The 288,358-nt window shown below is 43.8% G+C and overlaps 1 protein-coding gene across 1 annotated transcript; it reads left to right on the top strand.

Annotated features, from left to right (window-relative positions):
* The first annotated feature begins 65,628 nt into the window (after positions 1 to 65,628).
* Positions 65,629 to 254,622, top strand: PTGFRN (prostaglandin F2 receptor inhibitor). The gene is made up of 9 exons (XM_030204034.1): positions 65,629 to 65,745; positions 144,350 to 144,715; positions 145,442 to 145,870; positions 161,650 to 162,033; positions 176,486 to 176,908; positions 196,879 to 197,292; positions 226,644 to 226,751; positions 243,149 to 243,454; positions 254,324 to 254,622. The coding sequence occupies exons 1-9, from the start codon at positions 65,700 to 65,702 to the stop codon at positions 254,491 to 254,493; spliced, it is 2,646 nt and encodes an 881-aa protein (XP_030059894.1). The 5' UTR covers positions 65,629 to 65,699; the 3' UTR covers positions 254,494 to 254,622.
* The last annotated feature ends 33,736 nt before the right edge of the window (positions 254,623 to 288,358 follow it).

Raw genomic sequence — 288,358 nt, 5'->3', positions numbered from 1 at the left:
AACCAGATATTTAATGCTGGTCACTGAAAATGGCCCGGCATTGAATATCCGATCTCACTGCTGTCCGCGGGAGTTAGCCGGGCTGCCTCCCATGGTCTGAATATTGGCCCTTTCATTATTATTTCCTTGAACAGCCATAGCCTTTAGTACTTTCCCTCGCTTTATTTTATGCTATGTGTCATGGTGCCTCATCCATGATTACTGCTCTCTGGTGTATCAGTCACTCTCAGATGTCGCAAAAGTTCATTCTAAACAGAGGTTGATGAAATGGCCAGTCATGTAACATAGTCTACGGTGGCGCATAAGCACCTGTACGGTCCACCCAGTCTGCCCAACAATATAAACTCATTTTACTTGATATGCAATACTTTATATATAAACCCGAGTTTGATTTGTCCTTGCCATTCTCAGGGCACAGACCGTATAAGTCTGCCCAGCACTCTTCTTGTACTAAACATTCTGACGCTAACGTCGAAGCCCCTTAAAATTTACACTCAAGCCCATCCCTACCTATTCAGTCACAATCAGGGAGCAGACCGTAGAAGTCTGGATAGGAATGGGCTTGAGTGTAAATTTTAAGGGGCTTTGACGTTAGCGTCAGAACTTTTAGTACAAGAAGAGTGCTAGGCAGACTTATACGGTCTGTGCCCTGAGAACGGCAAGGACAAATCAAACTCGGGTTTCTATAAAGTATCGCATATCAAGTAAAATGAGTTTATCTTGTTGGGCAGACTGCCTGGACCGTACAGGTCTTTATCTGCCGTCACTTACTATGTTACTATATGTTACTATGTACTATGTCCAGACACCACCAGCAGTGAATATCTGTGTATATGTGGCTGGCCGGAAGTTGTCTGGTTATGGCTAATAATGGCCTAGCAATGAAAACTCCGACTGGCTGGCTGTGCCCTGAGGACTGGGTTGAAAACCTCTGTCTTAAATGTTAACCAACAAGTCTTGAATTTAACCTGCTGGAGTACTGGGATCCAATGAAGTGAACAAAGAACAGGATATTCTTATAGGTCACACTAAAGCAATCTTTCAGCTGCATTTTGTTCTTACTGTAAGGGTGGCTGGCAGACCAAGTAAATAGCATTGCAATAATAAAGATGGCACAATCCATTTCCTGCCAAACAGACCTAAGGTTATCAGCCAGAATAATATTCCGTAACTGTCGTATAAGTCTTAATTTCAAGAATACTGTATTTACAGGGGTTTTTGTCCTAAATTTCCAGTTTAGAAATTGTAGCACTTTTTTTTTTTTTTGAAATAGGTCTATGCTAGGATGTCCTAAATCTAAGATTTAGATGTTTCTTCCCATTCAACTATTGTTGTTGGATGTCCTGTTTTTGGGCCCTCCATAATCCCTCCAAAACATGCCTCCTACACCCTCCCAACACACCCCCTTGCTATTTGGACAAACTGCAATATTGGACTTTTTTTTTCCTGTCTTTCCAAAATTGCTATTTAGATGTTTTTCATAGATGGATGTTTTTTGGGCATTTTGACACATCTATGTGTCTTGAAAATTAGCACCCAAGAGTACTTATCAGAAGAGTTGATATCCCTCAATAACTATGGCTAGCTTCTAAGATACATGTGAAAGTTTTTGCATGACATATGCTTAAAGTGATGCTGCACAAACAAAATTCCTTTAACAGATTCAACCAGCAGGGAAATAGAAATCAATGCCTTTCTCTCTCTTTAGCACCCCCATGTGTCTAGGCTGACTAACAGGTTGGAGATGGTTTTCCCAATTATGTAGGTAGATGTATTGGTCATAAGCACATAAAAGAAAAAGAGGGTATTTTCCTAAAAATTAAAAAAACCTGGAGGACATATCTGAAGAAGTCCAAAAGAGGACATGTGGTAATCTTCATATTGTAGAAACAAGGTCATGCTCCTTTTCCATTTCTGGGCCAGAAGAACAGAACAGACTTCCTGTCTCCCTTCGAGTGCTGACTGATTTAGTACACCTTAAGAAACTGTCTATAGCACAGTCTGACTTCACAAGTATTCTAGGATCTTTAATGCAGACTGCTGCTCCAAGCCATTGCCATTGTTTGCAGGTGTTGAACTTATTATGTTAGTGTGGTAATTATTGTGTATGTTGTCCATGGGTATGTTATTTGTTTTATAATTATGTATGTTATTTTGTAAATCTCCTAGGTTCAGGAAAGCTATTAATAATTAACTAAATAAATAAATATTCAGGTGGCATTAACTGTACCGTGTTATTTGCTATACACTTACTTTTAAAGCACAATCGTTTACCCCAGCCCTATAGCTGGTGTAAATGCCCACACCTAGATGTTAGCACAAACACAGGTAAATGATAGAATTTTATAACTTACATGTGTACATATGTGTTCCACCCAAACTCCAGGTAGCAAAAGCGAGGATTCAAGAGTACACAAGAGAAAAGCATACCAAGCCTTCAAGACTGGAACAATCGAGAATCATTTATTCATAAGGACTTGACATGGGCCGTGTTTTGGCATAATGACACCTGCTTCAGGGGTCTAAGTATTCAAATGCTCTCAATGGCAAACACAAAAAAGAGGGTAAACTCCTAAGTAGCACTGCTAATGGACTCAAATAGAAGAAGTAAAACCATGGTAGCATGAGTCAAAACTTCTCCCACGTAAATGCTGGCAGCACAGCAATTAGAATAGCTACAGTGACCACTGGTGGTTATTAATAAAAAAAAACGCCACAAGAAAATTCCAGCCATGCACACACCCACTGGCAAAGTCATGCCATCAAAATAAGGTGCACACTTTTCCACTAGTTGGTTTCTATAACAGGCCACTTTTACAGATGTAAAAAAACTAGAACGCCACCATTTGCGCTTGTGCTTGCCACTTGAAACTTGTCAGCTCCTTATGGAATTACCCCTCTAAAGTTGTTCTTTTGCTGGCCTTTGCTGTAAACTCTAGAGGGTCCCCAGCAGTTTGGAACTTGGGCTTTAGTAGTACATAGTAGTACATAAGCTTGTACAGAACAAGTCCATAGACCGCTATTAAATGGACTGGAAAAATTCCTCATTTTTAGGTATAACTTGTCTGGAATGTTTTTACGTTTGGGGAGCGTGCCAGGTGCCCTTGACCTGGATTGGCCACTGTCGGTGACAGGATGCTGGGCTAGATGGACCTTTGGTCTTTCCCAGTATGGCACTACTTATGTACTTATGTACCTTTTTGAAGGAATTCACTCAAGACGGTGTACAGTAAGAATAAATCAAACATGAGCAATAGGCAATTACAGCAGTAAAAATATTAAAATAACAATACAAAGTAACTTTGAAAGATATTTTAACTTGCTTTTTGGAACATTACAACATGGAAAGTCTTTCTTATGTGTGTCTTGTTCAACCCAGGGATCATAGCCAACGGTTACAGGCAGCCTATGCTTCTGCCTCCACATAAAATCTGAATATAATTAGGTGCCTTTTGGAGCTGCAATGACAGCTTTGGTTGGCCAAGCTTATGTGGTTTTTCAGCATGACTGCAAGAGCCAGGTTTATGGTGGTTATCTGGCTTTATACAAAGGAATAGGCTAACCCAGTCCTGGCTTCATGCTATTGCATGCATAAACCTCTACTTTTGATTTTCCCCATTAGCTTCCCTAAGAGAACCAGAGTTGCAAATGCACATATGGATTGGGTAAAATCTGGATTACACTGTCCTTTATTCATGAATCCACTGTGAGGCTAGGACTGTGGGGCAAAGAATGGCAGGTAAGAGGGAATAATATAGGCAGAGATTGCTTTGATATACAGTACAGTCTCTTGGCTTGAACATTCAGACTCTGCTGGTCAGGAAGACATATTTTCAGGCTGGGATTGTGGGTAAAATCCCATAGGCTAAATAAGACAGACCAAAGTTACAGTGTAATGCAAAGGCCCATGCCACAAGAGTGTTAACTCTGTGATAATATTGTTTCATTAATTTTTAGATACATATAGAAAAAAATGTGAAGAGGAGACCTAGGTGGTCCAAAAGCTGGCATACATCACCTTAGGATATTTATCATAAGTTGCAGAGAATCGATTTTTCTCAAGGACCAAATGTGACAACTAGAGTTCCACCCCAATGAAATAACCAAAAACTTTCTTGGTTTTTAACTGGAAAAACAGACTTTGCAGAAAGGAACTTCCCTGCCCACATTCTCTGTACAAGTCTGCTTTTAAGACAGAAATAGATTCCCCTTAGTTAACTTCTTTTGTCAGTTATAAAATTTTACAGAGAATCCATCTTTATACAGGACCTTTGTGACAAGTAGCATTCCATCATAATGAAATAACCAAAAACGTTTTTGGTTTGTAACTGGAAAAACAGATTTTGCAGAAAGGAACTTTCCTGTCCTCATTCCCTGTACAAGTCTGGTTTTCAGGCAGGAACCGATTCCCCTCAGTTAACCTTGCTCCCTTGTGTACAGAAGTTATTAAACCCCTTCTAGTTCCTAATCTCTCTTACAAAACAAGGTAGTTAAACAGATTAGATTTGACAAGAACTCCAGTAAGTGAGCTGGAGTCCTGCAGTGCTATCCCACAAATTGTACCTATGGGATCTAGTTTCTAATTCTCTGAGATGCCGCATAATCTTTCCATAAAGCAACTAAACCACACACATTCTTGGTGGAGGGGTAGCCTAGTTATTAGAGCAGCAGACTGAGAATCAGGAAAGCTAAGGTTCAAATTCTACTTCTCCCACCTCTACACCTTGTGACCTTTGGCAAGTCATGCCAGACTCCATTGCCTCTGGTGCAAATTAGGTTTTATGTAAATCCACCTGGACAAGGAATAATTTGCATAACTGCTTTTAACTTGCCTTGAGCTCTGCAGCCAGTAAGTTAAAAATCCCTAAAAAATAAAAAATCTGTCTCAATGAATCCTGATACATTTCACCTTCAAGGGCAGCAAACTACCCTTAATGTGTTAATCTTCCATTAAAGTGGCTCCTTTCACAACATGCTCATGAATATAGAATTAGGGTAACCATATGGCTCCAGAAAAAGGAGCCAAAAGAAAAAAAGCAACACTGGGCCTTCAAGAATGAGACAACAGGAGTACTTTATTAAGCCAAAGACCCGACACGGGCCGTGTTTCGGCGCCAAAAAGGCGCCTGCCTCAGGGGTCTATTAATAAAAACATATAAATACATCAATAAAATAGAACATACAAAATAAATAATGACAGCATCGTGTTAACTTCAAATATATAAGAAATTAAAGATAAAATGTTAATTTTACAAACAGTAGTGTTGATTCAATGAACTGTGTAAAATTGTAATGTTCCAGCAACCGTAAAATAGTCATAGAGATAGCTCCAGTAAGTTTAAAAATTCTTAGAAAATATATATATAATAACAAATATAAGCCAACATAATGCCAACCAATTTTCAAAATAAAAGCAGACATATAATAAGAGATATAAATAATATGAAAATATATTGTGAACAGTTTTTTAAAATAAAATGTTTTTAAAGTAGTAATAGACATATGTGTCCACACATAAATACATATACATACAGATATATATCCAAAGCTGTAAGAACTAATTATATTTATATGTTTTGCATAATTATAGTGGTACTGATAGAGTAGAGTGGCTTGTCTAATCTCAATATGTATGATGGCTACAAACGTTATTGCTATAATTAGCAATATGTATATATATGGAGAAAAAACATCATTGAAAAGGGCTTACCAAATTGTAGATAGGCAATCGTGCAATGTTTAAGTTGTAAGTGCCTACGAAATGAATAAACAGGAGTTGAAAAAATGTATACCCGATAAGTACTCATAGCCCCCCTAGAAAAGGAATGATATTTAAATATATAAAGTGTGGAGGTAACAGTGCCTTTCTTAATGATTGAGAAGGCATTCCTTAATAATTACAGGGGAAAAAAAAAAAAACGGGGTTTAGTTGACTTAGTACAGATATCGTGCCTCGTTTTTAACATATATATATAGAATGAGAGAGAAACGCCCAGGGAGAAAGTTGCCGATAGGGCTGTTTGAAAAACTTCTTACCTTATAGACAGCCTGTGTAAACTTGCATTAATTTCGCTATAGCGCGAAAAAAGGGGCTCCGATGAAGGAGCCTTCTCCTGTTTGATCCGAAAGGATAAATGGTTGTTTTGTGTCTGATCTCTTCTATATAAAGTGACAAAAAGGCGGCAAAAGAAAGACGCCGAAAAAAGACGTTTGTAAAGGGTTGCGTGAGCGTCGTCAAGACGTTGGCGTGATGACGTCATATTTTCTGATGCAGGGATGAATTTAAAGGAGACAGAACACCATTTCAGGTGTTTTCAAACATGACATGTATAGTTGTAATGGTTATCAGTCAAGATGAAGAATACAACATATGATTTTATATTAACATGAACAGTTATAAAACAATGGTAGCCAAGGGCTTAATTTTATACATGTAAATGATGTACTGAATTTAGGTTGCTCGACATAAGATCAATTTACACAGAAAAATAATAAATAATAAAATAAGGCAATGATCAAAAAAGCACAATTTGTTGCATGGGTGGTTGAATACGATGCTTCATAGGGTGATAGTGGGATAAGGAATGAACAGTATTTTTTTTAAAAATTTTTGAAAAGATTCTTGTCAATGTAAATCTATCAATCTAACATTCCTTATTGAAACATAACAACAAAAAGGAAGAAAGAGTTGAGAAAATGAAAAAAATGAAAAAAATTTTTTGGTAGAAGTTAAAAATTAAAAAATTAAAAATTGAAAAATATATATAGAATGAGGAGGTAAAAATCATGAAAAGACTGTGAGGTCTAATTCTGCATTAAGTCCTACTGGATGTAATGTATTCAGCTGAAAGATGGTTTTTTGCTCTTGTTTAAGTAGCATTGAGTCTAGGTTTCCACCTCTCCATGGTTTTGATATGACCTTAAATACACAGAAACGGAGGTCGGCGAAACTGTGGGATTGTTCCAGACAGTGGTTTACCATTGGTGCAGAAGTGTCCATACGTCTAATGTTGCTTCTGTGTTCTATCATTCTGGTTTTCACTTTTCGAATTGTTTTTCCTATATAAATCAGATTGCAAGGACACAAAATTAAATAGATTACACCCTCTGTATTGCAATCTGATGAGTGATTCAATGGATAGTGCTTCATTGTGGTAGGGTGTATACTGCATTACCCTCTCTGTCTGTACTATACTTACTGGTGAGGGATGGCCTTCAAGAATTGGGACAACGTGTTGAGCTACTCGGAAGAAAGGCTGCACAACTTCTTGCAGGAACCAGCATTTTTTGAAGACGAGAATGAGGAATCCCTTCAGGATCAATGGAATCAACTTATTGACCTCAGACAAAATTCTGTTAGATGTGAATTGCATTATGCAACATTAATTCAATATTGTAGAGTCCAACGTATCCCAAGAGGCCTTAGAATCAACAAGGAACCTCAGCTCTTTAGAGACAATAAACCCTTTATTGAAAAATGGTGCTCTATCCTAAACAAGTGCTCTCTCGATCTAATGATACTCCTTATTGAAACATCCAAAGAAAAATTGGATGACAATAAAAACGAAACAAAAGAAAAAATAGATATCCTCAAACGGGAAGATCCAAATTTTGAGAACAATGCTTCAGCACTTGATACCAAACTAGATAGTTATAAGAGGGATATTAAAAAGACCAAATATGATAAATACAAAAGAGATGAGGAAGATTATAAACATGGCTTTGTTTATCCATGGGTTAACAAAATTAAACCTCCATCAACCAGAATCAGAAAAAGACATCAGGGAAAACCGTCAACTAATCTATACAGTACTGAGGACCACATGACGGAAAGAAATCCAGAGGAGGTTACAAGCCATAACAGAGAAAGAGCACGCAAAAGAATACGAAATGATTCAGATGAACTCTTCATCTCACCATGCTCCACTCCTATCAATAATTCCACTTTGATACCAGGTAAGCAAAGTAGTTCTACTTTTTTAGACACACTATGGGATACGAAATTCAAAAAGAAAAAAGAGGAGAGACATTACTCTCAATATCCACAGTATCAACAATACAAGACCAAAGAAAGGTACCAGGAGCACGAACATCATCCGATTCCCAGGATGGAATTTCGAGGAAGAGGGAGAGGACGCGGCAGAGGAAGAGGCAGGACATATTATCAACGTCACCAATCATACAGGAATTAGATATTCCAATTATTAACCTCTCAAAAAAAACCTTAACTAATACAGAAATTTCAGTCCTTAGAAAAGGATTAAAATTTGTCCCCTCATGCAATTACGACCCGTTACAGACCAGAATCGATCTGAACAAATTTGAAAGGAAACTTAAGATCCAACATTTTTTCGGGGATGATTCCACCAATACAGACCCCTCAATTGTTAAACCTCCATCGAAATGGCTCCCTCCAGGACCTGTTGACCCATTCATTTCAACATTCAACCAATGTGTTTTAAGAGATATTGAGACATTAGAAAAAAAGAAGAAAAGACAGTTCTTTAACCTCTCCACAGCTGAAAACAAAGCACTGCATGACCTGAAAACCAATGAAGAGATCACAATAAAACCAGCAGATAAGGGAGGAGGAATAGTTATTCTCAATACAAGTGACTACATCAGAGAAATCAATCGTCAATTATCTGACACCCAATATTACCACAAACTGGACAGTGATCCTACAGAAGAACTTCAAAAAGAAATTACCTTTTGGGTCAATTTTGGATTTGATTCTGGTTTCCTTACTAATAAAGAAAGAGATTTCCTTATTACCAAACATCCTATAACCCCTATCATATACACCTTACCTAAGATTCATAAGTCATTAATTGATCCCCCAGGAAGACCAATAGTATCGGGTATAGGCTCTGTTTTGGAACCCCTCTCCATTTTTGTGGACACTTTTCTCAGACCCTTCATCCCGTTAGTGAAATCCTACATTAGAGATTCTTCCCATGTGATAAATCTGCTAGAAGAATACGATGGTGACCTTTCAGAACTAACTATGGTCACCTTGGACCTGGAATCACTTTATACAAATATCCCACACCAACCAGTTTTAAATATTATAACTGATGTACTAAACGAGAGAGAGAATAACTTAAGAGTACCTACGGCTTTCATTATTCAGCTGGCATCCATAGCATTACAAGAGAATTTTTTCAGTTTCCAGAAATCCTTTTACAAACAGATAAAAGGCACAGCGATGGGAGCAAGCATGGCTCCCGATCTGGCAATACTCTACGTAGCTTCTTTTGAACATCAATACTTGGAAGATCACCCCTTTAAGGAGGAACTCAAGCTATGGAAACGCTACATAGACGATATCCTTATTCTTTGGAAGGGAAACACTGCTAGACTCGAGGAATTCCATGATTGGTTAAATAACCTCAATCCACACTTAAAATTCTCTATGAAACATGACAAAGAAGAAATACCATTTCTAGACATCCTCATCAAAAAAGAAACATATCACTTCACAACAACGATATACAGAAAACCGACTGACAAGAATCATTTTTTGCATTTTCAGAGCTTTCATAATAGGAGTTTGAAAAAGAATCTACCATACTCACAATTCCTCCGGTTAAAAAAGCTTTGTAGCAATTACGACGACTTTGAAAATCAAGCAATACCTATGTCGGAAAGATTTCTCTCAAGAGGCTACCCTGAGGAACACGTTAACAGAGGACTTAACATGGCAAGAATGGCAGATAGAGATACATTGCTACAGGGCCAAATAAAAAGAAAAAATCCTGACATAGTATGCAGCCTTAGGTTTTCAAACCTGTCATCTGATATACAAAGAATCTTGAGAAAGCATTGGCATATCTTAGAGAACCTAGACTGCTTCAAGAATAAACATCTAACCATAGCACACACGAGAAACAGAAACATCAAAGAAATTGTGGCTCCCTCTGCCTTGCCTATTACAAAATCAACAGCTATACCTCCAACTGGACACAAACCTTGTGGGTCATGTTCGGTATGTGCATCCTCCATGAGCATTAGCACCTTTATACACCCTACCACAATGAAGCACTATCCATTGAATCACTCATCAGATTGCAATACAGAGGGTGTAATCTATTTAATTTTGTGTCCTTGCAATCTGATTTATATAGGAAAAACAATTCGAAAAGTGAAAACCAGAATGATAGAACACAGAAGCAACATTAGACGTATGGACACTTCTGCACCAATGGTAAACCACTGTCTGGAACAATCCCACAGTTTCGCCGACCTCCGTTTCTGTGTATTTAAGGTCATATCAAAACCATGGAGAGGTGGAAACCTAGACTCAATGCTACTTAAACAAGAGCAAAAAACCATCTTTCAGCTGAATACATTACATCCAGTAGGACTTAATGCAGAATTAGACCTCACAGTCTTTTCATGATTTTTACCTCCTCATTCTATATATATTTTTCAATTTTTAATTTTTTAATTTTTAACTTCTACCAAAAAATTTTTTTCATTTTTTTCATTTTCTCAACTCTTTCTTCCTTTTTGTTGTTATGTTTCAATAAGGAATGTTAGATTGATAGATTTACATTGACAAGAATCTTTTCAAAAATTTTTTAAAAAAATACTGTTCATTCCTTATCCCACTATCACCCTATGAAGCATCGTATTCAACCACCCATGCAACAAATTGTGCTTTTTTGATCATTGCCTTATTTTATTATTTATTATTTTTCTGTGTAAATTGATCTTATGTCGAGCAACCTAAATTCAGTACATCATTTACATGTATAAAATTAAGCCCTTGGCTACCATTGTTTTATAACTGTTCATGTTAATATAAAATCATATGTTGTATTCTTCATCTTGACTGATAACCATTACAACTATACATGTCATGTTTGAAAACACCTGAAATGGTGTTCTGTCTCCTTTAAATTCATCCCTGCATCAGAAAATATGACGTCATCACGCCAACGTCTTGACGACGCTCACGCAACCCTTTACAAACGTCTTTTTTCGGCGTCTTTCTTTTGCCGCCTTTTTGTCACTTTATATAGAAGAGATCAGACACAAAACAACCATTTATCCTTTCGGATCAAACAGGAGAAGGCTCCTTCATCGGAGCCCCTTTTTTCGCGCTATAGCGAAATTAATGCAAGTTTACACAGGCTGTCTATAAGGTAAGAAGTTTTTCAAACAGCCCTATCGGCAACTTTCTCCCTGGGCGTTTCTCTCTCATTCTATATATATATGTTAAAAACGAGGCACGATATCTGTACTAAGTCAACTAAACCCCATTTTTTTTTTTTTTCCCCTGTAATTATTAAGGAATGCCTTCTCAATCATTAAGAAAGGCACTGTTACCTCCACACTTTATATATTTAAATATCATTCCTTTTCTAGGGGGGCTATGAGTACTTATCGGGTATACATTTTTTCAACTCCTGTTTATTCATTTCGTAGGCACTTACAACTTAAACATTGCACGATTGCCTATCTACAATTTGGTAAGCCCTTTTCAATGATGTTTTTTCTCCATATATATACATATTGCTAATTATAGCAATAACGTTTGTAGCCATCATACATATTGAGATTAGACAAGCCACTCTACTCTATCAGTACCACTATAATTATGCAAAACATATAAATATAATTAGTTCTTACAGCTTTGGATATATATCTGTATGTATATGTATTTATGTGTGGACACATATGTCTATTACTACTTTAAAAACATTTTATTTTAAAAAACTGTTCACAATATATTTTCATATTATTTATATCTCTTATTATATGTCTGCTTTTATTTTGAAAATTGGTTGGCATTATGTTGGCTTATATTTGTTATTATATATATATTTTCTAAGAATTTTTAAACTTACTGGAGCTATCTCTATGACTATTTTACGGTTGCTGGAACATTACAATTTTACACAGTTCATTGAATCAACACTACTGTTTGTAAAATTAACATTTTATCTTTAATTTCTTATATATTTGAAGTTAACACGATGCTGTCATTATTTATTTTGTATGTTCTATTTTATTGATGTATTTATATGTTTTTATTAATAGACCCCTGAGGCAGGCGCCTTTTTGGCGCCGAAACACGGCCCGTGTCGGGTCTTTGGCTTAATAAAGTACTCCTGTTGTCTCATTCTTGAAGGCCCAGTGTTGCTTTTTTTCTTTTGGTTTCTTTGATTGTATACTGCATTACCCTCTCTGTCTGTACTATCCAGAAAAAGGAGGACAGATTGAGCCAGTCTGGGTTTTACTTCCATTGCTTTCAAAGGAAGCAGAACCCGGACTGGATCAATGTGTCCTCCTTTTTCTGGAGCCATATGGTAACCCTACATAGAGTACTTATGAACACTAGTTTTTGGATACAAGCATAGATCAGTGATCATGAGGCATAAACACACCATCAGGCTTATTTTCAAAAGAGAAGGACGCCCATCTTTCGACACAAATCAGAAGATGGGCGTCCTTCTCACAGGGTCACCCAAATCGGCATAATCGAAAGCCGATTTTGGGTGTCCCCAACTGCTTTCCGTTGCAGGGACGACCAAAGTTCCCGGGGGCGTGTCGGAGGTGTAGTGAAGGTGGGACTTGGGCGTGCCTAACACATGGGCGTCCTCGACCCATAATGGAAAAAAAAAAGGGCATCCCTGACAAACACTTTGACGGCTTTACCTGGTCCTTTTTTTTTCTTACGACCATGCCACAAAAAGGTGCCCGAACTGACCAGAGGGAATCAGGGATCACCTCCTGTTACTCCCCCAGTGGTCACTAACCCCCTCCCACCCTAAAAAATTTTTTTTTTAATATTTTTTGCCAGCCTCTAATATCATACCCAGCTCCATGACAGCGGTATGCAGGTCCCTGGAGCAATTTTAGTGGGTGCAGTGCACTTCAGGCAGGCGGACCAAGGCCCACCCCCTCCTTACCTGTTACACTTGTGGTGGTAAATGTGAGCCCTTCAAAACCCACCAGAAACCCACTGTACCCACATCTAGATGCCCCCCTTCACCCATAAGGGCTATGGTAGTGGTGTACAGTTGTGGGGAGTGGGTTTTGGGGGGCTCAGCACACAAGGTAAGGGAGCTATGTACCTGGGAGCAATTTATGAAGTCCACTGCAGTGCCCCCTAGGGTGCCTGGTTGGTGTCCTGGCATGTCAGGGGGACCAGTGCACTACGAATGCTGGCTCCTCCCATGACCATAGGGCTTGCATTTGGTTGTTTCTGAGATGGGCATCCTTAGTTTCCATTATCGCCGAAAATCAGAAACGACCAAGTCTAAGGACAACCATCTCTAGGGACAACCTAAATTTCAAGATTTGGGCGTCCCCGACCGTATTATTGAAACAAGAATACGGGTTTCCCCGCCCCGTCGCCGGGATGTCCTGTGAGGATGTCCTCAGGAAAACTTGGGCGCCCCTTTCGATTATGCTCCTCCATGTGAAATAAGTTAAAACAGCGAACGTACATATTACACTGTCTGTCATCAAAGAAGCATTTGCCCCTGGATCCCACAGAGTGCAACCCAAAAGGGGGCATGGCTGTGGGAGGTGTATGGGCGGATCAGAGGCATTCTTAAAATTTGTCCACAGTGTTATAGAATACTGGGGATGTGTGCCAAAATTTGGGTACCAAAATTGGCACTCAATGCTGTTTAATAATGGGCACTCGAGTGTCAATTTTTTATGGCACTGATTTACGAGTCAAAGTTTTGCTACTAATTCATTTGAACAACTACCAAAAGTCTTGACTTTAAATCAGTATTAGAGAAAGACACGGGGACAAAGATTGTCCCCATCCCTGTGGGTTCTGTCTCTATCCCCACCCTATCCCTGCAAGTTCTGTCTCCATCCCCACCCCATTGGCTCTGTATTCATCTGCAGAAGCCTTGAACACTTATAATTTTATATTTAAATATTTTCATTAAAGTATAAAAAGGAATAATATGTTGTGCAACTGTTGTGTATAAATTACAAATTAAAAACAATAATAACAATGAGCAGCTATAATAACCCCACCACCACCCTCTACCCTTCCAACCCTAACAATAGCTGATTTCTACTACACCAAGGAATCCTAATTCACACTGATAAAATGTCCAGGGGTATAAAATACAGCCCATTCTGTATGCCCTAGAGGGGAAAAATATGCCCTATGAAGCATTGTTATCAGTGCCGTAGCGGGGCAGCTGGCAGCCGGGGCGGGCCGCTGCCCCGCACCACCCCCGGGTGCAGCGCGGCGCCCCCCCTCGGCGTGCGCCCCCCTCCTCCTCCTCCTGGTGATGTGTTTCCGGGGTTGGCGGGCCGTTCTTTGGCCGAGCCCGGCAGGTGGCAGCGGTTTGGGAAGGCAGGAGCCGTCCTGACAGGTCAGGGACTCTCCGGGAGTGCGGGGGCCGGTTTTGGGCCAGGGAGAGAGAGCGGCGAGAGAAGGAAGAGGGCTGCCGTCGAAGAGGACGTCGGAGGGTGCGCGCACGCGCACAAACTGTTTTTTTTTTTTCGGGAGCTCCGGCGAGGCCTAGAAGCCGGGGCCTCGATTTTTAAACCGGAGATCTGCGAAAATGGCGATTTTTGTTTTCTGCTCTGTTTATGTATGGAGATTCGTGGGACCAAAACGGAAGGCAGTCTTCATGTGAGGAATAAATCTCGGTTCAGGTAAGGGGTCTTTTGACCCAGAATTTTGATTTATTTATTTTTAAATTGTAAAAATAGGGTTTTTTATTTTTTAAAAAAAGGGGGTTCTTCGGATTTGGTTGGGGTTTGCATGTTTGTGATTGGGGAATTTTTCTGGATTTTTTTGGGTGGGTTAGTTTTCAAATTTAAATATTTTAAGGGGGTAGGTTTTGAAGGGGTTAATTAAGTGTTAAATTAGTTTATTCGATTTAGTAGGTAGTGGGGAAGGGGACTGAATTTTTAAGGTGGATTTTGGAATTTGGGGTTTTTTTGGGGGGTTTTAGAGGGGTAAGTGTGAGGACGGATGTTAACGGGGTTATTTTTGAATTTTAAAAACAGGGTTTAATTGGGAATGTGGGATTTTATTTGAGAGGAAAATTTGGTGTATTTTGAAGTATGTTCAGTTGGGGTTTTTGGTATTTTTATCATTTTTCCATAGCTTTTAATGGTATTTTAAAAATTAAAATGGGGTGAGAGCAGCGCTGGCCAGAATTCCGTGGTCAGCTGGAAAAAAAATGGAATGGAAAGGGAGGCTTGGGATTGGCCAGGAGGGGATTGGAACCCCAAGCTAGGTCAGGTTACCGGGGTGACGGGGCTTGGAGGCAGTTGGCAGAGTGTGTTGGTCAGCTGAAGGGAGTGGATGCGTGTAGCAGAGTGAGAGTGAGGAATTAGGATTTAGAGGTTAAAATGTGATATAAGTGAGCGGTTTGAGTGTCAGGAGGTGAGTTGTGCTTAGAGTGGAGATAAGGCATGGTGAGTGAAAGATTTGGGAGAAATTAAATTGGGTTAAGGGTGTTTAAATTATTGAGGGGGTCTCAGAGGGAGTCAGAGTTAAAGTTTAATTAAGGGGTAATTGGAGAGATTGGAAGAAAAGAAAGGGAAGTGTTTTAAATAGTTTACTAGAAAAGAACTTTGCCAAAGTACTGGTTTGAACTGTATGGTGAGTGTGGAATGTTGGTGCATGTTTGGAAAACTGGAGGTCTGCAGGAATACAAAGCTGCCAAATTCTTTTAATTAGCGCAGGGACCAAATAAAGTACAGAATAGGCCAAAAGAGAGAGGGAAATTTTAATTTATTTTATTTAAATTAGAGAAGTTGGCCACAGTGTACTCAATGTCCCAGAGCAGCGGAAAGAAGTAAGGAGAGAAGGGTTTTGCTTCCATTTATTTAAATTAAGTGTAAGGTGTAGGAAGAAGCTCAAGCACTGGGTGAGGAACAGCGAGATTTCCGGATGACATCAAGAGCTCCAATGCAAGAAAGAACATGCATGAAGGAAGAAACAGCAGCTAAGTGACTTGTGTGACATTTGAAAAAAAAAGACTGGGGAAGCACAGCAAGGATAAAGCAATTGAATAGACACAACGAAAGAGAAAGGGAGGGGAAAAGGGAAAAAAACTTACCTTGATCCAGGGTTGAAGGTTGCAGGTACCTGTAAAATAAGAAAAAGAAAGAAAACCACAAAGAATCAAATTTTTTTTACTATAACACGGAAAAGGTAACATGTTTATGTAAAATAAATTAGTAACTGTTGTGGATACTTATCTGATAGGAAACGTTTTCTGTGTTCAGGTCTCTAAAAAAAAAAAACAGAACACAAGGGTTATTTCGGACAGGTTGTATGTTGAGTTATTTCACAGTAAATGGTTATTTAGTTGCTACAGGAAATTTTATTGTTATTTACTCATTTTGAATGAAACCAAGTTAATTAAAATTGTTATCTTGTTTAAAAAGAAAATCAAACTGATTGGTTAATTTGTCTTCTACAAAATCTGGAAAAGAATTCTATAATTAGTTAAATTTTCCTCTCCCGCCCTTTGAGGACGGGAGACGTGGTTAGTTTATCCCAGGGGCGTATCTGGACTTTGGCAGTAGGGGGGGGCCAGGGCCAGAGGGAGGGGGCACATTTTAGCCCCCCCCCCGGCACCACCGACCCCCCCCGCCAATGCCAGAGCCCCCCTTGCCACCGACTCCCCCCCCCGCTATTGCCAGAGCCCCCCCTGCCACCAACGACTCTCTCCACCTCCTCTCCCGCCGCCAACCCTCCCCTGCTGACGTTGTTTACCTTTGCTGGCGGGGGACCCTAACCCCCGCCAGCCAAGGTCCGCTTCCGCCTGCTTTTAAAAATAATTCTTCAGCTGGCGGGGGACCCCAACCCCCGCCAGCCGCCGAGGTCTTCAAAGTTCTTGTTCATCGTCCTCCTTTGTCCATGGCCATGCTGTACACTGTTGATTCGGAGTCTGACGTCGCACTACGTTGTATGCACGTACAACGTGGTGCGACGTCAGACTCCAAATCAACAGCGTACAGCATGGCCACGGATGGAGGAGGACGACGAACAAGAACTTTAAAGACCTCAGTGGCTGGCGGGGGTTGGGGTCCCCCGCCAGCTGAAGAATTATTTTTAAAAGCAGGCGGAAGCGGACCTCGGTTGGTGGGGGTTGGGGTCCCCCACCAGCAAAGGTAAACAACGTCAGCGAGGTTGGTGGCGGGAGGGGGCCAGGGCGAAATCTGCGGGGGCCCAGGCCCCTGTGGCCCTACGCAGATACGCCCCTGGTTTATCCTGCATCACTCCCGGAGTTCTGTAGTGCATCTCAGAGACTGGCCAAACTACTATCATCAGGTCCTGAGAGGCACCCCAATTCATGCCTTAGCCCCCCTCCCCTGCTACTGAATCTCTATGGATGGGTAATGGAGAATGCTATACTTCTTTTTCAGTCAGAAAGATAACATTTCACGGTATGAGTTATTCTGAGAGTAATGGAAGAAATGTTATGAAGGCTGTTCTGCTGAGGAAGGACATGTACAAGAAACCGGGTTGTGATGTGTGTAAACAGCTCATCCCTGCAAGAACAGAAGGACAGGTTGGAGTGATCTCTGCAAAGTCTTCCTCTGTCTTTTTTTTTCTTGGGTTGTGTGTCAGTTTTTATTGCCACTGAAAACCTGAGTCCTCAAACCTGTCCAGACGCGTATTGTCAGCTCCAGCAGACCTTTCACAACCCCAGAGAATGTGAGAAAAACTGAGCAAGCAAAATCACAATAAGCCTAAACAACAAACATAACAAACCAGGACTTATTCTTAAAATCTTAGAACATAATAGTTTTATTGTTTATGTTTTCACTGACAAAGGACATTTGTTATTAACTGTTTACAAAGAGAGCGTAGTGGATGCAGGGTTCTGTCTTCAAATACAGGTAATATAGGTTCTGGAATTTAAGAAAGCATGTGACAAATACAAAGAATCCTTAGGGACAACCAGGAAGGGCTGAGGGAGGCCAACAACCAACCAGCTTGTGGTTTGCAGTAGGAAGGGGAAATGGGCAGACCAGATGGGCCTTATGGTCCATATCTGCCATCACACTGAATATTTTTGTGACTCAGTAGAATCAGATGGGAAATGGTACTTCACAAAGAAATAAAACAGTCATACCAAAACTAATTGTTGAGACCAGTTTCTGCTTTACAGGCACCATTTTTAGAAGACTGATCCTGTGGGGTTCATCCCAGGATGACAGGGGTCAGACATTGCCATTTTGAAAAATGGTGGACCAGAGGAAGGAGTGAATGGGCATTGCTCATGCCTCTTCTTGAAGATGCACCTGGGGAAGGGGGATGATTGTGGTGGCTGGGGATACCACTAAACACGAGGACATTTTTGGAGAGGATCGGAGGCCTTTGGGGAGATCCACTAGATATTAGGGCAATTTGTTTGTGATAATCAGGGGGTCAGGAGCTGGGTAGTCACAGAGTTATCTCAGAGGGCCATCAGGGGTAGCAATTTTTGGGGAAGACCAGAGGTATGGGGGGGGGGGGTCCACTAGACGCTATGGCAATTTGTTTGGGGGGGGGGGGGTTGCAGAGGGTCCACTAGCTACCAGGGCTAATTGCTTGGGGGATTGAGGAAGAATCGGAATGTCAGCAGGTAGGGGGTCAGAATATTGGGCTAATCTAGGGATGATCAAAGTTCCAGGGGATCTGGAGGGCTGTTAGATTTTCTGCCCCAATGCATAAAGGGCAAGCTAACCCTTCTATACCTCCTCAGTCCTGGTGTTAAAATTTCTCCTGTTGTGTTTCCCTTACAATCTTCTGCATCAGGGTGGAATAGCCTCCTTACCATCCATTTTAATATGTGCGATGATCTCTACAGCAGAAGTTAACCTTTGAGCTGAACCCCTTCCCACACTGTGTGTCCAGTAATGTGAGTGCAGACCTCTCACTAACCGCACACTTCTGCCCGCAGTAACTTTCTGCATTGACCCCAGAATAAATGCTGCATGGAATTCTGTACCTACAATCAGCTTCAGAATCCTGATACAATACACAATTTCTTGTACCATCTGCAGCAGATAGCCTCAGGCAGACGTTAATAAGCTTGGCTATTTATTTTTTAAGTTGAAAGGTGTATCATTAGTAATGCACTCATAGAGTGTGTGTGGCAAATGCAATTTTAACAATGTCTGATACAAGCTCTTTTCAAGTCAGGACCTGTTCTAGTAATGATCCCAAAGTCCATGTTTCCAGTTCCTGGTGTGTGAGCTACATGAGTTCCCTCGCTCACATACTATCTAGTTCTGCCCACCATGTTCCTTCTTTCTCTTTTTTTATGTCAGAAGCAGAACACCACACTGAGGATATCCTTATTGTGGCTGAGGTGGATCCATTGAAACTAGATTTGACTCACATTCAAAATTGTTTAGATAAGGTGGTGAGGTGGCTGGAGAGTAACCGGTCGGTCTTGAATATTGCAAAGACGATGACATGCTAGTTGACAGGATGGTTACCAGTTATGACACTGAGGCCGCAATTGTTTGGGGAAGTAATGTTTCCAGTGAAAGCATTCAAGTATCTTGGAGTTTTTATTGACTCCCAATTAACATTTGATGAGCAGGTATTGTCTGTTGTTAGGAAAGGATTTTTTGTGCTTCAACAATTAAGATCATTAAAATGCTTTTTTGATGAGAATACTTTTCATTCCTTGTTGCATGCACTATTGATTTATCAGTTGGATTATGGAAATGTTATTTATGCAGGTTTGTCTCAAGGTAATTTGAAGCGATTACAATCAGTACAAAATATGCTTATTAGATTATTGGGTAATTTGAGAAGTTCGATCATGTTACACCATTGTTTAGACATTATCATTGCCTTCCTAATGGGAAATGGATCAAGTTTAAATTATTAAAGTTGATTCGTGCTGCTTTCTACTTTGAACAGCCTTCATATTTGAGATCTTTTATAACCCTATATGTTACAAATAGAACTTTGCGCTCATTGCAGAAAAATAAATTAGTCACATTGGATACGAGGGTTATGTCAGTGGACTTGTAAGAAGGCATTTTTTTTTTGGTTAGCTCTGCAATACTGGAATGAGCTGCCTATGATGGTTCAGGGAGAAATGGACAGTAAAAAGTTTAAGTTTTTGATATAAACTTTTCTTTTTAAGCAATCTATTCCCAATAGGAAGTTATGAGGGATGCACCACTGAAGGCTGTGCAATTAATTTGATAATTTTGGTAATGTGTAGATAGATGTTTTGCAAATCTTAAATTGTTATTTTAATAATTTAATTAGAAAGTGTGTGTGTGATTGAGTGCTGCTTATGTGTGGGATAGGCTTTCCTATGTTTTTTTTTTGGCATTCCATGGTTTGATTTTAATGCAATGCTTTTATTATGATGTAAACCACTTTGTACTGTGTTTAAGCAGTATATTAAGTTCAATAAACATAAACATTCTATCATAATGTAACTTTTCTGGTTGAGATGTGGTTGCTAACAAATGGCCCTGTTGTAGTCATACTCATATCTTTACCGTGGACTCATTTACATATATAGTAAAAAAAAGCCACCCATAAAGTTTTCATCTCATGTTCGCATTTTCTTTTATGTTAAGAGTGTGCATTTTGCACACTTAAAGGCTCATTTTTGAAAGAGGACGTCCATCTTTCGACATAAATTGGAAGATGGATGTCCTTCTCACAGAGATGTCCAAATCGGTATAATCGAAACCCGATTTTGGACGTCTCCAACTGCAGTCTGTCGCAAGGGCGTCCAAATTTCAAGGGGGCGTGTCGGAGGCGTAGCAAAGGCGGGACTTGGGTGCACCCAACACGCCTCCTTGGACGTCTTTGACCCATAATAAAAAAAGCAAAGACGTCCCTGGCGAACACTTGGACGTTTTCACCCGGATGTTTTTTTACGAATAAGGCACAAAAAGGTGCACGAAATGACCAGATGACCACCATAGAGAATCGGGGATGACCTCCCGTTACTCCCCCAGTGGTCACTAACCCCCTCCCATCATCAAAAAACATCTTTAAAAATATTTTGTGCCAACCTCTATGCCAGCCTCAGATGTCATACTCAGGTCCATGACAGCGCATGAAGGTCCCAGGAGCAGTTTTAGTGGGTACTGCAGTGCACTTCAGACAGGCGGACCCAGGCCCATACCTTCACTACCTGTTACATTTGTGTAGGAAACAGCAAGCTCTCCAAAACCCACCACAAACCCACTGTACCTATATATAGGTGCCCCCCTTCACCCGTAAGGGCTATGGTAGTGGTGTACAGTTGTGGGTAGTGGGTTTTGGGGGGCTCAGCACATAAGGTAAGGGAGCTATGTTCCTGGGACCATTTTATGAAGTCCACTGCAGTGCCCCCTAGGGTGCCCAACTGCTGTCCTGGCATGTCAGGGGGACCAGTGCACTACAAATGCTGGTTCCTCCCACATCCAAATGGCTTGCATTTGGACGTTTTTGACATGGACGTCTTTGGTTTTGAAAATCACCGAAAGTCAGAAACGTCCAAATCCAAGGATGTCCAAATCTAGGGACGTCCAAAATTAAGGATTTGGACGTCTCTGACGGTATTTTCAAAACGAAAGATGGACGTCCATCTTTTTTTGCAAAGATGTCCAAATTGCAACTTGGACGTTTCTTTCGAAAATGCCCCTCTTAGTCCCCCAGGTTCTATATAGGTCACCTGAAGTTGGGCACCCAGATGTGCGAGCAAACTAATTAAGTCAACTGGGGGCTAACAACTAATTATTGATGTTAACTGGAGTTGATAGTCACTTAATTCATACTAATTTGGATCTGTGCATGCATCAGCCTATGCACTATAAAGCTGAGGGGGGATTGTATATATGGCGCCTAAAAAATCCTCTTGGAAAACATTTTCACCTAAAGCATATTTTATAAGCAGCACCTAGATTTAGGCATTGTATATGGAATACACTTAATTGATGTCCCAGTGCCTAAAACTACGCACATAAATCCCAGCACATAGATTTAGGCACAGAGGGCAATATTCTATAACTATGCACGTAAATTTCGGAACAACCATGAAACACCCATTTCCACACCCATCACCAGGCCCCTTTTGTCTACGTGCGTTAGGCACATAAATTCTAATTATTGTCAATTAGTGCTCATTATTGCTTGTTAAGTGCTGTTATCAATGCTAATTAGCTTGTTAAGCCAATTAAGTTGCACAGGTTGTTATAGAATCTGCCTGGATTTTGGCGCTGATCTCTAGGCACGCTATATGGAATCTGGGGGTATGCACCCAAAACATCCTGTGTGTAACCCAAAAGGAGGCATGGCCATAGGAGGGGCATGGACAGGTCAATGGCGTTCCAAATATTTAGGCGCAGTGCTATAGTATACTCGGTTTATATGCTACTACTACTAATACTTATAATTTCTAAAGCGCTACTAGACGTACGCAGCGCTGTACACTTGAACATGAAGAGACAGTCCCTGCTCGACAGAGCTTACAATCTAATTAGGACAGACAGAACAAACAAACAAACAAACAAGAGATAAGGGAATATTAAAGTGAGGATGATAAAATAAGGGCTCTAAACAAAGTGAATAAGGGTTAGGAGTTAAAAGCAGAATCAAAAAGATGGGCTTTTAGCTTAGATTTGAAGACGGACAGAGATGGAGCTTGACGTACCGGCTCAAGGAAGTCTATTCCAGGCATATGATGCAGCAAGATAAAAGGAACGGAGTCTGGAGTTAGCAGTGGAGGAGAAGGGTGCAGATAAGAGAGATTTACCCAGTGAACGGAGTTCCCGGGGAGGAATGTAGGGAGAGATGAGAGTGGAGAGGTACTGAGGAGCTGCAGAGTGAATGCACTTATAGGTCAATAAGAGGAGTTTGAACTGTATGCGGAAACAGATAGGAAGCCAGTGAAGTGACTTGAGGAGAGGGCTAATATGAGCATAACGACACTGGCAGAATATTAGTCGTGCAGCAGAATTTTGAACAGATTGAAGAGGAGAGAGATGGCTAAGTGGGAGACCTGTAAGAAGCAAGTTGCAATAGTCTAAGCGAGAGGTGATAAGAGTGTGGATGAGGGTTCTGGTAGTGTGCTCAGAAAGGAAAGGGTGAATTTTGCTGATATTATAGAGAAAGAAACGACAGGTTTTAGCAGTCTGCTGAATATGTGCAGAGAAGGAGAGGGAGGAGTCGAAGATGACCCCAAGGTTACGAGCTGATGAGACAGGAAGGATGAGAGTGTTATCCACAGAAATAGAGAATGGGGGAGGAGGAGGATTTACATGGGAATCTACTCTGAGCACTATTCTATAAAGGGTTATCAAGTTGCAGTACAATTTATGTGGTTTCTTGAGTTTAAATAATTTTTGGACTGTTGTTCAGTCTTTCATTTTCCTTTTATTTGATTACTGCAATGGACTTGTTTTTGGTTTGCCCCAGAAATCGTTACATGCTATTCACGTTGCACAAAATGCTACTGCTTTGTTGATGTGCAATGTCTCTCGATTTACACATATTACTTCCATTCTGCTTCAACTCCATTGGCTACTTATACAATCTAGAATTAATTTTAAGATTCTTACTCTGATATTCGAGGCACTACACAATGATGCTCCATTTTGTATTGCCTCCGTTTTGAAAATGTATACCCCACTGCACCCTTTGCGCTCTGCTACGAAATGACTGCTAGAAGTACCCTCATTTAAGTCTATTAAGTTTAACATTTATCACGATTCTCTTTTCAGAATTCCTGGACCAACTCTATGGAACTCCCTGCCATATACAATTTGTAATATATCTGCTTATCTGGCTTTTCGTAAATCACTTAAAGCATATTTTTTGCACAAGTTTTTTCTAGTTAAGGCCCTGTTTACTAAGGTGCACTAGTGTTTTTAGTGCTCACTAAAAAGCAAGCGCACCTACAGCATGGCTTAATAAACAGGCCCTAAGATTGTTGAAAGTGATTTTGGTAGCAACTTAGATGTTGAATCATACCAGATTGTTTTATTATAATGTTATTACCCACCTAGATTTGGATATAGTGCGGGATACAAATATTTTTAAGCTAATAAACAAATCTGAGCACTATGGAGACAGTGAAAGTGGCTGAATAAAACAATGATACTGTATTGGTCTAGAAGACTCGACATGGCTGTGTTTCAGCCCACCTAACTGCCTCAGGAGTCTGCCTCAGGAGTCTTCTTATGTTGTCACTTTTCGGACTACAGACTAGTTGTCAGAAGTCTAGAGAAGATTCAGACAGTGATAGTCGAGGGCGTGCAGCGCTATATGAAGTGCTTCCTGCCATGTTTTGAACCGCAACAGAGAACAAAACTTGACATACTTCACTACAGCAAACGATACAGATAGATCCATCTATACAACATACGACAACTCTTGAAGCAGGCCAGTGGGCCAAAACACGGCCGTGTAGAGTCGTTGTTGACCAATAAATCTTCTAGACCAATACAGCATCGTTGTTTTATTGAGTCACCTTCACTGTTTCCTTCGTGTTATTATCTCTGCAAGGTTTTTTGTTCTTCTGTATTTCTGTAAATAAATCTAAGCACATCAAGCCAAATTTAATGATGAGAGGGAATAGTAAGAAGGTGTTGTGGGAAGAACATAGAATCCGACAAAGAGCATTATGTTGTAAGTAGATAGAAATTCAGGAAGACCAGAGTGCAGTACTTGATGGACTATAATTAGATATTTAAAAGGGATTATTTAAGCCACTGGGAGAGATGAACATAGGAGTTACGTGGTCATATTTTTTCTTACTGAACAATAACTTAACTTAACAATAACTTAATAGCAGTGTTTTCCAGATACGCAATTCTTCCTTGGCCAAAAACACACATTCAAAAACTGCAGAAGATAATTCTCAGTCCTCAGGGACGGATGCCTGTACATATTCTGTACTGAAGTTGGGAGTGGTATCTGCATTCTGTCCTGATTCCTCTATCATAACTTGGTTTCCTTATAGATTCTGGGTAAGGGTCATAATGTCCTTGTCACTCTTTCAGAGTGCACCCTCCTCCTTTGATACTACAACTGTGTCCATTGCTAGGTCCTGCATGCATTGCTGAAGTGGGTTTCTTTCCCACATCTATCCTGAGTAAAGTGGAGTGGTAGCCGTGTTAGTTCACTTTTAAAGGTAATAAACAGAAGTAAAGCAAAAAGAAAAGAAAGGAAAATAATATGATACCTTTTTTTATTGGACAAGCTTAAGACATTTTTTTGATTAGCTTTCGAAGGTAACCCTTCTTCTTCAGAAGGGCTACCTTCAAAAGCTAATCAAAAATATATTAAGTTAGTCCAATAAAAAAAGGTATCATCTTATTTTCTTTTCTCTGTTTTATTTCTATTTATTACCACATCTATCCAAAGTCAGACTGCTCTCTTTAGCTTATAAATGTCATTCACCGCCATATAAACAGCTTACTAAAGGGTCAGGATCCTGCTTCCCTGACATCCTTCTTTTGTCCTTTGAAGTTGTAGTTTGTACTAAAGCAGGTTCATAAACTCCAAGTTCTCACACTGTCTCTAGAGTTTTCAGCTGCTTGGATTTCAAGTTCCATTTAACTTTCTTAAAGATGGAGAAAACAGGGAATGGAACGACAGTACTAACAGGAAAGAGTCTTGGCCAGGATCGAGCGCAAAAAAAGGCAGGAATGCTTCTTATCACAACATCCAGAGAAGAAATGTGTCTTTAGTTCTGCTTTAAATTTAGAAAAGGATAATTCAAGTCAAAGGTAGAGAAGATTATTCCACAAGGATGGAGAAATGACAGAGAAAGTAGAAGAGCATATATTATCAAAACAGACTTGGAAGAAGGATGGAACTGTTATTAAAGCTTCTAGGGAAGACTGGAGAGCTCACAAAGGTATGCAGGGTATGAGCCAGTGGCATAGCTAGGTGGGGCGCAGGGGGAGCGGTTGCTCCCCCAAACAGATTTTCAAAGAAAATGGCGCCTATGTGCCTTAGATTAAGCGCTTTTCCAGTCCCTGAAGGAACTGCGAGCTTGCTTCCCATCCCTGACCTGCCCCTCGCTTATTGGTTTGCGCCTCATACTGCTTGTCTGCCTCCCCGATCCCGACTTGGCTGCGAAGTAATTAAAAGTACGAAAAGAAAGCCATGCGCGGGGTCATGGCTCTGTTGAACCACTGACGGTTTCCTCCCCTTCCCTGACCTGCCCCTTGCTTATTGGTTGGTGCCACGACTGCCTCCCTGACTATTTGGCTACGAAGTAAAAGTAACAAAAGAAAGAAAGCCAGGCGCGGGGTCATAGCAGCAGCTCTATGTGCATCGATGCCAGTTTCCCATTTGTGTCAGAAACGGGCCTGTTTTACTAGTTCTACTAGATATACACAGTGCTGTACACATTATGGGGGAGATTCTATATATGGCATCTAAAAAATTGGCGCAGAAATCAGTGCAGACTAAACATATTCTATAAGCGGTGCCTAGAGTTAGGCGTGGTATATAGAATACTCTTAGTTGGCATCCTAGCACCTAAAACTACGCACATCCATTTACACCAATGTGTAAATCCAGCAGAGTAGATTTAGGCGCACCGGGCCATGTTCTATAACTACGCGCATAAATTTCAGAACACCCATGAAACACCCATAACCACACCCTTTTTTGCCTGCGCATGTTAGAAGTTAGGCGCATTGCATTACAGAACACGCTTAGCGAGTTGTGCACATAAATTCTAATTAGTGCCAATTAGTGCTCATTATTGCTTGTTAAGCACTGTTATCAATGCTGATTAGCTTGTTAAGCCAATTAAGTTATGGGTGTTGTTATAGAATACGTTAGATTTTGGTGCAGATCTCTAGGCAGACTATATAGAATCCAGGGGTATATGCAGGTACTTTCTCTGTCCCTAGAGGGCTCACAATCTAAGTTTGTACCTGGGGCAATAGAGGGTTAAGTGACTTACTAAAGGTAACAAGGAGCTGCAGTGGGAATCAAACCCAGGTCGCCAGGATCAAAGCCCACTGCACTAAGCAAATGGGCGAGCCTAAATGCAGCATTTTTGCTCATAATTTACAGTATTCAGCACATGCCCCTCCCTTGTAAATGGCCCCCTTACATTTACATGCTAAGCCATCTGAGCATGTAAATACAGAATAGCAGTTAAGGGTGTTCATACAAATGGTATTAACACACATAAGTGTACACTCATGGCAAAAATGGCACTATTCTATAAATTTAAGAGCACGAATGGTGCTTAAATATAGGCAACCTATTATAGAATGAGGGGAAAATGTCTTCATGGTAGATATGAACTGAAGTAGGCTGCTTTTTGTATAAGAGCAGTCTGGAACTCACTGCATCCACCCCTGGCACCTCTGGCTTTGCTACAGTTCCACTGCAATGCATCAGTACTTTGGAGCATGTTCTGTAGAAAGCCACAATTCCATCATGATAGATAACTCTTTCCTCAGAGGGAGCAGGTTTGAGCCTGTCAGGAGAGAGAAAGTGCTTGCATTCATCTGATACTATTTTGAGAGGTGGCCTAAGTAGCCACAAACCCTAACCAGTCATGTCTTTCACTGACAGCACCTTCCCATCATTTTGTCTCGTCTGACCTCCAGTAATAGCGAGGAAAATCAGATCCAGGGGTTGGAGAATGTGCATCTTCCAAGCACAGCAGAGGTGTATGCTGAATATGACAAGATACCCCAATGGTCACTATTCTCACACCAGTAGCCCCTTGAATTGCACCATTAGAGCATCAAAGGAAAATTCACTATCCTGCTCCATCACACACCTTCATTAAGCAGTCAGTGTTTCCCTGCAGTACGTTCTTATTCTGAAGAAAATATTGTTCCAAAAGAGAAATACTTTAAATAACACAACTCAGTATTTCAAATTTCCTTCTTTAAAAGCCATCTCAATGAACACTATTCCTATTAAACTCTCTGAATCTTCCCAGTGCTCCACTCCCACTTCTAACACACACACACACACACACACCACAAATAGCTCAGAACATATCAGTTCACTCATCAAGTTCCTCACTTTTGGTCACATGTTTCTCCGACTCCTCATTTTCAGAGATCTAGGATAAAATTTGATGTGCCTGAATTTCCTGGACACCAACAGCCATTATCATCACCCAACATTTTAGGAACTGGTTCACACGTGACTGCCGCATCAGCATTCCCAAATAGTCAAGGTTAGAAAAGAAGCAGAGTTTTGCTAGGTCACTTTTGGGTACATTCTCCATATTTTCCCCCCTTGTTTGATCACAAGAGGTACATAACTAAAACCTGCTTGTAATATTTAGGTATCTAAGAGGCAGATGCACTAAAGCTAAATGAGCCTTTAATGACTCTCCAACGAGGAAAATTTGATCCGTTGCATGCATCAAAGGGCTTTTACCGAGGAAGCCAGCAGCTAACGAAAACGGAATGGAGATGAGCAATTAGTGTGAAAACCCCATTGAAACGACATGCACTAACCTTTTCCGATTGCCTTTACGCAGGAAAAAGGCAGGAAATCTAACGAGAGGTCTGGACCTCTCGTTAGGACAGCTCTGTGCCAGGAAAAATCATTAAGTGAAAAAAATAAACAAACTTTGAGCCAATCCCAGCGCATTAGCAGAGCTAAAAGCGCTGTGATTGGTCCAAAGGACGTCAGAAAACACATAAAAAAATAAAAAAAAAAAAGGATCGGGAGGGGGCAAGGGCGCTCATCAGGAGCGTCCTGTACGGACGGCCTTGCCCCCCCCCCCCCCCCGCTGCTCCCCACTTTCCGCCGCTCCCCCCACCCTGAAAAAGCAAAATTCTAGCAGCCCCTGCCCCCCTCCCTTCCTCACTACTCTGTCTCACCTCAGCTCCGCCTCCCGACATCCTCCGCCCTGTGCCCTGCCCCCTCTTGGGGTCGTCGCCGCCATTTCCCTCCTCCATCGGGCCCCCTCCCTCTTACCGGGCCCGTGCAGCGCCTCTCTCCTCTGTCCGAAGGCGCTGCACGGGCAAGAAGAAAGCTGATGCCTGCCTTCGCCCAGCTTCGGTCGCGCGTCTCTCTCCTGCTGCGCCCGCCCCTGTCTGACGTCAGTAACCTACGTAGGTTACTGACGTCAGACAGGGGTGGGCCCAGGAGGAGAGAGACGCGCGACAGAAGCTGGGCGAAGGCAGGCATCAGCTTTCTTCTTGCCCATGCAGCGCCTTCGGACAGAGGAGAGAGGCGCTGCACGGGCCCGGTAAGAGGGAGGGGGGCCCGATGGAGGAGGGGAATGGCGGCGACGACCCCAAAAGGGGGCGGGGCACAGGGCGGAGGATGTCGGGAGGCGGAGCTGAGGTGAGACAGAGTAGTGAGGAAGGGAGGGGGCAGGGGCTGCTAGAATTTTGCTTTTTCGGGGGGGGTGGGAGCGGCAGAAAGTGGGGAGCAGCGGGGGGGGGGGAAGGCCGTCCGTACAGGACGCTCCTGATGAGCGCCCTTGCCCCCTCCCGACCCTTTTTTTTTTATTTTTGTTTTGATTTGGGAGCCATGTGCTTGTGATTTGACTGTGTTTTGACTGTTTGTGGCATGCGCAGAGCAGCTAACATAACGCTTGGCTGCTCTGCGCATGATTTGGGGGCCGATTAACGATGTGTATTGTGATTCTTTGATACATTGTACGTTTCAATACCGATCTCAGCATGTGTGACTTTTTTTTTTGGTGCATTTTTCGTTATTTTAAAATCGTTAGGGACTTTAACGATTTAGATTTTTTTACGTTTGGTTGCTGCATCTGCCTCTAAGAGGCGTATTTTCAAAGTATTTAGACTTTCAAAGTTACATGGTAGGTGCTTTGAAAATGAGCCCCTATGTAGCACAAACATACGAAGCACTTTGTTTTATAGTCGGGTAACAGAATGAGCTGATCAGGTATGAAGGATCATCACTTCTTGCAGCCTATTTCCTAACCCACAGCCTCTTGTTCAAGAGGGAAACAGCCTTCTCAGTGGCACCCATCTCACCTTCTGCTCAGGGTCCAGTTTATTATTCTGCTTCTGAGAAGATATGAGGATTCAGCACTCACTGAACTACTCTGCAATGCCACAGTCTGTTTCCCAACCAAGTGTCTCAGGAAGGTTCAAATCCCCCACTCCTCCCACTTCTGGCTCCAAACAAGGGATTCTACTACAGAACTAAAGCGCCAGTTCATAGCGCCGAGCTCATAGACCAAAATATACAGAAACAAAGAAAAATGACAGTAAAGTCCATGTAGCCTATCCAGTTTGCCCACTCTTCCTCAGAGATTCTCTGTACTTTTTTGGGATCTTGCCAGGTATTTGTGACCTGGATTGGCCACTGTTGGAAACAGGATACTGGGCTTGATGGACCTTTGGTCTGTCCCAGTATGGCAATACTTATGTACTTATCTCCATCATCTTCACTGGAAGGTTGTTCCATGTATCTATCACCCTATCTGTAAAAAAAAGATTTCATTAGATTACTCCTGAGTCTATCTCATTTCACCCTTATCCTTTGACCCCTCATTCCTGAGTTCCTTTATAACTGAAAGAGGCCTGCTTCCTGCACATTAAACCTTGGAGGTATTTAAACATTTCTATCATATATCCTGTATCCCACCCCCCCTTCTTCCAAAGGGGGGAGGGTGGGGATACAGAATTTTAGAAAGGGGAATGAAAACTTTTGTTTTTCCATCTCCTAAAGGTGTGAAAACGATAAAACATTTTGAGTGTCTTCTGGCTTTTCAAGCTGCTAGACTTGGAAGAGACATTTCACCTATAATTAGCCAGTCTGCCTCTTATGGTGAATTCCATCAAAATATTAAAACTTTTTTGTTTTGGAATTTTGTTTTAGCTTCTTTGTAACTTTTAGGATTGATGAACTCTTAATTTTGATTGCTTAGCTGTAATTCCTGGAGATGACCAGTCTCTTGTTTCTGTTAACCGTTCTGAACTGTAATGCCTGAGCAGAATGTAAGCTTTGTTATTATTATTATTATTATTCAGCAGCCTCTAATGGCCAGTGTTTACATAAGTGCTGAGCATTTAAGTAAACACTGGCCATCACAGGCTGATTTAGATTGAGCCACTGGAATGGAATATCCAGGTCATCTGTAGCCTCCTGGAAGTAATCTGAGCATCACCAATACCCAGTGCCAGTACTTAGCCTAAATTTCTTCCTTTCTATATTCTTCCATCCCTAGCCCTATGAAATGCAGATGTTCCAGGTGACAGGTTAATACATTAAGGGCCCTGTTTAATAAGCCACAATGTAGGCATGCTAACTTTTTAGCACATGCTAATGATAGAGACACCCATTATATTCCTATGGGTGTCTCTATTGTTAGCGTGTGCTACAAAATCTGTGCGCCTACAGTACGGCTTAGTAAACAGGGCCCTGAGTTTTGACATCATCCTTGGTTCCCTTCATGCTTCCCAGCAGGGGCGTAGCCAGACACCCAATTTTGGGTGGGCCTGGGCCCAAGATGGGTGGGCAGAAGAACCTCGCCCCGTCCCACAGGTGATTTGGGGGCTCATTTTCAAAGCACTTAGACTTACAAAGTTCCATAGGTTACAATGGAACTTTGTAAGTCTAAGTGCTTTGAAAATACGTGGTCTCTCCTTCTCTCGCATGCATGCCATATGGTCTCTCAAACATCCCCCCTTTCCCGTATACCTTTTAAATAGCAGATTTTCACCAGCAGTGAGCAGCAACTAATACACACTGCTCATGTTGGCCCTACACCCTTCCCTCTGATGTAACTTCCTGTTTCCACCTAGGCAGAAATACATCAGAGGGAAGGCTGTGGGGCCAGTGCGAGCAGTATGTATGTCACTGCTCACTGCAGGTGAAGATCTGCTACTTACAAGGTATGCAGAAGGGACGCTTGTTGGGAGTTTTTGGCTGGTGGGGCTTGGGGATCCCTGCCAGCCACATCATAGGTATGCTGCTACTGGGTGGGCCTGGGCCCACCCAAGCCCACTCTTGGCTACGCCACTGCTTCCTAGTACTCTATGTCACATGCCATTCCTTGTAATAATTTGTTATTAGGGGAAGCTGAATATTCCCAGCACTATGCTTTGGGTTATTTGTTCAAAGATGGCAAAATGTGATGTACATGGCCCCTTGACTGTGTTTCATTTATAAAACTGCTGGATCCAGATGGCGTCTCACCAACCTGGAACTCCAGTGGGATAATCTATCCTGCTGTTTCATCTGTGAGATCATTGAGCAAGTCTAAATTTATATCTTGCTATACTTATCTAACATCAGCACATTGAACATGAATATCTAGGTGTTTATGTGGGTTTCTTAGAAGTGTGAAAGTCAGAGTAAAAGATGCTGCCTCCATTTAGGAAGAATGTCATGTGACTCGACAGGCTTTCTATCCTCATTTTTCACAGATTATTTTGGAACTCTAGGATGCAAAGCTCAACAAGGAGCTAAAACTTCAAAGCATAGGATTTAATTTGAATGATTTGGGGTTCTAGTTGCTCCTCCATAAATGCCGATTAGGTAGAAATAATCCAAGAGAGGCAGGGTATAAATAAGTCTTCAATATGCTTGGGGATTTAGTAGTTAATTTCCCAGTTCATACATGATCTTAAATAACAATGTGCTTAAAAACCACACATAAAAAATATTTGAGTTATGGATTCTTTTGTTTGGATTAAAGAAATGATACAAAATATTCTTTTTCATATCAACAATAACCTCAGTTATGTACATACCTTTTGAATAAAAGCATCTTGTATTATAACACATATTCTTTACCAGTGAAAGCTGTCAGAAATGCTCAGCCCCCTTATGTAACCTTTGCAATAAACCATATGTTAACTTATATTAGAATATCTCCTTAATTGCTGATGTAAAATGAGTTCTGGGTACAACACTAGAGGGTAATTTCCCCCCACTGGTAACCAACTGCTTAACTAATGACAATCATTCCCTATTGCTATGGAAACAGAAGAGTCATTAATTTCTCAGTTTCTGAATATGCACAGCACGCAGCTGGAGCAGTTCCCCACCCTAAAAGAAGTCTGTCTGCTAACCACACAGAGCTGCACAAGCCTTTGTGACAGTGAAAGAGGGATTGACCCCAGGGCTCAGCAGTTAGTATTCTTTGGGGGCCATTTTACTAAGACGCACTAAGATATGGGCTTAGCGCACTTTAACATGGGACTTTCTCACACGCTAAGCCCATTTCTAACGTATTCCTAAAATAGGACTTTTTTTTTTCTTTTTGCAGGTCCCATGCTAATTTTCCATTACCATGCAAGACCTACAAAAATGTCAACATGGGAACACTTACTGCCTCCTATTTAGGAAGTGCCAGAGATGGGTAGTAACAAAGTACTTGTAATTTGCTACAGTACTTAACTACAATTTGCAGTACTTTTACTTATGTTACTTTTTTTTTTTTTTTTGCAATACTTTTTACTTGTAATGAGTTACATTTAAGCTCTACTTTTGTATTTAGTAACAAACTACAAATTTAGAAAGTAGTTTAAAAAAAATAATTTCCATCCCTCTGCTTCTCCCCCTCTACAGGCTTTTCAAGCAGTGTCAGACATGGCTTGCAGCTGATTGGGCCAGAAATTCCAGTCCCCAAAACAGCTGAGCTTGGATCAGAAGTTTGGACCAATCAGATGCAAGCCAGGGTCTGACATCACCTGGAAACCCTAGTCTCCACCCTCTACACCTGCCTAGAACAGCTGTTGATGTCAAGTTCAGCTGCCTCCCCAGCCTGAACACCTTCACTGTGTGCAGGGCCCGCTCCCTCTCCCTTCTCTCCCGCTGCACCTCTGCTAGGCTTGTGCTTAATAAACTACCATAGGAGTTGGGTGGCACCTGGTGCTCAGCACTGCCGTTAGTGCTTTCTGCATCAAGCCCGCCTTCTCTGATATAAACTTCTGGGACTGGTGCAGGAAGCACTAATGGCGCTACAGAGAGCCGGATCCCATGTGTCTCCCATGGTAGTTTATTAGCGTGGGCCCTTGTGTGACCCCCTGGAAGTTTGCTTGTAAACATACAAGATTCTGTGGGCCAACTTGTTAAGAATACTTTTTACTTTGTAATAAAAAAGTAGTTTTAAGAGCTGTACTTTATAATTTTTTACTTGAGTATATTTTTGGAATAAGACTTTCTACTTTTAATTCACTTCTTTTGAAGCCAGTACTTTTAATTTTTACTTATGTACTTTTAAAAAGTAATGAACACATCTCTGGGAGGTGCTAAGTCAGAGGTTTTCAACAAGTGTTTCAAAATCCAGTGGATGGACGAGAGTATTATCTGCAATACGCTACAGACTGTGTGTCTAATCATGTGGTGTACATAGTGATATGCCCATGTTGTAAAATATATGTCGGTAAAACGACACGACCCTTGAAGAATAGATTGAGCGATCATAAGCATAATTTGAAATATTTACGTATGGATGCCCCCCTGGTTCAACATTGTGTTGAGTATTCTCATAAATTTGAAGATCTCAAATGTGTAATATTAGATCATATTCCAGCAAACATCAGAGTGGGGGTGATCGTAATCGTCAGCTAATACAAACAGAACAGCGTTGGATCTATAGATTAAGATCCTTAATGCCAGAAGGTTTAAATAGTAGAGTGGAAAGCGTTCCTTTAAGACTTACGAGATCAAAGCCAAAGTATTGCCCTTTAAATTTAGCCCTGCAACATGGGAGGTTCAGTACGCACGGGAAGTAGTATAAATACTTCCTGCTCAGCAGGAGTAATCACAATGATGAAAGCTGGTGGTCTTGGAAGGTGCTCCTTCATTCCCCGAGTATGTGAGTTGTTCGATTACTCTTCTCTATTAGAAGATAACTGATTTAAATATATTTTGCTATACTGTTGTAGGTGCTGAGAAGGGCTAGTTGGTCCGGCTCCTTAAGAAGCAAAGAGCGAAGCGGGAGCTCGCCGTCGGGTACGGACTAGTTGGATTTGCCCCAGCACAAAACCACAGCTAAGTATTATTAGAGTTGTTTCAGTCACACAACGAGCAAACAGCGTTGGATCTATAGATTAAGATCATTCTCAGGTGTACTTTTCCCAGTCCCTCTCGGTCCTTCCCCAGGATTTTCTTCAGTGAAAACAGAACAAAAGTATCTGTTTAGCAAATTGGCTTTTTCTTCATCATTTTCTACATAGTGTTTCGTTGTATCTTTTAGTCTCACAATTCCCTTTATAGTCTTTCTCCTTTCACTAATATACCTGAAGAAGTTTTTGTCTCCCCTCCTTACATTACAGCTCTGCCTTAAATTCTCTGTTTTCTGGAGTCCTGAAACCACAGAACAAATCCATTTTTGCCTTGCTCTTGCTTAACAGGAGCTGGAGGTAGCACAGGCTTTTTTCCCATTTTACATGGGGGAAAAGTTTAGGAGTTTTTTTTTCTAAATATTAGCTTGAGTTATCTGCATCAGGGCCCATAGGAATAAAATGGGACCTGCTGCAGATAACTCGAGCTAACCTTTAATAAAAGACTCCCTTAGTGTAGAATACCTGGATAAAAAGTGAAAGGATAAAGTATAGCAGTCAAACTCACAGCAGACTTCTGCCTACTGAAGGCAGGGGTAGATTGATAGTGATCTGGGCCCCTGGGCAATAAGGGTCATAGGCCTCCTAACCACATATGTAAAGTAATTTACAGCCTGTATTGTTTTCCAAGAATAACCAACAACACTTACATGAATAACTAAACTGAGCTCCTGTATACAAATTAATCCAGTGTTGGACATTTTGAATCAGACCTGATGGAATGGTGGCCCTTGAGGATTGGAATTTAATACCCTTGTAGCTTATTAGAATTCTTCCCCAGAACCACTGTGCATTCTTCAGCACTGCACATCTCTCAAGGAGCTAAATAGTTCCCTTTTGGTGTGGTAATAGTGATCACATTCAATTTGGTGGCATTGAGGCTCTCTATCCTCTATGCAAGAGCACCCAAACGGCATCCTAGAGAGGCACAAGCCACTCCAGTTTGCAGAATATCCTTAGTCAATAGGGATGAGATATATTTGCAGAGTGGAGGCAGTGCATATACATATATTTCATGCCTCTTCATAAGGGATAGTCTGAAAACTTGACCAGTTTGGGCCCCTCTGGGATAAACGTCTGATACCCAATCAAATTTATTGTATGTTGTTAGGACCTCAGACTGAAACTGGAGACTGTTAATTTCCCAACATGAAAAATTGTGCCTGGAAAGTCTATTCTCAAACATCCAGGTCTCCAAAAGCAATGGTTGGAGAAATGCAAGTTCTCCCATTTCTGTCCTCAGAGCCAGTGAAATGACTCACTGAAAATATAAAGGCCTCTTAGTGGCACATCGATGTATGATGGTGGTCTCATTCTAGTTTTGCAAGGGAATGTGCCATAAACTTCATTCTTAAACTTCCTAAATTGGTATAAGCTATCCACTGCTTTGGCTATACTACAGAGAGGCGGAATATCAAATGCATTTCCCTTACTCAAGTGTTACAGTCTCTTCATAAACATTTCTATTCCATTCCTTCACATTTCTTGTTCAGTTGTGTTCTGGGCCAATGCTTCCATTAGACAAACTATGCAGCTGCCTAGGCTACTGAGATTCTGATAGTGGCAAAGGGCAGTGGGCAGATATTTTAAATTCCTTCTCACTGCCCCTACCCCAGTGGCTTGGCCCCCCTATGGCCAAAAGGATGGAGGGCACTTAGCGCAGTTTCTTCTGTGGCATGGAAAAACTGACACATTTTTTCTCCTGCCAGCCACACAGGCCAAGCCACCCTGAGAAGTGTTGGGTTACGGCCTCCAAGGATAAGTACATAAGTACTGCCATACTGGGAAAGACCAAGGGTCCATCAAACCCAGCATCCTGTTTCCAACAGTGGCCAATCCAGATCACATATACCTGGCAAGATCCCAAAAAAGTACAAAACATTTTATACTGCTTATCCCAGAAATAGTGGATTTTCCCCAAGTCCATTTAATAACGGTCTATGGACTTTTCCTTTAGGAAGCCATCCAAACCTTTTTAAAACTCTGCTAAGCTAACCGCCTTTACCACATTCTCTGGCAACGAATTCCAGAGTTTAATTACACGTTGAGTGAAGAAAAATTTTCTCCGATTCGTTTTAAATTTACTACATTGTAGCTTCATCGCATGCCCCCTAGTCCTAGTATTTTTGGAAAGTGTGAACAGACGCTTCACATCTACCCGTTCAAAAATCCCTGCCCAGTGTCTTTTTACTGGCCCAAAATCAATGGTGCTATGTTAAGCTCTTCCTCATGTAAACTGAGGCCAAGCCCATAGATAGGTAAGTTACAAATGAGGCTGGGGTACAATATTAAACGTTCACCTAGGGTACCTAAAATATTTATACCAGGCCTCCTAACCAAGGCCTTGCATACTCAGATTCTATCCACATCACCTTTGACCTCCACTGGAAATGAACTTCTCTCATCTGCTCACTGTACTAATCACAGTAAAAATAAATAAATTATTGACTAACACAAAGAAAGATATGCAAAAACTTCTTCTGGAAAAACAATGCAAGTGCAAATAATATTTAATAACTTCCTGTCAGGAGATACACAAGAGCTCAGGATAAACGTGTGCTCCGTAAGAACTTCAGGACATATTCTTAGTACAGGATTAAGGTTTGGCACAGCATTCATAAGAAAACAAATAAGTCAGCAGATATTTTACTGGCTCAAAGTCTATTTATGCTTTGTTATATTGCAGCGGGTGGTGCATTTACATCCACCTTCCACGATTAGCAGTAGAGAAGCAAATAGGCACAGGCTGCAGGCAGAAAGAGTGCATTAGAACTAGGAAATCAGTGTTAATACCATAATCCATATAAATTTAAAAAATAAACAGAGCTACGCAGGTCCCAAGGTATGAAAAGTTCAGGAACTCAGTTACTGCTAAAGGCAAATACATTCCAAACATTTTTCTTCTCCATTCTGTCTAGCAAATCTGTTCTGAACACAGCCCATAATTAGTTATTCTAATTTATCATATTGTTTGGCCACAGAGGAATACAATAAAGTAATCAGGAAATAAAGTAAATGATCATATTTAGCTTTGCTTTATGTAAATTACCTACTGTGCACATACCCCCAACTTGTTCTAAGGACAGCTTAAATATGAATAAAGAGCTGATAAGGGAGTGGTCAGATGTCAGAGTTCAGAGGCTGATTTTTCCATGAGTAGGAGAAAAGAGCTAATTTATTTATTTGTGACATTTATATCCCACATTATCCCAAACAACTTTGAGTTCAATGTGGCTTACAATAAACTGTATAGGATACATAACAAAGAATAATCTATTGGTTAGCCTTAATTCCTGTAAAGGGAAGGCATCAGCTGTCTTCATGGACCTTCTCACTTCAGAGTACTCAATAGCGTAGAGCTTCTCAAATTGTGGGTCGGGACCCCAAATGGGGTCACAATTTGGATGGGCTTTCCATAGGTGCATCATGGTGCCCAGCTTCAGGTCATACAGATTTATTTGGCTGCTATTATTGGGTCACAACCTCAAAAAGATTGACAAACCATTTCAAAGCTCTGGAGAGAAATTAGTGAGGAAGTATCTACAGTGCAGAAGGCGTGGGGTATACTTAAGGCAAGCAATTTGAATTGTGTATTTTCTCTCTTTAAAAAGAAACATACAGGGCTGGCTTAACTACGAGGCAAATCATGCTATCACCAAGCTTGCAACTTCAGGAGGCAGAAAAGAAAAGCTGCAGTGAAAGGAGAAAAGCTTGACAATCTCACAAACCGAAAAATCCATTAGATGGTACTTTTACCCAAGGGAAGGTGGGTAATTTTCAAGTAGGTCATTTACACAGCTAAATGATTTGGGGAAATTGACCTCATTATTTATGTGTTAGTGGGTGACCAAAACCAAACCTGTGGCCAAAATTTGCCGCTCAGTTACAGCCAAACCCAAAACTGGCCGTTACTCCTGGGGAGTCCCGAATCAGCACTATGGCCTGGCCTGTCCTGCCCCTAAACTGGAGTAGCCCCCTTCCCACCCACAGCCCGTCCCCCGGGCCTACCTTAATTGCTGGTAACCCAGCAGTGTGGTCAGGGCAGGAGCGATCCCCAGTTACTCCTGCCCTTGCAATCTCTGCTATCAAAATGTCCAGTTATACATTTTTACATGAATGTGCTGGGAGGAGTGGTGTGGGGATGATCATGATCATTAAGTTTAATTAACACAATCTCATGGGGAGAATAAAATGCTGAAAATTAATTCAGGGGGTATAAGAAGGGAAGTTTGCCTAAGACTCCTAATATCCTTGCATTGGTACTGGAGAAGCAGATTTCTTTAAAATAGGAAACACACTCTTACAATATTAGCATGGCACTTTCAGTAAGGCCATTCCCAGAGACACCAAGGGTGGCCCATCCCACTGCTGGAGATTGAAGGCCAATGAGCGGGCCCCAATCATGTCTAAAACTAGCTCTGAAAGATGCACATTCCAAAAACTGACATGTTCCAATCAATACATAGAAATGAAAATTCTTTTTTCTACCTTTGTTGTATAGTCATTTAATTTTCCTCGTTGTGTTGGTCCCAGTTTCTGGTTTCTGCTTTCCTCTGTCTTCTCTTAACTCTCTTGCCAGGGCCTCTTGGTCCATTTGACATAATTTCTTCTCTCCATGTCCACTATCCATCTTCCCTCTGTGTCGCTATCACCCTGTTTATTATTTACTGTGTCCCTGCTCCTATCCTTCCACCATGCTAAGTATTCCTCTTCTCTGTCTCTGTAGTCTTGCCCTATCCAGTATCACCCTTATGTGTCCCCATCCCCCTCATGTGTCATCATCCCTGTGTGTTCCTATCCCCCCCAACTTGTCTATCATCGAACCTCTGTGTTTCTATCCCTCCCCTATCAAGCATCACCCTTCTGTGTCCCCATCCCCCTCATGTGTCATCATGATAGAGGTCTATAAGATAATGAGTGGAATGGAACGGGTCGATGTGGAGCGTCTGTTTACGCTTTCCAAAAATACTAGGACAAGGGGGCATGCGATGAAGCTGCAGTGTGGTAAATTTAAAACGAATCGGAGGACATTTTTCTTCACTCAATGAGTAGTTAAACTCTGGAATTCGCTGCCGGAAAAGGTGGTTAAGGCAGTTAACTTAGCGGACTTCAAAAAAGGGTTGGATGGCTTCCTGGAGGAAAAAGCCATAGAATGTTATTGAATGGACGAGGGAATAATACAGTATTTGTAGGATGGGCGGGACAAATTGCTTGTTCTTTTGGCCGCTGTTGGTGACAGGGTGCTGGGCTTGATGGACCCTTGGTCTGTCCCAGCATGGCAATGCTTATGTACTTTGTAAACAACTCTCAGCACAGTTCAATGGAGCTGGGCTGTTTCAAACACAGTCCAATTACAGCCAGGCTTCTCTCAGCACAGTTCAATGTCTAGGCTGTTTCAAACACAGTCCAAGTACAGCCAGGCTTCTCTCAGCACAGCTCAATAAAGTCAGACTGTTTCTAACACAGTCCAATTACAGCCAGGCTTCTCTCAGCACAGTTCAATGGAGCTGGGCTGTTTCAAACACAGTCCAAGTACAGCCAGGCTTCTCTCAGCACAGCTCAATAAAGCCAGGCTGTTTCTAACACAGTCCAATTACAGCCAGGCTTCTCTCCACTCAGTTCAATATAGCCAGGCTGTTCAAAACACAGTCCCAATTACAGCCAGGCTTTTCTCAACTCAGTTCAATATAGCTAGGCTGTTTCAAACACCGTCCAAAATACAGCCAGGCTTTTCTCCACTCAGTTCAATATAGCCAGGCTGTTCAAAACACAGTCCCAATTACAGCCAGGCTTTTCTCAACTCAGTTCAATATAGCTAGGCTGTTTCAAACACCGTCCAAAATACAGCCAGGCTTTTCTCCACTCAGTTCAATATAGCCAGGCTGTTCAAAACACAGTCCCAATTACAGCCAGGCTTTTCTCAACTCAGTTCAATATAGCCAGGCTGTGCTAGACCCAGTCCAAAATACAGCCAGGCTTTTCTCCACTCAGTTCAATATAGCCAGGCTGTTCAAAACACAGTCCCAATTACAGCCAGGCTTTTCTCAACTCAGTTCAATATAGCCATGCTGTGCTAGACCCAGTCCAAAATACAGCCAGGCTTTTCTCCACTCAGTTCAATATAGCCAGGCTTTTCGCGGGCTCAAAGCCTCGGGTCCCACCCTCTAGGTCAGTCTCTATTCTCCTGACCTCCTCCCGCTTGACCCGGGCATTCCCACTATACCTCCTGCTCGGGCTGCCTCAGAGCCAAGAGTTCCATCGGTTCTTCTGAGACATTCTCTGCCTCCTCTTGCTCCATGGCCTCCTGTTCCTCCTCCTCCTCTCTCTCTGGAGCCCAATCCATTTTCTCCTCTCCCCACCCCTTTTCCAGCTGATCTCTCTTTTCCTCATTAACCGGGCTAGGCTGCTTTTCCTTCCCCCACCCCCGGTTCAGCCACCTCCTCCACCAGGGTGGTGACTCAGCTTTTCCCCTTTTCTGGCAGCCCTCTTCTGGAGCCTCTTGGTTTTGCACCCTATTTCCCTTTACCCGGGGTTCTCCTGGGGCTTTCTGGGAGTTGTAGTTTCTTATTGGTATGTCCCTCTTAGGCAAAACAGGAGCCCCCCTAGGGTCTTCCCTCCTAACCTCCAGCTCTCTTTTCCCCTGTAGGAAGCTGGGGTTCCTCTCCACCCTTTTCCTTCCTTCATACTCCTTACATACCCCCCCCCCTTAAGATTTCACTCCCCAATTCTTTTCCCTTTTCCTCCTTATCCTCTCCTACCCGGGATAGGGCATCCACATTTCCCAAACATCTCCCCGGACGATGCTCCACTGTGTACTGGAAGGGTTGCAATGCCAAGTACCAGCGCATTAGCCTTCCGTTATTATTTTTCATTAAATTCAGCCACTTCAATGGAGCATGGTCCGTTACTAGCTTAAAAGGCCTCCCTTCGAGATAGACCGTACACTCTTGTACTGCCCATCTTATTGCTAAACATTCCTTCTCTATGGTGGAGTAATGGTCCTCATGACGTAGGAGTTTACGGCTTAGATACAGTACCGGATGTTCTGCCCCTTCATGTTCCTGAGACAGCACCGCCCCTAGCCCCCTCCCCGAAGCATCGGTTTGCAGAATAAAGGGTTTTTCGAAATCTACGGCTTTCAACACCGGTTCCTGGCACAAGGCCTTCTGCATCTGCTCTAAGGCCCCCAACTCCTCCTCCCCCCACCTCAGATGATCCGGACTCTTACCCTTCAACATGTCCGTTAATGGAGTGGCCATTTCAGAAAAGTGAGGGATGAACCTCCTGTAATACCCCACCATACCCAGAAAACTATGCAATTGTTTTTTTCTGTTGGGCCTGGGAAATTCTTGTATGCTTTTAACTTTATTCAGTAAGGGTCGCACCTCCCCCCGGCCTACGTTATACCCTAAATACTTCACCCTATACTGGGCAAAGTAACATTTCTTCGGGTTCAGGGTAAGTCCGGCCTCCCTAAAAGATTGCATCACCGCCCCTACGTGTTTCAAATGGGTGTTCCAGTCCTCACTGTGTATTACCACATCATCCATATATGCCGCAGCATATGTCTGATGTGGTCTGAGGACCTGGTCAAGCAATCTTTGGCAGCTCGCCGCCGCCGAATTAAGGCCAAAGGGAAGCCTTTTGAATTGGTACAAGCCTATGGGGGTACTAAAAGCTGTCTTGGCTTGAGCTCCCGGAGACAGGGGAATCTGCCAGTATCCTTTTGTTAAATCAAGGGTCGTAAGATACTGTGCTGACCCCAACCGGTCCACCAGCTCCTCAATATAAGGCATAGGATAGGCATCCGTCCGAGAGATAGTATTAAGTTGGCGGAAATCAATACAAAATCTCCACTCCCCTTCAGGTTTTGGGACTAATACCACTGGGCTTGACCAGGGACTATGGGACTCCTCAATTACCCCAAAATCTAACATTTCCTGCACTTGTTTAATGACTTCCCTCCTTTTCATTGGGGAGAGTCTATAGGGCCTTTGCCGTACTATCTTACCCCGTTCCGTTACGATATCATGCTCTACTAGGTGGGTATTCCCCGGGCATGCCGTCAAAACATCTTTAAAGCGTTCTAAAAGCCTTCTTATCTCCTTTTTCTGCCCCTGGGGTAGCCGGGGGTTAACTCCGGGCTCGCCGGGCTTGAAAATCTCCCGTATTTGAGGCCCTAACTCCTCTCCTTCCTTCTCTTCCCCCCGAGTTTGAAACCCTACCCTAGCTACCCAAGGTTTCATAAGATTAACGTGAAAAGTCTGAACCCGACCCCTCTCATTTGCCACCTCATACGTGAGGGGGCCGAGTCTCCTCCTCACCACCCAGGGTCCTTTCCACCTAGAGGCGAACCTATGTGGATCTTCCGATATCAGGATAAGGACCCTATCCCCGGATGCAAACTCCCTTTCCCCGAGTCCCTCTATCGTAATACCCCTTTTGTTGTTCTTGGCTCTGTTCCAGCCGGTCCCGGACATATTCCTGTATCCTATCCAATCTGCCCCTCAGATCCTGTAAATATTCAACCACAGACTGATCGGTGGTTTCGGGCGGCACCCAATGCTCCTGTACGATATCTAACATACCCCTGGGTCTCCTACCAAACATTAACTCATAAGGTGAAACTCCTAAAGAGTCTTGCACCTTCTCCCGGTATGCATATAGCACAAATGGTAAAAGCTGGTCCCATCCGGTCCTATCCTCTCCTAAGGCTTTTTTTAGCATACCCTTTAAGGTCCTGTTAAAGCGTTCCACCATCCCATTGGTTTGCGGATGGTAAGCTGCCGTGCGTACATGTTTTATCCCAAACGCCTCCCATACTTGCCTTAAGGTATGTGACATAAAATTGGACCCCCTGTCGGTCAAGACTTCTTGGGGAAAACCGACCTCACAAAAAATTTTTATGAGTTCCCTGGCAATACCCTTCGCTGAAATGTTCCTTAAGGGCAGGGCCCATGGATACCTGGTGGCCATGTCCATAACTACTAAGACATAGAGGAACCCTCTCTGTGACCTAGTTACCAGCCCCACAATATCCATGGCTATCCGCCTCCCCGGTTGCTCTACCCTCGGAAGAGGCTTTAACGGTGCTTTAGGAGGGAATCTGTCTGATACCTTTTGACAGTTGGTGCAGGACTTGCAGTACTTCTCCACCTCCCCATAAACACTTGGCCAATAAAACCTCGCCAATATTTGAGTCAGGGTAGCCTGGGAGCCCTTATGTCCGCCCAGAGGATGATCATGGGCCAGCCTTACCACCAAAGGACGAAAAGCCCGGGGGATCACTAGCTGTCTCCCTCCTCCCGAGTTTTCCCAGCTTGGCACCCTTCGATATAATATGTTCCCTTCTATCATGAACCCCGGAGCTACCTGACCTTCTCCCTGGCGCGCCCTTTCCCAGGCATACTCTAAAGTAGGGTCAGTGGCCTGCTCCCTATTAAATTGGGGAAACTGCTCTCTTAATTCTTCCGGAGCCACCGGCAGGTAACTCTCCCTCTGTACCCGCTGAAAAGCTTCCCTTCGATCTTTCTGTTCTTTTTTTTTCACCGCTTTTCTCTTTTTTTTTCGGCCCGGCTCGCCCAAGACCTCCCCCTGAAAAGGAAAAACAGCCCCTATGCCTTCCTCTTCCCCGTCCGCCTCGCGGTGAGATTGAGCTCTGGTAGTGACCAACACTTTTTTCTCGCCCATACACTCTATAAACGGTGGCCAATCCCTCCCCAAAATCATGTCCTGGGGCAATCGGGGTAGAACGGCCATGGCCAGCTCTATCTCCCCGGTGGGCCCCTGTAAGTTGACCCGTTGGAGCGCATAACGTGTCTTGGCCCCATGAATACATTGTATGGACACCCCTCCATCATAGGTATCCCTACCCGGGGTCCTCCTCTTTCGTATTTGTTGCCACAACCTCCTAGAGATCATGGATTGGTCCGCCCCAGAGTCTAACATGGCTGTGATGGGCACTCCCTCCACCTTAACCTGAGTTAGGTATCGGGGCCTAAACCCTTGGGCCACCTGAGAGATCCACCCCTCCCGCCACTGGCAATCTTTTTTGAAGTGTCCAGCCTTACCACACTTAAAGCACAGCTTGCTCCCAAAAGGAGTAGCCTTTCTACTCTGGCCGGTGTCTAGCCCTGTCTTTTTACTCCCTGCGTGGGTCTCCGGCTTAACTAGGTAAACTTTTTGCTCCCCTTTTTCTAACACCCGAGCCTTGCCTCCCTCCCGCTCTGGTCCACCCCACTGCTGGGCTTCTAGGTAACACTCCAACCCCAAGGTCACCCCCTCTACCATCTTACATCCCCTCTTTATTAATTCTGCCCTAATCTCGGCTGGCAGACCCTGGAGGAATTGCTCCACTACCAGTTCTTGCAGTACCTCGTGCAGGGTATGTTGCTCGGGCTCCACCCATTTTTTCACTAAATCCATTAGTTTATTTGCTACCGCTTTAGGGGGGGTCCCCTTTTCCCATTTAGTGGCTCTAAACTTACGCCTGTAAGCTTGTGTACTGAGTCCATATCTGTCCTTAATAGCCTCTTTCAACCTTCCATAGTTGGCAGCCTCCCCAGGAGACAAATCCCTAAAGGCTGCCAGCGCCTCCCCTGACAAAGACGGCACCAATCTCATGGCCCACTGCTCTTGTGGCCACCCAGCCGCCCCAGCCACCCTCTCAAATGCAGTAAAAAAATCGTCCACATTATCCTGCTCGGACAACTTTCCCCAGTTAAGTGAATGCATGGAGACTTGTCCTACCGCACCGCTTCCTCCGGGCCCCAGTCCATTCGCTCCTATGTCCCCCTCTCGTGGAGCACTAGCACCTTTTTGGAAAAAGTCTTGTAGCATGTTTAGTACTGGTTGCTGCTGATCCCTGGCCGCCATCAATGAGTCCTCGACTATCTTTGCTGTCAGCTCCTGCTGTTTTTGGAACTGCAGAGTCATCCACCCGAAGATCTCCTTGGGGTCCATCCTGGCACTGGAATCGTCACCTGGAAAAAAAAACAACAGAGAACCACATCCAAGTGCGATTACCCCACTTATGTTGGACTCTTTTTCTGCTCCCTCTACCCCTCCCCCAAGTTGGGCCCGCTTACCGGAACCCAAGACGGGTCTGCGCCTTTCTCAGCGTTGGCCCTCTCGGGGGCTTTTCGTCTAGGCAGGTCGCGGCCTCCTCTAGCGACAGGTCCTGCAGATGATCCCACCACTGCCACCACTTGTAAACAACTCTCAGCACAGTTCAATGGAGCTGGGCTGTTTCAAACACAGTCCAATTACAACCAGGCTTCTCTCAGCACAGTTCAATGTCTAGGCTGTTTCAAACACAGTCCAAGTACAGCCAGACTTCTCTCAGCACAGCTCAATAAAGTCAGGCTGTTTCTAACACAGTCCAATTACAGCTAGGCTTCTCTCAGCACAGTTCAATGGAGCTGGGCTGTTTCAAACACAGTCCAAGTACAGCCAGGCTTCTCTCAGCACAGCTCAATAAAGCCAGGCTGTTTCTAACACAGTCCAATTACAGCCAGGCTTCTCTCCACTCAGTTCAATATAGCCAGGCTGTTCAAAACACAGTCCCAATTACAGCCAGGCTTTTCTCAACTCAGTTCAATATAGCTAGGCTGTTTCAAACACCGTCCAAAATACAGCCAGGCTTTTCTCCACTCAGTTCAATATAGCCAGGCTGTTCAAAACACAGTCCCAATTACAGCCAGGCTTTTCTCAACTCAGTTCAATATAGCTAGGCTGTTTCAAACACCGTCCAAAATACAGCCAGGCTTTTCTCCACTCAGTTCAATATAGCCAGGCTGTTCAAAACACAGTCCCAATTACAGCCAGGCTTTTCTCAACTCAGTTCAATATAGCCAGGCTGTGCTAGACCCAGTCCAAAATACAGCCAGGCTTTTCTCCACTCAGTTCAATATAGCCAGGCTGTTCAAAACACAGTCCCAATTACAGCCAGGCTTTTCTCAACTCAGTTCAATATAGCCATGCTGTGCTAGACCCAGTCCAAAATACAGCCAGGCTTTTCTCCACTCAGTTCAATATAGCCAGGCTTTTCGCGGGCTCAAAGCCTCGGGTCCCACCCTCTAGGTCAGTCTCTATTCTCCTGACCTCCTCCCGCTTGACCCGGGCATTCCCACTATACCTCCTGCTCGGGCTGCCTCAGAGCCAAGAGTTCCATCGGTTCTTCTGAGACATTCTCTGCCTCCTCTTGCTCCATGGCCTCCTGTTCCTCCTCCTCCTCTCTCTCTGGAGCCCAATCCATTTTCTCCTCTCCCCACCCCTTTTCCAGCTGATCTCTCTTTTCCTCATTAACCGGGCTAGGCTGCTTTTCCTTCCCCCACCCCCGGTTCAGCCACCTCCTCCACCAGGGTGGTGACTCAGCTTTTCCCCTTTTCTGGCAGCCCTCTTCTGGAGCCTCTTGGTTTTGCACCCTATTTCCCTTTACCCGGGGTTCTCCTGGGGCTTTCTGGGAGTTGTAGTTTCTTATTGGTATGTCCCTCTTAGGCAAAACAGGAGCCCCCCCTAGGGTCTTCCCTCCTAACCTCCAGCTCTCTTTTCCCCTGTAGGAAGCTGGGGTTCCTCTCCACCCTTTTCCTTCCTTCATACTCCTTACAACTTATGTACCTTCCCCCCTACCCACCTGTCCAGCATCTCTCCCTCTCTCCCCCTTCCTTCCCAGGAATTCAGCTAAGGTCCCTCTCTTTGCCCCCAATCCCATTTCTTGCAGATCCACTATCTCTTTCTGTTCTTCTTCTCTTGCAGATCCTGTCTATATTTCATTTCCTTCTCTCTCTCTTCTACCCCCCCCCCCCCCCCCGTATTTCCCTCTCTTTCCCTGAAGGTCCTGCATCCTCTAGTCTCCCCCTCTCTTGTGGTATGGCAGCTCTAATTGCGTACTTCCTTCATTCTCCTCCCTTCCCCTTCTCGCAGTCTGGCATTTCTCTTCTTCCCTTCCTCCCCCCCCCCCAATCTGGTATCTATCTTTCCCTCCCCCAAGTGATGATGTGGTGGCTCTTTCTCCCTCCCCCCCAATCCATAGGTACAGCACTTTGCATTCCCGCACTTTCTCCCCGAGGGATGTGGTAGCACTCTCTTCCTCTCTGCAGCGCTGCCCTTCTTTAATGTTTTGAGCCACTGGAAGCATCACTGCCTTCGGTGGCCCAGAGGTTCTCCCTCTGCTAAAACGTCCTGTCCCTGCATAACAATCACATCCCGTGAATGAATGAGAGGAGGGGGACTTTGGTGTGTGAGCTGAAGTCTGGGGCCAAATACATGTGACTTGGTATGTCTGCATTCTCAGTGAAAGGAGCCCTTCTCTGGAAGCACACCTACCCAGTCAGGTTTTCAGGATTGCCATAGTGGATATGCATAAGATAAATTTGCATGCAACAGACTCTTATATGTAAACCTCTGTTATGCATATTCATTGTGGTGATCCTGAAAACCTGACTTCAGGACAGGACAGATATGATAGAGGTCTATAAAATAATGAGTGGAGTTGAACGGATAGATGTGAAGCGTCTGTTTACGCTTTCCAAAAATACTAGGACTAGGGGGCATGCGATGAAGCTACAATGTAGTAAATTTAAAACGAATCAGAGAACTTTTTCTTCACTCAACGTGTAATTAAACTCTGGAATTCATTGCCAGAGAATGTAGTAAAGGGGGATAGCTTAGCGGAGTTTAAAAAAGGTTTGGCCGGCTTCCTAAAGGAAAAGTCCATAGACCATTATTAAATGGACTTGCGGAAAAATCCACTATTTCTGGGATAAGCAGTATAAAATGTTTTGTACTTTTTTGGGATCTTGCCAGGTATTTGTGACCTGGATTGGCCACTGTTGGAAACAGGATGCTGGGCTTGATGGGACCTTTGGTCTTTTCCAGTATGGCAATACTTATGTAGGATTCAGAAGCACTGTCCAGAGAGGGAAATCACCTGGTCTTTATAAACTACAAGAGATCACAGAAAGAGGAAGACAGGTGACAGTTTCTGGAAAAGCTAAGAGAATATGGTAGAGTAGTCAGGAAAACAAAGATGCAATAGAAGAAAAAAAAAAGTGCCAATATGGTAAAATGATAGAACAAGACTTTTTTTTAAAGAATGTTAGTGATAGGAGGAAATGTAAAAGTGGCATTGTGAAGAGGAGGAAGACATAGAAGCTGATCAAGATAAGGTTGAATTGCTTAACAAATATTTCTGTTTTGTGTTCACAGCTGAAGGGCCAAGAGCAAGACTGCAGAAGACAAACACAAATAGGAATGGAGGGGGTGGTAGCGCCTGCATGCTTTTCAGAGAACTGTGTTCATGAGGAGCTGGTTAAACTAAAGGGGGAACAAAGCGATGGGGTCAGATGGCATATATTTGAGGGTACTGAAAGAACCTAAAGAAATTCTAACAGCTCTGATGACTGACCTTTTCGATGCTTCTCTACAGTCTGGAGTGGTCCCGGAGAACTGGAGAAGAGTAGATATAAAGCGGAAGTAAGGAAAAGGTTGGGAACTACAAGCTGATAAGTCTCACTTCTGTGGTAAGTAAATTAATGGAACCGCTTTCAAAACAGAGAATAGTAAACTTTTTGGAGTCCAATGGATTACAGGACTCACGGCAACATGGTTTCACTAGAGGCAAGTCTTGTCAGACAAATCTGATTAATTTCTTTGATTAGGTGACCAGAGAGTTGGATCAAGGAACAGCACTAGATGTGGTGTATTTGGATTTTAGTGCAGCCTTTTACATAGTTCCATATAGATGACAAATAAACTGAGTATTCTCGGTATGGGCCCTAAAGTAACTGACTGGTTTCAGTGGAAAGTGGCAGGTCATTCTGAGGAAAAGGATGTTATCAGTGGTGTGCCGCAAAGTTTGGTTCTTCGGCCAGTTCTTTTTAATATTTTTGAAAGTGATATTGCTGAAGGACTGTCTGGTAAAGTTTGCCTCTTTGCGGATGACACCAAAATCTGCAATAGGATTGACACCCCTGAAAGCGTGGATAACATAAGGAAGGACTTAGTGAAACTAGAGGAATGGTCTGCTAAAATTTGGCAGCTAAAATTTAATGTTAAAAAATGCACGGTCATGCATTTGGGCTGCAAAAATCCGCGGGAACAGTACCATTTAGGGGGTGAAGAACTTTTCTGTACGATGTATACACAGAAAAAAAACAAATCTTCGCAAGGTTCACAACATGCAGCAAGACAGCGAAGATGACACAAAAAAATGAGCGGACGACGTTCCGTTCAGTAAAAACAGTTTAATGTAAATAATACTGATGGTTCTGGACTCGACACAGCTGTGTTTCGGCCGGATAGGCCTGCATCAGGAGCCTCATACATCACTTGTAAAATTGTCAGATTGAATTCAATCTTGGAAATATTGCTTTTCCAGGCTTTTCTCAAGACCGGAGCATATGTTTCTTTATTTCTTCACGCTGCGACAATTTTACAAGTGGATGACCCTATTTGATGTATGAGACTCCCAATGCAAGCCCCTCTGGCCAAAACACAACTGTGTTGAGTCCAGAACCATCAGTATTATTTACATTGAACTTTTCTATATGCAAGAGTAGTGGGACTTGGGTGTGACTGTATGTGATGATCTTAAGATGGCCAAACAGATAGAAAAGGTGATGGCAAAAGCTAGAAGGATGCTTGGGTGCATAGAGAGAGGAATGGCCAGTAGGAAAAAGGAGGTGATGATGCCCCTGTATAAGATTCTGATGAGACCTCATTTAGAATATTGTGTACAATTCTGGAGACCGTTCCTTCAAAAAGATATAAACAGGATGGAGTTAGTCCAGAGGGTGGCTACTGAAATGATCAATGGTCTTTCACATAAAGCATATTGGGATAGACTTAAAAATCTCAAAATGTATACTTTGGAAGAAAGGCAGGAGAGAGGACATATGATAGACACGTTTAAATGCCTAAATGGCATAAATACACAGCAGGCGAGTCTCTTTCAAATTGAAAAGCAGCTCTGGAACGAGAAGGCATAGGATGAAGATGAAAGGGGACAGACTCAGAAGTAACCTGAGGAAATACTTCTTCACAGAAAGTGCGGTGAATTCGTGGAATGGCCTCCTGGTGGAAGTGGTGGAGATGAAAACAGTACCTGAATTCAAGACAGCTTGGGACAAGTACATAGGATCTCTAAGGGAGTGATAGGAAGAGTAGATAGCATGGATGGGCAGGCTGGATAGGCCATATGATCTTTATCTGCCTACAATTTTCCATATTTTATATCGCTTATGGGCCAAAAAGCATGTATCATTCCCACTGAAAGAAAATAAGTACAGGAAGTCAATATTTATTTATTTTTATTCTGGTGCATTTTTACCCCCATTTTCCCACAAGAGCAGGCGCAATGTGGCTTACATTAATTCAAGATGATACAACACAATACATAGATGGCACAGGAGGGGAAGGAACATGGGCTAGCACGGGGTGAATGTCAGGGGCGAAGCAACCAGCGAATAACCTGTATAGTCAACAAGAGAAAGAGGTTAAACAGGTTGCCAGTGGAATAAGCCTTGTTGAATAAGAATGTTTTTAAGGACTTCTTGAACAGTTGGTGGTTGACTAGCTCTTTTAGTTGTCTTGGCAGAACATTCCAGGATTTTGGACTGATGTAGGGGAAGGATGAAGCAAAAAGGGTCTTGTAATTAACATTCCTGCAGTTGGGATAATGTACATTGAGGTACAGTGGTGGAAATAAGTATTTGATCCCTTGCTGATTTTGTAAGTTTGCCCACTGACAAAGACATGAGCAGCCCATAATTGAAGGGTAGGTTATTGGTAACAGTGAGAGATAGCACATCACAAATTAAATCCGGAAAATCACATTGTGGAAAGTATATGAATTTATTTGCATTCTGCAGAGGGAAATAAGTATTTGATCCCCCACCAACCAGTAAGAGATCTGGCCCCTACAGACCAGGTAGATGCTCCAAATCAACTCGTTACCTGCATGACAGACAGCTGTCGGCAATGGTCACCTGTATGAAAGACACCTGTCCACAGACTCAGTGAATCAGTCAGACTCTAACCTCTACAAAACTGCCAAGAGCAAGGAGCTGTCTAAGGATGTCAGGGACAAGATCATACACCTGCACAAGGCTGGAATGGGCTACAAAACCATCAGTAAGACGCTGGGTGAGAAGGAGACAACTGTTGGTGCCATAGTAAGAAAATGGAAGAAGTACAAAATGACTGTCAATCGACAAAGATCTGGGGCTCCACGCAAAATCTCACCTCGTGGGGTATCCTTGATCATGAGGAAGGTTAGAAATCAGCCTACAACTACAAGGGGGGAACTTGTCAATGATCTCAAGGCAGCTGGGACCACTGTCACCACGAAAACCATTGGTAACACATTACGACATAACGGATTGCAATCCTGCAGTGCCCGCAAGGTCCCCCTGCTCCGGAAGGCACATGTGACGGCCCGTCTGAAGTTTGCCAGTGAACACCTGGATGATGCCGAGAGTGATTGGGAGAAGGTGCTGTGGTCAGATGAGACAAAAATTGAGCTCTTTGGCATGAACTCAACTCGCCGTGTTTGGAGGAAGAGAAATGCTGCCTATGACCCAAAGAACACCGTCCCCACTGTCAAGCATGGAGGTGGAAATGTTATGTTTTGGGGGTGTTTCTCTGCTAAGGGCACAGGACTACTTCACCGCATCAATGGGAGAATGGATGGGGCCATGTACCATACAATTCTGAGTGACAACCTCCTTCCCTCCGCCAGGGCCTTAAAAATGGGTCGTGGCTGGGTCTTCCAGCACGACAATGACCCAAAACATACAGCCAAGGCAACAAAGGAGTGGCTCAGGAAGAAGCACATTAGGGTCATGGAGTGGCCTAGCCAGTCACCAGACCTTAATCCCATTGAAAACTTATGGAGGGAGCTGAAGCTGCGAGTTGCCAAGCGACAGCCCAGAACTCTTAATGATTTAGAGATGATCTGCAAAGAGGAGTGGACCAAAATTCCTCCTGACATGTGTGCAAACCTCATCATCAACTACAGAAGACGTCTGACCGCTGTGCTTGCCAACAAGGGTTTTGCCACCAAGTATTAGGTCTTGTTTGCCAGAGGGATTAAATACTTATTTCCCTCTGCAGAATGCAAATAAATTCATATACTTTCCACAATGTGATTTTCCGGATTTAATTTGTGATGTGCTATCTCTCACTGTTACCAATAACCTACCCTTCAATTATGGGCTGCTCATGTCTTTGTCAGTGGGCAAACTTACAAAATCAGCAAGGGATCAAATACTTATTTCCACCACTGTATGTCCTTGCAGTTAGTAGGGCATTTCTAGATGGTAGATCGATTAGACTGAGCATGTATTCAGGGGCTTCTCCATATATTATCTTGTGCATGAGTGAGCAGATTTTAAATGTAATACGGTCTTTTACAGGGAGCCAGTGTAGTTTAAAACGTAGTGGTTGAGCATGATCAAAGCGTAATTTGTCCAGTATTAACCTTGCAGGCGCGTTTTGAGCTGTCTGAAGCCTTTTTAGAATATAGTCCCGGCAACCAGCATAGATCCTGCTACAGTAGTCTATATGGGATAGGACCATCCAATGAACGAGGGTACGGAACAGCTCTCTCGTTATGAAATTCCTGATACGCTTCAGCCTCCACATTGCGTGGAACATTCTTTTTGTGATGATTTTCACTTGATTGTCCAGTTGTAAGTGGTTATCCAACTCTACTCCAAGGATTCTCAGGCTATTTGAGATCGAAAGTTTGAAGTCCTTAATGATGAGAGTACTTTGGACTACTTTATTGTGCTGGGACGAAAGGATTAGACATTGTGTTTTGTCTTGATTAAGTTTAAACAAAAACGCCTTTGCCCAGGAATCCATGATGGAAAAACTGGTGCCTATTTTATTGGAGATTTTGGCTAGTGTTGACTGGAAAGGGATATAGATGGTCACATCGTCCGCATAAATGAATGGGTTAAGGCCGTGCTTAGATAATACTTTTGCTAGTGGAATCAGCATAATGTTGAAAAGGGTCGGAGAAAGGGGTGAACCTCGAGGTACCCCACAATAGGCTTTCCAAGGTGTGGAAATGATGGAATTAGCTTTTACTTGATATGTACAAGAGGATAGGAAACCCTTGATCCAGTTTAGTACGTCTCCACTTATTCCGAATGTGTATAGCAGGTAGATTAAAAGCTCATGATCCACGGAATCAAGATGGCGTCAAGAGCAGACGCCGGGTTTCTCAGCTCCTGAACGCCCATAAGTGTTTAGACGAAGGACTATTTTCCCCGATTTAAAATGGGGAAAAGAAAAGGAAAAACGGCGATAACTACCACCAAAGTGCCGCCGTCGACTCCTGTCCTTCGCCAGACAACATTGGAGGGTGTTTGGGCTGGAAGCCCTGGAGTGCAGATGTCCACCTCGATTGGTTCGGCGCTATCTGGCGCCGAGCGCAGCACTGAGGGAGCGACGCTTAGCCCCCCGTCTCTCGCTACACCTCCGCGGCCCGGAAGCGATTTTTTAGTTGTGGGAGATCAGCATTTGGAGGCCTTGGAGCAGCCTAGAGCCTCAATGCTGGTGAAGGGTGGTCCCATGACTACTTCAACCCCGGGCAAGGAAACACCGCTGCAGGAACCCTTTGCGGGAAGTGAGCAGACTGCCTCGGAGATCGGAACTGTGAGTACCGGAGGATTATTGAGACCAAGCGTAGTGACAATGGATTCGCTATGGGAAGCTATCCAGAGTGTGAACAGTACTTTGCTTTTGATTAATGTCTCTTTTAACAAAGAAATAACTGAATTAAAAAATATGAACCAGGTACAGAACGCTCAGATTCAGGAGCAGAGTGTTAAAGATTTGAAAACTCAAGAAGAAATTACTAAATTAAACCAAGTGACTGAAGCTTTGATCAAAGAACGGGAAGTTTATGAAAGGAAGATAGAATATTTGGAAAATAATATTCGTAGAAACAACTTAAGATTTCTCAACTTCCCGAAATCGCCTTTGATCAATCCTTTGGATATGCTTAAAAAATATTTTAAGGAAGTTCTGAGAGTTCCAGAAGAGGCATATCCTCCTATAACACGGACACAATATATAACCGGAATATTCAGTGGCCCTTTAGACAAGAAACAATTACCTACATCTCAAGATTTGAATTTGACTGAATTTTTGGAGTCCTCTCTGGAATTGATCACGGAACGAACGACATTACTGGTCACTTTTGCTTTTGAGTGTGACCGCAACAGTATCTTTAAGTCTTACTTCAGATACATCCATGAAACTTTTTTGGGACAAAAAATTCAAGTGTTTCCGGATTTAGCGCGAACTACTCAAAAGAAAAGGAAGGAATTCCTAATTTATAAACCTAGAGTTTTGAATTTGGGGGGTTCCTTTAATTTAAAATTTCCTTGTCGTTGTTGTATTTCTCTTCAATCAGTGAATTATCTTTTTTTTAGTCCTAAAAAGTTACTTGAATTTATTGAATCTAAAGAAAAGGCTATATCACCAATAGAGATAGGCCCATAGTTAAGGACTGCTGTAAAATTGGCTGTGGACTTTTTGCTCTCTCGTCTGCTGAACTTTATGTAACATTTCCTAATGATTATTTCTTAGTTCTTGATTCAATTTATTGTGGACAAAATGAAAAATTTTTTTTTTTTCCTTTCTTTTCTTATAAGAGGTATTTTGTAATGCCGAATTATATTGCTGATATTTCTATACATTTATGTTGTTATTAATATAAATGAAACTAATAAATAAAGAAATTAAAAAAAAAAAAGCTCATGATCCACCATGTCGAACGCGCTGGACATGTCAAGTTGGAGTAATAACATTTTTTTCCCAATGGATATTTCTCTTTTAAAATTAGACAGGAGGGTAACCAGTACTGTCTCGGTACTGTACTGCGGACGGAACCCCGATTGAGAACAATGTAGAATATAGAAATTCTTCATGTAGTCAGCTGAATATTGCCCATACTTTCCATTGTTTTAATGATAATGGGATAGATGCTACTGGTCGATAATTAGAAATGACATCAGCTTTTTGTATACCAGAAAAGCACATGATTTCAGTTTCTGCTAATGAAAAAGTACAGCTTTTTCCTGCTACAGAGAAGAAAAATGTGCTATGGCCACTGAGCAGGTTGTGCCACTAGTCTGCTCCTGACAACTCTGTGTATTTTCCCCATATTTTGTTCTTTGGATACTTGTGTTTTGATGCCTAAGAGGAGGATTCCCATTGTTCCTTAGCTTGCAGGTGGAGATTACTGGTTTCTTCTCAGATAAATGGGTGAACTGGCAGGTCAGGTTGTGAGGAAGAGCTCTGACTTTAGGAGCAAGGTTTTGCTTAGCCCTTCTGGTCCATTACTGCCGCCCACGTAGAGCACCAGAGGATTTGAGGGCAGTTGAGAGATGCTGTCGAGACGTCGCTCTCTACTCCTGCAGGCGGGGCCCAGTCTCCAGAGCTTATAGAAGTGCAGGGGCGAGGATTTGTTCCTACCCTTGTTAGTAAGACCTGCTCATATAACTTTGGAGGCTATAATGTCTGTGCTGGTTTGAGTCCTTCGGTCTAGCATATCATATTGAATATTTTGAGGTTGGAGAGTTCTTTAAATCAAAGTAATTTTAAGATTGATGACTTAACAACTGAAGTTAATTTAAGCAGTTTCAGTCAATAACTCAGCAACTGAATGTGAGAATTCTGAATTTTCCTAGAGTACTGACAAGTTCTCCTAAAGATTTGTTCTATCAATTTCTCAAAGACTGTTTGAAATACTCTGAAACTGCCTATCCACCTCTTCATAAGATTTACTTTATTCTGGTGAAGCGACAGGTGAACTAGAGGATGTTTCATCAGATAGTTTAGATATTTCTGCAGCTTTGAAGAGTTCAGTTGAAGAACTTCTTGAAAGATCAACCTTGATTGTTTCGTTTGTTTTTATGCAAGATAAGGAAGCCCTACTTTATTATTTTGTGCTGGTGGATATGAATAGGAAGATATCTATGTAAATGGACTCAAACTAAAAGGGCTACATTTTTGTCATACGGCTCCCAAGTCTTTTCTTTAGGAGCAAAGTTTCAATTACATTACCCTTGTAAATGTATTGTTCTGCTGGATAATACTAAGTACATATTTTATGATCCCTCTCAACTTCTTCTCTTTTTGGAGTGTAAGGGGGCAAGTGCTGCTGGACCATCTAACCCTTAGTTATAGTTAAACTGGACTTAATAGTGATTTAGCTGAGTCTACCCTTATATAGCTGTTAAGGTTTCTTCTTTGGACCAAGTTCCTTTGGTATATTGTTCTTGCTTCCCTCCTATTGTGGACTGTGATAGCAAGTAAGATTCTTTATTTGAATATTTGAGTGATATTGGACTTATCTATATAAATAATTCTCACCTGCAACATTCTGAAGCTCACTCTGTGGGAGGGAAACACTGAAGCCCTGCACTGTTGGTAGGCTAGGCTGTCAGTAACACTCACTGTCACTCATGCACCACTCACTGTCACTCATAGACCCGGCCTCAGCCACACCCCATCCGCACATAATTCACAACCCCAACGTTCTAAATGAAGCCTCAACCGGAAGTGTGAGGCGTCGAGATATCCTTTTTGCCCATGACTGTGTGCCCCGCCCTCGCGTCACAACGTGATGACGACGAGGGCAGAGCACTGACACTCCACGAAACGTGATCGCCCCCGGCCCCTCGGCGGCCATTTTTCATACGGAACCCGCATCACGGAGCAGACAGGTGCCTGGAGGGGGGTTGGGGGACAACTGGGTCGCTGATGATGGGTGGCTGCAGGGGGCCCCGGGGGACAGGAGGCTCTCTGGACACCAAAACCTTGCTGGGGGTTGGGGGACAGCTGGGTCGCTGACTATGGGTGGCTGCAGGGGGGACCCGGGGGACAGGAGGCTCGCTGGACACCAAAACCTTGCTAGCGCCTGTTTCATCTCTCACAGAAATGGGCCTTTTTTTTACTAGTTTCTCTATAATTTGCTTGCTTTTCCTTATAGAATTCTGATTGTTTGTATTATATTTTGAAAGCAATTTAAAAAAAAGTGCTCACACATTGACACATGGTAACAGACATACAAAGGAGCACATTAGGAGTGGTAGTGGGCTGAGAACCGGTTCAGTCAGGGTTCAAATTCCCCTTCTCTCAGTGACGCTCCATGTGACTTCGTGCAAGCCACTTCAGTCTCCACTGTCTCAATTTACAAGCTTAGGGCCTCATGTATTAATGTGTGCTAATAGAAGCCGATGAAGAAAGGCTCAACGTAGAGCCACGAGTGGACTGGCTGAATGCGCGGTTTCTATCACAAACTTAATTCAGCACCATGCAGGAACCTGATATGCAAATTTAAAATGCACAGAACTTGTACGTTAATCAGAGGAAGCTGGCTGGGCATATGTGAACAAAGATTTTGTGGTAAGAGTGGCTTTTTTTTTTTGTTAGCTTCTCTCCTGCCAACCTACACTGTTGTCATTTGAATTGCGCAGCTAGCGCTAACATTAGCACTTTCTAACAGCATTGTGAGACCTTGCTCTGAGGCGTCCCACCGAAGAGGCAAGCAAAAGGGGCACATCCCTTTGTGCAGCAATGGGCGTGGCTTGTCTGAGTAGGGAGGCTCCCTGGCCCTTCTTCTGCCCTGGACAATGTGTAAGTGTGAGTTTTACCACGCTGCGTTGAATGAACTTTGTTCCTTGTCTCTGCTGCTTGTTGATATGTGAACTGTGCCTCTGTCCTCACTCTGCTACCTGGTCATGCTTCTCAATTAGCTACGTATTTCGAACACTCAGTGCCGGAGCGAGGGCGGCTGACACCCGGGGTGGGTCGCCGCTGCGCACCCCCCCCCCCATGGGTGCAGCACGGCGCCCCCCCTCGGCACGCACCCTCCCCCGGAGCGCATTCTTACTTTGTTTAGAAGCGAGGGGCGGGCGGAAGGGCCGATCCGCCCCCGAGTCCACGTCGCTGGGAGCTGCGTCGGCTCCATTGGTTCCTTGCTCTCTCGGCCCCGGAACAGGAAGTAACCTGTTCTGGGGCAGAGGGAGCAAGGGACCAATGGAGACAACACCCCCCCAGCGGTGTGCACCCGGGGCAGACCGCCCCACCGCCCACCCTTCCTACGCCACTGCAAACACTAACATTGGGGGGGGGGGGGCTGTGTTGCAACTTAAGGCCACAGACGTTCAACCTTGCTTCAAGCAGCCTATTCCGAATGCTGGTATTGCGGCTGACCAACTGTGGTCCTCTTTTCAGTTACCCACTCATGAGGCTGTCAAATCCTTTCTCACAAAGTATTCTTCCTCACATTGCCTTCTGGATGCTTGTCCAAGTTATTTATTAAAAACTGCACCAGCAGGATTGCTCATATCTCGTTTATGCTGACTCAAGAGGCTTTTCCTCAGCAGAAAAATTTCATAATACTTATCCCAATCCCTAAGAGCACTACGGCTTCACTGGGAGACATTACTAATTACAGGCCTGTCACTTCTATCTCATTGTTGACTAAGGTAATAGAGGGAATAGTTGGTACTCAGCTTATGAATCACCTTTCCTCTTTCTCCCTCTTGTATAAATCTCAGTCAGGCTTTAGACCTTGTTATAGTACCGAGATGGTCTTGAGCACCTTAATATCTGATTTTAGGAAAGCAGTCAGTCTAGGCTTTAAGTTTTTAGTTATGCAATTTGATATGTCAAGTGCCTTTGACCTTGTTGATCAAGAGTTGCTTTTAGGCCTGTTGGATCAGTTTGGATTGTGTGAGAAGGTCCACCAATGGTTTTGTGGCTTCCTAAAATCTAGTTCGTATCAGGTGAAGTTGTCAGGTTCTCTCTCACCTTCCTGGTCTCCTTACTGTGGGGTGCCACAGGCCTTGCCACTTTCTCCAATCCTATTCAATGTTATGATGGCTCCATTAGGTGAAAGGATAGAGGCAGCAGGGTTCTGCACTTTTATTTACGTGGACAATGTCAAAATCTATATCCCTTTCAAGACTGGTCTTCCAGAAATTGTTTCTAAGATTAGGCTTGGTATGGATTTGTTGGAATCCTGGGCTTCTGAATTTAAGTTTAAGTTACATAGAGATAAGGCAAAATTTATTGTGGTAACCATCCCTTTTGACCATACTGCATATAATAATTTTACTATTGACATGTCATACCCCCTAGACTCTACACTTAATTATTAATTGACAGTCACCCTCCCGCGGGGGGTGGTGGAGAGGAAAACGGTAACGGAATTCAAACATGCGTGGGATAAACATAAAGGAATCCTGCTCAGAAGGAAGGGATCCCCAGAAGCTTAGCCGGTGGTAGGAGGCAGGGCTGGTGGTTGGGAGGTGGGGATAGTGCTGGGCAGACTTATACGGTCTGTGCCAGAGCCGGTGGTGGGAGGCGGGGCTGGTGGCTGGGAGGCGGGGATAGTGCTGGGCAGACTTATATGGTCTGTGCCCTAAAAAAGACAGGTACAAATCAAGGTAAGGTATACACAAAAATGGCACACGTGAGTTTATCTTGTTGGGCAGACTGGATGGACCGTGCAGGTCTTTTCCTGCCGTCATCTACTATGTTACTATCCAGCTTATAATCGAAAGAGAAAAACGCCTATATTGCGACTCAAATCGGGAGATGGGCGTCTTTCTCCCATGGGCGCCCAAATTGGTATAATCAAAAGCCGATTTTGGGCGTTTCCAACTGCAATCCGTCGCGGAAATGGGTAAAGTTGACGAGGCGTGTTGGAGGCGTGGTGAAGGCGGAACTGGGGCGTGGTTATCGGCCGAGAAGAGATGGGCGTCTTTAGCTGATAATCGAAAAAAAGACGTTTTTACTACGATTTTGGGTCACTTTTTTTGGACCCTTTTTTTTCCACGAACAGGTCCCAAAAAAGTGCTCCAACTGACCAGATGACCACTGGAGGGAATAGGGGATGACCTCCCCGGACTCCCCCAGTGGTCACTAACCCCCTCCCACCAAAAAAACCCCACTTTACAAACACTTTTTCCAGCCTCAATGCCAGCCTCAAATGCTGTACCAACCTCCATGACAGCAGAATGTGTTCTATCCTCTGACAGCCTTTCCCTGGTTCTGATGTGGCTCTCGGGTGAGTGTGACACCTTTTCTGTTATGCTCACTGCAGAGTCACATCAGCAATGCATTATGGTGGGTGTAGGGTATTAGGCTCCGTGATTCCACTAGCTTGTGGCAAATGCTCACGATGTTGGTAGTTGGTAGGCTCTACTCCCATGGTGCTTTCCCCCTGCTTACTGGGTCAGAGTGTGCCCTGTTTTGTTTCCGGTAGTCCATGAGGTAGTGGCCATTTTTGTAAGCCAGTTTTAGATCCCTTTCACGTGTTAGCCACGTTACAGAACTTAGTTCTTACCTTGAATGTGGCTGAAAGAGGGCATTGTACACCATTCTGCCAGTTCTGACCTACTGCTCATCTCAGTACCAGGGAGACTCGTTGCCAGTGGGGCACAACCTCTGATCTGCAGTTAACTGTGAGTAAGCGTGCTTATTCCAATAAAGGACGTTTTCGGAAAGATTAGTCTTCAGGTGTCAACTGGTGTGCCAATGTTATATAGCAGCAACAAGTCCTAGAGGCCTGCGTGTATGCAGGTCCCTGGAGCACTTTTAGTGGGTACTGCAGTGCACTTCAGCCAGGCAGACCCAGGCCCATCCCCCCTACCTGTAACACTTGTGCTGGTAAATGGGAGGCCTGCAAAACCCACTGTACCCACATGTAGGTGCCCCCTTCACCCCTAAGAGCTATGGTAGTGTTGTACATTTGTGGGTAGTGGGTTTTGGGGGAGGGGGGTTGGGGGCTCAGCACCCGTGGTAAGGGAGCTATGCATGTGGGAGCGTTGTCTGAAGTCCACCGCACTGACCTCTAGGGTGCCCAGTTGGTGTCCTGGCATGTCAGGGGGACGAGTGTACTACGAATCGTGGCCCCTCCCAGGATCAAATGGCTCGGATTAGGACGTTTTTGAGCTGGGCGTTTTTAGTTTCCATTATCGCTAAAAAAAAAACAAACGCCCAGCTCAAAAACGTCCATGTTTTCGAAAATACGGTCTGTCCCGCCTCTTCACATACCCATTTTCAGCCATAGACGCCCTTGAAGATAGGCGTTCGCGTTCGATTATGCTCCTCTATGTTTCACCTCATGTTCGAGCCTCAGGCAGGTTTCCTCAGTAGTGAAAAAATCCTTCAGGTCTCTTTAGAATCTGAGGAGAATCAGATCATATTTCTCGCCAGACATCTTTAGACTGTTAGTTCAATTCTTGGTTTTAACTCAGTTCGATTACTGCAATTCCATCTATGCTGGATGTAAGGAGGGTATCCTAAAATGGCTACAAATGGCCCAAGATACTGCAGCTAGGCTTGTGCTCAAGGTATCGTGTTTTGATAGAGCTGCTCCATTATTATGCAGGCTGCACTGGTTGCCTATTAAAGCCAGGATTATTTTTAAATTATGTGTTTTTGTCTTTCAAATATTATATGGTATGACACCAGATTATATGCAGCCCTTCATAACTATTTCCCTACACAATATAACCTCTGATTCTAGGGACTACCTTAGACTTCATCTTCTAGATTGCAAGAGAGTGCACTATAAGTCAGTTCACTCTGCTGACTTTAGATACCAGGGTGCTAAGTGGTGGAATTCACTGCCAATGACAATCAAGGGTCAGCCTGATTACTTGGTATTTCATAAAAGACTGAAAACTCTCCTCTTTGAGAGGTATCTGTCCATTGATGGAGTATCTTAGATTGCAACTGGTCATCAATGGTCTACTAATAGCCGACTAAAATGATAAAGGGGATGGAACTCCTCTCGTATGAGGAAAGGCTAAAGAGGTTAGGGCTCTTCAGCTTGGAAAAAAGACGGATGAGGAGAGATATGATTGAGCTCTACAAAATCCTGAGTGGTGCAGAACGAGAAGTAAATCAATTTTTTACTCGTTGCAAAAGACTAGGGGAAACTCGAGGGAGCTACATGGAACTACTTTTAAAACAAATAGGAGTAAATATTTTTTCACTCAAAGAATAGTTAAGCTCTGGAACTCTTTGTTAGAGGAGGTGGTAACAGTGGTTTGCGTATCTGGATTTAAAAAAGGTTTGGACAAAAGTCCATAGTTTGCTATTGAGGCAGACTTGGGGAAGCAACTGCTTGCCCTGGGGTTTGTAGTATGGAGTGTTGCCACGATTTGGGTTTCTGCCAGGTACTTGTGACCTGGCTTGGCTACTGTTTGGCAAACAGAATACTGGGATAGATGAACCATTTGTCTGACCCAGTATGACTACTTTTATGTTCTTGATATTTTGTTTATTGCTTTGTAAACCTTGTCTGTTGTTTATTTACTGTTAGCCACATTGAACTTAAGTATGTTCGGGATAATGTGGGGTATAAATGTAAAAAAAAAAAATAAAACCGATGGTGTGAGCAACACATTGGCACTTGTTCTTCTGCTCATAAATTTTAGCTTCTTTTGCTTTTGTTGTTTTATTTTTTTTTCTTGTTCTTAGTTCTGTATCATTCAAAAAATTTTTCTAAATAAATGATTTGAACTGAAAAAAAATTACTCTGACAAAACTTTCTTGCACGTAAAAGTTTTGTGAGGCTATTTGTATGGAGAAAAATAAGCGTTTGTTTGGTCATGCGTATATGGGGGTCCTTTCACCAAGTCACATTAAAAAGTGGCCGGCGCTGGTATCCGTGTGTGGTTTTTCAGTGCACTGTGGCCACTTTTAGTTCAGTTGTAAAACAGCCACCGTGCTACACTTTATTGTAATGGCCATGCACTAATTTCCACCATTAGTGTGTGGCCATTACCGTTGGAGCCCTTACTACTACCTATTTAAGAACGGTAAGGGCTCCCGCACTACTCCTGCAGCAATCGGGTAGCAAGCGGAAATGTGCACATGCTATCCGATTCATGCAGACAGGCCTACTGTCTGCCCATGGGCACACCTCCTGCGCTGGAAAATAAAAAATATTTTCCAGTACAGGATTAGCACATGGTGAGCGGGAAACTACCACAAGACACCTCAGCGGGTCCCGCAGTAATGCCCTTTTACTGCTCGGTAGGTCCACATTAGGCCTACTGCGCTTTAGTAAAAGGACTCCTAGATCGGTTACCTCCCTTCAATCTTTTCAACTTGTAGGCACTCTACAGTTGTAAAAGAAGACAATACTGGCAGCTAAATGTAAAAAACGTGCCATAAATTCTCTCCGCTGCCCCAGATCATGCTGTTCACATATCAAAAGTCACCATTTCCTTCTCTGCATTACACACAATACTTTAATGTACCCATTACCATCCATTTTAATGGAGTGTGGGGCCACGTTTTCCATGCAAGTTAACATCCAGGCTCACATTGTGCAGCCACTAATGTGCTTGTAAAACCCAACATCACTGCAAGGTTAGATTGTAAGCTCTTTGAGCAGGGACTGTCTTTCTTCTATGTTTGTGCAGCACTGCGTAAGCCTTGTAGCGCTATAAAAAAGCTAAATAGTAGTAGTAGATTTGCAGAAGCTTTCTGCATCGGGGAGCTTGCATTATTTAGCATGTGTTAAATTGCATCAACAGGAAATGATGCCCTTAGATTGCATGCCCTCTGGGGCAGGGAGCTACCTACTGTATCTTAACTTCCCGGAGTATATGTTTGGAAAGGTGAGAAAATCCAAAAAGCCACTTTTGAAACTTGTCAGTACCAATTTCCTATGTAAAAAACAAAAAACAACATACAGGCGCTCCTCTCCCACTGGTAGAAACGTGCAGAAATTCACTGCTGAAGACATTATAGGAATCAAGCTTTTTTGTGTGTGTGTGAAATAAAGCTCTTGTCAGATAACCCTTTAATAATCTAATACTAAAGTCTACAGGATAAGGGGAAGGGGAAGGGACTGGTGTTTTTTTTTTCTTTTTGCAACTACATTCAGAGCGGTTTACATAGTATATACAGGCCAGGGACTTATTTGTACCTGGGGCAATGGAGGGTTAGGTGACTTGCCCAGAGTCACAAGGAGCTGCAGCGGAAATTAAACCCAGTTCCCAGGCCAGGATCAAAGTCCGCGGCACTAACCGCTAGGCTACTCCTTCTTTAAAATGTGTAAAGTAATTTATGTAGTGTCCATCCCAGGAATACAAAAGATAACTCGTAAAGCGGTCAGGTCTCTTCCTAGCATAGAGAGCTGGGGGGTACTCTACTTCTGGAGCGGACCAATCAGCGAGGCAATAGAGCAGTACCGGAGGGGTAGGGGTGCCATTCGCCCCTAGTCTCCGTCTACTTTACTTTCGATAATGTGGTTAGGGGCCCATGACCCTTTTTGCCCAGGTGCCCCCAGATCAATTCAGTCCAGCCCTGCCTTCAGTAGGCAGAGATCTGCTGCCAGTGCGACTGCTCTATACTTTATCCTTTCACTGCGTATCCAGGTATTCTACACTTTAGCTTTTTTCCTCTCGTAAAGTGAGAAACGCTTGGCCTACCTCTAACTCGCAGGACCCTGCCCTTGTTCCCGGGCAGGGAGAAGAGAGTCCCGGCCCCCCTCAGGGCGGGGTCAGGCTGGGGCTGGACGAGCGAGAAGTCTGAAGTCTCACCTGGCGCGGCGGCGAGTACCGGAGAAGGAGGGGCCAAGGGCCGGGCGGGCAGGAGGTTCCAGCGCAGCGACTCCTCCTCCTTTCCCTGGGGTGCCGGAGACGCTGCTCGCAAAGTGGAGAGAGAGGGCGGCCGGCAGAAAAATGAGGACCTTTGCCCTACGCTTCCTGTTGGAGCTGCTCTGCTGCGGTGAGTCCCCCCCTGACCCCTATCGCGGCTTTCGCTTGTAGACTTAACCCTTTGTGTTTGGAATCCGCACCGGTACCGAATCCCGCACAGGAGCCGGTGCAGATCCGAAGGACTGAGGAGGGAGGGAGGGAGGAAGGAATAGGATGGGTGCGCTGGAAAGTTGGTGATCACCGGACCTCTTACTGGGGTGGGGGACAAAAAAAAATGCCGCCTCGGATTTTTTCTAGTGCACATGGTAGCAATGAATGAGGCCCCCCTCCCGCCGCTCTGGACTTGTAGACGGAAGGGGCAGAGGGGTGGCCGAGTCCAGGTTCACACTGATGAGAAGCAGCAGAGTTTTAGCAAGTATGTGTGTCTATCTAAATACGGATACATCCATTGCCTAGTTCTAGCAGCGTTATGGCGAGCCCAAATAGTTATTATAGTTTCTTAGACTTCCCCCTCCCGAAATAATAACCTTCAAGCTTTAAAGATGGCTGCAGCTTGTGTTTGATGTGTACCGATCTGATCAGCTTTCAAGCTACCCACTGTCCCCAGCTTCTGCTCTTCTCAGAAGCAGAGCAGAAAGTAGCCTTAGTGAGAACTAGCGTCCCTGGAAGAGGTCTTGGTGATTTCTCGTGGAACAGTAGGAGGCGCTGAACCTCACCCAGTCCTGAGCTAGCGTTCAACCAGTGCTTTTGCGTGGGGTGCTGGAACGTTGAAAGCTCTTTGAGTAGTCGGGATTATAAATCATATTGTGAGTGGAGATGCTAGGGATTCTTTAATAAACTCCAATATATGTTGTACGGTTTGTTCTGCTGGAAAGATGAAAAAGTGAAACTGCTTTCTCTTATCTGATGATGTGTGATTACCCTGTAAAACTACGCGGTATTTAAGATAACCACCGTTGCATACAAAAGTTGTAAAGAAGTCAGTTCCTTGGCTTGGTGGTTGTGTGACCCAGTTTCAGATCTTATCTGAGCGCTGGTGGAATTGGGGGTACATGGTTTAGATAGTATTCTCTGCCCCATAAGGAATGTGAGACAGAAATACCATTATGAGTAATCCTCATTGGCAAAAGAAAAAGTTGAGGAGGTTTTCACCTTCTCTCATGTGACCTCCGTGAGTGCACAATGAAAAGGGAAAGAACTTTTTACTTACAGTTACTTTGTGGAAAATGAATGTTCAGACTGCTATATCCAAGTGTTGTATTTTAGTGTAAGGTCTAATTTCTTATATGCAAAGGTTTAACAGTTTTGCAATGAAAGGCCATTAGGAACCACCTGTAACCCCACCCCCTTCGTGCCTCAGATTCAGTGAAAGTGATTTGTTGCTTGTACTATATGGGCTTATTATAATGGATGATTCTTTATCCAGTTAAATTTGATTTTGATACAAGTCTGCTACTAGTAAGACTGAATAGAACCACTGCTCCCTGTTGCGGATTTGAGTGCCAGTTTCCTTGACCTCAGGCAGATGCCGAGTGGTATAGGCTGATAAATCTGTTCCTCATTTTGAAAACCAACAAGATGTGGAACTCGATACCATACAATTTTTTTTTCCAGATTTCTTGAAACATTCCATATGTTACCATCTGAAATGAGACCTTCTCTTAGCAAGAGGCAGCATACTCCAAAAGTATGGCTGTAAGAAGTGGTGTTACAATTGCAGCACTTCTTTGAAATATATTTCATCTGGAATTAAATTTAAGAATGGACTGTGGTTGAAGAAGGTGAATATCAGAACGATTAGACTAATAGGGCAATGCTGGAAGGGCAAAGTAAAAATTCAGGTTCTGAAAGAAAAGAAAAGAATGGATATATAGCATAAAGAGGAGTGCATAGAAAAAATTAACTTTTTTGGTCTATTTCAGAAATTAATTTGTGTAAAATTTGATTAGTATGTGTGTAGTGCCCTCAGGCTGTTCTGTCTTAAATGATATCCCCAATGAAAATGCAGTAAATCCACTTTTACATTATTTATATAGTTCCCATGCGTTCCATCCATCCATCCATATTTATTTTATTTTATTTGTTGCATTTGTATCCCACATTTCCCACCTATTTGCAGGCTCAATGTGGCTTACATAGTACCGTGAGGCGATCGATCGCCTTTCCGGTATGACAAATACAGAGTGATGATATGGTATAATAGAGTGCATGTGTGACACACACATAAGGGAATAGAAAGGAGGAAGCGTATTCATACATTCCATTCACTCTCTCTTCTCTGTTTCCTCCACTAATGCACTATCTCCATTCTATGCAAAATTATCCCATGCATATTTATTGTGGATATCCTGAAAACCTGACTGGCTAGGTGTGTCCTGTGGACTGGGTTGAGAACCCTGGTGTAGCGTGATCACTGGATGCAGGCAGGTAGTAAGCCTCGAAACTAGGGTCTTGTTCACCTTCACTTATAACCCAAACAAGAGATATTTGTATAGTTGGAGAAGTAGCTAGGAATGGTTTAAACTCAAGCAAGAATGTAATTATTACCCAGGGCATCAAATGTGGAATCACAGTTACAACTTTTCTTATGTGATCTGTTAAATCTTTGAGTTCTGGGAAAATTCCTTAAGTGTTTGAGGACAAAGGTGCCCTTGGTGGTCTCCTCATTCTAGGTTTATTATTTATTTGAATCCCACAATTCACCCAAACAAGTTTGGGTTCAATGTGACTCCCATTAAAAGTAGAACATTTGCTAACAAATCCAAGTTACATTAGTTATAAAGACAGAAACATGTGAATACAATGTAATAATAATAGAATACAAAAATCAACAGGAATAGTACATCTTAAGGATTGAACAGTGAATTAGTGCTTTTGGCAATGAGAGATGATCTTAATGAGTAAGTTTGTTTTTAACAATTTGTGAAATATGGACTAGTTGTGTGACACAATTGCTTAGGAAGGGAGTTCCATCTCATAGTACATTGATAGGAGAATCCAACGTTATGAATTGTGTTGAATTTTATTTCGATATGGGAAGTGGAGAACAAGGAAGTCTCTGGAAGATTTCAATGCATTGCGCATTGGCAACCCAATAAGGTTCTGCATATAAAATGGAGATGCTATATATTATTTGATAGGTGAATACACATAATTTGAAAGTGATGCTTGCATTTATTAGAAGCCAATTTAATTGTAGTAATAGTGGAGTCACTTCTGAGTACAAGGTGAAGTGCCGTGTTCTGGGCAGATTGTAGTTTTCTGATAAGTGAGGTTTTTAGTTCTGCATAGATGGCATTGCAGTAGTCATATTTAGATAGATCTAGTGATTGGGTCAGGTTTGCTTGTTGGCTGATGTTAGCAGGTTTATTTTGGGGTGGTTGTGCTATTTCTCACCTTTAGGAGAACAGCTGGATTTGCTCTCTTTGAAAATGTGATCAGAGTGCAGACTGGGTGGGGTAGGAGTGATGCATTTGTTTCAGATTTCATACAGTCCATTCAAGCAAGTCAGAAGTTCTGGATATGGGTGCAATTGGTGCCTGTGAACTTTGTTTGGCCTCTGTTCCAAACTTGTTTTTATTCTCAAGAGGAGGTTCAGAGAGAGAGAGAGAGAGAATGTAAACTGACAGTAGCCCAGTGAGCTTAAAGTAGAAGAGGGAGCTACTGAGTTTCCTGACAGCTGTGCTTTACTGACTTTATAAATTTCAGGAGTCATTGGCTTTAGAACTGCTGCCATAGGAAGTATAGAAGAACAAATTATGCAGCATGTCCCCCATATTCCATTATTAAGATGGAATTGGGAAAATCCACTGCATATTCTAGGATATGCAGCATAAAATTTGTTTTGCTGTTCTGAGATCCTGCCAGGTACTTGTGACCTGGATTGGCCACTGTTGGAAACAAGATACAGGGCTTGATGGATCTTCGGTCTGTCCCAGTATGACAATGCTCATGCTCTTATGACACAACTTCCTGTTTCCATGTGGGTGGGATGTGGCAGAAGGAAGGCCCCAGGGCCTACTGAAGATAGCTTATCTTAATCACTGCCACTACTGGCAATGGAAGGCAAGTTTGGAGGACTATGAGGGGGTGGGGGAGATGGAAAGAGAGAGATTGGACTGTGAGAGGGGATGAGATGCTGTATCTGGGGGGGGGGGGGGGGTTAAGGGAAGAAATGGAGAAGGAGACCAGATGGGGGGAGGGGGAAAGAAGATGGACCCACAGAGTGAGAAAGGAAAGAAGAGATGCTGGTCCTGGGGTGGAGAGTGGGAGTAACAGAAGGGGGAAGAAGAATCTGGACATGGGGAAGGACAGGAACAAGGAGAACAGATACTGGGCAGGGAAGGAGCATAGGGATAGGGACTTGGAGGAGAGGATAGGGATTCAGATGGGTAATGCTGAATAAATGGGGGGGATAGGAATTCAGAGGGGTAGTGCTGGACAAATGGGGGGAGGATAATGACACAAAGGGGTGATGCTGGACATGGGGGAGGGAATTTACTGGACAGGATTGATAAGGATATAGAGGGGAGATGGATGGTTGACACGAAGAGAAATGACATGTTAAATGGACAGGAGACCTTGCAAAGACAGGAAAAAATAGATAAGAAAAAAAGTGACATTGAGACCAAAGCAAATGTAAAAAAATACTCGGACACCAAAGGTAGAAAAAAGTATTTCATTTTGAATTTATGATGAATATGCCAGCTTTTGGAAATGTATATCTTTTGTTTCTTTGTAGCTCAGTTTCTTTTCCTCTAGTATTGTTGTACATGCACTTTTGGAGGTTTCCAGTTAAATTTTTTTGCCATCTTATTTCTATTACTGATCTGTGGTACCTTGTTTCATATTTGTTGAGGTCTGTCTGTGTTTTTTTGCATGCAATCAAAGTAATGTAGTCTACTAGCATATAGTTTGTGTGGCAATCTTGTAGCAGTCTTGTTTGTTTTGTTTTCTCATTGGGTGGTGTTTTAGGGACCGTTGTATTGGTGTTAATATAATTTTAGTTTGACAGGGGTTTTGAAGAATTTTAAGGATCTGATATGTGTTGAGGTGGTGGTTTTTATAGAAGACTAGTAAAAAAGGGCCCGTTTCGGAAACAAATGAAACGGGCGCTAGCCAGGTGCTTACTGAGGGGGGCACCGGGATCTCCCAGAAGTGCTGTTTTGGTGCTGCTGTCTTTACCGGCCTGCCCTCGACGTGATAGCGTTTTGACGCGAGGGAGGAGCTACAGTTCCTGCTCGGTGTTTTATTTTTGTTTTGGGCTCGCCGCTACTCCGCCGTGTCACCCGAAATTCGGAGGGGGGCTCCAGGATCTCCCTCGAAGTCCTGTTGGTGTTTGTTTTTTGTTCTGTCCTCACCGCTACTCCGCCGTGTCACCGGAAATACCGATGGGGAATCCGGGATCTCCCTCCAAGTCCTGTATCAACGCCGCTCTGTCTACCGCCCCGCCCTTCACGTCATCGTGTTGTGACGCGTTGGCGGGGCATACAGACATGGGGAGTTGGATGGGCTTTAGCAGCACAAATCCACGATCCCTTTCCTGCGGAGGCGGGTGTGTGTTGGCTGCGTCTCCGAGCTATTTTCCTGTCACGGTAGCAGCTAATGAAAACGGAATGCAAATGAGCTAATTACTATTATAATGTGAATGCGATGTGATGCACTACCGTTTCCGACCCCATGCACAAAAGCAGTCTCTACCTTTACGGTGGAAAATTTAACGGGAGGTGTGGACCTGCTGGTTCTTCATTATTGCAAGTAGGAGAAGAGGAGAAACAAGGCAGGGGAGATAGAGCACAAAAAAGTATAGTAGCTTAAACGCAGAGAGGGGCTAAACCAATTGGACAGCATCAGCCTGGGATGTCCCGCCCACTCACTACTGGAGGGGGACACCAGGAAGTTCAAATCCAATCAGTTCACAGCTCTAAAGTGATGTCATCAGGGAAGTCCTGCATGGAGGAGGAGTTGGGACAGCAGCCAGCCAATGAGAGTCCAGGGAGATGGGCGTTCTAGGATGTCAGCCAGCCAATAGAAGGAAGCGGCAGGAACAGCTGGGGGTGGAACCAAGCCCTGATGCTGCTGTTTCTTCACAGAAGAGTGGAGAGCAGCAGAAAAGTTTTTCCCATTTTTTTTCCACATCGGGAGGCAGGGAGCTGCAATACAGGTATGCCCATCCAAAAAAAAGCGCTTTTGTGCTTGGAAAAAAAAAAAAGTTAAATCTACGGCTTTCATACACACAGCTTGTCTGCATGTATGAGAGCCATCTGTAGCATGCGCAGAGAAGCCACACATAGCAATTGACTGTTCTGCGCATGCTCAGCTCACCGACTTGCTTCCCCCATATCGCATGCAAATGGTCGCAAAAGCAACGAACAGATCATTTGCATGCGATTTTCTTTGTGAATCCCTCTGTGTTTCTAAATCGGTAAATATTTACCGATTTGGAAACGCAGACGGATCTTTAACGGGACCTTTGCGCATCTGGCTGTCAGTCTCATTCAGGAAGTAAACCTCTCTTTTGGGGATGCGCTCTGGTCCGGGATCTTCCCCCCTCCCATGATCCAGTAGACCCCACCCTAGTCTCGCTGCTTCCACTTAAAAAAAAAAAAGTAGTATAAAAAGGTGTGAAGCTGCTGTCTAGACTGTGCCACTGATGGCTGTGCCAATTCCACCAGAGCCATCCTTTGGGGGGGGGGGGGGATTTTACTCAGCAGAAAGTGGCTTGGCTGGCAGGGTGCTAAAAAAGCTGCACTGCTGTACCTGGGGGGACGGGGTGTATGCACAAAAGTCTGCCCAGGGCCCCATAGATGGTTATCCTTCTTATCTGTTCCCTTCTCCACTACTGCCAACTCCAGACTTTGCGCCTTCTGTCTCGCTGCACCCTACGCCTGGAATAAACTTCTTGAGCCCCTACGTCTTACCCCATCCTTGGCCACCTTTAAATCTAGACTGAAAACCCACCTCTTTAACATTGCTTCTGACTCGTAACCACTCGCCTCCACCTACCCTCCTCTCCTCCTTCCTGTACACATTAATTGATTTGATTTGCTTACTTTATTTTTTGTCTATTAGATTGTAAGCTCTTTGAGCAGGGACTTTCTTCTATGTTTGTGCAGCGCTGCATACACCTTGTAGCGCTATAGAAATGCTAAATAGTAGTAGCAGTTAAAGTGGTGCTGATTGGGAACAACTAAACAAACTGGGCTAGAGGTTGGTTTAACCGAGGAAGGATAAACTTTAATTGACTGGAGGAATTCTGCACAATAAAGAATTTGTACAGATTTCCTCTTTGAAGAATTCTGCACGCCCCACCAATTTCTGCACAGACATTGGCAACTGGCAAGCTTTGTCTCCCTTCCCTCCCCTGTGATGGAAAACCCCCTCTGCAGCCACTCCTCTTTTATTCCACACAATCCCAGCCAGCTACAGTTACAGCAAAGAGGAGAGTGGCTGTTTATCCTGCTGTGGCTGCTGTCTCTGCTGCCCAGCTGACTGCTAAACTGAACCACTTCAGTTTAGCACCCTACAGTTGTGTGGTTCAAATTAACAGTCTGACACCAGGTGGCAAAGGAAGAGAACATGGCCTGATCAGCAGCTGTTTTCTTTGCCCTGTGTTGCCAAATATTGCTATCTAGGGTTGCATGGAGCAGAACAGAAGTGGTTGCTGTGGGTAGAGAGAACATGCTGAGGGGTTTTTCTTTTGTGGTTATGGTGAGGGCACAGAGAGAAGCTGGTTAGGGAGAGGGAGCAGGCTGAGGGGATTTGTTGGGGGAAGGAGAGACAGGGAACTGGAGCCCTTGCTAAGAGTTAGAGAGAGAATGGGGGGGGGGGGGGGGGTCAACGAGTGAGAGCTAGGAGTTCTGGTGAGTAGGGAAAGAGAAAGAAAGAAAGCTTTGGGAGGGTAGGGGACAGAGGGAGAGAGCTGGTGGTTGAATCCTCCTGAAAGGGGAGATTAAGGGTAGGAAGGGGTTCAAGCTAAGGAGAATGATAAGAGCTGAGGAGAAAGTTGGGGATGTCAGGGTGTCTCAGACATACCAAGATGCATTGAGAGGAGGCAACTTTGGCATCTGGTCAGGCAACAGTGAACCCCTAATCGCTGCTTCCTGTCCCGGCTCCACATTTTAAAATGGTGGCTGCAAACTCTAACAAGACTACTGCGAAAGGTCGCGGCTGCCATTTTAAAATGTGGAGCTGGCATGGGCAGCAACGGCTGGGGATTGCTGCTGCTCAACATGTCATGACTCTGCTTGCCAATGGTAAAGATCCCACGCAGGGGAATAGGATCAGACTTTAGCTTGTCCTGTCCCCGGGGCCTCAACCGCACCTTTTTGCAGTCAGAAGTACCTAGCAGTGGCAAGGAGGCAGCAGTGGCGTTCCTAGGGTCGCTGACACCCGGGGCGGATCGCCGGTGCAGCGCCCCCCCCCCCCCCCCCCGGGTGCAGCGCGACCCCCCCCCCCCCGGCGAAACGGGGCAGAGGGAGCGGGGAACGAGTGAAGTCGACAGACGCGCGGCACCCCCCCAGCAGCGTGCACCCGGGGTGGACTGCCCCCACCCCCTTGGTACGCCACTGGGAGGCAGCTGACTGCAGTCTGCTTTGTGCTATAGCTGGCTCTATACTATCAATCTAGCACTCTTCTAGTTTACCAGTTTTTACTTTGAGGGTCTGTTAGGCTGGCATCCTGAAACATAAGCAGCAAATCCCAGCTCATGCAACCTTCTGCATGAACTTTGCTCACAATAATACTGTCATCAACTGTGACACTAATTCAGCGTGCAAGGAAGCTCCTGGTAATGACGAAGTGTGTCAACTAAAAATTTGCAGCTGCTTTTTAGTTTGAACTGGCCTTCCTGTAAGGTTCAAGAAGAACTACCAGAGAAGGGTCAAGACCTCGGATTCATGTAGTCTGGTGTTCTGTTTTCAAGAGGTAAGTTAGTTGGAAGCATGTATAACCTGGTCTATCCCATTATACCCTTTCTACAGCTGTTGCCATGTGTTCTATTATAGACTTTATATTATCCTGTGTAAAGCTCCTGAGAGAGAATAAATGTCTTAGTAAAAAAAAAAAAAATGTGTGTGAATCAGATCAGGTTTGCTTCTTGTTCACTGTTTCTTGGCTTTGAGGGATGCAACATTTGAGTTTTTAGTTTAAAAAAAAAAAAAAAATATATATATATATATACTGCTTCCAGTGGCTGACTTGTTTTCAGTCAGATCCCTAAAACATGTTGCAGTGTGTTCAAGGAGCTCATGAAAGAGGAATGCAAAAGAAGAAAAGGGGAAATGAGACTTGATATACCGCCTTTCTGAAGTTTTTGCAACTACATTCGAAGTGGTTTACATATATTCAGGTACTTATTTTGTATCAGGGGCAATGGAGGGTTAAGTAACTTGCCCAGAGTCACAAGGAGCTGCAGTGGGAATCAAACTCAGTTCCCCAGGATCAAAGTCCATGGCACTAACCACTAGGCTACTCCTCCGCATTTCTCTCTGTGTACTGTTTTTGAGTATGGCTCTTCCATCTGCCAGTTGTCTTACTATAGACCTGAAGCTTGCAGTGGGTTCGTGAAGAGGCTAGAATGGGGAAACATCCTTTATGAAAGGGACAATTAGGTACAGTATAATTATCTAGGTCTTTCTTCTATCTCCTTTACACTATTTGTAACCAAATCGATGTTGGAAATAAATCATATATACTGTAAAGAATCAGTCATGGTACCTGGTCAAAATGGCCCTGATGGTAAAGCCCCGACACAAAAAAGACCCAACAAAAAAAACTGAAACAAAAAAGCTTCCGACATAATAGCCCTCAACATAACAGCCACTGTCAAAATGGCCTGCCCACAATATAGCCCCCGTCAAATTAGCCCCCCCATCAAAAGGACCCGATCAGGCTGCCCAGAATATGGCCTCCAACAAAGTAGCCCAAACAAGCATGAACAGTACCAGACAGGCGGAAAACTTACCCTGTGGCACACTGCAAGAGGACCTGCCCGACTTTTACTTGTAGAGGAGAACTGATCACTAGCCTGCCTCATCTCTGCCACGTCCTGCCTATGCGGTAGCAGCCGAGATAAGAGTTCTGGGTTTTCCTTGAATACAGGGATCTTCAACAAGTAAAAGTCAGGCTTTATTTTCATGCAGCGTGCTGCAAGGCAGGAGTATAGCCAGACCTCGCAGTGTGAAGGGAGCCAGAGCCCAAAGTTGGGGGGCACATTTTGTTCTGCCGCCCCCGCTGCCTCACCGCTCCCCGCCCACTGCTGCAGCAAACACCTTGGTGATGAGCCAGGGCTGTGTGCAGTGGTGATCCGACCTGGGTGGCAGCCGACTTGGGAACGCCACTGATTTTTATATGTGCTTTATAAATATGCACATAAATTAATCCAGGATATTGTGTGTGCCAGAAAGCAAGTGTAAATATATGTACTTTTTATTTTTGTGAAGGACTATTTTGTGGGTGGGGCTATTTTGTATAGGGCCATTTTGTCAAAAGCAATTTGTGAGAGGGGCTGATTTGTCAAGGGGGTGCCATCAGTCATGAATGTCTGGAAGCAAAATAATTGCCCATCAAATTTAGGGGTCAGTATTCAACGTGGTTTATGTATGCAGTATGACCAGACAACAAAGGTAGAAAAAAGAATTTTGTTTTCTATTTATTGATTGGAATATGTCAGTTTTTGGAATGTGGATCTGCCAGAACTAGTTTTAGACATGGCTGGGGCCCGTGAGTAAAATCTCACTCATTTGGCGTTCAGTCTCCAGCATTTTGTTGGTAGATCTCCAGCATTGGGATGGGCCATCCTTGGCATCTCTGGTGTCAGGCCTGGGTCAGGGTGGGAGCCAAGCCTTCTGATGGTGGAATACAGCACAAAAAAAGTCACAAATAAAGCAAACAGAATTTTAAAATATTGCGCACAGAATTCCTCCAAGAAGTGGATTCTTAAGAAAGAACAGCCGGTGGTGTGAGTGGGACTCTAAAGTCTTTGAAAGTTTGAGCAGAATTGTACTCTGATATCTTGAGTTAAAACAAAGTCCATCAGCGTTGCAAACTGAGCATAATCTGTAATTTCAAGCAACCCACTAGAACAAATAAGCACAATAAGTTGTTGAATGTAGCCCTCGGAGTTTGACACACATGCAGTATTTGTACATGCCTAACCCCAATATGTTGCTGTGGGAGCTCTCACTGCACCATAGCAAATCACAGGGTTTTAAGATCTTAAAAAAAAAAAAAAAAAAAAAAAAAAAAGAGAAAAAGTCATGCTGTCCAGCCAGGTAATCCAGGATCTTCTCCAGGCCCTACTTCTTAGTGGTGAAAGCCTGATTTGTGCCTGTTGAGACATCAAGATTATCTGCTGCTAGATCACCAACCCTGTTAAGTGCTGGTACATAAGGCAATGTTTCACATTCTAGTTGAAAAAGATGCACCGAGGTTTTCTTATTCACACTTGCACTCTTTGTATAACTAGCCGTATGGGGACAGTATTTTAACACTGAGGAGACAAGGACCTTAAAATTCTACAATATAGGAATAAAAAAAATATATATAATTATCTTCAGTACACTTATCTGCATTCGTCAAGTTATTAATCAACCACTAGACCAACAAAGGCCTTTGTTTTGTGGTATAGAAACCGCAGCCTTCAGGGGCAATTACTTACTGTGTTCCTAGCACCATTCATGTCAACAACATAGCAGTTGAATGCCAACATCATTAAAAAAAAAAAAAAAAGTCAAAACCAAGAAAAACCCCTAGCAACCAAAATAAATAAATAAAAACTTTTATGGAAACATTCGGACCACTCAATTCAAGGGCATGAAACTTGAAAATCCATTTCTGTTCCAGTTTTAAAAGACTTTATATTTTTTTATATGATTTTATATGTGTTTTAAAAATAGACTCCTGATGCAGGCCCTGTAGGCCGAAACACAACTGTGCCGAGTCTTGCTCATCGACCATTCAAATTGTATTTTTTTAATCTTGTTCATTGACCATTAAAATTTGTATTTTAACTGGATTTTTATTTGAAGCGTCGTCCTTTTTTAGTCATCTTCGCTGTTTTGTTTTGTACCAGTTTTAAAAGAGCCTTTGCATGATCTCTTCCATACTGCCAGTCGGGCACTGTCTCCAAAACAATGCAGCATAGCATGGAAAAAGTATGTTACTTTACACATTGGAGAACACCCTACTGTAACTGCTGCCAAGTTCCTTGCTTTTCTGTAAACTAATTGAAAGAAGTTTGACATCCACAATAACTATAATGATCCAAATGTGAAAAAATATTTTTTTAGATCCCCTTGGGTCTCATGTGACATTTATGTATTCCATTATAACTAGGAATTTTACAACACTAAGCTAATTGTTTTCCCTTAGGCTGTCTTATAATTTTCACTTTCAAGTGTAATATGTGATCAAGTACTCTTCATTTTTCTTATTCTGCAACAATGCATAAAAAGTAAGCAAAACTTACTTCGCATTAGCCAAAACACTAAAAAATCCCAATGTGGAAATCCTGTTGGTGACACTCTCAGTATGCAACTGCTGCCTTCATGAGGGGAACACCATTGCTTTTTTTAGGAGAGATGCTCTCGGCAGTTTTGAATGAAGAAATTAGTTATGTTGCATGCCTGCTTGCTCTGTTTGATAGACCCAGTTCACAGAGGCAATTCCCTCTCCTTGAATTGGCTAAGTGGGAGTTCACATAACCAGTGAAAGCAGACCTGACCAGATGGCTGTGCGATTCTTGTGACGGTTTCAGCTTGTTGGTAGTCACTTGGGGAAGTATTTAAAACTGTTTGAGGACTGCGGGGCGAGCTTTAAATAAACAGGCAAGAAAGACATACCCAGCAGAAGTGAGCTGGCTAATTAACAGAGAGGTCAAAGAAACAGATAATTGGGCGCATGCTTTGGACCTAGTAATACAAACACACATGCATGCAGTTTTCATGCCCTGTCTCGCTTGTAGGCACTCTTGTGTACACAGCCTCAGAAGTTCTGTGCTGAGCAAATTACTTGCTTTTTTCATACAGCATCAGTGCTATTTAATATTTGTAGTACAGCAGTACCAGATAACTTTGGCTGAATATGGAATACGAGTAATGAAAAGTATTATTTGGCTGAATACGAATAATGGGCATAGAATTTTAACATAAATTAATAAAAAAAAGCAGCATGAAATCAGAGATCTAATGTTTATTTCAGTAGGATTTAGCACAGTAGAACCCCGGATCATTCATGTTCAAACTTAAATCACTATTTTGCCAAATACAAATAATGTATTTGGGGCCGAATCGAATACGAATATTTGGTACAGCCTTAAATTTAGTCGAGCTGTGCCGTACTGCCAAAAATAACGTATTACTCTGTCCCTTTTTCAGTGACTGTCATGTGTCAATGCAGGTGCACAGGGGAGTTGGGTAGTAAAGGACCAGATACACATAGGCATTCATCAAAGAGCAGCAGCAATACAAGCTTCCTTCTCCAGCACACACTGTCCCACTATGGAACAGGGGCAGGTGTCCTGTCCCACACACGCCGCCCTACCACGAAATGGGGGCAGCAGCAGGGCAGGCTTCCTTGTCCCACTACGGAACAGGGGTAGGCTCTCATCCCGCACACGCTGACCCACCATGGAACAGGGGCAGCAGCAGGGCAGGCTTCCCCTCTCTCACATATGCTGTCCCACTACAGAACAGGGGCAGGCTGTCCTCTCCTGCACACGCTGACCCACCACGGAACAGGGGGCTGCAGCAGGGCAGGCTTTCTTGAACCACTATGGAACAGGGATAGGCTCTCCTTCTCCTGCACACGCTGACCCACCCACCACGGAACGGGGGGGGGGGGGGCAGCAGCAGGGCAGGCTTCCACTCTCTCACATGTGCTGTCCTCTCCTGTAAGGCTGCACAAGCTCTCCCACACATGCTGCTCCACCACAGATCAGTGGCAGGGCACGCTTCTCTCACTCACACACACGTACCCAGGGATTGGGTGGAAAGGAAAGATGGATTTGCAGTATACTTTTAAAGCGGACTTAATTTGAAAATCCTCACCGGAATGTAAACTGGTAAAGGGGGGGGAGGTGAGAATAGCACTTGTGCACAGGCTCTGAATTTGCTGCCCTCTTTGGAGTGAGCATTTTTAGATATTCATTCTCCTGGCCTAATTTTAGCTTGCCCAGTTCAGTCCTGATTAATGCCTGACGAATATGTAATTACACTTATTAGAGTCTGCTGGAAGACCTGTTGTAGGTGTCCTGCTAATTTTAAGGCAGGCCCATGGGGGGGGGGGGGGGGGTTCTCAGTATCTGGTTTGTCTGCTGTGTTTGCTCCTTTTAGTCTGCCTTTAATCACACCTTTATTTATCTTATGTAACAGAGATTATGGTATGTTAAGGTGTGTGCACAAAAGAACTCTGCTCTCCTGAGGGATCTGATTTCATTTTCTTTCTTTTTTTTTAAGAAAGTGCAATTTATGAAATCGACTGCTTAATGCTGTTTTTATTGCACCTGGAAAGACAAGGTCTCATGATTCAATTAAAATAAATTAACTATGCAGGCGTCTGGTTTCGATCTGTTGCATACTTGCTTGGGTTTTTAAGACACACCAAATTTCTCTGTGTCAGAAAACCTTGAAACTAGCTACATGTTTGGGTCTTATTTTCCACTTTATGATCCCTTTGGCCTTGTATCGTAAAATGGTTGATGTGGCTAGTCCTTGTTGTAGGAGATCGTACTCCACACATACACCCTGGTTTAGGAGTGAGCTTCGTTCCCGTCATAGCATGTGCAAAACTAATCCATTAGCAGACATAACTCCAAGAATTTTACTATTAATGCTATATATTTGCATGCAGAACTTTACACTTGGCGTTCAAAGTTGCGCATGTACTACTACTACTTACTACTACTTAACACTTCTAAAGCGCTACAAGGGTTACGCAGCCCCGTACAGTTTAACAAAGAAGGACAGTCCCTGCTCAAAGGAGCTTACAATCTAATGGACAAAATGTGCAGTCAAACAAATTGGGGCAGTCTAGATTTCCTGAATAGAGGTATAATGGTTAGGTGCCGAAGGCGACATTGAAGAGGTGGGCTTTGAGCAAGGATTTGAAGATGGGCAGGGAGGGGGCTTGCCGTATGGGCTCAGGAAGTTTATTCCAAGCATAGGGAGAGGCGAGGCAGAAAGGGCGGAGCCTGGAATTGGTGGTGGTGGAGAAGGGTACTGAGAGGAGAGATTTGTCCTGTGAGCGGAGGTTTCGGGTAGGAGCATAAGGGGAGATAAGGGTAGAGAGATAATTAGGGGCTGCAGATTGAGTGCATTTGTAGGTTAGTAGGAGAAGCTTGAACTGTATGCGGTACAAGTGATTAGTGCCAGTTAAGCAAGTCATTTAATTAGCTGCTAATTGACATTAACAATTGGCTATAATTGGTGTTAATTTATGCTGATTAGCACTAATTTGCAGTTACACATGTTACTAGAAATTGAGGGCAAGATGCACAAAAGTCCTCGTTAGAGCCGTTCCGTACCGAATTCTATAACGAATTGGTACGGAACGGCTATGCACGAAGGAAAGGGAATGCAAATGAGCTGCTCATTGCAGCTCACTTGCATTCTCTAACCCTTCGTTAAAACCGTCGATAATCGGCCTGTAAAGCATGCGCAGAGCAGCCAAGCGTTATGCTAAGGCCCCCCTCCGTCTGAATCCGGGCCCGTGCAGCGCCTCTCACCTCTGTGTGAAGTCGCTGCACGGGCAAGAACAGCTGATCGCCTCCTCCGACATCCCTCCGTTCCTCCTGGGCCCGTTACGTCAGACGAGGTGAGAGACGCTGCATGGGCCCGGTTTCATGGAGGGGGGGCCCAATGGAAGGGGAGTGGGGGGGGGCGGCGGGGGGCGGAGGATGGCGGGAGCTGTTTTTTTCTAAAAAAAAGGAGAGAGAGAGGAAGGGCGGGGGAGGGGGGGCCGGGGCTGCCTAAAAAAGTCATGATTTTAGTGCAGGGGGGAGCATGGAGCAGCGGCGACCTCGGGCGGGGGGGGGGGGGGGGGCAAGGCCATCCATAAAGGACGCTCCTGACGAGTGTTTTTGCCCTCTACCGATTTTTTTTTCACATTGTTTTGGAAGCCGGGCAGCCCCAACGAGAGGTACAGACCTCTCGTTAGCCTTCCCGGAGTTTTCCAGCGTTAGGGCAAGCGGAAAACCTTAGTGCATCTCATTTCAATAGGGTTTCTACACAATTTGCTCATCTGCATTCCGTCGTCAGAAATTGGGCTTTAATACATGCCAGGGTTAAAAACTTGTTCGTTTAAGGCTCTTTTAGTTTAGTGCATCTTGCCCTGTGTGTGCAATGAAACTGCAGGGGGGGGGGGGGGGGTGGGTCAGGGGTGCACCCAGAACAGCATGCACATTTTGTATAATACTAGCATTTAGTTGCCTGACAGCCATTGAGCTAGCCAAGGTGCTTATGCCTAAAGTTAGGTGCATAACTGTGGAATTGCACTAGTATTCTGTAATGGCAAATGCGCTCGTAATTTGCTGATATAGAATTTTGCGCTTGGCGTGCAGCGTCCTGGCACCTAATTTTGGGCACCCTGTAGAGATTTACCCCCTCAGAGGTTAAGGTGAGCAAATGGAGAAAAACATTTTGTTCTCAGCAGGGAAGGACTGACAGTGGTCTGGGCCCCTGGGCAGTGTTGGTCATTGGGGCCCCCTTACTGCTGCCACCCCCTCCCACACACTGCAGTCCCCTGAGCCTCAATGGGCCCTCCCTGGTCCTTCCTTGAAGAGCCCTGCTGGTTTAGTGGTTTCTTCGGGGGTAGGAAACAACCTCACTCTTTCCTTCCCACTACCACTATTCTGCCCGTTGCTGCCATGTTTTCAAAATGGTTGCCAAGACTTACCGCAGGGAGTTTTAGTGAATATTTTGTTCCCTGATCTGTCCCTAAGGTTCCCTGATTGGGGGTCTGGACCCGAAATGGAATCCTATTTTCAGTAGATGAGGGTCACAGAACCTGGGCTTCTGGACCTCCACTGTGCCTTCTGCCCAGTAATGGCAGTCATGGTCTGGACGATATTGAGCTATAGGTATGCCCAGTGTGACTTGGCCACAAGTGCCTCCTTCACCTTTTCCACTTCTTTATTACTAGTGGGAGGAGACAGTGAACTGGGAGCAATTTTTGCACCCTGTGTAGCCACCCTTGTGGGCTTCCTGTTAAACTGAAAAGCCATGCAGAGTACTAGGGTCTGAGAGTGAAAACTGATGCACAGGGCCCTGTGCTGACTGATGCTACTGTTTCCATCACTTTGCCTACTGCCTGCGTGCTTTGGATGATGATAATAAAATTATAAACCACATTATCTAACAATTCTAAGCGGAGAATAATGTACATACATAGCAGAATAAACAAGCTGTCAAAAACATTACAAATTGACTTACAGTATCATAAAAACAAAACAAAATAACAGCTATCAATACAGACTGAATAAAACCTAATTATTCCACCATCCCACACACTTGCTGAAAGAAATAGGCCTTTAATCTTTTCTTAAATTGCTGGGGCAGGAGGAAGTGATTTGAGAGAGAGGATGGGAGTGATACTCAGTTATTTTGTTGCTGTCATCTGAAGTCACTTGAATTTTTAGGGGACATATTCTGTTCCTTGCTGGCCTTTGTGGCTGCCCCAGGCAACCTGAGAAGGTTCCTCCTAGTTTGTAAGGTTTCAGCTCACTCCTTTTCTAATCTTTGTAATTTATGGTCATCTCCATAGCTGTTTCTGCTGGGTGAAAACCAGTTCTTTTCCCAGTATAGCACCCATTGAATATCCATGCCCTTTCCAGATTTCTGCCATGTCGGTACCAAGTCCCTTAAGTGAGGGGCACAGGGATGACCATAAAGATACAAAAATTCTTGCCATAACCTTCAGCTGCAGAATTGAAACTCCTTACATCCAAAAGAAAATACTACTGGCACAGGGTGGTTTAACCCCTTACGGGGCCCCTTTTATTTTATCCGCACTGAAACCCCCAGTAAATGCTCCTCCCCCCCTTCCTGGTCCAGCAACTTCCTTACCCCCTGCTAGCCAAACTGCTGTCCAGCTTCAATGAAGGTGCAGAGCTGCTAATGGCTCTGCCAGTCCAACCCCTCAGAAACAGGAAGAAGTCTATGTTAGAACAAGGAGCAGGACTGACTGGCAGAGTCATCAGTAGCATGGATTAGGCAGCAGCTCTGTGACTTTATGCAGAGTTTTTTTTGTAATAGAAAGTAGTGGGACTTGGTGGGGGGAGGGCGGGTTATACACCCTTTAGCCCTGATTCCAAGTTGGACTGACAGGTAGGATAATAGTAATGCTTCTTGTCAGTTTGGCTCAGAGTTCAGAGGGAAACCTCCCCAAGCTCTTATATAGGGCAGGAGTGGGCCCTATGCTCAGAGTCACTTTTACTTATGGGACCCTGTTAATTTGGGCCTGGGGCAGTTGCCCCCTTGCCCACAAGAGCATCACAAGCCATAAATGTGCCCTGTGCGACATTCCCCACGTGCTCCTTCATTCTCCCACCCTGCCCACTTTCATGACTTCAGCAAAGGAAGCCGATGGATGGGGTGCAGTTTTGGCACCCCAGCTTCTCATGCTCCCTGTGTGGCTGCACATAGCTAGCTATGGCCTTGTTTGCCTTTACGTAAAAACAGTCCTGCACTGGCATCTTTCTTGCTAGATAAAATGCCGTGGGGGTGGGGAAGGAGACCTTCTAGTTCTTAAGCAGCCTCTGCCCTCTTTCTGTGTACACTGCCTAGAATGACGCTTCTACAAGGGCATGCTGTTTAATAAGATTCTGTTGGGATCTTCAATATTCATGGGATATATTTGCATGTATATTTGCTTAGTGTATCTGTTTTGGTAATGCTGCAAGCCTTTCCTGCTGGTACCTCACAAGGACTGGAGAAGTTCCTACACACCTTGTGGCACCTTTTTATTTATTTATTTGTTACATTTGTATCCCACATTTTCCCACCTATTTGCAGGCTCAATGTGGCTTACATAGTACCGTAAAGGCGTTCGCCAAGTCTGGTAGAAGAACAAATACAGTGTGATGTTAAGGTCGAATGAGGTAGACAAATACAATGTGATGTTAAGGGCGGATAAGGTAGGTAAATTTCAGGCAAGTTGGGGGTCAAGATGGGGACGGTTATGAAGTGTCCAATACGATCTTTGGTTTTGCTGTGTTGCTGAGTTGAGGTATGTATGTTGGGTCGGTATTGAACAGATATGTTTTTAGTGATTTCCTGAAGTTTAGATGGTCGTAAATTGTTTTCATGGCTTTTAGTGCGTTCCATAGTTGTGTGCTTATATAGGAGAAGTTGAATTCATGGGTTGTTTTGTATTTGAGTCCTTTGCAGTTTGGGTAGTGGAGGTTCAGGTATGATCGTGATGATCTGGTTCTGTTTCTAGTTGGTAGATCTATGAGGTCTGTCATGTATCCGGGGACTACACCGTAGATAATCTTGTGGACCAGGGTGCAGATTTTGAAGGTGATACGTTCTTTGATTGGGAGCCAGTGCAGTTTTTCTCTGAGGGGTTTGGCACTTTTGAATCGTGTTTTGCCGAATATCAACCTGGCTGTTGTGTTTTGGGCTGTTTGGAGTTTCTTTGTGAGTTGTTCTTTGCATCCCGCATAGATTCTATTGCAGTAATCTACATGACTTAGTACCATTGATTTGTATTAGGTTACGGAATATTTTAGCAGGGTGAGTTTCCAGAAAGTGGGCTAAAATGACAACCACGGAAATTTATCCAAGCATTAGCTGTATCATTACACTTACATTTCTGTATTTCTGAAGCCTTACTGGTAATTTGTGTTCTGTTATTTCATGGGGCAAGCTGATAAAATGCATTCAAAGACTTATCTGTTTTATTTCACTATAGAGAACAGAGAATTGCTCGATCTGCCTTTGTTAATGTAGCAAATTCTTCAGCTATTACATATGTTTTATTGAAACAACAAAGATTGTGTTATTGTGAAACGGGGGTGGGGGGGGGGGGGGAGATAACTCCCACTTTCAAGACTGCTTCGCTCCCAGGTCTTACCCGGACTTAGTCCAGGTCTGCACAATTCCCTCCACTTTAAGAGCAGATAAGCATGTAGGGACTTGGCTTGTGGTCTGCCTGACTAAACCTTGGCTGTTACTTTGCTACAAATGTTCTTTGTCTTCCTGGAATGCCGGGAGAGTCTGCCTTGCAGAACACTTTTTCCACAGGTTAAGAAGCTTGGAGGTTTTTATGTGTGTGTATGTACGAATGTGTGTGTATATATATATATGTAATTTTTTAGGTTGAGACAAGCTTTCCTTGAGTTTATGATTAATTCATGGATAAGCACTGAGGATAAGCACTGAGGATTTCACTTCCCCTTTTAGTTTTCCAGTGCACATTCAATAAGTGGCACCTGTCCCCTCCCACCCCAGCCCTGTAATGCTTCAAGCTCTTACGTGTTAAAATGTAGTTATCTCAGCAAAGAACTGGGATGAAGCCCAGTACAGCAGGTGAGTGCAGGGCCAGCTGCTACTGCTGCACAGGTTCAACCTTTTAAATAAAAAGGTTTCTCTGCTCTGTATCTGCCACAACTCCTTATGACTGACAACTAAGGCACCAATGCAGTAGAGGAGGGAAGTAGATGGAAGAACATAAACCCCATCTGTGGTGCGTGAGTACGCCTGATATTCTCCTCTGCACTCTCAGGAGCTAAAAGCTCCAAGTATAGAGGCACAGGGGTCGGAAGCATTTGTGTCTCCTTTCCTGCTCTGCATCTCTCTGCAGCCTATTTCTTAGCTAAAGAATGTGTGACCAGTGGGCTGCTGGGAGAGCAGGGCAGATAGGCTCTTGCCTTGGAAGGGGGAGGAGTGCTGATAGAGATACTTAGAATAAGGACCTGGGGGGAGGGGGAGTTTTTCCTTTTATATTTTGCTCACACCTTTTCCAGTAGTAGCTCAAGGGCATTGGTGTTCCTAGAGGGAGGGGGGGCGGTCCGCACCGGGTGCATGCCGCTGGGGGGGGGGGGGGGGGGGGGGGAGGCCGCGCGCACCTGTCCGTCGTTCGTTCCATGCTCCCTCTGCCCCGGAACAGGAAGTAACCTGTTCCAGGGCAGAGGGAGCATGGAACGAACGACGGACAGGCGCGCGCGGCACCCCCCAGTGGCGTGCACCCTGGCGGGGGGTTCTTTCGTGGGGGGTGTCCTTTCGCCGGGGGGGGGGGGGGTTCGCGCTGCACCCAGGGGGCGGGGCGCATCGGTGATCCGCCCCGGGTGTCAGCCCCCCTAGGAACGCCACTGCTCACGGGGAGTTACATTCAGGTGCACTGGTTATTTCCCTCTTCCTGGAGTACTCACAATCTAATTTTCTACCTGAGGCAATGGAGGGTTAAGTGACTTGCCCAAGATCGCAAGGAGTAGCAGTGGGATTTGAACCGGCCACCTCTGGATGTCAAGACTGGTGCTGTAACCACTAGGCCACTCTTCCCTCTTTCAAAGGTGCAATATGACCCTGTCCAGTGCATCCCACGATGTACTGTGTGGTGCAGGTCAGCACCACTTCGCAGATGATGGCACTGGAGGCAGGAGTGAGTAGGCATCACTCCTTCCTCATTTAATTTACGGGGCTGTGGGAGGGGTCTAGGCCAGGGGTCACGAGATGGGTGGATGGGTCCAACTAGACTACTAAGGATTTTTTTTGGAGGTGGTGGGGGAGGGGGCAACTAGACAAAATTTTTTTAATATGCGGGGAAAGGGGGGGACCATTGCAAGCTGATTAGGTTGGCATGAGAGAAGTGGGTGTATAGCAGCACCCCAACAAACCCTCTATGCTGCCCAGGACCTGGCAAAAAAGTTTCCCACGCAAAATGCAAGTCAGAATTAAAAAAAAAAAATTTTTGGATGGTTGAGGAATAGCTAATGACCACATTAACATGCATTTAAATGTGGTCTGTGGTAATGGTTTCCGCTCGGGTTAACACCTGCACTGAAACCATTTCTGCATTGTTTGGCCAGTAAAATCTGCGATAAAAACAGGTTAAACCCGCAGTAATACTTTTTGCATGGGCCCCTGAAAGGGGAGGAAAAACAAAAGGAAGGAGATGGAGATTGTCCTCCTATGGTTTGGGGCGGAGAGTACCATAAGCTATGAGGGCTAGAAGGGAAGGACAAGGGTTATGAGGGAGAACAGAGCTGAGAGAAGGGGTTACAAGCTTAGAGAGAGGCAGGGGTACTCGAGAGATATGGGGGGGGGGGGGGAGTGGTTAAGCAAATAAGATTTTCTAGAGATAGAGGTGAAGCAGACTAGAAGGCCAATGCTCAAAGCCTGGATGATAAAGCCCACAATGAAGACTCCATAGCGCATCAACAGCGCAGGAAAATAGCTAACCAATGCTCAAAGGAAATGACATTCAGATTTTATGCACAGATAATTAGTGCAGTTAAACAGAAAGCAAGGGGAGGAGCATGCCTGGAGCATGCATGCACGCAAAGGTTTCACAGTAAGCACAGCTCTTGTGCGCATGTCCAGACAAAACCAAAAGTGCAAGTACGCATTATCGCTGTTCTTCTGCGCCTTTAAATATGAGCTTTTCAAAAATTGTTTGCATTTAAAATTTTTGAAGGGCTCATATTTAAGTTTAGAAAAACAGGCGCCGACGTGTGCTTTCACTTTCGATTTTGCTTGGACTCACACACTTGTATTTTCTTACTAGCGGCATATAGAAGCTGTACAGGATTCCTTCCGCTTCCAAGAGATGACAAAATTGGCAGTTTAGCATGAGAAACTAAGAAATCTGCTCCCCAACCTCCGCAACGCTGCCCCTGATCTGGTAGTAAATTTCAGTGTTATAGACCATCATTTGCTTCTACACATGGTAACGCTACCATCTGAGCATTAGGAAGGAATAGTTACCTGATAAGCATCCATTTAAAAACTTTAGAATGCAGTTTGCAGCCATCTTCGGTGCACGTTAGAACTGGTGCTCAAGCCCTCTGAGCATTTGGCGATTTATATAACACTAGGAAAAAAGGCCCGTTTCTGACACAAATGAAACGGGCGCTAGCAAGGTTTTCCTCTGAGTGTGTGTTTTTTACAGAGTGTGTGTGAGAGTGAGTGTGTGATACAGAAAGAGTGAATGTGTGAGTGTGTGTGACAGAGCGAGAGTGTGTGTGTGTGACAGAGAGAGTTGAGTCTGTGTGCGAGTGTGTGTGTGTGAGAATGAGTGTGTGCCAGGGGCCCCCTCCCATCCAGTTTCAGGGTCCGCTTGTGCCCCCTCCCTCCCAGTTTCAGGGTCTGGCCCCCCTCCAAGTTCCAGGATCCGCTCTCCCTCCCCCCCCTCCATCCATCCCAGTTTCTGGGTGCACCTGGCCGCCCACCCTCCCACCCAGTTCCAGGATCGTTGCCCCCCTTCTCTCCCTCCCTCCCAGTTCCAGGGTAGTTGCCCCCTCTCTTTCCCTCCCCTCCAGCCACCCACCTGCAACGTTGTGAAGCTGACTCCGTGGTTTCATTGAAGTGAAGGGTTCGTAATTTTCGTCAGGTTCATCGCTCTGTAACCATCTCTGTTGACCCCGCCCTCGCGTCTCTGATAGGTCTGCCGCCCTCGATGTCGAAACGTGATGACGTCGAGGGCAGCGGACCTATCAGAGGCGCGAGTGCGGGGCCGAGAGAGATGGTTACAGAGCGACGATCCTTACGAACACTTCACTTGAAGCCACGGAGTCAGCTTCAGAACGTTGAAGGTGCCTTTTATTATAGTAGAGATTCGTGCAAATCCGGCGTGAACCCCTTTTACCTCTGGCACTAGTTTTTGAGTATCAGCCCCTGGTAGACGTGTTGTGTCAGAGAAAGAAGAGGAAGCTGAAAAAGGAGATCAGATGAGAAAAGGGTTATGAAAAGAGAGAGAGCAGCTGCAATCCTTGCTGAGCTGCCAGGATTTTAGAGTAAGCAGGTGAAAAGCATCTTACCTGAACTCTGCTACTACTACTACTACTATTTAGCATTTCTATAGCGCTACAAGGCATACGCAGCGCTGCACAAACATAGAAGAAAGACAGTCCCTGCTCAAAGAGCTTACAATCTAATAGACAAAAAATAAATAAAGTAAGCAAATCAAATCAATTAATGTGAACGGGAAGGAAGAGAGGAGGGTAGGTGGAGGCGAGTGGTTACAAGTGGTTACGAGTCAAAAGCAATGTTAAAGAGGTGGGCTTTCAGTCTAGATTTAAAGGTGGCCAAGGATGGGGCAAGACGTAGGGGCTCAGGAAGTTTATTCCAGGCATAGGGTGCAGCGAGACAGAAGGCGCGAAGTCTGGAGTTGGCAGTAGTGGAGAAGGGAACAGATAAGAAGGATTTATCCATGGAGCGGAGTGCACGGGAAGGGGTGTAGGGAAGGACGAGTGTGGAGAGATATTGGGGAGCAGCAGAGTGAATACATTTATAGGTTAGTAGAAGAAGTTTGAACAGGATGCGAAAACGGATAGGGAGCCAGTGAAGGGTCTTGAGGAGAGGGGTAGTATGAGTAAAGCGACCCTGGCGGAAGATGAGAGGGGCAGCAGAGTTTTGAACCGACTGGAGAGGGGAGAGGTGACTAAGTTGGAGGCCAGCAAGAAGCAGATTGCAGTAATCTAAACGAGAGGTGACAAGGGTGTGGATGAGGGTTTTGGTAGAGTGCTCGGAAAGAAAGGGGCGGATTTTACGGATGTTGTAAAGAAAGAAACGACAGGTCTTGGCGGTCTGCTGGATATGAGCAGAGAAGGAGAGAGAAGAGTCAAAGATGACCCCAAGGTTTCGAGCTGAGGAGACAGGGAGAATGAGAGAGCCATCAACAGAAATAGAAAACGGGGGGAGCGGGGAGGTGGGTTTGGGGGGAAAAATGAGAAGCTCGGTTTTGGTCATATTTAATTTCAGGTGGCGTTGAGACATCCAGGCAGCAATGTCAGACAAGCACGCTGAAACTTTGGTTTGGATGCAAGGTGAGATATCAGGGGTAGAAAGGTAGATTTGGGAGTCATCAGCATAGAGATGGTAGGAAAAGCCATGGGATGAGATTAATGAACCAAGGGAAGAAGTGTAGATAGAAAAGAGGAGGGGACCAAGAACAGAACCCTGAGGTACGCCGACAGGCAGAGGGATAGAAGTAGGACTGCCCCACCTTGGATCTATGAGCATAGGTACCAGCTCTATGGGTGTTTGAGCATGCTCAGTATTGAGCAAATGCCTTCACTTTGTCTCTCAGGGGCAATTTACCTAAATGGGTTAGTTCTTCGCTTACTATCACAGGAATGAACCTCCTAAGCTGGGGCATGTGGTGTATGATCTGTCTCTAAAATTTACTGCTAGTAAAACTTGCATTGTGCCAAAGAAAGCTTGCCTCTGGAATTTATAAGATGTAACACGTATAGGCAACGTAGCCAGGTGTGTTTGGAAATTTTTTTTCATCAAGCCTGTGGCACCCAAAATGATGGAGTGGCCTAGTGGTTAGGGTGGTGGACTTTGGTCCTGAGGAACTGAGTTCAGTTCCCACTTAAGGCACATGCAGCTCCTTGTGACTCTGGGCAAGTCACTTAACCCTCCATTGCCCCATGTAAGCCGCATTGAGCCTGCCATGAGTGGGAAAGCGTGGGGTACAAATGTAACAAAAAAAAAAAAAAGAAATGTTTCTGTAGATTTTTGCCACATTTTCTTCTTCTCGGTCTGCATGTCTTGCTCTTGAGGATCTTCTCTCTGTCAATGTGACTCTGAGAGTAATCGCTTGGGACTGACACCTCTATGATTAATGCCATTCTAATGTTTTTCCTCTTTTACCACTGTGCCTGGGTTTTGTTTGTTTTTCATCCAGCTTTTTATCTGTCTGGATGGGGATATCCCAAGTGATCATACCTTCTTTGTTTTCCACAATTCTCTTAGGGTCATGATCCCAGTGCTTCTGCGGTACAGTGATGTAATATTTACAGAGCTTCCAATGAATGAGACATGCCTTCTAGGGGCAATTTGTAACGGTTTTAGTACTCCCAACCATTCTGAAACATTAGCTTCTCTTGTGCATACTGGGGGGTGGGGGGGAATGCAGCAGGAGGTGGGAGCTCAGGAAGTACAGATAAGAGAAATTATGGAAGTGTCTGTGTGGGAGGGGATATCACAAACTGAGAAGCCAGTGAAACTGGCATGTGAAGGGAAAGTCTCACCTGCTGAGGAGGGGTGAGAGGTGGGATGCAGTGGAGGGATGGGGGTGAAAGCAGGAGCGGTATCTGATAACAATTCTTCACAGAAAAGATAGTGGATGCATGAAACAGCCTTCCAGGGATGGTGGTGGAGCCAAACTAGTAAGGAGTTAAAGTCTGTGATAAACACAGAGGATCTCAAATGATGAAGTGTAAGGGGAAAGCGAGAGATCAATTAGGGTCTAAAAGTGAAATTAAACAAACTGGATGGGCATATATGGAGTGTTCTAGCTGGTGTCACATCACTTTGATTCAGCATTTGGGTCTGTTGCCAGTGGCTCTTTTAACATATGCTTCTGTTATAAGCTTATGTCGTGTTCTTGGCATAGTGCTCTACAAGATACTAAATAGCTTCAGATGCCTGCTGCTGGTACAGATTCAAATTTTTTTTTTACTTCACAATGGGCAGCTCTGTTTTCCAGCTGTGATGCTCTCTGAGTGACCAATGATGACTCTTGCAAAGGGCAAGGGAGAAGTGACCTTCCTCCTTGGAGGTCAAGCTTCACATGACCTGTCTTAGGGTGCAGGGCTATTGGTATCTAGGGTGCCCCATGGTGGAGGGATGGCCAGGCCTTTTGGAGTGTAGTAAACAGAATAAACAGAACTGTCATAAAAACAAAATAACAGGTTAATATTCAGTTGGGATGGCCAGTGGTTGGAAATAAATCCGGATATTTAGTACTAATATCCGGTTAGTGACTGGCATAGAAAATCTCGATTCAGTGTAAATAGTTAACGGGATGAAGTTATGAAAGCTCTTGTTGGGGTCCTAACTTTATCCAGTTAGCGGATTGGATACCTTCTTCTCTAAACAGGTATCTTCAGGGACTTCCCTTGCTCTGCCCATGGACTGCTCCAGCCCTATCCAGATGGTGCTGGGTTGGTCTGCATTGAATTTAAGAAAATCAAGGGATGGCCCTGGTCAGTGGCCCTTAGCTGAACAGCAGGTGCTGCTACCAGATAAGTAGTTTTGAAAATTAGGCTCTAAGTGTACATAAAATAGTATTATCTTGTCAACAGCAACTTGGAAATAATCCATATCAACCGCATGACTAGCAAGGTACTTATCAGGAACAGAGAGAGCCAAGAACAGCAACTAAAATCAAAGCAAAAGAAACAAAAGAACCATCAGCATGTGCTTTTACTCGCAGGGAGGGTGGATAGTTTTCAAATAGCCCAGTTCAGAAATTGCCTTCATTTTATATACATTTATGATATACATGTAATACCCCATGGAATGGGTATTACTAGAGTGATTTTTCCAGAGCCCTGGGGGGAGGGAGGTCCCTGTCAGAGGGTTGGAGTGGTAGGGTGTCCCTGGGTGGGAGGAAGCCCAGGCCATGGGGAGTAGTTTTGAAATAGAATGCAGTTAGTTCCCTGGTACTGAAGAGTGACGGGGGAGGAGTTTGGAAGGAAATAAAGCTAATGTTATGCCGTTTAGGGGGGGGGGGGGGTCTTTGGTTGCCTGCAGGTCTGGAGTTGCCTCCACATCCCCTGCTATTGACCAGGAGGAGAGAGAGAGGGGAGTCCTGAAAATTGGAGAGATCCGCTGGCTGTGAGAGGCAGGTTGTGGTTCTAATAAGTGACAACTGGGAGACAGTGTGCTACAGGTGGGTAGAAGAAGGCCCAGCCTGGGAGCAGAGTACCGGAGTTTGTCCTAGAACCGGGGGGGGGGGGGGGGGCAAAGGTGGGGGTCACCACTGGAGGAGGGTCAGATTGAGGGAAGTCTGAGCCTGCTAAAGTAAATCAATGGTAAGAAGAGGAGTAAAGCCTCTGGGGATAAAATCTGTCGACAGGAGAAACTGTATATATGTACATAGCCCTGAATGAGAATTCCTTATAGATACACCTGAAGAGGATAGTAGCAAAGGTTTTCCCTGTTGGAATAACAGAATCTTGAAGTGAAGGTTGCTTTGGAGTTCACCAAGAAACTGTACTGGAGAGGAGGTTAAAGATAAAGCCTGCTTGTTGCAAATAAAAGTTGAATTCCGTTATTAAATTTTTGGATTGTTATATGGTTTCTAGACTGAAGAGCTGAGTGGAACTCCAATCTGGTGAGAGAATCTGACCTCTCAAATCCCCCCGGATCGCTGTTCCGGACCATTGACCCACTGCCGAACTCGACTACATGTATGATGGAACTGATGAGTGAGGGGAGATTGGCCCTGAATGTGAAGCTGAACTGAGATCTGTTTTGTGGCCTGGGGCTGGTGCTAGCACACGGGTGAGTCCCGGGTTACTTACAGATATAGTAGGATTCCAAATGCATCTTCGTATGCTGCTGCAGGAGGAACTCTCTGGGTCTCTGCTCCAGAGAAAGTGTCAATCAAACTAAATAGTGGGATGTCTGTTCTGAAGCTATGGTCCAATAGTAGCTTTTGGAAGGACATATACTAAGTAGAAGGGAGGAGCCAAGTTTTCCTTCCTCAGCTGGTGTCTAACAAGGAGCATATAGAGGAGCAGTAACCCCCACTCAGGGGCCACCAGAGCCTTAGTTTCCTGCCCTAGGGACTAAAGGAGAGGAAGGGAGGAATCCGGACACAGGTGCTGCCAACTTTACTCTCATCTGTCCCCTGGATCATCAAAGGAGAAAACTGTCCATATTAAGTGAACTGATTGAGGGGAGGGGGGCAACCTGATTCACAACTGCCCCTTTGAGGCACAGAGTGCCCTAAGGAAGGTCTGCTCATGGGGAGACTGGGTCCTGAACATAGAGTGAAGTTCTGCAATAGCCCAAAACAGGGAAGGGCTTGAAGCTGGAGACAGTGAGTACCTACTACCATTAGGTAGCAGAGGATAATACACCCACCCAGGGACTTATCTTAACTTGTCCAACAAGATCAGATTACAGTACCCATGAAACAGAGAAACACCAAAGAGAGTGAAGTATCTGAAAGGATAAGAACATAGAAACCCTGCCAACTAGGAGATGAAGAAAACCACAGGGCTTAACTTTTCCCCAAAATATGGACCAGCTTACTGAGGAGAAAAGGGCAACAGCGTAGCAGAGGGAGAGAGGGGCAAAAACAGACAAAGGCACCATGGTCAGGAGTATATTTGCCTTAAAATCAAGGATGATCCAGCAAACCTTCAGTTCTTGGCTATACTAACTGAGTCCATAGTTTACCAACAAACTGCTGACCTGGTCTCTCAAAATCAGATCCTGCACTCATATCAAACAGGCTTTCACCGTAATCATAGTACAGAGGCCACTCTCCTTGGCCTCACAACCTATATTCACCTTGATAAATCTAGATTGGTGCTACTGCTTTTCCCTTCTGCCTTTGACCTAGTGAACCACTCCATTCTTTCTCATCTCTATCAGGCAGGGCTCCGGGGAGCTGCTTACAATTGGTTTACTTCCTATCTAGATCGCCGTTCTTATGTTGTGAAAACCCTACACTCTGACTCACTCCATTTTTCCCTTGCGTCGGGTGTTCCACAAGGCTCTATCTTGGCCCCAGTATTATTCAATATTTTTCTAGCATCCCTTCTGACTTTAATCCATTCCTTAGGGTTCACTGCATTCGCTTACACAGATGACATTCAGTTGCTTTGCCCTCTTGATCCTTCTAATTCACAGGAGATCTCAACTCTCAGTTCTAAATTGGTACAGATTACTGATTGGTTATGGACTAATAAACTGGTCCTGAATCCCAATAACTGGGACAGACTGAAGGTCCATCAAGCCCAGTATCCTGTTTTCAACAGTGGCCAATCCAGGTCACAAGTACCTGGCAAGATCCCAAAACAGTACAATACATTTTATGCTGCTTATCCTAGAAATATCAAGTGGATCAGAAGTAGAGTTATTGTTTAGAGTAATACTCGCTCCTATGGTATGCGATCGTATGGCCACTGCTAATGGAGGAGGAGTCTTAAACACTTAGCTGATTTCACTTCACCCCACGGTGAGTCTTAGCTTCCGTGCATCTTTATAATCATCGACTCGCCTTCCCCCTCCTTTTACTAATGCTATCTAGTGACCACTACTATAATCACACTCTGTAATCGCACTCTAGAGCAGTCTTGTCTATATCTTAACAACTTTGATGGCTTGCGCTTTACTTATCTGTGTTGGCCGGCATGCCCTATTTCCCCGACAGGTGCCTGTTTCGCAAGAACGCTTTGTCAAGGGGAGATGATAGCACCGGACCACTTCACCTCACTTGCGCTGTCTACACGCCATCTGTTTGAACATCTGTGTGTAGACGGCGCAGGTGAGGTGAAGCGGTCCGGTGCTATCATCTCCCCTTGACAAAGCATTCTTGCGAAACAGGCACCTGTCGGGGAAATAGGGCACGCTGGCCGACACAGATAAGTAAAGCGCAAGCCATCGAAGTTGTTAAGATATAGACAAGACCGCTCTAGAGTTCGATTACAGAGTGTGGTTATAGTAGTGGTCACTAGATAGCATTAGTAAAAGGAGGGGGAATGCGAGTCGATGATTATAAAGATGCACGGAAGCTAAGACTCACCGTGGGGTGATGTGAAATCAGCTGTGTAAGTGTATGAGACTCCTCCTCCATTAGCAGTGGCCATACGATCGCATACCATAGGAGCGAGTATTACTCTAATCAATACCTCTACTTCTGATCCACTTGATATTTTGAACATTATTAGTAGAGACCAGCCACCTTTGGCTTGACAGTATCCTAGAAATAAGCAGTGGATTTTCCCAAGTCCATCTTAATAATGGCTTATGGACTTTTCTTTTAGGAAGCTATCCAAACCTTTTTTAAACCCTGCTAAGCTAATTGCTTTTACCACATTCTCTTGCAACGAATTCCAGAGTTTAATTACACGTTGATTGAAGAAATATTTTCTCCGATTTGTTTTAAATTTACTACTTTGTAGCTTCATTGTGTGTCCCCTAGTCCTAATATTTTGGAAAGAATAAACAAGCGATCCACGTCTACCCGTTCCACTCCATTCATTATTTTATATACCTCTGTCATATCTCCCTTCAGCTATCTTTTCTCCAAGCTGAAGAGCCCTAGCTGTTTCAGCCTTTCCTCATAGGAAAGTCATCCCATCCCCTTGTATCATTTTCGTTGCCCTTCTCTGTACCTTTTCTAATTCCACTATATTCTTGTGGAGATGTGGTGACCAGAATTGCACACAGTATTTGAGGTGCGGTCGCATAGTGGAGCAATACAAAAGCATTATAACATCCTTGTTTTTATTTTCCATTCCTTTCCTAATAATACTTAACATTCTATTTGCCTTCTCAGCCGCTGCCGCCGCACACTGAGCAGAAGGTTTCAACGTATCAATGATGACATCTAGATCCCTTTCCTGGTCAGTGACTCCTAATGTGGAACCTTGCATCACATAACTATAGTTTGGGTTTCTCTTTCCCACATGCATCACTTTGCACTTCTCACGTTATATGTCATCTGCCAATTGGATGCCCAGTTTCCCAGTCTCGTAAGGTTGTCTCGCAATTTTTCACAAGCCTCTTGCGATTTAACAACGTTGAATAACTTTGTGTCGTTGGCAAATTGAATTACCTCACTAGTTATTCCCATATGTAGATCATTTATAAATATATTAAAAAGCAGCAATCCCAACACAGACCCCTGGAGAACCCCACTATCGACATTTCTCTATTGAGAATACTGAGCATTTAACCCTACTCTCTGTTTTCTATTCTTTAACCAATTTTTCATCCACAATAGAACACTACCTCCTATCCCATGACTCTCCAGTTTCCTCCGGAGTCTTTCTTGAGGTACTTTGTCAAATGCCTTTTGAAAATCCAGATACACAATATCGACTGGCTCAACTTTATCTACATGTTTGTTCACCCCTTCAAAGAAATGTAGTAGATTGGTGAGGAAAGATTTCCCATCACTAAATCCATGTTGGCTTTCTCATTAATCCATACGTTTGAATATGCTCTGTAATTTTGCTCTTTATAATAGTCTCTACCATTTTGCCTGGCACTAATGTCAGGCTCACTGTTCTGTAATTTCCCAGATCACCTCTGGAACCCTTTTTAAAAATCGGTGTTAGATTGGCCACCTCCAATCTTCTGGTACCATGCTCGATTTTTAAAGATAAATTACATATTACTAACAATAGTTCTGCAAGTTCATTTTTCAATTCTATCAGTACTCTGGGATGTATACCATCCGGTCCTGGCGATTTGCTACTCTTCAGTTTGTCAAATTGCCCCCTTACATCTTCCAGGTTTGCAGAGATTTGATTCAGTTTCTCCAACTTGTCAGCACTGAATACCATTTCTGGCACCGGCATCTCCCCCACATCTTCCTCGGTGAAGACTGAAGCAAAGAATTCATTTAATCTCTCCGCTATGGCCTTGTCTTCCCTGAGCACCCCTTTTACCCCTTGGTCATCTAGCGGTCATGTAATCTCCTCTTGTTTACATGGGATACTGAAATTTCCTTTAGTGCTCCACTGCTACTATGTGGTGCTTCTGTTCCTCCAGCTACAAGTACACGTGTTCTCAGTGTGGTCGTTGACAACACACTTACAGTATGACAGCATTTATCAGATACCATCTCTCATATGTTTTATAAATTGAGGTTAATTCATTCCATCCGGCCTCTTTTACATCTGTCAGCTCTCAATGTCTTAGTTCACTAACTCATTGTTATGCAACTTGACTATTGCAACTCGCTCTATAAACTCCTTACTTTAAAAGACCTCCATCGTCTGCAACTTGTTCAGAATACAGCAAACTTATACATGGTGCTTGAAAACATGATCATGTCACCCCTCTGATACAGTCCTCCCATTGGCTTCCACTTCCTTACCGTATTACCTACAAAATCTTACTTCTTGTCTTCAAAGTTTGTTCCTCAGGGGATCCTTCATTCTTTGCTTGTCTACTGTCTGAGTACGTCCCAGCACATCTCCACTCTGCCATGCAGCACCACTTGATAGTTCCTACAATTAGAGCCATGCTAAAATTTGATGGTCCATTTTCTGAGTACAAGGTCCAGAGCTCTGGAACCAGCTTCTGGAGCATCTCAAATCTCAAAGTTCACTGGAACGGTTTAAGGCAGACTTAAAACCCATCTTTTTGAAGAAGCCTTCCATTCCCCTTACACCATTCATAGTCTCTTGCATCTTAGCCTCTGAAATTTTCCCCACCTGGTATGTTTCCCGTTTTCTCCTTTCCTATCATGATTATTGTAGTTCACCCCCCTCACCCCTGCTAGTCTGTCTTGTCTTTTCTTATCTCTTTCTCTTTTTTTTATTAGTCTGTAAGCTGCTTAGCTGGCAGTGCTGATAGGTGGGGTAGTAAGTTCACAATAAACTTGTAACTTTTGCAGTTATTCTGTGAGCGAGAAATCATGATGTTGGAAGTGGAGGAGACTGTTAACCCAGTGAAGTTTTTGCAATTATTTTATACAGTTTTTGTGGACAATTTCTTATTTTCACGCCATTAAAGTATTCACTCCATTAAAGGAATTCTTTAATTTTAGGTAATCAATTTTATCCATGACCGAAAAAACATAAAAGCAGATCAGTAAAAATAATTTTTCCAATTATTGTTTTAACCTCCTCTCCTCCAACAAAACAAATCCCCATACATTCTTCTCTCTCTACCCTGTACTTCAAACACTATAATCCTAAAAACGGAGTCTTTAGTCCTTAGACCTCATCCCAAATCCCAACCAACCCCCAACATCTAGGTCTACCTGAATTTTCCCTGCCCCCCCCAACCAACTCCCTAAAATTCAGAATTCTAGACCTATGAACATTGCCATCCAAAAAGTCAGTTTGTATCTCCCAATTTGTTTAAAATTAAACATCTCGCTGTCAGTGATAGACGCTGTAGATAGGGCTGTCAAATTGAAAATATGTGTTTCTTCTGTTTGAAAATCAGATGAGCCTCATGGGCCTTCCACAACATCAATTGGTATAGGTCCTCTACCTCCAGGAGGGAGGTTGTGTTTGTCCATGATTATAGTATTACATTTCTTGTCCACCAACCGCAGCTTGTGAGTCAGCATTTTAGGGATTTATTTATTTATTAAAAGCTAAAGAATGCCTTCGGTTCTCCTTTTGCCTGTTTCTATACTGTGCCTACTAATTATTTTTCTATCTAAAGGTTTAAGCTCACTAGATGGGGGTTCCTTGACAATCCATGTGTTAAAGTTGGGAGAGCAGAAATGTAAATTTGGCCATGGACACCACTTGCTTCTGGGGTATCCATCAGCCCCGCTACACGAGAGAGCTACTACACACACACACGGTTTAAAAGCATGATGTTCACTTAGACATTTTTTTCAGGATTGTTCTGGGAAGAGCACTGTAGGGGTGACTCTGAATGTTGTGTAATTATTGAAATCTTAAAAGGGGAGGGGAGTCTAGGGGCCTAGAAGTTAATTGAGGGGGCTCAAGGCTGATGGTTTACCAGACGTGCCTAATACTCTGCAGAGGCCCTGAAGGGAAGCTCCATTAGCCCAGAAAATTGTGCAACTAAAGTTGAAGTGCACCTCCCTCGCTAATCTTAAAAGGATTTTGGTGCTAGAATAGAGACCCTCACAATGTGGTAATAACTCTAAACATTGGAAAGAAAATTTTGTAACAAAAATTGCCTAACGTGCAGCCACTATGCACACAGGTTATATGCATACTGGTACTTTCCATTTGAAAATTACCCCACTGAAATGACCTGTACACTCAATTCTTGTGAACAACTACATGTGTGCTTTTTGAGAATTCAAAGGTATGTGCCTAACTCCGCCCCGGGAATGCCTCTGTTCGCTGCAGATGGTGCTCCACGTATAAACTCCAAGCAGTTTTACAAAGAGCCATTTTCATGCATAAACTTCTGTTCATTGCATGAAAATTAAAGGGCCGAGATTCAGCCTGCTGTTTTGGAAGAATTAAGGGCCAGATGCACTAAACTTAATGAGCCAGCAACGTGGTTTTTAAACCAGTTCTAGCCAGTGTAGCGAGCAAGTAGTAAAACAAAACATGCACAAAAGGGTTCTCCGAGCCATTTTCCTGTCACGGTAGCAGCTAACGAAAACGGAATGCAAATGATCTACAGGTTATTATAATGAGCTAATTAGTATTATAATGTGCATGCAAGGCAGATGCACAGCCGTTTTCTAACCCCATGCACCATGGAAAACCTAATGGGAGGTCTGTACCTCTCGTTGGGGCTGCTGTGAGCAGGACCCATGCAGAGGAGGATGCCCAACACAAAAATCAGAAGAAGAAAAAAACGTCCAAGGGCTCATCAGGGACGTCCACTCAAAAAATAAAAAAAGGACGTCCCTGACAAGCTCTTGGACGTTTTTTCCCTTCAGATTTTGTGATGGGCGCCCTTCTAGTGGACGTGTTTTTCTTAGAGTTAGGCAGTAAGCTCTTTGAGGCAGGTCATGTCTCGTATGTATCTGTGCAGTGCTCTGGACATTGTGTATTACTACAGCTACAATAAGTAGTTATAATTAGAGAATGGAAAGTGACTGGCAGGGCACAGTTTTTACAACTTTTAACAAGATTTAAAATAATTGCATGTACTAAATAGGGCAGGTAGCACCGGAGGAACAATTTCATTATCTGGGCCTAATTGCAAGGATTAAGTTCCTTTTGCTCATTAAAAATTCTCAACCCTACAGGACTGTACTTCTCCTCCAACATCACTACAAGAGTTGCACAGTGACCTTCCAAAATGACCATCTCCCATCTATCACTGCCTCTTTCCCACCGTCACCTCCTCAGCGCTGCATACACCTTGTAGCGCTATAGAAATGCTAAATAGTAGTAGTAGTAGGGTCTTGCAACTTCCCTCATCCTCTTCCCCTCCCCCTACCTGAGAGCGCTCTGTGCTGCTAAATGCTAAGCAAGCAGTAATTATATAAAACCAGCACTGGAGCAGATGAGCTGAACCACAGCCAGAATGAGTCTGATTGGACTAGTTCTGAGAGGGTTGGCAGCATCACTTGCTTTAATAAGCCACGAGAACCCCCTGGGTCCTTGTTGCACAGCACTTGCAGTGTAGATGTAGGTGTTGCTGTGCCTGCATGGATATGGGTGTGTATAGGTAAGAATATTTCAAATGATAGCTTGATTGTTTTTCCTTGTATTTACATAACTAGAATTACTTACATTGCAGAATGTTCTTTTTAAGTCTGTAATGTTGTGGGCTGAGACTTAGGAACAAGAAGAAACACATGAAGGAAGAAAAAGACTACAGGGCCTAATTAAGCCCAGATATTCAATGCTGTGCCATGTCTATACATTGAATTTCGGAGGTCAGGCAGTGCTCCAGAAGTTATGCAGGTGCTGGCTGATGTTTAGTGCTGGCACCCACACAGCTAAACAGGTAAAGATAGGGCTGACTTTTGTGTAGTCCTGTTGTTTGCCCGCTTGGCTGTGGGGGGCACCAGCATTCAAGAAGGACCACTGTCCACATAACTGCCGGCTCCTCCCCTGGACTGCCCTGGCACCCCCCCCCCCCCCCCCCCCCCAGATAGTGCTCTGGCAGTTAACATTAAGTCATTCAGATATGTGGAGAATTAGTTTGATAAGCAAACTGCCTAGCCTGTGGGTCAGAAAGGTGCATGTGTGCACCTGTTTTATTGATGGAAATTGTGCACCTAGGTTACAACTAATCATTGAGTTTGTTTGTGCAAAACATAACAAGGAGAGAGGTGCTGCAGAAGCGTAGGAAAGGTGAAAAGATACAGAAGAAAAGGAGGTAGTGAAAGCAGATAAGATGAAGTGCGGGGGTGAAAGCATACAACCTCAGGGTGACACCTGAAGGGGGAACTCAAATTAATCTGAGGGAAAAGCCTTCATAAAGTAATACATTTTCAGTGTTTGCTTGAATTTCTTGAAAGAGGCTTCTTGATGAAGTTGGAAACACGAGATTGGAGCAGCTACAGAAAAACAAGAGCAATGTGTGTGATCAAGTCATTTAAAAAATTGATGTTGTGAGGAACAGAGGGTGCGAATGGGTGGGGATATAAGAGATAGAGGTGGTCATAGGTACATAATATGGTCCCCATCCTTACCTGTCTCCAGTCAGTTTGGATCCATTTCCACCCCATCACCGCATCTTCTTTCCCATTCCCCAACATACTGGTACGTCCCCTCGCCATCCCCGTACCCAATCTGCTTTTGAGTGAGCTGTAAATTCAAGAAAAGCTTATTCTTATTAGATTTGGAACTTCTTTTTTTATTAAATAAAATTGACCAACCAATACAACAGAACAAAACATAGTGAAACAAGATACAATCATTTTCCATTTTTATCACTACTGTAATTCTCTCCTCAGGGTCTTGCACCCCTCCAATATATATCAAGTTGACAATTGTACAAAGACTAGTTGGATGATGACACCAGTTCACTGATAACCAATATATCTCAGAGCTGTATTTATTATTTATTTATTTAGATTTTGCTCACACCTTTTTCAGTAGTAGCTCAAGGTGAGTTACATTCAGGTACTTTGGATATTTCTCTGTCCCAGGAGGGCTCACAATCTAAGTTTGTACCTGAGGCAATGGAGGGTTAAGTGACTTGCCCAAGATCACAAGGAGCAGCAGCGGAATTTGAACCGGCCACCTAGTGGTTAGACCAGTGCTCTAACCACTAGGCCACTCCTCCACTCCACTGTATGAATGCTAAAGACCCCCAAAGTTTTACAATAAAACTGGAGGAGTTGGGTTCTAATACTGCCCCTTCCATAAAAGGAACAGCCATCAAAAAATAATTGAGTTAACCCTAACCCTCGCTCCCCAATATCCCATCTTATAAGGCAACACAGAGTATAGATTACTTCAGTGACTATCAACACTGAGTTAATTAAACTACGTGTGCCTGGTGGTAGGACTATATATAAGCATCCCAAGTGGATAGAAAAAATTTCTTCTTCTTCAAAGAACGTTTAGCATATTTCTGCTCCAGCATCATTAATCCATGGAATCTATTCCACCAACTCCAAAAGGTGGGTAGATCTGTTTATAGTAAAAACATAGCCATGGCCAAATTAAATAACAAATACAGATGTACACCAAAAACTAAATTCCGGTTGCTGACAGGAAAAGTCGCAGACATACAAATAACATTGGGAACAAGCAATTCTATAAATTGGTGCCACAAAGGGACACCTTTAGCGCAGATTCTATATCCGTTTAAAGGCGTGCCTAAGCTGTTATAGAATATTACAGTAGAGGGAAAGGAAAGGGGATGGGACTTGTTATACCGCTTTTCTGTGGTTACAATCAAAGCGGTTTACGTATTATATACATGTACTTATTTTGTACCTGGGGCAATGGAGGGTTAAGTGACTTGCCCAGAGTTACAAGGCGCTTCACTGGGAATCGAACCCAGTTCCCCTGGTTCTCAGGCCACTGCTCTAACCATTGGAGCTGCATTGGAATGCCTACTTAGGATACGTCAATGGCTAGTGTGGGCATGCCTAAGTGTGCGCAACTGATATTGTTCCCAGTGTTGTTTGTATGTCTGTGAATTGTCCTCTGAGCAACCAGAATTTGTTGTTTTAATTTTATCCTGGCTATGTTTGTACTATAAATTGCTCTGTTTGATTAAACAGACTGGTGGTATATTGAGCACGATAAATAGTATTCTGTAAGTCGTGTGTGTTACTTGGTGACACACCCATGCGCCAACAGTTGCACACTAAGCAATTTAGATGCACTGTTTGTAAAACAGAGCTTACCACTTAGCACTTAACTATCGTTTATTGGCACCAGTCACATGCATAAGTGCTACTGTTCTTTAAGTAAAGTAGGTATGCTATATTGGTGCACAAATTCAGGCTAGTTATACACAACCCCTTATAACAACGGGAGAAAAATATATATGAAAAATATTATCTTATTCAAGTCTACTAAAATATGGGTAATAGTATATAAACCAACTAAATAAATATAAAATGTATTATTGTTATGTCAGGCGATTCTCAAGATCTAGCACGGAATAGAAAAAAATGCAAATCGCCAATGGCAATTCTAAGAAAAATAATGTATTCACCACATTATTTAAAGTAAACCCAACACAGCCGCGTTTCGCCCTCCTAAAGGTCTGCATCAGGGGCTAGCATTTAACAACACAGTGGTGCAGTAAAACTTATAAAAAAGCAAAAAAATATGTAGAGAGCGACTTAACTTATATAGAGTGACTTAGCTACTCATTTGATCCCGCTGCAAAGCTCCCAATGGGGACCCATTTCACCCTCCGGCTTTAGTCAAAGCACTGATTTAAAGGCCCGTTGAATGCTGAGAGTACGTTAGTGACAAGTTTTTTTTTATTTTTTTTATTTGTGCCCCGCACTTTTTCCCACTCATGGCAGGCTCAATGCGGCAGGCAATGGAGGGTTAAGTGACTTGCCCAAAGTCACAAGGAGCTGCCTGGGCTGGGAATCGAACTCAGTTCCTCAGGATCAAAGTCCACCACCCTAACCACTAGGCCACTCCTCCACTCCAGTTAACTTGAACGCCTGGGTCTTTTGAGGTCTTTTCCTCCTTTTGTTTTTAAGAGCATCTATGAGCAACGTATGTTTTATTCTACAGTGTTTTGGTAGAAGAGATTCTGATATTCTGTAGTAAAGTTATATGACACAACTTACGGAAAACTAGATCCAAGATACAGGAAATAGATACAGCAAAATCTGTCTATATATAAAGCAGACATGTTCGTGTCCGAACTCCTCCAGCCCCCAAAGAGCTATGGTCACCAAACCCGGCATGCAGGCTCTACCCACCATTGCCGAGGTTATTGTGTAGTTCAAAGCGATTCGATTCACGGGGGCACTCAGGAGGGGGAGCAATACATCCATTCATTAAATGAATAGGATACAGGTTGGAAAGTTCTTTCTTGCTGTTGCTAAGTGAGAAACTGCTTGGGACGGATTGAGGGCTTAGAGACTGCTGTGGAGAAACAGGGACAGCAGCTATGCAGTTGTCCCTCTCTCATTCTCTAATACCCTCTTCCCTAAGGGAAGTTCAGAGACTAGTGGGGAACAGGGTAGGGAGAAAGTATTGGGGACAGACTGGGAAGTGTGTGTGTGCATGAATTCACTACCCTGCCAGGGGAACGCTCCTCGAAATGGACAGGAAAGTCTGAGGTGCAGAGAGATTCCCCTGACTCACACCCTTCCTCTTGCCCATAGCGTTGATCCCAGACAAGAGGGCTAACAACGCTGGAACACCACCCAGCAAGAGGAGCTCCTTTCAACGCGTCTCAACACAGCGCCATCTTGGATCCCCCATATTGGCTTAATTTAAAAAAATTAATTCAACTTTGCAGTGAACCTGAGACAAAGAGATCTCTCTCTTGACGCACAGTTTGTTATCTGATAATACTAAGGCCTTCTGATCTTGAGTATACATAATTCTAGACATGAAAGTGCAGGTTCTGTAGACAAAACATGTTAGTTTAGTAAATAAGAAATTACAGTACCATTTTGTATATTTGTTTTCCTGAGGGAATGCTTCATTTGTGATTAATTATGTCTGATAATTAATGGCTTTATCTACTTTTGTATCATGAAAGAACATAAATATTGCCTTGAAATAGTGACTTTTAGTGCATGCTCCTGTGAAATATCTACAATCTACCAGTTGCTCAGATGAGTTGTAAATAATGCTGTACCGTCTTCAAATGTGAACCATGTTGCTTCTCCCTAGCCTGCAGCCAGTCTGGAATAAACATCATTAATGATGTCAGATTTGTCCTGTGGCAGCATGATGTGTTGCATATCTAGGTCAGTGCTTGTCAACCCTTTCCTAGAGGCACACCTAGCCAGTCAGAGTTTCAGGATTACCACAATGTATATGCATGAGAGAGATCTTCATACAGTGGGTCTCCAACATTCACATTTCTCTCATGCAAATTGAATGTGGTAATCCTGAAAACCTGACTGGCTACCCCTCCAACTACCGCCCCATCTCTCTCCTACCCCTCCTCTCCAAAATACTTGAGCGCGCTGTTCACAGTCGCTGCGTTGATTTTCTCTCCTCTCATGCCATCCTCGATCCACTTCAATCCGGTTTTCGCCCTCTCCACTCGACAGAAACAGCACTCTCTAAAGTCTGCAACGACCTGTTCCTCGCCAAATCCAGAGGCCACTATTCCATCCTCATACTCCTCGATCTATCCGCTGCGTTTGACACTGTCAATCATGATTTACTTCTTGCCACACTGTCCTCTTTTGGGTTCCAAGGCTCTGTCCTCTCCTGGTTCTCCTCTTATCTCTCCCACCGCACCTTCAGGGTACACTCTCATGGATCTTCCTCCACTCCCAGCCCACTATCTGTTGGAGTTCCCCAGGGATCTGTCCTTGGACCCCTTCTCTTCTCAATCTACACCTCTTCCCTAGGCTCACTGATCTCATCTCATGGTTTTCAGTATCACCTTTATGCTGATGACACCCAGCTATATCTCTCCACACCAGACATCACCGCCGAGACCCAGGCCAAGGTATCGGCCTGCTTATTAGACATTGCTGCCTGGATGTCCAACCGCCACCTGAAGCTGAACATGTCCAAAACCGAGCTCCTCGTAAATCCACCTAAACCCACTTCTCCTCTTCCTCCACTCTCTATCTCAGTTGATAACACCCTCATCCTCCCCGTCCCATCTGCCCGCAACCTCGGAGTCATCTTCGACTCCTCCCTCTCCTTCTCTGCGCATATCCAACAGACTGCCAAGACCTGTCGCTTCTTCCTCTTCAACATCAGCAAAATTCACCCTTTCCTCTCTGAGCACACCACACAAACTCTCGTCCACGCTCTCATTACCTCTCGCCTTGACGACTGCAACTTACTCCTCACTGGCCTCCCACTTAGCCATCTACCCCCACTTCAATCTGTTCAGAACACTGCCGCACGTCTTATATTCCGCCAGAACCGATATACTCATATCACCCCTCTCCTCAAGTCACTTCACTGGCTAGATGCACTTCCAGGAGAGGTTTGAGCACCGGTGTAGGTCACAGCTCTGGAGAAATACTGAGTTCCAGTGCTGAAATATCCTTTCACTGGAAAGTTAGAATAGTGGAACTGACTTTCTCATTTCTGGTTGCAGACAGAATACTTTTGCATGCCTGTCCAGCGCATTGTATGGTGGTGTGTTATGTTCTCCTGGTTGGAGGTGGTTTGGAAAGGAGACCTCCTGGTGCTAAAGGTGCAATTTTGTGAAAAGGAAGCCTTTAGGTTTTCTGCATGCAGTTTTCATTTGTTAGTAAACCTCTGACTTCGAAACTGTTCTCCTACTGACGAGCTAAATTTTGTCTTCCTAAATTTGCATGGCATGCAAATTTAGCTCACCAAAAGTGGGACGACATGTTGATGTAGTTGCTGCATGCAGCTTTTCAGCATTAAGCATCAAAATTTAACCAGGTAACAGTTCCAGTAATCCAGCTGGACTAATTTTGTTTGGATAGATAGGGGAAATTTCAACCTGACTTCTAGCAGTTTAGCAACAGTTTAACAGCAGTATTAGAGTAGTAAGTTTCTGAATAATAATATTGATAATGTCCAGTTTTATTTATTTTATTTTAAAACTTGTACCCCACACAATCTATAAATTCTTGGTGGCTCACAATCAATACATTAAACAAACATACATAAGCTTAAGTGACCAAGTGCATATCCCTTTCACTTAATCCTTATTTCATAGCCAAATACACATAGCTTCTCAGAGGGTTGTCTATCCTACATTATGTTAAGTCAATAAGAGCACACTGTGAAAATGTCCTTTCAGAGGTATTTCAAAGACATGGCAGCAACGTGATCACAAATGTATCGGTGACTCTCTGAGCAGGAGGAGATAAAGAAGTGTTGGAAATGTTTATAGATAAAATGCTGGACTAAGCCCCATTGCCAACAATATAAGTGGATACACTGCAGATACTGTACAGAGTTCTGGTCGCAGAGAGAAGTGGGGGTTTTTTTTGTTTGTTTTTGCATGTGGTGATAGCTTTTATTGAAGTTGTACAAGAATTTATTTATTTGGACTTTGTTCACCTTTTCAGTTGTAGTTCAAGGCAAGTTACATTCAGGTACAGTAAGTTTCCCAGTTTATTAGGGGCTTGTATCCCGCCCATCAAATTATATCTGAGCAGCTTATTATATAGAGTAAGTTAAAAAAAAAAAGTGCATTGATAACAGACTGAAGGAGGAAGGGAATGAAATACAATATTTTATAGGAAAGCTGGGAGGAAAGTACAAAAGGGAGGGGATTGTGATGTCCAGGACACTACCGCATCCATGCAGTGAGGTGTCAGCATAGGTAGCTCTAGCTATATGCACCTGCAAATAAAAAGGTTTTTGGATCAGTCTTGAATTTTTGCAAGGATGACGATAGGCGCAGATGAACTAGTAATTTATTCCATAGCTCGGGGCCTTGAACAGCGAAGATGGATTGTTGCATAATGTCATATCTGATTTTACTTAGAGAAGGGACTACAAGTAGGTTCTGTTGGGAAGACCTTGTACGAGAGGCGCAGTAAGGAGAGAGAAGTCGGAATAAGTAGGCTGGTTTGCTGGAGGTAAGGGTTTTGTAAACGAGAAGCAGTAACTTGTAGGTTAAATGGTGGGTCAGTAGGAGCCAGTGAACTGCTTTTAATAGTGTGGTAACATGATCAAATTTATTATGGCTAGTGATTAGCTTAATAGCTGTATTTTGTACAAGCTGTAGGCGACTGAGATCCTTAACATGAAGTCCTTTGTACAGAGGATTGCAGTAATTAAGTTGACTGATTACTAGGGAGTGTATGTGAATATTGATTGCTTTGAGATGTACAAGAGTTTTAATAGAGTAGATGGAGCGGAGTTTGAAAAATGAGCATTTAAGCACAGCAGAGAACTGTGGGATTCCCTGCCCCTGTAGGACTTACAGTCTAAGCTTGTACCTGAGGCAATGAAGGGTTAAGGAGCCACAGCAGGATTTGAGCCAGGCTTCCCTGGTTCTTAGGCTACTCCACTCCATGCATAAAAGTCAAGATGCTGTACATGACTTTTCCAGACTACATATTACTTGCTGCTAAAACTTGATAGAAATGCACAGGCTACTGTGGGTTTCTCAGAGTCCTTGACCACTACCCAACCACTGTTCCATTACAAGTTTTATATTGGTGCTGGCTTATAAGGTTTCCATCTCCATCCTTTCTGGATGTAGTTCTAAACGAGTGACAGTAGATAAAGTCCAAATGGCCCATCCAGTCTGCCCGCTGGTTATTTGTCCATTTTGAGTATGTGTGCATCCAAATTCTCATATGGAGCCCAATGTCCACCTCCCCTTCCCCCATATCCCTCATCCAAGCTTTTAAGCTGTGTCTCTTAGAGTTGCAACTGTCACTCCATGTAGGTTTTTTCTCTTAGATCTGTTGGTTTTTGGTTGTAATTGTCATTTTGTGCAGTCTACCCCAGTGATAAAAGTGATGTAAAAAAATCTCTCTCCCCCCCCCCCCCCCCCCCCCCCCCCCCCCACACACAATTTCCTCTAAATTTCATATATGTCACACTGAATGGTTGTGGATCTTTAAACAAAATGTAATATTAGACGAAGGGAACCTGAATAAATACCTAACACTGTTTAAATTATTACTTCATTTATTTAAAGAGCAAATTTTATTCAACACCCACATCTCCCATATGGAAAAATAACTGCCCCCTAACCTTAATAAGTGGTTGCATCACCTTTAACAGCAATACTTGCAACCAAACACTTTCTATAATTTGATATCAGTTTTTCACATTGCTATTGAAAGATCTTAGCCCACTGTTCTTTGCAGAATTGCTTTAATTCAGGCATGTTCCTAGGTTTTCATGCTTGAACTGCAAAATTCAGGTCCTGGCCTGATGGTATGATGATCTTGTGACAAGGTGCAAAAGATCAACCTTGAGTTCACTACCAAGCCACCACCTCCTCTTCAGCCTGTAGCCCCATCCAACAACCAACCAACCAACCATGGACTCTTTCTCCTCCTTTCCTGAGATCACCGAGGATGAAACCTCTAGCCTTCTTTCCTCCTTGAAATGCACCACCTGTTCCTCCGATCCCATCCCCACCAACCTACTTAACACCATCTCCCATACTGTCACCCCCTCCATCTGTCGCATCCTTAACCTTTCTGTCTCCACTGCAAATGTCCCTGACACCTTCAAGCACGCCGTAGTCACACCTCTCCTAAAAAAGCCATCACTTGACCCTACCTGCCCCTCCAACTACCGGCCCATCTCTCTCCTACCCTTCCTCTCCAAAATACTTGAGCGCGCTGCGCTGTTCACAGTCGCTGCGTTGATTTTCTCTCCTCTCATGCCATCCTCGATCCACTTCAATCCGGTTTTCACCCTCTCCACTCGACAGAAACAGCACTCTCTAAAGTCTGCAACGACCTGCTCCTCGCCAAATCCAGAGGCCATTATTCCATCCTCATACTCCTCAATCTATCCGCTGCGTTTGACACTGTCAATCATGATTTACTTCTTGCCACACTGTCCTCTTTTGGGTTCCAAGGCTCTGTCCTCTCCTGGTTCTCCTCTTATCTCTCCCGCCGCACCTTCAGGGTACACTCTCATGGATCTTCCTCCACTCCCATCCCACTATCTGTTGGAGTTCCCCAGGGATCTGTCCTTGGACCCCTTCTCTTCTCAATCTACACCTCTTCCCTAGGCTCACTGATCTCATCTCATGGTTTTCAGTATCACCTTTATGCTGATGACACCCAGCTATATCTCTCCACACCAGACATCACCGCCGAGACCCAGGCCAAGGTATCGGCCTGCTTATCAGACATTGCTGCCTGGATGTCCAACCGCCACCTGAAGCTGAACATGTCCAAAACCGAGCTCCTCGTAAATCCACCTAAACCCACTTCTCCTCTTCCTCCACTCTCTATCTCAGTTGATAACACCCTCATCCTCCCCGTCCCATCTGCCCGCAACCTCGGAGTCATCTTCGACTCCTCCCTCTCCTTCTCTGCGCATATCCAACAGACTGCCAAGACCTGTCGCTTCTTCCTCTTCAACATCAGCAAAATTCGCCCTTTCCTCTCTGAGCACACCACACGAACTCTCGTCCACGCTCTCATTACCTCTCGCCTTGACGACTGCAACTTACTCCTCACTGGCCTCCCACTTAGCCATCTATCCCCCCTTCAATCTGTTCAGAACGCTGCCGCATGTCTTATATTCCGCCAGAACCGATATACTCATATCACCCCTCTCCTCAAGTCACTTCACTGGCTTCCGATCAGATGCCGCATACAATTCAAGCTTCTACTCCTTACCTACAAATGCACCTGGTCTGCGGCTCCTCACTACCTCTCTACCCTCATCTCCCCCTATGTTCCCGCCCGTAACCTCCGCTCGCAGGACAAATCCCTCCTTTCAGTACCCTTCTCCACCACTGCCAACTCCAGGCTCCGCTCATTCTGCCTTGCCTCACCCTATGCCTGGAACAATCTTCCTCAACCCGTACGCCAAGCCCCCTCCCTACCCATCTTCAAATCTCTGCTTAAAACTCACCTCTTCAATGCTGCCTTCGGCACCTAACCTTTCGAGAAATATAGTATGCCCTATCAGATTGACTCTACACTTGTCTTTTAGATTGTACACTTGTCTCTAGATTGTACACATGTCTTTTAGATTGTAAGCTCCTTGAGCAGGGACTGTCCTTCCATGTTGAATTGTACAGCGTTGCGTAACCCTAGTAGTGCTTTAGAAATGTTTAGTAGTAGTAGTATCTTACTGTGCAAAGCTGTATTTGCTTTTTGTCCAGAGAGTTCCAGTTTTGACTCATCTGGCCATAGAACATCCCAATAGGCTTAGGGATCATCCAGGGGTGTGATGAAAATTGATATTTATTTATTGTTTGGATTTTGCTCACACCTTTTTCAATAGTAGCTCATGGTGATTTGCATTCTGGTATATCAGGTATTTACCTGTCCCTGGAGGCTCACACTCTAATTTTGTATTTGAGGCAATAGAGGGTTAGGTGACTTGCCCAAGATCACAAGGAGCAGTGGTGGGCTTTGAACCAGATAACCCTGGATGTTGAGCCCAGTGCTTTAACCAATAGACTACTCCATTGTTTTGGATAGCAGTGGTTTCGATATTGCTACCTTCCCATGAATCCCATTTTTGCCTGGTCTCTTATTATGGAGTCATGAACACTGACTAGGGAGGCCTACAGTTTTTTGGATGTTCTTCTGGGATGTTTTATGTGAGGTGGAGAAGTAGATTAATGGTTAGGTCAGTGGGCTGAGAACTTGAGGAACTGGGTTTGATTCCCACTGCAGCTTCTTGTGACCCTGGGCAAGTCACTTCCATTACCCCAGGTACAAAAACTTGAGTCAGAGAAAGTACATGGATATAATAAATTAAACTGCTTTGATTGTACCACAGAAAGGCAGTATATCAAAACCCCATTACCCTTTTGATTTTCCAGATTAGTTATTACTGTGTCTTTTTGGAGTAATTTTGGCAGGCCAGCTATTCCTAGGTCAAATCTTCTTCATTTGGAGTTAATGGCTCTCGCTGTGGTTCAGTGGAGTCTTAGAGCTTTAGAAATGGCTTTGTCACACTTTCCAGACTGAAATAGTTTAACAACTTTTGTTTTCTCATTTCTCTTGGAATTTTCCTTTATTTGTGGCATAGCATTCTTGTGCAGACTACTTCACTCTCATGGTATGGTTCAAAAAAATTAGTGAGGTTTGGATTCAGCAGGGCTAGCTGTAACCAAGCTGGCTGTGTTTGAGTAGCTGAATCTATTAAATTTGGTGAATTGGTGGATTAACTAAGGGGACAGTTACTTTTTCACATGGGTGATATGGGTGTTGGGTAACTTCAGTCCTTAAATAAATGAAATGATAATGTAAAAACTGTTACATGTTTACTCTTTGTCTAATACTACATTTTGTTTAAAGATCAGAAACCATTCAGTGCGACATATATGCAATAGGGGAAATCCAGGATAGGGGCAATGTTTTCACATCATTGTGCTTGTAGTTTACATTTAGTTGAAATGTTCTTTTTTTTTTAATTAATATAAGATACTTTTCATTTGTATTATTTATTTAGATTTTGCTCACACCTTTTTTCAGTAGTAGCTCAAGGTGAGTAACATTCTTCAGGTACAATAGGTATTTCTCTGTCCCTGGAGGGCTCACAATCTAATTTTGAGGCATATTTTCAAAGCACTTAGTTTCCATAGGTTACTGTGTAACTTTGTAGCTCTAAGTACTTTGAAAATGCACCTCTCTATATCTAAGTCAATGGAGGGTTAAGTGACTTGCTCAAGATCACAAGGAGCAGCAGTGGGATTTGAACCTGCCACCTCTGGATGTTAAGACAGACATTCTAACCACTTGGCCACTCCTCCACTCTCATTATCCCAGACAGATATATGAACAAAATGGAGATCATACATATACTATGCAAATAACCAACAGGGCTTAAAACTCAATAAGAGAAGTGTCTCAACTTAACCAAAACTGTAGTGAAAGGCCTTGTTTCTTATAGCCTCCCACCCTATTGAGTCCAAGCCCTTCAGCTATAATATCCCCTCCATATATCCCTCATTCCTCTCCCCCCCCCCCCCCGACCCACCTAAGCACTGTAATATTCCCAACTTAAAGGGATGTTAACCTAAACCCACCATGTCAATGAACGCAAACTAATTATTATAAATGCAGTCTGTTCAAAATTAAACTCCTTACTGTCGGAGGAAAGGATTGAATATATGTAGTCCAAATAGCTAAGAAGCATTGTCTGTGCTTTAAAGTATGATCTGCTTTTTTAGCTTCCCATGTCATAGTGGTATGAAGCTGATTCTGCCATTGCCAAAATGAGGGGCTATATGTGTGTACCCACTGTTGGAGGATATGTGTTTTCCACACAAGAGTCGCCTTTCAAACAAATAACTTATAGTCCTTACCTCTCGCACCCAAACCTCGACCACAGTCCAGCACCGCTATCTCAAAAGTAGATTGAATATGCGACTCCAACAAATAGTTCAAATAACTAACAATCTCCTTCCAAAAGATCTGAATTTTAGGACAAGTCCAAAAGGCATGAAATAGTGTGTCTTTCCAACTAGCTTGGTTTTAAATACTCCTGCTTGGGGAAAAATAAGCTTTCTGCAATATTCTATATTGGCACTCCCAAAAATCAGCATTGTGGGCTACCAAGGAGATCCCTTTGACTAATTAAAAAAAAAAAAATCAATCCCAATTGGCGATGTACTTCTTGGTCCCAGGTTCGCTGCAGTAGTAATCCCATAATTTTTCAAAATTCCTAGAGCTTAATAGGATTTATGTAAACCAGAGATATTCAACCTATTGTTATCTGTATCTGTAGTGAAAAATTCCCTTAGTTTATTACTTAGGGGAAGGCAAAGATTATCCAGGCGCAACATTTGTATGTAATGTTCTACCTGAAAGTGTGCAAGTTGATCTTCCCAGCATGTTGGTAGTAGCTGCTGAAGGTCTGCAAAATATTTTAGTGATCCACAATTAGTCCCTTACCTCTCTCCACAGCCGCTGGTTCTGGATCTGGCGGTAAAGGCCAGGGTTCTGTTTGGGGAAATAGCGGACTTTGGACTTGAGCCCCTCTAAATCACGTCTCACATTATATTGTCTGTGGGGACGAAGCAGCACAGATTTCACTTTGTGACCAAAATCCTGTGCCTCCTGTATGTCTCCATGACCTCTGTTCTCACTACCTCTCATCCATGTTGTGCATGTATGCCTGTCTCTGGCTGTCAGAAGGTCTAAGGTGGCCTCTCTGCACAGAGGGAGGCGCACATGTTTGGGATCCACACTGCTTAGGCAACCATGTATAACACATTAGGTCACTGCCAAAGATGCCTGGACAGCCACACAACTGAGAGACCAACAATGGTGGGACAACAACAATTAGCTGATGGCATGAAGGTTCTTACGCTTGCCTACAACGTCAATAGTTAGCTGACGGCATGCGGGTTCTTACACTTGCACACAACGGCCCCAATATTCAGACACTGTTGGGTTTGAATATTTTAGCACCCAGGTGGTTAGCCTCCATTACTTTACACTTTAAGATCAAGCTGATCTGGGTGCCTGACTTTTCTGCTGAAGAGAGGTGAGGATCCTAAATTATCACCTGCCATTTCTAGCGGTATATATCTGACCCTAATTGACGAGCCAAGTTGTACACATCTGTGCTGAGTTCTTAATTTTTCTTCCCAGCCCAATCCCCACCCCTGTTGTGACCCACTGTTTAAGTTCCTCAATTACAGTATAGGGATTTTTCATCAGAGTTTTATGCACTCTATAAAGGGACAATTTAAAGGCACTTCAGTGAAAGTTGGGAAGGAGACTCTCTTGATTAATTGGTCCAACATGACTTACCCTACCTGGGCATCATAAGACCTACAAGCACACCAGGGGCAAAGGTGTGGCAATATCTCTTACCTCTCAGTGCGGCTCTAGATCCTTCTCCATAATCTGTTGGAGACTCGCAGGCCAGCCCTCCGGTTTCTGGGGCATAATTCCTGCTCATGCTGGAGGGTTAGCCTGCTCAGTTCCACTGCCGCCTCCTGGGAGAAATTCGGGAACCTCTTCCTGCCAGCCATCTTTCTGCTCTGAAGCTCTGAGCCACAGAGGGTGCTAGCAGAAAGGCAAGCAGGTTCTACACTGCATATACCCAGTTATATATCCGATATACCCAGTTTATATATGTAGCCAGTTACCCTATCCTCCTTACACATAGCTGGCTGCCATGCATCATATACCCGGGTGTGATGGTTGTGGCACCTGGAGACATGGGGACTGAAATCTGGGCACCATGCCATGTGTCCCCACATACAGGGAGGTGGCAGCAGACCTTACCTATCTTGGTACTTGCCCTAGTTTGGGCCTGTTGCCTGTGCAGGTTCCAAAAGTGTGGCCATGTCATCTCTTGCATAGCTCATTGTTATCCCATGCAATATTCAAAGCTGATTGGGCACTATATTGCTGTTTAGCCTCTCGTTTTCAAAGCTAAGCAGGTTTGGGAATGGTTAGGTTAGTTTATGTAGTCTGAGAACTAAGTGGCTATATTCAGATATATAACCAGTTTTCTTCTGGCACTTAAAATGTGGGACCAAGTATAGGCGGTTATCTTTAATTGGTTATGGTGTGCTTCAGTGGGTCATAGCGTGTAATAAAGGCATGCGCTGACGGCTCTGCTGGTCCTGTGCCCCTGCTGAGGTCAACTTCAAGTTCCGGGGGCACAGGACCAGCAGAGCCAACAGCGCATGCCTGAAGGCTGCTGCGGCCCCGCGCTTTTTTATTTTTGTTGTTATTTGCCGGGGGAAGCAGCAGCAGTGGCGATGAGAAAAACAGCGATTTGATCTGAGCGGGAGACTGTCCCGCTTTGGCGGGAGATGACCCACCAAAGCGGGAGTGCCCGCTGAATGCAGGAGACTTGGCAGGTCTGCTGTTAAAGGTCAGAGCAGCTAATTTGAACCCCAGCACTGGAAGAGGTAGAAATGGAGGGGCATTTCTCTTGTACCATGCACTAAATAACTAGGGCTATCTTGAGTAAGTGAAGGAGGGAGGGTCAGGGAGGGTCCAGTAGTGAGCTAAGGTGGAGGGGGGGGGGGGGTGCAGGAGGATCAAATGGGGGCTCTACAACCAGGAGGCAGGCATGGGCTATGGAGGTCATGAAGGGATTTTTATTTTAATGTTGCTATGTGCAGTGCTGAGGGCACCACCCAAGAAAAGGATCTAGGTTGAAATCATCCACTCAATGTGCAGCAGTGGCTAAGAAACTAAAACAGAATGTAGGAAAGGAATGAAGAATAAAACAGAGAATATTTTAATGCCTCCATATTCCTCTCTGGAAAAATAAACCTTGCAAATATTTCCACAGACAAGACGGTTTTGGATAGGCTGGAGTGGGTTTTGATGGAACTCCAGTAGTTGGAGCATAAGGACAGAGCCAGCCAGATGGTCTATGTCCCAGAAACACCAATGAAAGACCATGATCAAGTATATAATATCATGTTCATTGTTGATTTAAACTTAAATTGATAATGAATGTGACTGTTGGGCAGACTGAATGGACCATTCAGGTCTTTATCTGCTGTCACTATGTTATGTCACAGAGCCTTTGAATCATTTTAGTATAGACTTTAAAAATCCACCCCCCCCCCCCCCCACCCTCCTGGAAGTGCTTGGAGAAGGTCCAGTGGATTTCCCCAGTGGATTAGATTAAGGGTAGGTAGAAGGTGAGAGGGCAAACTGCCAGGGTGCCATATAGCGAGTTTGTCAGGGAAGTGAACAAAAGGCTGTGCTCAAATTAATGGGGTTCCACAGTAGCAATCTGTTGTTACAATGTGAAAATTGGAGATATTAGAATAATAGCAGAAGTACACATGGAGTTAACTAAAAGTTGGTGAGAGCACTGTATGACTTCCCAGTTTTTAACTTGCACACTGTAATGTTTTTTTTTTTTTTTTTGGTGGGGGGGGGGGGGGGGGGGAGCCAAGGGAGTGTGACTAGATATGCTAAATATTGCATTTGTGGCTAGCACCACCCAAGCCCTACTGTGCTTCTAATGTTGAGAGATCACTTAATTCTGTTAGGCTTCTGGGCTCTTCTGTTTTCTCCTCCACAGAAAGACTGACTTTTGGTTCCATATTCTTTTTTTGTATGTTAAGTTTTTAGTTGGCTTGGGTACAGAGTTGTTTTCCCCCTCCTCACTCACTTTTCCCAGCTATATGAATACTCAAGGTGACTGTCCATACCCGGACACACCTGCTATAATAATTAGGGACTTTTCCCTTTTAGAATACTAATTAGAAATTAATTCCTGGTGTCTTTCAATGTCACCTGTGAATTATTATTTAGATTTAGCTCACAAATTTTCTTTTATACAGAAGGTACTTCCCTGTCCTTAGAGAGTTTACAATCTCAGTTCACACATGAAGTAATGGAGGGTGAAGTGACTTGATTTAGGGTCACAAGGAGCCACGGTGGGATTTGAACCCTGGTTTCTTGCATTTCATGTGTGTCAGCCTGCTGTTATAACCACTGAACAACTGCTTCACTCCAGTGAGATGCATGTGTATGGAACAGAAACAGTGAAGCTTCCTCATTGGCCTAAGTGAGTCATGAACCTGTTCTGGGGGTTAGTGACATGTAAGGGTGTGAAAGAGCACTGTATTTTCTAGGCCCAGCCAATGGTGGCTCTTTCATTAGACTTCTCATTGGACTGCTGCTGCTGCTTTCTGACTTAAGAAACCTGGAAGCCATTTATATACCCTGAAGTAATAAGCATTTGATATCTTTAGATATCTGGGAGTCATACCTTACTACAAATTGTTCTTTAATGAATAGATGTCCACAATTATAAAGGGAGGTTTATATATCTTACATCAGCTACGCTCCTTAAAATACTTGTTTGATGAGTTTGCTCTACACTTATTAATATATGCGTGGATAGTCTCTAGTATTGCAGGAATCCTGCAGGTATAACTTTGGATTTGCGGGATTCCTGCGGGATTGGAAGAAGTTGATGTGGGTTTCCTGTGAGAGTGTAGTCGAAATCTCTGGCGACAACAGAGTGAGGATTGGAACACACTAAGAGAGGCTATTGGAGTGCCCCTATGAGGCTTGAGATGCCCAGACAGCACCAGACTGAGGCTTGGAACACTCATTGTTTTTGCATGGACTTAAGAAATAACTACTTTCAGTTAAGAAACAAATGTTTGTTTTCCCATTGGTTTTTAATGTTTATACACTTTAGAATCTGAAGGAAAGTTTGGGTGGGGAGTTGAAGGAATTATCTGTGGGGTACAGGTGGGGATGGAGGAGCTTAATTGCGGGGATGGAGTGGGATATTAGCGGGTTTATATGGGTATGGGTTAGATTCCAGTAGGGATAAGTGAAATGTCTGTCTCACTATACAGTGTATTTAGATTTTGTAAGCCTTTGGGGCAAGGGGGACCATGGAGCCAGATGATTTGTTGTGTATACTACCAACCTAGTAATTCAATGAAGTAGTGATGATTTCCACGTGTAGAAACCTTTCCAGGAGGAGGTTAAAGCCCCAAAGCCATTTTGCATACACACAATTCATGACTTACGTTAATAACGTGGGTGGATCTATAACACTGACAGTTTTGTTCCACTACCCCATCCCCCTGCCCTCTCTCGAAACAGTTGATCACTATGTCTGCCTGTTCCTAGGACACATGATCCTGTTTCTTCAGAGTAGTTCCTGATACTCCAGCCTAGCCTTCACAATGAATAATCCTCCCATTTGGTTACCAGCTGACTGAACAGACATCAGTTTTGATCAGTGGCATTTTAATCCGTTAATTCAACTATGCAAAATCAGCCCTGAGATAACGTGATAATTCCTCAACTGAATTTTCAGAGAATTTCTTTTCTTGGGAAGAAAACAGGGTAAAGGGGTGCAGGGATGATGCCCTTTTTTCCCCTAGAGAAAAAAAAAAAAAAAAGATATAGCAACAAAACACAGACAGGACCATCATTCTAACATTGCCACAATTATTTTATAAGTTTAGAGGTGTCATTATTTTTTGTGTGATAGACATTGAAGGACAATTATTTAGACTTGAAAAATTTGGAGTAAACTCTGTCCATAAGCACATAATCATATACCTCAAAAATGCATCACCCCGCAGGCATTTGTGTGTATCGATGTTGCTTATCAATCTTAGTGTTCTGGAATACCGACCCTTTCACTAAAGTGTGCCAAAATCTGGGCTTAGCACTTTCTAAAGTGAGATTTTTCCCATGCACTAAACCCATATTTTACATGGCATATTTTTCAAGCTTTTTCAAAACTTTTTTGGCAGGTCGTGTGCTAATGTTGTCCTTAGCCTGCAATACCTGCAATGAGCTAATGTGGGAGCGCTTACCAGCTCCTACTTAGGAGGCAGCAAGCGCTCCTGCATTAACCATGCATTGTGCTAATTTTAATATGCTAGCTGGTTAATGCATCCAGCCCACTCTCCACCCATGACATTCCGCCTCCTGAACTTATTTTTTAAAAATAAGTGATAAGTGTGCTAGCACATGCAAACAGGTAAATTACTGCAAAACATTTTAATGTGTTCAGCAGTATCCTGTTGGCACACACTAACTGTGCGTTAAGGAATCAAATGTCTTAAAAGTTTGATTTTATTAATCAGTTGTTTCAGTACTTCTGAAATGAAAATATTACTCCAAGTTGATGAGTTACCATTCAGAAGTGCTCCATCCTAGAAATGTCATGTATCTACGAATCCATTAGTATGCCATCGGCAGCAACCTAGCCGCTTGGTGTTCGGGCAATATAGCACCTTCATCTGGGGTCTCTTGGTAGGCAGGGGTGTGCTGGTAAATTTTTAGCAACTGGTTCTCTCTTTGGGCGTAGCCAGTCCTGCAATTTGGGGGAGGGGGCAGGGGTGGACTGGCAGGGGCAACGCATGCTTCTCTCCCCCCCCCCTCTTTTGGGCACACTAGGCATATCTTTGCTGGCAAGGATACCAAGCCCCACCAGCCAGTAAATTGACTGCCACCACTCCCCGCTGCTTGTTTCTGGCTCTGAGCAGCATGCAGAGACTTTTCATGTAAGAGAATCACAGCCTGCTGCTCGAAACAAGGAATGGGGAGCAGCAGCAGCAGTCTATTTACTTGGCTGGCAGGGCTCAGCATCCCCACCAGGAAAGTAAAAGAGAATTCTGGAGGGGGGGACCAAGCCCACATTTTGGGAGCCAATTGTGGAGGAGTGGCCTAGTGGTTAGGGTGGTGGACTTTGGTCCTGGGGAACTGAGGAACTGAGTTTGATTTCCACTTCAGGCACAGGCAGCTCCTTGTGACTCTGGGCAAGTCACTTAACCCTCCATTGTCCCATGTAAGCCGCATTGAGCCTGCCATGAGTGGGAAAGTGCGGGGTACAAATGTAACAACAAAAAAAAAGTAGTCATGGGGGGCCTACTTTAACAACCGGCTCCCAAAATTCTTAAAAAGTTAACAAAAGGCCCTCACGAACCTGTGAGAGCCCGCTCCGGCACACCACTGTTGGTAGGTCATATGTATCTGAAACATCAAGCAGCTAGGTTGATGCTGTCAGACCACTGATGAATTTGCAGATGCATGCATTCCTCTTTTTCCTAGAAGCACAATAACGGAAGCATAAGAAGACCTCACAATGAAATGACTTCTTGTGACATCGGGGAGATAGCTGCTCCCCACAAAGGTGCATTCTCACTGCCGCATGTGGCAGCTGCCATGCTGATGGTAGAAACTATCCAGCTCACATCTGAATCAGCCCCCAGTCTGTTTTTTGTCATTTAAAGGGTATTCTATTAAGATAGCATTTGAACTCAATGAGATGGAAAGCTTTGTGATAAAAGTGGTGTAACATGTTAGCTGGTTCTTCACACTATTCCAGGAGCCGTCCCGTGGTTCGACGCCCTGATTGGTGGCTCTATGCACGGTCTTTGTATCCTGTTTTCCAGGGACCTTATCTTCGGATGGTTCTTGGGGCTGGATGTGTTGATTGCTGACCATGCGCCTGATTGGGCGTTCTTTCTTCCTTGCTTGAGGACTGATACCGAGGAGCTGAGCTGCTAGCAGGGAGCTATGTAGTGGTGTTCAGTTCTGTATTTTCTATCTCCACTTGCTGCTCAATGGACATAACTACCCACTCATCCTAGAATAGTGTGAAGAACTAATGGAAAGAAAATTATCAGTAAGTCCTAATTTCTCCTTTCTGCTTCTCATGTACCTGAAAAAGTTGTTGTTGTGAGTTTTTGTCCCTGCGGAAAGCTTCTCTTATTCTCTTTTAGCCTTCTTGATCAATGCTCTGCATCTAACTCGCCAATGCTTATGTTGCTTCTTATTTTCTTCATTTGGGTCCTTTTTCCATTTTTTTAAGGACATTATTTTGGCTCTAATAGCCTCTTTCACTTCACCTTTCAACCATGCTGGCTGTTGTTTTCTCTTCTTTCCACCTTTGTAAATATGTGGAATGCATCTGGTCTGGGCTTCCAAGATGGTATTTTTAAACAACATCCGTGCCTGATTCAATGTCCTAACCTTTGCAGCTGATCCTTTTAGTTTCTTTTTAACCATTTTCCTCATTTTATCATAGTTGCCATTTCGAAAATTAAATGCTGTTACAGTTGATTTCCGTTGTGCCTTCATTCCAGATAGTAGCTCAAACTCTATCATGTTATGATCACTGTCTCCTAGTGGACCCAACACTATTACCTCTTGTACTATGCCCTGTGCTCCACCAAGGACTAGATTCTAAAATGGCTCCCCTGATATTCAGCCTGCAGTGGTTAGTGCTTTTTAGCAGTGAAAGCCACATGGTGAATTAAGCCTGGATATTCAATGTCTGGGCTCCAGCTTTGTATATCTGGATCAGTGTGGTCACCTGGAAGTAAATGGGGCACCAGTAGATATTCAGACATGTACTTGGTTTGCTTGGCTGATAAAGTTAGGACAAGCTTTTTTTACTGTCTAAATTTGTGTTTATTTAACTTGTTAGTGGTCTGAATGTTGCTGCCAATTGATTAACTGCTAGCTCCACCCAAAATCTGCCCCTGGTCCATCCTAGCACTAACTAGACAGTGTCACAGCGGTCAGAGCTGATATTCAGTGATAAGTGCCACTGAATATCAGTTACAGCCCATTCAGTGCTGCTTAAGTGAGCAGGAGCCTTTCTTGCCCACTTAAACTACATTAAATAAGTTTTTCCTTCTGCTACTCATTTTATTTTTTCTGTATTTCCTCTAGACCTTTTTTTCATCTTATGACCTTTCTTTTGATTATAAGTTCCATTTTTTTATTTTCCTTTTTTCTTCGTCCAGCTTATACTCTTCCATTATCCTCTCCCTTCCCTACTGGCCTCTCACACGCACCCATTGCTCCTGGCTTTCCACTCACTCACCCTTCCACACCTCTCCATTTTCCCTCATTTTTCACCTCTTTCTTGCATCTCTCTCCACTTTTTTCCACTTCCCACTCATCTCCATCCTTCTTTCATCTTCGTCTTCTCTCATATCTCTCCTTTTTTTCCCCTTCTCTCTCCCTCTTGTTTTGCCTTTACCATCTTTCTTCCCTCCTTCGTCTCTCCAAACCCTCCCCTCTTTCTCCTTTATCTCATCTGTCATCTTCCCCTTTCTGCACTCCCTTCTCTTCTTCATCCTGGCACATTCGTCTCCCCCCTCATACTGCACTCTCCCTCCTTCCTGGCATACACTAATCCCCCTTCACCCCATGTCCAGCATCTCTTCTTTTCTCCTCCACCCCCCAACTACAGTAGGTCAATCATCTTCCCCCTCTCACACTCCATCACCCTTGCTATCCCCACAGCAAGTATAATTTCTTCTTCCTCTTCTCCACGCCCCCCCCCAGAACATCACCCCATGCCCAGCATCTCTTCTTTTCTCCTCCACCTCCCAACTACAGTACGTCAATCATCTTCCCCCCTCACACTCCATCACCCTTGCCATCCTCACAAGAAGTATAATTTCTTCTTCCTCTTCTCCACGCCCTCCTCCCATCATATTTCCTTCTCCTTCCTCCCCTGCCTGCCCCACAGCCAGGTATCTCTCCCTTTCAAAACCTCCTTTCCTGCTGGCACAGCAACAGCGAATTAAAAAACAGTAATGATCATCATGGAGCCTCACACTCCCACGCTGTTGAAGGCTTTACTGTCCCACTCTATAAAGCAAAAAGCAATGCACATCAGACGGAGGTGGTACAACAGGGCTTTCAGCAGTATGAGAGTGTGAAGGCTGCATGATAATTAGTGTTTTCAAAATTGTGCCGGCAGGAAAGGAGGTTTGAAAGAGAGTGGGGAAGGAAGGATCAGAAAACAGGGCAGCACCAGCAACAACATTCTAGAGGAAAGGATAGATGGGTGTTATGATACAGAGATTCAAATATTTGAAAGGTATTAGTCTACAAACAAACCTTTTCCAGAGACGGGAAGGTGGTAGAACTAGAGGACATAAATTGAGGTTGCAATGGGGCTGACTCAGGAATAATATCAAGAATATCAAGGGTGGTAGATAGCTGGAATTCCTTCCCACGGGAGGTGGTGGAAATGAAAACGGTAGCAGAATTAAAAAATGCAAAGGAATCCTGTATGGAAGACATGGAACCAAATAAGCTTACTGGTGATTAGATGGCAACACCAGTAAGCGAGACACAAAACCAATGCTGGGCAGACTTCTATGATCTGTTCCCTGATGCTTCAGTAGCTGGAGAACAAGGAGACTTCTACAGTTTGTGCCCTGAAAATGGCAAGGACAAATCAAGATCAAGTATACGTATGTAGTATCACATCATACCTTATGCTATGAGTTGGGTAAACTGGATGGACTGTACAGGTTTTTATCTGCCATCATCTACTATATTAACTGTGTAAGAAAATTTAGACAGTCTAGGGTCCTTGTGGCCCTCTTCTTCCCATTGCTAGCCTAAAGCACTTGGGGGAGTATTGCCCTCCCCTATTCCCCCCCCCCCCCCAACCAAACTACCCCATGATAAAATAGCATAACCAGGTATTTACACATGTATCCGCTTAGATGCAAGCGATTACACCAGTCGTGCATAAATTATGCTATTCTCTAAGTTACGCATAAGTGAAAGTGCCTCCTATGCTCTGTCCATATTTGCGCCTATCTGTAAAATACAGACTAGAAAAATGCGCATATTTACAGAATAGCACTTAGAGGCAGAATCTAGGTGTAAATCTTAGCTCCTGCTTTATAAATTTGGGGCCAGATTCCGTATATGGCATCAGAAAAAAATCACTGCTATTCTATAAAAGTCACTCCAGGTTAAGCGCCCTTTATAGAATAGCACGTAGTGCCATTCTTGCGCCCAGATTTGGGCACCAGGATTTACACCTTCTGAAACCAGGTGTAATTCCTTTCACCCAATTTGGATGTGCATCCCCAGTATTCTATAACACTGTGCACAAATTATGGGAACGCCCCTGACCCACCCATGGCCACAGCCCACTTTGGGTTAGCACTATTTGGGCACCCAGTTTTATAGTGCATAGCTAATCGCATATGCAAATGCTAGTTGGTTCAATTAACATCGATAATAACATCCAATTGCCGTTGTCTCATTAACCAATTAAATTGCACACATATCTCAGGATCATGTGCAATTTGGGCACCCTTTATAGAATCTGGAGGTTAATGTCTGTAAGATTGTGGAGAAGCAATTTTTAAAGTAGATTGTAATGTATGCATGCAAATTGTTTTGAAAATTGCCATCTTTCAGTTTAGCTAACTGTAAGCTCAGCATTCATGGCCTGAGGTGTTTTTAGCTGCATTTTAAGAGAGCCAATCTGAGATGGCGTGTTTTGGGCAGGATTGGCAAATAACATCCGCCAATGGTGTCTTCTGCTCTACACGTGATATTCCCATAGGAATTTTATTCACACAAAAAAGCAGATATAAATGTCAGAAGTTATAGTTTCAGAATGGAAAGTACAGGCATCCTTTCTCTTTGAAACCTGGTAGAACGTACATGTGGAATATGTCCCAAAGGTGGACGCTAGAAGCATGCCTCCTGAGTGAAAAATTATTTTAAAAATCTGGGCTTTGAAAATCACTTGCAGGCCCTACTGATAAAAGCTTCAGAAGGAGGAGGTGTGAGCCGACTGGGGGCCTATAGAGAGGAAACCCCCTCTTTTGTAAAGCTTCCAATTTAATATCTTGTAGAGCATCCGAAATAGAGCTTCCTTGTCATCAAGCAGATGAAGCCATTACGTATGGGTTGTGTCCATCAACCAGCAGGGGGAGATAGAGAGCACTCAACTTTTCACAGTGCCTCATGGCCAGCTAGCTCCACTGCCTCTTCAGTATTCTCTATCTCCCCAAGCAGGGTGGCTGCAGCTTTTTCGAGCTCCATCACAAAATCTGCCTGGGGGTGGCTCCTGGCTTGCCAGTTGTTAGCCGGGGTGTTAGAGGCTATAGCAGCTTCACTTTGAAGGCACATAGGTCAGCCCTTTCCCTACCTTACCCATGCCCCCGTGGATGTGGACATATTAGCTTGCTTTTCCCTGTCCTTTCCCACTCAGTGGATGCAGGCACATTGGTTCGCCTTTCTGCCTTTCCCACTTATCTGAGCCTCCGGAGTGAATTTATTTACCTCTTTTGCCTCTGCTTTCCTCACAGTGTTAAAAATAAATAAATAAATAAATAAATAGAGTCGTGTCGCGCTTTAGCGCAGCGATCTTGGAAAAGAGGTTTTTTTTGAGATTCTTCTGCAGGACCGGAGCTGTGATACTCGGTCTAGTGAGGTAAGAGTGTTTTCTGACTCCTCCGGGGTGGGCCCATGATCGGGACGTTTTTGGCGCGAACCGCCATTTTGAATTTTACCGCCGTTTTTCGGCAATGGCTGCGGAAACTGTAAAGCACTGTTCTAAATGTGGCAAGCGCAAATCAGCAGCGGGGCTCTGTAAATATCATGCTGTACAGAAGGTAGAGCCGGCCCGAACATGGCGAGCAGCAATCTTTCATGCTCTGAGCTGGCAGCGGATGCCATTTTGGATTTTCCACATGGCGCAGCCTCCGTTGCGACAGAGAGCCCTGAATCCGGGGGGGGGGGGGGGGGGGGGTCCTCTGAGTGAGGCTTATAGAGCTGATAGCTCTGGGCAGGATCTGGGCAGTCAGGGAGCGGTTTTCTCCCCTGATTTTGTTTTAATGCTGCATAAGGCATACATGCTTAAAAGAGCTCTTCCACAGAGATCTTTGGAACCTCTGCCTACCCCCCCCCCCCCCCCCCCCCCCCCCCCCGGTGGATCCTGGCCTTTTGGAGTTGGCTTTGCGTGTTTCTTATCCTCCTGATAAATGCAGAAGGGCTAATTCCCCTTCTGAGTGTGGCGCACCCCCCTTTTCCCCCCCGTGGTCGGACTATGAGGATTCTGAGGGGTCTGGCAGAGCTTCTTGGTCTGAGGAGCCAGAGTCGGCTGCAGAATTGCCACAGGATCTTGATGATCCGTCTGCGGTGAGGATTTTCCACCACGAGGAGCTGCCAGCGCTTATTTCAGATGCCTTACAAGCCCTCTCGATTGAACATCCTGGGAGTGGCACAGCCTCCTCTGTTAATCCAAGGATGGCTAGTACCAGAAAGCCTGCTTGAGCCTTTCCTTTGCATGACTCCATCCAAGAGCTTATTTCGGCTCAATGGGCTGACCCCGAGGGACCTTTGAAGGTTGCCAGGGCTATGGGGCAATTATACCCTCTGAGTGAGGAACATTTGGCTCGCTTTGCAATGCCTAAAGTGGATGCCCTGGTCACGGCTGTGACAAAGAGAATTACCCTCCCTGTTGAAGGAGGTGTTGCCCTGAAGGATATTCAAGACCTCAGGCTTGATTCAGCTCTGAAGCGGTCCTTTGATTTGGCAGGTCTCACTGTTCGGGCGTCTGCATGCAGTTGTTATGCTGCTACAGTCTGGCTGGCTTGGTTACAGCAGGCAGTGGAACAGCCCGGTGATGGAGCGGAGACCTTATCTGAAGTGGCTCCGCGGATGGAGTTGGCCTTGTCCTTTTTGGCTGACGCCCTTTATGATATGGTCAGAGCTTCGGCTAAACAAATGGCTGTAGCAGTGGCGGCTCACCGCACTCTTTGGCTACGACATTGGGCGGCGGACATGGCCTCTAAGCAAAGGTTGGTGAAGTTGCCCTTTCAAGGCCTTCTCCTGTTTGGTGAGGAGCTGGAAAACATTGTTAAAGGCCTGGGGGAGTCCAAACCTCAGCGCTTGCCCGAAGATAGGCCGAGGCCTTCCTCTAAGGGTCAGGCGGTCCGCTCCTTTTACAGACCTCGCTTCCATGAAGCTAGAAGGTACTGCCTGGGGCGTGCTGCTGGGTTCACTTCTCGTGCCCGCTTTCAGCAGAGAAACTCCTTTCGCTCGGACAAACGTTCCGCAGCTGCCGGTTCTAGGCCTGGAGTGCAGGGGCGACCCTCTCGATGGTGCGCCGGCCCCCTCCTCGTTTCCTGTCATCGGAGGAAGACTTTCCCTCTTTTTCGAGGAGTGGGCCAAAATCTCCGCAGATCAGTGGGTCTTGGACCTGATCAGAGACGGATACCGAATAGAATTCGATGCCCCGGTGAAAGACGTGTTTGTGGAGTCCTGATGCGGTTCTGCCGCCAAACGTGCGGTGGTAGAGGAGACTTTGCACAATCTGTGCCAGATAGGGGCTGTGACCCCGGTGCCTCCCGCCGAACAAGTACATAAGTACATAATTACATAAGTAATGCCATACTGGGAAAAGACCAAGGGTCCATCGAGCCCAGCAGCCTGTCCACGACAGCGGCCAATCCAGGCCAAGGGCACCTGGCAAGCTTCCCAAACGTACAAACATTCTATACATGTTATTCCTGGAATTTTGGATTTTTCCAAGTCCGTTTAGTAGCGGTTTATGGACTTGTCCTTTAGGAATCCGTCCAACCCCTTTTTAAACTCTGCTAAGCTAACCGCCTTCACCACTTTCTCCGGCAACGAATTCCAGAGTTTAATTACACGTTGGGTGAAGAAAAATTTTCTCCGATTTGTTTTAAATTTACTACACTGTAGTTTCATCGCATGCCCCCTAGTCCTAGTATTTTTGGAAAGCGTGAACAGACGCTTCACATCCACCTGTTCTACTCCACTCATTATTTTATATACCTCTATCATGTCTCCCCTCAGCCGTCTCTTCTCCAAGCTGTATAGCCCTAGCCTCCTTAGTCTTTCTTCATAGGGAAGTCATCCCATCCCCGCTAGCATTTTAGTCGCCCTTCGCTGCACCTTTTCCAGTTCAACTATATCTCTCTTGAGATGCGGCGACCAGAATTGAACACAATACTCAAGGTGCGGTCGCACCATGGAGCGATACAACGGCATTATAACATCCTCACACCTGTTTTCCATACCTTTCCTAATAATACCCAACATTCTATTCGCTTTCTTAGCCGCAGCAGCACACTGAGCAGAAGGTTTCAGTGTGTTATCGACGACGACACCCAGATCCCTTTCTTGGTCCGTAACTGCTAACGTGGAACCTTGCATGACGTAGCTATAATTCGGGTTCTTTTTTCCCTCATGCATCACCTTGCACTTGCTCACATTAAACATCATCTGCCATTTAGCCTCCCAGTCTCGTAAGGTCCTCTTGTAATTTTTCACAATCCTGTCACGATTTAACGACTTTGAATAACTTTGTGTCATCAGCAAATTTAATTACCTCGCTAGTTACTCCCATCTCTAAATCATTTATAAATATATTAAAAAGCAGCGGTCCTAGCACGGACCCCTGAGGAACCCCACTAACTACCCTTCTCCATTGTGAATACTGCCCATTTAACCCCACTCTCTGTTTCCTATCCTTCAACCAGTTTTTAATCCACAATAGGACATTTCCTCCTATCCCATGACCCTCCAATTTCCTCTGTAGCCTTTCATGAGGTACCTTGTCAAACGCCTTTTGAAAATCCAGATACACAGTATCAACCGACTCCCCTTTGTCCACATGTTTGTTCACTCCTTCAAAGAATTGAAGTAAATTGGTCAGGCAAGATTTCCCCACACAAAAGCCATGCTGACTTGGTCTCAGTAATCCATGTCCTCGGATGTGCTCTGTAATTTTGTTTTTAATAATAGCCTCTACCATTTTCCCAGGCACCGACGTCAGACTCACCGGTCTATAATTTCCAGGATCTCCCCTGGAGCCTTTTTTAAAAATGGGCGTTACATTGGCCACCTTCCAATCTTCCGGTACCACGCTCGATTTTAAGGATAAGTTGCATATCACTAGCAGTAGCTCCGCAAGCTCGTTTTTCAGTTCTATCAGTACTCTAGGATGAATACCATCCAGTCCAGGAGATTTGCTACTCTTCAGTTTGCCGAACTGCCCCATTACGTCCTCCAGGTTTACCGTGAAGTCAGTAAGTTTCTCCGACTCGTCCGCTTGAAATACCATTTCCGACACCGGTATCCCACCCAAATCTTCCTCGGTGAAGACCGAAGCAAAGAATTCATTCAGTCTCTCCGCTACGTCTTTGTCTTCCTTGATCGCCCCTTTTACCCCTCGGTCATCCAGCGGCCCAACCGATTCTTTTGCCGGCTTCCTGCTTTTAATATACCGAAAAAAATTTTTACTATGTTTTTTTGCCTCTAATGCTATCTTTTTTTCATACTCCCTCTTGGCCTTCTTAATCTGCGCCTTGCATTTGCTTTGACACTCCTTATGCTGTTTCTTGTTATTTTCAGACGGTTCCTTCTTCCATTTTCTGAAGGCGTTTCTTTTAGCCCTACTCCATTTAGCCGCTACTCCATTTACTTTGTGGTGCCACGAAAAGGCGGGTCTTTTCGCCCGATCCTGGACTTAAAAGAGCTGAACAAGTCCTTAAGAGTGCGGCATTTTCACATGGAAACCCTGCGCTCCGTCATTGCGGCGGTATAGCCAGGAGAGTTTCTCACGTCTCTGGACCTGAAAGAAGCTTACTTGCACATACCAATTTGGCCCCCGCACCAGAAATTTCTGAGTTTGCGGTGTTGGGAAAACATTTCCAGTTTCGGGTCTTGCCTTTTGGCCTCACCACAGCTCCCCGAACCTTCTCCAAGGTAATGGTGGTAGTAGCTGCTTTTCTCAGGCGAGAGGGTATCCGGGTTCACCCGTACCTAGACGACTGGGTCATCAGAGCAGACTTAGAAAAAGAGTCATCTAACTACAGCCAGAGTGGTTTCAGTCCTTCAATCTCTGGGCTGGGTCGTCAATATGGCCAAACGTTACCTGACCCCCTTGCAATCTCTAGAATATTTGGGGGGCCAGATTCGACACAGCCTCGGGCTATGTGTTTCTTCCTGAGCAAAGGCAGTGCAAGCTTCAGAATCAGGTCCGTCTGCTCCTGAGGATGCCAAGCCCACGAGCTTGGGACATTGTCCAGCTGTTGGGATCGATGACGGCCACCTTGGAAGTGGTGCCATGGGCGAGAGCACACCTGAGACCTCTACAGTATTCTCTACTTCAACGATGGTCTCCAGTATCTCAGGATTATCAGTGCAGACTTTCTTGGCTCCCTGCGGCCCGCCTTAGTATGGAGTGGTGGCTCTCGGACAGCATGTTGCGGCGGGGAATGCTGCTGGCGCTCCCCGATTGGTGCTTAGTGGTGACAGATGCCAGCTTGAAGGGCTGAGGCGCGCATTTCCAGGGGAAGCATGCCCAGGGTCTGTGGACGCCCAACGAGTCGGGGTGGTCTATCAACCGGCTAGAAATGAAAGCGGTGTTTCTGGCTCTTCTGGCCTTTCAAGTGACCCTGGAAGGATTGGCGGTCCGAGTGATGTCCGACAACACGACAGCAGTGGCCTACATAAATCGACAATGCGGCACTCAGTGCAGAGCTCTAGCCGCGCAGGCCGAACAAATTTGCCACTGGGCCGAGCTGCATCTACAGTTCCTGTCAGCAGCTCACATTGCAGGTCAGAGCAACGTGCAAGCCAACTAAGCAGGCATCAGATCGATCCAGCGGAGTGGGAACTAGCAGACGATGTATTTCTGCAGATATGTGCCAAATGGGGCAAGCCAGTGATGGATCTTATGGCGACCAGTTCCAATGCCAAAGTCCCATGCTTCTTCAGCAGACGGAGGGATCCTCGCTCTGCCGGGTTGGATGCCTTGGCTCAATCCTGGCCCCTGGGCTTGCTGTATGTCTTCCCTCCGTGGCCCTTGATAGGGCGAGTACTCCTGCGGATTCGGCTGCATCCAGGAGAAGTGGTGCTCATCGCCCCGGATTGGCCCAGGAGGCCTTGGTATGCGGACCTCCGACAGATGCTGTTGGAGGCTCCTTTTCCGTTGCCTTTGGTTCCGCACCTGTTGTCACAGGGTCCGGTGGCCATGGAGGACGCCTGCCGTTTTGGTCTTATGGCTTGGCGAGTGAGAGGGCACAAAAGAGAGAAAGTCTACTCAAATAAGGTAATTTCCACTCTCCTGCAGGCCCGTAAGCGCTCCACTTCCTTGGCTTATGCCAGGATTTGGCGCCAGTTTGAAGTCTGGTGTGTTTCAAGAGCGCTTTCTCCGTTGCGGGCTCCTGTCTCGCCGATTCTGGACTTTTTGCAGGATGGTGTACACAAAGACTTGGCCTATAATTCCCTGCAGGTGCAAGTGGCAGCATTGGCCTCCCTGCGTGGCAAGGTTGAAGGCGTGTCCTTAGCTGCTCATCCAGATGTGGCACGGTTTCTTAGAGGGGTGCTTCGGCTCCGTCCTCCCGTGCGGGCACCTTGTCCAGCTTGGAACCTGGGGTTAGTATTGAAGGCCCTTCAGGGGGCTCCCTTTGAACCGCTTCGGCGTGCTTCAGAGAAAGATTTGACACTGAAGGTCGTCTTTTTAGTGGCCATTACCTCGGCGAGACGGGTGTCAGAGCTCCAGGCGCTGTCCTGTAGAGACACTGTTCTGCAATTCTCAGAGTCAGGGGTCACGGTTCGGACCGTGCCTTCCTTCATGCCTAAGGTAGTTTCAGCGTTTCACCTAAACCAGCCTGTTTTTCTTCCCTCCTTTGTTGAGGAGGAGTTTCCAGATTCATTTGGGCAGTTGCACCTTTTGGATGTGCGCAGGACTCTGTTGCAGTATCTGTGAATTACAAATTCTTTCAGGACCTCTGATCATCTTTTTGTGCTGATTGCAGGTCCTCGCAGAGGGTCTTCAGCGTCTAAAGCCACTATTGCCCGTTGGCTCAAAGAAGCTATCTTTTCAGCATATCTGCTGTCTGGCCGGGCTCTGCCTGCAGCCTTTAAGGCACACTCCACAAGAGGTATTTCCTCTTCCTGGGCGGAAACTGGAGCACTATCTCTTCAGGAGATTTGCAGTGCTGCAACATGGGCTTCTAAGCTCTCTTTCGCCCGACATTACAGGCTGGATGTGGCTGCCAGCAGGGATGCGCAATTTGGAGCACAGGTGCTAGCGCGTGGTGTGGCTTGTTCCCACCCTATTTAGGGATTGCTTTGTTACATCCCATACGTAATGGCTTCATCTGCTTGATGACAAGGAAGGGAAAATTAGGTTCTTACCTTGGTAATTTTCTTTCCTTTAGTCATAGCAGATGAAGCCATGAGCCCTCCCTGTATGATTGTCTGTATTGCAGTGATTCTGATTTCAGGTGCTGTTCTTGTTTCCTGAAGTTATATTCCTTCCTTGGGGAGTCGGAAAACAGTCTTCAGGATTCTTGTTATAGGAGAATGAGTTCATTCCCTCCAGTTCATGTTTTGGGAGGATGAGTTTATTCCCTCCAGGAGGATGCAAGGATTCCCTCCGTTTATACAAAGTGGAGGACGAATTTATTCCCTCCAGGAGGATGAGTTCATTCCCTCCTTTTTTGAGTTCATGCCCTTGTTAAGGGGCCATCGTTCGCTGTGAGGAAAGTTCATGTTATTCCCATTGCGGTTTGCCATACTGCTTTGGAAGCTTCAAATACTGAAGAGGCAGTGGAGCTAGCTGGCCATGAGGCACTGTGAAAAGTTGAGTGCTCTCTATCTCCCCCTGCTGGTTGATGGACACAACCCATACGTAATGGCTTCATCTGCTATGACTAAAGGAAAGAAAATTACCAAGGTAAGAACCTAATTTTCCCATACTTTTCTTCCTGCTAAGGGGCAAAGTTTGACAAACAAGTTGTAGGTGAGAGCTTTTCACTGGACACACTTGCCTTTAATCCTTTTATCTGCTGGATTCCCCATCTGATGCAGAAACAGATATACAGACAGGATTTTTATTATTAGCAGGACCTAATTACTTACTTTTTTTTTTTTTTTTTTTTTTTAGTTGTTGGATATTCTTATAACAAGTGTCCTTACTAGGAGTTTGTGTTTTTATAAAGTCTTTAAATTTCTTCTGGAATCCATACTGGTACAGTTTAGAGCCTTTGATGCTGAAATGGTCAAAGCTGGGGAGTGCGGGTAGGGGGCGGGAGATGGGAGAATAATTTACAAAGAGGAGGTGAATGGTGGACCAGGCAGTATGCTCCTGGATTTATCAGACACTTCTACTGTTTGTACAGAGAGTTGACTGAGCAGGTGTGGTTCACAGTGAAAAGCTTGAAGATAAGAGCTAAGAAGTAGAGCAAATTGGTGTTTGGTTTTTTTTTTCACTGACTGGAGAAATATCCAGCCTGGCTTTAAAGAAGACTTGCTTCCTGTGCTGCCCAGTTTTTTACAATTTTTTTGACGATTTTGATATTTTTGTAGCACAAATTTAAGCATATGTCATGCAAAGACTTTCACATGTATTTCAGAAGCCAGCCAAAGTTGTTCATGCATATCAGCTCTTCTGACATTGGAATTTATTAACAGCCTTTATGAAGAGATTCACCCAAGGCAGTGTACAAGCAGGTATAGTTTAACATCAAATTTACAGTTTTATTAACAGCATAACATTAGTAAAATGACCAAATATAAACATAAATTTAATAAATGAGGTAAACTTGGAAATCACAAATTGAAGTCTGATGCAATAGTATCAGAAATATACACATTTAACAGCACTGCAGAACAACAAATGTGCTAAAATGTCAGTACAGTACAAACAATACTGTGATAGATAGCATGGAAGAACATTCAGATAACACAGATATAGTATGATTTCAGCACAATACCGATGGAACATCTAATAAACAGTCATTAGAACGTTCAAATAACATAGATATGATGCTAATGCTTTTCTACAATACAGCTTACCATGTAACCGAGGTGCCAAGTGCAGATAAATAGATTAGAAAAGGTTGGTAGTACAGAGTCAGTTGGGATAATTAGAAATACGCTTGGATTCAGACTTGGTCAAACTGAAATCTGGAAGCTTTTGAAAAGTAAATTTTCTACTGCTGTACTGTGAGTTAGGGCCAGATGCACTAAACTTTAACGACCCTTTTACAACCCTTTAACGAACATGTTTTAAACCATGACGTGCATTAAAGGCCTTTTTCCGAAGACGAAAGCAGCTAATGCAAACGGAATGCAGATGAGTAAATTGTTTAGAAACCCTATTGGAATGAGATGCACTAAAGTTTTCCACTTGCCCTAACGCATGAAAACTCCGGGAAAGCTAACGAAAGGTCTGTACCTCTTGTTAGGGCTGCCCGGCCTAAAAAAGTAAAACGTAAAAAAAATAATAATAATAATGGGGGGGGGGGGGGGGTCAAAAACGCTCGTCAGGAGCGTCTTTAAATGTAAAAACCAAAAAAAAAAATCGGGAGAGGGTAAAAACGTTCGCCAGGAGCGTCTTTAAATGTAAAAAATCAGGAGAGAGTAAAAAAGCTTGCCAGGAGCGTCTTTTACTGACGTCCTTGCCCCCCCCCCCACCCAAGGTCGCCGCTGCTCCCTGCTCCCCCCTGCCTCAAAAACACAAGTTGAGGCAGCCCGGCCCCCCTCCTCCCTCCCTCCCTTCCTTCCTTGACAGCTCCCGCCATCCTCCGCCCCCGTGCCCTGCCCCCCTGAGGTCGTTGCCGCCACTCCCCCCCTCCACCGGCCCCCCCCCTCCGTCTTATCGGGCCCGTGCAGCGCCTCTCACCTCTGTGTGAAGGCGCTGCACGGGCAAGAACAGCTGATCGGCAATCAGTGATGCCTCCTACGATGTCCCTCCGTTCTTCCTGGGCCCGCCCTCCTCTGACGTAAGCAGCCTCCTGACGAGCGGGGAGCAGCGGCAACCTCGGGCGGGCAGGCGGGCAAGGACGTCGGTAAAAGAGTTTTTTTTTTTTTTTTTTTAACTTTTTTGGCATGTGCAGCCAGCATAACACTTGGCTGCTCTGCGCATGCTTTACAGGCAGATTATCGACGGGGATTACATTTCTTTAATGCATTCGACTTTAGAATACTGCACCGAACATGTGTGACTTGTTTTTTTAGTGCATTCTTCGTTTTTTCAACTTCGGTAAGGACTTTTACGTTTGGTTGATGCATCTGGCCTTCAGTCATTGTTGATGTGTGTTCATTAACTAAAAGCCATTTACACATTTGCTGTGATTTAGTTATTTCTTTAGCAAAGGTAGCAACCAGTTTTATTTTTTGTGCCCTCTCTTTTTGTCTCTGCAAATATGGTAACCCTACGTGATGAAGCAATTTTTTGTTGATTTTTGTGTTTTGTGAGTCACGGATATCTTCATCCCCTATTTTATTTTTCCTACCCTATGGTTGCCTGTGCTTGACCCAGCTGTGTTTATTTACTAAGACATAAGAAAGCTGGTTAGGCATAGTGCCATGTACAAAGTTCAGGAACTTAATGCCTAGCAGCAGCTGTACTGCTTCTTTCAGCTGTGCCTGGGATGGAAAGTTTGGTGTGTTCTTAATGGCTACAGTTTATTTCAATAATAGATTAGTGTATGAAAGCTGTTGGATTGGAAAACCATTGGGGACTGAAATCTTCTACTTTCTGACGTATTTATTTATAGGAGATGTATCTATAACAGAGAAGGATCTGTACAGCCATAGTGAGCGTCACAGCGCTGCGTACGTCTAGTAGCGCTATAGAAATGATAAGTAGTAGTAGTGATCAGTGGTTCAATAATCTCCATGACGCATTACCAGTATAATTCTCCCCCCCCCCCCCCCCCACAGTACCATTTTGAGGACCAATAGCGTAGCCAGACCTCAATTTTTGTGTGAGCCTGGGGATATGACCCACACATTTCCTCTCTGCCCTCTACTCCACCCCTTGCCAAAAAGCAGTAAAAACTTAATGCCTTGGCTGGCAGGGGTCCCAGGGCCCCACCAGTTGAAGAGTCCTCTCTCAAGTCCCTCTGAGCAGTCTCATCCCCGTGGCAGACAGCTGTGCATTTCCAGATGCCAACACTGGCACTGCCCCCCCCCCCACCATGCATGCTCAAGTTCAACCAGCATCCATCCCCTCCCCCGTGCACGCATACGCGAGGATGCCAATTGAACTGAGCATGCGTGGGAGGGGGGAGTGCTTCTGTCTGCAGCTGGAAACGTTCTGCTGACTGCTACAGGAATGAGTGCTTGGGAAGGACTCCAACGAGACACCATGACTGGGTAGTCCTCGGACCACCTGTATATCTACGCCACTGTTGAAGACCACGTTTGAAGTTGGAAGAGGGGAGCCAACTGCCTCTGTTCGGACTCTCACTAAAGGTGTGCTAACCATCCTGGTGACTTTAGTGGTGCCACCTGTCTATCAGCGAGGCATTTTGGTGCAATTGGTAGGTCACTTGCCTATTGCCTCATGATCTGAGTTCAAATTCCTTGCTGAAATTCCTTCTGGCCTCTGGCCAACTGGGCCATCCACCCACTTTCAGTCAGTAAATGATACCTGTGGGGTAAACTTGGGGAAGACGATGGCAAACCATCCTGCTAATAGTCTTCTAAGAAACCGTCTTGCAAAGAGTGGCCCCCATAAGTTGTTTTTGACTTTGGTACTTTGGTACAGAGGACGACCTTTATGTTTACCTGTCTACCAGGAAACGGTGAGCCCAACCCCTCTTATTTCATCTAATACACCTAACTTTCAGCTGGTCACATTTTTTGATGACTCAGTCTGAGCTGGCACTTTACCCTTTCTTATTTATTTATTTATTTATTGGAATTTATTAACTGCTGTTATGAAGAGACTTACCCAAGGCAGTGTACAGCAGGTACAGTTTAACATAAAACTTACAATTTTGTTATCAGTATCACAATAGTAAAATAGCCAAGAATAAACATAAATATAATAAACGAGGTAAACTTGAAAAAGGTAGAACTTGAAACCTAATAGAACTACCGTGAAACAGTATCAAAAATATGCACATTTAACAGCACTGGAATTCATATTGTATATGGTTATTAAGTTGTAGTTTAGTTTATTTTGATTAATTTGACCTTTGCTTCAAGCTCACGTTATACAACAGAAACAGCTTTCCTCACCCAGATCAGCTTAATTACCATATTTTTATGCATATGATGCACACACACATATAACGCATGCAAATTGTGAGTCCATGTAAAAATGAGCTGGTATAACTTGCCCAATCATACAGCGTGCGCTATGCCGGCTTATTTTTCTAAGACTTGCCAAACTAAAGCATTTGTTTTTAAAGGCTTTTCTTTTTAGGTCCTTGCAGGCATTGTTGCTGCATGAAACTTCCAAAATGAAAAAGCCTTAAAAACAAATTTGCTAATTTTGCAAATAGGCATAGCTTAGTAAAAATAAACTAGTACAACACACCCATGCATATATCCATACAGGGGCGTGCACAATTTATAAAAAGGCATATACCCCCAAATTCTATATATCGCGCCTTAATTTCCACGTGAAAATTGAAGCGTGTTGTACAACAATGCATGTAACTTAATTGGTTAGATGTTAACAAGCAATTAGCAGCACTAATTGGCATTTAATTAAAATTTACATGAACTCACTAAGAAGATTATATATAGATATAGATATAGAGATAGATAGATATATAATAGCATATGATTTGCTGATATTTCAGCGCCGATATCTGCGCAAATCCATTTACGCCAACGAAAACCTGGTGTAAATATCAGTGCATAGATTTAGGCGCACTGGGCCATATTCTATAACTAGACGCCTACATTTTGGAATGCCCATGAAAGGCCCATTTCCCCACCCATAACCTTGCGCCTTTTTGCTTCCTTGCATTAGAAGTTTGGCACACATTGTTATAAGATATGCTTAACGAGTTCGCCTAAATATTAGTGCCAATTAATGATCATTATTGCTTAAGTGCTTGTTATCAGCGCTCATTAGCTTATTAAGCCAATTAAGTTATCTGCAGTGTTATAGAATCCGCGCTGATTTTGGTGCCTAAATCTAAGCGCACTATATAGAATCCGGGGGGGGGGGGGGGGGGGTAAGTGTATTCTGGAATGTGGTGCATGTAAATTCCAAGTCACATAGTTGAAAAGGGTGTTTCTACAATCTATATGCGTTATTATAGAATACACCTGCTCTGTGCCTAATTTAAGCATCAGGATTTACGCCAAGTAAAAGATGGCTTAAATGGATGTGACCAAATTTGGTCGCATGGAGAGGTGCTTGGCGCATTCTATATATCACGTGGAAATTTAAGCCTATTCTATAAAATTTAGGCATACTTTAGAGATACGTCTAAGCATATTTTTTTTACCACGTGGATTTTTCAGGCGCCATATATAGAATCTAGCCCATAGTGTGCATGTTATACGCCTGAAAATACGGTACTCAGACTGGACATCGGTGAGTTCTATGTAACCTATGGGCCTTGTTAAGGCAATTTCTGGAACCAGAGTCAATCAATCCTTATTGCTTTTTGAATCTCTCTATATAAAAAGCAACACCAACGTTCTATGAAGCCTCCAGCCGGAAGTGTGAAGGGGGCGAGATATCCGGTTTCCCTATGAGTGTCTGCCCCGCCCTCTCTGTAACACAGTCAGTGAAGGAAAGCAGCAGAGCACGAAATCAAATCGCTGGCTCTGTAACAGTGAAGGACTCAGAGGGGGGAGGAGGGGGGAGGAGGGGGGAGAGGCCAGAGGGCAGGGACACACACACTCCCACATGCACACAAAAGAAAACATTGCTAGCCCCCGTTTCATTTGCATCAGAAACGGGGCTTTTTTACTAGTATTTCTATAATTGTTTTTTCATGTTGAAAGTATAGAATATATTGTGTAGATCAGTGAAAGAAACTCCTACCTTAAGGCATTTGGAAATTGTTTTTAGACAGCAGAATGTGAAAAATGTGCAAAGGTGTGAATACTTTTGCAAGACATTGTAGCTTTAGTAGAACTATAGAAAAGTATTTATTCAAAAATGTGTTAGCTGTTTATAAACAAATTATAAGAAGTAGGAGTAGAGCCACACCATTGGACAGACTGTGATGTTCCTCTGTGGTCTCCTGCATACAGATAAGCTGGCACCATGCATCCTTCAAGAACATAAACATTTTTCTTAGCTCTTTCTCACACCTACCCCCAGTGCGCATACACTCATAGCTCTCTTTTGTAAAATTACTTTTCCCCTATCCCCCCTCCCACACACAGCTCTGTGACTGTCTTCATCTCCCCAGCTTTTTTTTTTCTTTTCTCCATCTGCACATACCTAACCAGCCCAACCCTGTTCTCCGCCCCCCATGCGGCACTTCCATAAGCGTGTGCATCCCCCCCCCCCCCCCCCCCCACAACAGCACCCTCACCTGGTGCAAATCATCGCAAGCAGAGGAGGAGAGTGGTTGCATGTTGTGCCCTGTTCTCCTCCTCTGCTGCTTTGGTGCTAAAAGCAAAATTTGGACCAGGCGGGACACTGTAGAGCAGCATGGTGCCAAGTTTTTACATTCAGTGCTGAGTGGCAGAGGAGAAAGATTTGGTTCAATGTGCAGCTGCTGTCATCCTCCAAGGTTTGATTAGCGCCAGGCCAGGGCTGGGATTACATGTGTGTTGTGGGAGGGAGGGGGAGGAAGAGCAGAATGATAAGATGCAAGGGGGGGTTGCCACAACGGGGGTTCTGTATGCGCTGACCAAGGTGGGGGGGAGAGGAAGGGACTCCATGGAAAGCAACACAGAAAACCTTCAGGAGAATACATTCTTGAAACGTAAAAAAAAAAAAAAATCGTCTAAAGCAACAAAAAAACAAGGAACCCCTCCCCCCCCCTTTTTTTTTTGAGAAGTTGCAGGAAATCCAAATATGTGCAGGCAGATTACCTTTGCTCTCTGGTTGTCTAGCCCTTCAAACAGCTGCTGTATAGCTTTTTGCTGTTTTGCCGATTCTGCCTTCTCAAGGTTACATGTTAGAGACTTAATTATATGTGTGAGTTTCGTCCCGCATTTTATACTGAGGTATTGAGTAATTGCAATCATTGTATATCTACCTTTGGTGGATCCATTTGTGTATTTACAATTGTGCCATTATACTGCGGTACTGCGTAAAAGCTGCAGTGTGTACCTCAAAATATCATGCTTTGTGTTTCATGGGGTGCTTTCTCCTTTTATCATCTGCTGAAGTTGTTTTAACTCTTTAGTTTTGAATGTCGTTCCTCCTTTCTCCTTTTTAATCCAGTTAAGTTAGGACCAGGGCTCAGATTCTGGTACCATGAGCCTTAGGGGTCCTTTTACAGAGCTGCAGTACAAAGTGGCCAGTGGTTGTGTTAGGCATGTGGATTGCTGCGCACCGAGGCCATGTTTTAGCATGGCCATAAAAAGTCTTTTATTTCCATTGGTGTCCTTAATGGCCGAGTGCTAATTTCACAATTAGCATGCGGCCATTACTGCCACCTATTTACATGACGGTAAGGGTTCAAGCGCTAATCCGATGGTAATCAGGTAGCACATGGTGATGGACGTGCGCTGCCCAATTACCACCGGGCACGCCTACTTCCCGCCCACCGCATAGAAAATAGTTTATATTTTCTAGCACGGGATACGGCGTGTGCTGAAGGCAGAACTACAGTGGGGCATCTGGCCACGCCCCACAGTAGTGCTGTTTCACCGTACACTACCCGTGCGGTAGCCCTATCACCCTTTAGTAAAAGGGCCCCTTAGTGATTTAGCAAACCTTCTCTTCCCCTGTGATCGTCACTATTTTTCAAACAGGCACCACTTTGGCAAAAGAAAGTCCGTCACTGGACAAACAAAGTGACAACAGGAGGTCCCCCACTTGTAATGCTGTTGGCCCAACTGTTCAAATGCACTTGGAGTGTTTCTTGTACCTGAAACAAAAGCTACTCTCCCATGTTCGCTTACTCTCAGTCCATGTCCCTCACATATTTATTCCCTTAGAGGGTCTTTTACTAAAGATTAGCTCATGTTATCGGAAGCAGAGCCCATAGGAATAAAATGGGACCTGCTGCAGATAACTCAAGCTAATCTTTAGTAAAAGAACCCCTTAGCTTGTCTTACGCAACCCCCCCCCCCCCCCCAACACACACACACAACACTCCACATTTTATTTCCTCACTACACACACTATTCCGAGTGGCCTAGTGGTTAGAGCACCGGTCTTGCAATCCAGAGGTGGCTGGTTCAAATCCCGCTGTTGCTCCTTGTGATCTTGGGCAAGTCACTTAACCCTCCATTGCCTCAGGTACAAACTTAGATTGTGAGCCCTCCTGGGACAGAGAAATATCCACCGTACCTGAATGTAACTCGAGCGACTACTGAAAAAGGTGTGAGCAAAAATCTAAATAAATAAACTAAATAAATATTCTAACTCCATCCCTGCTTGCCTCAGCTTTACCCACCTGTCAGCTTCCATCATTCTGTCTCCACTCTCCCTCGCTTTCTCTAGAGGTTTGCTTACATAAGTGATGCCATACTGGGACAGACTGAAGGTTCATCAAGCGCAGCATCCTGTTTCCAACAGTGGCCAGTCTAGATTTACAAGTACCTGGCAAGATCCCAAAACAGTACAATACATTTTATGCTGCTTATCCTAGAAATAAGCAGTGGATTTTCCCCAAGTCCATCTTAATAATGGCTTATAGATTTTTCTTTTAGGAACCTTTTTTAAACCGTGCTACTGGGGCAAGAAAGTTGAGAAGCCATATTTAAGGTCAGTGGGAGCTGCCAGTGACTCCTGGGCCCTACATCAAAGTGCACTGCTTTTAAAGTGTTGAGTTTAGATATTTTGCCTTTTCTGAAGCATGAGATTTGAATACATGGGTTTCTGAAACTTAGAGAGGACGGTTATCAACTGGGTAAAACTAGAGGTGAGGCTCAACAATGCACTTTGGGGAAAAAAGGTGTTAGGTTTAGGGGCAGGGTTTGATCAAAGGAGACAATAGCTTGAATAATTTAGTGTTCAGGCCTATTGTGGTGGTCTTCATGGGGAAGTACCCCTAGAAAGGCAGAGGCACATATCTGTAGGTACTTTTTTCATGGCCGGTTTCAAAAGGACTTGTATGGTACCTGCCTGTGGAATTATGAAAATAATCTCCAAAATGTTACCAACTTCCCTAGTTTGATAAATTTAATAAAACTAAAATTGTGGGCACGGTGGGGGAGGTGGGAGATACCATGAATTATGGAGGACAAGGGCATGGGCTTAGAGCTTCGAAAAGCAAGGAAAGAAAGCACTAAGGAGTAGATAGTCAAACTGCCTGTATTTCAGCAAATCCTGTGAGTAGTTTTGACCTGTGGGATTTGCCACAATAATTGAAGAAAAGTCACCTGTACTTTTCCTTTGATTATTGCTCCATGAAAAAATACCTGATCAAACTTGTGGCTGCTTTTTGTATAGATACTTTTTCTAAAGGCAACACTAAGCACATAATTTTCTGCCCTGATTAACCATGCCCTGCAAAGGGCTCCTAAAATATGCAATGGTGACATACACACACTTTCAGCTATATATGTTGGACAACCATTGAAGCCCTTTCCACTGGTAGAATGTTGATTTACTCACAAAAATGAACTTGCCCTTGGTATAGATTCTATTTTTCTGTACTTTCTGTGTCTTGATTAAGTTTTTATAGGATATAATCATTTTATTTTACTCTCCCTTCTACCCACAGCTCTCTGTTCAGGGAGGACAGTGAAGGTACCGAGCGGCCCTCTTCTCCGGGTTGAGGGCACAGAAGTGACCATTCCTTGCAACGTCAGTGGCTACGATGGGCCCAGTGAACAGAATTTTGACTGGGAGGTTTCCAGGGGGGGTGGCCCAATACATATCGTGAGCACATGGGACCCCGAGTTCACAGATCAGCGGTACGAAGACCGAGTGAGAAACAAGGACATTCAGCTGAAGAGAGAGAGCAACGATGCTGTTGAATTGCAGTTTAAAAACATACAGGCTGCTGACGAGGGGCAGTACAAATGCTCTACTCCCAGCACAGATGCCACAGTGGATGGCAATTATGATGACTCAGTAATGCTGAAGGGTAGGTTGCTGAATTCTTAATGGTGCTGGGCAAGAAGGGATGGACCAATTGACTATGACCTGGTACTGATTCTCTGAGTTATGGCTGACCAAGATGAGCCAAGTCATCTTGTTAGAGCTTGGTATTGAACCCTAGTCCTGATTCTGGGTCTGAGCAGACCTGTTCTAGAAATCATACGTGGCAGTCAGGAGGCACCCCACGTTCATACATGGTGAATATTTTCCCATGTAAAGGTAGTACTGTCTGGTAATGATTTTGATAAGTAGTTCAGTGTGATTGCCTCGTGTAGAGATTTTCAACCAAGTCCTTAGGACACACCCATCCAGTCAAATTTTCAAGATATCCACAGTGAATATGCACGAGATATAGATTTGCATACAATGGAAGCAGTTCATGCTAAACTAGGCACATTCATTGTGGATATCCTGAACACCTGACTGGCTGAGTGTGACCCGAGGACTGGGTTCAGGACCTTTGAGCTTTCCTTGCTGTGCAAAAATTACAGGGCCTCTATGATTTATGTTTGAGATTCTTGATATACCACCTTTCAATGGTATACATCTCGGAAAACAGTGTAGGGAGTCCAGGAAAAGACATCTTGAAGCAAAATCTAAGAAGTGCAAAATATTTTCCTTGCATCTGCCAAAACAAAAGGCTGTATTGTTCAGTATGTTTTCACCACTAGTGTGTAATATGTTCTCTTTGCTTTTATCCCTCCCCAAACAGTAATCCCTGATGGCTTAAAAGTAAGTGGAGTAAAATCTCGTTCTGCCTCATTATATAACGTGACTGAGGGAGACTCGTTCGAGCTAGTCTGCAGTGCTTCGACAACCTCTGTTGTGCACACCTTCCTATCTGTTACCTGGGAGCTCCGGGGAGGTGCGACGGGCGATGCGTGGAGCGAAGTCCTTTCCCTTACGCAGCAGGGCCGTTTCCAACCTGGCTACAAGTATGAAAGGCGCTACAGGAGTGGAGATGTCCGCTTGGAAACAGTAGGAAGTGATGGCTACCGCTTGTCGGTGTCTCGTGTGATGCCAACCGACCAAGGCATGTACCGATGTGTTGTGAGAGAGTGGGTCAGAGGTGAGGACGGTTTGTGGCAGCAGATTCAGGCAAAGACTGTGGAGATTGCTACCGTGGATGTCAACCAGAGAAGTGAGTTCCATATATCTCTATGCTCTTAAATGTCCATTGCATTTGCTTTTGCCTGCCAAGATATGATTTCAAGTTTTATATTTAGAAAAAACAGATTATCTTTGGTCTGGAGTATGTGACCTGTGAAGGTGTTCCATATGAATCAGTTTAATTTGGGGGAAGGTACTAGTTCTATGCCTGGAAAAAGAACAGGGGGATTGCCTTGTTTTTTTAACTACCATATATATTTGAGTATAAACCCATTTGACTATAAGCTGAGATAACATTTTTCCCCTAAAAAAAATGGGTGGGGGGAGGGGAGAAATGTTAATTTGAATATAAACCGGGGGTTTGTATTCAAGTATTCCTTCCCTTCTCTTTCGCCCATGGTGACCCGCATTTCTCTTCCCCGTCCCCCCCTCCTCCCCCGGTGACTGGTATGTTTCTCCTCCTCCTACGCTCCGCGGTGACTGACACTTCTCTTTTCCTCCCCTCCCCCGCGGTTAAAGCTATTTCTCTCCCTCTACTATCAAATGTTTGCCTCCCCCCCCTCCCCCGGCATTTTTTCTTACCGGTATCACCTGGACATTGACACTGATGCAGAAGCAACTGCAGGGAGGGCAAGTGCAGGGCCTTGAGCATGCACAGATGCTCAAGGCCCCAGATCGGCTAAGCTTGCAGTTATTCCAGTGTCAGCAGCAGCATCTAGGCAGTACCGGTAAGAAGAGAAATGCCCTTCTCTGCCAGGGGAGGGTGGGGGAGACGTGCTGGTCACCATGAAGGGAGGGAGGGAGGACAGAATAATGTGTCAACTCAAGTATAGGCCAAGATCCCAGTTTTTTTTTTTTTTTTTTTTTTTTTTTTTTGTGGAGCTCAAAAATCTCAGCTATGGTTGAGTATATACTGTATATGCTATATTTTCTTCAAATGGGTCTTAGGCTCTCTGGGGGGTAATTTTCTAAACATTTTTCGCACTTATATGCTGAAAAAGGTAAGAGTGGTGCAAAATGACAGGAACTTGTAGAGTAGGTGTGTTCAATGGAGGAATTATGGTGGAATATGGGTGGAATCGTGACTTACACAATTAATTTTTTTTTTTTTTTAAATACAGATGAACATGTACACTTGCACTCAAGCAGGCATATTGTCCACACCTTCAATGCAGTTGCAATTTGTGCAGGATGAAATAGGTGCCTTGCTGTCCTAATAACTTAGACTGTATTATAAAATTACCCACTGTCTTTCTTTTGAGAACCTCCATATAAGACCTTGATCTTACATATTGTGTAAGCTACTCTATTCGCTCTAATAGGGCCTTTTACTAAGCTACGGTAGTGTTTTTGGTGTGCGCTGATTAGCATGCGCTAAATGCTAGAGATACCCATATATTCCTGTGGACGTCTCTAGCATTTAGACCTCCCTAAATGAGTAATTCCAGCAAAATGGTGCTTCTCAAGCCAGTCCTTGGGGCACACCCAGCCAGTCAGGTTTTCAGGATATCCATAATAAATATGCATGAGATAGGTGCCTCTGTGGTATACAAATTTATCTCATGCATATTCATTGTAGATATCCTGAAAACCTGAGAGTGCCCTCAGGACTGGGTTGAGAAGCAGTGCAGTAAAATAATATCCCTTCAGCAAATAAGCATCCCTCTGGCATGGTAGAATTTGAATTGCAAGTGGTTTGCTCGTTTACCTTCCAGATCCTGTTGCTCTGTTTAAAATGAACCTTTGGTTTCTCACATAATGCCAAAGAAAATGATTTATTTAGCCATGGCAAGGTAAAGTTTATAAGCAGAAGGGAGCAGCTACTCTTAAATTACTGACAAAGTCATTGGCTTGGAACAGAGAGGTGTAAGTTTAAAATTGAGAGATCCCCAATTGAAAACTCTGACTGTGTAGGGTCACAGACATGGAATACGCAGATACAGCACAAGTGTGGGGTCAAGAGCTTGTTGTCAGACCAGGCAGCAAGTTCAGCAAAGTTAGAAAAGTTATTGCACAGGTCAAGCACAGAGCAGTATGATTTGAGGCCTTGCATATGGAAGGCCTGTATTTATTTATTTATTTATTTATTTATTTATTTGTAGCATTTGTATCCCACATTTTCCCACCTATTTGCAGGCTCAATGTGGTTTACATTATTCCGTAATGGTGATTACCAGTTCTGGAAAAGAGAAATACATAGTTAAGAGTAGAGGCGATAGAATGAATTAGATATTCAGGTAAGGACAGATTCATATTATAATAAGATATGAAGGTATCGGATTGAACTTCATACATAATAAAATTAGTTTGAACAATCAGGCGTACTAAACTTCAAATCATAATAAAATTGATATGAATAATTAGAAATAAAGAGTTACGTTTTGTGTATCATCATTATCTTTACTTTTTCACTCTGTCTTCTCTGCTTCTTCAAAATGACAAATGATCCCACTTCCTGACACATGAGGGCCCCTCCCACTGGCTAAATGTGAAATTCGCAGGAGTGTTTTGTGAGCTCAGTATCATACTCGTCTACCAGTTTTAAGCCCAGTCTGTTCACAAATATGGCCCTGGATATATGCATACAGGTGAATTATGCGTTGACTATAGGTATTCTCTTTTGAAATGCACCTAATAAGTTAGAGTAATAAACCTGGGAGAAAAGGGCAGCTGGGTTAGGGGAAGTCAGGGAATTAGATCTATTCCTGTAGCTCACTGATCCATCCCTGTTTTGATGCTTGATGGTTTCATAGCCAGGAGATTCCTGCTTGGAAACACAACATGTAGTAATTAACAGAGCTACAAGCTTGACCCCATGCAGAAGTTGAAACTGAGTTCCATCGTCTTGTAATGAGAGCCTGCTACAGGCAGTTTAAGGATGACTTGAGAAGACAGAATATTTTCCTTGCAAGCTTTTTTTCTATTTACTCCTCTGAGAACAAAAAGAAGTAACGAGTTTGGACTTGAGCGTGTGTGATGCGGACATGCTACGATTAGGCCCATTGATGGGTCCCACAGATTTTCATTTTTGTCAGTGACTTTTGCAGGTGAGTGGGCCCTTCAGCCCCAGAAGGCCAGCAGATCTGTAATTTGTTATTGGCTACTTGTGTGGCTTTTTCCTTTTGCAAGGAAGGGCTAGGTCAGGGCTGAACAGGAGTTTTCACACCACCACTGCTCCAAATGCCAGAGAGTATTTCTGGCTCCGACTCTGACTCTTTCTCTCTCTCTCAGAGGTATGGATTGCAACATTTCATCCAACAACTTCCCAGTATTTACTTACCTATTTCCTATCTTGAATTTTTCATCATTCACTTTGTTATTGATTCCTCATCAGTTGTCAGTTTCCCCCTCTTCCCCCAGTGCTTTTTATTTTAAGTTGTCTGGCTATTTAAAAGCCCTCTCACCCCCCATGAAATGAATTTCAGCGATCTTCTACAAGACCAGAGAGCATGAACCCATTTACTGTAGCAAACTGTCCCAGGTGTATGCTAACTGAGCTGCCATGATAGCCATTTTGCTTCCACAGTAGATGTATATAAAAGATTCAGTGAGCAGCGCGTATGACACAGTAGGGACAAAGTCAGGAGGAGAGCAGTGTTTGTGTGCGGTGGGGGGGGGGGGGGAGTGGGGAGGAATGCACTTTGCATTTGCCTCGAATGAGTTCTGACTCAGGAAGACCTTCACGCTCTTCTTCTTTTGTAATCTAAATCAAGTACAAAATTAAATACAGAGTGTGTCTGAGGCAATTCCAGCCCTTGGTAAAGGTGAAAGGGTTAATTGAACTAAAATCCAAGTGTTTTATTAGAGGTTTCTACCCCTCCCATCAAGTGGGGTCTAAGCAGAAGCCTACATCTTATATATTTGTAAGATCTGGGCTATCCTTTGGGACTAGGGAGCACTGATGTCACTAGACCTGACTTTTTTTTTTTGGGGGGGGGGGGGGGGGAGGCACAGTTCACATGGTTGAGCATTATTAATTTTCTTCTTTATTGGGATTTATTAACTGCCTTGAAAAGACTCACCCAGCAGGGACATTAGGCCTAACTTTAATGGGCAACTTGCTCCTGGTATGTTGACAGGCAGGAGCATCAACGAGTTTCAGGTCTGAGCAGATCTGCACTGGTGGGAGCAGGCAGGCAGGAGCAACAGCGCATGCTGCAGGTGGAGCAGGCCTGAGCCAGGACCATATGCATGATGGGGTGGGGGGGCAAGCCCTCACAACTGTGTTGCTGTAGCACTTCATTCTATGGCAGTTGACTCTGGAGTTTCAGCAGGAGGCCTGCCTGGAGTGTGTATGAATGCGTGGAAGCAGGCTCACATCAATGCTGCTATGAAGTAGTTTAATAATTTAATTAATTATTTGGTTGTTTTATTATTTACGAATTTCTATTCCACCTACAGCCAGGCAGAGTACAAGGTAACATACATTACTTATACAATTACCAAAAATAAAAAAATCAAGTACACACACAAGTATAAAGCAATCTTTAAAAAAAAAATGTAAAAAATGATGGTAGATAAAGACCATATGGCCTATCCAGTCTACCCATCCATACTCTCTACTATCCCTTTCTCTCCTTTAGATGTCCTCTGTTCTTGATCCATGCCCCTTTGAATTTGGATAGTTTTTGTATCCATCTCCTCTACTGGGAAGCCATTCCATGGATCCACCACCCTTTCTGTAAAGAAGTCTTTCCTTAGATTACTCCCATTTCCCCTTCATCTATGTCCCCTCATTCCAGAGCTTGCTTTCAATTTAAAGAAACTCGCCCCCTGTACATTTATGCCATAGAGGCATTTAAATATTTCTATCATATCTCTGCCTTTCTTCCAAAGTATACATACTGAGATCTTTGTCCCCATATGCTTTATGATGAAGTCCACTAACCATTTTAGTAGACACCCTCTGGACTGGCTCCATCCTGTTTCTATGTTATTGAAGGTGGGGTCTCCAGATCTGTACGCATTACTCTAAATGGGGCCTCACCAGAAACTTGTGCAGAAGCATTATCACCACCTTTTTCCTACTAACCCCCTATGCACCCAAGCATCCTTCTGGCTTTTGCTGTCCTTTTTTCTACCTGTTTGGCCTCTTAAGGTCTTCAGATGTGATCACATCCAAGTCCTGATCTTTTTTTCATGCACAAAAGTACTTTACCACCTATATTGGACCACTCCCTCAGGATTTGGAAGTCCAAATGCATGGCCCTACATTATTTAGTATTAAATCTTAGCTCCCAAATTCTAGACCATTCTTCCAGCTTTGCTAGATTTCCTGCTCAAACTATCCAAAAGAACAGACTTGTTCTCATCACTTACACATCCTGGCATAATAGCATTAGATCTAAATATGCTGCTGTGCAGAAGTGTAACTATGTTGAGGGTGTGGGGGGAGTGGAGAGCGGACTACCAACAGCGCCGGCACATATTTTAAACACAACAGATCGCGTCAAAAAATAGTCGCCATCGGAAGTCCGTTTGGGTGAGCGGCTTCTCCCCTGGCAACCCACCTAGCTACGCCTCTGCTGCTGTGCCTTGACATACACAGCCAAGCATATTATTAACTACCAAAGGCCTGAACAAAATGGAGTCTTCCGTTGCTTTTTATTTGCGGTAGTTTCCTCTATAAGTCCAAGGAAGCTTATTCCATGTGGTCCCTAATCTCTGCAAAATTAATTTTGGCCAAAGATGGAATAAATAGTTACTGTGATCCCTGTGATCTTAATGTTTGAGCAGGGTGATAGATTTTCGACACAACTACTCTTATAATAAGGAGCTTCATGGTACAGTGTTTTCTGAATCAATGTTAAGGTCTCAAACAAAGTTGCACAGGTAGCCAATGTGAAGCTTTAAGATATGGTGCAACATGATGGTATCTCAGTATCCCTACAGCCAATCATGCAGTGGCATTTGTTATCAGTTGCAAACTTTGATGTATGCTTGTGAGATTCCCAAATAAAAGGCATTGCAATAATCGAGCCATGATAGAACCAAGCTCTGAACGACAGAGTATTGTACATTCATGTCATAGAATATCTGGGAAGAGGAACTAAGGGGTAAATATTGAATAACAGTGGGTGAATAACAGAATGTGAATCACGTAAATGAACTTACATATATCTGTCAATAAGATAAGAGGAAAACCATGACAAAAACCATGCCAGCTACTCATGCTGATTCCAAACAAAATCCTGTGGTTAAGCATATCAAACCCTGTAAAAACATTAAGTATTATCAAAAATATCAATGACAATCATCCAGCTCTTGGTGAAGAATGTCTTCAGAAGAGAAAAGCAAAGTTTCTGTACTATAAGCTTTTTGAAAACCATACTGATAAGGATCTATCAGTTCAGCACATTCGACATACATATTATCCTGGTTCAATACCATCTTCTCAATTACTTTAGTGATCGCCAAAAGGGAATAAAAGGTCCATAGTCGGTAAGAACTAAAAAATCCAGTGATTTAAGCAGTGGACAAACCACCACAACCTTTAATAAAGATAACATTTTCTCAGAGCTAAGAATTCATAAGCAGTGTAAGGGCAAGGGCAATATCATCATTCAGTTGTCTCAGAATCAATGGAGAATAAATGTCATGTAAAGTCAGTGTGGGGTTCAAAGACTTCAAAATAGAATAGACCTCCAGCTCTGGAACTACATCAAAGGCTAAGATTTTCTGCATCTAGCAGTCTAAAATTAGAGGATAGTGGAATAGTAAATTATACTAGCAGATTTTCAGTCTTGGTGCTAAAAGAGTACAAAGTAAAAAAAAAAAAAAAATCATCCACTGAAAGGGTCTGGCCATCAGTTACAGACATCTTGCCCTTAGTTAGGATCCTTGCTCTGTCTCGGAGTTCTTTGGGCTGGTTCAGAGGTTCACCAATCTTTGTGGATATAACATTTCCTAATAGCTTCACATGTCCTCATTTAGAATGAGATTTCCTCCCAACCTTCTCCCTCTCCCTCACTTCAGGCTTCAAGGTTTTCAAGGTGTCCATTCTCCAAGTGACAGGGTTAGATCCCAACTAACCCTAATATGACCGGTGTGGAGGCTGAGGAGGGAATCTGCAAGCTATAAGGAAGGCTGCTGGCTGGAGATGGATCCGGAAAAAAAATTAATAGAGGAGCTCTAAGCAGGCAACACCTGGCTCACACCACTAGAGCCTAATTTCTGCTGTGACTGGACTGGCTGATCAGTAGTGTGGCTCTGTCTGCTGCCTAAAGAGCAGCCCCTAATTGGCCATCATGTTGAGTGGGCCAGTGCCTCTCTAAGCCCATTTGTATCTACATCTGTGCTGGGGAGGAATTGGGGTGATTACCCCAGGCCTCACTTGGCCATGTTAATTCTGTTTCCTAACTGACCTTTCCTCTTCTTAGAGCTGTTGGTCCAGGAGTTGCAATGACGGCATCAAATTGCAGACCTTCTGCAATCTCTGGTTGGAATTCCCCCTCCTGTCCCCTACCCCATCCCAACTTTTAAACCTCCAAGGAGGAGCCTGCTCTGCCTAATTTGCCCTATGCTCCAAAGCACCCTAGGATCAATCCTGCATGGTATCTGAACCATGAGCTAAAGGTGGTCCCTTGGCCTTTTTACTGAGACCTATATAATATAGAGGGAAGGGTTAATATCCTGCCAGCTGACGCACCGGGAGCAAGTCAAGGAACTCTGTTACATGCAGAGTTCTGTTTTCCTCCTAGAATGTGTTTTAGTCTGTTTATCTGCGGTGTGTTTGGCACTCAAAGGGTTACACCCAGTAGCTGTGCAGCTGATCCTTATTCTCACAGACTATCATGGGATGGTTAAGTGTGTGATTTCCATGAGAAATGGAGCTGTGTGGGGTCTGCTGATCTGTACTGACTGCTGTAGATTGGTTACAGAGGGTTTTTAAATGCTTTTTCTGACGTATTGCTTTAATTTTACAGGCAAGGAAAGCGCTCACTGCATTGCTCACCCCCGAGATATTAAGCATATTCAGTCTGGTATGGTTTTTTTTTTACCCTAGTGAAGGCTTTTTGTATTGATAACAGTGGAAGCAGCAGTGCATTTGTTCCCCAGAATATCCAATGTTCTTTTCATTATTTTTCAACCAAGAAATTTTTCTCTGACACATAGAACTTCCAGAATAAAAGGTTCCAGGACCAGTCCTGCTTAGTTGCAGGAGAGCAGTGTCAGAAGCTGTAAGATCATAGATCCTTCACAAACCTCTGGATGTTTATTTTTCCCTTCCCTTGTTGCTGGACCTTGCTAGTGACCCTGAAAGTCTGCTTATGTCCAGACTGAGGCTTACACTAGAAATTCCTACTCTTGAACTAGAATCTTTTCCTGAGCTGGTCCATGATTTAAAGGAAATGCCAAGCAGGGCTCCAGGGAGCTTTAACTGCACCCCCTCCCCAATACCTAACAGCATTCACCATTGAATAGCAGCCCAGGCAGCGGTGTTCTCTAGGAAGCTAAGCTATGAGCAGCTCTACATGATTCATAATAGCGGAGCACAACCCTATTAGGAACAAAATCATCAAAGACATGTAGCTTGAAATAAACCCTGAAGATCTATATTTATAATTTAAAATTAGCCCCATAATCTTCAAAAGAACTCTTTTTCAAAATTCAAAATAATCCCCTTCAACATGAAAATCAAAATAATGGCTGGAGGTGTATCATATAGATATAGCCACCAGTTAAACCACACAAAGAGGCATAACCACAGTCTATAATTCACCAAAATAACAAATTCATGAGCTCACAGAAAAAGTGCTTAGTTTTCAAACTTGTTATCCAAGCTATTCCCAGACCTGACAAAAAACTATTCTTTCAAGCTGTAAACATTTTACACTATCGTGACTCATAGTGGGTATTCGAAAGGATCCCTAGCGTTCATGATACAGCATCACACAGTGCTACTTACAGACATAGATGGTGCCAACGAAAAAAAGATAGCTTTTACACAAGTGGATTCCCAATCGATTCTTGAATTGTGGGGTAGCACCAGTCTTTTACCCTGTAAAGATCTATATGGAATCACTAAATCATGAAGATAAGGGGGCTGATGTTCATAATATGATCTGTGCACCAAAGTCAGTATTTTAAATTCTGTAGAAAATTGGTAACCAATGAAATTTCAAGTACAAAAGGGTAATGTGATCAAACTGCCTTAGTTTTCTTAACAGCGTCACTGCGGCATTTTGCATTGTCTATGATCGTCCAATATTAGCTTTTGATAAGCCTACATAGGCAATATAATATTAATCTATCCGAGAGAGAAAAAGCATGCATTAAAGTATGCAAAGCTTTTTCATCAAAATAATTTTTGATAGATTGTATTTGCCTCAGAGAATAGAATCCTTTCTGAATAACTGTAGAGGTTTGCTCATCAAAATCCAAGTGAGAATCAATTACCACTCCCAAATATTTAAAGCTTGTCATTGTGGGAATTGGCTTATCCCAAAAAGTGGAAACCAATACAGGTTTAGGGTTTTTTATTTTTGATAAGTCTAACTGCAGTGGATCAATTTTTGCTATTAATAATATATTGTTTGCATAACAAAACAAACTCTATCTATCTATCTATCTATCTATCTATACCAAATTCTTGAATAATTGTCAGTAAGGGTGCAATAAAAATATTAAATAAAATTGGAGATATGGCAGACCCCTGAAGAACACCACAGGTGCAACAGTATTTGTTTGACATACTATTACCAATTGATAAGACATACATTGTATCTTTTTAAAAAAGGTACAAATCATTTTAACGCGTTGATGTGATTCCAGTTGAGTGTAATCTTTTTATCTGCACATTATGATCAAATGTTGATGCTAAATCTAAGGAAACAGCCAGTGCAATGTATCCACTATCCAGTAGTTCATAAATCTTGTTTAAAATGCAAGTCAAGATAATTTCTGTTGGTTTCTGTACTATGTCCAGGACAAAATCCTGCTTGACAGGGGTGTAGAACATTTTTTTTTAATATATGTATAATCCAAAAACTGTTTAACAGCCACTTGCTCTAGAATGTTAGCTGGATAGCTTAAATTAGAGAGAGGTCTATAGTTAGTTACTTTAGACGAATCTGACGTTTCTGGTTTCAAAACTGGGCGAGTGTACGAATATTTCCAAACATTGGGCGCTGTCCTCTCCTGGTTCTCCTCTTATCTCTCCCACCATACCTTCAGAGTACATTCTCATGGATCTTCCTCTACCCCCATCCCGCTCTCTGTTGGTGTTCCTCAGGGATCTGTCCTTAGACCCCTTCTTTTCTCAATCTACACCTCTTCCCTGGGCTCGCTGATCTCATCTCATGGTTTCCAATATCATCTTTATGCTGATGACACCCAGCTTTATCTCTCCACACCTTGACATCACTGCGGAAACCCAGGCCAAAGTATTGGCCTGCTTATCCGACATTGCTGCCTGGATGTCCAACCGCCACCTGAAACTGAACATGGCCAAGACTGAACTCATTGTCTTTCCACCCAAACCCACTTCTCCTCTCCCTCCATTCTCTATTTCAGTCGATAACACCCTCATCCTCCCCGTCTCATCTGCCCGCAACCCCTGAGTCATCTTCGACTCCTCCCTCTCCTTCTCTGTGCATATCCAGCAGACAGCCAAGACCTGTCGCTTCTTTCTCTATAACATTAGCAAAATTCGCCTTTTCCTCTCTGAGCACACCACCCGTACTCTCATCCACTCTCTCATGACCTCTCGCCTTGACTACTGCAACCTACTCCTCACTGGCCTCCCACTTAACCATCTATCCCCCTTTTAATCCGTTCAGAACTCTGCTGCGCGTCTTATCTTCCGCCTAGACAGATATGCTCATATCACCCCTCTCCTCAAGTCACTTCACTGGCTTCCGATCAGGTACCGCATACAATTCAAGCTTCTCTTATTAACCTACAAATGCACTCAATCTGCAGCCCCTCATTACCTCTCTACCCTCATCTCCCCTTACGCTCCTACCCGTAACCTCCACTCACAGGACAAATCCCTCCTCTCAGTACCCTTCTCCACCACCGCCAACTCCAGGCTCCGCCCTTTCTGCCTCGCCTCACCCTATGCTTGGAATAAACTCCCTGAGCCCATACGCCAAGCCCCCTCCCTGCCCATCTTCAAATCCTTGCTCAAAGCCCACCTCTTCAATGTTGCTTTCGGCACCTAACCATTATTCATCTATTCAGGAAATCTAGACTGCCCCAATTTGATTGACGGCACTTTTTTGTCCTTTTGTCCTTTAGATTGTAAGCTCCTTCGAGCAGGGACTGTCCTCTGTGTTAAATTGTACAGCGCTGCGTAACCCTGGTAGCGCTTTATAAATGTTAAGTAGTAGTAGTATCCTTTTGTAGTGTCAGGCTTTTATTGACCACTAGTAAAAAAGACCCGTTTCTGCCGCTGATGAAACTGGCCTTAGATGGCACCGGACTCCCTTCCCCTCCCCTAACGCTTGTCTCCCTGGTGGTCTAGAGGTACCTGTTCGATCGGAGCAGGAAAGAAAGAGCCCCCTCTTTCCTGGCCGTAGCAGTGCTGCTAGCTTCCTTGCTGCATCGTGTGGGAGTCCGGCTCTCGGCGTTTCAAAATGGCCACCGAGAGTTGAGGTCTCGCGAGGCAGCTTCAACTGTCGGCGGCCATTTTGATTCGCCGAGAGCCGGACTCAGACACGATGCAGCCAGGCAGCTAGCAGCAGCGCTCCGGGGAGGAAAGCGGGGGTTCCTTCGTTCCTGCCTGAGTGAACAGGTACCGCTAGACCACCAGGGATAGTGGCGTAAGGGGATGGGAGGTGACAGGGGGGAGGGAAGGTGATGAGGGGACGTGTGTGGTACCGGGGGCGGGCCGGTACCTTGAAAGGGGCGGGGTGATGTGGTGAAAGGGGCCGGGGTGATGGGCACGTCGTCGTTTGCGGCTGGGATTTGTTGAAAGGGGAGGAGTAGGGAAACACGCTGCGTGTGTTTCCCAACTGCTCCCCGTGCGTTGATTTGCCTTGTTTTCGTGTTCCGCCCTCGACGTCATCACGTGTGACATGAGGGCCGGGCATGCAGACATGGTGAGTGTTGTGGCTTCACCACCATGAACTTACGAACCGGTGTGTGAGTGCCTGCAGTGATGTCAGTGTCCTCAGAACGTTGAGGGTGCGTTTTATTATAGTAGATGTTGAACAACAACTGAAGTAATCCATGCCTGGGCATAAATATCCATTTGGTTGTAACTGGATCTAAATAACAATTTGTTTTTGTTATTTTAGTCACTATCTTAGTAAGTAATGTCGAGGAACAAAATTTTAAAATATATAAACCTAGTTCTAAGTTGAGAAGGTCAACAGTATCTGCAGTTGCTCTTGTAGTTGCACCAATCTTTGATTGAAAATAATCTCCCAAAGCCTCAGGCATTGGTACTGTAGTAATTATAGTAGTATTGTTCCTACCTTGTTATAGTATTAACAATAGAGAATAATTGGTATGATGTATTTTCACTACCATTAATTAGCTTGCTGAAGTGTAATTTCTTAGCTATTTTTATTTGCAAACCATAGAACTACGTCTGTGTCTTGTATTGCTGCTATAACTCATGTGCAAGTTTTTGTTCCTCCAAAGTCTTTCCATCCTTCTCAACTGATGTTTCATCAAACGTAATCCTTCATGGTAACAACCATTATTTGATATACTGCCTTATAAGAGGCATTTTTGACATGTAAAAATAGCATAGCTCAGGGGTTTTCAACCCAGTCCTCGGGACACACCTACCTAATCAGATTTTCAGGATGCCTACAATGAATATACATGAGAGATTTGCTTACAATGGAGGCAGTTCGTGCTAAACTGAAAGGCATTATTCATTGTGGATATCCTGAAACCTTGACTGGCTGGGTGTGTCCCAAGGACTGGGTTGAGAACTCCTGGTGTAGATGAAAGTGTGTATAAGTATGCACATAGGGGTTCTTTTACTAAGCTGCGGTAGAAATCAGCTAGTGGTAAATGCTGAGATGAGGAATATAATGGGCATCTCAACATTTATCACTGGCTGATTTCTACTGTGAGCTAAGAACACTACCGAAGCTTAGTAAAAGACCCCCTTAGTTACAAGATGGTATATATTTATACATGTGCTGCGCACAGGCATTCTTGCATGTATTTTATAAAATACATGAGCATATGTATATGGGACATTCACACATTTCCATTTTTGGGATTGTTCTGGGTGCCTATTTTGCCCTTTATAAAGTAGGTGCCTGTTTAGATTTTTTACACAGGGCAGCGTTGTTCACTAATTTTTAAGTTTTGGCCACTCTGGATCTAAATGAGTTGAAGGAGACCCACCAAATATCTTCCCACATGGGGTTGTTACCCTGCTAACCAGCATGTCAAAATGACACCCACTCCTTCCAGCCCACCTTCAAACTTTTCAAGAGGATACATTCTCTTCTTGTATCGAAAAAAGCCTTGTCCTTCAAGCATATGGTTCTTACCTCCTTTTTGTTGCGAGTTTAGGTAGAGCGGATGGGGAGTGAAAAAAATACCCCAGAATGACAATGGGGGCCACCCCAGAGGTCTCTATGGGCCACTAATGGCCCCCGGGCCTTGCATGGAAGAACACTGACATGCCCCCCCCCCCTTTTTTTTTTTTTACAAAGCCGAGCTAGCGGCTGCCACTGCTATGTTGACATTGCCTTGTGGCTCTGGAAAAAAAGGGGGGGGGAGGGTTATAGGGTATTTTTATAAACGGGTGCCTGTGCATTATAGAGAAAGAGATATTGATAGCAGGTAGAGACCATTTGGTCTGGTCATTTTGGTCTCCTAGTATAATACCGCATAGCCTGCTTGATCTCTAGCATCTGACCACAGATCTTAGCCAATCAGATGCCAGTGTCCTTTTGAAAAGGAGCTGCTTTATAATGACATTGATCTTCACATGCAGCCAGAAAATGGTAGTAAAAAGGTGTAAGGGCAGAAAATTCCTCTTCAGCATCGTATTCATAATTAGCAATAACCTTTTTTATTCTTTGCTGATATGGTACCGTTAGATGCTGGGATAAAACGTGTAAAGGATAGTGCTCTGTCTTATAAATGTAAAGCGATACATGATGGAGGCATTATTTTGTTCTTTTAAATGTTTTAATTAATATTGCTTAGGCATACTTTGTGTGCTTTTCTAGGAATTACCCCCTGCAAAGAATAAGCTAAGCAATAAAATAAATTTAAAAGCAAAGTGCCCAGTACTTTGTTGCTAGACAACCTGTTTTGCCATTCTTTCAAAGGTTAAAGAAGTCCCCAGATGAGGCTGAGATTTTACACTTAGATGGAATATCTACAGGGGAACTCATTACTGAGTTAGTTAAATTTGATTTTCCATTCTTAATAAAACCCAGAGCAGATTAGAATAGCAAACAAATAAAAACAAGAGCATAATACAGTATGCATAATATTAAAATATCTCGGCTTTCCTTGCTCTATACATGTACTCAGACGGGTTAGGTGTTGTGCAGTGCTGAATGTTAAGGAATGGCCATGGGCTCAAATCTGTGGATCAGGGGAGGATTAGGGAGAACCAACTCTCACAATGCTTTCTTAGAGACTTGGAGGCATATTTTCAAAGCACTTAGCCTTCCAAAGTTCCATAGAACCCTATGTAACTTTGGAAGGCTAAGTGCTTTGAAGATATGCCTCTTGGTGAAGTGAAAACATGAGAAGATTGCAAAATAGAGTTGTAGTTTAAAGCAAGTTAAATTCAAGTACAGCCTGAAAATACCTACTATTTATCATTTCTATAGCGCTGTGTACGTCTAGTAGCGCTATAGAAATAAGTAGTAGCTATTTTCCTGACCCTGGAGGGCTCAGTCTAAACTTCTACCTGAAACAATGGAGTTTTTATTGTGTATGTTTTATTGTAATCTGCTTAGTTGTAAGCGTAATAGAAATTTTTAAATAAATAAATAAATAAATCACAAAGATACCTGGGTCTTAGCCTGCTGCCCTAACCATTAGGCCGCTCCTCCATTTACAAAAAAACAAAAAAAAAAAGAAAGGAAATTGTACTGTGCAGCATTAACCTAAACATGCGATAGGGACTGGAGAACATGTTTGCAGAAAGCCCAGTGCCAGCCATTTTCAAGCAGGGTCAGTCCAATGACATTGCTGTTCTTGCATCTGTTTCCATTTGTTGTAAGGATTCAAAGTCACGGCCACCCACATAAACGGATGATTCACTTACCTCATGGATAGTGCTGCTGAATATGCGGCCCTCCACTTAAACGGTTAAATTATCCTTTTAAAGTAGGACTGTTGTTTTATGTGGGCCCCCTGAACAGATAACTTTTATCTCGATAGTGGCTGAATAAAGATCTCAGTTCCATACAAAGACTTTTGGGCCATATGGAGAGCCAGTGTACAACTGTAGATTTTCAAGACATTGTACATACAAGTACAGTTGGTATTTTTCTGCCCCAGAGAGCTTACAACCTAAGTTTCATACCTAACACAATGGGGATTAAGTGATTTGACCAAAGTCGCAATGAGAATCTGGGATTTGAACCCTGGCTTCTCTGGGCCTCATCCTACTGCTCAAACCATTATGTATCTCCTCCAGCATGGAAGGAAGAGGGACAGACTTGTGGGTGTAAATGATTAACACTTTCTCTATTTCTCATTCTTGTCCTTCCACGTCATGTGTTTTTGCCCTGTAATAGAAAGTGTTGTATATTGGAAATGCCTGTGTTATAGGTTGACATATTTTCACTCATCTTCCTGCAGCAGAAAGATGCAGCCTGTGGTCTAGTAGTCAAACTAATCCCATTTTTTTTTTTTTTGGGTTGAAAGCTCTCAGCGTGTCCATCACTGGAAATGATGTTTCTGTAAACAAGGGAGATCCCCTGGAACTGATATGTGTGGTTACATCCAGCGGAGGTGGGGAGATGCAGACTGAGGTGACCTGGTATATCAGCCCAGACCCCACTGATGATTTACAGACTGCCCTGATCTTGGCTAGCCTAGATCGCTGGTCTGTGGTGAGTGATACCAAGCGTGTCCGCCTCAGCCACGTAGCCATGGATTCCTATTGTCTGCTGGTACAGGATGCAGAAGAGTCAGATGAGGGTCATTACTACTGCAAAGCAGCTATTTGGACACCACACAGCAATGGCAGCTGGTACAAAGCTGTGGAAAGGACATCCAAGCCTTCCAATGTGGTCTTGAACTCATCAGGTAAGTCACTTCATAACAGCTAAGCACTTCCATTTTTAGATCTGCCATCATTGACTGTGATTAACAGGAAAAACTGGTCAGAAAATGTCACACCAGTGGACATAAAAAAAAAGTGAATAATAGTGTCGTCATTTGGTCAAAATTTCTCAACAAAATACTTGCTGCATATCAAAATATGTGTAAAGAGGGAGACACGTATACATTAAATAGTACCAGGTAAAGTGGGGAGCCCTGAGGCACATCACAGGGTGGAATCTAACTAACTAACTGAGATTTGGTCTACCATTCTAACCCTGAAATATCTAAGAGTAAGGAATTCTTTTATCCAAGCCAAAACCTTACTCACAATCCCTAATGAGCTTAATTTGTACAGTAATATATCGTAATCTACCATATCAAAAGCCATGTGCAAACAGTGTTTTTATCACAGAGACAATGGCCAATAAAACTGACTCTGTAGAATGGTGTGGTCTAAATCTAAACTGCACAGGATGTAAAACAAATTTAACTAAAACATCTGATAACAGTTTTGCAACATAGGCCTCTTCTAATTTGGCAACCAGTGGTATACTTGCCACTGGTTTATAATTTACTGGAAGACTCCTTTCCAGAGATGCACTTTTAATAAGTGGGGCCAGAATAATTCCTCCTAACATGGGTGGGAAGGGACCATCCTGAAGGAAATCATTCTGAATCATCATATTATTTGAGATGGCGAGTCTGCCAACAAATATGCAAGGTAGCTATCTAATAGATTTAGTCTGTTATTTTTTTTAAATAGGGACTTAATTTTACAAGTTTTAACAGGTAGAAATGACTACCAATATCTGTCCACTGGAGATGCCTCAGAATAGTGAGTTAGAAAAATTAATTACCACCTCCAAATTGGGAGGAATATGATATTATTTTCTTATCTGAAAAATACTGAGCTAGATCTTCAGATGAAGAGCATGAAGCCGTGTATTATTTTGTTCTAATGATATTTGTCAGCGAATAAAAAGCTTAAACAATTTCCTTTGATCTAAATAATTGTTTTCTATTTGTAAGGAATAGAATTTTCAATTAGCATTTAAAACATGTCTCAAAAATTATTATTATGAAATGTATTTATCCAGAGTCAAACTGTTCACCTCATGGATTTCATTCACTTTGAGACTAGAGGATTCCTCTGGGAGCAAGAACACTGTCGTGTCATGTTGGAGAGTTGCTGGAATCTTCATGAAGGATGGAGTAAGATTAAAACAATTCAGCTTTGAGCTCACCTGAGTCCCTGAGGCAGTCATAGAGATGAAACCTGTGGCGTTGAGCATTCAGGGAAAGCTTTTTCTAATTCTATTCTCATAGTGAATAAAATCCATGAGGCAAACAGTTTGACTCCAGATAAGTACATTTTATAATAATAATTTCTGCGAGAATGCTGCATTATAAAAATGTTGCCAAATGTGGAATGGGCATTGTAACCAGTATTTTAATTAAACAGCACAAAGATCATAAATTAGATTGGTCACTCGCACTAGAGAGTAAGCCTAGTGAAAGGGAATTAATACATCTCCACCCTAGCAACAACAGCTAATGTTTCCAGCTGTGTAATAAGGGATAATCATTTCTGAGGGCACTCCCATGTTACACATGTACTTTGTTATGCAGAAAGTATTTTATTGAGAATTTTTGACAGAATGGTGATGCTGCTGTTCCCTTTTTTGATTGTTGTGGGACCAGTGGTTTTGGATTTTGTTTTAAATTGGTTTACACCAGGGGGCATAGCATAGTTTTTATTGCTGTTATAAAGCCTGATGTCAAGCACTCATATCTGATAGTCATAAGGCTATTCATTTTTAATTTATCACCCTCTTCTTAAAGGCTTTTCTATTCCTTCCTGGCTCCAGGGACAGGCTGTGAATATCAGGAAGGTGGGGTGAGGGCTGTCTATCTATTCCATCTCACCCCACCTTTTAGCTTGTTGGGCCTAGCTTATAGTCATGCAGGGTGAGATAGGAGTTGCTTGCACTTGTTTCATGTTGGGTTGAAGGAGTGTTCAAGTATGATCTGAAATGGTTTACCCAGGGTTGTAACAGCATTTGAAACTTGTTTTTTTAAGTTTTACAGAAACATACATGGCTTCTGAAGTCTGGAACAAACATCATGGGGATAAGAGTAAACAGGCAGGAGTTCCACAATAGCGTATTAATAATAATAATAATATGTAACGTGCTTCTATTGTATAGAGGGATCAAAAGTTTTAAACCATGTTTGATTTGAAGATTTTAAAACATCAAAAACAGGATAAGAAAGCAATCTCACCAAGTACTAAAATAACATAAGATATATATTAATGTGAATGGATTTTAGGCTTCTATAGCCTTAGATGAATTTCTTCAAAAAGGCATTAAATCAATCAATCAATATATAAATGTATGTTTGTATGTCAAATAACAAGGTTTTTCGAATTAGCCCATCTGTTGGTCCACCATTTCTCTTTAGTCTCTTGATTCTCTATAAACCTTCTTGCTCTCTTTACTCTACCCATCACGATCTCTTGACTAGCCTGTAATATATTTAGGTATGCTCAGGTGAAGACAGAGGCGTAGCCAGACCTTGATTTTGGGGAGGAGGCTAAGCCCAAAGTGAGGGGGGACACATTTTGCCCTGCTTCCCTGTCACTCTTCACCCCCACAAGAACCCCACATACCTGGGCTGGCGGGATTTCCCAAGCCCCGCCAGCAGAAGCCTTCCTGTGGTGATACTCGACGTTGCCTGTCCTTCTTTCCCGCCCCGGCATGCATGCTTGGTTTCAGTGAAATTGTACATGCACATGCTCAATTTCATTAAAACTAAGCATACGCGTGAGGGAGGGGCAAGCAGGGCAGGCAGTGTGACGAATATCACTGCAGGAAAGCTTCTGCTGGCAGGGCTTGGGGATACCCACCAGCCAAACCAGCAGACTTGGGAGCCTGAACCCAAACTGGGAGAAGGCCCCCCCCCCCCCTCCATGGCTACGTTATTGGGTGAAGCAAACTGAAGCTTGCTTCATTGTAGTAGCCCCCACTTTGTGGAATGGTCTTCCGCTTTATATTTGTGTTGAAACATCTTATAGTAAATTTAAGAAAGCGTTGAAAACGCACTTGTTCACTGCGACCCTCCCATCAGACTAATTGTTAATCACCCATGCTTCTCTTGCCTCCTTCTCACTCTACCTTTGGTGGCCTTTTGTTAGCATCCTAGCACTTTCTTTTCTCAATACTTGAATGTCTTTTTACACCTCCTTACTCTCTTCCTTCGTCCTATGAGTGTTTCATCATTTTGTAACCTAGGCCACCTCCTAATTGCTGTTGTACTAGTCTCCCTACTAATGAATAATTATTCTTATTGCAATCCACTTTTATAGGTGGTATATCAAATAAATTAAACTGTATACAGTATAATTATATAATTCTAATATATGTGTCCTCCAATTGGAGGGATAGAGAAAAGATAAATCATAAATTTACCTTTTTACAAAATTAAATCCATCTACGGTAGCCTCAACCATACCAAACCTGACCCTAAATCAAAATTTTAATTGTCCAAACACAGTTCAGGATCTGAAACATAGGCTGGTAGAAAATTAGACTGTTTTGGATCAAAGAAAAGATACTTTTTGATAATATAGCACTTTACATTTGCAAGGAAAATAAAGCAAGCTTGGTGCTCCTAGATTTTAAAGCGAGAAATTTCCATCTTTGTCTCCCATGGGACATCAGGATAAATTCTAGTTGCAGCCCCCAAAACGTCTTAGCCTTTCTAGGAAAGAACAGTCTAAAATTCCAACCTCTGTCCAATTCCAAACAAAAAGTAACCAACATAGCAGCAACCTCCATATTTCTGGTAATAAACTAGAAGAAATTTTCAGATTAAAGCTATCTACCCCTTCTGTTGACTTTTCTCTGTAGTCCTTCTGTCAAACTATAGAACCCACAACTAACAAACTTGGTTTAGGTGAACTCATTGCCTCTGATATTTCTAAAACTTCCTTCAAATAGCTCAAACAATATGTCTTTAGGCGACTCAGAAGCCACTCTAGGAAATTTGATAACCTTTACAATCCTCTTCAGAGAATTTTGCAAAGTTTTCATTCTCCGCAAATTAGACATTTCTGATTGAACCAGATTTGAACATATATCCTTAATAGCATCTGCCGATGACCCCTTGGAAGGTAATCTCATTCCATTTGGGCAACAGACTGTTCGCAAGTTGAAGAAGCTGTGCTTAGATTTTTTAGGGGTGATTTTATGACACATTGCCTAGGTTAATATTGCAGGAGGGTGACTCCTTTTAGCCTCTTGTGTCTAGTCCAGACACCTACATTAAATATCCAGGTCTTTAACAGGCACTAGAAGTTATCCAGTTGCTGGGTGATATTCACAGTGGTACCCAGATAACTGCCCATATAAAGTTAGGACAGCCTTTTTGATGTCCCAGTTTTATCTGGGCACTTACCCGGTTAGTGGGACTTAGACACCACTAACTGGGTAACTCCTTACTCTGCCTTTGGACTGCCCCAGCTCTAACCAAAGACTTTTATGGGGGTCAGAGCATTCAGTGGCACTGCTGGTTAAGTGCCCTTGAATATCTGCTCCTGGGCCAGCCAGCATGATTTAACAGGGCAGGAGCTTCTCCTGCTGGGTTAAATCACTGTGAATTTTGCCCCCCAAGCTTATAGGGCCTTTATCCAAACTGTGCAGGCAGGTCCATTTGACCGGACTAACAATCAGTAAAGCCAGGTTCAAATCCTACTGCTGCTCCTTGTGATGTTGGGCAGGTCACTTACCCCTCTAATTCCTCAGGTACAGACTTAGATTTTAAGCCCTCTGGGAGCAGGGAAATACCTAGTGTACATCAATATAATTCACCTTTAGCTACTACTGAAAAGGGAGTGAGCTAAATATAAATAGGTATGAACAAAATCCAAATAAATAAATGTCCATTCTTGGAAAACTGCCCAAGGAAAAAACACCCTTGGATTTATCTAGTGATATAGTAAATGATGGCAGGTAAAAACCAAAATGGCCCGTTCAATCTACCCAGCAATGATATGACTAATATGGGTAGATACACGTACATAATCTTCTATGGAGCCTAACATTCACTCCCTCCCCCCTGCCCCCCCCCCCCCCCCCCCCCCACCACAAAAAAAAAACTATGTCTATGACCGACCTTCAAAGTAGTAATTGCCTTTTGGTACTGCTCTGTGCATGTCATCCTGATGCCATCTTCTAGATCTAGTGGAATCATACAATTTTTTTTGTTTTGGGCTGTAACTGTTCTGTGCAGGTTAATCCAGTGCTTCATTTCCATCCTCTTACTCCAAGCCCTTTTAAATTCCGTTAATATTTTGTCTCCAGGAAGGTATTCCAGGCATCCAGCACCCTTTCTTTCTGATGTTCCTGTGTCTGATTCTCTTGGAATTTCTCATTGTGACTCCTATTTCTAGAACTTTCTTTCCATTGTAAAAGGTTTACATTTTCTGTGGATACTTCTTTTCCAAGTACCTGCAGAATGTATCAGCCAGCCACTGGGTGACATCATCCAACAACGCAGAAACCCCAGACCTTTCTCTCTCAGAGCCCAGAATTCTGTGACAGTTTCCCTTAGTCTGTTTAATCTGCATCAGCCAATAGCAGGGCTCTTTTGCTGTCCTCTCTGTATTACATTTTGGTTTTTTTTTTATTATATAGTACCAGTCATAAATAGATAGATATAAACTACAGGGAGCACATTATAAGGAAGCAGCAGCAATGGTCAGTTCTTTCCAGTATTTTCAAATTTTCCTCTTACTTCATTTCATAACCCTCAAGGGAAATGCACACTCCCAAGAGAGCAACGGCACTCAGATATGGCTGACCCGAAGCTTGGTTTCAAAAAGTGCCACAAATGTTCCAAGAAAATGGACATTATTGACACGCTTGACACTGTGTGTTACACTCTTTAAGCCCTTCTCATGATGTGAACACATGTCTGAAATATTTTTTTTTAATCCCTGTGGGTTTGGAAGTGCAGAAGTTTAGCCTTGCAGAATCTCTGAATCAGGGAAAACACAAAAGGAGGATCAGCAGGATGTCTCATCACAGCGAAACATAGTAAATGACGGCAGATAAAGACCTGAACGGTCCATCTAGTCTGCCAAACAAGATAAACTCATTTTACATGGTATGTGATACTTTATATGTATACCCGAGTTTGATTTGTCCCTGCCTTTCTCAGGGCACACACCGTAGAAGTCCGCCTGCACCGGTTTTATTCTCCAAATACCAGCGTCGCCACCCAATGTTCACTAAGATTCCATACATCCATTCCTTCTAAACAGGATTCCTTTGTGTTTATCCCATGCATGTTTGAATTCCATTACTGTTTTCATCTCCACCACCTCCCACGGGAGAGCATTCCACATATCCACCACCCTCTCCGTGAAAAAATACTTCCTGACATTACTCCTGAGTCTGCCCCCCTGCAACCTCAATTCATGTCCTCTAGTTCTGAAACAACCCTCTAATTGAGGGATCAGCCATAGAACAAAATCACAGTGAATTGGCCCCTGCCTCAGAAGGGCCTTCCACTAGAGAGCTGCATGAGAGTGGAGTTAGCAGGAATCACGGGAATGGCCCAAATCCTGCAGGGTTCCCATGGAAGTGCAGGCAAGCCTCCCTCCCTTTCTTCTCCTCCCCCACTTCGAGCCTCAGGGCGCCCTCCCCAAACATACCTCAGTGCAACCTGGTGGTCTCTTCAGGGCAGGAAAGATCCCCTCTCTTTCCTGCCCGCTGCCACTGATATGCTTGCTGCCGCCACTGATATGCTTGCTGCCGCCACTTCATCAAAATGGTTGCTGAGACGTAAAGAGGCGGCCTTGTGAGACTTCTGTGAAAGTCTTGTGAGGTCACCGCTTGAAGTCTCGGCAGCCATTTTAAAGAAGAAGTAGTGGCAATGGGCAGGAAAGAGTGGGGATTTCCTGCCCTGAAGAGGCCTCTAGACCACCAGGGTACATTTGGGGAGGGTACCCTGACTCAGTGCTGGAGGGGAGGTGGATGGATGGGAGTCATGGATGGATGGGTGGGAGGGGGTTGTTAAAAGGATAGGTAGAATGTGGGTGCAGGGAGGGAGGGGGCTGGAGAAAAGATTGGTAAGGGGGAAGTACATGGAGATGGCAAAAGGTGGGAAATAGAGCATATGGGACAGAAGGAGATGGAGAAGAGAGTGGGACATGCTGCTCATGGATGTTTGCTTTTTTGAAAATGTACATCTCTTTAATGTTGTATTTAGCAGAGTATGGAAGAAAATGCATTTGTTACTTTTACTAGTATTTTCACTACTTATAGAATCTCGCTTTCTTGGTAGGGGGTCAAAGGACTGTGGGGTGGGATGCACTGTGTCAGGGGTAGGGACGGAGAGATTACTTGCTGTGGGGGATGGATTAGATTCCCACGGGGACGGTTGGGGATGAGTTAGATTTCAGTGGGGACAGGTTAAATTTTTGTTTGTCAACTCTCTACCTTCTGTTTTTGCCTCTGCACTGGCAACAAATTAGCCATGTCCCCAAGCAAAAGGAAGAGACAAAGCACGTGTCGCACAAGTCATCACATGCCACTAACAGCAGGTGGCACCAGAAGAGCTCTTCAAAACTGTCACAGCTCTGATCACATAAGAAAAAAGGCACAATACCCCAGTAGATTCCCAAGCTACAAAAGCAAACAACCCTTGTTTCTCAAGTAAACTAGAGGAAGCTATCAGTATCCCCAAAGGATGCACATTGACAATTGATGATTGACTTATGGAAGCAATTTATGCTGCAGTATTTGCTGTCCACCCCAGTGCAATAGACAGAAATGTCACATTAACAAAAAAGAGCAGGTACTAATAATACAGATGGCCACATGCCATCCACTTTTGGCATTCATACCCTTCATTTACTATGGTTTCCAGAGTCTGTTTTTTTATACACAGATAAATACACCATCACCATGACCAGCATTTGGTCTTTAGAAAATTCCTCAATCCAACCAAATTTCAAGACCTAGGGATTCAGTTTGAGGCATCTCTTCTGCCATTAAAAGCAGATTCTCCCTAGAATTAACGCATACAAATGAAATAGATTCCAGAATGAGATACTAGGTATATTATGATACCTAGGTTCCCATAGAACTATACTAGCTATCCCAATCCACAAGAGCTTAATAAAGCTGTAGATCAGTGTATGGCAAACTGCTTTGTTTGGGAGTTATAAAGTTTTTAGAACTAAAGTACCAAGGGCAGCCAGTGCTAGGTCATGAAAAACCACAGCTTCCTCACTGTTCCTTAATTGTAGAATCTGCAATGAAAAAGGCTGCAAGTTCTCAGGTTTCATTCTAATTCACCCTGAAGAAAAGACCAGAAAACTTTAGATGTGGTTGGCAAGAGTTTTTCAGGGTGCCATGCTGAATTCAAAAATAACAGATCACCAAATTTGGCTGGTGCAATACTATGACCTAGGGAAAGCAAAGGTTGCCTTGCAGACTGCTAAATTCTGCTGTAGTTCACTTGGCATCAATCTTCCAGGACTTAGAAGAGTTTGGGAAACATCTGATAGTCCATACTTGAGGCTTTTGAAACATCCTCTAATGCAGTAGGAGAGGCAATAAAGTGCTTGCTGGATGGCATGGCTGCAAGCATCAGGACTAAGAGAAGACATACATGAACACCTAGCAGTTGCCTCATGTTCAGGGGAAAACATTTTTGTAGAAAAAGTAAAGGAAACCATGGATGCCATCAAAGATCACTGTACAATTATCTAAAGAGGCTTTGGAGTAGTCTTCCACCATCAGAAGACCTCAGTATCCTCCTCCCTGCAGATCATATTATAGTTTGCCATTTTGGATATGGTTGGTACCTTCACAGTCTCGGTGAGGATGCCATCAATCTTATCATTTATGCAGTCAAAGACGAAGACTGAGAGAGAGAAAACAACAAGACAATACACCTTTCCACTGCAAAAATCACTCAGTTTTTGACTATCAACGTGTCAGCGATTTTTACAGTCGGGCAATGTCAAAGCCTAGGAAGATGTAACTTCTGACAAATGAGTGAGAAAAATTATTTTCACATATGCTGCAAGCAGAGCAAATCCAGACATTATAGCTTTTATCTGCAAGGGCCATCAAACGTTTTCTCCAAAGAGATTCAGAAATAGTTTTACTACTGATATCAACTCTGTGCATTAAATCATATTGAAAATAGACATTTGTTTTATCGATCAACTGTCTAATTCAAGTGATCTACTTACTAGACAATACACCCAGGCGGACAGTTGAAAGTGGACCTTCACAAATAGTCTCTAAACCATAGATGGTATCTAAACCCTCAAATAATGCACACTGTATTCCAACAATAGGGCAGGACAACCACAGACCTCTTTGCCACTGAAGAGAATGCAGAATGTAAAGATGTTCTGCTCAGGAGGCCAACCACCAAATGAATTGCATTGGATGCCTGCTGGCATAACAGTCTGCAATGTATTTACCTTCCAATTCCACTAATAAGCAAAGTCCTTTAGAAAATCACAAAAGTTGCACTAGTAGTAATCTTCATAGCACTTATCTTGGCCATGACAAATCTGGTACCTGTGTCTCCAGCAGCTAACAATCAAGGGACCACTGGCCCTTCCTTTTCATCCAGTTAGTCACATAGCACCAGAGTTCTCTACCCCAACTTGCAAGCTCTATGCCTAACAGTTTGGATGTAAAAAGGATCTTAATTGCTCCTTTTCAGAAGTTCTGGCCTCTAGGAAACCTTTCACAAAATGTTCTAATTCCTTCAAACGGAATATGTTCTCCATGTGGTGTCATGCAAGACAGGAAGATCCTTTCTTGTCTCATACAAGTAATTCTATAGTATCTGCTGCTTCTTTTCAACATTGGTATGAAAACTAATTCTGACAGAATGCATCTTGCTGCCACTGCAGTATAATTGACCAGACAGGCAAAGCTCCAGTTTCCAAGTACCATTTGATTTCGTGTTTTATGAAGGGACTGAACAATGGCCAGACTGTCCTCCAACCACCCATGTAAGCCCCTAACATACGCAACCAGGTAGACTTTCTTCCTAGTAGATGTGATTTTAGCAAGGTGCATAAGTGAACTTCAAGTGTTGGTGGGCTCTGCTTCTCATGCTCAGTTGAATCTAATTCTGCAAACACATTCCAAAGTGGTTCCCAAACTTTCTCAGTTCACAGCGCCTGTAGTGTTTAAGTAATTTTGTTATGGCGCCCCTAGGCCACACATTTCCTCTCAGGTCTTCTCTCCCCCCCCCCCCCCCCCCCCCCCCCCCCCCCCCCCACCGATGGCAACAGAGGCTTGGAGCCCTACCTTTGCTGGCGGGGATGCCCGAGCCCCACCAGCTGAAGCAGTCTGTTGCCTGAACCACAAGCTCCATGCTGCTGACTTCTTCAAGCAGTATGGTGCTCGGGTAGCAGACTACTTCAGCTGGTGGGGCTTGGGCATCCTTGTCAGCCATTCCATGGGTGCCACAATTTTGAAGGGGGCCTTAAAATATGCCACAGCTCCCCTGTGACTTCGCTGACCATGGCACACACTGACTGCTGGCCTAAAATGATATTACCTTCTCATATCGACCAATCTGTTATGCTACCTTTCTTTTATACAAACCTTCAAAATGACTGAGAACAACCCGTTCTTGGAATCTATTTACAAGGAACCAAGAGCCTATGGAACACTTCCCAGCTTTTCATCTCATTTGATCTAAATAAACCAAGAACCCTGGTTAAGAAGAAGACTATCTTGGTAGTTCCTAGACTGTATTTCTTTCTTCTAACAATTAATGAAACATCACCTTACAGCTAAGAAAGATAACAGCCACTATAGCCAATCTGCATGACAGACCAATAAACAAATATGTAGAATAGCAACTTGGTCATTTTTTTAATGCATTCATTGAGCATTACTGAGGAATTCTCAACCCATTCCTTGGAACACACCTGGTCAGGATGTCCACAGTGTATATGCATGAGATAGATTTGCATACAATCGAGGCAAAGCATTCAAATTTACCTCATCCATATTCATTATGGGTATCTTGAAAAGCAGACTGGCTTGGTGTGTCCTAAGGACTGGGTTGAGACCCCTGTCATAGACCAACAGGCAACGGAATATAGTCATTTTAGCTGCAGTGTACTTCATGCTGTCCTCTCGTTTAAAAAAAAAGGAGAGAATAAGCTGGACATTAAGTCTGTAGAGTTGAAGTAATCCTCACATTCATCTTTGTCTAGTCACACCATGATCTAGAGTTTTCTGGTATTGTTTTAGACGAGGGTTATTGCTTATTCCTAGATTAGAGAAGACATGAGTGCAGTATTTTCATACAGGTTATGAAAACAGGCATTAGTCCTAACTTTTTTTTTCTTTTTCTGTTTTATTTCTTCTTTTTCTTTTTTCAAGCAAGTTGTTTGTTTCCTGTCAGAATTGCAGGCACTATTGCCTGAAAGCATTTGTTGCCAAAAAAGATTTATTTGTTGTATCTATTATGGCAATTCCACTGGGATGTTGTAAATGTTGAATTATAGTACTTGCCATGAGTTTTCAATAGACTTTTTAAACATTTTGCAAAGGTACATATATTTGTCTGTACTATTCTTTATTTTTTAAAGAAGCTTCATCCTCAGAGGTTGCTCTGGTGGAAACAGACTGATCAAGAGTATAACCGTTTGCCAACCTTAAGCATGGGAGTCGCAAATGTGTGGCTGATGCATATATCCTGCTTGTCATGGAGAAAACAGTTACTTACCTGTGTAACCCCGGGCACACCTCCGGTTTCGCTCCACTCACCTGGGACTGGGTCACACAAACAAAATCTTCTACACATACACAGCCTCCACTGGCTGGATGACTCAGTAGCTGGGTGCAGGCTGAGGCAGGAATAAATCCAGTAGGCCGAGGGTACTCTTTCTGTGGGCACTCTTGCTCAAAGATTAGTCAGCAAGTCTTAGTGTTGGACTTCAACATGCTTTAACAGTAACTTGAAAAAAACAGTTCATAAACTTGTTAATTAATCTGTACAATTCAGGGTGTCTTTCTTCAGAAGGTCAGCACAGTACTAAATATAGTCTCCACATGATATCAAGGCATTCAAACTCACAGTTCAGTTCTATCTTAAATCTCCTCTATTTGCAAACCAGAGCAAAGCAGGGGTGTAGCCAGATGGCCAATTTTGAGTGGGCCTGAGCCCCATGGAATTTGTCTCTCCCCTGCTCCACTCTCCACCCCTTCCCACCCACCCGCCTGCCAACCCAAAATATTAAATACCTGAGATGGTAGGGATCCCCAAACCCCACCAGCTGAAGATTTCCTCCTCTTTGGACAGCCAGCACTATGCTAAACGGCAGCTAGCAGCACTTATCTTGAGCTGTCGCTGCCACAAGCAGGCCATGCATTCATGAACACTGAGCATATGCAGCAGGGCCAATGTCAGCATCAGCTTGAGGCAAGTGCTGCTGGCTGCCCAAGGAGGAGGAAATCTTCAGCTGGCAGGGATCCCGGTCAGTCACAGTAACAAGTGCCACAATTTTGGGTGGGCCCCGGCCCACCTGTAGCTACGCCACTGGAGCAAAGTACTTGGTAATCTTGATTAAACTCTTGGTCCACAATTATCTCCACATAATCTCTTCAGTTGATTTCTGTCCCATTCTGAACAGGGGTCATTTACTGATGCAATGAAAGTCCTGCCAGAAGTGATTCATGCCTGCTTCCGCTTTTCCTACCTGGAGTATATTGTCCCCCAAACACTCCTACTTGTTCCCAGTTAGGGAACTCCCTGCAGGCACTCGCTGCTGTGTAGCAGAGGCTTCCAGTTGCCACACACTGCAAACTTTTCCTGCCTTGGTACCCAGGACTTCCTCCTCGTTACTACAGGTTTCTGCGGGGGTGGGCTACAAAAGACCAGAATTGTCTGCATGCAATGCCTTTTATTACTTCTTGGCCCTACCCCTTAGGATGGTCTTTATTCTTATTCTCTCACCAGGCTGTCGATACAATCTCTGTCTCCTTAGTGACCCCCAGAAAATCTTCCCACCTCAAGTCTTATGCCAGAGACCATTTTCGGGGAGAGGAGGGCCACACCTGTCAGGGGCATTCTCCGTGGATAGCATGATAAATCAACCACACAAACCCACCCTCCTTCCTTGGCTGAAGCTGCAGTGGTGGTAGAATCTATACATGTCCAGTAAAAACGTCTGAATTTTTCTGGGCTCTGGGAGAGCAAGTTCAGGGATTTCGTTGCCATCGGATAATATCATCCAATTTGTGGCTGATTTATCCTGCTGTCCACAGAAAACACTTGTTTCAGTTTAAGCAGCTTTGTTTTCTGTCCAAAGCAATACATGTTGTTTTGAGAATACAAATCTACAAATGTTGCTGCATCCCCCAGCTTAACCTTCCCAAGGAGTGCTTCCCCCAAAATGCAGGTAAAAAGTATTGTGTTGGGGAACATCGTTTGCCCATGTACAGGGTGAGTAGTTTCAGACAGGTGACTTATTCTAAAGGCTAACCAAAACTGCTTTTCAGTTTTGGCCGAGACCGAAACTGAAAGCTTCCAGCCGAGACTGAAACTGCAGCCAAACTTGATTACCTGGTTTCAGCCAAACCAGGGGCATAGCCAGACTTTGGTGGGAGGGGGGTCCCAGCGCAAGTTTAGAACTAGAATGCAAATTTGCACATGCAAGTTATAGAGTAAGTCATTTGTGTGTATAACTTAATTTAATAATGAGCTGATAATTGGCGTTAACGAACAATAATAGACTATAATTGGCCTTAATTAGCACCAATTGACAGTTACATGCTTAACTGCCCTTAGTCGGTATTTTATAATTTGTGTGCTCAAATTTCAGAACGTGTAGCTTTACGGGAGGTGTGAACCTGCAAGGGGCATGGGAAGAATACTAATAGTTACATGCCTAACTGCCCAGTTAGGTGCAAACATTTCTGCCAGCTATTGAACTAGTGTAGGTGCTCACACCTTAAGTTAGGAGCGTAAATATAGACTTGTGCGCACAATTGCCATTATAGAATGAAAGCATGACTGCCATTATCGAATCCATGCTTAGTACATTGTTCTAGTGTCTAACTTTAGGTGGTCTAAATTACCCCCTATGTGTATAAAGTTTAAAGGTGTGAATAAATGTGGATAAATTTTGTATCTGAATTTTCTGAAGGCATTTGACAGTCCCTCATGAGCAACACCTGAGGTTGGGATATGGAGTCTGTCAGAATTTAGTGTACATTAAAATAAACATAAAGCAAAATCTTCTCTCAACAACAACAACAAAAAATAACCAAGCACACATACCCTTATCTTGTATTGTGTACACTGGTATTTAAGTTTTATTGTCTGTTTTTTTACTCCCCCCCCCCCCCCCCTTCTCTGCTACTATGTTTAGATCCAGAATACCAAGTCTTCCTCAATGGCACCAAAATACCAAACTTTTCTGAAGACCCTACTGAACTAGAGTGTAAAATTACTGAGGTGCAAGGGACAAAGAACACTCGTTTCACGGTGTCCTGGTATCACCGGGTCGGGATGCCTGGTGACAGCTCAGTTACCTCCGAGCTTATCGCCTCCATGGATCAGGACTGGGCCCTGCAGGTAGAGAAGAAGAACCAGGAGCGGGTGCAGAATGGGGAAATGATTTTCTCCAAGACGGACATGACAACCTTTACTCTGCGCATCCAGTGGACAGCGGAAACAGACAGAGGCCTCTACTTCTGTGTCATCTCTGCGTGGAGCAAACAGCGGAATGACAGCTGGGTGAAGAGTAATGAGGTGGAATCTAGACCCGTGGCTGTTTTTTGGGCAGCGAAAGGTAAGAGGCATGTTGCTTTACAATTTTATTATGGTTAGTTGGTTCCCTCTACCCACTAGCAGTAAAAATGCTCATTTTCCGCTGTAGTGAGTATTGGTTAATATTATCCTACAAAGTCTGATTCCTTGCTCTCCTCCTCCAGAACTTCTAGTCTGTGACTGATGGATCCGCCATTGGTAAACACAAGGGGCGTTGGTTGTTCTCTTGAAATGATTAAACACTGCTGTTGAAGGAGTGTTCAAGTATGATCTGAAATGGTTTACCCAGGGTTGTAACAGCATTTGAAACTTGTTTTTTTAAGTTTTACAGAAACATACATGGCTTCTGAAGTCTGGAACAAACATCATGGGGATAAGAGTAAACAGGCAGGAGTTTATAGAATTATAAATGTATTCACTCTGCTGCTCCCCAGTATCTCTCCACACTCGTCCTTCCCTACACCCCTTCCCGTGCACTCCGCTCCATGGATAAATCCTTCTTATCTGTTCCCTTCTCCACTACTGCCAACTCCAGACTTCGCGCCTTCTGTCTCGCTGCACCCTACGCCTGGAATAAACTTCCTGAGCCCCTACGTCTTGCCCCATCCTTGGCCACCTTTAAATCTAGACTGAAAGCCCACCTCTTTAACATTGCTTTTGACTCGTAACCACTCGCCTCCACCTACCCTCCTCTCTTCCTTCCCGTTCACATTAATTGATTTGATTTGCCTACTTTATTTATTTTTTGTCTATTAGATTGTAAGCTCTTTGAGCAGGGACTGTCTTTCTTCTATGTTTGTGCAGTGCTGCGTATGCCTTGTAGCGCTATAGAAATGCTAAATAGTAGTAGTAGTAGCGTATTAATAATAATAATAATAATATGTAACGTGCTTCTATTGTATAGAGGGATCAAAAGTTTTAAACCATGTTTGATTTAAAGATTTTAAAACATCAAAAACAGGATAAGAAAGCAATCTCACCATGTACTAAAATAACATAAGATATATATTAATGTGAATGGATTTTAGGCTTCTATAGCCTTAGATGAATTTCTTCAAAAAGGCAGTAAATCAATCAATCAATATATAAATGTATGTTTGTATGTCAAATAACAAGGTTTTTCGAATTAGCCCATCTGTTGGTCCACCATTTCTCTTTAGTCTCTTGATTCTCTATAAACCTTCTTGCTCTCTTTACTCTACCCATCACGATCTCTTGACTAGCCTGTAATATATTTAGGTATGCTCAGGTGAAGACAGAGGCGTAGCCAGACCTTGATTTTGGGGAGGAGGCTAAGTCCAAAGTGAGGGGGGACACATTTTGCCCTGCTTCCCTGTCACTCTTCACCCCCACAAGAACCCCACATACCTGGGCTGGCGGGATTTCCCAAGCCCCGCCAGCAGAAGCCTTCCTGTGGCGATACTCGGCGTTGCCTGTCCTTCTTTCCCGCCCCGGCATGCATGCTTGGTTTCAGTGAAATTGTACATGCACATGCTCAATTTCATTAAAACTAAGCATACGCGTGAGGGAGGGGCAAGCAGGGCAGGCAGTGTGACGAATATCACTGCAGGAAAGCTTCTGCTGGCAGGGCTTGGGGATACCCACCAGCCAAACCAGCAGACTTGGGAGCCTGAACCCAAACTGGGAGAAGGCCCTCCCCCCCTCCATGGCTACGTTATTGGGTGAAGCAAACTGAAGCTTGCTTCATTGTAGTAGCCCCCACTTTGTGGAATGGTTTTCCGCTTTATATTTGTGTTGAAACATCTTATAGTAAATTTAAGAAAGCGTTGAAAACGCACTTGTTCACTGCGACCCTCCCATCAGACTAATTGTTAATCACCCATGCTTCTCTTGCCTCCTTCTCACTCTACCTTTGGTGGCCTTTTGTTAGCATCCTAGCACTTTCTTTTCTCAATACTTGAATGTCTTTTTACACCTCCTTACTCTCTTCCTTCGTCCTATGAGTGTTTCATCATTTTGTAACCTAGGCCACCTCCTAATTGCTGTTGTACTAGTCTCCCTACTAATGAATAATTATTCTTATTGCAATCCACTTTTATAGGTGGTATATCAAATAAATTAAACTGTATACAGTATAATTATATAATTCTAATATATGTGTCCTCCAATTGGAGGGATAGAGAAAAGATAAATCATAAATTTACCTTTTTACAAAATTAAATCCATCTACGGTAGCCTCAACCATACCAAACCTGACCCTAAATAAAAATTTTAATTGTCCAAACACAGTTCAGGATCTGGAACAAAGGCTGGTAGAAAATTAGACTGTTGTTTTGGATCAAAGAAAAGATACTTTTTGATAATATAGCACTTTACATTTGCAAGGAAAATAAAGCAAGCTTGGTGCTCCTAGATTTTAAAGCGAGAAATTTCCATCTTTGTCTCCCATGGGACATCAGGATAAATTCTAGTTGCAGCCCCCAAAACGTCTTAGCCTTTCTAGGAAAGAACAGTCTAAAATTCCAACCTCTGTCCAATTCCAAACAAAAAGTAACCAACATAGCAGCAACCTCCATATTTCTGGTAATAAACTAGAAGAAATTTTCAGATTAAAGCTATCTACCCCTTCTGTTGACTTTTCTCTGTAGTCCTTCTGTCAAACTATAGAACCCACAACTAACAAACTTGGTTTAGGTGAACTCATTGCCTCTGATATTTCTAAAACTTCCTTCAAATAGCTCAAACAGTATGTCTTTAGGCGACTCAGAAGCCACTCTAGGAAATTTGATAACCTTTACAATCCTCTTCAGAGAATTTTGCAAAGTTTTCATTCTCCGCAAATTAGACATTTCTGATTGAACCAAATTTGAACATATATCCTTAATAGCATCTGCCGATGACCCCTTGGAAGGTAATCTCCTTTCCATTTGGGCAACAGACTGTTTGCAAGTTTGAATCCGAATCCACTCCTCAGATTTAACTACATATGTTGCAGTTACATTTTAGCAAGAACAAGTGATTTCAGTCTTGAAAAGACCTGAAGTAGAAGAGCCTTAGTAGACTGTAAAAAAAAAAACCTCAAGATTAGTTGTGTGAACTACTGAGGGCCACTGGGGATTGTCAGAGCTTGCAGTCTTCATCACTCTGCTAAACTCGCAGAGTTCTATTCTGACCAAGACAAGGAAACGCAGCAGGTGTGACCCCTCACAAAGAGGACCGCCCTTCACATTTGCAGCTCCATTCCCTCCCACTACACATCCTTTTCCCCTCCTGACAGCACAACACAGTGCTGACCATAGCTAATTCCCCCTCCCCTCCCCCACACACATACACACAGAGTCAGAACACCTTCAGATACCCCTCTAAAATCTCCCCTCCCCCAAATAAGCAGCCCTGCTCTCCAACAGCCTGACTCCCCCCCCCCCCCCCCCCCCCCCCGGACTACTGGAAGTCTCCCTGGTAGTTCAGTAGTACCCAGGTAGCAACTGAGCTGGGATCCAAAATAGCCACCATTTCCCTTTGCGGTCATCTCACAGCACTGTAGTAGTACTGCAAGACCACAGGGGTCATGGTGGCTATTTAGGGTCCTGCATAGTCCTAGGTGGCAGCAGAGAGGCTCAGCTGCTGCCCAGGTATCACTGGATCACCAGGGAAATCCCCGGCAGGTCCCTGGAAGGGGGATTGGAGAACACTGTGACAGTGGGGAGGGGGAGAGAGGGGGGATTGGCCATATACAGTGCTGTTTTGGGGTGTTAGAAGGATGGGATGAGTACCATTACACCAGACTACCTGTAGCAAAACTACACCTACTGCCTCCTCTTGAGATGGTGGTTAAGTTCAGCTGTGCTTGCTATTGGCAATCGTGACCACTAGCAGGCGGTAGCAACTTATGCGCTAGCTGTCACTGCCAGCCATATCTCTGCCTGTCCAGGTCGTTTCCATCTCCTGGCTACTCCTGCATTAGGCAGCTAACGCAGGATACTGTGCGCTGCTGTTATTAGCGCAAGGAAGCAGTAGTGAGGTAAAATCTGCGTTAGCTGCTTAACTCAGCATAGTAAAAGGAACCCTTTGTACATTTAGTATAGACGTGCTCAATTACAGAGAATGACCTCTCTCCTCCCCCCCCCCCTTTATTAATTGTTGGTGCTTATGACAAAATGTTATCCTGTAATAACCACTCGGCCTAGAACCAGTGCCAGGGTTATCAAATATGTTCAAACAAGTAGAATCCTCTCAACAATATGTTGACTACAGAAGCACACTACCATTATTCAAAAGCTGAGTTTAAAATATTAATGTAGAATATGTACATATTTTTTTATATATATATAAATCAAAGAACCAGTGGTAAGATTCAGCCCTGTTTTACTGTTTACAGGTGCCTAGTCAGTCTAACATGAATAGAAGGCCACAAATGTTCCACTTTGTAAGACATCTAAGCCAGTGTTTCCCAGTCCTGGAGTACCCCTTGCCAGTCAGGTTTTCAAGATACTCACAATGAATATGCATGAACTTGATTTATATACACTGTGGACCGGACTTGGGAAACACTGGTATAAGCACTTGATTTGTTTGTCATGTGCCATCTGTCTTCCATCTTACTGCATTACAGATTCTTTCAAGAGGACCATGCTGCTTCATTGATGCCACAGTATCACAGCACAGACTCTGTGTGTGGTGTTTTAACATGTAAAAACTCCAGAATAATTCAATTTAAAATGGTATTTATAGACCACTTCTACAATTTAAATAAAATTTTGCACACATTTAAATAAGACAGCTCATTAGACATAAAGAAGGTGATTCTATAATAGTACCCTGAGGGTGTCTGATTGGTGCATGTATTATAAAGGGCAGTGGGTGCCTACTTTCCTTTCTAGAATACTAGTGTAGGTGGGTAGACACATGCTTATGTTCTTATGCATGAACACTTGATGTAGTTGTAGAGCTTGTGCGTAGTTTCAAGAGATACGGGCATAACTTTTATTTTCTATAAGTAATGCACTTAAATGTGTGCCCCTCCCACACTCCACCCAGATTCTGCCCATGTGTGCTTTGATCACCAAGGAGGTTTCATTGACAGGAGATGGTGTCACATGACAAGGCTGAACCATCTACACCCAAGGATGTTTAATTGCATCCCTACACAGCAACTGCCATCTTGATACACTCAAAATACATTACTTTGAATGGCATCAAGCTCCCCTTACTTGCTCCACCCAGACTCTGCCCATGTATGCTTCCGCCCATGCTCCACTCACTCTGACCAAATGTACTCCACCCAGACTCCGCCCATGTGTATCTTGCCCAGGCTCCACCCAGACTCCGCCCATGCATATGCCACCATGCAAACTATATTCTATCAAAGATATGTGTTTTTACAGGATAGTATGTAGCCGCATATCCACCATATATGTGTGTATGTTTCACACATACATAAATATATGCCAGTGTTCTAATCATTTATTTGCATATCTGATGCCTTCTGTATGGAATTACCCTAAAGAGAGTAATTTTATAACAGGCTGCCTGGTTTAAGAGGGCAAGTAGGTGCCTAATTAGGCACTTTTTTTAATATAAAGGCACATATAGGGGGCAATTCTATAAAGTGCGCCAAAAGTTAAGCACCAAAAGGCAGTGTGCTGAGTGTGAATTCTGTAACGCCATCTAGGCAGCCAGATTCCACATAGAATACTAGTGCAAGTCAACGTTTACACACAGTATAGGAACACCCACTTACACCATGTCTATGACAGACTTAAATGCGGCACTTTATCACATAAATGGCAGAATTCCGTAACCTAAGTGCATAATTTTTTGACCCGCCCATGTGCCTCCCCCTATGAATGTCCTTTGGCAGTTACATGCTATGGACCGGATTCAGTGCTATTCTGTAAAAGTCGCTCCGGGCTGAGCGCCCTTTATAGAATAGCATGTAGCTCCGATTCCCATGCCCAAATTTGGGTGCCAGGACTTTCGCCAGGTGTAATGCCTGGTACCCAATTCGGTTAACATCCCAAGTATTCTATGGCACTGCCCAAGCCCCTCCCATGGCTAGACCCCCCTTTGGGTCTCATGCTATGGAATTTGAGCGCCCAGTGTTATAGAATAGCACAGCCAGATGTGTGCACAAATCCTAATTGGTGCTAATTAACATCAATAACGTCCATTTATTGCCGTTAATTGTCTCTTTAACCAGTTAATTTGGGTGACCTTTATAGAATCCAGGGGTATGTGATTTGTGTGCTCACATTATAGAGTACCACTGTACATAGAGCACTTATGGGTGTGAACGTGACAGTCATGCATACAAGTGTTAGTGTCCCATACACTCAGTGCACAAATGGTGCTTACATTTAGGTGCTAAGATTATAGAGTTAGCCATCTATCTCCCCATGTGTCTTTATAATATAGTAGTGAAAGCAGCCGAAATTGCACCTACCTTGCAGGAACAGACAATTATACCTGCTCTAGAGCTACTGTAAATGTTTGCATCTAGATTAATTATGTACAAGTGTATTTTATAATCCGTGTGTACATGCAAACTCCACCCCTGTACATGCTTCCTTGCTAAGTATGTACCATCATGTCATGGCACCTAGTTTTTCACCATATATGCACATTAATGCAAAAAGCAAAGCGTTAAATTTACATGAATCCTTTTACACATCTCTCTTGAAAGCCTTTTCCACTCCAATGAAGCTAGTCCCTTCAAAGTTTTAGCTGTAGTGAAAACCAGTGTAAGTTGTTTTCTTGATGGAATCTTCAATAAAAAGTTATTTCGAAACCATAGAGAGCAGGACAGAATACAGAGTTCAATAAATTTGTATAAGATGGAGCTAATTCCTATATCACCTTATAAACCATAAGGAATTTAAACCTTACTCTCAGATGATCTAGTAACCAGTATAATTCTGCTAGTAACATTTTAAAAGAATCCAGGAATGTAAAACCTTTGAACTTAAAATGATAAAATATTTTGACACCCACCAGACGGGACTTAACAAAGATCTGGGTTTCCACCACTTTGCTGCCTTTCTTTCTTTTTTTTTTAATGATTTTTGTCACAATATTTTGAATAAATTGCAATCTAGTAAGATTTTTTTTTTTTTTAGTCATACTAGCGTTAAATTACAGCAGTCTAAGATATAAATAACTACTGCTTGAACTGCTTGTCTGAAATCCACTTCAGATAAGTAAGGTCTAATCTTCCAAATAGGCTGCAATTTCTAACCAAATAATCGTTAATGTCCTTTTCCATTATCGGACTGGAAACCTGTTTTACCCCGAGACTAGTGAATTATTTCCCTATTGATCAAAGAATCCTTTAGTGGCATTTTGAACTGCCTTCCCTCCAAGTCAGAGTATGTTCATTTTGCCAGGATTTAACAGCCAGTTATCTTCCTTCCATTCTTGGATCAGCGCCAAAGTTTGAGTGCCTCCCATAAACCCTATCCAATGAATCATTAATAGGAATAATCTGACTATCATCTGCATAGGAATAATGAATTGGACCTAACTTTTCCAATAACTGATCCAGCGGTTGAAGATGAATGTTAAATAATATGGGAGATGATGGGGTCACCCTGAATGATTCCATATTCTAATTGCCATTGTTTCGAACAATTGACCACCAGCCGTACCTTACAAAATGTCTCTGTTTCAGTAGCTCTGAGAACCATTTCAACACTTCTCTTGAAATGGTCAACTGAAATAGTTTCAACAAAAGATCATGATCTACAATATTGAATGTTGCTGTGAGATCTACTTGAATTTATTTATTTATTTTATTTGTTACATTTGTATCCCACATTTTCCCACCTATTTGCAGGCTCAATGTGGCTTACATAGTACCGTATCAGCGTTCGCCAATTCCGTTATGAACAAATACAAGGTGGTGTGGTAGAATAAGGTTCATGTGTGACAGATACATTAGGGGATCTTAGAGAGGAAGAGATAAGTTATGTCCATTACGAGCTTTGGTTTCGTTGTGTTGCAGATATTCAGGCTTTTATGTTGGGTCGGTGGGGTATGCCTTTTTAAACAGGTTTGTTTTTCGTGATTTCTGGAAATTTACGTGGTCATACGTTTTTACGACTTTTGGTAGTGCGTTTCATAGTTGTGCGCTTAAATAGGAAAAGCTAGATGCATAAGTTGATTTGTGTTTGATTCCTTTGCAGCTTGGGTAGTGGAGATTTAGGTATGTTTGAGCTGATCCTATTGTGTTTCTGATTGGCAGGTCTATGAGGTCTGTCATGTATCTCGGGGCTTCGCCATAAATGAACCAGGGTACAGATTTTGAAAGCAATACGTTCTTTGATTGGGAGCCAGTGCACTTTTTCTCGGAGGGGTTTGGTGCTTTCAAACCACGTTTTTCCAAATATAAGCCTGTCTGCTGTGTTTTGAGCGGTCTGAAGTTTCTTTATGATTTGTTCTTTGCATCCCGCATAAATTCCATTGCAGTAGTCTGCGTGGCTTAGTACCATTGATTGTATCAAGTTATGGAATATTTCCCTCGGGAAGAATGGTTTCATGCGTTTGAGTTTCCACATTGAGTGAAACATTTTCTTTATTGTGGATTTCGCTTGGTTCTCTAGTGAGAGGTTCCGGTCGATTGTAATGCTGAGAATTTTCAGGCTGCCTAAGATAGGAAGGGTGTATCCTGGGGTGTTTGTTTGTGGTTTTTGCGTGTTGTGTTGGGATGAGATGGTGAGACAGTGTGTTTTTTCTGTGTTGAGTTTTAGTTGGAATGCATTTGCCCCATGAGTTCATGATGTTCAAGTTGAGCTTGATTTCGTTGGTGATTTCTGCCAGACCATGTTTGTAAGGGATGTATATTGTGACGTTGTCTGCGTAGATGAATGGGTTAAGGCCTTGGTTGGATAAGGACTTGGCTAGTGGGGTCATCATAAGGTTGAAAAGGATCGATTATAATGGTGATCCTTGTGGTACTCCGCAGTCTGCTTTCCACGGTGATGATATGGTTGAGCTTGATTTCACTTGATATATTCTAGTGGTTAGGAAACCCTTGATACATTTAAGTGTGTTTCCACCAATCCCGAAGTAATCTAGGAGTCTTAGTAGTATTTTATGGTTGACCATGTCAAACGCACTAGACATGTTGAATTGAAGGAGAAGTATGCTTTTACCTGTTGCTATTTCCTGCTTGAACGTAGTTAGGAGAGTAATTAATACTGTTTCGGTGCTATGTAGGAGGCGAAATCCTGATTGTGATTCATGTAGTATTGTGAATTTGTTTATGTAATCATTAAGTTGTTTGGTTACCATGCTTTCCAGTAATTTGACTACCAGTGGGATAGATGCTACTGGGCGGTAGTTGGTGATTTCATTCGTTTTTTTTCTTGGTGTCTTTTGGGATAGGTGTGAGTAGGATGTTGCCTTTTTCCTTTGGGAAGAGACCTTGTTGAAGTATATAGTTTAAGTGGGATGTGAGGTCTGCTATGAAGCGGTGGGGGGGCGGATTTTATTAGGTAACTGGGGCAGGTATCCAGTTAACAGTGAGTGTTGGAGAACCTGTTAATCGCCTGGGTTACTGTATCGGCGATGAGGAGAGCGAAGTTTGACCAGGTTCGGTCCACTGGGTATTCACCAGGGGTTGGGTCCAAACCATCCATGAAGTTTTCGGTATTCGTGTTGTCCTGAGGTAGAGTTTTGCGTAGGTTTGCAATTTTTTTGTTGAGGAAAGCGTGGGGTACAAATGTAACAAAAAAAAAAGTATTTAGCAAGATTGTCTGCAGATGGGATGTCAGTATTGGTTTTGGTGGCCGGAGTTATGTCTAGTAGTTTGTTCACGAGTTGGTATAGTTTCTTCATGTCTTTGTAGTCCGGCCCTATTTTGGTTTTATAGTATGACCTTTTGGTCTGTCTTATTGCATATTTCTATTTTCTTTGTATTTGTTTCCATGCGTTGTGTGTGTGTTATCTTTTATTTTTTTCCATGCGTGTTCGAGTTTCCTGGACTGTTTTTAATTTTTTCCGTTCTTCGTTGAACCATGGTATTGAGTTATGTCTGCTTGAGGTTCTTGTTCATAAGGGTGCTGTTTCATCTAATATGCTTCTACATCTTTTATCCCATTCTGAGAGGTAGTATATAGAGTCCGTTTGAGTTGTCCAGTTGTTATTGTATATCTGTTGCCAGAATGTTTCTGGGTCTATTTGGCCTCTTGTGCTGTGGGTTATGTGTTCTTGTATGCGAAGAGAACCCCTTTTCCGCCGTTTTAGGGATAGGTTTAGTTTGTAATGGTCGGGCCATGGTATTCTGTCCATTTAGTTTCTGTTATTAGGTTCTGGTCTGTGGACAGTTTGTGTAACATGAGGTCAAGTGTGTGTCCTTTCACATGGGTTGTTTGCATGTGTGGCCATTTAAGATCCCATAAGTGAAGGAAGTCCTTGCATGGTGGTCTGTAAAAGAGTACCCAATTTAGGTGGTCGAGCAGGGTTTTGTGGTGGATTTTGATTGAGGCTATTTCGAGTTGGGTTGTTCTGGACTCGGCAATGGTTTTGATGGTAAAATGGGATCGATAGATTAGTGCTATGCCTCCGCCTCTCTTTTCCTTTCTCGTCCAGTGACTGATTTTGTAACCTGGAGGGCATAGCTTTAGGATTATAGGGTCCTCTTGATCATGGATCCAGGTTTTAGTGATGAAGAGTAGATTGTTTTTCTGACATGATCCAGTCTGTTACTGTTGTTTTTTGGTGTGGGTCTTCTGTGTTTGGTGTTATGTGGACTTTTGTCAATTGTCGTTTTAGTTTGTGTGGATTTTTTATGATCTTTCTTTCCCTTCTGTTGAGGTTGTCTGTTTGTGTTCTTCCATCGTTTTGGTTGTTGTCAGTGTGGTGAAGTATGGTTTATCTCTTCAGTCTATGATAGTTATGTAGTATTGGTATGGTGTTACTTTCTGCGAGTGGGGTGGTTAGTGTTACGTGGATCAGCGATAAGGAGTAGATTGCTAGGAGTAGTTTGATGGTATTCATTATGGTTTCAATTCACTTTTGGCTGCAAGTAGGCCGTGTTTGATAGGGTGCGTGGTAGGACTTTGTTCTTTGTGATGGAAGCTTGTGTTCTGGTCTTGGGTGGTTTATGTATTTTCAGCTTGCCTTGAGCTATTGAGATCAATAGTTGCTCCGGTCCTGTATGATATTGGTGAGCGGAGGAGGTGGGGGGGGGGGGGGGGGAAAGTTCTTTGTCTCCGGTTAGCTAGTTACTTCCACTGTGAAGTTTCAGTGTCTTGAGGGTGTCTGAAGTCTCTTTCTTTCTAAGGTTTCAATTATTGAATAAATAATTAATAAGCCAGTTTCCCTCATATCTTTCGGATAGTGCAAGTCCTCCAAAATGGTAGCAATTACAATTTCAGCAGTAAAATTTTAATCTGATGCCAGATTGTGTTGATGCTGATGATAATTCATAATTAACAATGTGAGGCTGGTGCCGTTTGGCAACAGTTGCATACAGAATTTTAGCTAGCATTGATAAATTTGGTATAGGCTGATAGTTTGCTCAAATGTCAGAATCCACTTTGAGCGCATAATATAATATCTTTAAAAGGAGTAGGATTGCTTACAGGCTAAAACAATTTTTAACTTAACTGACCATTTAGTCAGGCAGTAGTACCTTTAACAACATTTTGAAGGACATGGGTGTGTCGCAAATTCCTTTACCAAACTTGGACAAGAGTTGGTAGATCTTATTATTAAAAAAAAAAACCTGAAATTGGATTCACAAAGCAGTCACCCCTTACACCTTTCAAACGTTCATCCTCCACCACTGTGTCTTCTATAACCTCCAATCTCCCAGTGGCTAATAGGAAAGAGAGATGGAAATGCAAGGCCTTGCCAATATTTTCTTAGTTCCCCCAAAACTCCCAACTAATTAATAATGATCCACAGTTTGTTTTTTTCAGAGCAGGTGGCATAAGAAAATAACATTGGCGTGCTCTAGAGTAGGTAATGAAAGGATCAGAGCAGGTGCACAAAAATACCATTGTTTTTATTCAAAGCCCAAACTGTAGTATAAAAAGATGGCTGAAGAACTGGATCTCCTCAGTGATGTTTGAAACAAACTAGCTTTATCCCCTGAGGACCCTGGCAACAAACACATTTCTGCTGTGGGAAGGTTTGCCTTATTTGTTAGTTAGCAGAGCTCCTGTGAGGTTTTTACTATTTTTCAAAGCAGCACAACCCAAGACCAGTGTGAAAGCTAGTTCATACTCAACTAAAAGGTCTTTAAGGTATGAGAGCCTACGACTAACTGGGTGATAATTTTTTTGAAAGCTAAAGCATGATAAGTTGCTGGGGTTTTCTTATGATATCACAGGCCTTCTTAAATCGAGGAAAACTGACAATTTTCATTTTGAAAATAAAAATACTCTCCTGCAGACATCTTTGTGAAAAGCGAAGAAATTGAGGGCCACGTCTTGTGGGAGAGTGGCAAGCATGCAGTTCATTTTAATGAAAGACCTCGGGGTCTGTCATTAACCCACACATGTGGTGTCACACCCATCTATAATAAAAGTGCAAACTTCCAAAGTTGTCTTTTATTCTGCTTAAAAGAAAGAAAAAAAGTTCAGCACATATTATGAAAGTGCAGCAATTTTGTTGACAGGGTGATTGCTGCTAGAATCCTAGAGCTCTTTAAAGGGAGGCAAGGGAAGAGACTAGATAAATTCATGTGTTTGAAGGGGGCAGATGAAATAGTAGGTTAAACTATAATTTCAGCCAGCAATCTGTTTTTCTGGCACTGCCTGTATTTTTCCATAATTTTTGTCTTCACTTATATGTATAGAACTTTTTTCAATCCATTTAAGCACAAGCTTTGTTTTTGAACCAAGGGTGTGTTTGCCTACGATTTCCTCCCATGTTCCCCTGCAGGGCTATCAGACTGCGAAATGTCAAGTTACCCAATCGTTGACATTTGTCTTGCATTGTGATGTCATAAACACTCATTTCAAGTATCACTGAGACAATGAAACTATTGCAAGAGGCCACATGTGAAAAAGGCAAGGTGCTTTCCAAATTACTGCTTGGGACAATCCAAGGGTTCTGGATCTGTTCATGTGCTCTGGGGCTGTGCTCTGTCTAAGAGTTTGCTCATTCATTCAAGAAGGTGATGCTTTCTGTACAAAAAGAAACTGAAAGATGATATGATAGATAGGATAGAGATTTGGAGGAAATTGGATAAATTACTTCTTTACTGAAGGGCTAGTAAATGCTTGGAATTAGTTACCAGCAGAGGTGGAAAAGCCAGTTTTGACAGAATTCAAGCATGCTTGGTACAGACAAGAGGGGAGATGACTGTAGATCAGCAGGGAGGGGGCAGCTGGGTGGGCAGTGCCCAAAGCTCATATGTTACAATGATTTTTACCACTTCTGTGTTTCAGAGCTACAAAGGTTTTACCTTTACCATTGTATTTTTTGGATCGGGATTTCTGTTGTTGTGGAACGGTGGTGTCTCAGCGTACTTGGTTCTGATTCAGAAATCCAGTGACTTGATAGGGAGGTGGTTCTATGACTTTAACTCTTTTCCCAGATAAGGATAATATTGGACAGGCAGGAAGCGACCCAGATGCTGCTGCTGTGCTCTCTGCCCCATGCTCAGGCATCTCTTTACAGTTATGACAATTTGACAGATTGTAGCTTTCCCTTCCACCGCTTCCTGTTTTTATATTTCATTGAAAGTTCAAGTTCATGGTGATTCCCAGCATATGACTGAAAAACACCCAAATATCCTAAAGCTGCGAGTCCATGTGCTTCTTGTTTCTATCCACCCCAACTGATGGTAGTCTTCTCCGGCCTTCTTTCTTGTTTTACTTTGGCCAGAATTAATGTATGATATTTGAAAATGAAAAGGGCCTAGGATTTGTCCTGACCAGGCCAACAGGGTGTGTGTCTCTCATGTGTCAGGTTTAGCCGATGTGGGTAGAGCGCTTCAGGGAGACTTTGGATCCCAGTTCAGGGTCATCATGCTTTGAAGTAACTTAGTTAAAGCATCCATAAACCTACAGAGGGAAATTTTCAGTAAGGTGTCTAGCTGGAAGGATATGCTTGCATATCGCATAGATCAAGGTGGTTATTAAACACAAGGTATCCACATATTCAGAACTGGAAAACTGGGTTGTTTCATGAGTTAATGTAGGCATGTACACGTGGGCAAAGTAAAATGGAGGCCTAATATTATATTTATTTGGCAGTATGCAGGTCACACAATATGGAGGTAATTGTATAAGCAAGATGCCAATGTTTTAAAGCACCAAGAACACATGTAAATTAGATTAGGTTAGGGTATTTATTCTTGGTATACCAGTATTAACTGACCCATAGACCAAAGCAAAATTAAATAAAAGAAAGTAAAAGAGGAACTTGAATATGTTAATAGGAAAGGTAATCAGTCACACCAGGAGAGTTAGAGAGAGATAGCAGAAAAGATACTCACACCACTCTTGATGACCCCAGCAGCTCAAAGGGTAAATGTAAATAAAGATTAAAATCTACCAAGAGATTTCTTTGCATGTATATTTCATCGGAGGTTGTTCCATAGCCATGGAGCCGAAAAGAAAAATGCACAATCTATTTGTACCCGAGGCAATGGAGGGTTAAGTGACTTGCCCAAGATCTCGAGGAGCGGTAATGGGATTTCAGACCAGGCTTCCCTAGTTCTCAGCCCAGTGCTCTAACCATTAGGATCTTCCTCCACTCTGGCATATATGTGCATATATAAATGCTGATATTCTGCCTATGGGCTAATTCTCTAATTCTGGCCGTATATAGACGATTTACTCAACGTTTTCCCTTTATCAGAAGATTTATAACTATAATATGTATGTACTAAATTGTCTGGATTATAAGCCACATTGATCCTGAACTCTGTTTGGGATAATGCCGGATACAAACGCCATTCTAAATAAATAAATACACAGGCACTCCAATGTGATGTTGCATAGTTTGAAGGTGGTAGAATCTGGGCAGAGTTTGAGCGAGATGTACAGTTAACTCGATACCATGGTTCAATGACAAACTAAAAAAACTGAAAACACAAACCAGGAAACTTGAACGAGCATGGAAAAAAATAAGATGAACATACACTCAATGCATGGATACAAATACATAGGAAATACAAATATGCAATAAGACAAACCTAAAGGTCATACTACAAATCTAAAATAGGACCAGGTTACAAAGATTTAAAGAAACTATTCCAACTCGTAAATAAGTTACTAGACACCACCCCTATCACCACAACCAATACAGACATCCCACCCGCAGACAAACTTGCTAACTAACGAAAAAATAAAGTTACGCAGCACACTTCCTCAGCACAACACTGGCATTGAAAACTTCAACGACCTAGACCTAATCCCTGGTGGATACCCAGCTGACCGCATCTGGACATCATTTACCCTCCTCACCATTGAATCAGTTACACAAGCGACTCATAGGTTCGCCAACACCCACTGCAAACTGGATATATGTCCCAGTCATCTACTTAAGTCCGCCTCCGGCTGCTTCATAGCAGACCTCACATTCCATGCTACAACAAGGCCTCTTCTCCGAGGAATATGGTAACATCCTACTCACCCCAATACCAAAAGACACTAGGAAAAACACAAACGACCTCACCAATTATGGCCCAGTTGCGTCTATCCCACTAGTAGTCAAACTGATGGAAAGCTTGGTGACCAAGCAGCTTACTACACGACTCACAATCAGGATTCCACCCCCACCACAGTACTGAAACTGTCCTAGTTACACTCCTGGCGAAATTAAAGCAGGAAATAGCCACAGGTAAAAGCATACTCCTACTCCAATTTGACACGTCGAGCACATTCGACATGGTAAACCACAGTATACTACTAAGACTCCTTGGCCACTTTGGGATTGATGGAAACGTATTCAATTGGATCAAGGGTTTTCTAACTACTAGAACATACCAAGTAAAATGAAACTCATATCACCACCGTGGAAAGCCTGCGGAGTACCCCAAGAATCACCAATACTCTTCAATATAATGATGATCCCACTGGCAAAATCCCTATCCAATCGAGGCCTCAACCCGTTCATCTACGCAGATGACGTTACACTCTACATTCCCTTCAGACATGACTTAACAGAAATAACCAATGAAATCAATGACGGCCTGAACATCATGGACTCTTGGGCAAATTAATTCCAACTGAAACTGAACACTGAAAAAACACACTGCCTCATCCTCTCATCTCAACATAACAAGTACAAACCCACAACCATAAACACCCCAGGACACACCCTCCCTACCTCAGACAGCCTAAAAATACTCTGAGTCACAATCGACCGCAACCTTACCCTTGAGAGCCAAGTAAACTCCGTAATAAAGAAAGTGTTCTACTCAATGTGGAAACTTAAACGATTAAAGCCTTTCTTCCCGAGAGAAATTTTTCGAAACCCAATACAATCAGTGGTCCTAAGTCATGCAGATTACTGCAACGGAATCTACGCGGGATGCAAAGATCAACTCACAAAAAATCTCTAGACCGCCCAAAACACAGCAGCCAGGCTGATATTTGGTAAAACACGATTTGAAAGTGTCAAACCCCTCCGAGAAAAGCTGCACTGGCTCCCAGTCAAAGAAAGGATCATCTTCAAAATCTGCACCCTGGTCCACAAAATTATCTACTGCGTAGTCCCAGGATACATGATAGACCTCATAGATCTACCAACCAGGAACAGAATCCGATCATCATGATCATACCTAAACCTACACTACCCTAATTGCAAAGGACTTAAATAAAAAACAACTTACGCATCCTACTTCTCCTACATAAGCGCACAACTATGGAATGGACTTCCAAAAGCTGTGAAAACAATCCATCACCATTTAAACTTCAGGAAATCACTAAAAACCAACCTCTTCAAAAAGGCTTACCCCACCGATCCACCGTAAATCCCCACACCCAGCAACACAGCATAACCAATGATCTTACTGGACAATATACAATCTACATTCCCTTCGACCCTCATGTTGCCTGATACGCACCTGCCTCATTAGACCACAATGCAGCCGAATTGGTGAATGCTATTACGGTACTATCCTGCTTATAATCGAAATAGAAAAACACCTATATTGTGACCCAAATCGGGAGATAGACGATTATCTCACAAAAACGAATAAAGCGGTATAATCGAAATCCGAATTTGGACGTTTTCAACTGCACTCCGTCGCGGATGCGGACAAAGTTGATGGGGGCGTGTCGAAGGTGTGGTGAAGGCGGAACTGGGACGTGGTTATCTGCCGATCAGAGATGGGCGCCTTTCGCCGATAATGGAAAAAAAATATGCGTTTTTAGCGAGAATTTAGGGCACTTTTCCTGGACCCTGTTTTTCCACGAATAAGGCCCCAAAAAGTGCCCTAAATGACCAGATGACCACTGGAGGGAATCGGGGATGACCTCCCCTGACTCCCCCAGTGGTCACAAACCCCCTCCCACCACAAAATATGCCATTTCTCAACTGTTATTTTCACCCTCAAATGTCATACCCACCTCCCTGGCAGCAGTATGCAGGTCACTGGAGCAGTTATTAGGGGGTGCAGTGGACTTCAGGCAGGTGGACCCAGGCCCATCCCCCCCCACCTGTTACACTTGTGCTGGTAAATGGGAGCCCTCCAAACCACCCCCCCCAAACCCACTGTACCCACATGTAGGTGCCCCCCTTCACCCCTTAGGGCTATAGTAATGGTGTAGACTTGTGGGCAGTGGGTTTTGAGGGGGATTTGGGGGGCTCAACACACAAGGGAAGAGTGCTATGCACCTGGGAGCTGTTTTACCTTTTTTTTTTTTTTTTTTTTTGTAAAAGTGCCCCCTAGGGTGCCCGGTTGGTGTCCTGGCATGTGAGGGGGACCAGTGCACTACGAATCCTGGCCCCTCCCACGAATAAATATCTTGGAGTTATTCGTTTTTGAGTTGGGCGCTTTCATTTTCCATTATCGCTGAAAAACAAAAACGCCCAGCTCAAAAAAAGATAAACGTCCATGTTTTTTGAAAATACGGTTCAGTCCGCCCCTTCACGGACCCGTTCTCTGAGATAAACGCCCATGGAGATAGATGTTTCCGTTCGATTATGCCCCTTCACGTAAGCCACACTGAGCCTGCAAATAGGTGGGAAAATGTGGGGTACAAATGTAACAAATAAATAAAAGTTATGCAGGTGAAGAATAGAATGCTATAATTTTTTATTTTAGCAATTTAGGCACGGGTATTAACACCAGTTCTATGGGTGGGGTAAGTGCTTGCGCCTAAAATTTTTATTTATTTATTTGAATTTTGCGCAAGGTGAGCTACATTCAGGTACACTGGGTATGTGTGTATTTGCCCTGCTATGCTAGTAGGTGCCAAACAAGCATCTTCTTGGTGTGTTAAAATAGGCTGACAGAATTACCATCCAATGGGTCAATGCTCAAAATGTAGCGCTGGCGCTAGAGGCGATTCATAGGGCTCTAGCGTGGGAGACAATGTACGCGCCAAAGATTAGCGCAGATATCATGCAAATGTAGTCAAATGGATGTTAATGAGGTCATTTCCTCTACCCTTCCAGTGCTTTGAGAACAGCACTCAAAAGAGAGCCGCCCTTACTCCTGAGAACCTAACACCAGCTCAGAGCAGGCGTTAGGGTGTTTGAAGAGAGGATTTCTCGCAGTTCTTTCTTTAAAATCTGCTGGGTTTTATTGAATTTGGAAGTAAAAGGAAGCCCATGCTAGCCCCTAAGCGCTGGTAGTGAGAGCCAAATGTGTGTGAGTCAGAGCATACCCAAAAGTGAACGCACACATTGGCGCTTGTTTTCAAATTAAAAAAAAAAAAGTTTGAAAAGCTCATATTTAAAGGCACAGAAAACAGGCGCTAATGTGTGTTTCACTTTCGGGTTTGCCTGGCGCATGCGCACAAGAGCTGAACTTACCACAAAACTCTTCTGCACATGCGTCAAGCATGTTCCCCCCCCCCCCCCCCCCCCCCCCCCTTGCTTTTGTTTTTACAGCGCATATAATTTCAGTACTATTTCCTTTTGAGCATTGGCGAGCTAGTTTTCTGCGCTGTTCCGGCGGTATGGGTTCTGCGCTGTTGGCTTTACTGTGGGAATTCTGAGTATCTGTCTGTAACAGTGACTAAATTTAATCATCTAAGGAATGAAAAAATTACTGAAAACATATACAGTCCAGAAAACAGTTTTTGACAGAAAGAAAACCTAATGAGCTATCCGTGAAGGAAGAGAGTTCACAGGATTGACCAAATCAAAATATTTGATGAAATGTCTCTTCCCCAACTTTTGTTTTCTGTTTCATTTTGACTGGACTGTCTATGTTTTCAGTAAACACAATTTGTCAAGCAATTCTTTTGTAAACATTTTCATTGAAGTGTACAAAAGAGCATGACATTAAAATACTATTGAAATTCTGCCAAGGTTTATGGAGCTATGATGACAGCACTACACAGAAGAATTAAGAGAAATCCTTTCTTAAAAATGAGCATCTGTTTATTTCATTTCAGTGTTTTGCCCATCTTACTTTGCTTATTTTGTATTAACACAATGTCATTTTTACAACATGCACATCTTTGCAAACTGCAAGCTAAAACAACAGCATGAAAAAAGATGACATTTAGCTTTATTATTTCAAATAAGAAGTAACACAAAACAATGCAGTACAATGAGTATTGTTGTTTTTTTCTCTTATTTTAATAGGACAGCACATTTCCTACTCGTGGGTCAAACTGCCTTTAGTATATAGTTTCACAGAACGGCTAGAGTTACAAACGTGCTAAAACCACGTTATTTTACCATATGTCCTATATGCAGTTGAACTTGCCTACTAACATGCATTAATGGCGTTAGCCTGTGCTAAAATGTTTGCATACATTTGTAACTATAGCTGTAAATGTTCCCACATCTGACACCAATTCCCTCTCAGCATCAGTAGGTTTTAGGATTCTGTTTTATCTGTACACAAGGCTTCCATGTTGTTGCTAATTAGATTGCTCTTTCTGTTCCAAGACTACAGGCTAAGCGTGGAAGCTAAGAACAGAAGGTCATCCTTTGCCGCAGGGAGCACCTTTGAAATGACTTGCAAAGTTTTGTCCGAGAACATCAGAGCGCCCCAGTTCTCTGTTTTGGTAACCGCCGAAAAGCAATTTCCCAATTCTACTCGGACCACAAAAATCATCTCCTTGACTCAAGACTCGCTTATCCGACTGGAAGAGTGGACAGATCGAGACCGACTGGACAGTGTGGTGTTGGAGAAGGTGCACGAGGGCGAATTCCTGTTCAGGATGTACCAGACTCAGGAGTCAGATGCTGGTTTATACCGCTGTTTGGTGACAGCCTGGTCTCAGGGCGGCAGTGGTGGAGTGTGGCGGGAAGCAGCCAGCAACTTGTCAAATCCTATCAAGGTGGACTTCAAGACATCAGGTTAGTAAAAGAACCCTAGGAAGATAGCACTTAACTGTTCAATAAACAGCTTAGCAAAAGTAATTTGTGTAGTCGGAGCAATTATTTTTGGGAGATTTATGTTTGCTAAGGCTCTGAGCTGTGGGCAGTGCCAACATCCTCCTGCCAGTGGCTACTGTGAAAGCATGCAGTTTTATCTTGGGAATCATGACAGCAGTTACCAAGAATGAAGGAAAGTTAACTCTGCTTGGCATCCTACCAAGAATATAATCCCAGAAAATATCTTGACTAGCAGTTTTTACTCTGAAGCTGTTAATTCTAAGAACTCACTTGTTGCCAGGTTTTAAGCAGCTCTCTTGCTATTTTCCTGCCACCTTGGGATAGACAGAGAAATGGCACAGCTCTCAGTGGTTGTTGGGTCTGTTTGATGATGTTTGTGATGCTCAAAGAGATGTCTCAGGAATTTTAAATATAATTATTTCTAAGCACTTTTTTTTTTTCAGAAGTGCAGGGAGAATATAGTATATACCATTTTATGAGGAAGTGGTTTCATTCAATTTCATGTCACTAGGACCTTACAAGTTGTTTTATTGGGACTCATTTACACTTTCTGGGGTCATTTTAGAAAGCTTTTTTGTGTGCATAGCATCCTTAAAGTGTGAGAAAGGGCTGTTTTATAAATAGCCAAATAATGTGTGAATAATTACACATGCTGCCAACATCACATGCACTGTTACACATACCACACATAGTGTTCCTAGGGACGGGAGTAGGCAGAGTTTGAGGCACAGTGGCGATGTATTTGTGTATGTTATGTAATTTTATTTATTTATTATTGGGATTTATTAACCACCGTAATAAAGAGATACTTATGATTTTGTGCACTACAGGGGCTGGTCCTGGAGCCCTGTTTTATAAAGTCACATAGACGCCTAGGTTGCTTTTATTAAACACCAGATATAATAAGTTCCCACCTCAGTGAGTGCTATCCGTGAGCCTCAGCGGTGCTCCTCACTGACTTAAAAGTTCATAGTCAGTGAGACTTGCGCATCTGCTTCGTCATCAGTCACACAGATCCAAAAATGTTCTGCCTATTTATAATTTATTTTATCCTCTTATAGCCATACATTTCTTTTTTTCTTTCTATAGATTTAAATTTAAAAAAGTACTTGTCTCAAGATGTTTCTTGACTGTCGGGTGGGGGACTAGTTATCCAAATAATAATTAATTAGTCCCCTGCCCGACAGTCAAGAAACATCTTGAGATAAGCACTTATAGAAAAAGAAATGTGTGGCTATAAGAGGATGAAATAAGTTATAAATAGATCATTTTTGGATCTGTGTGACTGATGATGAAGCAGGCGTGTAAGACTCGCAGGCTATGAACAATTATGGGGTCCATTTACTAAGGTGCACTGAAAAATAGCCTGCGGTAGTGTAGACGTGTGATTTGGGCACACGCAGAATCATTTTTCAGTGCACCTGCAAAAAAAATGCCTTTTTAAAATTTTGCCAAAAACGGACGTGCGGCAACTTGAAAGTTGCCACGCATCCATTTTGGGTCTGAGACCTTACCGCCAACCATTGGCCTAGCGGTAAAGTCTCACGCAGCAACTGGGCAGTAATGACCTACGCGCATCAAATGGCAATTGGCGCACGCCCAATATGTCTGAAAATTATTTTTCGGGCACGCGTCTTGGACGAGCACCAAAAATGAAATTACCGCAAAAGCCATGTGGTAGCCAGGTGGTAACTCCATTTTGGCGCGCGTTGGGGCACGCGTAGACGCTTGGCTTAGTAAAGGGCTCCGCTAAGGCCCACGGTTAATACTTACTGAGGTGGGAACTTATTTTTTCTGGTGTTTGGAGTTTTGGGGACCCACAAAAAAATCTTTCTTGCCATTGAATGACGACCCTTTATAAAATAAACACCTTTAGTGATGTTCTTCATAGGTGCTCGTTTACAAAATAACATCCTGTGTCTACTGAGAGAAGTGACAGAAGATTGAAAAACATTTACGCTTTCAGATTTAATTTCCTTTGCAGCGTTTGTGATTTCAGGTCTCCCATGCCCACCAAAGACTGAATCTCATTTCTACACAGAACTGCACCAGTCGGGCCTGCCTTCCACACCCACTCCCCCATAGATGCGGTGCCATAGAGCTGCCATGAGATTGGACTTGATATTCAAAAATACTTATTTGGTTAGCCAAATGCATGGATTTGGGATGAACAAGTCCAGTGTAATTCCAAACTATTTATCCAGTTAGTAAGACTAGAGATCAGGGCTGTTTTTGGCAGTTAGGGTCTGAATTTATCTGTTTAGCATAAGTATTCACCTGCCATCTGGCTAAATTTATCCATCTAGGTGGAGCACATAATTTTAAAGGGACAAGTTATTCAATTAAACTTAGCTTGCATATTCAGTGGCCCTCCCTAAATGGATAGTGCTGATGAATATTGGGCTTGAAGAAAAGCCAATAAATCATCTGCTTACTGTTATGTGTGGGCATTTAAGGCTCCATTTACCAAGCGGTGGTAAAAGGGGGCCCTGCAGTGGCGTCGGTGCGTGGAGGCCAATTTTTTATCACCAGGGGTAAAAGGTGACTTTCTTTAAAGGGCCAGTAAATGGCCATGTGCTAATGAAACACATTGGCATGTGACCATTTACTGGGAGAGCCCTTACCACCTCACGGTAGCCTGGCAGTAACCAGTAGGCACGTGGCGCTGCTCATTTACCACTGAGAATGTTCCCCAATGCTAGAAAATAACGTGGCGCTGCTCAGTTACCACTGAGAACGTTCCCCAGTGCTAGAAAATACAAAACAATTATCTAGCACCGGAAATGGCGTGCAGTAGAGCCAAATTACTACGTGGCAAGCTGGTGGTAGGCCAACTGCGCTTTTGTAAAAAGGGCCCTTTATTTAAGTTTATTACTGTCTTTACGATGTACCCATCTGTGAGTATTGACCCCCACTCCCCCCTTTCTAAGGCATTTGATCTACTCAGGCAGTCATACCAGTAGCGACTTTCAGAAGCGCCTATAAAGTAGTTTTTAAGTATTATCGAGAGGCTGTAGCCCTTTCAGAATAAACGTGCGAATGTGCTGCATAAGTGACATCTTTCCCTATAAAAGAAGTCCATTTAAAAAAAACAAAAAACCAGACAGACAGTATTCCTATCACTTGCAGCCATTCAGAGGTTTGCTGTGAACTTAAACTGACACATCTGGCAGCTGATTTGAGGTTATCTGGGTTATTTATTTATTTATTTTTAACCTTCACGTGTGTATTGAAACCTGCAACATAATAAATTGCTTTTCTGTGGGAGTTGTGTTCCTCCTCGCAGCAATCCATTAGCTGCCTGCCGAGAACGCTCGATTCTCTGTGAATGTTTTGAGCCTTGCCTGGTGCAGGATAAATGGTATTTCCATCTCAGCTTCTGGGATGCCGCTGGGCGAGCACACTCCGCTGTTCTTCCTGGCACTGTTTATGATAACCAGCTGCTGTTAACAGCAGAAGCTTCAGATCTTCAGTTCACTGACAGAGGAAGAGCCACCAGGTCAAGGAATTCAGAGAAGCATTAACAGGCAACCGCTGTGCAGGCCTTTTCTGTTTTGTTTTGTTCTGTACATGAAGGTTGAATTCATTGACCATGGGAGGCTCTGATTATGGGAAGGTCTGCATTAAAAATTATGCCTCTTTTTTTTTAAATATGTTTTTAAATATAATGCTTGAAATAGATTTCAACAGTCAATTGATGGTGAGAACCTGGTTGCTGCTGCTGTCACTGCAGGAACGAGGTGCCCCATATGGATTTGCAGGGTGTCACTTCAGGAATAAGGATCTCATATATAAACCTGCTGGAGCAAGGCTTCTGTATATGGACCTGCAGGGGTATCGCTGCAGAAATGAGAATCCCGTATAAGGGCCTGCAGGGGTGTCACTGCAGGAACAAGCCTCCCATATATGGGCCTGCAGGGATGTCACTGCGGGAATGAGGCTCCCGTATATGGGCCTGCAGGGATGTCACTGCGGGGAATGAGGCTCCCGTATATGGGCCTGCAGGGTGTCACTATGGGATCGAGGCTCTTATACATGGGCCTGCAGGGTCACTACGGGGATCAAGGCTCTCATATATGGGCCTGCAGGGTGTCACTACGGGGATCAAGTCTCCCATGTATGGGCCTGCAGGGGGTCACTATGGGATCAAGGCTGTCATATATGGGCTTGCAGGATCACTACGGGGATCAAGTCTGTCAAATATGGACCTGCAGGGGGTCACTACGGGATCAAGGCTCTCGTATATAGGCCTGCAGGGGGTCACTATGGGATCAAGGCTCTTATATATGGGCCTGCAGAGTGTCACTACGGGATCAAGGTTCTTATATATGGGCCTGCAGGGTCACAAGGCTCTCATATATGGGCCTGTAGGGTGTCACTACGGGATCAAGGTTCTTATATATGGGCCTGCAGGGTCACAAGGCTCTCATATATGGGCCTGTAGGGTGTCACTGTGGGATCGAGGCTCTCATATATGGGCCTGCAGGTAGTTCATCTCTGCAGTAACATTAAAAGCCACTAAACCAGACTCCTATTATTGCAGCATTGCTTTAAAAATAATACATAGGGCAATTTTGTAAAATCGCAGTCTTCTGTGGTCAGTGAGTACAGAGTTCCCTGCAGCATTCTTTCTTTCAGGAGGTAATGAGAGGTGGTCTGGACACACTGGGAACATGTTACTGGTGGAGGGGAGTCTGGGTTACCTTCACCAGAAAACAGTATTACAGCTGTCTGTCTTGGATTTGAATTTGAGATTTAATTACTCGTCTTTTTCCAAATCCTTGTTGAAGGTGAGTTACATTCAGGTGCACAAGTTAGTGGGTTTAGTCTTAAGTTGTATCTGGGGCAGTGGTGGGTGAAATAACTTGCTGAAGGTCACAAGGAGGAGCAGGATTAGAACCCTAACTTATGAGCTCTGGCTACTGTTCTAATCACAAGGCTCTTGACCCAGGACTGCAGCAGAGACTTAACCCGAATGTCTCCATCTGCACTGCCTGCCTTCTTTAATGACCTGTAACCAGGGTCGGCCTTAGCAGGGCCCTGTGCAGACCAGGCTTTGTGGGGCCCTCCCATTCAGGACTTAAGATATCAAATGAGAGAGAGAGAAGGAGACGGAGATAGAAAAGGAAAAGAAGATTTAACTTTTGATTAACCGCCAGTTGCCAAGCTAACTCAGTTAAATGTGGGGCCCTGCTTAAGGCTTGCACTGCCTTTAACGTCCTTGAATAACTCCATGTGGCAGATTGCTACTCCACAGTTTACAAACACTGTCGCCATCCAGCTGAACGTTATTCATGACCCTTGTTATGTCATGCCTGGAGTCTTATCTCAGTTCCATATGAAACCTTAATCTGTGCAGACCTGCATCTGTGTTTCCAGTGCAAGCTGTCATTATGAATGTTGAGCAAGCCCCTTTTGAGACAGCTGCTTATGGTAGATTTTTAGAAGTTATCCATTGGGTACTTCCAAAAAGACCATCAGCCAGTAATCTTTCAATTGGCACTCACTGTGTGTAGAGTTTGGAACAGTGTGCAGCTCAAAAGTTGCTGGTTGCTTTCTTTGGCAGGTAACACTGGAAATTGGCTCGGATGAGGTCACGGAGCAGTCAGCTAAGCTTATCCAGCCGGCTAGTGTGTTTTCCACAGATGTACTGGTGGTGATAAAAATTGCTTTAATCTATACACAGTTGGTAACTTTTCCCCCTGCCCATTTTCCTTTTCCTTCCAACTAAAATTCTTCATACATTGCAGAGAAAAGATTATGGGGGGGGATCATTTTATACCCCCTCCCCTGGGAAATTTCTCATAGAGATAAAAGTGTAAAAACCAAATCAAAGGGCTTTGGTTATATCAGGGGTGGGCAACCTGTGGCCCGCCATTGATCTAGCAGTTTGTTTCCATTATTTTTAGCTGAATTTTTCATTATCACAGGTGGTCTATAGAGCTCTGTGCATTTCCAGTTCTAATATTATGTAATATTATGTAATATTATCTAATATTTTATTTATTTATTTATTGTTACATTTGTACCCCGCGCTTTCCCACTCATGGCAGGCTCAATGCGGCTTACATGGGGCAATGGAGGGCTAAGTGACTTGCCCATAATGTTGTAGGCCACTTTTAACTCTCAAGGAAAGAGTAGTGTGGTCAGCAAAGCTCTTCCATAAAGAAACCAGCAGGACGAGGAATATAATGGATTAAACCTTTATTCTTCAGGACCCGACACAGCACTGTTTCGGCATGAAGCCTACATCAGGGGTCTGTACTCAAAATCACTGAAGGATATATTACAATGTAATCACTGGAAAACAGTCTTGAAAAAGACATGATCGAGGAACATGGGGTCGGGCGTGTGAATATACAAATATAACATACTGAAAAGGGCATAGAGGGCATATATGACCTGTCAAACCTGCCCTACATGGAGTGTACATGAGTGGGCGCATGACCAGTAGCAGTGCCTGATCTAATCCCCGGAAATTTCTGGCCCTGTTCTGGAGGTTTATTAAACCAGAATACAGTAGTGCACTGTCCACGATTAATGAGTCTATAAGCCTACAATTTCTTACATGCATTCGCATTATCTCATATGTCGTCATCCTGTGGTTTATCTCGGAGGGTCACCCTTGTATCATCACCCTTCTCTTCCTGCGCCTAACCCAGTGACCCACAACTTGCCATGGATCTCTGATATTGAAACGAGGCTTTTGTTTCTTAGGCATGCTTTGGAGAAACTGTGAAGGGAGTTTTAGAAAAGCGTGTTCAGTGGTTGATTTGCAATTTGCCGTGCTTCCCCTCTGGCATCATTTTCCTTGTGAGAGTTCCCCTCCTTTGCTCCCTGACCATAAAGAGCCCTCCCTTGTTTTCCAAAAGTCCATGCTTTAATCTCTTCTCTCAGAATTATTTCCGTCTCTGAACTCAGGGCAGAGAAATGTTTGCATTAAATTCTTCAAAACACAAAGCAAAGTTAAGCCAGACTGGGATGTGTGAAGGAGCCAGGGATCCTAGCACATACAATAAAAAATGTAAAAAGTTTGCATATATTTTTAGCCTGGTTTCCTTCAGGGAAGGTTGTCTGGGTACCTTTCTCTTCGTACCATTTTAATCATTTATGTAATTTCATTGAAGTTTCTGCCACAGAGAATATGGCACCCAGTGACCCCCAGCTCACTTTCAGCACTCCTGTCACTTTGAATTGCCTTTTGATTTTTTTTTTTGTATTTTGTGGTTTTTGCTACAGGGGAAGTGGGCCACTTCAGTTCAGCTCAGTTGAAATCTCAGGAGGGTCATTGGGCATTTTCAAAGCTGCCCTCCCGTTGATTAACGGCTGACTCTGTGTCTTGCCTAGTCTCCTACAGGGAAAAAACCTTCTCTAACATTGCATGAAATACTCATGATACAGAAATTCCCATAACCCACGCTTTTGTAACTATGTGAAAGTTTCCGCTCTAAAGAGGGAAAGTGGGCATCGTGGACTATTTAAACATTCCTTTGTTACTCTGTTTTAGGAGAGATTTGGTACTTCTAAAAGAGCTACCCAGCTGGCACAATCATTAGGCAATACTAGGCAGTCACCTAGGGCAGCAACGAGCAGCTGCAGTCAAAGGAAAACACCCAAACTCAGGAGTCCTTTTACAAAGGCACGCTAGCATTTTTAGCACACGCTATACAGTAGATACACCCATAGGAATATATGGGCGTCTCTAGTGTTTAGCACACGCATATTAATCGCATTCGCTAAAAACGCTAGGGCGCTTTTGTAAAAGGACCCCTCAGATCCATCAGTACATACTTCAACCTACATTTGTATAGTATTTTTTTGAGTGATGATCATGATTTGTGGAGTTTAATTTTATCAAAATCTTGGGGGGGGGGGGGCTGCAGTCTAACTGCTTCAATGTTAAATTGAAGGGGGTAAGCCTGAACTACCTACTATTATGCCGACTCTAGCCCCAGTCTCGGGAGACCCATCTAAAAAGGAAAAGATACAGTCTCCGTGCCCATGATTTCTTTTCCTCCTATTGAAGGTGCCAGCTGGGGTTTCCACTGATCCAGCTCATTCCTGCTCCAGTTCTGCTCATGCCCTATTGCACCCATGGAGTAATAGTCCTGCCTTTTTCTTTAAAAAAAGAAAGAAAAAGAAAAATAGAATTGGCAAAAACCAGAACTGGATTGGCCTGTCAGAACTGACCTGGGTCAGGTGGCAACCTTAATTGGACTGCTTATTTTCGGGGGGACCTGATTTCAACCTTGGGATATTTCTCAGGATTAAATTTAAGGACTGGATAAAAAGCTTCCAGCTATCTTTCTTTTTTTTTGGGGGGGGGGGGGGCGGGGAGAGGGAATGGGGGCACTTCAGATTTAGATGTATTTCTGAGTAACCTTTTCCCATCCTATAGTGAGAAATGAATTGTTTTGTGCAAAAGAGGCACTATGTCAAAGTAATGCAAAGAAAGTGAGCTTTGCAGGCATTTTTACACCCTTTCCCCGGGATTATATATAGCGTGACTTAAATTGCACACGCAAATCCAGTTGTATTCTGGATTCGCACGCACAACTTGGTTAACATGCCAATCATAACTGATAATTGCCACTTAACAAGCAGTTGACACTAATTGGCATTAATTAGAATTTATGCACAGAACTTAGTGTATACTATAATACGATGCACATAAATTCTAAGTTGCATAGTTGAAAGGGAGAAGTGGAATGGGCGGGTTGTAGGGGAGGGCTTTCTGAAATCTATGCACATTGTTATAGAATACACCCGATCCACACATAATTTAGGCGTTGTCATTTACACCGTTATACTTGGCATAACTGCCCGAGACTAACTATAGTCGCGAGGACGGGCACTCAGCATAATCTATAAACCATAAAGAAATTTAGGCTTATTTTATAAAGTACGCCTAAATTTAAACGCACTTTATAGAATACGCCTAGGTGTATTTCGTGTTGCGCTGATTTTTTTTTAGGCGTGATATATAGAATCTATCTGATACTGTGGGAAGAGCGATTCAGTAAATCTTGTAAGAAACATAAGCACGGAAGAAAGCAATGTGGAAAAGAAGAGGGCGTATTCCCTAAAAATATGATCACAGTTCTTGCCAGCCTCCCTGTTTTCAGGGTACACTAAACAGATTTCATGCACAGGCAGCATGCAGCTCTGATCACCCAAGCACCAGTGTGTTATTCTCCTTGCTCGTTCAGTTACAGAACACCATCATTATCTATGTCCTGTCTGTCCCCCTCCATCCCTCTCTTTCTGGTCTTCCCTGAAATAAAAAACAGGCTGAACTCGCTCTGGTTGTCCTAGCGAGAATCCAATCTCATGGAAAATCTGGCTAGGATACTGGGCCAGATCGGATTTGAACACTGCAGTCAGAATCATTTTATTTTGACATTTCTGCAGTCAGAGTACAGTAGGATGGAAAGCACTACACTTGGTAATAACTTTGATTTTTATACTGTTCCAGAAATGTGTTTCCCCCCCCCCCCCCCTTTTTTTTTGTCAGATTGGGGGGCTAGAAGGGTAGGTGGAACAGAAAGCTTAGTTAAGTCACTGGCACAAAGCTTTCTATATTCTCCCATTCTAAGTATTGAACAGATGTGCTTATGCATATTATTTCCTTATTCAATCTTTGTCTTTAATCGTAGTGCTGTAAAGTAAAGTACACTGTTTTCCAGAAATGACTGTTATTATAAAACAGGGAAATGGAAGTGGTTATAAAAATGTGCTGAGAAGTATCTTTTTCTTCCTCTCCTAGGAGAAGAAAAGATTATTGGTTTTCAAGAAGAAACAGGCACTCTGGCGGTATAGCCTGAGTGTGGCAGTGATTTGATAACTCATAGAGTCAGAAAAACTACCAAAGTTCAACTTCATTATATTGTTAGAGCAGGGCTTCCCAAGCTTGAGTCACAGCCCCAGACAGGGGTCGCCAAACCTGCATTTGGGTTCAAGACCTGGATGGGCTTGGAAAAAAAAAATCTTATTGGTCTGTACCTCCTGACGAGTCTGCACTATAATTAGGCCTACACAGGCTCCGCGGAAGGTGGGGGGGATGACAGCAGCATTGGCTGCAAAACTGTGGGAGGGCTGAGAACAGTAGTGTGGATGAAAAGATAGGCCTCCAGGGTTGCATGCTTTCTATACCACCTTCTTTTGAAAAACAAGAAAAGAATAGAAAAAATAATTTCTGGGAAGAGGGTTAGGGAAGGCAGGGGGAAGGTGGTGGAGGAGCCGGGCCAGCAGCTCATTTTTTTGCCTCATGCGGCAGATTGTCTTGGGCCACCCCTGGGCAACAAGGATGGAGTTAGGAGGGGAGAAAAGTTAGAGCTTTGCACCTAGGCTTATAAATCTGGGCAAATGTATGGCAGTGCTAAATTTATAAGTGTAACTTTTCAGTTAAATTAAGATGAATTTTCAGATGAAGACTTAGGCTTCTAAGTTTGACTTAAATAGGACACAAATTTAGGAGACTAACTTAGGAGCTTAAATTTTGGAGCTCAGCTTTTTTAATATCGAGCCCATAGGTAAGGGTTCTACAGTACTGATAAAAAATGGAGCCTCATACAGGCATCACTCTGGTACTATAAGTATAGCAAATTGCCAAAGCATGAAGTGCAGCCTGGAGAATATGACACCTTTTCACCCAATGGGGATCACAAGAGGCTCACTTCTTGGACTTCTGGCTAAGATTCAAATGTAGGTTTAGGCTATGCTGCAAATGGCCCATTCTTGGCCTTTTGACTGAGCTTTAGAACCTGTACTTTATTGAGGAGGAAGGGTTAATGCTCCAGTACCCATCCCTACTGGAGATACATCTCACGTGGAGCTCCATTTTACATAGAATACAGATATTGGAATTGAGTCGTCAAGGTTGGAATGTGGTCAGTTCCAGTGGTATTTCAGAAAAGGACCTGCCAATGTAGAGACTTTTCTAAAACATCTAACGTAGCTGGCATGTGCAGCAAGAGCAGCCATTCTACAGACCTACCCTTCAGAAAAATGAATGGAGAAAACTTGGCAACTTACAAGTGTATGTCAGCCATTTGCAAACTTATATACGTGAAAACTGCTAATTAAACACAGAAGCTGCAATCTTTATTATCAATTTGGAAGGGGAAATAAACAGCAGGGAGTTAAGGAGGATAGCGCCCTTAAATCCTTCCTGTAAAGGGTGGCTAAAATGAACCCTTTTTAAAAAACCTACATGTTCCAGGGAGCAGCTGCAAATCCCCATGTGGAAAGATTAGGTCAAACACACGTGTTTCCTTTAGGAAATTGGGAATACAGATGTAGATTTTTTTGTTTGTTTGCTCAGGCCACAACTAAACCACACCCCCAGCAAGCACACTTGTAATTTCTATGGGGTCAGTATTCAGCCCACAGCAGCTCATAAGCTGCTTCCAGCTGTGGGTTGAGCTAACCCCATATATTCAGTGCCAGGGTATGTGCAGATCCCGTCATTAAATATCCTGGAGAGTGTTCTGACCCGGAAGTTAACCAGATGCCTTTTGGGGGGAAGGCCGACAGTCGCTGGGGGGAAGGCCGACAGTCGCTCAAAAGAGCATGGTTCGGGATAAGGTATCTTTCAAAGATATCACCATAACAGGGAAGATAGAGTATCCTGATAGTGAGGTTGCAAAAGAGATTGTAGTAGATCCGGTATCCTTAAATAACAATAAAAATCAGACAAAAGATTGCCAATTAATACTGTCAAGTACTAAGCATGATGTACTTAGGAACAACAAACATAGTTTGAAATGTCTATATGCGAATGCCAGGAGCCTAAGAAATAAGATGGGGGAGTTAGAATATATTGCACTAAATGAAAAATTAGATATAATAGGCATCTCTGAGACCTGGTGGAAGGAGGATAACCAGTGGGACACTGTCATACCGGGGTACAAATTATATCGTAGTGATAGGGTGAATCGGATTGGTGGAGGGGTAGCATTGTATATTAACGAGAGCCTTGAATCAAATAGATTGAAAATTCTGCAGGAAACAAAACACTCCTTGGAATCACTGTGGATTGAAATTCCATGTTCAAAGGGGAAAAGGATAGTGATAGGAGTGTACTACCGTCCGCCTGGCCAGGACGAACAGACGGATGCGGAAATGTTAAAGGAAATCAGGGACGCAAACAAACTGGGCAACACAATAATGGGGGATTTCAATTACCCGCATATAGACTGGGTTAATGTAACATCTGTACACGCAAGGGACATAAGATTTCTTGATGAAATCAAGGACAGCTTCATGGAACAGCTAGTTCAGGAGCCGACAAGAGAAGGAAAAATACTAGACTTAGTCCTTAGTGGTGCTCATGATCTAGTGCAGGGGGTAACGGTACGAGGGCCGCTTGATAACAGTGATCATAATATGATCGGTTTTGATATTGGCATTGAAGGAAGTGAAACTAGGAAATCAAGTACGCTAGCGTTTAACTATAGAAAAGGTGATTACGACAAAATGAGAAAAATGGTGAAAAAAAAGACTGAAAGGAGCAGCTCGCAGAGTAAAAAACTTGCGTCAGGCGTGGATGCTGTTTAAAAACACCATCCTGGAGGTTCAGGACAAATATATTCCACGTATTAGAAAAAAGGGAAAAAAGACTAAACGTCAGCCGGCGTGGCTAAACAGTAAGATAAAGGAAGTCATTAGAGCCAAAAAACAATCCTTCAGAAAGTGGAGAAGAGAACCAACTGAAAGTAACAGGATAGATCATAAGGAATGCCAAGCCAAATGCAAAGCGGAGATAAGGAGGGCAAAAAAGGACTTTGAGAAGAAATTAGCGTTGGAAGCAAAAATACATAGTAAAAATTTTTTTTAGATACATTAAAAGCAGGAAACCGGCCAAAGAGTCGGTTGGGCCGCTGGACGAAAATGGTGTTAAAGGGGCGATCAGGGAGGACAAAGCCGTAGCGGAGAAATTAAATGAATTCTTTGCTTCGGTCTTCACCGAGGAGGATTTGGGGGGGACACCGGTGCCGGAAAGAATATTTGAAGCGGGGAGTCGGAGAAACTAAACGAATTCTCTGTAACCTTGGAGGATGTAATGGGTCAGTTCAGCAAGCTGAAGAGTAGTAAATCACCGGGACCTGATGGTATTCATCCCAGAGTATTAATAGAACTAAAAAATGAACTTGCGGAGCTACTGTTAGAAATATGCAATCTGTCCCTAAAATCGAGTGTAGTACCGGAAGACTGGAGGGTAGCCAATGTTACTCCGATTTTTAAGAAGGGTTCCAGAGGAGATCCGGGAAATTATAGACCGGTGAGTCTGACGTCTGTGCCGGGCAAGATGGTGGAGGCTATTATTAAGAATAAAATTGCAGAGCATATACAAAAACATGGACTGATGAGACAAAGTCAGCACGGATTTAGTGAAGGGAAGTCTTGCCTCACCAATCTAATGCATTTTTTTAAGGGGGTAAGCAAACATGTGGACAATGGGGAGCCGGTTGATATTGTATATCTGGATTTTCAGAAGGCGTTTGACAAAGTGCCGCACGAAAGACTCCTGAAGAAATTGCAGAGTCATGGAATCGGAGGTAGGGTATTATTATGGATTAAGAACTGGTTGAAAGATAGGAAGCAGAGAGTAGGATTGCGTGGCCAGTATTCTCAGTGGAGGAGGGTAATTAGTGGGGTCCCGCAGGGGTCTGTGCTGGGTCCGTTGCTTTTTAATGTATTTATAAATGACCTAGAGATGGGAATAACTAGTGAGGTAATTAAATTCGCCGATGACACAAAATTATTCAGGGTCGTCAAGTCGCAGGAGGAATGTGAACGATTACAGGAGGACCTTGCGAGACTGGGAGATTGGGCGTGCAAGTGGCAGATGAAGTTCAATGTTGACAAGTGCAAAGTGATGCATGTGGGTAAGAGGAACCCGAATTATAACTACGTCTTGCAAGGTTCCGCGTTAGGAGTTACGGATCAAGAAAGGGATCTGGGTGTCGTCGTCGATGATACGCTGAAACCTTCTGCTCAGTGTGCTGCTGCGGCTAGGAAAGCGAATAGAATGTTGGGTGTTATTAGGAAGGGTATGGAGTCCAGGTGTGCGGATGTTATAATGCCGTTGTATCGCTCCATGGTGCGACCGCACCTGGAGTATTGTGTTCAGTACTGGTCTCCGTATCTCAAAAAAGATATAGTAGAATTGGAAAAGGTACAGCGAAGGGCGACGAAAATGATAGTGGGGATGGGACGACTTTCCTATGAAGAGAGGCTGAGAAGGCTAGGGCTTTTTAGCTTGGAGAAGAGACGGCTGAGGGGAGATATGATAGAAGTGTATAAAATAATGAGTGGAATGGATCGGGTGGATGTGCAGCGACTGTTCACGCTATCCAAAAATACTAGGACTAGAGGGCATGAGTTGAAGCTACAGTGTGGTAAATTTAAAACGAATCGGAGAAATTTTTTTTCACCCAATGTGTAATTAGACTCTGGAATTCGTTGCCGGAGAACGTGGTACGGGCGGTTAGCTTGACGGAGTTTAAAAAGGGGTTAGATAGATTCCTAAAGGACAAGTCCATAGACCGCTATTAAATGGACTTGGAAAAATTCCGCATTTTTAGGTATAACTTGTCTGGAATGTTTTTACGTTTGGGGAGCGTGCCAGGTGCCCTTGACCTGGATTGGCCACTGTCGGTGACAGGATGCTGGGCTAGATGGACCTTTGGTCTTTCCTAGTATGGCACTACTTATGTACTTATGTACTTATTCAGACCACTAGGTCCATAAGGTTAGGACAGCTGTTTTGCTGGATGGAATTTGCCCACTAATCAGCTAAGTTGCCACTCCGCCTAGCTCTGCTTCCGACCTGCCCCTAACTAAGCGGGTTAGAGAATGGCTGGTGAGTGGAAGATATTCACTGGGCACTACCCTGTTAAGTGCCACTGAACACAGTGGCTGGCAAGGTTTAGGCGAGGTTCCTGCCCATTAAACCCTTTTGAATATCGACCCCTGCATATTGTGGGCATCCACATGTAAATTAAGCTCTTTCTAAAAATTGCCATTTACATGTGGATGGCACTTCCACATGAAAATTTGTGAATAGGGCTTCTAAAATAAGCCCCTTATTGTGCGCACACAACCAGTCCTGGTTTCTTTGCATATTACAATACAAAAAAGAAACCTATAAAAACAGATATTGTTGTAGCAGAAATGTAAAATCTCCCCATCTTGTAATGACTGCATAATATTCCAGATCATGAGTTTCAAACAGCCACATCTGTTTGAGATCATTTGAGGCTTAATCAAAAGAGAAAGCAATGCAGGTAAAAATCACACACCAAATTGGTGTTTTGAAGACCACAGCTCTCATCACTGCTTCGATGTAGAGGAATGAGCTTGATAGACTGTCCTAGATGAGGAGTCCAGGTGGTCACACACTGGCTGATGACTAGGATGAATCCTTCACAGTGTGGACATGGTGGATGAGCCGGCTGACCTTTTTCTGCCATTACCTACAATATTACTGTGGGGGATAATTTATATAAAGCAGGGTGCTGATGTGTCTTGATAAAAAAACAGGCTTCTCCAGTGATCCCCAGTTGCACACGAATGCTCTTGCACAAAGGGAATTTATAAAACAATGTGGAAATGGTCTGTGAATGTGTTAATAAAAGAAAATGCCCACAAGGTACTCTACAGAGGGTACCTCACTCCCTTTAGACTGGAAAGGATTTTTCTAGAGACCTCAAGCGATTACTGGAAGCAATGTGATCAGGGAAGGGACCTCCTGGCATGGTGGGAGTGTGGTAAAGTGGCAGAATTTTGGAAAAAGGTGAGACAGGAAGTTCATATGTTATCTGGGGGAATCAATGTGGGTGGAAGCAAAATCTTGCTTACTGGGTTTGTTTACACATAGACTTAAGTAAAAGTAAAATGGGGTATAATGGCAGCAAGAAGCATTAAAGAAAGCTATTGGAAACATGTGGAGGGAGTGCTTGGAGTTTGTAGCCTGGATGGAGACATTAATTGACCTTAGACACAAAGAGCAGAAACACCAAAGAATGGTTCAGTTTGGAGATCTATTTTCTTTTTTTTTTTAATATATTTTTATTCACGCAATAACAAGTTGTGAGTACAAAATACAGCAACTCTGCTCAATATACAGTTCAAAATCATCATTCCAAATTTACATTCAGCTGTTATGTCTTTTCAAAAGTTTCTGACACAGCCTGCCTTGCAGTTTATTATTTAATCCCCCCAGTCATCCTACCTTGCATTCTATCATATATTCCATTCCACTTCTCACCTTCCATACCCTCCCTCCCCCCTCCCCCATTCATCCCTGCATGCTCCTTCTCCCCGTATCCCCTCCAGTTTCAGGTGAGTAATTGTAAACATTCTTCCCACAGCGTGGCATACTTGCGAGTCTCTGGTTTGTTAGCCTTGGAGTAAATTTGCTTCTCATGTGTGCCTACCTCTTTCATTTTTATTTTCCATACCACTCCTAGTGCGCCCTCTGCAGCACCCCAGAATTGCAATACTGTTTTTTTTACCAGCAGGAGGGAGACATACACCAGTCTCCTGTATGGTTGAGTTAAACCCTGGCCAATTAAGAGTGATTGTTCTCCAAGCAGTAAAGTGGCATAATCCCATTCTAATGTTTTCTGCACTACCTTATTGAGCAGCTGTATAGCTTCATTCCACAGCACCAGAGCCGGGCATTCCAGAAAAGAGTGCAGCAGCGTCCCCTCCGCCCCCTGGCATTTAATACACCGAGCATCAGTCCATAATCCTATCCTTGCCCCTTTCGCCCTGGAAATGTGTGCCCTATGTAATATCTTGTACTGCGTCTCCTGTAAATCGGCTGCCTTGACCATGCCATAAAGTGTCACGAACAACTTCTGAAATGTTTGCTCAGTGTAGGCAGTGCCCAGTTCTGCGTTCCATTTGGCCATCAATATCCTCATTTCCTCTTCCCGTCTATGTTCATTTAACACCCTGTACCAGGTCGATAAATTGTTTAACTGATATGGAATTTTGAGAAGGATTTTGTCTAGTGGGCCCCACGTCCACGCCTCCCCATGCTTCAATCTTATGGTAGTCCAGTAGTGTCTGGCCTGGAGGTATTGTAACAAGTTTTTATTCGTCAATTCCCATTTTTCCTTCACCCGGTCAAATGTGTCAAAAATGTCTGTGTCGTTTTCCAGTAATTGGCCCAATATCCTACATCCATTATCCCTCCAGGTGTCAAATGCTGTTCTACCCATTCCGGGTGGGAATGCTGCATTACCCACCAGATTCATGAAGGGTGAGACCTCTGGTGTTCTCTGTTGACGCTTCCTCCACCACCCCCAAGCTCTCCGCATGGGTTCCAGAAGTTCTCTCCTATCGGTAATGTTGATGTCACCACTGGGGCCCCCGTGGATTAAATTAATAAAGGACCAAGGTCTACTCCAGATCTCCATCCCTCGTTCTGGTAGGTATCTCTGCTGGCCTATGATTCCTTCATAAATAAAGCGCATTAGCGCTGCAACATTATACATGCGAAGATCTGGTAGGCCCAATCCACCCCTCTCTCTCCTGAGGGAGAGTTTAACCTGGCTTATCCTTGCCCCCTTCCCTCTCCAAACAAAGTTCCTAAGAATTGATCGAAACAGTCGCTCTTCTTTTCTTAACACCCATATAGGTGCTGCCTGTAAAGGGTAGAGAATTTTTGGGAGAAGGATCATTTTGACCAAAGCTACCCTGCCCATCAAGGAGAGTGGTAGGTCTTTCCACCTAACACACAGTTGCCTAATGTTCTCTATCTGATTAATTACATTTTTCTTATAAAAAAGTTTTGCGTTGGTACTAAGGAAGACCCCCAAGTATCTCATTGCTCCTTTGACTGGTGTTATGGGTAATCCCTCCATCCCAGGATCTCCTTCTATTCCCGACAACGGGAGCAGCTCTGACTTGGCACAGTTCACTCTCAGTCCCGATATATCTCCGAATTCTCTAATTAACTCGAGTGCCCTAGGCAAATCTCTGGGGCCATTTGCCAAGTATAGAAGAATGTCATCAGCAAATAAATTAAGCCTAAGCTCCCTGTTTCGTACTTGGATCCCCTGTATTTGTGTTGTACTACGTATTCTTATGGCCAGTGGTTCAATTGCCAATAAAAAGAGGATTGGGGATAGGGGGCATCCCTGTCTGGTGCCTCTACCCAGAGGAAACCTCTCTGTGAGCTTCCCATTTACCATTAACCGGGCCACGGGGTTTCTATAGAGAGCCTCAATCCAAGACACCACTGGGCCTGATATCCCAAAATGTCCCAGGGTCTCAAATAGGTATCGCCAAGATATGCTGTCAAAGGCCTTCTCCATGTCGAGCCCAGCTATAACTTCTAGTCCCCCCTCTCCACGGAATTTGTGAATGGCCATCAAAGCTCGCATTATATTCATGGAGCCATGACGACCCGGCACAAAGCCCACTTGATCCTCATGGATGAGTTCGGGTAGCACTTGATTCAAACGCCTAGCCAAGACAGCCGCTAAAATCTTAATATCTTGGTTTAACAAGGATATTGGTCGGTATGAGCCCACTTGTTCCACGTCTTTACCGGGTTTTGGCAACAGCACCACATGTGCTTCATTATGTTGTATGGTCAGGCCCTCTCCCACAATGCCGTTAAACCATATTTGTAATGGTGGTGCTACCAGGTCACTCAATATTCGATAATATTCAGGGCCAAACCCATCTGGCCCTGGCGCCTTTGTAAGTTTCAGCGCTTTTATACTGGACCGGATTTCTTTCTCTGTTACGGGCCCATTTAAAAGATCCAGTTGTTCTCCTGCCAGTTTTGGCAACCGCAGCCCTTGAAAAAAAGCCGCCGATTGCACAGGATTGTATTCCCGTTCCTTGTATAGAGAGCTATAATATTGAACAAATTGTTGCATAATTTGGGCCTCAGTGGTAAATACCTCTCCTCTAGCGTTCTTTATGGAAAAGATTAATTGCTTTTTACGTGGAGGCCTCACTAGGTTTGCTAACAACCTTCCCGCTTTGCTACCCCATTTAAACAATTTAAACCGCTGATAGTATATATCCCTCTCTGCTCTCGCATGCAATATATCATCGATTTGTTTTTTGAGTTGGGTCAGTTGCACCTTGTGTGTATCATTTATAGTCTGCATATGTGCCCTCCTTATATGATGGTATTCCTGCGAGAGCCGCAGCAAGTCTGCCTCTCTTTGCTTCTTCTTACCCGCCATATATGCAATGATATACCCCCTCATGACTGCTTTGGATGCCTCCCAGTATGTACTAGCACTAACTTCTGGCGTGTTATTATGTGTCTGATATTCTAACCATTTAAGACGCAGAAATTCTCTAAACTCTTTATCCTGGTAAAGGTAGGGGGGAAGCCGCCACACCCTCTCGCCCGGCTCCGCCGCAAAGGAAACCGCCACCGAAACTGCCGAGTGATCACTAAGTGCACTATCCACTATATCTGCTTTTACAATTTTTGGGACCAAAGAGGGCGCCACCAGTAAGTAGTCTAGTCTCGAATATATCTTATGTGGGTGTGAATAAAATGTATATTCCCCATCCTGGGGGTGTAGGAGTCGCCAAATATCTACCAACCCCAACTGAGACATCACGAAGGGTATTCCCCTGTCTTCCCAGCTTCGCACCCTCGTTTTCTTGGGTTTACAGTCATTAGTGGGGTCCGCTACTATGTTAAAATCCCCTCCTATTATAACCTGATAATTGGAGTAAGGAATCACTCTAGCCACAAGATCAGAGAAGAACCTATGGGAGTATACATTGGGTCCATATATGTTACAAAGAAGAATTTGCTGTCCCCATAATTCACCCATAACTAACACATATCTACCCTCTTTATCTTGAATCACTTTATGGCAATGAAATGGGATTTGTTTATGAATTAGAATTGCTACTCCTCTCTGTCTGGAGTTATATGCTGAGTACCCAATCTCTCCAACCCATCCCCGTTTCAGCTTTTGGTGTTCTGAAGCCGTGAGATGGGTTTCCTGTAGATATGCAATATCAGCTTTTTCTCTCTTCAACCATGAGAGAATTTTATTTCTCTTAATGGGTGAGTGTAGGCCATCCACATTAAGCGTAATAATTTTCAAACTTCCCATACTAACAATAGGTGTGCGTAATAACCCAGCTCATTGTGTGTTGTACCCTGCCAGTCTCCCAGCCCGACCTGCAGGGTTTTAATCGTATCATCAGTCCAATTATATTTCCCATATTTCTTCTGCTTCTTCCCATTATTCACCTGAATCCCTTCAAATCCCTGATCTCCCATTTTCCATGCATCCTCATCTGCCGAGGCCCTTCTTTCAATTCTTATCCTTTCCTTCCCTTCCCCTCCCCCTTCTAATTCATTCTCATTCACACACTCACACCCCCCCCTCCCGTTCCCCCCCCCCCTTCGTCCCTCCCTCCCTCTTACCATGTTCTTCCCCCACATCCTTCACCTACTCAGTCCAACCCGAGGATATCCGAAGCCCCCCTCCCCCACCCCTCTAGTAACTATGTCGTAACAAATATTTACCCATTGCCCACTACAGGTATGTTCCCGACAGTCCACAGTGTCTTAAAGGCACTACGGCTGCCCATCTCCAGTTTTAAAACTATGTCCAACCAACTTAACCGAGAAAGGCTTTACAGTTTATGTATTATATATAGTGTTTTCACCTCTCCCTGTAACATGTTGCACGTGCTCATCGCGGTTTTCCTCCCCACCGCCAGATCTTCCAATCTTGCTGAGGAAGGGAGAGGCGCTCAAAACCAACTCTTGCCTTTCTTGGCAGTGACACTGGAGTACATTAAGTTCATATCCTTTAACGTAAAACAACACCAAGCAAGTAGCGCTTTTATCTTTTCATATCCTCCTGGCCATTTTACTCTGGGTCCTTAGGCCTCGATGCTTCCAGCTGATTAAGTTTGCTCATATATTCTTTTGCCGTAGCTGCATCATTAAGAATAATAGTCTTTCCATCAGTCCATATTTTCAACTTGGCTGGGTATATCAGGGCAAATCGCACCCCCTTCTTGTAGAGTGCAGTGCAGGTAGGTGCCATGGCTTTCCTTAGTAGCGCCACTCGCGTCGAATAATCATTAAATAATAATAAGCGGCGGCCCTCATACTGTAATCCCTCCTTGCCTCTCGAAGCCTTCAATATCTTTTCCTTTGCCTGCCAGTTCACGAAGTGCGCAATCGCTATGCGGGGTCTGGAGTTGTTGTCTCCCCGATTCCCAATCCGATGGGCTCTGTCGCATGCATATTGGCTCTGATTCTCTTCCAGGCCCAGGTGTTCAGGCAGCCATTTGGAGAAGAAATCATATAAGTCTTTGTCGAGCACCGTTTCTGGCAGTCCGGTCACCCGCAGGTTGTTTCGTCGGGAGCGATTTTCCTGCTCCTCGACTCTCTCTTTCATTTCTTCCAGTTCTTTTTGGAGCATCTCCAACCGCGTGGCAGCGTGTTGGGCTTCTTCCTCCCTTGCGGACAGCCTGCTCTCCACGGCGGTAAGTCGTGCTGCCTGGGAGTCGAATTTTTCATTGATTTCGTCCACCGCCGACTGCAATTTATTCAGTTTATCTTCCAGAGCAGCGGACACCGAGCGGGAGATTTCCTGCGCCCAGTCCGCACCCACCGCGGCAGGCATGCTCTGTGCTGTTCGATGTTCCGCCATCTTGCCTGGCTCGTGTTTCTCAGAGGTCGTCGTTTTTTTATGTGATTTCGGGGGCATTCCGCCCTTGGCGCTTCCTCAGCTTTCACCCGCGCTTTCTCGCTGCTTGGGTAGTTTTTGTGGTATTCGTCGTTAGGTTTTAACCTGTAATATAGCAAGTTTGGGGTGGGTAGGCGCGGAGCCTCGTCCTCCCGTGTCTTCTCAAGTAGCAGGCATCACGTGACTCCTCGGAGATCTATTTTCAAACGGCCATGTCTGTTTGAGACCTTTTGAGGTTTAATCAAAAGAGAAAGTAACACAGGCAAAAAAATCACACTCTAAATTGGTGTTTTGAAGACCACAGCTCTCATTACTGCTTCGATGTAGAGGAAGGAGCGTGGAGTGAGTGGAGGAGTAGCCTAGTGTCTAGTGCAGTGGACTTTGATCCTGGGGAACTGGGTTTGATTCCCACTGCAGCTCCTTGTGACTCTGGGCAAGTTACTTAACCCTCCATTGCCCCAGGTACAAATAAATACCTGTATGTAATATGTAGTTGCAAAAACCACAGAAAGGTGGTATATCAAGTCCCATTTACCCTGTTGTCTCTTTGCTGTATTTTGTTATTTTTATTTATTTATGGCTCACACCTTTTTCAGTAGTAGATCAAGGTGAGTTACATTCCGGTACATTGGGCATTTCTCTGTCCCTGGAGGGTTCACAATCTAATTTTGTACCTGAGGAAATGGAGGGTTAAGTGACTTGCCCAAGATCACAAGGAGCAACAGTGGGATTTGAACCGGCCACTTCTAGATGTGAAGACTGATGCTCTAACCAGTAGGCTACACCTCCACTCCATTACAATTAGTGTGTATTAAGTGCTATGCGGCCCATAGGTATACAGTGGCTTGTGCGGCATTTAGCCTACCTTAGTAAAAGGACCCCTTAGTGTTGGTGGACTTGGTTGTTGGCGAATGAAAATAGAAAAAGAAATAAAATCTCGCACAAATTAATATCTGTTCAGAAGAAGATGTAAATGTGTGGATATACTACCTTATTTTAATTAAGTTAGTACATACATTGCAACTCTGCCCTGCTCTGCCTAAACTATGTCCCTGGGAATGCCTCCACACAGCCTGTATATATGTATTGCACCATCTTCTCAGTTTGAATGCGAATTGCACATATTCAGCCATGCGATTTTATAAGAGCCCCATTCTCCTTGTACAATAATAATATACAGAACCTGCTCAAGCCTTGAAGTTCAGAGTGACTCATTATAAGAAACTAGTCAGATCCAGGCTCGCCAAGGGGGAGGGGGGATGGGCGGCCCGGCTGACCTAGTGGCATGAAGGGATACCCAAGCCTCGCCAGTAAAATAGCTTCACATGCTTGAACTGAGCATGGGCAAGGAATGCCAGCGTCGGTGGTTAGAAAGCATGCTGCCAACTTCCGTATACGAGGCCGCAGAGCTTGGGCATCCCTGCCAACAAAGGTAATAATTTTCATTGGGGGAGGGGGAGAAGTAGGGAATGGAGTTTGGGAGAGAGTAAAAAGGAATGGATGGCCTCAAAGTCGTCCCCTTTCCAATGGGCTGCCTGCTACGCCCCTGTGTTTGGTGGGTGGGGTCCCTGGTCAGATCTAAGAATTACATAATTTGTGTCAGCCCACCTCTTTAACATTGCTTTTGACTCGTAACCACTTGCAACCACTCGCCTCCACCTACCCTCCTCTCTTCCTTCCCGTTCACATTAATTTGCTTGCTTTATTTATTTTTTGTCTATTAGATTGTAAGCTCTTTGAGCAGGGACTGTCTTTCTTCTATGTTTGTGCAGCGCTGCGTATGCCTTGTAGCGCTATAGAAATGCTAAATAGTAGTAGTAGTAGTCAGCAAAATTATGCTTAAATCTAGGAGTTGATAGTTCGTAATGGCAGGATATACTTAAATCCTATACCAAGAAATAAAGTTATACAGCATTTAAAACACATTTTTAAAAAGAAATGTCTTTAAATTATGTCAAAAAGGTACATAGGCATTCGAAGACCTAATCATAAAATGCTTTATGAAATTACCCAAGTTATGAAGGTAATACAGTCAGGATATTTAACTTATTTCATTTGCGAGTCCACCTCTCAGCCTAGGCATCACTACAGTATACAGTATTTTAAAGTTATACACACAGTAATAGATTCACAGAGACAAACCCCCTGCCACTGGTATTGACTATGGATATTCAATGCCAGGACGTATCTGGCAACCAGCATTGAATATCCGGTTTCAGTTTTGTCTGCGGCAACTTAACCAGGTAAGCCAATATTCTTCATTAACCGGTTAAGTGCTTAGTGCAGTGGTTCCCCAACCTGGTTCTGGAGGCACCCAGGCCACTCAGGTTTTCAGGATATCCATAATGAATATTCATGAGAAAGATTTGCATGCACTGCCTCCACTGCATGCTGACCTCTCATGAATATTCATTATGGATATCCTGAAAACCTGAGTGGCTGGGGTGCCTCCAGAACCAGGTTTGAGAACCTTGCTTAGCAGTTAAAGATGCAGCCTATCTTAACTGCTAAACTTACCCGGTTAGCACTGAATATTCATGCTCAGCTGGCTGTTGTACAACATAGCCAGTTAGCAACTAACTGCTAAGCGCTAATATTCAGCAGAGGTAATCGGCTACCTCACACTGAATATTAGCTGTTAGCTGACTATGCACTATTTAACCGACCAGGAGCCATTCTGGCCAGTTAAATAGCACTGAATATCGAGCCCAACAAAATCAATTAATGTCTACTACTACAAATCATTTCTATAGCGCTACCAGTCGTGGAATTGCATAAAAACATGCTTTCTACTTTTTGTAAAGTCAGAGGTAACCAGCTTCCTCCTTCAATTCTTGTGGCAGTGCATTTCAGAGAAAAAGCCCTAGATTTCTGTTAACTGTATTTCTCATTTTAGATAGGTGACCCCTAACAGAGTGGGGGAATTGCAATAACTCTCTTTCTCTGACAATCTCAATGCCTGTGATGTCTCATACTGATTAATGCAACTGCCAAGATATTGCAGTATATCCCTATTCACCAACAAGAAAAAAAGAGATGGTACTGTATCACAAGAACATGAGCGTTGCCATACTGGGACAGACAGAAGGTCCATCAGGCCTAGTATTCTGTTTCCAACCGTGGCCAATCCAAGTACCTGGCAAGATCCCAGAACAGTAAAACAGATTTTATGCTGCTTATCCTAGAAATAAGCAGTGGATTTTCCCGAGTCCATCTTAATAATGGTTTATAGACTTTTCCTTTAGGAAATTATCCAAACTTTTTCTTAAACCATGATAAGCTAAATGTTTTTACCACATTCTCTGGTAACAAATTCCAAGTTTAATTACACATTGAGTGGAGAAATATTTTCTCCAGTTAGTTTTAAATTTACTACTTAGTAACTTCATTATGTATCTGCTAATCCTAGTATTTCTGGAAAGAGTAAACAAGCGATTCACATCTAACCTTTCCACTCCTCTCAGTATTTTATAGACCTCTATCATATCTCCCTTAGCTGTCTCTTCTCCAAGTTTGAAGAGCCCTAGCCACTTTAGCCTTTCCTTGTAGGAAAGTTGTCCCATCCCCTTTATCATTTTTGTCGCCCTTTTCTGTACCTTTTCTAATTTCACTATACAGGGCCGTGCCAACACGGTAAGCGAGGTAAGCATGGCAGGAGGGCGCCGTCCTCTGGGGGGGGGCGCCCCGCCGCACCATACTTACCTCGCCCTCCCGCTCCCATGTCCCAACTGCCCGCCCTCTTCTCCTCCCCCCCCCCCCCCCCAACAAGATCCCTTTTAAATTTACCTCCGTCCGGCAGCGAAGGCGCAGCGTCAGTGAAGGAGGTGGCACTCCCGACGTCTCTACTAGTCTTCCCTTCGCTCAGTGTTCCACCTTCTTCGGATGTCAAGCTCAGAACTCTTATTTTTGAGGTACTGGTGATGCTTTCAATTGAGCCTTTTGCTTCAATGTCAGGAATTCCATCTTCATTGATCATGAGGGAGCTTAGAGGTCCTTCTAAGACCTTCCCAAAGTATCCAGACATTCAGGACCTGATTACAGCAGAATGGGTCTCACCAGACATAAGGCTGAGAGTGGAAAGAGCCTCTACCTACCTGTTGGTTCCAGAGGAGAAAGATAAATTCCTAGATTGGATTCCCTTGTTATGACTGTGACTAAAAAGACCACATTGCTGGAGGAAGGGTGCATTGCCCTAAAAGACCTACAGGATAGGAAGCTAGAAGGCTCTCTGAAACAAGCCTTTGAAGTGGCCTCTTTGTGCCTTCAAGCGACAGTGTGCAGTTTGTTCATGGAAGGAGCATACCTAAAGTGGCATTAGCAGTTTGCATCGCAAGACAGGTGCCATAACGCCCATCTGGAAGTGAGATTGGCCTACTTGGTGGATGCTATTTGTGACATGTTACGGATTGAGGCCCTTTTGGAGCAAGTGGTTATTTGGAGAAGATCTCAATAACTTGATGAAAGAACTAAAGGAAACTAAGTCACAGCGGTTACCGGAGGATAAGCCGAAAGCCTCTGGTTGTTCGTCTTCAATCTCAATTTCGAGACAATAGATGCCACTGGCCTGGTCATCGGCAATATGTTCAGAAGTCTCACTTTCAGGCATGCCAGTCTTCCTTTCGTACAGACAGGAGGTCCTTCTGTCAGTCAGCTAGAGTACCCAATGCCTTCCGAGCTTTGCAATGATACAAGGCTGGTCCACTCAGGAGGAGTGGGCTAAAATCACATCAGACCAGTGGGTTTTGGATATTCTTACAGAAAGTACAAGTTGGAGTTAATCCCGCATGGTCGCTCCTTTCTTCTTGCAGTCTCCTTGTCGAAAGGGAACCAATGCATGCACTACCTCCATTCAGGACTGGGTTGAGAACCCCCGGGGTGATCCCTGCCGCCCCACTCTCGGAAGAAGGATGTGGATTGCGGCTGACCGTGCAGACCCTCCTTCCCGGGAACACTGGGGGCGATGGGGGGGTGAGAGTTAAACCAAGTTACCGCCACTGGCATTGGGAAGTGCGAGGACACCTAACATGGACGTCCTTCACTGAAACATTAAAAAAAAAAAAAGAACGGCCCTGACGAGCAATTGGACATTTTTCCCCAGATTTTTTTGTGATGGGTGTTCTGCGAGGATGTCCAAATAAAAAGCTATTTGACGTCCCTTTCAATTATACCCAGGTCTCTCTTCGCCAATCACAGCGTGTTTAGCTGTGGTGACAGGTATACCTGCATTCCATTGTAGCCTTAGGGCCTGACATTAGTGATTTTTTTTTTTAAATAAACTTGTTTTAAAACTTTAACTCTCGATCTCTGGGGCATTTTCTTTTTTTGAAAGGTTCTTGTGCCACCCCTACTTCTGCTTTTTTCTGGTTGTTACTTTACACGTAGGAGTTTCTTTCTCCTCTTTTGGGCCTTATTTGGGAGCCATTTTGGAACTCACTGACAGACGCTGCGAAGCAGAATACTGAATGTACAATCTGGACTACAGTGTTCACATAGACTCAATTGTAGTACTACAGCTTTAGATGGCGGGGGCCGGGCCCGGGACAAGACCGCCCCCGGGCCCCCCCCCCACCCGAAGTCGCCAGGCCCCCCCTCCACCCGAGGTCGCCGGGCCCCCCCTCCACCCCCTGCCGGGCCCTCTGAACTAACCTGAAGCGCCTTCACGTTCGCATCACAGCAAGCAGCATCAGCAGGGCAGACCTCTCCTTCCTTCCGTGCCCCGCCCTCACCAGTTGATATTGTGTATCTGGATTTTCAGAAGGCGTTTGACAAAGTACCTCATGAAAGACTCCAGAGGAAATTGGAGAGTCATGGGATAGGAGGTAGTGTTCTATTGTGGATGAAAAACTGGTTGAAAGATAGAAAACAGAGAGTAGGGTTAAATGGTCAGTATTCTCAATGGAGAAGGGTAGCTAGTGGGGTTCCCCAGGGGTCTGTGTTGGGACCGCTGCTTTTTAACATATTTATAAATGACCTACAGATGGGAGTAACTAGTGGGGTAATTAAATTTGCTGATGACTCAAAGTTATTCAAAGTCGTTAAATCGCAGGAGGATTGTGAAAAATTTCAAGAGGACCTTACGAGACTGGAAGACTGGGTGTCTAAATGGCAGATGACGTTTAATGTGAGCAAGTGCAAAGTGATGCATGTGGGAAAGAGGAACCCAAATTATAGCTACATCATGCAAGGTTCCACGTTAGGAGTCTCGAACCGAGAAAGGGATCTAGGTGTCGTCGTTGATGATACGTTGAAACCTTCTGCTCAGTGTGCTGCTGCGGCTAAGAAAGAAAATAAAATGTTAGGTATTATTAGGAAAGGAATGGAAAACAAAAATGAGGATGTTATAATGCCTTTGTATCGCTCCATGGTGCGACTGCACCTCAAATATTGTGTTCAATTCTGGTCGCCACATCTGAAAAAAGATATAGTGGAATTAGAAAAGGTGCAGAGAAGAGTAACGAAAATGATAAAGGGGATGGGACGACTTCCCTATGAGGAAAGGCTAAAGCGGCTAGGGCTCTTCAGCTTGGAGAAAAGGCGGCTGAGGGAAGATATGATAGAGGTCTATAAAATAATGAGTGGAGTTGAACAGGTAGATGTGAAGCGTCTGTTTATGCTTTCCAAAAATACTAGGACTAGGGGGCATTTTAAAATGAATCAGAGAAACTTTTTCTTGACTCAGTGTGTAATTAAACTCTGGAATTTGTTGCCAGAGAATGTGGTAAAGGTGGTTAGCTTAGCGTAGTTTAAAAAAGGTTTAGCTGACTTCCTAAAGGAAAAGTCCATAGACCATTATTAAATGGACTTTGGGAAAATCCACTATTTCTGGGATAAGCAGTATAAAATGTTTTGTACTTTTTTGGGACCTTGCCAGGTATTTGTGACCTGGATTGGCCACTGTTGGAAACAGGATGCTGGGCTTGATAGACCTGTGGTCTTTCCCAGTATGGCAATACTTGTGTACTTATATAACTTGGTGCCTTGAATTAGGCACCAGTTCTCTAATGGAACTTAGGCCTATCTAAGGCGTTATAGAATACTAATGTAAATGCACTTTAGCGTGACCACTTACACCAGGTCAATGGCTGGTTTAAGTGGGTGCGCCTAAGTGTGCCATGCAACATGTACAACTGATAATATTCTTCTATAAGTTGTGTGTGTGTGTCGCTTGGTGCCATGCCCATGTGTTCACCCCCCCCCCCCCCCCTCCACACACACACTCCTTGCAGTTAGTTTATAGAGTGGTGCATAGTGCATTTTGGCATGTACCTCCCAATTAGTCATTCATGTACAGAATTGCCTTCTAAATAGCAGAGCAACTCAGTTTCTTGGGCAGGGCAGGGCATGGGATCCTACGCTTCTGCCCATGAGTCTCTTTTAGTGCCACCTGGTTCAGAAAGACAGGAAAAGTGAATTGTTTGCGTTGGATGTACAGACTCTTTGCCACAGGAGTACCCTGGAGCCAGTCTTTTGTTCTTGGCCCTATCTGGGGGTGGTCATCCTGCCAAACAGCAGAAACGTTTATAACCTTGGCGGGGGTGGGGAGAGAGAGCTCTCTTAATAACTTTCAATGTCTAACAGAAGTACTTTGTCTTGTTCTAGGCCCAGTGTTTAACGTGACAGTGCATTCAGACAGCTCATCGGTTTACCAGGGCGAGATGGTGGAGTTACTCTGCATCATTTCCATTGATGGACCAGCTGTTGAACCAGGTACCTTTCTCCCTCCCGTGTTATCCTTCCTTCATTAGGGCAGGTTGGAAGGTTGTCTCATGTACTTTACCCAGGGGTAACTGTACTGCAGGCTTTCTGGGACTTTACATTCTCTGTAAAAATACATTGGTTCAACTTTTATGAAGGCTTGGGCAAAAATGGTTTGCAGTTCAGCTGATAAACCCTTTCTTCTAAAAGGAGAAAGGGGGAAAGGGAAGGGACCCTGTAAAGCTCTCTTAACTTTAACCAATTTCACAATACGAAGAAAAAACAGAGATGTGACTTTTCATTTTCTCTCACTTCCATCAGTCTTGTGGACTGGCCTGGTTATAGTCATCCAGCAGTGGGGTAACCTGGAGTATAGAATCTACCCTCTATTTAGACTGTAACTCTGGCCCATGATCAAAAGCAAACATGGGCACTAGAGACCATTAGCACCGGACTAGCGCCCACATTTGCCTGTGTCCCAGGATCAGAGCCGGTGAGCGCATGAAACAACACACTCGCCAACTCTGATCACCATTTGCATGCTGTCCCACATTCCTCCCTAATGATCAGCGGGCAGCTCACCAATCAAGGGTGCTTGTCCCGCTGCAAACCCTACGCCAGCTCGGAGCTGGAGTTAGGGTTTGCCAGCAAGGGAGGAATGGGGGAGACCCACTTAAGAGGTTTGGCAAATCCAGGACTTTCTCCTGGACCTGTCAAACCTAAGCCTGCCACCCCCCCCCCCCCCCCTCCCCAGTAAAGAACCCTGGTGGTCCAGTGGGACCGCTATTCCTTCCCCCCCCCCCCCCCCCAAAAAAAAAAAAGACATTGAAAAAAATGGCCTGGTGGTCCAGTGGGACTGCTATTCCTTCCTCCATTCCACCCAGCATCCCCCTTCCATGGCCTACCTTGTTCATAGTTGGAGGAGGGAGGGACTAGCACTCCCTCCCTCCTCTTTGGGAAGCTCCTCAAAATAGTAGCACCCTGCCCTGCCTGGTGCCCAGGTTAAGCCCTGACCAGTGCATCCCAGGATGCACTAGCAGGACAGGGCATCGCCATTTTGAGGAGATGCTCGAAGAGGAGAAGAGGGAGTGCTAGCCCCTCCCTCCTCCAACTATGGACAAGGTAGGCCACAGAGGAGTGGGATGGAGGAAGGGAGGGAGGGATAGCAGTCCCACTAGACCATAAGGCTGTTTCTTTTTCAATATGAGGGAGGCTTGGAGGTGACCCGCTGGTAATGCAATGCCCGATTACCGCCATGCTAGCTCCGCGGTAAAAATTTTAAAAATAATTTTTGTTGTGCTCAAAATGGCATTCTCAAGGTGGAACTACTGCCGGAGGCTGCGTTGGGCTGGTGGTAGCTCTGGGTTGCCATGTGGCATCCCTTTAGTAAAAGGGCCCCAACAATTGTAAAATAGTCAAATGTCAGTGTAACACACTGCACATTCCATGTAACACAACTCAGTGTTACACTGTATTGTGTATAATGTGCTCAATGGCTGCACTCCTGGTTTTTTGTTTGTTTTGTTACATATTATTATACTGTAGACCCACTATAATGCAGATTCACTTATAACATAGCCAAATATCTTTGACCCCAATGTCCATGTTATATGTAATCTACAGCGTACACAGAATAGTGAGGTAGACTTGGAACTAAGCAAATTAAATCATCATAATAGCAATAATGTGGTAGTGTCAGTAATGCAGTAGTGTAGCCAGAAGTGAATTTCTGGGTAGAATTGGGATGGATTGGATGAGCCCATGCATCTCCTTCCCAGACCCCCCTTCCTAGCATTAAAAAAAAAAAAAAAAAAAACCTTGATTGGCAGGGATTCCCAAGCCATGCCAGCTGAAGACCACCTCCACTAGAAACCCCCTTGCTGTTTAAACACTAGTGAATTCAGTAGTACAATTCCAGCCACCAGCACCCCTGTACATATTCAGTTCATATGCATGAATTGAGCATGCGTGACGGTGTGGGGAGGGTGCCAGTGTCAGCAGCTGGAAACTCACTGCCGACTTCACCGGTATTCAGATGGCCTGGGTTTCCAGCAGAGGACGTCTTCAGCTGGTGGGGCTTGGGGATCCCCACCAGCTACACTGAGAATGTGTGCCGCTGCTTGATGGGCCTGAACCCAAAGTTGGTGGGGCCCTGCAGTATTGTACACATTCAAGCAGCTCAGTAGGACATTCACTGATAATGCAATGTCAACAGAATAAGAATGAAACATCTTAATAGGCAGCACAGTAGAACAGTAATATGGTGCTCATCAATGTCAAGGTAATAGAATGAAATGTCTTAATAGGTAGCAGAAAGGACATGCGCATTTGTGATCTATAGATAGACAAAAGGGATTAAGACACAATATGCATTGGGATAAATAAAAGCGGATGGCTAGAAATGGGAAAAAGTTATGGGACCCACTTAACCCACTTATTCAACTTTGTGAGGGGCAGGTTTTATCCCCTTTTAATCTTTTGGAGGGAGGCATGTTTATTGTGGAACTTAACTGTTCTGGTGGTTGGGGTAGAGGTGTAGTGGTGGAGGAGGGGAGGGGGGTCCAAAAATTCATATAAAATGAGGTTATATTGTGTTTTTCTTTTTTATATGTTTGCAGTGTAATGCTGTTTGCCAGATTGTGAGGTTTATCATTTTTTTGGCATTGTAAACCTACTCATTGCATTTGTTTAAATAAAAGACTTTGTTCATTAAAAAAAAAAGTGGATGGCTAGAATGAGGATAAATTCATTAATGTTGTCAAAAAAGCAATCTTATCAACCGATTGTTGTAAATATCCAAATTATTCTATATAACTGTCAAAACTGCCTTTGGTGAATCTCTTCATAAAGGTGGTTAATAAATCCTAATAAGTAAATTGTATGCACAGTTGAATAAGATGTGTGGAATTGGTCCTGATGTGGTATAAATGATGGGGATAGTCAATTATATGTGAAAAGTGGGAGTACGACCACGAAAACCAGAAACTGGAAGATGTTCTTGAATAAAAAACTTTATTGAAAAATTTTTCAATAAAGTTTTTTTATTCAAGAACATCTTCCAGTTTCTGGTTTTCGTGGCCGTACTCCCACTTTTCACATATTGTTGTTTTTACCTTGGGGTGCTTGAGTTTTCCACCTTCTGGTGGATCTTCTCTCGGGGATAGTCAATTGCCAGAGCCATTAAAAGCTTGGAAGAAGAGCCAGGTTTTCAACTGCTTCCTGAAGTAGAGGTAGTCTTGAGTTCAGTGTAGCCCCTCTGGGAGAGAGTTCCAGAAGGTGGAGACTACTGCTTGCTGGTGAGTGTCACATATCAGAGAAGACAAAACAGATTCCTGCTCTCCATCCTCTCCCTGCACTTCCCAGCCCCTATAGTTTTTATGAAAGCCAACTTGTATACCTAGGTTTGAAACATCCTGGTTCTGTCCTTGAGTTTAAGTGTTTTCTCTTCGAGTGGAAGCCTGAAAGCCTTATGATCCACATAGATGATGGTCTCTTGAACCTTTTCAAAATACTGATTATGGCCATTATCAATTATCTTTAGTCTTGCAGGGTAAAGTAAGCTAAAGCGCACTAAGTTTGAATAATCGGGAACAGAGAAGTGCAAATGCTTTGAGAGCCAGAGAGATTTTAGTAGAATAGTCCTGAAAACATAATGTGTTCTGATACTCCATGGCCTTGTCATTCCGTAAGGCTTGCAAAATGTCCATGTTGTGGCTGTAATTGAGCAAGCAGGAGTCCACCACACAGGACGATCAGCCGCATCCCTCCAAGGCCCCACACAGTGGGCCTGTCCAACCAAAACAGGCCTGCTGAGCCTGTTAAAGAAAGGCAGTGGGAAGTCAGGTTTCAAAAAACGTTCTCAGGTCTCGGTCTGGTATGGTTTCCGGTAAGACGATTAAGGTCAGATTATTTCTTCTAGAGTAATTCTCTAGATCTTGTACCTTAGTCTCTAAGTCGCAGCAGCAAAGCATTGGAGGCCATTCTGACACCACTGTCTGAACACTGACTTCTAAGGCCCCAACCAGATATTGGACCACCTGCATCTTTGCAGATATGATGGTTAATCACTGCTCTGTTCCATCCAGCTTGTCCAGTATTAACTGATGCTGCCTTCCAACTGTGTGCTCTACAGCAGCCTGTACCTCTACACTAATTTCCACGATCCACTCCAAAATCGGTGAGGTAGAGGCCAGAGCCTCTGTCCGCCATCTTGGAGTCACCAGGTCTTCCCTTCTCTCAAACCGTTTGGAACTATTCTCTTCCTCTGCTTGATTTTAGGAGAAAAAAATCATGGAGTAGGCCATTAATGAGTGCTGAGATGAAAGGGTCTCTCGGGAGCAGCAAAATCTTGCTGCCTACTGCTCCACGACCCAATCAGAAGCCTTTCAGGTTGTTGGGTAAAGGATGACTGTGTTCATGAAGTGCATATAAAATCTTTCTCTGCTTTTTTAATATACCTAGTCGCATCATGTATTTTATTTTCCAGCATGTTTACACGTTAAGGTTTATAAGTAGAGTGTATCCACTTTGTATTTCCCAAATCATAGTGACAGGTTTATGAAGAGGAACTTAAATAAAATTAGATCATTTTCCTTGAATGTTATGGAAGCCTTTAAGTGCTTCCTGGGGGCCTCTTTTTCCTTTCCCTTTCCTGGCAACGCTGAATTAAGCCTCATCCCATGAATTATTGAGGAGAGATGATTTCTCAACCCCCATCCCTCTGAGGGACAAGCCTGAGAAACCGTCCGCTAATGATTCAGGCTGGCCAGCACAGCTGTATCAGCTCAAGATTCACAATCTGCCAGGATTTTGTTTCTTGGCTTTGGCTGGGTATGTTACCTCTCTTCACGGCTGCCAAGCTTGAAGAGTGGCTGTAAAGCTCCCCCTTGGTTTCATCCCGCACCCCGTTGTTCCTAGCTTTTGAGACTCTGTTCTAATATTGGCAGTATTGAAAGGTACTGTAAGGGAGTGAGGGGATGGATCCATCTGCTCCTAGTAATATGTACTGGTAAGTGGGGCACTTCTTACTGCCAGATGTAACTGTCCATTCTGTGCACACACAGCCAATGGTCCCAGAACGGCAGCATCCACAATTTTACAAGAGAGTCCCTCAAGCAACTTTGGTTTTGTTTTGTTTTTTCCATTCTGTTTTAAGGCCTGTACTTTGCTTTTTTATTTTTTTCCATTCTGTTTTAAGGCCTGTATTCCATCGTGGAAATTGGTCTCCCATTGCTTTGTGGTTGTTAAAATTACTGGCATGGTGTCTTTGTCTTTTCCCTAATTTGTCAGAGAAATATTCTTTGCTTGGGTACTTGTAATTGGATTTGCTCAAGACTGTCCCAGAGTTAATGTGGTCATTTCCACAGCCGCTGTTACAAGGGATTTTTTTTTTTCATCTTGTTCCTTTCAGTGTATAAATGTGTAGCCACGTTTCTGGTACTTACATGGCTATGACCCTGGCATCTTTGCCTGAGAACTGCTTTCAAGTTTTTTTATATGTGACATCTAAAGTGATTTTTTTTTCTTTTTAACCTGGCTTCTCCGCCAGACTTTCTCCATACATTTTTTATTAATGTAACTTACAAACTAGACACTGATCGAGTTTCGGTTATGGTGCCAAAACCAGCCTCAAATCCTTTTTCTGCTCAGTTTTTACTTCAACCGAAAGGCTATTTTAACTTACGGCAATGGCTTTGGTTTTGGCTGAAAGCATAGTGGCAGTTTGTTTCAGCTGAAACTGAAAACAGCAGTTTTGGTCGGCCTCTGCTCACATCACAATTACGTGTGTTGTAACGTTTTACATAAGATCCCAACAATCCCTATTCAGACCTGCCAAGTCTCCCGCTTTTGCAGGTCATCTCCTGCACTTCTGCCGAGGAGCCGGGATCTCCTGCTGAATGGCCTCCCTTTCCAGCAGCAGCAGGAGAGGCATTCGTAAAACGTCATCTCCTGTTGCCGCTGGTCCCATGGCAGCAGGAAATTGTTTTAGGAAGGCCTTTCCTGCTGCCACTGGAAGGAGAGGCTATCGCTGGTGCTGCTGTGGGTGGCGCTCGATGGAGTTTGGGTGTGCCCTAAATCTCCCACATAAGAAGTCGGCACCCTTGGCAACCTGCCTATTTGGACCCCTCTTGCCTCCTGAGTAACGTAGAAGTCCCCACATCCCTTCAGATCCTTTAGCACCAATTTACACAGAATTTGATTATCTTCTCTCACTATGCAAGTCATGCTTTTTGTTTTAATCTCCCTCCCTCTCTACCTTTCTCTCCCCCCTCCCCTAGAGCACAACTTCTATCACTACAGCTGTATGTATTTACCCAGCCCTCATCTTACCCTCTCTGTCTCTTTACCACTGATTTCTAGGTTCTAAGTATGAATCTTATGTTTGGGATATGTAAAGTTAATGAAAATTTTAACTAAGTGGAATAGAGTCCTTCTCATGTGATTGTTATCTTCCTGCCCTTTCAAAAGTCACTGCGCTTTTATCGTAAATCTAGATCTCACTACAGATTCCAAGCCTCTTCCATACTGTGGGGGCATTTTCATTCCTCCACTGCTTTGCATAGAGATCTTAGCTGTTAAAACCAATAATGGAACTAGATTGAGACCCCTTATCTGGTCCCCATCCTGTGTCTTAGCCTAAAAGACATTGAGGGGGTTGTGTCTCCAATCATCCACAATGCAGGAATGAATCATATCCCATACCCTGCTCCAAAATGCCTTAACTTCATTTGCCTTAACTAAATTTGCTGAATTTCCAGCACTGATTAGTTCCTCTGTTTCAGGAAGAACACCACCTGTCCCCCAGTGCATTGTGGGTAGTGGGCTCACTTGATTCAGGTTTATATGGAGCTTGGTTAACACAGACTTGCCAAGACTCCCGCTTTCACAGGTCATCTCCCGCACTCCCACTGAGCAGCTTCTCCTTCTGTCGGCAGCAGGAGTTGTGTAAATAAGATGTCGTCATCTGCTGCTGCAGGACCAGTCTCGCAATAAGAACTTTAAAATCACACAGCTCTTATTACAAGACTGGTACCAAGGAAGCAGGAGATGATGTTTTATTAAAGCATCTCCTGCTGCTGGAGGAGGAGGCAGCTTGTTGGTGACCCAGCTGAGGTCTGTCAGGGGATGGAGCCAGAAGGTGGAATGGGTGAGTTTGGGAGAACATGGCTGGACAGAGTTGGGGGGGGAGCTGGGGGGCGTGCATTAAGTCACCTTCTTAACGATTGGGCCTAAAGTTGCCAATTCCACGGTAAAACCGCAGAATTGGGCGGTATCCTCTTTCCCCCGGCAGGATCTTTTGAAAGCCCATAAGTTGAAGTTTTTTGGGCTCTTTTCAATCCGTTGGATGCTTTTTCACCGCCACTGCAGCCGCAGGTTGGGCGCTTTGCAGCTTGCCCTTCATTGGTCCTAATTGGACCAATAGGAGTGCTTAGGAGGCGGCAGATCCGTCTGGCTTTAAATGACTGTGCGCGTGCGCTGTAGCAGCACACAGCATGTGTGTGGTAGACTGTGGTGGTGGGTGACCTGAGTTGGCCTCATGGCAGCTGGCCTGCCCAGCTGGGGACAGACTGTGGAGAGAGGGGGCCAGGGAGGATGCCTGCAATAAACGCTGGCTTCCTCGGTCGGTCCGTGCTGGAGGAAGGGGGGCCGCAGCCCCCACTGTCTTGGACGGTGTTGGCTCTGGTTGTGCATTGTAAAATCTTTTTTTTCCTGCGCTTAGATCAAAAGAGAAAGATGGTCAGTGGAAACTTGCTCCTTTTGTTTTGTGGAATATAGTGTTACTAGTAAAAAAGGCCCGTTTCTTAACGCAATGAAACGGTCGCTAACAATGTAATGAGTTCCTGCCATTAATGTTTCCACGGTTGTATTCTGAATATAATTGTTGTTTACATGTGTAAGATTTCTTTATATACAATATTTTTTGTGTAAACTGTGTTACAATATGGTAAAAGTTTTACTTGTTCAGGCCCTTCAATCAGTTTAATAATCACATCAGAAGAGCTCCTTACTCGTGAGAATGCAACATACAGTTGCCCATGTGAGAGACTGAGTGACAGTGTGTTTTACAGACAGTGTAAGAGAGCGATACACAGAGTGATTGTGTGTGTGTGTGTGTGTGTGTGTGTGTGAGTAATGTGTGTGAGTGACAAAGTGATTAAATGTTTGTCTTCCGTTCTGTGCACTTGCCTCCACTGATGTTCGTACCTCCCTATATATGATTGTTTGTTAGAGATTCAATCCACTCCACTTTCCCTCCTCCAAGTTCCGTTCTGTCTGATTGGTTCTTCATTCCTGTGACGTCACGTTTGTTTGCTTGGCAACTGTGCAGCATTCCGTTTCCTCGACGTGAGGGCGGGGACAATGAGAGCCAATGAAACGCTGAACTACAGACTTACGAACCCTACACTGCCACAGTGCCACAGAGTCAGCTTCAGAATGTTGGAGGTGCTTTTTATTATATAGGATACTATAAAAATGATTATGCTGATTATGATGATTGTACTTCTGAGGATTATGATGATTTCAATATTAATATTCATATCAATCTTATTAATATTTGTATTGACCTTATTAATATTTATATCAACCTTAATAATTATATTAATGCTGTGCTACTTTTGGGTTGGAAAACTTTTTGCCATCTGGCAACACTGATCTGCCCCTTGGCAACTCTGTTAACAGAACACATAGAGGAATGTTAATATCAGTGTTTCTTTGCTCTAGTACCACTGTTTTCCAGCAGGCAGCTCTTGTCATTCATTTCCTTAATTTCAGCCTTTCTGTATAAATTAAGGCACTTAAACCATTATCATCCCTTCTTGCCTCCTCCAACTCATAACACTGCAAAATTATCACCTGAAATACATTCTGGGAAATTGGGATGGCTGCTCCTCTGCCACTGTGTTCTTGCTCCCTCAGCGTTAGCTTTCTTATGCCTTGTATGACAAAAATGCTATCATACTCTAGGATGAGAATTTTTATTTTTATGCTTTGGTGCATGCCCTCTCAAATTGAAAAACTACCCTTCCTCAAAAAAGGAGAGAGAATCCCTGCAATCGGATTGTAAAGATGATCTTGTTCCTGCTTTGACCTGCAAGACAGACCTGCTGAGGGGCTGGTTTAAATCAGCAAGGTCCCTAGTGGCAGCACTAAAATGAGGACAAGTTTGCAAGTGCAGCTTGCTTCTCTCCTCCTCCCTCCTCTCTGTAGGTAAACTGGCAGCGTTGAAGCAGTGACAGAACTCCATACAGCTCACCCAGGGAGTCGATGCACAAAGCCACGTGCCATTGTCATGGACCACACAGCTTCTACTGTGAGTTTTCCACCTAAAATTACCTGCAGGATGCAGTATTCAATAAGCATGCAAAATTGCTGCTGTATTAAAAACATGACAGTAACCTGCAGCTCATTACAAAATGCCCCCCTTCCTCATGCATTAACACAAAGGGAGATAGTTAAGAGAAGAAAAATCACTGGTCATCTGCATTTGCCCCAACATCCCTGGTGTAGTCTTGTGTCCCCCCCTGCCCCCCCAAAAAACATCCCTGGTAGTCTAATGGACCCCCTCCCTCCAACCCAATCTCCATGCCCCAGTGTTTAAAAAACAAATCCTGACATCTAGCATAACCCCCCAGCCTCCCATCACCCCAGTGTACTGTGAAATGGCAGGAGCAATGCCCACTCATGCCTGCCTCCACACCACCATCTTGGAATGTGGACTCTGCCCGATGCATTCTGGGATGCTCTGAGAGAGGGGTCAGTCTCCCAAATAAGGGAATTTTTCTGTTATTTGGTAGTCTCTGTCCATACTAACAAATAAGGGGAAAATTCTCTTATTTTTGCAACTAACCCTGCTCAGTGCATTCCAGATTGCACCGGGTGGGGTCATGCACCACCATATTCCAAGACAGTGGTGCTGGAGGCAGGAGCGAGTGGACATAGCTCCTACTTTTTTGAGGTATGGAGAGGTCAGAGAGTTGAGGTGCTGCTGTTGGAGCAGGGGGGGTCGGGTTAAGGGAGTTCTAGACTTCCAGGGATATTTTTTGGAAAGGGTTATAAGTAGTTGATTGGAGGATTGGGGGGTCATTTTGCAGGAGGGTGGAGGATAAACTCGAGAGTCTAGGAGGCTCAGAGGATTTATTAGCTTTGCTGCCCTGAGGCAGAGGGTAAGCTAACCGTTTGTACACCGCCTCAGACCTAGCAATAATTTTTGGGGGTTGTGCTTATGTTGTGCTCCATTTACAACTTCTCTGCATCATGGCAGAACAGCTACTAACCTACTTAGCATGTATTTTGATGACTGCTATGTGAGCTACCACTCACCGAGCCTGTTTCTGCATTGTTCTTCCATTAATGCTTGCATACAGCTCTCATTAACTGCATGCTGCTGTCTTCAGTACTTTTCTGCATCAATCACCTTTGAACCCAGAGAGTAGCAACCCTAGACTTCGTGAAGACCCAGGCTTAGATTTATTTACTGACATTTGTATTGTTTGAAATGCTTTCACTGCTCTCAAACTGCTTCTCCATCTCTTTCCTTTATTAAAATTATTTATTAATGTGCATTTGTGTAGTTCCTTTAATTTAAATAGCATCTCGGTGTAGTGTTTCAGAACCATGGCTACCGATGTTGCCGCCAGTTGATGATGAAAGTACAGTCAGCGCTGTTATTAGCAAGGGTGTAGTTGGACCTGCAGTCAGGTCATGGCAGAGCCTGACAGGACACCTTCTAACTCTGATCTCCAGAGATTGCTACAGCAGTAGTGGAAAACATGAATCTCTAGTGCATTTACAATATTCGGGGGGGGGGGGGGGGGGAGATCTAATTCCAGATTCCTTCTGTCTTTATTCCTATGGCTGCTTTGAGACTCAAAATCCTTTGTTGAGCCAGAAAGCGTTGGCATTACTGTACATCACGTCTGGTCCATAACCTTGATAAATGGATCACAGCTGGTAAGAAACCCTGCTGAGGGTGGGTGTAGAGGTGGCACAGAAGAGAAAATTCCTCTCAGCCAACTGAAATCCGGAGTTCTGCTTCCAAACGTGGTCAAGACTGGGCAGAGCTCTTAGCAGACCAGGCTGAATCTCTTGGGGCTTTTACTGCACTAGCAGCTCACAGCCACCACAGGAAGCAGTGTAGCTTGCTGCTGACCTCTGTAGAAAGTTCACTGATTGGCTGTGTGTACATCTTCATGGGCCCATGCTGAAAGCTACTGCTAGCTCAGGTGTGCGGTTACTGTGAGATATACATGCATGTTATTGGGTGCAGGGCGGCCGGGGGGGGGGGGGGGCAAGATTCCCCTCACCTAATGCTGGCAGCCCAGTTAAGATCTCACTTTCAAACCCCCCCCCCCCCCCCCCCCCCCCCCGTGCTCTGCTGCCTGGAGTCACTGAATGACAGGCAGCAGCGATTGAGAGATACTGCTCTTCGAGCCACGGGTCCTTCATGTCGTATCCTGCCTATTAGGAAACAGGAAGTTACTTCACAGGAGGTGGGATGCAGCAGGAAGAAGGACCCATGGCAGCCAAGTCTTACACAAACTTCTGATAGATCATCTGATGGTTATGGACACTTTAAATGCAGAGAATGCATCAAGACGACAATTTTTACAGATCCAAAAATATGATCTTTAGCATAAAACGCCGCTGTTTGTCCAAGCAGCCCCTCCAGCTGAAAACCCATCACCCCACATTACAGGTGCCATTTGTGTAACCCGGGTCTCACCACCTCAAGCACAGCGTCCTGGGACACAGACTAGCTCTTGGGGTTGGGCACCCTTGACCTGTTCCACAAAAGTTAATAGCATTGCAGAAATGTTCCTTTGCACACATTGAGCTGGGCGCAGGCCGGGGCCGAATTTAGTCTGGAAGGCTGTAGGGTTTTGAGCTGGGGATTTTACTCTCTCTTCTCTTTCCTTTACCAGTCTAGGAGTAAACAAGTTTCACTCTCACTCCAAGAGAAGACTCCAGTTCAGAGTTATGCAACATAGCCAAACTTTACTGAATATTCTGCAACAGGTAGTTTAAATCCTGTTTGAAATATACTTAGTGAAAAGGTGTATCTTCTTCAATGCATCTTATAATCTTACCATATGTACATATTTATAGCTTCTTCTGTCCATACCCATCCCTGCTGGGTGTGACAACCTAAGGCTGTGTCTGCAGCACTTGTGCAACAAGCAGATCTTCCTTTGGATCAGACTTCCTTGTCTGTCCACACTCCTCCAGGCTAACACCTTTGACTCTGAACAGGCTCTTTCCTGTTCCTGCTCCCAGACTGAGATGATGGGATCCCCTACTTCCCACCAGGAGCACTCCCCGACTTCATGGTCAATGCTTTACTGGCAGACACCATCCCCTTTGGCCAGCCTTAGTTTCTTGATCCCACCCAGGACACCTCCCATCTTCTCAAGGGTCCAGGCGGGGGTAGAGGCAACCAAAGACCTTGTGCAAACCTAGGGTTACCATATATTCGGTTTTACACGGACATGTCCTCTTTTTGAGGACACTGTGGGACGTCCGGGTGGGTTTTTCCAGCCTGCCCATTTGTCCAGGTTTGTGGACAAACAGGCAGGCTGGAATTGGACGTCCCAAAGTGTCCTCAAAAAGAGGACAAGTAAGTTTCCTACTTGATACCGGCGCCACTTCAAAATGGCTGCCGAGACTTCAAGCGGCAGCCTCGTGAGACTTCCAGAAGTCTTGCAAGGTCACCGCTTGAGGTGTTGCCAGCCATTTTGAAGTGGTGCAGGCAGTGAGTGGGCAGCGGCATCACCAGGCAGGAAAGAGTGGGCTCCTTTCCTGACCTGAAATTTGAAGAGGCCACTAGACCAGGGCACGAGTCTTTTGGGCGGGTCAAATAAAGGTGACTGTGGTGCGGGGTGAGGAGGGGGGCGTGACGGGATGGGGAAGGGGCATGGCTATTGGTGTCCTCTCTCTCTCTCTCTTTTTTTTTTTTTTTTTTTTTTAATCGGGGCAAATATGGTAGCCCTATGCAAACCTCAACAACAACACTTATTAACTCCTAATTCTTCCCCCCACTGTCATGCAACAACAAAAAACATTTCACTCTTCAATTTACCCAGGAACCTTCCTCCTTGGGCTAGATCCTGTACCACCCACAAACTCAGAACTCTCCCCTCAGAAACTCTGGAGAATTCTCTCATGATCTTTAATAATCCCCATTATAATGGTGGATTACATAAACTTTTATTTTTGCCCAGTTAAATTAGAGACTCAAGGACTAATACAGTAAAATGCGCTAAGGCTTTATGCACCAGTTTGCTCGGCTTTAGCACACAATATTTGTAGCACCCTATGTAAAAATAAAAGCCCAAGCTAGCCACGTGTAGAGCCTAGCACACCCGTCATCATGTAGCACAGTTACCTCCATGGTAATGAGGCTATTGGCTATTCAGTGCAGATGCATAGAAGTGCACAGAAAGGTTAATTCAAATGATCTGCAGTAGCTTTAGGGAGGATTTTATGCCTGTTTCATTCCTGTGAACAAAATGATCCACAACATCTTTAACACGTGGAAGATGTGCATAAATGCTGGACTGTGGGTAGACCCAGGTTGAGTACTTGAGGGTTGGGCATTGCCGTTTTGGCACGACCATTTCAGTTCAGCTGTTATGGCACTGGACTTGCGGCCACAAGAGTTTTGTCCACTGGAATTTTGGATGCCCAAATGGTGGCATCCAGGAGTCTTCTAATTCCTCCTCCCCAGAGTAGGGCCTGTGCTGCTTGCTGCTTAAGCTGCAACCTGGGGTCCTTGTGCAGAAGGGAGATGTAAGCTGCCCCAAGTGGTGCCTGTGAGCAAGGATAGTTCTTCAAAAAGCCTGTCCTGTCCTCCCTCATAGGTACTGCCTGGGGCAACCCACTTATCCCTTCTGCTCAATGACTCCCAGCTGAAGCAGCAAGCGGCACAGTCCCTGCTCCCAACCAGTACAGAGATCAGTGGGGGAGGAGGGAAGAAGTAGAGGACTTATGGATGATGTCATTTGGATGTCCATAATTCCAGCATCCAGAATTCTTGTGGCCTCAAATCCAGTTCCCTAACAGTAGCCCTGAAATGCCCGAAAGTCGTGCTTCGCCTGGGTCTGTGCATAAAATATATCAGAACCCGAGTTGCATGTGCTGTAATACTAATCTGTGCATAAATATTGGTACTGCAAAACTTTTATTCACAGAATAGCATTCTGGCACTTGTACAGATGTGTGCGCTTGCAACTTGGGGTGTCAATATATGTGCAAAATGTAACTGCATCTGTTGAGACCTGCGTGCATATGTGCCCAATGCACTATCCCACGTTAGCACATGTTTTTGCACAAAGATAGTTTGCATATTGTTTGGGTTACTGCATTGAGAGCAAATCTTTGGCATTATTCTTGCCTTTGGAAGCAGTGTACTATGCATTAACATACAGCTCTACACAAGGTTTCTGCATTGCCCCTCAGAGAAATGGAATGCCCCACTTCAGGTCAAAAGGCAGAGCATCTACGAGTCAGTCAGTGGTTTTATTGCATTTCTTGAGAGATGATTACCATCTGTTCCTCGTTCATGAAAGGAATCTGGTGTGTAATTTCCAAACATAACCTTGCACGTCACAAGGATTATATTATTCCTTGAGCTTGTAAGGCTTGACACCAGCAACAGAGAGACATGAACGTCCATTTAACATTGCATCCCAACCTGAACATCTCAAAGTGCTAACAGTTCCCCTGTTATATTACAAAAGGCTCTTCCAAACATGGAGCCTTTTGTAAAATACTATAATGATGTGCTGAAGTACATGTGTATTTGGTGGTACATTCAGCAGGAACAGCTATTTTGAAATAGCTCCACAAGGAGAAAAAATGTTCTGCTCCTTCCATACTTCCACATCTGCAGCATTTATTTCCCAACACCATCCACCCCCCCCCCCCCCCCCACAGCATCCATATTAGAACTCTCCACACCCTCCACCATCTATAATAGCGCTCCTCAACATCCACAGAGTTCTCCCCAAATCCCCTAACCCTCACTAGGGTCTTAGCAAGGGTTGTGTTTACTGGGAAGCAGAAACAATCTCCAGTCACTTCTGCCATTTTGGCACTAGATTCAAAATAGTGCCAGTTGACCCCCAGCAGTAATCTCGTGGTTGTACTGCTAGGGGTCAGGCTGCCAAATAAGGGTTCTTTCAGTATTGGATGACAACTGTTGGGGTCGACTGGTGCCATTTTGAACCTGGTGCCAGAAGAGGCAGAAGCAATTGGGGATTGCTCTTTCCCCCTTCCCACTAGACATGAGGGAGACCTCCAGTAAGACCCAGAGAAGGTTGGAGGGTTCAGGGTGTGAGGACTGGTACTATGGATATCAGGAGCAGAGGGATTGCTGCTGTGGATGAATGTTACTATGGAGCTGGGGGGAGGGAGGGTTACCATGAATGTTTGGGGAGTGTGTTCTTTTGGCCTGTGCTCCTTAAAGCTGGCTCTTATGTATGCCATTGGGAAGGTGTAAAGGCTGGTGTGAAAGTGTTTAGGTCTTCACATGTATTTCCCTTTGAAAATGGGGAATACACAGAGGTTCAGTCCAACCAAACCACACCCTATCCAGGTCCCCTTAAAATGTGTACATGGTATGCATCTCCACATGTAAGCGGCGGCTTTTTAAAATCGCTATCGGCACATATAGCCAATCTACACGTGTAAAAGTTGCTATTTACATGTGGAGATGCTTCTAAAATTAGTCCATAAGAATTAATGCACATTCATTAAAGCTATACTTTTAATTAAAACTGAATAAACAAATGTTTGCGTCAGTTGAATCAGCATTTGTTTGTTCATTTCACCTACAGCCTGGGCTGTCTTTTGCCTTGATTGGAAGTCACCTTGGGAAGTGTGCAGGTTGGCAAGGTGGTTGTGTTGATGTTTTACAATATCAATCCTGAGGGCCTTCAACTGGCCCCTGGTTTTCAGGTTCTCCGCAATGAATATTCTTGTCACATATTTGTATACAGTTGGTCAAAAGACATGATGAACTTGATTATTTTGAAAACCATGCCAAGTTGAAGTTCTGGAGGCTGAGATTAATGAAACTCTGGTATAGATAAATTGGTCTTCTGGAATTTATGTCCGGGTGTCAGGATTAAAGAGCATTGGCCGAGCTCAGAACAATGAAAGGGGCTAAGGTCAGGATTCAGATGTTTGCTGAGTTTTACAGTGTTGCAGCCTTGGTACAGTAGAGGCTACTAAGAGCTAGCATTGTGTTATACTGTAGAGTAACACATGTGAACTTTTCCTAACGTAGTTCGTTAGCAAGAGTCAACCAGAGATGCAGGGTACTGAAAGATACCGTAGGGTGTGCCTGAATTGGAGCTGTGGTTCTGGTGGACTATTTAATTTGTAGCTTTATTTGCTTCTTAATCCAGATGATATGGCCTTTGATGTTTCCTGGTACGCCTCACGCTCTACGGTCTTGGATGAAACTCCTGTTTTCCTGGCTTCCCTCGATCGGAGAGCAATTGTAATCCTGGCAAGGAGGAATGGTAGCAGCGACGTGGGGGTGGAGAGGATCAGCTGGATGGAGTTTCGCTTGAAAGTGTATGGCATCGAGGAGCAGGACTTCGGAAGTCATTTCTGTCGCATTACTCCCTGGGTCAGAAATCACTTGGACACCTGGCAGAAACAATTGGACATAATGTCCAAGCCAATATTTGTGACAGTGAAAGCGAACCGTAAGTAGGTTCAGAAATAATCTTTTCTTAAGGTTTTCTCCGTTTTTGTAAAGGTAACAGATTAATAAGGAACCTTATCTCTAAAAGGGATACAACGCTAGAACACATGATGGGAGCTGAGGCTGGGAGTGCTGTGGAGGCTGAATCACTAGACTTGTTTATTAATCTTGCTGTACAACATATTACATCCATGCAGTGGACAAAATTACAGTTATAAGCATAAAAACAAAACACATAGCAGAAAAGCAATTAGAGAGGTGGAGATCATACATTGAATCCAGTTTTTAACAAGGCAGAAAGATAGCCAGGCACAAAGGGACAGAGTCTATAAAGTTGCATGCCCAAATTTCCAACTAGCATGTAAGTGAGTGGTGTATGCATATGCACCCCCTGTCAGTCCCTCCCTTCTCCCTACTGCCACATGTCTCCTTTTCTTTCCTGGCTCTACAAAGCTCTGGCAATTCCTCCCCCGCCCCCCAGTGCTTTAAAATCATCTCCAGTCTTCATCCAGGCAGTGCCAGCAGCGCTCATAGGCTGTCTGCAGCATGCACTGGGGTTTCTCTCTGAACTGTCATGCCCCTTCTGATGCAACTTCCTGTTCTCTGAAGGGTGGGATGGTTCAGAGCAGTGGCGTACCAAGGGGGGGGATCCGCCCCGGGTGCATGCCGCTGGGGGGGGGTGCCGCGCGCCTGTCGGCTCTTCATTTTCATGCTCCCTCTGCCCCGGAACAGGTTACTTCCTGTTCCGGGGCAGAGGGAGCATGAAAACGAAGAGCCAGCAGGCGCGCAGCACCCCCCCCCCCCCCCCCAGTGGCGTGCACCCGGGGGGGGGGTGCATCGGCGATCCGCCCCGGGTGTCAGCCCCCCTAGGAACGCCACTGGTTCAGAGAGAAAACCTTGGTGCAGGCTGCAGGCAGCCTATGAGTGTCACTGCTGCTGGTACTACCTGGGCAAAGACTGGAGGTGATTTTAAGGTACGGAGAGGAGAGCTGGGGGAAGAGGGGAATTGCGAGAGCTTTGCGGGGCTGAGAAGGGAACGGAGAGATGTGGCAGAAGTGAAAAGGGAGGGAAATTCAGTGTGAGACTCGCCCCCTTGTTGGAAATTCCTGGCTACACCACTGGCACAAGTTATAGAACAGTACTAGTTGTGCATCTAACTTAATTGTTAAATTAGGTGCCGTTTGGCCTTAAGTACAAATAATAGCCCTTAAGTAGAGTTAATTGATGCTAATAGGCAGTAATTTGTAGTTACACATGTAACTGCACTTAGGCACTATTCTAGAAACCTTGGGGCAGAGGCTGAAAACTCTGGCACTCTACTGAACAGCGCTGGAGAAATAGCGTCACAACAGTGCAGAAAAACAGCTCCCTAATGCTCAACGCTGATGAGATGCAAATAGGCGCGTTCATAGTGTTGAGCATTAGGGAGTTTTTAGAAGTTAGGGGGAGGATGCTGCCTGGCACATGCGCTAAAGAGTTGTGCATTAAACACAGCTCTTAAGCCCATGCCCAGAACACCGGGGGGGGGGGGGGGGGGGGGGAGGAAGAAGTGCCAGTTGCACAGCAGTAAAGCGGAGATGGTGGTAATAAGAACTTTCATTCTGCTGATCTGCCCGGCGTCTAGTGCAGCCTCTGTCTCTCCTTGCAAAGTTTGTTTACTCAAACCAACTACAACCTTTTTTTTGTTTGTTTTGTTAAATCTCCATATCCCAAAATAACAGGCCCAAAAGAACCCTTCCCTGACTGAGCCATATTATTTAAGCTCCCGTGACCTGTGCCGGGCCCCTAGCCTGAAAGGAAACCCTACCTGTCCAGCACATCTAGCCAGTTGGGTACCCCTGACACCCTAACGCCAGCTCCAAGCAGGCGAAGGATTTACGACAGAAAGAGCACCCTTGTTTGGCACGCAGTCCACTGAGCATTGGGCAGGAATAGGGAATAACCTCATTAGCATGTATTTGCATGCTTATTGCGCCATGAGCCGTTAAACTCGTTGACTCACGCACTCATCGGTTCTGAGCATTCTGCGCTAGCAAATGTGGGCGCTAGGCTGGAGCTCATGGCCTCTAGCACCCGAATTTGCTTCTGAGCATCGGGGCCTTAGTGCCTAAATTCTATGGCATGCAACTACAAAAGGTGGGGTGGGCGTGCCTTGCAGTTGTGCACACAAGGTATAGAATACTATCATGTACACAACTGCCAACTTTAGGCACAACCATTTACACTAGCCTTTGCTATGGCATAAGTGCTTGCACCTAAAGATAGGAGCACGCATACCTATTTATTTATTTATTTATTTGTAGCATTTATACCCCGCTCTTTCCCGCTCGATAGCAGGTTCAGTGCGGCTTACAATGTATGGGTACAAAGTGTCATAATTACGCTCTATGCTGTAATGGCAATTTCACGCACAATTGCTGTTATACAGTTGGCACTTAATTCCAGTATTTTTCACACCTGATTTGTGACTCATTTTCTTGGATCAACGTCAAAGTGACCTGTGTCTCACAGCTGTGCGGGACTCCTAAAGGTGCTAGTAGCAGGGAGTAGGTATGCAGAGAGAATTTCATTCAGCTTTAAAAACACCAAGCCAAAGTCAAATGTGTTAAGCCCTTTTAAAAATATTTTTCAGAAAGGTTTCCATTCTCCAGTCTAACAGTGAATAGTGTTGTTCTCAGGGCAGATTGCTTCACACAGGTGAGGCTAGGAGATAAAAGCTGAAATTAGCCTCTACCACTTCCCAGCTTGTAATGTGATCACTTTTATTTCTTAACTATCATTTTAATGATGGACTGTAAGGGTCTCCTGGGAGGCTCCTGTTCAATTATTTTATGTACCAAGAAGCGGCGGTGCAGGCAGTCGAACTGGCAGGAGTCCTATAATAAGAAATCAGTAGCACATTAGGGCTGTATTTTTCCTTCTGTTCTTATTAAGAACATAAGAATTGCCATACTGGGACAGAGCGAAAGTCCATCAAACCCAGCATCTTGTTTCCAACAGTGTCCAACCCAGGTTACAAGTATCTGGCAAGATCCCCAAAACAGTACAATACATTTGGATGCAAGGTCCTCCTACAATTTCTCATAGTCCTCAGGCAATTTAACAACTTTGATTAATTTTGTGTCATCTGCAAAATTTGATCACTTCACTTATTCCTATTTCTAGATCAATTATAAATGTGTTAAAAAAAATAAAAATTGGTCCCAGTTCAGATTCCTGCAGCATTCCACTATTCAGCTTTCTCCATTGAGAGAATTGCTCATTTAGCCCTCTGTTTTCTATCTTTTAACCACTTCCCAATCCGCAACAGAACATTGCCTTCTATCCCATGGCTTTTTTTATTTCCTTAAGAGTCTCTCATCAGGGACTTTATCAAGAGCTTTCTGAACATCCAGATACATTATATCAACTGACTCACCTTTATCCACATTTCTATTCATGCCTTCCAAAAAAAATGTAGCAAATTGATGAGGCAAGACTTCCCTTGACTAAACATAGCACCAGAAGGCACTAATGGAGTCCACTCAGTCACACAAATCAAACCAAAAAAGTGGAGAGAGCCAACCACAGTGTTCAGGGTGACCAAAGTTTATTCTGCCAATCAAATGTGCTGATAGAATGACCCAACACAGGCTGTGTTTCGACAAACAGTCTTCATCAGGGGATTTTTTCAAATCAGCAAATTATGTATTGTCATGTTCGCACATCATTTCTGTAAAGATGTAGCTCAGCAGAGTGCTTCACAGTCATCAACCATTGCAAAAATGATTTCTTCCCTTGACTAAATCCATATTGACTCTAAATCCATGTTTCTAGATCACTAATAGTAGATCTGCAATTTATTTATTTATTTTTCACCAGTGCTCAGAGGTGTTATACCATTCAGTCCAGATGATTTGCTGCTCTATAGTTTCTCTTCCAGATTCACTGAGGGGTCCTTTTAATAAGGTGCGCAGAAAAATGGCCTGCGGTAGTGTAGGCGTGTGTTTTGGGGGCGCATATCCATTTTTCAGCACGCCCTGCAAAAAAATGCCTTTTTAAAAAATTTTGCCAAAAATGGACTTGCAGCAAAATAAAAATTGGCATGTGTCCATTTTGGGTCTGAGACCTTACCACCAGCCATTGACTTAGTGGTAAGGTCTCACACGTTAACCGGGCGGTAATGACCTACGTGCGCCAAATGCCACTTAGTGCGCATAGCAGACCAGAAAATAAAAATAATGTTTCAGGCGCACGTATCAGACGCGCGCCAAAAATGAAATTACTGCAAGAGCCATGCGGTAACTCCAAATTGGTGCGTGTTGGGCGCCCGTAGACGCTTACGTGGCTTAGTAAAAGTGTCCCTGAGATTTGCTTCAGTTCCTCCATATCATCACCTTTAAATGGTATAGGTAATTCTCTTACATCCTCCTCAGTAAAGACCAACATTAAGAATTCTTTTGGGGGCCTTTTCACTAAAGGGTCGCCGAGCAGCTAAGCGGATCTACTGTGGCTGCTGGCGGTAGTCCCGCCCCCAGCTTGCAGCATTGAATTTTTCAAAAATTATCACCTCAGGGGGTTACCTGGCGGTAATCACTGCCCGGTTACTGCTGGGTTAGCACGGGAGACCTTACCCCCACCTCAGTGGATGGCGGTAAGTGCTCCCCCTCGAAATGGCCGCACGGCAAGTTCAAACCTACCACATGGCCATTTGTTTTCCACCTTTTTACCTGCTGCAGTAAAAGGGGTCTCTGCACATGGCAAAAACTCATTCTGCCACTAATGCAGAGGGCCTCTTTTGCCACAGTTTAGTAAAAGTGGCCCTTAGTCTGTCCTCTATGGTCTTATCTTCACTGTTTGCCTCTTTTACTTCTTGATGATCTACTACTACTACTATGAATCACTAATGGTATGACTGACTCCCTCATATGTTCTCTGCTTCTGCTGTGCTTGAAAACGTTTTGAGTTTTTGCCTCTACAGCAGGCTTTTCAAACTCTTTTAGCCTTCCTTATTAATGCTTTGCATCTAACTTGCCAGCGCTTATGCTGCCTCTTGTTTTCTTCGTTTGAATCTTTTTTCCATTTTTGAAAGATGCTGTATTGGTTCTAATAGCCTCTTTAACCTTACCTTTTAACTGTGCCTGATGTCATTTGGCCTTCCTTCCATTTATTTTGTTTTTAATACATGGAATACATCTGGCCTGAGCTTCCAAAATGGTATTTTTCAACATCCATGCCTAATTTCAACTCAACCTTTAGCAGCTTCTCCATTTAGCCTTTTTTTTTTTTTACCATATTACTCATTTTATTATAGTTGCCCTTTTGAAAGTTAAATGCTAATGCAGTAAGTTTCCTTAATGTTTTCAACCCAGTCATTAACTCAGATTCGGTCATGCTAAGTGGGCCCCACACCATTCCTCTCACACCAGTCCTCATTCCACTAAAGACCAGATCTAAAATAGCTTCCCCTCTTGTCAGCTCCTGAACAAGCTGATCCATGAAGCGGTCATTTATTTCATCTAGGAACTTTACCACTCTAGCATTTCCTTTTTTTTTTTTTTTTCTGAAATTTCAAAAACCTTTAGTAAGATACATATAATCAAATACAATAAGTCAGTGAAAACTATGAGAACATCAATCTAAATAAACGAGCTTGGACCGACTCACCCGCAAATGCGCAGTAGAGCCCGAACGTTGAGAGAGCAAAAGTCCAAGCCCCTCCTCCACCAGCAGTACAGGCCGAACGTTCAGGGAGCAACGTTCCGCGCATGCGCAGCAGGTCACAGTTATCCATTGCCGGCGTCGCTGTCCCGCCCCTTCCACCGACGGAGGCTATGTGGGTTGCTAAGGGGAGGGAGACAGCAGAAAGAGCAGCAGCAGCCCCCCTCTCTGAGAACCGAACGGCTGCAAAGTCCACCGTGGGAACCGCCTTTGAGAGCCCGGCGTCCCGAGGTCGCCGGTGCACCGACCTCCACCCCCCCCCCCCCCGACGCCCCCCCGCCCCCCCTCCGTGCTGAGCCCCCTAACTATGCCGCCGCTCCCACCCCTCCACCCCCACGAGGTCGCTGGTGCTACCCCCTCCACCACCCTCCCTGAGGTCACAGAAGCACCAACCTCCACCCCCCTCCCCGATGTTGCCACCGCTCCCGCCCCCTCCGTGCCAGGCCCCCTGCACTGACATGACAGCGCCTCTCACCGCCGTGTGAAAGCGCTGCAGGCAGCACAAGATCGATCTTCTGCTGCTTGCAGCGCTTTCACATGGAGGTGAGAGGCGCTGACATGTCAGTGCAAGGGGCCCGGCAAGGAGGGGGGAGGGAGCCGCGGCGAGGAGGGTAGCTGGACATGGGGGGAGGGCAGGGAAGAGAGCAGGGTTGGTGGACGGGGAAGAGGCCAAGGGAAAGAGGAGGGTTGCTGGACATGGGGAGAGAGGAGGGTTGCTGGACATGGGGGGGAGGCCAGGGGAGAGAGCAGGGTTGCTGGACATGGGGGGAGGGCAGGGGAGAGAGGAGGGGTGCTGGACATGGATGGATGGAGGTGAGAATTATTAAATTTAGAACAACAAAAAACTCGCCCCTCAACTTTCATTTCTTCCTTTCGCTCTTTCATTACATTTTTAAAAACAAAAAGCTTGCACGTTTTAACGGGCTTAACGGCTAGTGCTATTATAGATCAAATATCACCCACTCTCCTTCCTTCTCTGACGTGTGGTGATGTCCCACTTCCAAATGTCATGTTTAGCATCTATGACAATTGCCTAGAGTAACATGGCATTTATATTCCCATTGTATCTGCGCTTCGATTTCTCTGAGTCTGATAGTTTGAAAAGCTATTAATTGTCCATTTCACAATGCTCCCTAGTAGCATTTCCTAATGTGACATCCATTCAATATGGGGATAATTGAAATCACCTGTTATACTGTTGCCAAATTAGTTAGCTAATTTCTGTTAACTTTTAATCAGCTGTCCCGTCTGGCCAAAGTGGACAGTAGTATAGCCCCACCAATATTCTCTTTTCCTTCACATATGGAATTTCTATCCATTAGGATTCCACGTTGCTATCTGTTTTCTGCTTAATTTTTATTCTGTAAGACTCCATTCCCTCTATAACACATAGCACCACTCCCACCCCACCGCACCAATTTGACCCACTGTATCATTGCAATGTAATTTGTACCCAGGTATTAGTGTCCCATTGGTTGTCCTCCTTCCACCAGTCTCCAAGATGCATATTATCCAGCTTATAATCGAAAGTGATCACCGGCCATCTTCTGACACAAATCGGGAGATGGCCGGCAATTTTTTAAAAGCGGCGAAATCGGTATAATAGAAAGTGGCATTTTTGACTGCATCGTCGCTTTCCCGTTGCTTCGCCGGCGAAAGTTCAAGGGAGCGTATCGGTAGATAAGTGAAGGCGGGACATGGGCAGGCATGGGCGTGGCTACCAGATGGCCGGCTTTCGACAATAATAGAAAAAAAAAGCGGCGTTAAGCAGTATTTCGCCGGCTTTACTTGGTCCTTTTATTTTCACGACCAAGCCTCAAAAAGGTGCCCCAACTGACCAGATGACCACTGGAGGGAATGGGGGATGACCTCCCCATACTCCCCCAGTGGTCACCAATCCCCTTCCAAACTAAAAAAATAAAACTAAAAACCTTTTTTGCCAGCCTATATGCCAGCCTCAAATGTCGTACCCACCTCCATAACAGCAGAATGTGTTGTATCCTCCGACAGCCTTTCTCTGGTTGCGATGTAGCTCTTGGGTGAGTGTGACACCTTTTCTGTTAGGTGCTCTGCAGAGTCACATTAGCAATGCATTGTGGTGGGTGTAGGGAACTGGGCTCTACTCCCCTGGTGCTTTTCCCCCCCTGCTAACTGGGTCAGAGTGTGCCCTGTTTTGTTTCCTGTTGTAGTCCATGCGGTAGTGGCCATTTTTGTAAGCCAGTTTTAGTTCCCTTTCCTGTGTTACCCACGTTAGAGAACGTAGTTCTTACCTTGCATGGTGCTGAAAGAGGGCATTGTACACCATTGTGCCAGCTCTGACCTACTGCTAATCTTAGTACCAGGGGACTCTTTGCCAGTGGGGCACAACCTCTGATTTGCAGTTAACTGTGAGTAAACGTGCTTATTTCAAGAAAGGACTTTTTCAGAGAGATTAGTCTTCAGGTGTGAACTGGTATGCCAAAGTTATACAGCAGCAATAAGTCCTAGAGGCTGTATGCAGGTCCCTGTAACAATTTTAGTGGGTGCAGTACATCTGTGGGTAGTGGGGTTGGGGGGGGGGGTTGGGGGGCTCAGCTCCCAAAGTAAGGGAGCTATGCACGTGGGAGCTTTTCTGAAGTCCAGCGCAGTGACCCCTAGGGTGGCTGGTTGGTGTCCTGGCATGTCAGGGGGGCCAGTGCACTAAAAATGCTGGCTCCTCCCACGGCCAAATGCCTTGAATTTGGCCGGGGTTTGAGATGGCCGACATAACTTTCCATTATCGCTGAAAAACAAACCCGGCCATCTCAAACCCGGCGAACTCCATGGCATTTGGCCGGGTTAAACCGTATTATCGAAAAAAAAGAGATGGCCGGCCATCTTTTTCAATAATACGGTTCCAACCAGCTGTAGCGCCGCCGCCAACATAGATCGCCGGCGATCTATTTGGCCGGCGACGTTTGATTATGCCCCTCTATATCTATGTCTTCATTTAGGGGCCCTTTTACTAAGCCACGTAAGTGCCTACGTGTGCCCAATGCTTACCAAGTTGGAGTTACCGCCCGGTTACCGCATGTAATTTCAATATTTTTTATTTTCACGACACGCGGCAGCTATGCGAGTCAAGTGGCATTTCACACATGTAGACCATTACCGCCCGGTTACCACCTGAGACCTTACCGCTAGATCAGTGGCTTGCGGTAAGGTCTCAGACTCAAAATGGACGCGTGGCAATTTTCATTTTGCCGCACATCCATTTTCGGTAAAAATAAAAAAAGACATTTTTTGTACGTGTGCTGAAAAATAATTTGGCACGCACCCAAAACACACGTCTACACTACCGCAGGCCATTTTTCAGTGCACCTTAGTGCTGAAAAAGGTTGCTGTAATTCTTGTAGAATGTTTGCATAATTCTTGGGTCCAGTGAAGTATATATTCCACATGCAGTGTAAGACTGTGTTTTGAATCTTGATTGCTCTGAATTTGTTTTCTTTTACACAGTAGGTCTTTCCTCTCTCTTCCTAATGGGGGCTATGTCACCTAAGTTTCGTTGTATTACTTAATGCTTTATTATATGTGTTTTCTGAATGGTATATTGCTTAGTTTCGGGGGGGGGGGGGGGGGCTGGAATTTTTATAACTTCTGAAATCCCAATTAAAAAAAAAAGAATCTTCTATAAAAGTGTTGCTATTTTAAATATTGAGCCTAATAACGCAGCCAGCTTATCACCTATTTAAAGATAAGCCTAACTTTAAATGCATGACGTATCCAATTAGCAGCCAAATATTGTTCTTAAATGTATAAGTGCCGGCTTTGCGTTCACCCCACTCTTAACGCCGGCCCCTTTTCTACAGAGAAAATATGGTCATTTAGAGCCAGATTCTATATATGGTGCCTAGATTTCTGCGCTGAAAACCAGGCGCATTCTAAAAGTACGCGTGTAACTTAATTGGCTCAACAAGCCAATCAGCGTTTTTAACAGCACTTAACAAGCAATAATGAGCACTAATTGACAATAATTGCACGTTATGCGCACAACATGGTAAGCACATTCTATAATGAACTGCACAGAAATGGTGAAGTGCGCAGTTCAAAATAAATGCATGCAGTTCAAAAGGGGCATGTTTATAGGTGTTCCAAAATTTACATGTATATAATGCGGTGCAGTTCGCCTAAATCTATGTACTGGGATTTACGCCAGGTTTTCGTTGGTGTAAATGGGGACACGCTGATTTAGGCTCGATGATATCGACTATGTGTATTCTTATAGAATACGCTTAGGCGAAACTGAGTTCTGCACTGATTTTTTAGGTGCCATATATAGAATCTGGCCCTTAGGGGGGGACCTTTTACTAAGTCGTAGCAGGCACTGCCAAAAAGCAGTGCCTCAGGATGCACTGAGGTGTCCCGCGGTAGTATGGTAAGGGAAATGGGACTTAATATACCACCTTTCTTTGGTATTTTGCAACTACAGTCAAAGCGGTTTACATATATACAGGTACTTATTTTGTACCTGGGGCAATGGAGGGTTAAGTGACTTGCCCACAGTCACAAGGAGCTGCAGTGGGAATCAAACCCAGTTCCCCAGGATCAAGGTCCGCTGCACTAACTACTAGGCTACTCCTCCAGCGCACGCTCTAATCCTGTACAAAAAAAGTTTTTATTTTGTAGCACGGGAGGCGTGTCAGTGGGCAGAGAGTGCCCTTTGCTAATTAGGTAGCGCAGGCACATTGACAAGCACTACCCGATTAGCACGGGAGCCCTTAGTGCCTACAAAATAGGTGGCATAAGGGCTCCCGCAGTAATGGCCACGCACTAATCAAGAAATTAGCATGTGGCCATTATAGAAAAATATACAGATGCGGCCATTTTACTGTCATGCTAAATTGGCTGCAGCGCATGGGAAACCCACATGCCAAGAACAGCACCTGCACTTTTTAGCATATGCCTTAGTAAAAGGGCTCCTTACTGAGTTAAGTGGCCAAATTTTATTTGTAGAAGTGCTGAAAATACACATAAGTAAGCTATGCATTCACTACCTGCAAGTAAACCCCTAACTCGCTTTGAATATCGGTCCAATTGTCTATTTTGGACTTGGTTTTTTTTCTTTATCTTTTAAAGGAGGAACAGAAATGTTGATTGATACAATGCTAATATCTCATCTCTACTTTCTTTGTTTTTCTCTTGCTTGTAGTGTGGAATACCTTTAAATACCCGCTCTTGATCGGCATCGGCCTTGCTGCAGCTGTGAGCCTTTTGTCCTGCCTCATCGGCTACTGCAGCTCACGCCTTTGCCGAAAAAAGAATCCTGTGCAGGAGACGAGGCGAGAGCGACGCCGGCTAATGCCAATGGAGATGGACTGAACTAAGTGAACTGCAGAAGCGCCAGCACAAGATGTGAAGGAGGAAAAGATGCACAACTGAAGGGCAGGGAAAACAGGCAGCCCCTGCCTGACGTTAGAAACCTGTCCCCTATTCCTAGAAAGGGGGGGGGGGGAATCTACTGATTCCAGAAAAAGAAATGGGAATGGGGACATGTGATATTTCTATGATGTGGTAAACTCTGAAAGGACAGATATTGTTGAGCATAGCACAAACTGTTCACTTCAGTGGGACTTCCTAATAGAAGGTTTTAAAAATAATTTTAGCCTGTGGTTTCAAGCAGAAATACTGTTGGGTCTTTTGTTTGTTGGCTGGAGGCAAACTCCTTGCCTATTTTGTAGTACTGCTTGCAAGGAGAGAGTGTGTGTTATGAGAAGGGGAAGAATGGCAATCACTGATGTTTGCAAAACACCTGAAGCAGGATTATGTGGCAGAGATGCCTCCAAGTTCTGGAAAAGGTATAGAGAGTACTATGGCCGTCTCTGTCCCCAGGCATGCCGTGAAGCTGGAAATCAGTGCAAAGAGGGATTCTGCCCATCTGCTAAGGGTTTGGCATGGGATCATTATTGCCACAACACTGGGCTGATGGCATATAGGGCATTGCAGTAATTGTGGTACACACCTAGTTATGACTTTCCCATTCCTTTGACACCCCCTGTCCATGACATACACCTCTTCTTTCTGTGCATTGTAATAAATAGGGCTCGGATAAGATGTTGAATATATACTCTATAATTCAGTAAAGACTAAGCCACAGCTTGTACAGGATTCAGCTCTGGAGGGTCCGAGTTGCAATTTGAAGCTAATACAGTGTAAAATCATTTTCTTTTTTTTCTTTTTTTTGTGACTGCACTAGCAAGACAGGTTAAGGCACAGTGGATTTAACTTGCATCCTTGATCTCTTCAGAATATTTAAGCCCTGGAATGTTCGTAGGACCCTGTTTTGTGGGTGCTTGAGCTCTCCCACTATAGAGAGGAAGCCTCTCTTCTTCCCTTCCAGGAATGGGATTATTTCTGCTGAGAATTCTCAGTCATTTGGAAATGTTGGCTGTTATGGGAACATTTGTTTCCTGTGTTCAGTGTGCAGCATGGCTGGTAGGGAAGAGTTTATTTTGTAAGGTGAGCAGCGGGAGTATGATTATTTTCCCTGTCCCACCCCCCTTCTCCAATCCTCCTCCCTCCTGAGCAAAATGTATTCATGGGCTACAGGAGCAGTGGTTAAAGACTGAAGATACAGGCCAAGATTTTCAGTATCTCAAGCCCTCTTCCCCTGGCCAGTTGTGATTGCTACATGCAACTAAAGCTCTCATTCGCTTCTTACTGATGAAGGCATTTGGCTTTGTAGGGAACTGTCACTCAGCTGCATTGGTGTAGAGGTAGTAGGGAAGGAAGAATGCTTAAAATGCACACCGAAACAGTAATAGAGCCTCTGTAGTTTGGTGTGATAGTGCATGAGAGGGGGAATTGCAACCCAAATGCTTTGGTATCAAGTTCTTATAAATGAAACCAGACAGAAGCAAGACACAAATAGGAAAATGAATTGATTTCATCTTTGAATGGGAGAGAAAAAAATCAGCAAGAAATCCCACTTGACTCAGGAAATCTCACTTTATTACTCTTGGACTGCTGGGTTGGGGGAGAGAGATGACTCTTGTCACACAGTACAAGAGTCTCTAGTGTATTTATGATTCTTTTATCAAGTTTGAAACTTATTCCTTTTCCTCATTACAGCTGATGTGGAAAGTCAAACCACCTCGGTTCCCAGTCTAATTGTTTGGTTTTTTTTAAAGGAAATTACCACTGCCCAATGTTAACGTGAAAGGGTCTCGCATAACCAGAAATGAACCTTACAGAATGACCATCACACACCTTGGCAATTTTATGCACTTGTGAGTCAGAAAAAAATAAGTTAACAGCTTAAGACTGTATGAGTACAGTACTAAAGAACTTTTCTATTGCCTTCATTCAAGGTGGACTATAAGGGATCCATTACTCAGGCTATAGCCCCCCAGAGTTTGTGCCAATTGCCAAAATCCTTCTTGGTTTTAGGGTCTGTATGTAGAACACTGGAGGCGCACCTATCCTTTCGACCTTTTAAGACATAAGATGCATAAGACCCATTTGTATTGCCAGATTAATGCATGTCCCTTTATTGAGTCCTTGTGTTGGTGTCAGACACTTTATGACTCATCTTAGGATGTTCTGTTTGTCTGTCCTTCTTCAGAAGACAGCTTCTGTCTTTACATCCAACTAGCAATAAGTGCAACATGGCCCAAGCAGCCAACCATAGATATCATTGGTACCCAGCCTGCCTTATATGGCTTGGAACATGTTCTGAGTCTTTCCTGGATTAACAAAGCAATATATTGGGGGGGGGGGGGGGGGGGGAGGGTCTGTCTTTGGTGGAGGCAGGGGAGGGAGAGAAGGGTTATAGAAAACTCAGCAGTAATATAGATTCCATGATAACTTTGGATTTTTATTGTCTTTTAAAGACCTTAAGTGGTATAATAAAATGAAGGTGTTTGTCATACCTTGCTCGGACTGCAGTCTTAAAATCCTGGAAACCCACGTCGAAGCCAGTAGCCAAGTACACTACAAATCTGTCCCATTACTGTGAATAATTAACACCATGCACACTTTACAGAATGAGCAGCTGTCTCTTCACAATGCTGTGGTTACATAAAGGGATTTTGCCAATCCCATTGACCATGAAGCCAAAGAGTTGATCAGCCTAACCAGGGATGCAGTGATTATTGGTTTTCAAGTAGTTACTGGCTCCTTGGAAGCTTTTCTTACATTTAATAAATGGATTCACACATATCCCTTATCTTTCTGTGGCTTCCTCACTTATACTTAAGCTGCCAATTGCTGGAATTCGTTCCTGGCCCCTCTGCAGTTCTCACTGTTTTAGGGTGGAATCTGGCGACTGCTGTCACTTGTTGACCACAGCTTCTGTATGACTCTCGCTGCCTTGTGTCAAACTCTGTGCACTTTTAATTACACTTTGCCACTGCAGTGCTTTTTTTTTTTTTTTTTTTTAAAGGGTTTAAGACTGGTAGATAAGACCAAGGAGCAATCCGTAATGGGTTGCCTTTCTATGTCTTCCTTGATGGCTTATTTAAAAAAAGAGGAATTTAAAAGAAAAAAAAACTGTTTTATGATGCATTTAAGGCAATTTGTAAATGGTCACTAAAGGGGCAGTTCTATTACTGGGTGCTTCCATTTAGGCACCCCAAGGGCAGGTGCTAAGAGCTTATTGTTCAATGGAATAAAGGCACCTTCGTGTGAGTTCTGTTATAGAATACTAATGAAACACGGAATCTGTGCACCTAGCATTCAGGCGTCCTCCAGTTACTGAAATAGTAAAAGTGCTCTGTTCCTGCATACACCCCCCTTGCAAATAATGTGTATTTGCAGAATAGTGCTTACACACGTATATGCCAGTATGCTGCCTTAGTGCACATATGATAGTATTCTAAACACTGATGTGTGCAATCCAGTCGGGTTTTCAGGCTTTTCTCCATGAATATGTATGAGATCTATTTGTATGCACCGCCTCCATTGTGTGCACATAGGTCTCATGTATATTCATTGTGGCAATCCTGAAAACCCGGCTGGGTTGTGGCCCTTGAGGACAGACATTGTTAGCACCTAGTTTATAAAATTGCCCTTGCCATGTGTGTCCTATATAAAGTGTTCATCATTCTTGAAAAGATGAATGTCATTGTTTTAACTTTGTAAAACCAACTGTTTTATCCTTTAAAAAAAAATAATAATTTTTTCTACTACTCCATGTGTGTGGTTGAGCTTGAAATGAGAAACATCCCTTGACTTTTTCCAACCTCTGTGGTACCTGCAAAAATATTTTTAGGAGTAGCAACAGCCAGCAAGGGACAGGTTTCTGTATTTTTGTAAAGTTGGAATGAAACCATCGAGGGTTCCCTACGACCATTACAAGCCTCCCCTGTTTAGTTAGTACTCTGGTCCAGGGTAGAACCACCCATCTTGGCTTTGCGATCCGAATCCCATTTCTGTAGTTGAAACATCGTATAGGGAGTCTCTGTAAGTGACCCAGGAAATGGTCTGGGAGAGCTTTTAGGTACTATGAAATTGACTTAGTTATGTGGTTGGCATAGCAACAGCATTAATGCTACTAAATTTATATTAAAACACCCCTCTCTTCCAAAGTCATTTTGTGAAAATGAGACCTGTGGGGCTGAGGATGTATCTCTTGGCTCTGTGACTTCCAAGTTATATTGACTTAATCGGCTGCTTCAAGTGCGCTGATAAGGTGCAGGAAACAGCTTGGGGTGGTGTGAGCTACAGCAGTGTGCTATATATGGACATGAAAATGAGGCTGGAATGTTTGGGACATTTCAATAAGGATGCCAGTCTGCATTTTGTAGGATAATATGTATTACCCACGTGTAGATGGTTAGGATGGACCGTAGCGTGTATTCTACTGAATTCTTGGCAGGAACAGACTACTTTTTAAAGGAACAGATTTTGGCTAGTTTTTTTTATACATTGCTCTTGATAAGTCATATAAATACAGGATAATGTAATGAGCTTGAATACCATAGCTTTGACACTTTCTGGCTTAGTAACTAGAGATCTGTATTCAATTTGTTAGTGTGCCTTAAAAAATTTACTGATTATTAAATTGATTTAACGCACACTAATCTGAGTTAATGTGCATTTTGTTGATTTCAGCACATTAATATTCTATAGCACAAAAGCAGAAAATCAGGAAATGTGGGGAAACACGAAAATGAACAGAATTGTTTTTCTTTTTTGGCCTGCATACATCCCTGTTGGTCACTTTTTTAGTAACTGAGGATGAAAGGGAATCCTCAGTTACTAAAAAAAAAAAAAATAGACACCCCCCCCCCCCCATAACCCCCTCGGTGTTCCCTGCTATTGTATACAAAAGACAGAGTAAAAATCTAAATATCAGAAAACATTCAAAATGCCCTAATGTATTTCTAATCAGAATCCTACGTACTTGATTTCAATTGTGCTTTAGATGCATTAATTACATAGTCTGTTGAGTTTTATTCATCTGTCTGAACAATGTAATGGGTTTTGTTTCCCCATAAAATTTGTTTTTAAGGAGCACAGACTTCTCATAGTAACAGTTGACAGCAGAAACAGACCAGCTGCTCTGTCCAGGCTCCCCAGTTACTCCTATCCATATTGCCAAGAATATATCCCAGCTGCCAGGAAGAGTGACCGCCTGTGCAATATAGAGAAGTGTCCTTATCTAATCCACCATTGCAGCTCTGGACCTCACAAATCTAGGGTATTGGTACTCTATTTTGTCCCACTAAAAGCAGCTGCCCTCCTTAAGGTGGAATGCATCTTAGGTTGGTTTACTGAGCAGATTGAACTGCCAGGTTGCAGAGCCACACCACAAATAAGGCAAGTGTCTTGTAAAGTTAGTTTTATTGGAAGGTTTTCTGTAAGTGGATACATTAAAAACCTATCATAGTGGCTGAGCTAGAAATGGAACAGACCAGCTTACCTTTCATGGAGATCAGAAATCATGATTGCATGTGATGGATCAGACTTGCCTGACCAGAGGCACACATTTTTCTTATCCCCTGTCTCCCCCCACAATCTTGTGATTTTAAATGTAATTATTAGCTTTTTTTTTTCCACATCCAAGCTCCCTTCAATTTTGGGAATGCCCAGGAGTGGACTGGGGGATGAACACATTCCTCCCTCCTCCTCTCTTCCCCTCCTCCCCCATGCAAAACATAGCTTTGTTGGTGGGAATGCCGAGGACCTTCCAGCCCAAAAAAAAAAAAAAAAAAACAGTTCCTGAGCTGCTCCCCTCCTCCTTGCACTGCTTCTTTAATGCATAAATCTGTGGCTCAAGAACTGTATTTCTGCAGCTGGCAGGGCTTCGGCATCCCGCCAGCTGTTTAAAGGAGTGCGTTCTGGAGGGGGCCTGAGCCCAAAGTGGGGAGGCTCAGCTCCCCCTTCCCCGTGGCTATACTACTGAATCGGGTAGATGAGTTATTTCCCTTCCCAAGTGGGCGTACGATCAACTTTGTACATGAAACAATAGAGGGTGTAGTGACTTGCCTAAGTTCACAAGCAAAGCCTGACTTGTCAAACAGGAGCTGGCGGTCCGTGGGACCTCCGGACCCTCCTCCAAAAAAGTGAGGCCCTGGTGGCCTAGTTTCTACTACTACTACTACTTAACATTTCTAGAGCGCTACTAGGGTTACACAGCGCTGTACAGTTTAACAACCCCACAACCTCCCCACAACCTCCCCCTGAAATAGCAACATGGGCGGCTGGAGGTCCAGTGGATCTCCAGCCCCTCTAACCACCCCACCCCCAAAACACAAAACAAATCCCTGGTGTCCAAAGTTGGATCCCACCTCTACCCCCCACCCACCATGGTGGTGTAGCAGACCCCTCCCTGTACATCCTTGTTGGAGGAGGGAGAATCACACTTTCTCCTCTTCAGCTCCTTTATATGATGAGGAAGCCCCATTTTGAAGGTAGCACTGAAGAGGAGGGACTGTGATACTCCCTTCTTCAAGAAGGAGGTACGAGGGGAGGGGTCTGCTACACCATCAGGGTGAATGGGGGTAGAGGTGGGATTCCACTTGGGCCACCAGGGATTTGTTTTGTGTTTGGAGAGCTGTTAGGGGAGCTGAAGATTCACCAGTCCTCCAGCACCCCGTGCCCTCGTATGGGGGGGGGGGGGTGGAGGTCCGCTGGACCTCCAGCCCTCCATGTCTCTCATGTCACTATTTTAGGGGTAGGTTGTGGGGGCTTGGGGGAGGCACTAGGTGACCAGGGCCTCAGTTTTGGAGGGGGGGGGTCCAATGGAACACCAGGACACGGTGACAGCCTGGGCTGCCTGACTGATGGGGGTGGGTGTGAACAGACCCTTAACCCTAACGCCAGCTCTGAGTTGGCGTAGGGTTAAGGTGCTATTCCGCTCCTATGATCAGAGCACTGTTCTCTGATCATAGGAGTGAAATACAAGCGTTATTGCTTTGCTCCAGCGCTCTCAACCTGCTGATCATTTGGGGGAGGGAGGGGAGGTAATTACGGGTACTAGTCCAACACTAGTGGCCTCTAGTGCCCACGTTTACTTTTGATCATCGGGCCAAAGGAGTGTTAGTTGGAGATGTGGGAATTGAACCTTGGCTTCCCTGGTTCTCAATCTGCTCTTCTTACCACCAGCATTTCCTCCACTCTGTTCTTTTGCATTGAATACTCTTAAATGACCAAGGTAGAAAGGTAAACCTATATTGAAAGTGAATACATTTATAGGATAGGAAGTAGGTTCCACTTTGAAGTGCATCAAGTCTAATCCATAAGCTTCGCTTCCTTACGAAAATCATGTAAAATGCACAATAAATATGCAACCGATTTGCTTGTTAGCAGTACCTATTTCTGCAAAATATATGAATTAAGAGCTAGCATAAATCTAAACTGAGGAGTAAAATGTGAGTCTAAAGATAAAGTCCAGTGAGCTGGAATAATGTCATGCCTAATATTCTCCTGAAATTCCTTTGGTTAATTATTGCTGCTGTTCTTTAAGCAGCTTCCCTGTAGCTGTTTGAGCAGAAATGGGCTCTACATTACCTCATGCATCACCCCTAGCATGATCCAATTGGGTATCATTCTTAGTGACCTAATATGTGATAATCTTCCACACTTGGCTGCTCTCAAGGGACAATTTTAATAATGTTAGCTTGAAAATGACATTTGTTAGTTGATGCAGACATTACTGGTCACCATGTGAATTTGGAAGGGCTTTTTTTTGTCCATCAGTTCTTTCCTGCTGCTTTGGGCTTCCAGCAAAGCCTCTGTTGGGTTAAGGTGCCGTGAGCTTTCATTTGCAACTTCCCATAATTCTTGTCCCCTATTTTACATCCCCTCCCAAGTAACTGTAGTCCAGTCATTGCAGTGACAGTCTTTTGTCTTGGAGCCACTCACCTGTGCTCTTTCTAGAATATGACAGTAATGGGCCTTAAGTTTAGCCATTAGGGGCCTGACATTTTGACTGGCGGCAGTTGGTGTTCTGCTAGCAGCGGTAAACCTGGAAATTTAATGCTGGGCCATATCCAGGCACAAGCGTTGAATTTCTGAGTTTCTGGAACCAGCTAACACACCACCAAGTGTGGTACTCAGCAGTTCAGTGGCAAACTGAGGGCTGCACTGGGGGGGGGGGGGGGGTGGCAGCTGACCAAGGAACACCACTGCAGCACTTAACGGACTATGGGTACTGCATAAAGATAGGACTGACTTTTATGCGGTCTTATTTATGTGGTTAAGCTGGCCAGTTATGTTCTGATTATCAGTGTTTAACCAGCCAAGTACTACTCCACCCCTAGAATACCCCCAAAATAGCCGCTTTTGAGTTTGGCACAGTGCTAACCATTAAGTGCCACTGACAATGACTGGTTAGCCCTCAATGGGCAATTTAACCAGGCAGGAGCCATTTCTTGCCAGTTAAATTACATTGAATATCAACTCACTTGAGACCCCCCCCCCCAATCCACCCATTCCACAGCAGCCCTGATCTAAGAATCAAGCCCAGATCTTAAGTATTGCATCACACAATAGTGTCTCTGAGCCACTGACTGACAATAGGTCTGATTTAATGATGGTTGCAGTCATAGTTTCAATGATTGAGAGCAGAGAAGCAGCTTTTTCTTCCTTGTGGTGGTGGTGAAAATAAAATATAAAAAGTGTAGTGTTCCTATTCTTTCTGTTGCAAACATGAAGAGGACAATTTTCAAAAGCCATCTGGCACAGTAAAATGTTGGTCTGAAAACTGCTCACCTTTAATATTTTGAAAAGTGTGTATATTCCCTTAACTTTAACAAGATGCAGCCTTATCAAGCATATGTTTATGTTGGGAGAAGAAAAGAACAGACACATTGTGAATTGCATTTTCAAATCTATGCATATTTTTTTGTTCAAAAGTTATCTGTACAAAAAGCAGGCAAAACTTCTGCAGATCCTTTATCCCTGGGGCAGTTTTCAAAGTGATGTAGTAAGATGTGGACAGTTTGACAACTGCCCACAAAGGGAGTAATTCTATAAAGAGTGCATCAAAATTTAGGTGCCAAGGATGCATGTAAATGACCAGAATATCATCATGTGCCCTGCATCTGTGTGCACATGCATGCCACTGTTCCAGCTGTGCACAATTCTATAAAATGGTGCCTAAATGATGTGTGCATGTGGGGAAGTCTGGATGGAGCAAGTGGGTTACTCCTAAAATATAATTGTGACTTCAACCTGTTATACTAGTATTCTATAAAGGCTCCAGATAGGTATCCGTTTAAAGAATTGTGCTGAAAAGGATCAGATAGGTTTGCCAGACTCTAAATCTGTCTTTTAGATGTAGAACAGCGTCCAAAGGGCATATGTACCACAGAGACATAGCCACAGCGAGGAGGGGTGGGGTCTTGAGCCCTGACCTAAACTCTGTAATATTTTGAAGGGCTGGTAGTAATGCCCAAGCCCACCAACTGAAGAGCTCCATGGCGCAGACATCCCTGGTTTGAAGAAGTCACGGTGTACTTTTCCAGCTGGCAACACTGCCACTCCTCACGCATGCTCAGTTCGGCGGCTGGCAAGGATGCTGCCAACTTCGCACCAGGGGTGATTCAAGCCATGGAGCTCTTTAGCTGGTGGGGCTTAGGCATCCCCCAGCGCAGGTAACATTTTTAATGATGGTTGGAGAGCTGAGTGGAATGGATGCCCCTCCCCCTGTCCACCCTCGGGTCCCTCAGAAATGGGCTGTTGGCTATGCTCCTGATTTTTATCATGCAAACTAATTAAAGGATAAACAACAATGTTATCAGCCTGGTGCAGAGAGATTTCCTCTGTGAAATTAATTTTCTCATGTGCTCTCAATGCCAACAGTCCCCTCCTTTCCCAACACTTCAAGTTTAAAGTGAGAGTAAAAGTATCCTTAACCCCAGAAGTTCTAATAGCCTGGAGAGAGCTCATCTGTGATTCGACAGAGGCTATATGCTTATCCATTGCCACTCTTTCAGTATCCACGTCATCCAACTTCGCCGAAGTATAGTTAGAAAAATTACAAAGTTGTGCTGTGGTCCCCTACAGCGTGCCCTCTGTCTGTGAAACAACTTTTCAAATGTCGGTGAGTGATTCCTCTGTAACTGGTATGGAGGCAGTCAGCACAGGAGTTGGTAGTGAAAATATTTTAGGCACTGGCAAATTTGTTAATGCCATCTTGGAGGATACATCTAGATTTGATATAGCCCCTCTTGCCAAAGCAAATGAAGCCATCAGAGGACCAGATGAAAGCACTTACTAGGGATCTTAAGGAGGCTAGTGGAGGTGGAAAAGGAGACTGTTCTGCACTTTAGAAAGGGTTGTCTTTACTAAGAATTCCATCACCAGCAAGAGTTACATAGGGCTTAATAGAAGTGGAGGGGAAACAGTAGACATTATCTCTTTCATTTATCCATTTCATGCTTGTTCCCTGGCTTGCAACTAATGAAAGAGCTCTACTCTAGGGCACTAGATATTTAAAACTCACCAGCACTCCTCCATACTCCAAAGGGGCTACAAACGTATAAAGCCGACTCCTTATATTGCACCCCTTCGACTACGTGCCTGTGGCCACACACCACAGCTGGCTGCTCCTGCTGCAGTACTCCATCCATGTCTACAGGGGCGCTGGAACATGTTTTCCACTCCCAGTCCAAAACACCTTGAGACCAAAATATCTCTCTGAGCGGGACGTTATCAACATAGGCTACCGCTAAGACGTCATTTTACTTTTAATCTAGTTTTTAGTAACTAGGTCTCATTGCATAAAAAGGAACCTGTGCTAAAATAGCACAGGTTAGTGGTAAAATAACACTTCTTAACAGTTGCCCCTTTGTCTTCCAAATTTCTGGATTTGTTTCTGCTCTCGTTCATTTAAATATAGAAATTCCATACTTAATAGGAATTGCATTTGGTAAAATAAAATTATTACATAAAGAGAAAAGCCTCAAGTATACTAGTGTTTCATTGTTTCTGAGATGGATACGAACAATTGAAGGGCTCATTTCCAAATCCAGCTATGTCCTTATTAGTTGCATTGGACTTAGATGGCTTTGGAAATAAGCCTTTCACTTGCTTTTTAAGTTTTGATTTGACTTTTATTTATTTTTGCCTCGCCTCTGAAAAGTAGTTCTCTTCTGCAGTGAGATCTCAAGAGTATTTTCAGTTGGAAACTTGAGGGGTCCTTTTACTAAGGTGCGCTGAAAAATGGCTTGCGGTAGTGTAGGCTCGGGTTTTGGGCACTCGCCGATCCTTTTTTTTTTAGCGCACCTGTAAAAAAAGCCCTTTTTAAAATTTTTGCAAAACATGGACGTGTGGCAAAATCAAAATTGCCGTGTGTCCGTTTTGGGTCCGCATTGGGCGTACACACGAAAAAAAAAATATTTTTCGGCCATGCATATCGGACGCATACCAAAAATGAAAGTACTGCAACAGCCACACGGTAGTTGGGCAGTAACTCCATTTTGGCGCATGTTGGGCACGCATAGACACTTGCGCAGCTTAGTAAAAGGGCCCCTGAGCATTTGACACACAAGGATACCAGAGATGCATGTTTGTTCCTAGAGCAGGCAGTCATCTTTGCTATGGAGACTGCACAGGGCTTCTAAAAGAAATCAGCCTTTGAAAAATGATTTGGAGGAAGTTATAGAATTCCCTGACTCTTACTACCTGTATTCTCTAACATTCCTGTAACTGGATACAGCTCTCATGCAAAGTGTAATATCGGTAATGCCAGACAGGCAAGAAGATTCTTTAAGGAGCAACACCACAACATGGGACCCTTTAAATGGGTGTATTTTCAAAGACTTACAAAGTTTCATAGGTTACTATGGAACTTTGTAAGTCTAAGTGCTTTGAAAATGAGGCCGTTTGTTTTCCTGTGCTCATTCCAGGCTCCAGAGGCATGCTGTGTGTCAGATTCATCATCCTATTGTGCTTCTGAAGTCCAGTCCTAAATATAATTGTCTTCTTTTACATGCAGTATGTATGTATGGAGATGTCATTGTAATGGATTATATCAGCCTAGGTACTCTGTCACATGAATTCACATTTTATATAGAGCATAGAAACGGAGATTACAGATGTCTAGGTTAGGACATGCAACAACAAAAGGAAAACCAAACAGCCCCACAAAAGTCGACGCAGCGCAGGCAAAAAAAAGGGCGGGGGGATAAACCAATGTGATGAGGCAAGGTAAAAACACAAGTCTTTTATTGGGTTATACACCAGTGTTTGCTTGAAGACAACACTTCAATAAAAAAGCAGCAGGCTCCACTTAAAGCCGCTTAAAGATTGCGAGTCCTGCTGTTTTTCATTGATGTGTTGTCTTCAAGCAAACGCTTGTGTATAACCCAATAAAAGACTTGTGCTTTTACCTTGGCTCATCACATTGGTTTATTCCTACATTTTTTGCCTAGGTTGGGACATGTAAAGTGCTGGTAGTATTTTGTAAGAAATGGGATCTGCTGAGGTAGAGACTGTTCTAACATACATCCAAGAATGGAGGTGTATGCACTGTGGGTGCATCCATTTCACAAGGATTAATGTGGATGATATCAATGGAGGCAACATGACTATATGAACATCTAGGGGGAGGGGCTTTTACTAAGGTATTCACGCTAAATGGAGTGGAGGAGTGCCCTAATGGTTAGAGTACCAGTCTTGCAATGCAGAGGTGGCCAGTTCAAATCCCACTGCTGCTCCTTGTGATCTTGGGCAAGTCACCCAACCCTCCATTGCCTCAGGTACAAACTTAGATTGTGAGCCCTCCTGGGACAGGGAAATATCCAGAGTACCTGACTGTAACTCACCTTCAGCTACTACTGAAAAAGGTGTGAGCAAAATCTAAATAAATAAATGTTAGAGATGCCCATAGGAATGCATTGGCATCTCTAACATTTAGCACATGCCCAATTTTAGCCTGCGCTAAAAACAGCGTGCCTTAGTAAAAGGGGGTCTAGGTGTTTGGCATACACACACGTATGTAGGTATTTCAGAACCTAATTATGTGTGCCAATTTGGAAATATACATATTGATGGAGCCTGCAAAGGTTCAGCACAATTGATAATGGGGTACATCAAAATTTGGGGGGGGGGGGGGGGTGTGACTATGCAGAATCTGTCCTGTAGAACACTGCCATAAACGTGCACTTTTCTGAAACCTGGACATCCCAGGGAGCAGTTGTAAATCCCAACATTGATCTCTCTCAGTATGGGCGCCCATTCTCTTTCCAAAATGGGAAATGTGTCTTTGGTCCCTCATGACAGACTCCCTAGAAAAGTTTTTTTTTTTAAAGCCAGAGAATAGAGGCATTGTTGTGTAGTGGATTGGGAGTTGGTTAAAAGATACAAAACAGTGAGTAGATTTAAATGGCCAGCTCTCTATATGAAGGAAGGTTAATGGTGTGCTGCAAAGATCTGTACTGGGACTGGTGCTTCTTAATATACTTATAAATGATTTTGAAATGGGAACAATCATGTTTGCAAATGACGCAAAAATATGCAAAGTTGTTAAATCACTTGCACACTATATGAAATTGCAGGAGGACCTTGGGAGTCTGGAAGACTGGGCAGGCAAATGGCAGATGAAGTTTGATGTGAACAATTGCAAACTGATGCACAGTGGGAAGAATAACCCAGCTTGTTAAATTCTACATGAGGAGTCGCCACCAAGGAAAAGGATTTAGGGATCATCATAGACAATATGTTGAAATCTTCTGCTTAGTTTGTGGTGGTGGTGGTGGCCAGAAATGCAAACAGAAAGGAATTATTAAAAAGGAATAGAGAATAAAACAAAGAATATCATCATGCCTCTACTGCTCCATGGTGAGACCACACCTTGACTATTGTGTGCCATTCTGGTCGCTGCATCTAATAAAAGATATAAAAGAATTAGAAAAGGTACAGAGAAGGGCAAACAAAATGATTAAGAGGATGTAACAACTCTCATATAAGCAAAGGTTAAAGAGTTTATGGTTCTTCAACTTGGAGAAGAGACAGCTGAGGGGGAGATACGGTAGAGGTCTGTAAACTCCTGAATGGAATTGGTAAATGCAAATCAATTGTTTATTCTTTCAAAAAAGTATAAAGACTAGGGGCCCTAAACGCTACTCAATTGAGCCAAGATGGCGTCCGTGTAAGGGAGCGTTACACGTCGGCTCTCAAGCTCCAGGTTTCGCTCCAGTAGCGCTTATTTTCTCTCACCTGACATTATGGTGAAGAGAAAAGGGAAAGTCGGGGCTAAAGCAGCCGCGAGCCCCGGCGGAAATCCGACGCTCCGGCAGCCGACCCTGGAATCTTTTGGCCTCCGTGTTTCGGGAGCCCTGGCACCAGCTTTGGTTGGATCCCCAGACCACCAGGGGGATCTTAGCTTGGAGGCGGCGTCCTTAAGTCCGCCTCTTCAGGCTGCACCGCCGAAACCGAGCGGTGAGAAGAAAACAGTGGGAGAACCCCAGACAAGTTTTCTGGAGGTTAGCGGCGGCCCTATTGGGTTCTCAACTCCGGGAGGAACGTCATCTGGAGAGAGGGCAGGAGGCATTGATTCCCCGCCCTCCCCCTGCCAGGAAACCCCGCTCGGTGTGTTCGGCGTGAGGAGTAGACCTGCAGCAGTTACTTTGGAGGCCCTATGGGAGGTGATACAGACCATCAATTCATCTTTACTACAACTAACCAATTCCTTTAACTCTGAAGTTAAAGACTTGAAAATATTTCAGCAAACAATGGAGTCGAAGGCTCAGGAGCAGGAAAGGAAATGTGAGTCAAACTTGCATGAGATAAAATCTTTACAGACAGTTGTTGCTAAAATGGTAACAGATAAAGATTTGACTCAAAGGAAAATTGACTTTCTTGATAATCAGCTCAGGCGTAACAACCTGAGATTTTTAAATTTTCCTAAGACTCCTTTAATATCACCAATTGAAATGTTAAAAAAGTACTTCATTGAAGTGCTTGGTATTCCTAAAGAAGCTATGCCTCCAATTATAAAAGCTTTCTACATTACTGCAGCTAATACAGCTCAAACAGAAGCTCCAGATTTGAATGTAACACAACTTGTAGAAACATCATTAGAAATAATAACTGAGCGTACAACCCTTCTTGCTACCTTTGCATTCGAAACCGATAGAAACCATGTTTTCAGACTTTACTTCAGAAATATCTTAACTCAGTTTTTTGGATCAAAAATACAAATTTTTCCTGATCTTAGTAAAAATACTCAGAGGAGGAGGAGAGAATTTCTAGGACTTAGGTCTCGGGTTCTCTCCTTAGGTGGTACCTTCAAATTGAAATTTGCCTGTAGATGTATAATTTCTTTAAATGCTGTGTATTATGTATTTTTTGAACCAGATAAACTGCGTCAGTTTATAGTTGCTAAAGAAAGTGTGGGTGGAAAAGGTCCGGTCACCCCAGTAGGGAGCTGAAACCGCAAGCTGGGAATGGTCTCTGCCCTTACAGTTTAAACAGTTTGCTTTCAAATTTGAATGTACAATTTCCTTGTATCTTGACCATATTATTGTGGACGAAGTAACAATATAATTTCTTACTTGTTCCTTGATGTAAAGGACAAAATATTTTTTTCATTATTCTTTTTTTTTTTCCTGATTTTCCTGCATTTATATTATGTAAATGTTTATTTTGAAATAATAAAGATTAAATAATAAAAAAAAGACTAGGGGCCCTGTTTACTAAGGTGCACTATTGTTTTTTTTAAGACTTGCTAAAAATTAGCATGCACTAACCATGTGGATGCCCATCTACACGGTTAGCCTGCACTAATGCTTCACATGCGCTAAAAACACTACTCCATCGGCGGAGCTGGAGAAGAGCCAGAGGTTATCCAGTTAGTGGTCAGATTCAGACTGCAACAAGCTGGATAAATTTGGACAATGCTTTTCAACTTGGGCCACTCTCGGCCAAATCTATCTCATGCATATTCATTGTAGATATCCTGAAACCCGGACTGGCTGGGTGTACCCCAAGGCCTGGATTGAGAAGCTAGAATATCAAATTTTATTTTAACTACAGTGGTTGGCACTTTCCATAAACACTGTGGTTCAATATTAGCCCATATTTGCATATTTGCAGGTTAGACACTACATGAGAGGACAGGGTTGGCTGCAGAAAGACCCGAGGGAAAGGGAGAAGTTGGAAAATGTATGGGTAACTTTGGAGAATGGGAGAAGAGGTATCTCTAGACTATATCGTTATTTTAGGGGGGAAGTATTGACTAAGCTACCCTATATGAAAGCATGGGAGCGGGACCTTAACTGTGAACTGAGTGTAACTGAATGGGTACGGGTGTGTTTGGAGGTCAAGAACTCCTCAATATGTGTATTGATAAAAGAAAATGCCTATAAAGTCCTAAGCCGGTGGTACTATACGCCGGATAGGGTGAAAAGTATGATTCCTAATGCATCTGATTGTTGTTGGAGATGTGCATCTGATAGGGGTAGTTATTTCCATATCTGGTGGACTTGTCCATCTTTGCAGCTTTTTTGGGGGGAGGTAACTGGCCACTTGTTATGTCTATTGGACTCCAACTTTCCGAAGGATCCAAAATGGTGTCTTCTTGACTGGGGAAATAAAAGAGGTTTAAAGTGGCAAAGGAGAGTAAAAAGGGTTTGTCTGGCATCTGCCAACTTGGAGATAGCAGCACATTGGAAAAGACAAATGGGTCCTTCCATCCAGGACTGGAAAGTGCGGATTCAGACTTTAACTGAATTGGAAAAGTTGACGGATCGGAGGAGTGGAAGGTACAAACCAGATGCACTGGAGTGGATGCATTTAGATGGACTATAGACTACTGACACTGTTAGACAAGAGAACTTATTAAGATAAGAGGAGTGGGGGGGGGGGGATGGGAGCGCGGAGGGAGGGAGGTAGGGGAGGAAAACAATATACTGTTGGTTTGTTATTGCAGTTGTGGATTTTGTTATATATGAGAATTTGTAGCTTTGAGGCTACATGAGTTAATGTGATGTATACTTTTCAAAGTGTGAAATAAAACTTTAAATTGGAAAAAAAAAAGTTTTCAGGATACTCACAATGAATATGTGTGAGATAAATTTGCATGCACTACCTCCATTGTATGCAAATCTATCTCATGCATATTCATTGTGAGGATCCTAAAAACCTGACTGGTTAGGTGCAGGGCTGCCAAGGGGGGGGGGGGGGGGGCAGGGAAAGGGCAAAATTCCCCAGGCCCAGCCTCCAAGGGGGGGGGGGGGGGGCCCGGGCTCAGGCCCGGCACCAGCAAGTTTCTTCCTGCCTGCTTCTGGGTCTGACCTCTCAAACTCCTGCGTGCAGCCCAGGACCTGGATGATTGCATTAACGCGATATTGCATTAATGCAATCATCCAGGTCCCAACTCCCAGCACAGATAGGTGCAGTGCAGGAGAGGACAGAGCAGGGGAACAGACAGAAAGGTGGGGGGGGGGGGGGAAGGAAAGGGACAGCACAGTGGTGGCCCAGGTGGGGAGGCATGGGGGTGCATGTGCACAGTGGTCCAGTCCTGCCCCGGGCCCGGCTGTGTCTCTCTGCATGAGCAGTGTGTATTAGATGCTGCTCGCTGCTGGTGAAAATCTGCTATTTAAAAGATATGCGGGGGGGGGGGGGGGGGAGGAGGGATGTTTGAGAGACCATATGGTATACAGGCGAGAGAGGGAGAGACCAAATCACTTGTGTGACAAGGTGGAGTTCTTCTGCCCACCCATCTTGGGCCCAGGCCCCTGACACACACAAAATCTCAGTATTATGAATTTGTACCAAACAGGGAACTAGCAGAACTTACATTTTTGGGGGGTAGAGGGGGTGGCCTGGGGTGGCCAAACATATCCTCTCAGTCTAATGCTGCTATTGCTGCCGCCTCCTCACTCTCCCATCATACCTTTGTTGGCAGGGATGCTCAAGTGGAGGAGTGGCCTAGTGGTTAGGGTGGTGGACTTTGGTCCTGGGGAACTGAGGAACTGAGTTCGATTCCCACTTCAGGCACAGGCAGCTCCATGTGACTCTGGGCAAGTCACTTAACCCTCCATTGCCCCATGTAAGCTGCATTGAGCCTGCCATGAGTGGGAAAGCGCGGGGTACAAATGTAACAAAAAAAAAAAAGGTCCACCAGCTGAAGACATTCTCTGCTGGAGCCCGAGGCCATACTGCCTGAGAAGCATGGAAGCAAGCAGGCTGTTCTAGCCTCCGGTGCAGGCATTTCCACGCATGCTCAGTTCAATTGTGCATGAACTGAGTATGCGCAGAAGTGCCGGCATGAGCGACTGGAGTATCCCACTTCCTGCTCCTCAGACAGCAAGGGCGGGGGACAGAGCGGCGAATCTCTTTGGCTGGTGGGGCTTGAGCATCTACACCAACTACACATTCAATGCCACAATTTTGGAGGGGACTTGAGCCCTCAGTGTGGGGCAGTGGTCCAGGCCTCCCAAGGCCGCCATGTGGCTACGCCAAATTAAGATTTGTGCAAAATTCTGCCAGTTTCCATTGTTTTACCATTGTGCAATTAAAAAGAATATGAAGCTCCCATCCCTTCTCTTCCAAATTCCAGAACTCTTGCAGCCTACACAGTTTTGAAATGGCAGAAGTTTTGTCCTGGGCATTTCTTTGCTGCCAGACAAAATCTTGTGCAAACTACCCCCCCCCCCCCCCCCCAAAAAAAAAAAAAAAAAAATTTTTTTTTGCATCCATAAATAGCAGCACAGAACAGTTACCTCACTCATTAATTTTGGTCTCTTTAATTTTTAGCCCCTGTTAAATGTACAGTAACATTCTCCTGTAACTTCATCAAGCTCTGATCAACTAGTTGGGGGCTGATGTGTAGCTGGGTGAAAGGTTCCCTTGGTAGATTAGAAAGTGGCTGGGATTTCCTGAACTAGTTTTACTGGGCCATGAGTTATGTATTTTTCAGATCCGCTCATGTGTGCTGAAAACTAGATTCCTTTAGTTCTGCGTGGAAGTTGGAGTAGAGGAATAGCATTGTGGTTAGAGCAGGGAAACCAAGGTTCATATTCTGCTGATACTCCTTTTGAATTTGGGCAGGTCACTTAACCCTCTGCTACCTCAGATACAAACTAAAGGGCTCTTTTAAGCACTAACACGGGCTTAACACAGGTTAAAATGCACTATTGTGGGATGTGCTCATGCAGTCCGTGGTAGTTTTTGCATGTGTGCGTGCTACCCATGCGTGTTTGGGCGTGGCTATGTTAATTGGTTAGCGCATGGGCATTGCCACATGCTAACTGATTAGCACAGGATTAGCATGTGAGCCCTTACCACCTACAAAATAGGTGTCGGTAAGTGCTCACATGGTAAAATCCATGCACTAATGGGGAAAATTAGCACACAGCCATTATTGCAGGAATAGAAAACTCAGCCATTTACTGGCAGTGCTAAAAGTGGCCTTAGCTCGTGGGAAATACCCATGCTGGGGACAGCGTCGGCCATTTTCTGTGACTGCTTAGTAAATTCAAACATGCGTGGGATAAACACAAAGGAATCCTGTTTCGAAGGAATGGTTCTGCAGAATCTTAGCGGAGATTGGGTGGTGACGCCAGTAATTGGGAAACAAAATGGGAGCTGGGCAGACTTTTACGGTCTGTGCCCTGATTGTGACTGAATAGATAGGGATGGGCTGGAGTGTAAATTTTAAGGGGCTTTGATGTTAGCTCCAGAACTTAGTACAAGAACAGTGCTGGGTAGACTTCTACGGTCTGTGCCCTGAGAAAGGCGAGGACAAATCAAACTCGAGTATACATATAAAGTATCACATACCATGTAAATGAGTTTATCTTGTTGGGCAGACTGGGTAGACCATACAGGTCTTTATCTGCCGTCATTTACTATGTTCACTTAACCCTCCATTGCCCCAGGTACAAATAAGTACCTGTATATGTAAGCCGCATTGAGCCTGCCATGAGTGGGAAAGTGCGGGGTGCAAATGTAACAAAAATAACAAAAAAAAAATGTTAGTAAAAGGGCTCCTTAGATTGCGAGCCTTCTGGGTAGGGTTGCCAACTGGATCCAGATTTGTTCGACAGGGTTGATCCAGTTCTGGGCTTACCCCTTTGCATGCAGGGACTTGTGGTTCTGATTTCCCCATTGGATTCACTAAGAAAAGCAAGGCTACAAATTCCTGCATGCATTGAGGTAAGCCCAGGACTGGATCAACCCTGTCAGGCAAATCTGGATCCAGTTGGCAGCTGTACTTCTGGGCTGGGAAATACAAACTGTGCCTGAATGTAACTCGACTTGAGCTACAGCTGAAAAGGTGTGAGTTAAATCCAAATATCTGTCCCTTTGGGTAAAGAAGCAAGTGGAAATCCATGGATCTAATCCTGTTCTCCTGCTGACACTCTTTGTGACCTTATCTTGGGCCAGTCACTTTACCCTTCATTGCAAGGTCACCTGGGCAGGGAACTAACTCATGTATCTGATTGTAATTTGCCTTGAGCTCAGATCTGGAAAAAGTGAGTAGAAATCTAAATTCAAATCCAAACTTCTGGCTCACAATAGCTTCAACCTAGCGGTGCACTAAAACAATCACTCCTGGGTGAATTCAGCACAACTGTGCAACACAGAATTTGCACAGTATTTCCTACCTCCACAGATTCTGCAGAATTCTGTATTTGCACAAGCACTGAAATAAGGTGCTCCTCAATTTCTCCCCTGCAGAATCAGAAAGCAAAAGAAGGAAGAAGTGAATTAGCAGCACATCAGACTTAGAGCTGCCAAGGGGGTCCTGATTTTTGAAAGGGAGATTTTAGAACACGCTTCAGCCCAGCCCCATTCTGCCTTGGCTTCACCCCCCTGGCACATCTCAGTCCCACGGCCATTCTAGAAAATATTTTATTTACACCAGTGACAGCAGGGATGGGTAAGAGAGGGTGTTTTAGTTCACTCTAATACACCCCCTATCCAGGATGTATCCCCCAGGAACATAATGCGAGGGGGCTTTGGCTCCCTCACTTTGAGCTTAAGCCCACTCCAAAATTGTGGCACTGGTTTATTATCAACCAGATAGAAGAGTTTTCAATTTTGGCACAGTATAAGTCATCACAAGAAGAAAATATAAGAAAACCAATGGACTGCATTAGGGGCTTATAGCCCATTTAGTAATGTTTAAACATAAGAGATCTGCATGAAAGAAAATATTTATTTTTATTTTGACTTATAAAACCACTTGTCCCTGAAACATGTTCAAAACAGAATAATCAGTTTGTGCATCTATAGCATTTTTAATAGCATTTACTATTGTTTTTGGTGAACCAGTGTGGTAGCAATCTCCACATATACTGGATTCAGCCTTTATAATGCCATTTTATGGACTGAATCCAGAATATGTGCCCCGAGCCCAGCTTCTCTCACACTATCTCCCCCCACCCACCCAGCAGGCCAGCATCTCCTCTCTTCCTTCCTCAAATCTGCTTTTTGCTGGCCTCCTACTTAGTCACCTCTCCCCTCTCCAGTCGGTTCAAAACTCTGCTGCCCGTCTCGTCTTCCGCCAGGGTCGCTTTACTCATACTACCCCTCTCCTCAAGACCCTTCACTGGCTCCCTATCCGTTTTCGCATCCTGTTCAAACTTCTTCTACTAACCTATAAATGTACTCACTCTGCTGCTCCCCAGTATCTCTCCACACTCGTCCTTCCCTACACCCCTTCCCGTGCACTCCGCTCCATGGATAAATCCTTCTTATCTGTTCCCTTCTCCACTACTGCCAACTCCAGACTTCGCGCCTTCTGTCTCGCTGCACCCTACGCCTGGAATAAACTTCCTGAGCCCCTACGTCTTGCCCCATCCTTGGCCACCTTTAAATCTAGACTGAAAGCCCACCTCTTTAACATTGCTTTTGACTCGTAACCACTCACCTCCACCTACCCTCCTCTCTTCCTTCCCGTTCACATTAATTGATTTGATTTGCTTACTTTATTTATTTTTTGTCTATTAGATTGTAAGCTCTTTGAGCAGGGACTGTCTTTCTTCTATGTTTGTGCAGTGCTGCATATGCCTTGTAGCGCTATAGAAATGCTAAATAGTAGTAGTAGTAGTAGTAGTAGTAGTAACCCTCTTCCCCCCCCCCCCCCGAGCCTACCTGTAATTTGTTTCAAAACGTGCCTAGCGGCGGAAGCGATTCACAGGTGCTGCCCTGCAGCCACACTGACATCTTCTCTCTCTTTTGTGCGGCCCACCCCACCCCAGCAGAAACAGGAAGTTACCTCAGAAAGGGAGGGCCACGAAGCAGAAAGAGAAAATGTCAAGCCAGCTGCATGTGCGTGTGAATCACTGCCGCCACCCAGCAAGTTTTGAAACAAATTAAAGATAGCACTCCGGGGAAGAGGGTTGAGGGAGGAGAAGAAAAAGATGAGATGCCGATCCGGGGGGGGGGGGGGGGGCAGGGTTGCCAGATGGGAAACTTTTGCCCGCGCCGGGTTGCGTTTTTTTGGGCTGGTTTTCTTTTTTCGGTGCGGGTTTTGGGCGTTTTTTTGGCCGGCGGGGGGTGGGGCTAATGGCTACAGAGGCGGGGTTTGTGATGTTTTGGGCGGGGTTTGTTGACGTATTGGGCGGGGCGATGACGGCGGGGGCGGGGGTGATGATGGAAGGGGCGGGGTTGATGACGGCAGGGGTGGGGGTGATGACGTCGGGGGTGGGGTATGTGCGGTTTTTGGGCGGGTTTTGAGCGGTTTTGTGTGGGAATTTTTTTTTTATATGGCAACCCTGGGGTGGGGGAGCAGCAGTGGCGGCAAATAGAAGGGAGAGGAAAGATGCCGGATGAGGAGTGCGGCAGACTGCCACATTATAGGCCCATCAGCAGGAGACTTTTCTGCTTTGGCGAGAGTGCGGGAGGTGACCTGCCAAGTGGGAGTCTGCAGACTGCTTCTTCCTCCTGTGCTGTGTTGTACGGATAGTTGGGCCTAGGCAGACCAAGAGGAGGAAGTAGACTGTTCTGCAGCTGTTCACTCCCTTCTCTTGCTGTGCAATCTCTGTGGGGGAAGGAGAAAGAGAGACTGACAAGAGCAGCTGCCACTGGTGGCTGAGTGTTGCTATGGGGAGTGTGCCAGGGGAATTAGGGGAGTGGCACAGGAAGATGACAGTGTACCATGGGGATTGGGAAGGGGGCAGCACAGCAAGGTGACAGTGTACCATGGGGATTGGAAGGGGGAGGCGTCAGAGCAAGGCGACAGTGTGAAACAGGAACTGGGGTGGGGGCAGAGCTAGCTAAGAATGTGCCACTGCTGTGGGAGGAATCACGCTTGATGGTAAGCATTGACAAGAGTTGGGGGAGAGATACAATGATAGCTGCTGAGGGGAGGAGAAAGAAAGAGAAGTGTGGGGTGTGCCTGGAGAGAAGAAGAAATAAGAGGTGGAGCTGTGTACCTGGGGGAGAAGACTTTGGAGGCAGACAGAAATAGGGGTCTTGCTGAGAGATAGAGGGAAGAGAAGTTAGGGTTACCATATGTTCTCTTTTAAGAGAACATGGTCTCCTTTTGGACTTCTTCAGATATGCCCTTCAGGTTTTTTTAAATTTTTAGGAAAATATCCTCTTTTCCTTTTATGTACTTATGACCAACACACCTACCCATATTATGAGAGAAGCCAGCTGTGGCCTATTAGTCAGCCTGGACACATGGGGATGCTAAAGAGAGAAAGGCATTGCTGATCTCTGTTTCCTCTTTACTGGCTGAATCTGTCAAAGGAATTTTGTTCATGCAGCACAAATTTAAGCATGTGTCATGCAAAGACTTTCACACATATCTCAGAAGCCAGTCAAAGTTGCTGAGGAATATCTGCTCTTCTGATAAGTACACTTGGGCTCAGCCTCAGTTAAACTCAAATCCAGAAATTTTTGAAAAGCAGATTATTATCTACTGCTGTACTGTAAGTCTGTTACTGTCTGATGTGTGTTCATTAACTAAAAGCCATTTCTACATTTGCTATAATGAAATATTTCTTTAGAACAGGTAGCAACCAGTTTTATTTTTTTGTGTCCATTTTTTTTATCTCCGCAAATATGGTAACCCTAAGAGAAGTACAGTTGGCGAGAGAGAGGGAACTTGAGAGCATGGAGCATCAGGAGGGAAATGGCAGGAGGGGATTTCAGGCCTTATGATGGGGAAATTCTGCATAAAAACACTACAAATAAACTATGCAGAATTTTAAAAAATGTTTTCTGCAGAATTCCCCCAGGACTAAACAGTCCATTACAAGACAAGATTAGCACATCACTAAGCTTACCAATTTGGCCCATTCCAAGGAGGGACAGTGCTGGCTAGTCCTGGTTTCTGAACTTACATCCCTGCGCATTGAGGAATCTGTGGTTTCTGCTTCAACCAGCTGAACTCAGTACTACAGATGCAAGACTGTATCAGGATAGAGGGTGGAGACAGCCCTGGATTAACCATTAAGCAAAATAAGCAGTGCTTAGGGCACCAAGGGAAGGGGGTACCACAGAGCTTTTTCCCCTAGCTGTCATGTCCTTAAGTCTTTCACTGCCGTCTGCCACACCCATTATCCAACAAGAATGTCAGCGTTTTTCTAATTATTATAAACATATTTGACGTTTTGTTGCATACAATAATGCTATTTCTCAGCACTTACAGAGTCTTAATGTCTTGTCAGTTAACCAATGGAAGGGCCGAGGGGCACCACTGTTGGGCTGTGCTTAATTTGGCCTTGGTGGGGAGTAATCCAAAATCCAAGACTGGACTAAAATCTCCTGCACTCAAGTGGGTTAGGTGGCATTCTCTACATATTTGATGAATTCTGTCTCTGTCAGTTGTATGTCCCTTGAGCTGGGCTCTGTTTTCTTAAGATACTGCCTGCAACTGGAGGTCATCAGTGACCAGTAGAGGGCGCCAGAACATTAATAATATCCATCACCCTTGTTCTTTTCAAGTGTTTGCCCAAACAGAGGGTAGTATTTGGAGACATTACCTATATAAATAAACCATTTTCTGCTTCATGTGCAAGAAGGGTGCAGTAGTGTCTTCCATTTAAAGCATCTGGTGTTTATAACAGGCAGGAAAATAAGGTTGCCAGGCAGGGTTAGTGCAAGGGTGTCAGGTGTCCCAGCAATTCTGCCTTATTCGCCTCACAATTAGCACTCAGGCCTTATGTCCCTTCCATCAAGATTTTAATAATTAAACTGAACAACCATGATCTGCCCATCACCAAACCTCCCTGACTAATCCTGTAATAATGTATATAATCGGACATCATGAGGTTGATATTCAGCAGTACAGCGCTCACCAGAGAAAGATAAGCAGACGACTTAGAGGCCCTTTTACAAAGCCATGGTTAGGGCTACCGTAGCAATGGCATGCAGCAAATCGGCCTTAAGTTACTGCTAGGCTACCGCAGAAGCCTGGTGGTAGTTCTGGTGTGTGCAGTGCGCCATTTCCGCTGCTCAGAAATTAATTAAATTTTTTTAGCACTGGGGGCTTACCTGGCGGTAGTCAGTCAGGCAGTGCTGCGCGCTGCTTAGTTACTGCTGGGTTAGTGCAGAAGCCAGGGCTCCTCCAGGAAATGGCTGCATAGCACGTACTTAACTTACTGCATGGCCATTTCCTTTAAAAAATTACCTGCTGCAGCAAATCCATACACCAAAGCTACTGCAGGGCCCCTTTTACCACAGCTTGGTAAAAGGACCCCTTAATCTTTGTTCAGATTTTCAGCTCTGTAGTTTAAGTAGGCACATGGAATGGGTTGTCCTAAATTATAATAGATAAACTTAACTGGATAATGGCTGAAAACTGCCACTGTCTGGTTACATTTACGTCCCACTCCTTGACTTCCTCTGTTGCAGCTTCCTTTTATGCCAATAATTTTTTGCTGGACGTGGTGCTGAGATGTCCATCCAAAAGCCATCCATTTGCTGGCCCTGAATTTTCAATTCTATATGTTTATTGGTTTAATGAACAATGTTTTTTTTTTTTTTTAAAGTCCTTCTGAATATCAGCCTCCATATTTTTAACTACTAAATTTTGTTTCATAATGCAGCTATCAAGATCTAAGCTCTAAGAGTGGAGGAGTGGCCTAGTGGTTAGAGCACCACTCTTGCACTCTAGAGGTGGCCAGTTCAAATCCCACTTCTGCTTCTTGTGATCTTGGGCAAGTCACTTAACCCTCCATTGCCTCAGGTACAAACTTAGATTGTGAACCCACCTGGGACAGAGACATATCAAGTGTACCTGAATGTAACTCACCTTGAGCTACTACTGAAAAAGGTGTGAGCAAAATCTAAATAAATAAGATATTAGACTGTGTTATATTGGGTTTACAGTGTATTATGCACATTGAACCATCTACAGTGTATGTGTGTGTGTCCTCTACTGGGTAAATAGCTATTTGAAAATTGTCCATCCTTTTTGCAGGTAAAAGAATACACTGATGGTTCTTTGAGTTTGTGTGGCTGTCAAGATCTACTGTCTTGCTTTGACTGCCACTGATCTTTGTCCCACCGGTCATATCATTCTTCTCTAACAAGTTATAGTGGCAAAAGAGATATCCAGAGAAGAGAGGTTACTAAAACCAAAATCAAACCTGGAGACTGGAGTTAGCTGTCAGTTTGTAGAAATGACCTGTGCTTGATCTGGTACTGGGCCCCATTGAGCATACTTTAATAAGAAAGAATGATTTAAAAAGCCAGACCAGTTCTTTTTCCCAGTATGGACAGTTCACTGACACACCTTTTAACAGTAATGTATTTGTCTGCCAACGCAAGGATGAAATCACTCAACAATAGGTTAGTCTTCTGTCTGTGCTGTTCACATTGTGGCCACCTGGGGGCGCTGTCAGCTCTGCAGGGTATTTATATGCCATACTGATGTACATAGGTTCAGACCAGTGCATTCGTGTGATGTGTCAATGCACAGACCAGGGGCGTAGCTATGTGGGGCCATGGGGGCCTGGGCCCCCATAGATTTGGCCCTGGACCCCCCTTCCGACAAACCTCTCGACCCCCACAACGTGCAGGACGTCAGACTCAGAAATGGAACGAAGGAAGAAGAGGACTTTGGCTGGCGGAGGTTGGGGTCCCCCGCCAGTAAAGGTAGCAGACGGTGGGGAAGGTTGGCGGCGGGAGGGGGGTCGAGAGGGTCGTCGGCGGGGGGGGGGGGCAAAGTTGTTGTTGATGGTGGTGGCAGCGGCGGCGTGGGGGTGGTGGTGGCGGTGCCGGGCGGGGCTAAAATGTGCCCCCTCACCTCAGGTTCTGGACCCCCCCTCCCGCTGAAGTCTGGCTACGCCCCTGGCACAGACAGGTTTGTGCAAAGGTGTGCGGGAAGCCAAGAAAGCCACAAGGCTGGAGATGGAAAGGGCATGTATTCCAACTTATGATGGCGCACAACTAAATGTTGAAAGGGTGTCCAAAGTCTTGGGGATGCTAGTGGACTCCTCACTGATGATGGAATCCCCAGATTAATAGTCTGGTTCGGAAAGCTTATTTTAAATTGAAGCAATTGCATCTATTACTTTCTTATTGTCTGCAAAATCATTTCAGAATCATTGTACAGCTTTCAATTTTAGTTTTATTAGATTACGGTAAAACTCTGTTTTTGGGTGTAACCTCTAATCTGCTCTTGAAAATTAAATTATTTCAACATTCAGCTGCTAGATTAAAAATTTTTTGTAAATCTCAAATTGATCATGTGACTCCTTTACTGAGGAAGCTATATTGGTTACCGATACAGGCTCAGGTTCATTTTAAGGTGTTATGTTTAGTTTTTATGATTTTAATGGACACTTGCCCAGAAGATCTGTCTCAAATGGTGAGAATGCTAAACTCTAATGCAACTTCTAGAAGCTGTAATCAATTACTCCTGGCTTTTCCTATGATTAAGAATGTGAGATTTAAGGCTTTATTTTCTCATTGTTTTTTATTTTTAGCTGTTAGATTATGGAATAACCTTCTGGTGGAATTAAATTCTATGAGTTGCTACTATTCTTTTTGTAAAGCTTTGAAAATATATTTGTTTAAGTCTAGTAAGATATGATGCTATGTTTAAACTCTTTTATATTTTGTAATTCCTGATGTTTGTATCAATTTCTTTTTGATTGTTGTATTCTCGCCTTGAATCACAGTGAGGGAGCTGGCAGGTGATAAGTCTCCTACAACATAACATAATGTAACCTGGGCAAAATGGCAGGAAGACAGTGCCACTGTGGAGGTAGGAAGGGGTGTGTCCTCAAATACCCTCCATCAAATTTTTAATGAGGCTACAGCTAGTGCCAAATAAATCCAATTTTATTTTATGATTGTGCGTTAGTAGATATCTAGACTGTCATAATCTCTTGCATTTTGAGCAGCTCTTAATTTCAACATTTAGTGAAGGAAACAGAGCATGTAGAAATACAGAAACACAGACTAGAAAGATGAAAAGAGCACTCAGAAGCCTCCCTTTCATAAACTGTTCATGCGCTTATTTGAACACAAAACAAAGAAGATTTATTTTAATCAATTTATCTACTCAAATATGAAGCCTGTCTACCAACAGAAACCTCCTGGGCCCCAGTAGAGAGAAAACATCAGGGCTACCATAAAATTCTAAAATGGGTTATGATTCCTGATACACTGAGCATCCATGGCCTGCTATCAATGACAGGTTTAGTAGTGTGACAGATAGCTTGGTTTCTACAGCCTTTACAGATTTTGGGCTGCTCCTTGGACTGTGCCACGCCTCAAAATCAGACTCCAGTAGGTTTCCAGGCTTATAGACAAAGGCAATTCTTAGACTAATAAAGATAAAATGACTAGTCATCTAAGCAGAAATGTTGCTTATGGCTGGTCGTCTCCACAATGGCTAACTCTGAACTCTGTGACCCACCTGTCTAAGGTTTCCTGCTTCTGAAGTCAACTTCAGCTGATTCACAGGGGTGGGGAGAGGAGATTTTGGTTGTTTGTTTCCAGCAGGAAGGCAAATATCATCCTTTTTGTTCAATGACTGAGAAAACAATCAGCCTATCCTTGGGCACTCCTGTCTTCTCATGAATATAATTATTGGAAGAGTGCATCAGTGCAATTTCACAACCAGGCATTCTGACCGACTGCCAGCTCCTTTTGTCTAGGACAGCAGACGTTATTCAGGGGGGGTATTGTAATAATACCTGGGGAACTTTTGTGGTTTTCTTCACTCTGAGATTTGCAAACGATCAAGAATTTGTTAAAGAAGGTGTGGGTGGGTGATTTCCCAGTTCTCAAAAGGTAAATATTTTTTAGTATGTTCAATGTCAAACTGCACCATTTTCTGAATCTGAAAATCCGTATCTTTTAAAAACCTAAATATATCAAAACTCTTTATCTTCATTAGGAAAAGTACATTTAAATGACAGTAAACAGGATCAGGGATATATCTAAAAACTGCATATTCTATAAAAAAAATTATAATTTCTTTCATATTTCTAATTTGTATATTGCATTCCTTATAGAAAATAATTTAAGCAGGTTGCAATATGATAATTATGAATACAGCAAAAATGAAAATGAATATAAACATTTAGGGGTAGATATTCAGCCTGCAGCAATATCTCCAGATATTCAATCCTGGGCCATGTGCAAACACCGGCATTGGATATCCAGGTTTATGCGGGCCGACTATTTCTTATGCAGTTAAGTGTGATAGTCAGCACTTAACTGCCTAAGTGACACTGTGTAAAGATAGCACTGACTTTTATGTGGTGCAATATGGCTGCCTAACTTAGGTGTTTAGGTGCTAAATATCGGTAGATAACTGCATAAGTGCCGAATCTGCCCTCCTTAGGGCCCAATATTCAAAAGAAGCTGAGCTCCTAAATTTAGGGACTGTGGTTACGTCCCTTTGAGGAAGTTGAGGGAGAGACGATGGACTTGAGGGGGGGAAGAGAGAGAGAGATGTTGGACCCATGGGGAAAGGAGGAGGGAGAGACACTGGACCCATTTTGGGGGTAAAGGGAGGAAGAGATGCTGGGCACATTTGAAGGGGGGGGGGGCAGGAGATGGAGATATACTGGATTTGTGAGGGGTGGAGTTATAGTGAGATGCCAAACTGCAAGGTGGGGCAGGTGAGAGAGAATGAGATATGCTGGACCTAGTACATGGGGGTGGTGCAGAAGGAATGGAAGAGAGAGGGGAGGGACAGAACACAGAGAAGGGATGCTGGGCATGGAGTAAGCATAGGGCTGGAGGGAAACAGGCTGATCACAGGAGAAGGTATAGGGACAGAAAGGAGGAGATGCTGGACAGAGCAAGACAGGGACACCGAAGAGAGATGTTGTATATAAGGGGAGGATAGGGACACTAAGAGGACAGATGCTGAACATGTGGGGAGGATAAGAATAGGGACATAGAGGAGAGATGCTGGAGAAATGTCATAGAACCAGAGAAAAATGAAGGCAGATGACCATGTAGCCTACCCACTCTTCCCATCCATACCATCTACTATCCACTTGTCCAAAGCTTTCTTGAAATCAGATACACTCTTCATTTCTGCCACCTTCAATGGGAGGTATTTAAGTGTCTATTATATCTCTCCTTTCCTGCCTTTCTTCCAAAGTATACATATTGAGATCTTTAAGTCTGTCCTATAAGCTTTATGGTAAAGACCACAGACTATCTCTGGGCTGACTTCATCCTATTTATAACTTTTTAAAGGTGTGGTCACCAGAATTGTACACACTAGTCTAAATGAGGTCTCACCAGAGTCTTATATAGGGGTATGATCGCCTCCTTTTTCCTATTGGCCATTCCTCTCCTTATGCACCAAGCATCCTAGCTTTTTACTGTTGCCTTTTCTACCTGTTTGGCCACCTTAAGATCATCACATACAATCACACTCAAGTCCCGCTCTTCTTTTATGCACAAAAGTTCTTCGTCCCCTAAACTGTAACACTCCCTCAGGATTTTGCAGCCCAAATGCTTCCCTCCATTCTCTTTTAACTGAATAGACCACCTCTGTAAATGTGAGGTTCAGCCTACTTAACTAACGCTCCAAAATCAGCTAGTTAGAAGTGAAAATTAGATTTAACTTTTAACAGTGGAAACATTTCTTTGTCTGCCAAGTAAATACCTACCCTGATGTTGAATATCAGTTTCTGTGAGTCTTTCAAAATCTATTTTCTACAGCCAGTAGCAGCCCTGGCACTAGCACACTGGCAGAACCCCAGGTCCCCAGTCAGCAGCATCCACACTAGGACTGGTGAGCACTTTTATTTCCTTATTTTTTTTCTATGCCTCTGATTACAGGGGCTTCCTCTGAATAGACCCTCCCTTCATTAATTATAATTGACACCACTTTGGAACAGGGACATAGACCATTCCTATTGTTTCTGCAAAGCAAGGTTACCTGCTACAATTATATTGCCATTTTGGTGTCCACATGTTTTACATAATTTTTTCATTGAGGGCCTGAGACTTTGACTCCCCCACCCTACCAGGATACTTTATACATCTTGCACTAGTAAGTTTGATGTTTTCCCCATTGTTTTCAAGTACTAGTGCTCTCCTCTCCTCCTTTGTTATGTAGGACCTCTGGGGCTACCTCACCTCCTAGATTGGCTATATATATATTCATTTAAAATATTTATTATTGTGCCTCATGGGGGGGGGGGTCAACATCCTACAGCTCTTAGAGCCTAAATGTGGTGCCTATGTTGCCCGCATGCCTGTATTACTGATCCACACTAACTGGCACCCCGACAAAACAGCCCCTATTTTGTCAGGGCTATTTTGACCAGGTACCCGAAAAAATGTCTCTCACAAAATAACCCTGACAAAAAAAGCTCCAAACGAAAAAGCTCCCGACATAATAGCCCCTGACATAACAGCCACTGTCAAAACGGCCTGCCCACAATATAGCCCTTGACAAATTAGCCACCTGACAAAAGGCCCGATCAGGCTGCCCAGAATATGGCACTGCATTTGTTTCCTAATAAGGTTGGTAAGACTATGAAAATGATGACAATATTGTTGTGGTGTTTTTTTAATTAGCATGTTGATGGAAGAATAGTTTTCTTAAACAGCAGAACAGAGCATGAATACCAGTTGGTAGCTATAGAAGTTTGTTTATTTATATATGCTTTATTCAATACAATTGTGGTAGGAGCCTTTATCAGTGATTTCACTTGTAGTTTATCATCTTTTTTTGTGATGTGTTATTTTTTTCTAGGGGGCTGTTTTGTTAAGGGGGCTATTTTGCCAAGGGTTATTTTGTGGGAGGGGCCATTTTGTCAAGGGCTATTTTGTTAGGGGCTGATTTGTCAAGGGCCATTTTGTTACAAGGCTGTTTTGTCGGGGTGCCCCATGCTGCACCAGTTGAAGAAGACTGTGCTTCAGGAATTGGAAGCAAAGTCATTGGCCAATGCTGGCCATAGGTCTGGAGGCAATGCCTTCAGCCCACCCTTGTGTGTTTGTGTGAGGAAGTCTAAGATGGCATCATCAGTCATGGGAGAAAGTACAAAGAAAGCAGTGACTGTGCTGGTGTGAGTCTGTGCCAGAGGAGGCCTTAGGTGGTGACTGAAGAGAGAGAGAGAGAGAGAGAGAGAGAGAGATCAGGGGTTGGGGATGAGGAGGGGTAGAGAAAGTGAAACTTCTTGAGAGACTGCTCTGCTACTATTGGCTTTTAACAGAAAAATAGAAGAAAATAGCGCAAAACCATGCAATATGATACACACTGTGCCAGCATACATGAATCTGTAGGAGTATTTACCTGAGATCTCACCTTTGCTGGTCTTGGCCTATACAGCCATTGCTATACCATATGGATTTTACAGCTTGTGGCCTGTATGCATCAGTAACCAGCTTTGTCAAAGGAAATTTACTGCTGAGCATAGCAAGATGACTTCAAGGACATATTCTGTGTTGCAAACTAGCCAGGTATCTCCTGGGAAGATTGGAGGAGAGAGACACACATGGCTCCATGAATATGTGAGCAGACAGGGAGGTTTGCATGCCATTGATACTACAACAAAGGCTCGCTTCTTGACCATGAAGCTGGCTGGACATTATTACACCGTCTGTGATTGGTCCACAGATATCATCTGACTCTTGGATACCAAAAGGTTGGACTGAAGAGGAGAAGGAGTAGGGAGACGACCGGAAGACTTGCAGGTAGATAGAAGGCACGAGAATAGTCAGAGACTGATTTTCCTAAACACCAGTGAACTGCATACCTTTTAACAAACTCACAAGGTTAGCACTGCAATAATATACGGACTTACCTAAAGACTGTGCCATATGCATCCAGAATACAGATCTCGGACTTTATTCCTGGAATGAGAGACTCGCTGAGGCTTCAGCTTGAGTCTAAGAGGAGGAATCCGCTTCTTTACCATTGGAAGTCTGCCACCATTGGAAGACTGCAGTGTGAGATAACAGGATTTACTACCTATGGTCATGGGGATAATTAGTCCTTGGCTTTTGTCTGAGACAGATAGGTTGTATGTCATGACTTATGGTCTATGAATTTAGCTGCTAACTGTATTTTGCATAAGACGTGTGGAATGAGTTCTCATAATAATCATTAGGATATCAGTATTGTGATTGGTTGTGTAATCACTCATTTAGTTAGTCCATTAGGATAATCATATTTCATTATCTATATTTTGGGTGATAATCTATTTTTATAGCAAGTTATTTTGTATTTTGCTTGGCATTTTGCTTCAGAACTATTTATATATATATATTTCTTTACCTAATCAAACATATAAATGGCAAGAGGCGTACTCACTCGCAAATGCGCAGTAGAGACCCTCTCTGTCCTGCCCCGCGTCAATACGTGATGACAGGAGCGTGACAGAGAGGGAACCTGCGCACCTGC

This window comes from Microcaecilia unicolor, chromosome 5 (genome assembly GCF_901765095.1).
Source record: "Microcaecilia unicolor chromosome 5, aMicUni1.1, whole genome shotgun sequence".
Lineage (NCBI taxonomy): Eukaryota > Metazoa > Chordata > Amphibia > Gymnophiona > Siphonopidae > Microcaecilia > Microcaecilia unicolor.
The sequence above is the reverse complement of the archived record's forward strand: the minus strand, read 5'-3'. Positions and strand labels throughout refer to the sequence as shown.

Excerpts from the sequence above, each read along its gene's own strand:
- PTGFRN (XM_030204034.1), top strand. The coding sequence starts at position 65,700 with ATGAGGACCTTTGCCCTACGCTTCCTGTTGGAGCTGCTCTGCTGCG. Across the intron at positions 145,871-161,649 it reads CGTGGATGTCAACCAGAGAA|CTCTCAGCGTGTCCATCACT; the intron begins GTGAGTTCCATA and ends TTGGGTTGAAAG. Across the intron at positions 243,455-254,323 it reads TGTGACAGTGAAAGCGAACC|TGTGGAATACCTTTAAATAC; the intron begins GTAAGTAGGTTC and ends TCTTGCTTGTAG.